At 45.5% G+C, this 272,970-nt stretch overlaps 2 protein-coding genes across 8 annotated transcripts; both read left to right on the plus strand.

Moving 5' to 3' along the window:
* The first annotated feature begins 123,014 nt into the window (after positions 1-123,014).
* On the plus strand, positions 123,015-139,341 carry PSMG3 (proteasome assembly chaperone 3). Of its 5 annotated transcripts, none has more exons than XM_068246760.1 (3): positions 123,015-123,112; positions 125,580-125,811; positions 139,073-139,341. In XM_068246760.1, exons 2-3 carry the CDS (start codon positions 125,581-125,583, stop codon positions 139,223-139,225), a joined length of 384 nt encoding a protein of 127 aa, XP_068102861.1. In that variant the 5' UTR covers positions 123,015-123,112; position 125,580; the 3' UTR covers positions 139,226-139,341. The 5 variants fall into 5 exon arrangements, with proteins under 5 accessions (XP_068102861.1, XP_068102863.1, XP_068102862.1 ...); XM_068246762.1 differs by having other exon boundaries at positions 123,020-123,116; XM_068246761.1 differs by having other exon boundaries at positions 123,070-123,175.
* Positions 139,342-150,528: 11,187 nt separating this feature from the next.
* Positions 150,529-240,450, plus strand: TMEM184A (transmembrane protein 184A). Of its 3 annotated transcripts, none has more exons than XM_068246766.1 (9): positions 150,529-150,763; positions 202,631-202,896; positions 222,634-222,799; positions 224,918-225,008; positions 226,251-226,326; positions 227,892-227,983; positions 231,935-232,104; positions 236,249-236,446; positions 240,092-240,450. In XM_068246766.1, exons 2-9 carry the CDS (start codon positions 202,642-202,644, stop codon positions 240,346-240,348), a joined length of 1,305 nt encoding a protein of 434 aa, XP_068102867.1. In that variant the 5' UTR covers positions 150,529-150,763; positions 202,631-202,641; the 3' UTR covers positions 240,349-240,450. The 3 variants fall into 3 exon arrangements, with proteins under 3 accessions (XP_068102867.1, XP_068102868.1, XP_068102866.1); XM_068246767.1 differs by lacking the exon at positions 150,529-150,763 and adding an exon at positions 187,712-187,765; XM_068246765.1 differs by lacking the exon at positions 150,529-150,763 and adding an exon at positions 195,712-195,738.
* The last annotated feature ends 32,520 nt before the right edge of the window (positions 240,451-272,970 follow it).

A 272,970-nucleotide genomic window follows, 5' to 3' on the forward strand; every position in this document is an offset into this window, starting at 1 on the left:
TAAGTCCACCGCTTCCTCCAAGCGAATTTTAAAAGTTTAACCCTTTTTAATCCTGCTGGTGCCTCTGTTCTCTTACTGCTATACCCTGTCCACCCTTGGTGGAGGGGTGAACTACCCCTTTTTTTCCGATCTACAGAGAGCGACTTCTTAATCCTGAGTGAGGACGGGTTTAATCTCCTCACCTGCCTATACAGTGGTTGCCTGTGTGGTAACCCTGGTTTGTGAGTATACACATCTCACTAATCATTGTTTCCAATTGCTATTGACATACTACACTATTGTGAGCTCTTGGTTTCTCCATTTTTAACCCTAACTTACCTCCCACTCCCCGCTGCCTAACCCTAACCGATCCCCCATAACCACCAACGCCTAACCCATGCCCCATGGCTTATCTCTCTTAGGTCTTTTTTCTGGTCTGCTCTCATCTTGGTATTTATGATTATGTTACTATTGTTGTTGTTTAATTTTCATATGTATTTTATGTGTTTGCATTTTGCTTGCTTTATTTCTAATTACTGTAATTTAATGTTGTATTTTCTATACATTACATTTTAGATTACAATTGTTTGTGAAGGCCTGAAGAAGGTTACTCCGAAACAAGTCAACGTTGTCGCCTTTTTAACCAATTGCATATTTCAACATATGTTTTTGGTACTTGATAATGGGATGTTGTTTGCAAAGATGAATTCACTTGAAGATTTGTGAACTCTGTTTTTACAAAATAACTTTTTGATACATTAAAATGTAAGATCATCTTGAAACTTTTTTGTCTCTTCAAAAATATTTTTTTACTATATATCCTTGTACTTATATGGTTAACCCATGCCCCACCCATGCCTAACCCTAACTGCCCACCAAAAAGCCGCCAATATCTGTGCCAACTTTGCCATATTACAATAAATATTGAGTGCTGCAGAAGTTTGGGAACTCCAAAGGCACCCATGTTAATAGTGGCTAAGGAGTTAACGCCAGGGCAGCTTACTATAAAAACAGCATGTGCCTCTGGTGCCAAAATTTCCATTAATAGGTGATATTGAAGGAAATCTGTCCTAAACATTCCAGCATCAGTAGTATCTGAGTATCACACCTGAAACAAGCATGCAGCTAATCTAGTCAGATTTTTGTCAGAAACATCTGATCCGCATGCTTGTTTAGAGTCTATGGCTAAAATAATTAGAGGCAGTGGATCAGCAGGGCTGGCAGGCACCTAGTATTGTTTAAAAGGAAATAAATGTGGCAGCCTCCATATACCTCTTGCTAAGGATGCCTAATCCTAACCACAATCACAAACTCTCCCCCCACGGTAACTTCCTGCCTAACCCTAACCTCCCCGCGCACACACACACAAACTTCCTGCCTGATGCCTAACCTATCGTCCCACCCCACGCAAACTTCCTACCTGATGCCTAACCCTAACCCCCCCAGCACAAACACCCTACCTGATGCCTAGTTCTAACCAGCCTCCCCCCCAAACTTCCTACCTGACGCCTAGCCCTAACACCCTCCCCCCAAAAAAAACTTTTTACCTAATGCCTAACCCTAACCGCCCCCTCCCACCCTCCCATGCCTAACCTTAACCCCAAAACGTAATTTATTGGGTACCTATTGAAATATTGTAATTGAGGGGTAATTTGGTGCCCACGGCCAAATTATCCCTCAATGACGATACTTTAATAAGACTTCCGCCGCTAGCGGGATGCCCAAATTGCCCGCTTTGTGTTTTGATGGCGCAAGGGGGGGGGGGGGGGGGGGCTAAATAGTATCAGGCAGGAAGCGTTAATGTTTTGGCTGGTCAGTAAACAGTCTTTTATTCTTGCCAGATAAACTGACAGTGTGGAGTGAGTGGAGCCAGGCCTAACATAAGACAAGCTACACATTTCCAATATTCTACATAGCTGAATGGAGCAAGGTTCATTTGAAGTAAATGCAGGGCTGTGTTGCTGCTCATAACACACAACAAGATTCACAACACAGTTTGCTAAAAGAGGTTATTTTGCAATAAAATAGCTCTTCCTTAATACACACTGATAAATAAACCATTGTAAGTGCACTTCATTTTAACTGCCTTTTAATCTTAATTGTTTCATAGTTTTCAGTATTTTAGCTTTGTAGTTAGCTTGATTATATTGAGATACACAGTGTTTCTCTGAAGCTCATTTGTTTTATGTGGATTCTCAGCAGAATTCTCTGCAGTTGGATTATATGACCCTGTAAAATTAATAGGCTATAGGTGAGGAATAAACCAGCTGTTCTGTTTGTAGGCTTTAATTTTCAAGAACATAAAGGAATGGAATGCATGTTCTCTCACTGACCTAAAGGGATGCTTTACAGGGATAACTTTATGCTTAAATGAAGCTCAATACTTTTTTCTATCATTTTTACAATAATTATGTATAAATGATTTAGTCAGTATTTGCCCATTGTAAATTGTGATTTAGTCAGTGTTTGCACATGTAAATCCCTGATTTACATTCTGACATTTATCGCATGGTGACATTTTTACTGCTGGCAGGTGATGTAGCTGCTGCTTGCTGTTTTGGCAGTTGGAAACAGCTGTAAACTGCTATTTCCCACAATGCAGCAAGGTTCACAGACCGGAAACTGCCAAGAGTACGTACTTTTCTTGTTTCTTGTGGGAGGGGTTTCACCACAATATCAGCCATACAGCGCCCCCTGGTGGTCTGTTTGTGAAAAGTATTAGATTTCTCATGTAAAAGGGGGTATCAGCTACTGGTTGGATTAAAGTTCAATTCTTAGTCGAAGTTTCTCTTTAAAGCTGCAGAACCCTAATTAGTAAATAATAGCCTGGTCACTAGGGGGGTGTAAGCCTATGGTCCTGAAGTGATTAAGCAATGCAAATTGCCTGGCTGTCCTGATAATCCTCTGCCACCAATACTTATAACCATAGACCATGAACAAGCATGCAGATCAGATGTTTGTGGCTGAAGCCTGACTGGATTAGCTGCATGCTTGTTTCAGGTGTGATTCAGACACTACTGCAGGCAAAGAGATCAGCAGGGCAACCAGGCAACTGATATTGTTTAAAAGGAAATAAATATGGCAACCTTCACATCCCTTTCATATCAGGTGTACTTTAAATAGTGAACACACTGGCCCTATGATAGGCAGGGGCTTTATTAAGGGACACACTGATCACCATTGTAGTTGTGAGCTTCCTCAGGGGACACAAAGACCACACATCTGGGTGAGGGATCCATCAGGGCACACACTGCCCACAACTGCAGGAGAGGACTTTATTATGTAAATACACCAATCAACAATATAAATAAGATTTTTATGAAAATAATCCAGGCAATGCAAGGAACCCAAAGTATGTAAAGATTAATTCCATCTGGGAAGTCATAGCATAAAATAAATCTGACATTTTAGAGTTACACAGAGTCCCTCCATCAGGGTTCTGCAGCAGACAAGTAATCAGTTGTGGTTTGAGAAATGGGCACTATGTGGATCTGAAGCACAGCCTTCTTTTTGCTATACTGTTACATCTTGGATGGAAATCTTGCATAGTGAAATTGTGCTGGCTGCAGTGGCTGTCATGTCCCCTATGATGCCACCCTTCCCTCATCCTTAAAGTGGAACTGAAGTAAGAGGTATACGGAGGCTGCCATATTTATTTCCTTTTAATCAATACCAGTTGCCTATTTCTCTGCAGTAGTATCTGAATAACACCAGAAACAAGCATGCAGCTAGTCTTGTCAGAACTGACTTTAAAGTCTGAAACACCTGATCTGCTGCATGCTTGTTCAGGGGCTATGGCTAATAGTATTAGAGGCAGAGGATCAGCAGAGCTGCCAGGCAACTGGTATTGCTTAAAAGGAAATAAACATGGCAGCCAGTGCTCAAACCTATGAACTATGAACCCTTTTTATCTCTTTCCTGCTCTCAGAAGCCTTTTTCTGCCAGGAAAGTGTTTTATAGCTGTAATTCCTTATCAGTGAGGGTTACGCTATAGTCCGACCCGGACAGAAATTGTCACTTGCTGTCACTTGCCAAGCACATTCGACTCCACGCTACTGCACAGCCATAAGCCACCTGCGCAATGCGACTGAGCTTTGTCATCAATCCTTGTTGATGGGCTTTGGGATTTCCAGTGCCAGAGCGGTGAGGATGAGGGGGGTGGGGGAAGCCTCTAAATTATCCAGAGTCTTCCCTCTACTTTTGGGGCAGGGGCATAACTATCGAGGAGAACACCCTGCAAATGCAGGGGCCTAGAGCTGTTGGGGGCCTCCTACTGCTAACATTACCTTCCTCTAGGACAGGGGACCATGCTCAGAATCAGTTTTTTTTCTTTTTTTTAAACATTTTATTAATTTTCTTTTAAACCATACAGAGCAGGTATAGATATACACTCAAGCGGGTAACTGAACTGTTTTACATTTTTCAACAGGAATAATCTCCCATCCTACCCCCCCCCCCCTTCCCCTCACCCCCCTCCCTTGGTCACTCCTTACTCTTGGTCTCTCCTCCTAACTTAAGGGTTTTTATCCATTGTTCTTGCGAGGTCCTTCACTAGATTTTCACACCATTTCAGCTTCTTACTTCCAGTCGACCCAAAGTTCCAGATAACTCAGCCCTTGCGTACCAAGCAGTATATTGAAAAGGTCCAACTAAGTGTCGTAGCTCAGAGTCCGACATTGTTGTTAGCAGGAATGGTTTCCATTTAGTGAAAAACTTTTTCGTGCCCTTCTCCTTATTAATACTGGCGTCCAATTTTTCCATTTGCATCAAATGTCTTAGTTCCTCTTGTAAGTCCCAAAGTGTTGGAGGTGGGTGGTAAATCCATTTGTTATAAATAGCCTTCCTTGCCGCTATTAGCGCTACGTGAACAATATCTTTGATTAGTAGTGGTTTGTCTGTGATTGGATCCTTTGGTGCCGAGTTAAATAGTAGTAGCACTGGCTCATTTGGAAGTGCGCTTTTCCCAAGTTTACCTGCAAATACTAGAACCTCATCCCAAAATTTCTGAACAACTGGACATTCCCACAGGCAATGTACCATGTTTGCATGCATTAGTTGACATTTTGGACAATGATCTAAATACCCTGGTCTTGGCGTTTTGTACTTTATATTGAATGCATACTTGGCCTGATATAACATTAATAGGTGTGATTCTCTCCATGTTTCACTGACTATTGTCTGTCTAACCACATTATTGCCTTCTAGTATTGTTTTTTCCAGGTGAGGTGACTGAAAGTGTTTATTCCAGTTCTTCATGTTTTGCGTTGCCCTATTCTCCATTCCTACCGCAGCCAGTCCTCTCTGAATGTCCGATAAGGACAATCTCTCTCCTCTCGGTTTTACAAACAAATCAAATGGGGTTATTTTTGCTATACATGCAATGTCTTTCAGATTCCCTCTAACAAATGATTGGATTTGGCCAAATATTAGAAAATCTGCTCTTGGGACTCCAAATTTCTGTCTAATTTCCTGAAAGGTCAAAAATCTATGTCTCCCCAGGTCTAATAGGTTCCCCAGTTTATCTATACCTCTCTCTGTCCATTTTATATATGCACCGTGCCATGAGACAGGTTTGAATCCTGGGTTACCTTCTAAAGGCATATACTTTGAAATTTTCCACGGTAGGCCGAACATTTTGCGTACTTCCCGCCACGTTACCAGAGTGTCTCTATAGATTATATTATGTTTTAATCGTAAAGGCAGAGAGGACCACCCCGCATGCAATAATCCCGTTAGCTCCCAAGGCTCCGCAACTTTCTTTTCCAGAGAGGTGTTCGAAAAATATGCTGTATTAGCCAGCCAATCGCGTACATGCCTAAACATGCAAGCTAAATTATATTTCCTAATGTTAGGAAATCCTAACCCTCCAATTTCTTTAGGTAATTGGAGTCTCGTTAGTTTGATCCGTGATCGTTTTCCTTTCCATAGGAATTTAGCAAATGCTGCATTTAAGGCTTTCACGTCCGCATGTTTCAAAAGCAGAGGGATTACTTGCATCGGGTACAGTAGTCTTCCAAAACTGACCATTTTAGCTAGCGCTGCCCGCCCTGCTAACCCTAATGGGATTCCCTGCCACCCCTGGAGTTGGGCTATTATAGATTTTATAAGTGGTGCAAGGTTTCTCGTGTACAAAGAGCTAGGATCTCTGCCAATATCTAGTCCTAGATATCTAATTTTGTCTTTGGCTATTTGCACTCCTATAGTTCTAGCATCTAGCATATCTGCAAACTTGGAAAGTGACAGCATCTCCGTTTTACCTGCATTGATCCTGAAGCCAGAGTGTTTACCCACTTCTCTTATTATCTCTAAGGCTCTTGGTAGCTGTTGCCTGGGGTTTGATAGGAACAACATTAAGTCATCCGCAAATAGGGCCTGCATCAGTTTATTTTCTCCTATCTTTATTCCTTCTAATTCTTGATTCAGTAGTCTTGCTAGTGGCTCTAAAGCTAAATTGAATAAGAGCGGTGACAGGGGGCAGCTCTGGCGCGTTCCCCTCTTCAGTAGAATCGGTTTTGATAAATATCCTGGTGTAGAAATTCTGGCCTGTGGTAATTTATATATTAACTTGAACATATTCATGAATGCCCCTTGAAATCCCATCTTAGAAAGAACGGACTCTATCCAACCCCATCTTACTGCGTCAAACGCTTTTTCTGCGTCGAACGTAACCAGGGCACTGTTTTTATATGTCTTAGGATATGCTTTTACCTGTTCTAAAACTAATAAAACTTTTCTAATATTGGTTACCGCCGCCCTTCCCCTGACAAACCCCACCTGTTCCTCATGAATTAGCTTGGGTAGGTACTCTGCTAACCTATCTGTCATGATTTTGGAGAATATCTTTGCATCTTGATTAATTAATGACACTGGACGATACGAACCCGGGTTCTGCGGGTCTTTCCCCGGCTTCAGGATCAACTTAATGTGGGCCTCATTGCCTGTGTTGAGTAACCCTTCCCCCTTTAGTGTCTTATTATATACTTTACTCAGGACGGAGGCCACATCATCTTTTAGGTTTTTATAAAATTCCCCTGGCAGTCCGTCTGGACCAGGTGCCTTATGATTATGCAGGTCTTTGATTGTGGCCTTAACTTCCTGCTCTGTGATATTAGAATTCAACCCGTCCAACTCTTCCTGGGACAGGCGTGGCAATTGCACTCTTTGTAATATATTTGCTATAGCCTTTTCATCTATCATTTCTGGATCAGAGTAGAGGGTCTCATAATATTGGCTAAACACTTCATTTATTTGCTTGGGGTGACTTACTATACTTCCCTGATCATTTTTTAGGGAATGAATTTCCAAGGCGGCATAATGGCCTCGTGCCATCAAGGCCAGGAGGCGTCCTGCTTTACTGCCATGCTTGTAATACTTCAGTTCTAAGAAAGATCTAAGTAGCAATTCCCTATCCTTAAACCATCTATCCGAACTTGCTTTTGCTTTCAACCATTCGCTCTTTGTGGACGGGCTAGGTATTTGCCTATATTTTCTGTATGCCTCTCTTACTAATAGGACCGCTTCTTTGTATTTTTTTCATTTTCCCTTTTTTTGGTGGCAACGTATGCTATAATCCTTCCTCGCAATACAGCCTTGGCTGTGTCCCAGAATAAGTGGGGGTTTGATATGTGCCCTATATTGTCCCCTTTATATTCCATCCACCAATTTTTCAGGAGTATATGGAAGCCCTCATCCCCATAGAGATGTGATGGGAACCTCCATGTGATATCCGTTCCTCTCTGAGTCTTCTCATGCAATTCTAACGTCACCGGGGAGTGATCAGATATTACCATCTCTTCGATTTCTGCACCCTGTATTCTGCCTGCTAGGCGCTCGCCGGTGAATACATGGTCTAATCGAGAAAAGGTATCGTGTGACCTGGAGTAAAAGGAATATTCCCTATCATATGGGTGCATGTAACGCCATGAATCCACGAGCTGTAGCTCCGATTGGAATTGGGACAGGCTAGTATTTTTTTTTATTTTTATACTGATTCAGTGTCTGTTTCCCTGATCTGTCCTCCAAATTGTGCATTACATCATTCCAGTCACCTCCTATTACTAGGCTTTCCATCACTTCCTTTGCGATTCTCCATTTTAGATCTGTCAGGAATTGGCCTATATTTGTATTGGGGCCATATATGTTATATATATTGAATGAATCCCCTGGCAAATGAAGACGAATTCCCAGTATTCTTCCAGCAGTATCAGACCAGAGTACCTCTGATTTTGCCTTCAATGTCTTGTTGACCAGCGTAATTACCCCTGCTTTCCGGTCTATAGCCGGAGATTCGTAACTCTCCGATACCCTGCCCTTTCTCATCAACTTAGCTTCTCCTGCCCTAAGATGCGTTTCCTGCAGGAGAGCCACATCCGCCCGCATCTTTTTTAAGTGACGTAGGACCTGCGATCTCTTAATTGGAGACCGCAGGCCCTTTACGTTCCAGGTTATGATCTTAATGGTCATTTATCGTTCGGCGCTGTGTGTCTTTCTGAGCTGGTCAGCATGACATTTCGGTTACTCATCTCATGACATTTTATCATACAGAACATTAGAACCTCTCTATTCACATATAATTCACATGTTTCTAGTGATGCCTTTAAGTAAGGAGTGACCCCCGAGAACCCCCCCTTCCCTCCCTGTCTTCCTCCCAACAGAACTAGTAGGAATCCAAATGCCCTTCCTACCATATAGTCCATCTTGGGCCATCTATAAACCCCTCTATCAGACTCCTCTTCTTCCCTGCATAACTCGTCAGACCATAGATTAGTGATGCTCAAATACCCCTTTTTAAAATTCGAGTTTGGTCGAATTCGAATAGTAAATTATTCGAGGTCAGTCGAATATTCGAGTCGAATAATTTTTACTATTCGATTCAACCTCGGACTTCGAGCTCACTATTCGAGTCGGTATTCGAGCTAACTATTCGAGCTGACTATTCGAATTGGCCTTAAATAGCTTCCAACACTTGTTTTGAGGGTGAATGATGCAAGAAACCTCTTTTTTTCCAAGTAACAACAGCAAGTGATTATGTGGGGATGTTCCTTTAAAAAAAAATGTGGAAAGAGAAGTTGTGTCCTTAATTTTGTTCAGTAGTGTTACTGTATATACTTGTTCTTCTTCTTCTTTATCTTTCTTCTTCTTCTTCTCGATCTTCTTCTTCTATATCTTCTTCTATATTGTCTTCTTCTTCTTCTTCTTCTTCATCTTCTTCTTCTTCTTCTTCTTCTTCTTCTTCTTCTTCTTCTTCTTCTTCTTCTTCTTCTTCTTCTTCTTCTTCTTCTTCTTCTTCTTCTTCTTCTTCTTCTTCTTCTTCTTCTTCTTCTTCTTCTTCTTCTTCTTCTTCTTCTTCTTCTTCATCATCATCATCTTCTTCTTCTTCTTCTTCTTCTTCTTCTTCTTCTTCTTCTTCTTCTTCTTCTTCTTCTTCTTCTTCTTCTTCTTCTTCTTCTTCTTCTTCTTCTTCTTCTTCTTCATCATCTTCTTCATCTTCTTCATCATCTTCTTCATCTTCTTCTTCTTCTTCATCATCTTCTTCTTCATCTTCTTCTTCTTCTTCATCTTCTTCTTCTTCCTCTTCTTCATCTTCTTCTTCTTTTTCATCTTCTTCTTCATCATCTTCTTCATCTTCTTCTTCATCTTCTTCTTCTTCTTCATCTTCATCTTCTCCTTCCTTTTCAATATCGTCTTCTTCTTCTTCACGTATTTCTCTTTTCAATTTTTTTTTTTAAGAAATGCAGCTATTTTTGAGCGTAACAAATAGCTGGTGGGCGCACGCATGTTGGAAGCGCCATTGTATGTGCTCCCTGGCAGTGGAAACACAAAGACAGCAGGAGGTAAATTCAGCAGCAGGAGGAGGAGGATGAGTGTGTGGCAGCAGGCAGTCAATGAGGCAGGCAGCTCGCCGTGACATAATAGCCCTGGTACCTAGCGGTGATACCAGGGCTGTAAATAAACACAACAGGAGGTCCCAGACAGCGGTCGTGCAGCCCACATTGTGTCCAATACACAACTGGGACAACACAGTTTTCAACCCGGGCACCTCCGAAAAATTAAACCTTTTTTTTTTTTTTTAATGGTTTGTTTGGTTTTGGTTTTGCAACCAATATAGCTATTGTTTGACGTAATAGCTGGTGGCAGAGTGGCAGCAGAAGTTAATTCTGTGTACCCTGGCAGTGGGAAACACAGACAGACAGCAGCAGCAGGAGGAGGAATGGAGGAGTAGGCGAGCAGCTATTGTTTGACGTAATAGCTGGTGGCAGAGTGGCAGCAGAAGGTAAATCATCTGTGTACCCTGGCAGTGGGAAACACAGACAGACAGCAGCAGCAGGAGGAGGAATGGAGGAGTAGGCGAGCAGCTATTGTTTGACGTAATAGCTGGTGGCAGAGTGGCAGCAGAAGGTAAATCATCTGTGTACCCTGGCAGTGGGAAACACAGACAGACAGCAGCAGCAGCAGCAGGAGGAGGTATGGAGGAGCAGTGTGAGTGTGGCAGCAGGTAGGCAGCGTGACATAATAGCCCTGGTACCTAGCGGTGATACCAGGGCTGTAAATAAACACAACAGGAGGTCCCAGACAGCGGTCGTGCAGCCCACATTGTGTCCAATACACAACTGGGACAACACAGTTTTCAACCCGGGCACCTCAGAAAAATTAAACCTTTTTTTTTTTTTTAATGGTTTGTTTGGTTTTTGGTTTTGCAACCAATATAGCTATTGTTTGACGTAATAGCTGGTGGCAGAGTGGCAGCAGAAGGTAAATCATCTGTGTACCCTGGCAGTGGGAAACACAGACAGACAGCAGCAGCAGGAGGAGGAATGGAGGAGTAGGCAAGCAGCTATTGTTTGACGTAATAGCTGGTGGCAGAGTGGCAGCAGAAGGTAAATCATCTGTGTACCCTGGCAGTGGGAAACACAGACAGACAGCAGCAGCAGCAGCAGGAGGAGGTATGGAGGAGCAGTGTGAGTGTGGCAGCAGGTAGGCAGCGTGACATAATAGCCCTGGTACCTAGCGGTGATACCAGGGCTGTAAATAAACACAACAGGAGGTCCCAGACAGCGGTCGTGCAGCCCACATTGTGTCCAATACACAACTGGGACAACACAGTTTTCAACCCGGGCACCTCAGAAAAATTAAACCTTTTTTTTTTTTTTAATGGTTTGTTTGGTTTTTGGTTTTGCAACCAATATAGCTATTGTTTGACGTAATAGCTGGTGGCAGAGTGGCAGCAGAAGAAGGTAATTCTGTGTACGCTGGCAGTGGGAAACACAGACAGACAGCAGAAGGGCAGTACACAGCAGCCCACTGTAGGTGTAAAATGTGTGGATGCAGGCGACGTAATAGTCAAAGTGAACCAGGCTGGCTTAGTGAGCAGGAGCCAGGAGGTGGTAAAGGGTGGTAAGGCACATTAACGATGGTTCCGGCAGCCAGTTCATGTCCCCCTCTCGCCGACAACAGGGGCCAGGAACTCGCCTTCCACCCACGCCTGGTTCATCTTGAGAAACGTCAGTCTGTCCACAGACTTGTGAGACAGACGTGAGCGTTTCTCGGTGACCACGCCACCAGCTGCACTGAAGCAGCGCTCGGACAGCACGCTGGAAGGGGGGCAGGACAGCACTTCCAGGGCGTACTGCGCCAGCTCGCTCCAGATCTCCATGCGCTTGACCCAATACTCCATGGGATCAACAGGGGCATCGCTGTCAAGCCCGCTGTACGACCCCATGTAGTCAGCCACCATGCGGGTCAGGCGCTGGCTGTGACCGGAGGAGGATGCTGCTGCATGCATCTCCTCTCTAGTCACTGCTGCCGGAGCCTCTACAGTCCTGTAGAGCTCGTGGCTGAGAGACAGCAGGTCTGTGGGGCGCTTGCTGCTGCTGGATGCAGGCACCTGCTGCTGCCTCTGTGCTGGCTGCTGGACAGTGGGGGTGGAAGGCTGGGGGAAGGCTTCCTCCAAGCGCTCAACAAGGGCCTGCTGCAAGCTCCTTATTTGTTGCGCTGGGTCTCCTCCTGCAGGCGGCAGGAACTGGCTCAACTTCCCCTTGAGGCGTGGGTCCAACATCATGCTGATCCAGATGTCCTCCCTCTGCTTCATCTGGATCACCCTGGGGTCCCTGCGCAGGCACGTCAGCATGTGCGCTGCCATTGGGAAGAGGCGGGCCACGTCTGCTGGCACATCGACGTCAGTGCTGTCCTCATCCTCCTCCTCTGCCGCCTCATCCTCTCTCCACCCCCGCACCAACTCAGCTGCGCTGTGCTGATCCCCCTCATCAGCAGCCAGGTCAGGGACCTCCACCAAGTCCTCCTCCTCCTCCCCCTCAGAGGTGGACTGCGCAGCTGGTTGCCGCTCCTGCTGGTCCAAGGCTGCCGCTCCCTGTTCCAGCAAAGCATCGAGGGCCCTGTTCAGCAGAGAAACCAGGGGCACCCACTCGCAGACCATAGCATGGTCCCTGCTCACCATGTTTGTGGCCTGCAGGAAGGGAGCCAGCACTAAGCACACCTGCTGCATGTGCCTCCAGTCATCATCGGGGACGATGGACGGGAAGTTGCTGGTCTTGTCCCTTCTCAGAGCTGCGGAAACAGTGGCCAGGGCAAGGTACTGTTTGACAGCGCGCCTCTGTTCAACCAGACGCTCCAACATCGCCAGGGTGGAGTTCCAGCGAGTCGGAACGTCAAGGATCAGCCGATGGCGTGGCAGATCCAGCTCCTTTTGCACGTCTTCCAGGCTCGCACAGGCTGCAGCCGAGCGCCGGAAGTGACGCACAACATTCCTTGCCGTTTCCAGCAGTTCGCCCATCCCCTGGTAGGTGCGCAGGAACTTCTGCACCACCAGGTTCAGCACGTGGGCAAGACAGGGGATGTGGGTCAGGTTTCCCCTGTCTATTGCGGCAACCAGATTGGCCCCATTGTCGGCCACCCCCTCTCCGACTCTGAGGCCTCTGGGGGTCAGCCAAATCCTCTCCTGCTCCTGGAGTTTGGCCAACACATGGGTTGCCGTCAGCTTGGTCTTCCCAAGGCTGACCAAGTGCAGCAGCGCTTGGCAGTGGCGGGCCTTCACGCTGCTGCTGAGGCGGGGGGTTTGGCCAGGTGTGCCGGAGGATGGCAGAGGATCGGAGGAACCTGCTGCAGTTCCCCTGAGCCTGCGGGGTGGCACCACCCACTGTGTTGCTGCTGCTGCTGTGCCCGCTGCTGCTCTCCCATCCTCACCCCCTTCCACCAAGCTGACCCAGTGGACAGTGAAGGACAGGTAGCGGCCTGTCCCGAAGCGGCTGCTCCAGGAGTCCATGGTGACGTGGACCCTTTCACCAACCGCGTGCTCCAGCCCTCGCTCCACATTGGCCATCACAAAGCGGTGCAGTGCAGGAATGGCCTTGCGGGCAAAGAAGTGTCTGCTGGGGAGCTGCCAGTCTGGGGCTGCGCAAGCAAGCAGCGCACGAATGTCGCTCCCCTCCTGCACGAGCGTGTACGGCAGGAGTTGGGAGCACATGGCCCGTGCCAGCAAGCCGTTCAGCTGCCGCACGCGACGGCTGCTGGGAGGCAGAGCCCTAACCACCCCCTGGAAGGACTCGCTCAAAAGGCTCTGGCGTGGCCTTTTGCTGACACGGGAATCAGCAGACACAGCAGAGGAGGCCACTGAGGACTGGCTGCCAGAACAGGCCTCAGTGTCGGCGGCAGGAGTTGCAGAGGGGGGAGGAGCAGTGCGTTTCCGCACTCCTGCTGGTGCTGCTGGAGGAGCAGGAGGGCGGGTGGCTGCTGTTGCTGCTGCTGCTGCTGAAGGCTGTGCAGTGATGGGTGTGGTGCCACTGCCAGCAGCAGATGCCTTCAGCCTCTGGAACTCCTCATGCTGGTGGAAATGTTTAGCCGCAAGGTGGTTGATGAGCGAGCTGGTGCTGAACTTTAAGGGGTCTGCACCTCTGCTCAACTTCCGCTGACAGTGGTTGCAAGTGGCGTACTTGCTGTACACAGTGGACATGGTGAAAAACCGCCAGATTGGTGACAGAAACTTCCCCCTACGGCATGGAAGCGCTGCTGCCTGTCTCCCTGTGGTGGTTGGGGGGGGGGGCTTGGGTGCGGCTGGGGGTGGTACTGGCTGATGCTGCTGCTGCTGCTGCTGAGCCTGAGACACCAGCAGGCTGTGGGACGCTGCCAATGCTTGCAATGATGCGCCTCCTTGCAAGGCCCACAAGCGCATCCTCCTCCTCCTCCTCAGAGCTGCTGAGGACGACATCCCCTGGAGGTGGTGGCACCCAGTCTCTGTCTGTCACTGGGTCATCATCATCCTCCCCCTCCTGAAACATGTCCTGCTGGGATGAGGACCCCCCAAACTCCTCTCCTGATGCATGGATGGGCTGCTTGACTGTCGCCACAGTCTTGCTGTCCAATCCCTCATCCCCCAAAGTGCCCATCAGCATCTCCTCCTCAAGATCGCCAACAACAGCAGACAATTTACTCATGATGCCTGGGGTCAAAAGACTGCTGAATGACAGGTCGGCGAGTGACGGTGAACTGGCCTCCTCCCCAGACCCTGCTGGGCGGCTGCTGCGAACAGGGGTGGTGGTGGTGGTGAGGGTGGAGGCCTCGGATGCAGAGCTGATGGCGGGCTGCTCATCCTCCGTCATGAGTTGCACCACAGTGTCTGCATCCTTTTCCTCAATGGGACGTTTCCGACCCGGCTGGAGGAAAATGGGAGCAGGTGCTACACGCTGCTGCTGCTGTGTCTCTGCAGCGTGAGTTGCAGATGCTCCTGCTGGGCGGCGCCCAAGGCGTCCACGGCCAGTGGCTATGGGAGGAATGTTAGCCACTGACGCTGCTGCTGCGGAACTGTGCATGGTGGCGCGCCCGCGGCCGCGGCTTGCCACAATGCTGCTCCCTCTCCTCCTGATTCCCTTGCTGCCCTTCCCCTTGCCCAAACCGCGCTGGCTGCCACTTCCAGACATCTTAAATGTTTTGGGCGTATAGACAAAAGTTTTGTAAAAGGGCGGGTGAAAAGTGGGGTACTTTAATGGAGTGGGTTGGTTGGTGAGGTGACTGAGTGAGTGTCCCCTAGTACAGTAAGTAAGTAGTAACAGTCAGGAAGTACAACTAGCAGTTACAATAATCAGTAGTAATCACAAGTAAATTTAGTGTGTGTACACTCAGACAGTGAGTGCACGCACGCAGGAGCTAGTAGCCTATGAACACAGTGACTGAGTGTCCTAGACTCCTAGTACAGTAAGAGTAAGTAGTAACAGTAAGTAGAACTAACTAATTACAATAATCAATCAGCGATCAGAAGGAAATGGAGTGTGGGTGTGTGTACACTCAGACAGTGAGTGCACGCACGCAGGAGCTAGTAGCCTATGAACACAGTGACTGAGTGTCCTAGACTCCTAGTACAGTAAGAGTAAGTAGTAACAGTAAGTAGAACTAACTAATTACAATAATCAATCAGCGATCAGAAGGAAATGGAGTGTGGGTGTGTGTACACTCAGACAGTGTGTGCACGCACGCAGGAGCTAGTAGCCTATGAACACAGTGACTGAGTGTCCTAGACTCCTAGTACAGTAAGAGTAAGTAATAACAGTAAGTAGAACTAACTAATTACAATAATCAATCAGCGATCAGAAGGAAATAGAGTGTGTGTTGTGTGTGTACACTCAGACAGTGAGTGCACGCGCGCAGGAGCTAGTAGCCTATGAACACAGTGACTGAGTGTCCTAGACTCCTAGTACAGTAAGAGTAAGTAGTAACAGTAAGTACAACTAACTAATTACGATAATCAATCAGCGATCAGAAGGAAATAGAGTGTGGGTGGTGTGTGTGTACACTCAGACAGTGAGTGACCGCACGCAGGAGCTAGTAGCCTATGGACAGTGACTGAGTGTCCTAGACTCCTAGTACAGTAAGAGTAAGTAGTAACAGTAAGTAGAACTAACTAATTACAATAATCAATCAGCGATCAGAAGGAAATGGAGTGTGGGTGGTGTGTGTACACTCAGACAGTGAGTGACCGCACACAGGAGCTAGTAGCCTATGGACAGTGACTGAGTGTCCTAGACTCCTAGTACAGTAAGAGTAAGTAGTAACAGTAAGTAGAACTAACTAATTACAATAATCAATCAGCGATCAGAAGGAAATGGAGTGTGGGTGGTGTGTGTACACTCAGACAGTGAGTGACCGCACGCAGGAGCTAGTAGCCTATGAACACAGTGACTGAGTGTCCTAGACTCCTAGTACAGTAAGAGTAAGTAGTAACAGTAAGTAGAACTAACTAATTACAATAATCAATCAGCGATCAGAAGGAAATGGAGTGTGGGTGTGTGTACACTCAGACAGTGAGTGCACGCACGCAGGAGCTAGTAGCCTATGAACACAGTGACTGAGTGTCCTAGACTCCTAGTACAGTAAGAGTAAGTAGTAACAGTAAGTAGAACTAACTAATTACGATAATCAATCAGCGATCAGAAGGAAATAGAGTGTGGGTGGTGTGTGTACACTCAGACAGTGAGTGACCGCACGCAGGAGCTAGTAGCCTATGAACACAGTGACTGAGTGTCCTAGACTCCTAGTACAGTAAGAGTAAGTAGTAACAGTAAGTAGAACTAACTAATTACAATAATCAATCAGCGATCAGAAGGAAATGGAGTGTGGGTGTGTGTACACTCAGACAGTGAGTGCACGCACGCAGGAGCTAGTAGCCTATGAACACAGTGACTGAGTGTCCTAGACTCCTAGTACAGTAAGAGTAAGTAGTAACAGTAAGTAGAACTAACTAATTACAATAATCAATCAGCGATCAGAAGGAAATGGAGTGTGGGTGTGTGTACACTCAGACAGTGAGTGCACGCACGCAGGAGCTAGTAGCCTATGAACACAGTGACTGAGTGTCCTAGACTCCTAGTACAGTAAGAGTAAGTAGTAACAGTAAGTACAACTAACTAATTACGATAATCAATCAGCGATCAGAAGGAAATAGAGTGTGGGTGGTGTGTGTACACTCAGACAGTGAGTGACCGCACGCAGGAGCTAGTAGCCTATGGACAGTGACTGAGTGTCCTAGACTCCTAGTACAGTAAGAGTAAGTAGTAACAGTAAGTAGAACTAACTAATTACAATAATCAATCAGCGATCAGAAGGAAATGGAGTGTGGGTGGTGTGTGTACACTCAGACAGTGAGTGACCGCACGCAGGAGCTAGTAGCCTATGGACAGTGACTGAGTGTCCTAGACTCCTAGTACAGTAAGAGTAAGTAGTAACAGTAAGTAGAACTAACTAATTACAATAATCAATCAGCGATCAGAAGGAAATGGAGTGTGGGTGGTGTGTGTACACTCAGACAGTGAGTGACCGCACGCAGGAGCTAGTAGCCTATGGACAGTGACTGAGTGTCCTAGACTCCTAGTACAGTAAGAGTAAGTAGTAACAGTAAGTAGAACTAACTAATTACAATAATCAATCAGCGATCAGAAGGAAATGGGGTGTGGGTGTGTGTACACTCAGACAGTGAGTGCACGCACGCAGGAGCTAGTAGCCTATGGACAGTGACTGAGTGTCCTAGACTCCTAGTACAGTAAGAGTAAGTAGTAACAGTAAGTAGAACTAACTAATTACAATAATCAATCAGCGATCAGAAGGAAATGGAGTGTGGGTGGTGTGTGTACACTCAGACAGTGAGTGACCGCACGCAGGAGCTAGTAGCCTATGGACAGTGACTGAGTGTCCTAGACTCCTAGTACAGTAAGAGTAAGTAGTAACAGTAAGTAGAACTAACTAATTACAATAATCAATCAGCGATCAGAAGGAAATGGGGTGTGGGTGTGTGTACACTCAGACAGTGAGTGCACGCACGCAGGAGCTAGTAGCCTATGGACAGTGACTGAGTGTCCTAGACTCCTAGTACAGTAAGAGTAAGTAGTAACAGTAAGTAGAACTAACTAATTACGATAATCAATCAGCGATCAGAAGGAAATAGAGTGTGTGTTGTGTGTGTACACTCAGACAGTGAGTGCAGTGCGCACACGCAGGAGCTAGTAGCCTATATGAACAGTGACAGTGAGTGTCCCTACGGGTACAGTAAGAGTAAGTAGTAAGTAAGTACAACTAACTAACAATAATCTATCAGTAATCAGAAGGAAATAGAGTGTGTGTACACACAGACAGTGAGTGAGTGCACACACGCAGGAGCTAGCTAGTAGCCTATAAACAGTGACAGTCAGTGAGTGTCCTACTCCTAGTACAGTATAACTACAATACTATTAGTAAAGGACAGCAGAAATACTGGTATAGATGAGAGAAATAAACAGAGGACAGCTGCCCACAGAGGCAAGGCCCCCCTGAGGCCTAAACCTGTAAGCTTGCAGCAGCTGCCTGTCTCTAATGTAACACACAAGCTACTAACTAAAATACAATGTCTATCTAACTAACAACAATATAGGTGTATATGGCAGGTGTAGGTGAGCAAAAACGCTAGGTAAATGATCACAATAGAGCACTTGCTAAGCCAAAGCACAAAGGAGCAACTCTCTCTCTGTACAAGTCTCAGGCAAGCATGGAGAAACGGAACATGGCGGCCGCTATTTATAGGGTAGGGGCTGGCCAGGGTCCCCCTCTGTGATTGGCTGCCGTCAGAGGGCCTGGGAGCCCTCTGATTGGCTCTAAGGACATCAATCTGGGCTATGACGCTATTCGAGCTCGGTACCGAGCTCGAATAGCGCCGAGTTGCTCGAATAGCTCGAATAGTGAATGGGCTATTCGAGTGTACTCGGATAGCCCATTCGAATAGCTCCAGCTATTCGGAGCTCGAATACCGAGCTCGAATAGCTGAAAAGGAGCTCGAATATTCGAGCTACTCGAATATTCGAGCTCTGCTGAGCACCACTGCCATAGATCCCTCATTCTGTCCATTTGCTCCTAAGTTCCTATAATCCCCGGCTGTCGTCACAGTTTTGATGCGTCACAATATCTACGCAGCCTGGTTCTCTTTCAATATATGCTATCCTGTCATTCTCCAACAGTAGTGAACACCTAAACTTACAGATCTGCCACTTAGCTGTCGTGTTCTTCATCCTCCGGTGCAGCGATCTGATGGGACGAAGGTGATCGTGGGGGGCTCCGGAAAGCTGAAGGGTGCTTTAAAAACTTTTCTGCATCTGCAGGCTTCTTAAAGATATAGGTCTCCCCATCCTTTGCAGTTACCCGTAGAGTCGCCGGGTACATCATTGCAAACTTCACCTTCCTATTCACCAGCTCTGTGCAGACCCCATTAAAAGCTTGCCTCCTTTTGGAAACTTCAAATGAAAAGTCATTAAATATCATAATTCGGCGATCTTCGTATATGAGTGGTTCCCTTCTCGCCTTGAATGCCGTTAGTATTTTCTGCTTCTCCTTGTAATCCAGATATCTTACCATTATTAGCCTCGGAGGTCTTTTATCCCCTGCTTGTCTAACTGCTCCCACTCTGTGAGCTCTTTCTGCTCGGCAGATTGTGTTGATCCCTAGCAGTTCTGGCAGTGTCTGCTCGCAGAACTTGTCAATTTCTTCCATCTTGTGTGCTTCTGACAGCCCCACTACCCAAAGGTTATTCCGCCTAGACCGATTTTCTAGGTCTTCCAGTCGGTCATAGAATACCTTCTCATGTCTGTATGAATCTTCTAGGCGCCTTGTGGCTGATTCCAGGTCTGCCTCCAGGGACACAATTCGTTTCTCCGCTTCTCCCAGCCTTCCAGCATGCTCTTGTAACTGTCGGGACATGTGGCCCAGAGATTTCTTTACTGCCCCCTCTACTATTGCCTGCAGATCCGGGGTAATAAGCATTGCGACTTCTTTGGCTATCGCTCTGTAGTCTCTGCTCCGAAGTGCCCTCTGGGAGCCCTCATCTTCAACACTATCCGTGTCCCATGTTCTGGCGGGGGAATGCCGCTCTGGGCTTTCTTGCTCGCGCTCCGCCGCCATCTTGGAAGCTCGCTTGTCTTTCCGACTTCTCTGCTCCTTATTCTTCGCAGAGGATCTGGTGAGATACTTCTCCATAGGCGCTTACTATCTTGCTGGAGCTTGTGGTCCACCAGGGAACTGCTTCCCGGCGTTTGTTCAGCTGCTTGCTGTTTTGGTAGCCGGGTCAGGAACGGAGCTCCTCTTAGTGCCTTCCGACCATGCAGGCGCCGGAACCGGAAGTCCCAGAATCAGTTTTTGTGGCTACACTTGTTATGTGTGTGAAGATATTGATGGCCACACTTGTTTTATGACCCTTGCAAGATGGGCCCTCAAGCCCAGAAGGTCACCAAGGGAAGGAGCATGAATCTTGGGTGGCCGAATATTCACCCAATCCAAAAGTGACAGTAGATCAGTGTGGGCACACATGTATATACTCTCCGACACACACACACACACACACACACACACACACACACACACACACACACACACACACACACACACACACTTTTCAATACCTGTTGGCAGGGCCGGATTTACCATAAGGCACTGTAGGCACGCGCCTACTGGCGCCTACAGGCTCCTGATGATGGAGGGGCGGCTCACTCCCCTAGCACCTCCCTCCTTCCCTATGAAGAGTCCTGAGCAAAGCGTAAATTAGAGTTTAGTCACCTGGCTCTTGGCATTCCACTGAGAAGATATCCCTTCAGTTGGGGGCACCACTAGCTGGCTACCTAACGCAAAGGGGCACTTGTAGCTATCTATAACAGATAAGGGAGAAGTAATAGCTGGGTCAGCCAGCACACTTGCGGTGCGGTTCAGCGGGCGTTTATGGGTTTCTGGAGGGTGAAATTTAGCATGCCAGGATAATTGTGCCTATAGGCTCCTGTGACGTAAATCCGGGCCGGTCTATCGGTCTATGACTACAGCAACTATTTGCTATTTATTCTTTTTTTTTTAATTTACAGTATTTACTTTTTTAGATCTTGTATCTAATTCTTATGGCAAAATATGACATAAATCTATAGATTTTAACGAATAAGTCAGCATCAATCTTATACTTTTTCAACTTGGCTCTATTTGCTTAGAGGGGAAAAGGGGATACCCCAACTCCTGAGAGACCGGCAGCAGGAGGAAGATCTATCCCTACCTTAATTTATATATAATTTACAGGTAGTCCCCGGTTAACGAACGAGATAGGGACTGTAGGTTCGTTCTTAACCTGAATTTGTTCATAAGTCGGAACACTGTGCCATCTCTGTACCCTGTACCTCCTCTCTGTGCCCCCCTGTGCCTCCAGTGTTCCCCTCTTTGTCACCTCTGCCCTCTGAACCTGTTTATACAAGTTTAAAAAAAAAATTTCTTTGAATCTTTTAAAATCAATTTTCTCAAAACCTATAAATCCAATTTGCAAAAAAAAAATTACTTGTTCCCATGGAAACACAGAATCCATGCCGGTCGTACTGGCGCATCGTTCGTAAGTCGGGCGTTTGTAAGTCGGGGACTACCAGTATATGCATTTTCGCCCTAAAGGTATAGAATATACTTGTATAGAGCACCCTTCAAATTTGGGGTTTTTTTGTAGCGAATAAATGTTTTTCTTTAAAGGTTATTATGCTGTTGTGTATGTTTTAGAGCAGAGAGGAAATTCTGAGTTTAAGTCTGGTTTAACAGAAGTACAATAGACCAGATGGTCAGTCATGTGACCAGTCATGTGATCAGTCAATCATTATGGCTATGTAGCCACTTTATCACACATCTGATTGTGTTGCAATAGACTGGAGACCTGTGAAAGGTGCGTACAAATGGTTTGTTTACATGCCTGAACATAAACTTCAGGCATCATTATCTTTTATGTTTATGATTCAACTATTGTTCATTGAAATATCAATTACAAAAAGACAAATGTATAAAAGGCGTATTCCATAATTATGAAGGCCATTAACAGAAAAATCCTGAGTGAGAGATCCGGTTTTTCAGGGTAATAACCTTGTTTTACTGAGGGAAACATATGTAGTCTTCAAATATTTCCTAGCTAATGTGCATGTACAACGTTTTTTTACTATAGGGAAATATACCACTAATTACTTTCACACTGCTGTTACCCGTAGTATTTCTAATTATGTGATATTAAATATTTCCTGTGATGTAAATTTAATTCATTGTAATAATGAACCAGTCTACCGAACGGAGATTAGCCAATTTAATAAACACACAGATTTTTGAGTAATGTTGATTTAAAGGAAAACTCTATTTGGCAGGAAGAAAAAATGTAAAAGAAAAATCCAAACGCAGAGTCTTACATATTTAAAGAGACTCAGTAACAAAAATTGCATCCTGTTTGTTATCATCCTACAAGTTCAAAAAGCTATTCTAATGTGTTCTGGCTTACTGCAGCACGTTCTACTATCACCATCTCTGTAATAAATCAACTTATCTCTCTCTTGTCAGACTTGTCAGCCTGTGTCTGGAAGGCTGCCAAGTTCTTCAGTGTTGTGGTTCTGCTATGAACTCCTCCTTCCAGGCCCCTCTGTGCACACTGCCTGTGTGTTATTTAGGATTAGAGCAGCTTCTCTCTTATCTTTTACAAGCTGGATAAATCGTCCTCTGAGCTGGCTGGGTTTTCACATACTGAAGAATTACAGACAAGGGCAAAGCTGTTTGCAGGAAGAAACAAGCAGCCTGAAATTTCAGTGCATGAGAACAGGGGGAAAGAAACACACAAATGATCTCTTGAGATTCAAAAGGAAGGCTGTATACAGCCTGCTTGTGTATGGATGTAGTTTCTATGTGTGGACATACTGTACATCAACCTACTTCCTGTTTTGGTGGCCATTTTGTTTGTTTATAAACAAACTTTTTAAAACTGTTTTTAACCACTTTTAATGCGGCGAGGAGCGGCGAAATTGTGTCAGAGGGTAATAGGAGATGTCCCCTAATGCACTGGTATGTTTACTTTTGTGCGATTTTAACAATACAGATTCTCTTTAAAGCCCATCTCCAGGCATAGATCTAAAAATACCATCTAATACCTTAGTAATCAGAGTGCGGTTCTGCAGCTAATAGTCCTCCTGACCTAAAATTATGAACAAATGATTACAAGCAGCTGCATTGGAGGAGTTAGTTAGGGTTTTATAGGTAGGGCTGCTACTGCACATATTACATCATCCTGCTGTTCAAACTCCAAGGAGACAGGCATAGACTGAATAAGTGAGGGAAGGTTGCAGCCTATCGCAATGACAGTCTATGGTACATCGAGCAGGAAATAACCAATGTCTCTGCTAACTCTGAAACTGATTGGAAATCAGTTAATCGGAAAGATTTTATACAAATAATAAAACTTTGCAACTAAGTGCTCACACATCAATAAGAGAAAACTTGCAGTTCGACTTAAATGGATTCAAAATGTGTCCTTGCAGATCTGTATGGGTTTGTGTTATGAAAGCATTAAAGGGGCACTACAGGGAAAAACTGTAAAATTTAAAATACGTGCAAACATATACAAATGAGAAGTACATTTTTCCAGAGTAAAATGAGCCATAAATTACAGTACTTTTCTCCTATGACACTGTCACTTACAGTAGGTAGTAGAAATCTGAAAGAAGTGACAGGTTTTGGACTAGTCCATCTCTTTATAGGGGATTCTCAGGGATATATTTATTTTCAAAAACACTTGGTGAATGGCAGTTGCTCTGTCCAGCTGCCAAAAAACTGTGTAGGGAGCAGGGAAGCTGGCCAGCATCATTGTTTAAATCCTTTTTAGGGAATATCTTTTTAAAGAATAAAAGCCTTGCTGAGAATCCCCTATGAAGAGATGGACTAGTCCAAAACTTGTCACTTCTGTCAGATTTCTACTGCCTACTGTAATTGACAGCAACATAGGAGAAAAGTAAATGTATGGCTCATTTTACTCTGGAAAAAATGTACTTCTTATTTATATATGTTTGCACATATTTTAAATTTTACAGTTTTTCGCTGTAGTGCCCCTTTAAGATGGACATGGCAGTGCCACTTCAGAAAATGATATGTGGTTAGGTTGTAAGGCTACACAGCAGCCATCCCATGGGCGATACAGTGTATCCTATGTATGATCTGCTGTGACAGTCCCAGTTGTTTTCAGTAATCCATTGCAATGGATATGCCATCATGCATGAGTTTGCAGTAGATAGTGCCCCATATACACTGGACAGTATATATATATATATATATAAGACTCCTGTATATACAGGGGAGCGTCCTGTAGTGGTTTTATACAGTGTGTGGGCTGAGGATCAAAATGGTGGTGATGTTGCTCTCTGGAAGCCACTCCATAGTGGTGCAAGCATCTGTATAGACAAGGGGTGAGGGGTATGGGAGCCGAGAGAGGAGAGCGCACTCAGAAAGGTAGCAATTGTCCCTGGCAAGCCTGCTGGGGAATTAACTTACCTTTAGGACTGACTGACTAGCCCATATGGGTCTGTTAGCAGTCTAGCGTTGTCCCTCTCTATACCGCGGATGCAGGCAGCTGTGGTGCTCTCAAGTAGGATCAGTCGCATCAGCTGATCCTCGCCGGGTCTTGCTGAATGTAGTGCCTGGAGGCAGTGTGTGCAAGTTTGTTAGCCGCACTCTGAGCTTCCGATGTTTGTTGAGATAGAAGGTCCGGCTGAAGATTCCTGCGTCTGAAGAAAGGAGAAAGCTTCTCTCCAGAAACGTGTTGTGTAATAAACATTGTATTTTTTTTTTCAACCAAACACGCCGTGTATCCTTTCCACACACACCGCACCTGCCAGGAATCTTCAGCCGCTAAATTTATTACCAGTGGTGCTCAGCAGAGCTCGAATATTCGAGTAGCTCGAATATTCAAGCTCTTTTTCAGCTATTCGAGCTCGGTATTCGAGCTCCGAATAGCTGCAGCTATTCGAATGGGCTATTCGAGTGAACTCGAATAGCCCACTCACTATTCGCGCTATTCGAGCAACAGCGCTATTCGAGCTCGAATACCGAGCTCGAATAGCGTCATAGCCCAAATTGATGTGCTTAGAGCCAATCAGAGGGCTCCCAGGCCCTCTGACGGCAGCCAATCACAGAGGGGGACCCTGGCCAGCCCCTACCCTATAAATAGCGGCCGCCATGTTCGGTTTTTCCGTCCTTGCTTGACTTGTACAGAGAGAGATCTGCTCCTTTGTGCTTTGGCTTAGCAAGTGCTCTATTGTGGTCAATCACCTAGCGTTTTTGCTCACATACACCTCCTATACACACCTATATTGTTGTTAGCTAGATAGAGATTGTATTTTAGTTAGTAGCTTGTGTGTTACATAGAGACAGCTGCTGCTGCAGGCAAGCTTACACAGCTTTAGGCCTCAGGGCCTTGCCCTCTGTTAGTTTATTTCTCATCTATACCAGTGTTTCTGCTGTGTAGTCTTGTCCTTTACTACTGACTGAGTGATTATTGTATTTTGTAGTTATACTGTACTAGGGCACTCCCTGTCACTGTTCATAGCTCCTGCGTGTGTGTGTGCGTGCACTGTCTGTAGTGTACACACAGTACACAGTATTCCCTTCTACTGATTGAATCATCTGATTAGTACTGAATCTGATTATTGTATTTTCTAGTTGTACTTACTGTACTAGGGACACTCAGTCACTGTTCATAGGCTAGCTCCTGCGTGTGTGTGTGTGCGTGCACTGTCTGTAGTGTACACACACTCTATTCCCTTCTACTGAATCATCTGATTAGTGATTACTACTGATTATTATATTTTCTAGTTGTACTGTACTAGGGACACTCACTGTTCATAGGCTAGCTCCTGCGTGTGTGTGTGCGTGCACTGTCTGTAGTGTACACACACTCTATTTCCTTCTACTGAATCTGATTACTACTGATTATTGTATTTTCTAGTTAGTGTACTAGGGGACACACTCACTGTTCACTGTTCACACTTACTGATTACTGATTATTGTATTTTGTATTTGTACTGTACTAGTAATCACTTAGCGATCTAATCACTTAGTGATTAGTGTCACCTCACCCACCAACCCACTCCATTAAAGTACCCCACTTTTTCACCCGCCCTTTTAAAAAACTTTTTTGTTTACGCTCAAAACATCTAAGATGTCTGGAAGTGGCAGCCAGCGCGGTGTGGGCAAGGGGAAGGGCAGCAAGGGAATCAGGAGGAGAGGGAGCAGCATTGTGGCAAGCCGCGCCACCATGCACAGTTCCGCAGCAGCAGCAGCAGCTGCGTCAGTGGCTAACATTCCGCCTATAGCCACTGGCCGTGGACGCCTTGGGCGCTCAGCAGGAGCATCTGCAACTCACGCTGCAGAGACACAGCAGCAGCAGCGTGTAGTACCTGCTCCTATTTTCCTCCAGCCGGGTCGGAAACGTCCCATTGAGGAAAAGGATGCAGCCACTGTGATGCAACTGATGACGGAGGATGAGCAGCCCGCCATCAGCTCTGCATCCGAGGCCTCCACCCTCACCACCACCACCCCTGTTCGCAGCAGCCGCCCAGCAGGGCCTGGGGAGGAGGAGGAGGCCAGTTCACCGTCACAAGTTGGCGACCTGTCACTCAGCAGTATTTTTACCCCGGGCACCATCAGGGTATTGTCTGCTGTTGTTGTCGATTTTGAGGAGGAGATGCTGATGGGCACTTTGGGGGAGGAGGGATTGGACAGCAAGACTGTGGCGACAGTCAAGCAGCCCATCCATGCATCAGGAGAGGAGTATGGGGGGTCATCATCCCAGCAGGACATGTTTCAGTAGGGGAAGAATGATGATGACAGGGTGACAGACAAAGACTGGGTGCCACCAGCTCCTGGTAGTGTTGGGCGAACAGTGTTCGCCACTGTTCGGGTTCTGCAGAACATCACCCTGTTCGAGTGATGTTCGAGTTCGGCCGAACACCCGATGGTGTTCGGCCAAACCGTTCGGGTTCGCCCGAACTACTAAATGCCCGGCCGAACAGGGCCCCTGTTCGGCCGAACAGGGCCCTGTTCGGCCGAATACCGCTCCCCTATGGGGTCGCAGGCATAAGGGGGGAGCATGCCCCGATCGCGGGGGGGGTCGGAAATTCCCCCCACCCCCTCCGCTAGCGCTCCCCCCTCTGCCCGCTTCCCCATCGTATGCGTCATCACGTAGAGGACGTGAGGTCAGAGAAAGGGCGGAAGTACCACAAGGGTACTACCGCTGAACCGCCCGCTGCCTGGCCTCAACGCGTCATACTCGGACTCCTCCTCCTAGTCCTCACTCACACCACTGCCAGCCAGCCACTGCAGCAGCCACCACCGGTAATATTTAACTTTACGACAACTTTTTTATGGGGAAGCGGGCAGAGGGGGGAGCGCTAGCGGAGGGGGTGGGGGGAATTTCCGCCCCCCCCCGCGATCGGGGCATGCTCCCCCCTTATGCCTGCGACCCCATAGAGGGGCCGTATTGCGGCATGTTCGGGTCCCCATTGACTTGCATTGAGTTCGGGGTTCGGGCCGAACATGCCGAACATCTGGCCCATGTTCGGCCTGTTCGGCCCAAACCCGAACATCCAGGTGTTCGCCCATCACTAGCTCCTGGGGATGTCATCATCAGCAGCTCTAAGGAGGAGGAGGAGGATGCGCTTGTGGGCCTTGCAAGGAGGCGCATCATTGCAAGCATTGGCAGCAGTAGGCAGGTCCCACAGCCTGCTGGTGTCTCAGGCTCAGCAGCAGCAGCAGCAGCAGCATCTGCCAGTACCACCACCAGCCGCACCCAAGCCCCCCCCCCCCCCAACCACCACAGGGAGACAGGCAGCAGCGGCTCCAGGCCATAGGGGGTTTTTCTTGTCACCAATCTGGCGATTTTTCACCATGCCCACAGTTTACAGCAAGTACGCCACTTGCAACCACTGTCAGCGGAAGTTGAGCAGAGGTGCAGACCCCTTAAAGTTCAGCACCAGCTCTCTTATCAACCACCTTGCTGCTAAACATTACCACCAGCATGAGGAGTTTCAGAGGCTGAAGGCATCTGGTGCTGGCAGTGGCACCACACCCATCACTGCACAGCCTTCAGCAGCAGCAGCAGCAACAGCAGCCACCCGCCCTCCTGCTCCTCCAGCACCACCAGCAGGAGTGCGGAAACGCACTGCTCCTCCCCCCTCTGCAACTCCTGCCGCCGACACTGAGGCCTGTTCTGGCAGCCAGTCCTCAGTGGCCTCCTCTGCTATCTCCGCTGATGATTCCCGTGCTAGCAAAAGGCGACGCCAGAGCCTTTTGAGCGAGTCGTTCCAGGGGGTGGTTAGGGCTCTGCCTCCCAGCAGCCGTCGCGTGCGGCAGCTGAACGGCTTGCTGGCATGGGCCATGTGCTCCCAACTCCTGCCGTACACGCTCGTGCAGGAGGGGAGCGACATGCGTGCGCTGCTTGCTTGTGCAGCCCCAGACTGGCAGCTCCCCAGCAGACACTTCTTTGCCCGCAAGGCCATTCCTGCACTGCACCGCTTTGTGATGGCCAATGTGGAGCAAGGGCTGGAGCACGCGGTTGGTGAAAGGGTCCACGTCACCATGGACTCCTGGAGCAGCCGCTTCGGGACAGGCCGCTACCTGTCCTTCACTGTCCACTGGGTCAGCTTGGTGGAAGGGGGTGAGGATGGGAGAGCAGCAGCGGGCACAGCAGCAGCAGCAACACAGTGGGTGGTGCCACCCCGCAGGGTCAGGGGAACTGCAGCAGGTTCCTCCGATCCTCTGCCATCCTCAGGCACACCTGGCCAAACCCCCGCCTCAGCAGCAGCGTGAAGCCATGCCACTGCCAAGCGCTGCTGCAGTTGGTCAGCCTTGGGAAGACCAAACTGACGGCAACCCATGTGTTGGCCAAACTCCAGGAGCAGGAGTGGATTTTGCTGACCCCCAGAGGCCTCAGAGTCGGAGAGGTGGTGGCCGACAATGGGGCCAATGTGGTTGCCGCAATCGACAGGGGAAACCTGACCCACATCCCCTGTCTTGCCCACGTGCTGAACCTGGTGGTGCAGAAGTTCTTGCACACCTACCAGGGGATGGGCGAACTGCTGGAAACGGCAAGGAATGTTGTGCGTCACTTCTGGCGCTCGTCTGCAGCCTGTGCGAGCCTGGAAGACGTGCAAAAGGAGCTGGAGCTGCCACGCCATCGGCTGATCCTTGACGTTCCAACTTGCTGGAACTCCACCCTGGCGATGTTGGAGCGTCTGGTTGAACAGAAGCACGCTGTCAACCAGTACCTTGCCCTGGCCACTGTGTCCGCCGCTCAGAAAAGGGACAAGACCAGCAACATCCCATCCATCGTCCCCGATGACGACTGGAGGCACATGCAGCAGGTGTGCTTAGTGCTGGCTCCCTTTCTGCAGGCCACCAACATGGTGAGCAGGGACCATGCTATGGTCTGCGAGTGGGTGCCCCTGGTTTGTCTGCTGAACAGGGCCCTCGATGCTTTGCTGGAACAGGGAGCGGCAGCCTTGGCCCAGCAGGAGCGGCATGCAGCTGCACAGTCCACCTCTGAGGGGGAGGAGGAGGAGGACTTGGTGGAGGTCCCTGACCTTGCTGCTGATGAGGGGGATCAGCACAGCGCAGCTGAGTTGGTGCGGGGGTGGAGAGAGGATGAGGCTGAGGAGGCAGAGGAGGAGGATGAGGACAGCACTGCCGTCGATGTGCCAGCACACGTGGCCCGCCTCTTCCCAATGGCAGCGCACATGCTGACGTGCCTGCGCAGGTACCCCAGGGTGATCCAGATGAAGCAGAGGGAGGACATCTGGATCAGCATGATGTTGGACCCACGCCTCAAGGGGAAGTTGAGCCAGTTCCTGACGCCTGCAGGAGGAGACCCAGCGCAACAAATAAGGAGCTTGCAGCAGGCCCTTGTTGAGCGCTTGGAGGAAGCCTTCCCCCAGCCTTCCACCCCCACTGTCCAGCCAGCACAGAGGCAGCAGCAGGTGCCTGCATCCAGCAGCAAGCGCCCCACAGACCTGCTGTCTCTCAGCAACGAGCTCTACAGGACTGTAGAGGCTCCAGCAGTGACTAGACAGGAGGTGCATGCAGCAGCATCCTCCTCCGGTCACAGCCAGCGCCTGACCCGCATGGTGGCTGACTACATGGGGTCCTACAGCGGGCTTGACAGCGATGCCCCTGTTGATCCCATGGAGTATTGGGTCAAACGCCTGGAGATCTGGAGCGAGCTGGCGCAGTACGCCCTGGAAGTGCTGTCCTGTCCCCCTTCCAGCGTGCTGTCCGAGCGCTGCTTCAGTGCAGCTGGTGGCGTGGTCACCGAGAAACGCTCACGTCTGTCTCACAAGTCTGTGGACAGACTGACGTTTCTCAAGATGAACCAGGCGTGGGTGGAAGGCGAGTTCCTGGCCCCTGTTGTCGGCGAGAGGGGGACATGAACTGGCTGCCGGAACCATCGTTAATATGCCTTACCACCCTTTACCACCTCCTGGCTCCTGCTCACTACTAAGCCAGCCTGGTTCAGTTTGACTATTACGTCGCCTGTAGCCACACATTTTACACCTACAGTGGGCTGCTGTGTACTGCCCTTCTGCTGTCTGTCTGTGTTTCCCACTGCCAGGGTACACAGATTTACCTTCTGCTGCCACTCTGCCACCAGCTATTACGTCCAACAATAGCTACTCACACTACTCCTCCAATTCTCCTGCTGCTGCTGCTGTCTGTCTGTGTTTCCCACTGCCAGGGTACACAAATGTATCTTCTGCTGCCACTCTGCCACCAGCTATTACGTCTAACAATAGCTATATCTCTGTGTAATTTGCTGTAAAAAAAAAAAAAAAAAAAAACATTAAAAAAAAAAAGGTTTCATTTTTCTGAGGTGCCCGGGTTGAAAACTGTGTTGTCCCAGTTGTGTATTGGACACGATGTGGGCTGCATGACCGCTGTCTGGGACCTCCTGTTGTGTTTATTTACAGCCCTGGTATCACCGCTAGGTACCAGGGCTATTATGTCACGCTGCCTGCCTGCCTGCTGCCACACTCACACTACTCCTCCATTCCTCCTGCTGCTGCTGCTGTCTGTCTGTGTTTCCCACTGCCAGGGTACACAGATTTACCTTCTGCTGCCACTCTGCCACCAGCTATTACGTCCAACAATAGCTATATCTCTGTGTAATTTGCTGTAAAAAAAAAAAAAAAAACATTAAAAAAAAAAGGTTTAATTTTTCTGAGGTGCCCGGGTTGAAAACTGTGTTGTCCCAGTTGTGTATTGGACACGATGTGGGCTGCACGACCGCTGTCTGGGACCTCCTGTTGTGTATTTACGGCCTGGTACCACCGCTAGGTACCACGGCCTATTATGTCTCGTTGCCTGCCTCATTGACTGCATGCTGCTACACAATCATCCTCCTCCTCCTGCTGCTGCTGCTGAATTTACCTCCTGCTGTCTGTGTGTTTCCACTGCCAGGGAGCACATACAATGGCGCTTCCACCATGCGCCACCAGCTATTTATTACGCTCAAAAATAGCTGCATTTCTTTAAAAAAAAATATATAAAAGAGAAATAAGTGAAGAAGAAGAAGACGATATAGAAGAAGAAGAAGATATAGAAAAAGAAGAAGAAGAAGGAGAAGAAGAAGAAGATATAGAAAAAGAAGAAGAAATAGAAAAATAATAAGAAGAAGAAGATGAAGATGAAGAAGAAGAAGATGAAGAAGAAGAAGATGAAGAAGAAGAAGAAGAAGATGATGAAGAAGAAGAAGATGAAGAAGAAGAAGATGAAGAAGAAGAAGAAGATGATGAAGAAGAAGAAGATGAAGAAGAAGAAGATGATGAAGAAGAAGAAGATGAAGAAGAAGAAGATGAAGAAGAAGAAGAAGATGATGAAGAAGAAGATGATGAAGAAGAAGAAGAAGATGAAGAAGATGAAGAAGAAGAAGATGAAGAAGATGAAGAAGAAGAAGAAGAAGAAGATATAGAAGAAGAAGAAGAAGATATAGAAGAAGAAGAAGAAGATATAGAAGAAGAAGGAGAAGAAGAAGATATAGAAGAAGAAGATATAGAAGAAGAAGAAGAAGAAGAAGAAGATATAGAAGAAGAAGATATAGAAGAAGAAGAAGAAGAAGATATAGAAGAAGAAGATATAGAAGATAAAGAAGAAGAAGAAGAAGTATATACAGTACTGAACAGAATTTTGGACACAACTTCTCTTTCCACCTTTTTTTTTTTAAAGAAACATCCCCACATAATCACTTGCTGTTGTTACTTGGAAAAAAAAGATGTTTCTTGCATCATTCACCCCCAAAACAAGTGTTGGAAGCTATTTAAGGCCAATTTGAATAGTCAGCTCGAATAATGAGCTCGAATACCGACTCGAATAGTGAGCTTGAATTCCGAGGTCGAATCGAATAGTAAAAAATATTCGAATCGAATATTCGACCGAACTTGAATAATTTAGTATTCGAATTCGACCTAACTCGAATAATAAAAAGGGGTATCCAAGCACCACTGTCTATCGCTACACACAGCGGAAGCTCAGAGTGCGGCTAACAAACTTGCACACACTGCCTCCACTGATGCGACCGATCCTGCTTGAGAGCACCACCGCTGCCTGCATCCCCAACATAGAGAGGGACAACGCTAGACTGCTGACAGACCCATATGGGCTAGTCAGTCAGTCCTAAAGGTGAGATCATTCCCCGGCAGGCTTTCCAGTGACAATTGCTACCTTTCTGAGTGCGCTCTCCTCTCTCTGCTCCCATACTCCTAACCCCTTGTCTCTACAGATATCATGCATGGATGACTCTGTGCTACTGCAGAAGCATGGTGGTGCTCCCATGGGTGTAAACACACTCCGGCATGAAGAGGAGCGTAGGCACAAAGTGCAGGAGGATCGCAGGCAGTGGTGGAGGACCGAAGGTAGTATTTAACTTTTGACCCAAAATATAATTAATTGAAGTGAACTACCAGTCGAAATATAAATCAGAACAACATAGCTGCATTGAAAAAGTTCTTACTGTAGGCAGACACATAACCCTGTATTCACACAACTGCTAATGCAGTCATCTTATAGCAACCCTCACTATTGTCTGATATGATGCAGGCAAGGGCTGCACACCTTTGCCACCTATTAACAGACATATTTGATTTAATCCAGGTCAGTCTTGCAGGTCATACTTAACAACGATCTCCAGCCTGGCAATGCCTCAGTCAATCATGGCCCAGAGTGTTCAGGACTTCGTCACTCCTTGTACACCGTTTGAGTGGAGCCAAAAATAGACTCAACAAAATTCAGAAATAGTAATCAGCATAATAGCTGGCAAAAGAATGCAGGAATTTTAAATTCAACACAAGGACCTCTGGAGCTCTTATGTTAAAAGATTCCTCAGTGAATCTGGGCCAGCCTGTTTCGTGGACGTTCTCTGGCATAATGAAATGCTCCCTATATCATTTTTTGCAGTTCTGACTTTAGTTGTTGCCCGAGGTTGGTGTTTAAACAAGGCAATCAGTGCAGCCTGGTTATCGGTGTTTTTCATTAGCGTCCTCTTTAAAATGGACAATTAGAAGAGCCCCCAGTGGCAATGAACCTTGTGAACACCGGGTAGAGTCTGCGGAGCAAATGAAAAATTATGAAGATGAGAGCTGGGCAGTGGAAGAAAGGATGGAGGGAAGGGGGATGTATAATGAGGGAAATCCAGCAGGGAATTGAGTTCCGGCTGGAAGTGAAGATGGAGCTGGCAGGCAAATGAAAGCCTGAGTTAACAAGTGGTGTATGATTGATGGTCCTATGCATGCAAGAAATAAGAAAGTCTGACAAAGTTTACACGGTAGGGCCCTGTAATTTCAATATGTCACATCCCACCCTCACCGCACATTGATGTGTTTCATCCCCAACTAAGGATAGTGTAAGAGACTGGATTATTCAGTAAAGTACTGCAGAGTACAGGAATTATTTATGTAGTTGTGATGTAGCTCATGTCAGTCAATTGGATATCGCTTTTCACCATTTACACCAATCAGATCAGTTAACCATTTAAAGACCGCTCCATGCCAGTTGGCGTGGACGCAGCAGCAGCCCCAGGACCGTCTAGCGCGATCGGCAAGCAGTCCTGGGGGCGGAGTTTGCAGGGGTGCGCGCTTGCTGATGCCGGCGCATCCCTGCTTGAATGACGGAGCTCCTCTCTGTCTTCATTCTCCCAGCAACGATCGTTACTAGGAGACTGATGGCGATTTTAGACACCATCTATCTATAGGTACAGGGCTGTGATCTAAGGCATCGATGTACAGGGGACAGCCATGTCACTCGGCTGTCCCTTCCAGAGGCACAATAGCGATCCACTGATCGCTCTGATAGGCTGACGGGGGGGAGGGAGGGGAATAAAAATGTAAAAAAAAAATAAGCCAATTTATTTAAAAATAAAAAAGAGAAATATTTGTAAAAAAAAATATTGGGGGAGCGATCAGACCCCACCAACAGAAAGCTCTGTTGGTGGGGAGAAAGGGGGGGGGGGTGCTGAGTTGTGTGGCCCTGCAGCGAGGCCTTAAAGCTGCAGTGGCCAATTTAAAGAAAAATGGCCTGGTCTATAGGGAATGTTAAAGTGAACCTAAAGCCGATAAAAAAAAATGAGATTAACTCACCTGGGGCTTCCCTCAGCCCCCTGCAGCCGATCGGTGCCCTCGCAGCTCCGCTCCGATGCCTCTGGACCTGCCGGCGAACACTTCCGGTTTGGCCGTCACCGGGAGGTCGCAATAGCAGCATAGGGGGCGATATACAGGCTGGGAACGCGAACAATCACTCGCGTTCCCATGCCTGTCGGCCGGTGACGGCCAAACCGGAAGTGTTCGCCGGCGGGTCCAGAGGCATCGGAGCGGAGCTGCGAGGGCACCGATCGGCTGTAGGGGGCTGAGGGAAGCCCCAGGTGAGTTAATCTCATTTTTTTTTATCGGCTTTAGGTTCACTTTAACACTGCAGTCCTCAAGTGGTTAAACAGCGACCTCTGCTGCTTGACTTTGAGAAACAGCATTGTTGTTTGCAGTATCTATTTATGCACACACGTTATTGTAGCCTTCAGAGATGCTCACTCGGATTCCGCAGAATTTCTGTATTTCCGATCGGAAAACGGAAATCAGATTTCCACTAGAAATTTAATTTATCGCAACTCCGTAATTTTAGCTCAATCACAGAACTCGGGAGCATTGGATCAATCAGAGAGTACAGGATGTTTCTACAAAAACCAGATTACTGCGGATTGATCAGATTTAGACCAATCACAAGACTCAGATAGTACCTAGTATTCCTGAGTCTTGCAATTCGCCTAAAATTTCTGTGGTATTCCAATAACCGGGTTAAAATTCTGAATTCTCTGACTGGTTCCACGCTTCAGAACCAACTCGGAAGCATTCAGCCAATCAGAAGATGCAAAAAAAGACACTTCAAAAATTGGAAATCAGCCCTGGCAGAAATTGGAATTTCTGCAGAATCGGAAATCAGCATTTGCGACTATCCTACTAGCCTTAGAGTTTCTCATATGCAGTAAAAGTCTTGAAAAAGAATGTGGTTACTTTGAGTAGTAAGGTCGGCAGTACCATAGGGGCCCTGCCCCCCCCCCCCCCCCTTTCCACAGGTCTCCCCCTCCCCTCCCTTCCACAGGTCTCCACCTTCATCATCTTTACTTCGGTTCCCTGCAAATTTTTTAGCAGTATAGCAACTCATCTGTCCTCGCTGATGCTCTCCTCATGGCTCTGTGTGTTCCTGTTTTCAACCCTGCTGGCTGCATCTTCCCAGTGATCTGGTGACATACTAATAACATACCCTGCATAATGGAGGAGAGGTGCCCCTCTAAGGATAAAGATGGGAATGCACAGAGCTACGGACTCTTGTAGGAGCGCATCAACTGGGAAAGGTGAGTCGCTACACTGCCGAAAACATGCAGGAACCACAATAGAGTTGGGGGGCTGGCCACCATCCTGCTCTGACAGATAGATTTTGTAAGGCTCTGACTTGCAGGACACAATCATTTGCTAAAGCAGGAAATGATCAAAGCCAATTGGAGCCTGAATTCTGTGCCTTATCCATAAGGTCTAGTACACAGAAGCCACAGTAATAGGGTGGAGATCGGGGAAAGGGACTGAAAAGAAAGCAGGAGATCTGCTAGGTCTTACAGCCTACACTGGATAATGGGAGCCCCTGTGTTGTTTATTCTGTTTGTCGTATTTAGTTAGCTTGGGTCCTGGTGTGGGCTAAGTCTAATAAAAATTTCAATGCACAACTTATATAACATGTCACAGATTCCGTCAGTCACATTACATTAATTGGACATAACACTGTAAATCGGGGTGGGACGGGGAGTCTCCAGCTGTGAAGGAATGCAAATAGAATATGGATTTCATAAAGTATACCTGAGTTGTAATAAGAGTATGCTTTTATATACATGGTTCTTCTTCCAGCCTCTGTAGTCTTCTAGGTCCCTTACTATCCTCCCGTTCCCCTTTGTTGATCCTCTGTGCGCACCAGTAAAGTCCATGACTTAGCTAGGTCATGCTCTACTGCGCCCTGACCCGGCGGTGTACCTCCTTGATCGCACTTCCATGGCCAGGAGCATTCTGCGCATGTTCAGTGCATTAAAACTTAAAACCACGCATGCCCAGAGTGCTCCGAACCATGGAAGCGTGATGAAGGAAACATGCTGCTGTGTCAGTGAATGCGCAGTAGTGGGCAAATTGGTCGCCGGGCCAGCGAAGGGGACTGGAAGGACAACAAGGGAGTTACAAGACTATAGAGGTTGGGCGAAGCCCCAGGTGAGTAAGAGCACACTATTTAAAGGATACCTTAGCGCTAACTCTTTTTAAAAAAAGGACGCCTTCTGCGTTCTGTTTCGATTTGCTCCGTTCTTTCCCTCCTGGTTTTGGGCAGTCACTGACCTCCGACCCAGACAGTATGTCCGCTTGGGTGTCTTGTGACAACACACCCTAGTGACTCCACAGGATATGAGCGCGGTAGCAAGACACCCAAGAAGACATACTGCGCATGCACAGCGTAGTATGTCCGGGTTGGAGGACACTGATCGTCCCGATCAGGAGGGAAAGAACAGAGCAAATTGGAGGAGAAAGGAGGATGGCTCCGGGGTACGAGAGGTGTGGTAAGCCTCTGCACAACTCCCCATACACATAAGGTGTAATTTTTTGGAATAGAGTTATCACTAAGGTATCCTTTAATTAGGACTCAGGTATTCTTTAACTATCATTTCATTGAACACAAATCTAGTTTCTAAGCAGGAGTTTAAAACGCATTTGAATATTTTACAAAAAAAAAAGAAGAAAACTCAAAACTGATGTTTGAGATGCTTCCAGCAACCAATCAAATATCAATGTTATCTTTACAGTACATAGGAGGAAAAAGTAATTTATTCTTGATTGTTTTCAGATATTTTCATTGATGAAGACTATGGGGCCTTTTAAATGGAAAAAAAATAAAAAGATGATATGAAAATCCTTCATAAAGCAGTCTCCATTTCCACAGCTCCATCTGCAGCAGATATGTTTTAATTACCCACCTCAGAAAGTGAGTATAACACATATTCTCAATGTGTCAAGCTGTAACTTTAATTCTTTCCTAACAAAAATTGATAACATCTCAGTGTGAAAAACATCATTTTCAACTTTCCTGAATACAAGCCTCAGATTTCATGGTGTGCAGAGAGGCAATGTGGCATGGACTCACTGGGGCCTAGTTGATAAATTAAGAAAGTCATTATTGTGGGTTAATCACCATTTAACTGAGTTGCCATAACACTGCACACTTGTGAATTGGTGCAATTCAATTTAATATTATTAATTGCAACCAACTGGACTCTGCTAAGCTCACGATAGCACCTATTCAAGGCTTCCAAACACCAAGCTTGAAATATTTGTGTTTTATGCACATATCTTCTTGTATTTTCAAAGCATGCCTTGGGTAAAAAATCTGCCACACCATATGGTGTTTAAAGGGTAATTCTACTTTAGGCCTAACTAAACCCGGGGGGGAACATAAAAATAGAATCATATGGCAGCATATACAACTCATATTCATTTTTGTTTCTCAAGCATTAATTAAGAGGGCCTGTTGTTAGCACTTTTCTGACAGCCATAGGTGTAATAGCAATGCAGCCTTGAACCTGGTGGCACCAGTTAAGGCACCAGCTTGAATTCATTCACTAGCTGCCACTTGAGATGGCCCGAACCTCAGATTTTAGGTTCGCAAACCGCAAACTTCTGCAAAAGTTTGTGAACCGGCGAAGTCGGCGAACCGCAATAGACTTCAATGGGCAGGCGAACTTGAAAAACTACAAACACTGTTTCTTGCCACAAAAGTGATGGAAAAGATGTTTCAAGGGGTCTAACACCTGGAGGTGGGCATGACGGAGTGGGGTACATGCCAAAAGTCCCGGGGAAAATTATGGATTTGACGCAGAGCAGGGTTATAATCCCTAAAGGGCAGAAATCACATTGTATTCCTAAATTGGAGGCATAAAGTGCTTGAAAACATGCTGATCCATTTGTGTATACATGGATCAGCAGGTAGTGCAGGAGGAGGAAGATATGTCATGGTTCCATGCGGAAGATGAGGAAGATATGGTGTTCTGTGTTAAATAGTCAACTACTTCCTGACAATCTTGGGGGTTGATGGTACGTGCCTTCTGAACACTGTACTTTGGTCGAGGGCCGCACAAAACCACGACACCACAACCTCGAACAGACTTGCCGGGTGGCCTGCCTCTGGGTCTGTCTCTGCCTGTTATTTTGTCCATATTGGGGTGGATGAAGTGAAAAGTATGCACTGACTGGCATAATACAATGTGCAGTCATGCACTGACTGGACTAATACAGTGTGCAGTCACAGAGATGCAGTGAAAGGTATGCACTGATTGGTATAATACAGTGTGCAGTCAAACAGATGAAGTGAAAGGTATGCACTGACTGGACTAATACAGTGTGCAGTCACAGAGATGCAGTGAAAGGTATGCACTGACTGGTATAATACAATGTGCAGTCACAGAGATGCAGTGAAAGGTATGCACCGACTGGTATAATACAATGTACAGTCAAAGAGATGCAGTGAAAGGTATGTACTGACTGGTATGTGCAGTCTGTCACACAGACGCAGTGAAAGGTATGCACTGACTGTGGTGGGTCTGGCACAGTATAGCAAGGGCCAGCTGCGACAGACAGCGCTGAATATATGCAGTGTCAGTGGCACACACACAAAAAAACACATCACAAGAACATTAGCTCTCAAAAGAGCTTTTTTGGGGTGCTTTTCAGCAACAAATATTAGCAAGGAGCAAGCTAACAAGAGCTAACTAACGCTTTCCCTATCTCTCCAGCAATGTCTCTCCCTTCTTTCACGAAGCAGGCAGCAGACAGAGTGAGAAAATGGCAGACGCTGCTGCCTTTTATAAGGGGGGGCAGGGGTCCAGGAGTGTGTCTGCTGACTGTGATGTAGAGGGTTGAAGTTTAGCCCAATGACGTGGTATAGGGGGCGAATCGAACTCGCTATGTGTTCACGGTTTGCCGCAAATGCGACCCGCTGGGATTCGCGCAAACAAGTTCGCCGGCGAACCGTTCGGGCCATCTCTAGCTGCCTCTAAGCACAGGAAGTGGCTGTAGAGAATTCGTTCTTTTCCCTGAGGTATTGTGAGCTGTGCTGAACAGGACTGCTTTTGACAGCTCCTCCCCTGTCACTGCTTAGCTAAAGACTGGCAGCCTGCAAATGCACCTTGGTGGAGTGTTGTAAGACCTGAACTTCACAAGGGCTGACTGCCACTAATAGATATGATGTAATTTATGCCCACAAGCCTTTCCACATGGGAAATCATACAAAATGCAAATCTTTGGGCCACACAAATATCTCAGTAGAGCACAATTTCCAATGCAAATTTTAAAATTGCACAGACAAGTTCTGTATACTGTATGCATAGCTCACAACACTGTCCCTCTTTTGGAGGGAAAGTCCTTCTTTGGGAGCCCCATCACTCTGTCCCTCTGTCCTCCTCATTTTTCCCTCTTTCAGGACCCTCTTTCTATGTAACTATATATATTTCTTTACTAAAAAATATGTAGGCATAAGCACCCAGCACCCACAGCACCAGTATATAGCCCAACTGAATGGTATGTTTTTTATCAAACAAATGTTCCTGTGTGATCCACAAATGATTGTATGCATCCACTTTTTGTGCTGAATAAATCAGTGTTTGCAGCAGTGCCGGGTCTCCCTGTACTCCTCCTTTCTAATAAAAAATGTGTTTGCCTCTAAACTTTATTCCCATCATTTAAATTGACATATTACTAATTATAAAATGTTAATATGAAGGAAAATGAACCAGGACAGAAAGGACCAGTGGGGTTTGAATTATAAAACAACCTATCATTCAGGTATAACTTCTGTTTGAAAGCGCTGCCATGCCTCCCGATGTACAAATTGAACGTAAGTATACTAGTGGCTAGCTGCATTCATTGCTTCAAATCTACATTCAAAATTTTTAGATTAGAATTAGTACATAATTTGCATCTGATTTGCATTCAAAGCATGTATTTAGCCCCAGTGGGGCTCTGCCTTGCCTCTGTTGGTCTTCATTTCAGGCGCAGCCTTGAGTGCTGTCATTTGCCTGTCTATTTAAATTGATATATTGCTACTTATAAAATGTTAATATGAAGTAAAATGAACCAGGGCAGAAAGGACCAGTGTGGTTTGAATTATAAAACAACCTATTTTTCTTATGAAACCTTTATGGTATGCATGAATAGGGGTGTGATGGGGGTGTGACAGGGATGTGGCTTAAGTGTCCCTCTTTCTCATATCAAAAAGTTGGGAGGCATGCTGTATGTGAATTGCATGTGATTTGCATACAATGCTTTCCTATGTTGTGCACTGATTTTAAATTCTCCACTGACTTAGACAAAACAAACCAGTCTGAAGACTGCACTCAGGGTCTAAGGAATATAGATAGACAGGTCTCACAAGGTTCACTGAATCAGAGTCCAATTCCCAATAATGCCATCCCTGGACAATCGTATTGTTCCGCAGTATCTGTATTCATGTGACCAAAACATAACATGTAGAGGAAATAAAAGCATATATAGTGTAACTTCACAAAGGATTACAGCCCTTCACCACTCCACCTGGATCAGCACGTTCACCTCCTCCGTGCTGGAGAAACGCCAGTGATGGGTCACTCCCCCTGTGTACCAGCATTTAACCTAGCTTCCTACTTTAACGCCGGAGGTGAAATTGAAGGGGACAAGTTCTCCTAGTCCCTTACTAATTTGTACATGGGATGGTGGTAGGAGCTCCGCTTCTTTGGGGATGTTAACCCCTTTTTCTCCGGTATTATTTCAGTACAGGAGATATATAGACAACTTGCTTTTGCTGTGGAGAGGTTCATTGGTGGAGCTGGACAAGTTATTGTCTTTTGCCAACTGTAATAATCTAAATTTGCAATTCCCTATTTGTTGTAGTGCTGGGGAGATACACTATTTGGACGTGACCCTGGTGGGCCTACTGGATGCACAGTTCATTCAGTGGACCCAAATTAAAAATACAAGATTTCAGAAATAAAATCTATTTTCTAAATTATAATAATAAACAGCAGCCTTTTTTCAGCTGCATGAATACAAATATAAAATATTTTACATTTATTAGAGGAACCCCTCCCTTCCTTTCATATTGCCAGGAAAGAATCCGGCAAACTGGTGGAGTAGGTGGTGTCCGGCAAAGGAGGAATTTCTAATGGCTGCCCCCTGTATAACCCTAGTTATGAACAGAGAAGGGTGAAAAGCATGCACTGAAATGCTCATAGGGTTGAAGGAGTGTTTATTTATCTTTGTATGTGTCAGAGTGGTGCATATTTTGAATTAAAAAAAATGTTTGGTTTGGGCCCGCTTTAAGATCGTACGTACAGGAAATTGTGTTCTGGCAATTCTGTCCTGAAGGCCTCCAGATGTTATCCCATCTACACAATTAAAGCCATTTCAGTAAGCGAGATGACATGGGTGAAGAGGAATAGCTCTGACCCGATGGACCTCGAAGCCCAGTTGGGCATGGAGGAGGAGCATAGTCTACATCTGATCTGGCGCAGTAAATATCACAAGTCAGCAGCTCTTTTCACCTCTCCCCAAAGGAATAGATAAGTAGCTAGACTGAGCTGATTATATATGCTCATATCCCAAAACATGCTGGAAGGGTAAATGGCTTCTCCCAGAAAGTTGTCTCAAGACTGTAGTAGTGAGCCCATCTAAGGTACAGTCAGGAGTCAGTGTGGTGGTGGCTAATGCACATGTCTCTGCACATCTATCAATTGTATGCCCTTTGCTTAAAGGATACTCAAAGTGACATGTGACATGATGAGATAGACATGGGTATATACAGTGCCTAGCACACAAATAACTATGCTGTGTTCCTTTTTTTTCTTTCTCTGCCTGAAAGAGTTAAATATCAGGTATGTAAGTGGCTGACTCAGTTCTGACTCAGACAGGAAGTGACTACAGTGTGACCCTCACTGATAAGAAATTCCCCTTTTTATCTCTGTCTTGCTCTCAGAAGCCATTTTCTGCTAGGAAAGTGTTTTATAGTTGGAATTTCTTATCAGTGAGGGTCACACTTTAGTCACTTCCTGTCTGAGTCAGGACTGAGTCAGAGTCAGCCACTTACATGCCTTATATTTAACTCTTTCAGGCAGAGAAAGAAAAAAAAGGATCATAGCATAGTTATTTGTGTGCTAAGCACTGTACAGACACATGTCTGTGATATCTCATCATGTCACATGTCACTTCGGGTATCCTTTAAGATTCTACATTATGCCCAGCCTTGTTTGTCTACAATTTAGTCACTTTTGTTATGTACGTTTTGCATGAGTGCCCAAATAAATTTTAATTTGTGTGCTGGCTCAGTGTGATCGTTAAATATAATGATCTGTAAAATGTGGGTATCAATATTCCACTATTGGCTTACCATCAGAATTTTAGTCAGGTTTATCTTTGCTTCTCTAACGATGGTCTTATATCCCATTTTCGTTCCTACTGCATACCCCCAGCCTCGCATCAATGCATGTATGTCAAACTCTAGTCCTCAATGGCTGAGGTCCTCACACATTTCTCAATTTCTCTGTCCATCCTAAACACTTACATGGATTTGGCCCTCAAGGACTGAAGTTGGCCATTCCTGCTTTAACCCTCCTGGCGGTCTATTAAAAACCGCCAGGGGGCAGCGCAGCCGGTTTTTTTTATCTTTTTTTTTTAAAATCATGTAGCGAGCCTAGGGCTCGCTACATGATAGCCACTGCTCAGCGGCATCCCCCCAGCCCCGCCGATCGCCTCCGGCGATAGGCGATCAGGAAATCCCGTTCAAAGAACGGGATTTCCTGGAGGGCTTCCCCCGTCGCCATGACGACGGGGTGGGATGACGTCACCGACGTCATGGACGTCGTGACGTCTAAGGGAGACCCGATCCACCCCCTAGCGCTGCCCGGCGTTGATAGGCCAGGCAGCGCAGGGGTCTAGGGGGGGGTTTCTGTACGGCGACGCGGATGGCGGTGAATCGGCGCAGGGCGGCGGCGATCGGTATGCTGATGCAGCTAGCAAAGTGCTAGCTGCATTCAGCAAAAAAAAATTACTACGTTCGGGGTTACCGCCAGGAAGGTTAAAGGAAAACCCCTTTGTCTTGCCTCACCAAAACCTCCTCAACTAGAGTAAATCCACACCTGATGCTTAACCTTGACCTCTTCCCCCAATAACAATCCCTTCCTGACTCTTAACCCTAATTTCCTGCCTGGACATACAGTCTTTCTTAGCATCTAACCTCTTAGGGCCGGTTCACACGGACGGCAGGCGGCGTTGGGGCGGCCAGGAAGTCGCGTCGTCCTGTGACGTCCCGTTCGGTGGCGGCGGTACAGAGATCGTCGCGATCGGCGTTTCTCGTCCCCGCAGGGGGACATGAAGACGCGCCGGCTAGCCGTCCCTAGACGTTGCATGCGGCTTCTAGGGACGGCCGAAACGATGCGTTAAATCGGGATCAGAACGCCGCGTTTATGCAATCGACGGTAATCGACGGTAACCGCGCAATGCTAAACGCTCCTATTCACTTGAATGGGAGAGTTTAGCCGATGGGTCCCGAACGCTTGACGGTAGACGCCGCCAAGCGTCCGTGTGAACCGGCCCTTAACGTTAAGTGCTAAATCTAATCTACCCCTACCGTATCCCACTCTAACCCCTAGACCATAACTTCTCACCCGAATCAATACTCACCTTCCATCATTTTCAGGTGACTGATTTGCTTAATACAGATGTCAATTCATTCACTACAACTAATAATTATAAACCTGCATTGAGCTCTGTGGTGGGGCCTAAATGAAGCCAAAGCTCGAAATTAATTAGTTTAATTTTTGTTATTGTTCTTTCAACCTCAACTTTTATGTGTTTTCTGAAAAGGACCAGTAAAATTGTGATGAAATCCCCAGCCTTTCTCTGCAGTCAATGCCACTGCTCATTACAACACTCATATAATGAAATGCACTTCTGTTCTCAAGGATGCTCTATTGCTAAAATGGCAGTATTTCCAGACTCTAAATCTCTTAAAACTATACTTGGGAGCTAATGACCGGTCTTCCAGACTGCTTTGTGATTTAATCCTGAAGACGAGAACAGGAGGCAATACTTATGCTTTCCATCATCATTAATCACTATGTAAAATCGCTGTGTAACCAATCTGATCTTTTCCTGAAAACTAGTTTCAGAGGAGCAATAAAAAGCAAATGCTACTAATATGATATCATAGAAAAATACAGATCAGGAAAAGTAATGTAGTGTCCAAAGGAACATGCACATTGCAGGACAGTGACCTGAACTGACCAGTTGAGGTCATATTGGTTAATGACTGTATGACTATGAAGTCTTTCCTCGTTCTCTGGCCTGATTTTTTATTTACATTCTTTTATTGGAGGTAAAACGTAACAACAAAAGAAAATTGCATTAATTAGAGAAGAGAAAGCTTCTGCAGACTCTCATAGGCAAAGCTTAGTTAGGCTCTTGTAGGCTTCTTAGCTTGCTCCTTGCTGATCCTTATTGCTAAAAAAGCACCCCACAACAGCTCTTTTGAGAGGTAATCTATCTTGTTCTTGTGATCTATTTTTTTTTTTGTGTGTGTGTCCCACTGACACTTGTGTTGCATAGACAGCCTTGGTAATTCCTACTGTGTGTGCCACTGCCAGCCAGGCCCAGCACATTCAGTGACTACCTGTGTGTGTGACAGGTGCACATTGTAATACCCATCACTGCATATACCTACCTACCTGTTGTTCACAGTGCACCCACCTACCAACGTGAGTGCACGCATTGTCACTGTGCCTGTCCGGTACCTGTCTGTGTGTGACAGGTGCACATTGTAATACCCACTGCATATACCTACCTGTTGTTCACTGTGCACCCACCCACCTACGTAAGCGCACGCAGTGTCACTGTGCCTGTCCGGTACCTGTCTGTGTGTGACAGGTACACATTGTAATACCCACTGCATATACCTACCTGCTGTTGTTCACTTCAGGGAAGGTGTTTCTTTGGAGGAGGAGGTGGCGGCAGAAGAACAACCGCAGCAGGCGTCGCAGGGGGCTTGTGTTGCTCGACGTTCCCGTGGTATTGTTCGTGGCTGGGGGGAGGAGGAGGACTTACCTGACGTCACTGAGGAAGAGCAAGAGGAGATAGATAGTACGTCTGCATCCAACTTTGTGCAGATGGCATCTTTCATGCTGTCCAGCCTGTTGAGGGACCCCCGTATAAAAAAACCTCAAGGGGAAGAGCTGTACTGGGTGGCCACGCTACTAGACCCACGGTATAGGCACATGTTACCAACTCACCTGAAGGCAGAAAGGATGCAGCACATGCAGAACAAGCTGTCAATTATGCTTTACAATGCGTTTAAGGGTGATGTCACAGCACAACGCAATAAAGGTACCACTGCCAGTAATCCTCCTCCCATGTCCACGCAGGCAAGGACAGGACGCTCCAGCGATCTCATAGTGATGTCGGACATGCGGACATTATTTAGTCCAACGCCTCGCCTTAGCGATTCCGGATCCACCCTCCACCAACGCCTGGACCGGCAGGTAGCCAACTACCTGGCCTTAAGTGTGAATGTAGACACTGTGAGAAGTGATGAACCCTTGGACTACTGGGTGCGCAGGCTTGACCTGTGGCCAGAGCTGTAGCAATTTGCCATCCAACTTCTGTCTTGCCCTGCCACAAGCGTCCTGTCAGAAAGGACCTTCAGCGCAGCTGGAGGCATTGACACTGAGAAGAGAAGTTGCCTAAGTCACAAAAGTGTTCAGCTCACCTTTATCAAAATGAATGAGGCATGGATCCTGGAGGGCTACTGCCCGCCCGAAGACTAAGTCAGTCCCCACACACAGCATCTCTGCCTGCACGCCGTGTGACTGGCTGCCTGCCCCAAGACTAAGTTGCTCCCCACACAGCACCTCTGCCTGCAGGCCGCTTGACTGCCTTCTCCGCCACCACTAACAGGGTCCAGGACTCCAGGCGGATTCCTGAATAATATTTTTTCTGGTGCGTGCACATGCCTGCCTAATTTTTCTGGCTGCACTGCAGCTGCAACAACAAAACAAAAGGCATGTACATGTGCCAATTCCCCTTCATGATCTTTACCTTGCCACGGTGAAGGGGCTTGCGTATCACAATGAAGCAAAGACCGTTGGCTATATGACTGTCTCGGGGGGTGGCACACCCAAGATAATAAGGTCGTTGCTTCATTGTGGACAGACCAAATTTGATCAGCTGGACAGTCACTGTTCTGTGATTCAGCTACCTCAGCCCGACCATATGGGCTGGAAAGCCGCCATCACCTGCACTCTCGCCATAGTGCGCACCAGTCTAGCACGGCCGTCACTACACAAACAGCTGTTTGTGGTGCGTTACACAGTGAGTTTGGTGTGTCAGTGTGAAGATGTAATCTAATTACACTCCCTGATTGATGTATACACATGCAAGATGTTTTAAAGTACTTTAGGCCTGCAATTTAGCATTCAATGTGATTTGCTGCCCTTAAAACGCTGCTTTGTGTCAAATCCAGATTTTTCCCCGGGACTTTTGGTGTCAATCCCACTCCGCCATGCCCCCCTCCAGGTGTTGGACCCCTTGAAACATCTTTTCCATCACTTTTCTGGCCAGCATAAGTGTTTCCAGTTTTCAAAGTTTGCCTCCCCATTGAAGTCTATTGCGGTTCACGAAAGTTCGCGCGAACCCGAACTTTTGCAAAGGTTTGCGAACCGAAAATCGGAGGTTCGGGCCATCTCTATTGAACAGCATCAAGATATTACACATGATACTAAAGAACTAAAGTAAGTGCTGTAAGGGTGGCCATGCATTAAGGTGCGTACACCTCTATGATGAATGTCGTCCTTCAGGGGTTGGACCTCGATCCCCGTGGGTGACTTCGATGGGCCGGCCAGTACAGACACGTGTCAGCTGTCTAGCTTAAGATGTGTACTGTTCTTATGCAGTGGGGCGGAGGGATGACTGAGCATGTGTGACATCATGCAGCAGGCAGGGGAGCAGCATCTTCAAAGTAGTTGACCATCTGCAGGGTGAGTAGATCCATTGGGTGGATTGGTCACGGGGGTTGTGGACTGCCATAAACATGCTTGTGTATGAGCCTTTTTTTGATTGCAATCAGATCGACCATCACAATGATACCTCTCTGTTTAAATCTGATCAGAGAGGAAACTATAACCTGCCCACACACTGCACACAGATTTCCAATAGATTTCAGCATCTTTCTTTGTCTTTCTCGAATGCTGCCAGGAGCGCCTTATGGCGGCGATCAAGAGGAAACACGGGGCACAGGAGGAGGTGTGCCAGTAAATAGGTGAGCCTGGAACACTCTGCACAGCCCAGGCTGTACACATTACACATAGGGGGAGAGCGAAATCATACACCTGATCATGATCTTTTAAGTGATATCTGTCCAGCATTCTGTATTTATAGTTTCCATCGATTTTGGCCAGAAATTTAATGAAATAATGATTGGGTGGCCACGTTGCTGCACTGATCTCTGCCAGATTAAATCATTATGAATATTGATGCCGTAAATCAAGTAGAGTATGGGAACCTTTGGTTCCTCTTACAGTATTGAGCATGCCTAGTGATCAGTCATGTGATAGAAAGAACACAAACATAACTGATACTAAAGTATACATGAGAGACTGTGAGCATTTAGACTCAATTTCACAATGGAAGATAGGTTGAAGATTACTGGTGTATCTAGGTCCTGGGGTGAGTCTATGTAAGCCCCCCCCCCCCTTCCTAAGGGTGTCTGGGAGGCAGATAAGATAAATAGTGGTAACTCCAGTTCTGCGTTTGCTCATGAGTATCCATGATACTGAGTATGAAGTACATTAATAAGAGAAATGGCTGTGTAAAGGTTGAAAATTATGCCAAATGGGAAATATAGGTCAAAAAGGAGGTCTTGGTTATCCACCATGAGAGCTCTGTATGCCTCAATCTATTGGGCCCAAGTTACTATGTATCGATCAAAGTAGTTGTCTATTGGCCTAATTCTCTCAGGCCAGAGTTTAACACCTGGTGGGTCTTATGATTTCCATTTAAGAGGGATACATGCTTTAGCTGCATTCTGGACTGATTTTTTTTTTTATCAGAAATGATATTTATATCTAACTGCAGAAAAGCCATATTCTTAGTTTATTCAATCATAATACCAGCCAGTACATTAGCAGCCAGCAGTGCAATGCAGCTCCAGCATCCAATCATTTCTTCATATTCCTGCACACAGCTTAAATATATAGCTTAGATAACATTCAGAATGTTTCGTTACTTTTGCTGTTTCTGCCTTTCAGGTTGTTTATGGCGTAGCTTGTGTGATGTCTTTATGTTATATATTTGTTTTCAGTATACTCCTGCATAACATGAGCCCTTCATGTGCTTAATAAAGGGCTTGGTGAAGCCTGAAACAGACTGATGAAGTCTCACAGATTATTTTTCACATTGAAGCAACTATTTTAGTGGGCTTGTTCATAATAAAAATGTGTCAAGTCCACAGTATGCTTTCCTTATGCTATTCAAGATCAAGAATGTCAAGAAATGATTTTTGGGTGTCAGAGCTGCATGGGTTATATGATAGCACTTTGGTTGAATAAACTAAGATTCTTGTCTTCCTGCAACTAGATATATCCCTTACTTCCTGATAGAGAAGTATTTGTGTGCTGCGGTGGTCATCAAATCAAAGAGAAATATTGTTTATTACCTTTCTTTCCACGAGAGTACTGATTTCTGTAAGGGTAAAGTAGCTGCCTGCCAGAGTTGGATTTTTTTCAGCTGCGTGGTATTATTTTCCTTGAGGTCAGATGCAAGCGGAGCTGTACCATTCATTCCCTTCTCTATTACGATGGTTTGATCCAGAGCCGGGACAAGGTCCTCCAGCACCCAAGGCTGAGACACCATAGTGTGCCTCCCCATTCCTCCCACCCAAACCGGCACACACACAGATTGCTATTAGAGTAAGAGGCAACCCCAGGGCCCCCAACCCTCCCCAATTAATCTCTAGTTACCAGGCTTGCAGTCACTGCCATGTATACCCTTTTCTTATTTCTCTCTGCTTCAAACACAATAGGGGAATGATAGCTGAGTGAGTTGTGCGCCCCCTCCTACACTGCTCCCTGAGGCTGGAGCCTCTCTTGCCTCTGCCTCGGCCCAGCCCTGGTTTGGCCAAGTGGTAACTTCACAGATCTCTGAAATGGCAGATCTGTTTAAAGTCACACTGGGACTTTAGGGAGGGTTCATGCTTATCCCTAAGATTTTTGGCTGTGTTTTTCTTTAAGCATTTTCCCATACACTGCTCGCGTTCATGTGTGCTTTTCGAATGTGTTTTTTAATGAAAGTTAATGGGAAATCGCAGGCGATGTGCAAGTCGATACTTGCGATACTGCAAGAAGCAAGTTGTTTTTTTTTCACACATGCGAAAACACAAATTTTAGTAGTTTGATTTTCCATTCACTTTCATTAGATGTGCGGCAAATATGTTTTCGAACATTTGGAAAATGCATGCGGTTTTTAATAAGTGTGAACCAAGCCTAAAGGCGGCCATATTCTTATCAATCTTTTGAATCGATATTCAGCAGATTCCAATCAATGCTGCAAATGATTCCCTGCTAAAATTGCTTGATTCAATCATGCAGTATAGAAAATGTTGGTTGATTGGCAGGGGTGGGAAATGCATAGCTAGGAAGATTTGATTTGACAAGCTACAAAGCTACTCTCACCTGTCCATGGCACAGTTTTGGTTTCTTGTCTCCTGCCGACTGCTCCTTCCTGTCTCCTCATTCAAGTCCCGAGCTCTTGTGATGTAACAAATGCTAGAGGCATAATACTAGAGACCTGTTGTGGTCATGTAAGGTACATGCCATGGTGCCCCTAATATTTGCCCTCTGTACAGGGCAGGATTTCTGGAAAGGCCACAAAGGCCTGGGCCTTGGGTAGCTGCAGCCCAAGGTGGTACCTGGACATAAAATAGGGGTTGCTACATAAGAAAGAGGAAAAAACACAGAACATTTATATCACGCTTTTCTCCTGGCGGACTGAAAGCGCTAGAGCTGCAGCTACAAGGACGCGCTCTATAGGCAGTAGCAGTGTTAGGGAGTCTTGCCCAAGGTCTCCTACTGAACAGGTGCTGGTTTACTGAACAGGCAGAGCTGAGATTCGAACCCAAGTCTACTGTGTCAGAGGCAGAGCCCTTAAAGTGGATCCGAGATAAACTTTTACTCATTGCATAATTGGGTTCCTTTCATATAGTTTATAGGGCATTCCTCAAGCCAAATACTTTTTTTGTCTTGTTTTAATACTCTAATTCCCTATAAACTAAACAAGCCTCGCCCACAGCTCCTTTTGTGCCTTGGCACTGTAGCAAGGGCTTATGGGAGCTCAGTCTGGGCAGGAGGAGGAGGAGGTTACTAACCACTGATTTCAGAGGCAGAGGGGACTGAATTTACACACAGGCAAGCTGATAGCATCTCCAGCCCTCAGCCTGTGACAATGTGACAAACAGAACATGGCTGCCCTCATTGTATCATAGGAATTAATAATCATAAACTTGTGAAGCTGTTTGCAGCTAGATATGCTGTGTAAACTATCTAAACTTTAGATAAGATATATAGACTAGTTACTTGTTATAGTTAGTTTTTTATCTCGGACCCGCTTTAACCATTACACTATCCAGCCACTGGCTGCAAGTGGGGAGCAACACATGTAAATGGAAGCTGATGCCTAAAGGAGTTTGTACATGAGAGGGGCTGCAGTACATACAGTAGATGCTAAATATGGAAGAGGGGGCTGAACATGGAATGGGAGGGTGGCTGCTGTACATAGAAGGGGTGCCACAACATACTAGGCCGTTGGAGGGTATTATAAATCCAGCTTTGCCTCTATACCATTAGTTAAGTCAAACAAGCGCCCCGAGACTCAGAAGATAAAGAGAACCTGGAACAAAAATAAAGTTCCCCTGGGGGGTACTCACCTCGGGAGGGGGAGGCCTCAGGGTCCCAATGAGGCTTCCCACTCTCCTGTAGCTGCAGGCAGTCCAGCGCTGGCTCCCCCGAAGTGGCCCAGAATCTTCCCTCGACAAGTCTGACAAGCCCTGATAAGCGCTGATTTATTTACCTTTCCTGGCTCCAGCGGGGGCGCTGTTGCGGCTCTCCGCACGGACGTAGGCGAAAATAGCAGATCTCCGTCGGGTCCGCTCTACTGCGCAGGTGCAGGAGACTTGCGCCTGCGCAGTAGAGCGGGCCGACAGTGATCGGCTATTTCCGCCTATCTCCGAGCGGAGAGCCGATACTGCGCCAGCGCTGGAGCAGGGAAGGTAAATATTTACATCCTTGCTGTTCGGGGAGCTTTATCGCCACCGCCGTGGGACCGAGGAGGATGGGGGAAGCCTCAATAGGATCCGGAGGCTTCCCCAACCCCAGAAGAGTACCCCCCAGGGGAGGTATTTCTCATTACAGGTTTGCTTTAAGAGACAGGAAGAAGCAGATGGCAGGGTGAGGAGACCCGGCAGGGGCACACAGATTTTTTTATAGATTCCATTTTGAAATCTATTAAAATCTGTGTGTAGTGTGTGAAGGGATTTGACCAGGTAGAGCCCCCTCTGATAAAATTATGACCTGAGGGATCTATCTGATGGCCACATCAACCAGCATATGGCCAATCCATGAGGAAGAATGTGACGTATATTGGAACTGCTCAAAAATCAATAGCTGTTATTATTATTATTATTTTAATCATCATCTTCAGTCAGGAAATAAGGATAAAATTAATATGATCCATTTGTAAAATGGCCATGGAAGATACAGGAATGCAAAGCCATTTCAACGTGTCCTTTTTTATTCAAAACACTTCTTCACATTCTTTGTAAACTGACCTAGTTGGCTACTCATCAATTCTTATTTTTCAAAGGCCGGTCACAATGAGTCACACTGCCAATGTTTTCAATAGTAGTATGCTTTTGTTAACCATCTGCAAATAGATGGAGAAAAAGTAGAAGTTGTAAAAATGTAATCTTCCTGGGATTGAAGATCTCTGCAGATGGCGAAGGCAGCCTGATGCAGCGAAGTTTTAACGATGCCCGATCCCGTGCACGGAATGCAATGGCGCGTCCCTGAGCTCAGTTACTTGGACAGGAGCCCCTTTCACTGGTGCTTGACCTCCTGATCACTATGAGCTAAACTGTTTTCTGTAGTGGCTGGGCAGTGTACTGGTTAAGGGCTCTGTATTTAACATGGGACAGGTTTCGAATCCTGGCTAGGGTCAGTACCTATTCAGGAAGAAATCCTTGGGCAAGACTTCCTAACACTGCAGGGTGGCCCCTGGAGTGTGCCCTTAGTGGCTGCAGCTCTTTGAGTCAGACAGGAGAAAAGCACTATACAAACGTTAGGATTATTATTTATTAAACAAAGCGATTAGGAAGTGCGAAAAAAAAAAAAAGGAAGCCAGAGGCTGCTGTCCAAAATCAGTTAAGAGAAGTTTATTGCTTGGGAGGAAAGCTATGGCAAATTTGGACATGATACTGAAGGATAGAGATTAACTTTATCAACAAAGATTACAATCATTTAACCTCCCTGGCGGTAAGCCCGTGCTATGCCGCGCAGGAGAATTTCTCAGGCTCTGCTGGGCCGATTTGCATGATTTTTTTTTTTTGCAACACGCAGCTAGCACTTTGCTAGCTGCGTGTGCATTCTGATCGCCACCGCTACCCGCCGATTAGCCGCCGCAGCTTGCCGCGCCAGCCCCCCCTCCCCCCCCAGACCCTGTGCGTTGCCTGGCCAATCAGTGCCAGGCAGCACTGAGGGGTAGATCGGGACTCCCAATGACGTCACGACGTCGGTGACGTCATGCCGTCTGTCGCCATGGCGATGGGGGAAGCCCTCCAGGAAATCCCGTTCTTTGAACGGGATTTCCTGATCGGAGATCGCCGGAGGTGATCGAAGAGGGCGGGGGGATGCCGCTGCACAGCGGCTATCATGTAGCGAGCACTGGGCTCGCTACATGATTTAAAAAATAAAAATAAAAAAAAACTGCTCTGCTGCCCCCTGGCGGTTTTTAAAGGGATACTGTAGGGGGGTCGGGGGAAATGAGTTGAAGTTACCCGGGGCTTCTAATGGTCCCCCGCAGGCATCCTGTGCCCGTGCAGCCATTCACCGATGCTCCGGCCCCGCCTCTGGTTCACTTCTGGAAATTTCAGACTTTAAAGTCTGAAAACCACTGCGCCTGCGTTGCCGTGTCCTCGCTTCCCCTGATGTCACCAGGAGCGCACGGCGCAGGCACAGACCATGTTAGGCCTGCGCAGTACGCTCCTGGTGACATCAGCGGGAGCGAGGACACGGCAATGCAGGCGCAGTGGTTTTCAGACTTTAAAGTCTGAAATTCCAGAAGTGAACCAGAGGCGGGGCCAGAGCATTGGGGAGTGGCTGTGTGGGCACAGGATGCCTGCAATGGACCATTAGAAGCCCCGGGTAACTTCAACTCATTTTCCCCCGACCCCCCTACAGTATTCCTTTAACCCTCCTGGCGGTAAGCCCGAGCTGAGCTCGGGCTATGCCACGCAGGAGGAGATCTCAGCCCCTGGTGGGGCGATTTGCACCATTTAAAGTGCTGTACGCGCAGCTAGCACTTTGCTAGCCGCGTGTACAGCTTGATCGCCGCCGCTCTGCGCCGATCGCCCGCACGCAGCGGCGGAAGAGGGCCCCCCCGCCAGAGCCCTGCACTGCCCGGACCAATGAGTTCCGGCCAGCGCTATGGGCTGGATCGGAGGCGTCTGACGACAGGACGTCGGCTGACGTCCATGTCGTCATTCCGATCGTCGCCATGGCGACAGGAGAAGCCAAACAGGGGAGCGCGTTATATACGCGTTCCCCTGTTTGCTATTGATGCCGGCGACGATCGAACTAGAGGGACAGATGCGCCCTCTAGTGGTAGCTTTACATGAAACATAAAAAAATAAATAAAAAAAAATTGGATTTCTGCAATTTTTGCAGAAAAAATAAACCGCCAGGAAGGTTAAGAGACCGCCAGGGGGGTTAAAGCTATGGTCTTCCCAGTAATAACATATGGCTGTGAAAGTTGGACTATAAATAAAATGCAAAGAAAAATTAATGCTTTTGAATTATTGGTGTGGAGAAAGCTAATAAGACTTCCCTGGACTGCTAGAAGATCTAACCCAGGGGTCGGCAACCCGCAGCTCCGGAGCCGCAAGCGGCTCTTTTTCACCTTTGCCGCGGCTCCTAGACCGCGGCTCCGGTGCTGCAGGGCTGCCCATTCTGACACTACACCGGTAGTGAGTGTCAGTGGCTGCGGCGCGCTTGTTTCATGTGCGCGTGTGACGTGTGCTGCCAGCTGGCCGGCAGCCTATCAGAGAGGCCGCCGGACCAGTGCAGGGCTTCGGGCGGCCATTTTCCCGTAGCCCTGCAGTGTAGTGCAGGCAGGACGTGACGTCGGGAAGGAAGGAAGAGGAGCCGAGGGAGTTGCGCGCCACAAGGAGGTCGGGACCGGAGGTCGGGACAGAAGGAGATCGTGACAGGAGTACTTCTGACTAGGTGAGTAAATGGGTTTTTCTTTTCAGATCTGCTGAAGGATTTGTGCATATTGGAGTCTTATCTGCATATTGGGGTCCATATCTGCTAACGATTTGTGCATATTGGGGTCATATCTGCATATTGGGGTCATATCTGCTAACGATTTGTGCATATTGGGGTCATATCTGCATATTGGGGTCATATCTGCTAACGATTTGTGCATATTGGGGTCATATCTGCATATTTGGGTCATATCTGCTAACGATTTGTGCATATTGGGGTCATATCTGCAAATTGGGGTCATATCTGCTAACGATTTGTGCATATTGGGGTCATATCTGCTAACAATTTGTGCATATTGGGGACATATCTGCTAACGATTTGTGCATATTGGGGACATATCTGCTAACGATTTGTGCATATTGGGGTCATATCAGCTAACGATTTGTGCATACTGGGGTCATATCTGCATATTGGGGACATATCTGCTAACGATTTGTGCATATTGGGGTCATATCTGCAAATTGGGGTCATATCTGCTAACGATTTGTGCATATTGGGGTCATATCTGCTAACGATTTGTGCATATTGGGGACATATCTGCTAACGATTTGTGCGTATTGGGGACATATCTGCTAACGATTTGTGCGTATTGAGGACATATCTGCTAACGATTTGTGCGTATTGGGGACATATCTGCTAACGATTTGTGCATATTGGGGACATATCTGCTAACAATATGTGCATATTAGGGTCATATCTGTTTTATAATGGCTTTGCGGCTCCCAGTTTTTATTCTCTTTTCGGAAATGGGTCCAAGTGGCTCTTTGATTCTTAAAGGTTGCAGACCCCTGATCTAACCAGTCAACACTTAAAGAAATAAGGCCAGAGTGTTCACTAGAAGGGCTAATACTATTATTAAAACTCAAATACTTAGGTCACATAATCAGAAGACCGGCATAGGATAAGATGGAATGACAGCATATAAGAAGCTATGATCATGCCTATGCAAAAGCTGAAAGAAGCAGTAATTGACAGACACTTCTGGCGTGCAAAAGTACATATGGTCATGAAGAGTCAGAGACGACTAAACAAATGAGGAAGGAGAGGAAAGATACTTTTAAAATATTCTTCAATTAATTTTCACTGTGCTGCACTGCAGAAGGGGAAGAAGGTCCCTATAGCCCTCAAATCCCCTTCCCCCAACAATTTGGCAGCTCAGTGAAGATGGCCCCCCTACAATCAGCACAAATAAAAATGCCATCATGTGTGCTTAGTGCTACGTTTGTGCCCATTTGTGCTGCAAAAATTAATATTTGTGCTTTCATTTTGATGATAATAGCACATATTATTTCCAAAACAATACCATCAGCCCCCATACAACAACCTACTGACCTGCAACTGGTACGGGTGGGTAGTAGTGTTGTGCATCTGCTCATTTATTCAGCACAAATGGGCACAAACTTAGCACTAACCAATCATGATGGAATTTTTATTTGTACTGATTGGTCAGCTTCACGCAGCTCAATTAGGTCCACGACTTAGCCTATCATTTAGATTTTGGCTTATATGATAGAGTTTGAAACCCTTGGTCTACAATAACAGTGCCTTCAGGCACTTACTACTGCTATGCTTATTCTAAATATTCAGATTCTTTGCAAAGTGAATAGCACATCTACTCACTGTATTTGTAATTAAAAATAACATAAAGGGCCAATTTGTAGAGATTTAAAAAATGGATAAAAGAAATTAAGGAGCACCACTTCAACTTCCCAAGGCACAAAGCACTCTGCAGTTATTCATTACAGGTATTTACTACTAGCCCATAAAATACAGGTAGTGAAGCTGCTTAGCTGATTGTTCTGCCAGCCATTACCGCTTGATAATTAATATGAAACTTTTAGGAGAGCGGGTTGTTGCTGATGTGGGTCACTTGTAAAGTATGCAGCACTTACCTAATCCTCCTTCAGCGACACAAATGCTGGAGTATCTGCTCAATTACAGCATTAATCTCCCGCTCCCATCCCAGGCAACGCGTGGCAGACACACCAAGGTCTATGCATTCAGATTTGTGGCGAGAAAAATAATTAAACACATGTTCAATTAGGGGGATGTTAATGCACAATTTATTTATTCAGCGTGCACTTGTCTGAAGCAAATGAGTGAATAAATTGGGCTGAAAAGTCTACAAAATATCACAGCTGAGTCACCCATCTCCGTATTGATCCCATATCAAGTTTTAAAAAAGTCCATGCACATTCCTTTTTATTTATATGGCTGTGCAGTCAGATAGCTACTCACACACCATGCAATAGTTGCATTTGTTCAAAACAACACTTTCCTCTACTTGAGCCCATTGCCAACATCCTCTACATAATTTAAAGTGAAATAACACATAACATTCAATAAAAATGTGTTTTCCTACTTTGTTTACCCATGAAGTTACCATATCTATGTAACATTGTCTGTTTATAAATTAATAATTCCCAAAGTACAGTTTATCTGATTTAAAAGCTGCCATTGCTTTTTTATTGCATAGCTGCTGTATGTATGCATTGAAATCTATCTAGTGATCAGTCACTTCTCAGCTCAGTTTCAGCACACTGCTAATGTGTACATTCCTTTTTGAGCAACAGTTAGTAAACAAAAGATAACATATCACATCTTTGGGTGAAGCCAATAACTGCTCACCAGGGCTGGGCCGAGGCAGAGGCGAGAGAAGCTCCAGCCTCAGGGCGCAGTGTAGGAGGGGGCACACAACTCACTCAGTTAACATTCCTCTATTGTGTTTGAAGCAAAGTAAAATAAGAAATGGGGATACATGGCAGTTACTGCAAGCCAGATAACTAGAGATTAAGGTGTTGGGGGCTGGGGTGCCTCTTAAGGTCCGTACACACGTCGGACTGGAGGCAACGACGGGTCTGTCATTGCCTCCCGCTGGGTGGGGGTTCCAACGACAGTCCGGCGTGTGTACGCACTGTCGGCGGACTGATACGGCTGTTTCTGAGCGATCCGCCCGGCGGATCGCTCAGAATCAGCCGTATCAGTCCGCCGACAGTGCGTACACACGCCGGACTGTCGTTGGAACGCCCACCCAGCGGAAGGCAACGACGGACCCGTCGTTGCCTCCAGTCCGACGTGTGTACGGACCTTTATTCTAATAGCAATCAGAGTGTGACAGCTGGGGTGGGAGGAATGGAGGGATGCACTTTGGTGTCTCAGCCTTGGGTGCTGGAGGACTTTGTCTTGGCTCTGCTGCCCACTGAAGAAGAAAGAGCTATGTTAACTGTTTGAATGCTGTTCTGGTACCTTTTTTTTTTGTGGTAATATGTTTTATGGTGTAAATAATCTTTTAGATCAAAGAAAAAATGCTGAGTTTCATACCACTTTAATAACATTGTTTTAATGGTTTATGGTTTCAGGGCTGAAGCTACAGCATTAACTGACTGCCATGTTTTTTTCTGACGAACAAGGTAGCAGTGCTCATCCCACAAAACAGAGGTATAATAATACTCCTGCACCCCCAGCCTGCTCCTCCTTCCTCTCCCCACCTGCATGCTGAGTAGCACAGGGAGGAAGATATTCACCTGCTCCAGCACTGCAGGTCTCCTCCATGCTTCACAGCCACACTAACTCTGCTGCCATTCGTCAGCTCCCGATCACATGATGGATGTCATATGCATCTATATGTACTGTATATGACCAAATGTGTCTCATCATATGCTTACCCACATGCTTCTTTCGATTTGTAGTGTCTTGATGGAGCATGCTCACTCAAACCTACAACATATTTTACAGCTGTTTATTTGTATTTAAAGAGACCCTGAGCAGAGGTTGTGGGTGTGCATTTAAGCATATCCACGTCTATTTGGTAATGAGGATACACTCACCAGTCCCTTATCTAAGCTCTCCTGCTCCCGGGCTGGCCGCTATAAATTACATTGGATCGGAGACTCTGAAAGAAAGTTGCGCCGTGACCTGAAACAGGAAGACTGTGGGTCCTCTCTGCGCATGCGCAGGCTTACAGGTTTACTTTCTCCTGTCTGAACGTGCACGGCAATATGGCGTGCGGCAGAGGAAGGGGGTAGAAACCTGTAAGCCTGCGCATGCACAGAGAGGACCCACAGTCTTCCTGTTTCAGGTCACGGCGCAACTTTCTTTCAGAGTCTCCGATCCAATGTAATTTACAGCAGTCAGCCCGGGAGCAGGAGCGTCTACATAAGGGACTGGTGAGTGTATCCTCATTACCAAATAAACATGGGTATGCTTACATGCACACAGCATCTGTTCGGGGTCCCTTATATCTCCCACACTGATGTTCAATCATTTTAATTTTTTCAGGTATGTGTTCCACTTGATGCGCTTGACAAAGGGTATCTGACCCCAAACAGAATAACGCCATCACACCTGCTACTGTCTTGTGGAATGATGGGAATTTTTTCCATTATATTATATTTCCATTATATTGCATTGAAGTGGCTAGAGTACCCTGTGCTCGCCTCCTGGGCACAACCATCACCAGGGACCTAAGCTGGAAGGCCAACACCACCTCCATCCAGAGGAAAGCCCAGCTGAGACCCCCACCAACTGATAAAGTAAGGCTCGATCCATACTAGGTACGGTTGCAGAACGCAATCCGTGTTGCAGGCTCCGGTTTTCAAAAATCGGAATGCAAATGGATCCGTGCTGCCCTTTTGCAGCATACGTTTCCAGTCCTTTTGTGTTTTAAAAAAAGTGCCCCCAACCCTGGCTGTGGGGGGCGCTGAGTCGGAGGGGGTAGCAGCCAGGAAGGGGTCAGCGGGCACAGTGGCGGGGATGGGGGTTGGAACTCCCCCTCCCTCACCTAGGTCCCCTGTACCCGTACCCCCTCCAGCTATTTGCGCATATGTAGTCATTTAATCAAATCTGCAGCGAGCAGGGAAGGAATTACCTTCCTTCCTTGTGTTCCACCGCTCACCGCGTGACTTCCACCATTGAATGGATCCTCTGCTCTTCCATCTTGGTCTGGGATGCTGGCTCCTCAGCCAGCAACAGACACAAACTACAGAGGGCGGAGATCATTGGGAGACCCCTCCCTTGACCTCCCACACAACACCAGACTAGGTAGAGCGCTGCAGATTACCAACGATCCCTCTCACCCAGGCTACTGCTTCTTCCGTACTACTCCCATCGGGCCGGAGGGTTTGAGCCACCTCCGTCAAATTGACTCACAATATGGTCTTAACTCTTTAACATAACTACCCCATGGATAACGTATTTCATGCTTTATTATTGTGAGGATGTGACGGTCATTTGTGATAAATCCTACTAGTAATCTTCCAGGCCATATCTATTACAGAGCTATGGAGGCTGACATTTTCACTAAGAAAGTATGTTCCCTCTTTCATAGCTATGACAATATGAAAAGAGAGAACAATTCTTTACTTTTTCAGTCCTTGTTTCTTGCAGCATTTATTTAATAAAAAACTCTGTGGCGTGTAATTTAACTTTTTGCCACTAGATGGTGCTAGAAACCCTCCCTGGTCTACCAGGAAGTGTTTCGTATTTTTCTTTTCAGTAGTTCTGAGCTGTGCAGTACAGCCCGGAGTACGTCCAATGACGTCAGCGCGCCGGCGTGGAACGCACAATGGAGCGCAGAAGAGGCCCGACCTGGCCGCCGGCCTGGCCAGGTTGGGTTGGCCACCGGAGACCACCGGGAGCCTGCGGAGCGGCGCCGAGGGCACCTCCTGCCTGCCACGGGCTGGAGGAAGCCCCAGGTAAGTGGATAAGGATTTTGATTTTTTTTCATAGTCCCTGAACCTTCCCTTTAATAACAAGATGTCACTACTGGCATCTAGTTTTATTATACATTACCTGATCCAGCAGTAATGTATAACTACACCTCTGCCTACTTTTACACTGAACCCTCCTTCTTCCTATGCCTAAACCAAGGCCCCCCTGGTGCCTAACCAGTAACCACTCCACACCGCTGCCAAACTCTAACCACTCTACCCTGCTACCTAACGCTAACCACTCCAACCCCGCTGCCTATCCCTAACCAGTCTACCTTCATGCCTAACCCTAACCGCTCCACGCAATGCCAAACCCTAACACCCCCCCCCCCAGGTGCCTAACCCTAACCACTCTACCCCCATGATTAACCCTAACCACTCAACCCCCATGCCTAACCCTAAACCCCCCATTTCTCATTTTAGTTTCTTCCTGCCTTCATAAAAGACAACAGTAAAAGCTGCGCTTAAAAGCAATGAAGATAAATTATGGTGCCCGATAAATAGAGAGCGCCATCATTTAACTTCCTCGCCGCTAATCGTGGCTTTTTCGATTGCGTTGCCACTTTTATCGGCGCTAGTCCTCCGACATTTGTTATATGCTGTGTCTGTTCAGTTAGATGTTGCTGCTTTATTTGGTATCTTTTAAACTTGTAGGCTTAGGCCCATTTGTAAACTTTACCTGATCCAGGAATTTATTGTTTCTAGAAAGGGATTTTGTGTTTTCCATGAAAGACTCTCGTCTTCTCATCAGCCATTCCCTTCTGTGTGATGTCACAGTTTCCAGTCAACCCAGTAACGTGAACACAATGCTCCAATACATATTTATGATGTTTGTTCCTACATAACACAAGAATAAACAGATCCGCAGCTTATCAGCAGCATACTTATGGAGCACTAGACAATGACAAGACAGGTTTAGGAAGGATCGCGTAACACCCCAGAAATATGTTGCAAATGAGATAAATTTTAATGTTTTTTTTTTTACATTTCAGAGTCCGACAAAACAAGTCCTCTAAACACACCTAGCGCAGAACAAGAACAATACAACCGCACATTAAAGTTACCCATTTTCAGCCAACTATTTAATGTTTTCACAAAACAACCAGGCTGCTCAAGGAATACCTGCCAGGCACCTGAATCACATTTCTTTAGAGAAATATTCAAGAAAGGGAACAAAACAGTCTACAAGTTAGAGAGTACTGTTTTTTTATGGACTGCAAGACTCACTTTTTCTCCCCCAAGTCACTGCGTCTTATAGTCCGAATGCAGGGAGTTCCTGACTTGTGAACACCTGCCAATAGGAACCTCCAACCCGCCGCAATGTTAGGGACTCCCTGCACTGTGCCCATGCAGAGGAGGACACAGGGGGATACAAAGGGGCATAGAGGAGGACACAAGGGGGATACAAAGGGGCATAGAGGAGGAAACAAGCAGGTCACAAAGGGGCATAGAGGAGGACACATGGGGGCACAGGAGGACACAAGGGAGACAGAGAAGGATACAGGGAGACACGAGGTATAAGGGGGCATGAGTTACAAAGGGGGCTTAATCCACAAGATGCCCCTTCACCATGGATGCACCAGGTTTAGTATATAGATAATTTCCCCTGGTTTTTGTCCTCTTAACCTATGTGTGTCTTATGGTCACAAATAGGTGAAATCCGCTACACCCTGGAGACTAGGATAGTGCTGGAACAAGGCGACTTGACCCACGTAGACAACAAAAGGAAGGAAGTTCCGCACAAAATCCTAGGTAGAATGTAGTCCCAATTTTATTGAAGTATGTAAAAGCTGAACAGCCTGGTAGTTGACATGTTTCGGACACGCAGGTCCTTAATCATAGCACAAGATCATGTTAAAAGCACAACGAATATATAGTCTAAATCCCACCCCTAACACAGGTGGATCAAACCACACACCCTCCCACTCCATCAATGAGGTGAAGAGAGGCGGAGCTAAAAATAGGAAAAACAAAAATGTATTCCCACAGCATTAAAAGCATAATAAAGCATATGAAAAGGATACAATCCGACAGCGCACCACAACCATAAAGAATATCCATATATATACATATACATAAGATATAGTCATATGTGCATGCAGAGAGTAATACTGCCACAAAAAACACACACATAGGAAAATTATGGTTAATGGGTCAAATGGCAAAGGACCAGGAAAAAACCCAACCAGGATAAACTAAATGACACAATTTAAATCCCATCTCATATTCAGTCCATGCGGCGCACGTGTCCCCAATTGAAAGATCCAATAGGCCTCTCTGATAAGTAATAGTTTCTTCCAATCGCCACCCCGATATCCCAGTTGTAAGCCAACCAGGCCCTCTATAATGTTCTGAAATGCGTTCCCTCAGATGAAAGGGCTCTTTCACATCAGTCAACGCGAACAGGAGCCGTTCTCCTGCACGCGTTGTCTGCCTGCGACGTGTCGTCGGGTATCTGCGGTGCAACGCAATCAGCGGCGGTAGCTGGTAATTAAACCCGACGGAAAATGCCGGCTCGCGGGTGCGTTGGAGGAAAAACTGCGCCCGGGTACGTCGGAACCGCAATGCATCGAAACGCAGCATCAAGTGTGAAAGGTAAAATGAAAGTCTATGGACTTTCATCTTACCTTGGTTAACGCAAACGGCTGCCGTTTGCGTTAACGCGCAAAGTCTGCCCTAATGTGAAAGAGCCCTTATTATGCTTTTAATGCTGTGGGAATACATTTTTGTTTTTCCTATTTTTAGCTCTGCCTCTCTTCACCTCATTGATGGAGTGGGAGGGTGTGTCGTTTGATCCACCTGTGTTAGGGATGGGATTTAGACTATATATTCGTTGTGATTTTAACATGATCTTGTGCTATGATTAAAGCGGAATATAACCCTGCATTTCAACTTTGCTCTAAAACATTATTTACAGTATATTATATGCAACCAGCATTTTTTTTTTTTTACTAGACCAGCATTGGAAGGGTTACACAGGGCTTCAAAGTTCCTGGAGATTTCTGCAGACGCATCCGAAGCTGACATAGATACATTTTGTTTACATAAATGTATCTAAGTGTGGTATGTGACTCACTGTCTCTGACTGAGAAGGAGCTGGAGGACAGCCAAAGAGTGTGTAACATTTCTCAATAGATACATTTAACTAAATAGAATGTAACAATCTGAACTTCTGCATATCTCTCCACGGAACTTTAAACCTCTGTGTTTAACCCTTCCAATGCTGGTCTAGTAAAAAAAATGCTTTTTGCATATAATATGCTGTAAATAATGTTTTAGAGCAAAGTTGAAATGCAGGGTTATATTCCGCTTTAAGGACCTGCGTGTCCAAAACATGTCAACTACCAGGCTGTTCAGCTTTTACATACTTCAATAAAGTTGGGACTACATTCTACCTAGGATTTTGTGCGGAACTTCCTTCCTTTTGTTGTCTTATGGTCAGGAGCATCTTATAGTCTGAAAAATACGGTAAATTCTGTTTGCATAAACTTGCATTTTCATGGGGTATGGGGGAAACATGAGGGTATTCTGAAGCCTAAAATCCATTCTTTACAGCAAACCTGAAGCGAAAATACACTTATGATATAATGAATTGTATTTGTAGTACAGCTAAGAAATAGAACATTACTAGGAAAGTAAGAAAGAGTAGGAAAGAAAAAAAGTCTCAGTGTTTTCCAGTGCAGGAAGAGTAAAAAAAAAATGTCAGTTGTTATCTATGCAAAAGAGCTTCTCTGAGCTCTTCCCCCCACTAGTCGAATACAGTCCTGTTTTCTGAAGCATTTAAAGGGACTCCGAGCAGTGCAGAAACTATGGAAAGATGCATATCATTTTGAAGCTCTCTTTCTCCTCTTTCCAATGATATATAAACTGCCACCCTACGCCTTTTAGTTTTCGCTATTTTTGCGATCGAAATCGCGACCGTGGCAAAAAGGAGTAGGGCGGGGGTTTATATATTATTGGAAAGAGGAGAAAGAGAGCTTCAAAATGATATGCATCTTTCCATAGTGTAACGAATGTGGAATCGTCTCCGTGGTCAGCGCACCAGACGTGCGCTGACACGGCGGATTTCCTCCACAAGCGTATAAATTTGCAGGAACCCAGCAGTAGGTGCAATGCACCTGCAGAGGGAAATTCCTGACGGCAGGTGGAGCTGTGGAGTGCAGAGCAACAGCTCCTCTGCTCTACCACACACGCCAGACAGGAATTGTACGAAGGGAAGAACCATAATCACAAGAGAAGCGATTGAGAGCGAGCACAGAGACAGATTTTGTGTGTGTGTGCATAAAACTAGTCGCCAACCCGCGACTGTGCACACACCACAGCAGATATGAAGCAGGAACGCGATCATACAATGAGGAGATACGGAAAATAACAAACGCTAGCTAACCGCGAACACCGCACTCATTCGCAGCAGTGCACGCGGTTATGCGCGGTCTCCACGTGATAAGCACAATAGAGACAAGCACGCCTAACTAACCATCGTCAGAAAAACATGAAACAGAGGACGCGAACGCTTGCTTAACGGTTACCTCACCGAGCCTCCAGCAAGCGTCCGTAGCAGACAAGACAGACACATGAAAACAGGGACAAGCGAGAGATAGAATCCACAGCACTAGCGAGAAGCGAGTGCGATCCAGGTACAGAGTAGCAGAACAGAAGGATCCACAGCACTAGCGAAAAGTGGCTAGCGCGATCCCAGGAGACAGAACAGAAGGATCCACAGCGCTAGCGAAAAGTGGCTAGCGCGATCCCAGGAGACAGAACAGAAGGATCCACAGCGCTAGCGAAAAGTGGCTAGCGCGATCCCAGGAGACAGAACAGAAGAGATAGCTGGTAGCAACCGCTGCACCAGCTATACTCCAAGAACAGAGATCAGAACCATTTCCTGTCGACCACCGCTGGGACAGGACAACAGCAACAGAACAAACAAACAGATAAACAATCCTAACTGCACTTAGGGAATCTGCCTAGCACAGTTTCCAGGAATTACTCTAAGCTGATCTTCAAACAAAGAACATGGCCGACACTCTCCAGAGTGTTTCACAGGAAGACTCCTTATGACCAGCGAAGCATTGTGGGAAAGACATAGTACTTATAGTACACGCCTCCAATGAATGTGGCCAGGCAATTTGCATGACAACGTATGCAAATTCCTCTGCAAGCACAAGCTGCAAAACTGACAGAAGCTCTTCTTTCCAGAGTCCTGCAGCATGCAAACCTACACAATGGTCAGAAAGCTGCCTGCCTGCACAGGCAGCTGAGCAAATCATCACAGTACCCCCCCCTCCAGGGTCGAATTCCAGACGACCCTCAAAACTGATATCTCCAAACCACTCTAACAGAAGACTCATGAAGGTCGGGGCAGCCCGACAAGGTCCAATTCCAGAGTCAGTCCACCCGAAACCGACCTCATCGGAAACAGAAGCCACCGAAACATGCCCATCAGTACTACCAGTCTCAGTATAACACCCATCAGGACTGTGAACGCCAGAGAAGAAGCCATCGACACCCTCCAGACAATACCCACCACCTTCCAAGGAGCGTCCGAAAATACCAAACCTGCCACAATACCTGTTCGAAGTGTCCCTTACAACACAAAAGCCACCGTTGATCTTATCCAGGGTACCAAGCAAAATTTCTCCCGGAATCTCCCAGAACCTTTTGAAGATCCACAGAGATCCCAAGAGGGCAGAACAATCACCAGGCTCACATGGAGAATTACCAAGAACCCCCATGGAACCAATGACAATTCCGGATTCAGAATTACGAGGACACCCATCAAGATCAAGACTTTCAGGGACCACTTCTGGACATGCAAGCAGGCAGGCCATATCAGAGCATGTCTCCACCGAGGAAGCATCTGAGTACGCTGGTAACCGAGGCACACTTGGGCTTTCTGGGTCACAGAGCACACTGGGGTACACCAGCACAGGAGAAACCTCAGGACATGTCGGGGAACTGCCAACCTCAGAGTCCGGCACGACAAGACCAAAACCAGTACCGGGCAAAACTGGAACTTTATCTTGTGGACAGGGCAGATGTCCCAAGGAAGGTTCCACCATAAACTGAGATTGAATTTCATAATCATGAGGGGAATGTACAGGCATATTCACTGGACCACACACTGACTCCCTAACTTTAATCTCACTGCACCCATAATTCTGCGTAGCAGTCAAACTAGCTTGCAATTCCAAAACTGCAGAAAAACAGGTGAAAATAGCAGCAATACCTAGACGAGCCTCTAGGGACACTGCAGGAGATATTGTACAAGGCAATATTGACTCATCCAGAGTACAGGGTGGAGAGTCAGAACTTTCTTCAAAACAAGAAAGGGGTTCCCAAATGTCAGTGTGATTGGACATCATATTGTTATTCATGGTACAGGGCAGGCTCAGAGAAACCTTCTCTGGACCCAGCAAAAATGCTTCAGAGTCAAATTCGTAAAACCAAAGCGCTGTCTCACTCTTAGACTCGGCTAACGATGTCGAATCCGAGGAGACAGAACGCAAAATTTGCGGATCCAAGATCGCTTTAGGTTGCGAAACTGATGCTTCCATAGCGCAAACCTCCGTGATCTGCGTAGCAGACTGCAAGGCATCTAGGACAGAAACACTGGAGCAACTGTCATTAGGCAACAGGCCTTCACAGGTGTGAACAGAATAAGGCATAGATTCATTTGCAAAAGAAGTGGCGACAACAACAGAAGAAATTTTATCAGACACATCAATAATTTTCGTAAAGTTGCATAACTTAGGAATTTTCCCCATAGTAGGTTCATAAATGGACGATCTCAGAGAACCCGAGGGAAAATATCTGTCTTTCTTAGACAAAGGACCACACAGACCTTTTGCAGCCATACGTGCGGTGGCGACATCAGACCGCACTGGTTCAACTTCCACACAAGCAACTGCTCTGAACTACTTGCACTCAGGCTTCAAACACTCAGTAGCTTTGGGAAAGGAAATGCATTCAGAACTCACTTTCTTTATATCCAGAGGATTGGAACAATCGTCCATTGACAACGTGTTTTTACAAGAATTAGCAGATTGAAGCGCATGTAGTTCATCCAAAATCATTCTCCACACGTCAAACAGTGGAGTCACAAAGTCAGAGATACATTCACCAGTCTCGATAAAAGTGCACGCAGACTCAATGCACGCATACAAAACTGCTTCATTTTTAGAAAGGTTATGATTGCAAAACGATCTCCAATCACCTTCCAATTCATAGACCAGGAGCTCGATCTCCCATTTCTCAAACGGGGGTTCCCATGCACACTTAACACAGGATGAACAATCATAGTCCGCACAGTCTACAGATGGAACTGGAGCAGGAACAGAACGGGAAACTTTTACCTCTTTATTGGAATCAATTGATTGGTGTGTGTGTAATTCATCCAAAATCGTCTGCCATACAAACATCACCAGATCCACAACACACTCATCACATTCATCAGAATCAATCAAAAGGTACATAGAGTCAAGACAATCATTCAAGACATCTTCGCTTTTTGCGATGTAAAAATCGCAAAAGGCTTTCCAATCAAAATCAAATTCTTCCACCAAGGCTCCGATTTCCCATGAGGCGAATGGTGGTTCAAACAACCCGGTATCTAAATAATCTCCATATGGGTGGGGATCAGGAACGAGTACAGATTTTTTAACTGCTTTAATATAGCGTGCGATCCTACCTATAATAGGATCCACATACGCTTTTGTCTCAGGCAGAGCCGGGACAAGGTCCTCCAGCACCCAAGGCTGAGACACCAAAGTGCGCCCCTCCATACTTGCCAAACCAGCCATCACACACTGATTGCTATTAGACTAAGAGGCGCCACAGGGCCCACAACCTCCCCAACACCTTAACCACCCTGGCGTTCTATTAAGATCGCCAGGGCGGCTGTGGGAGGGGTTTTTTTTCAATTAAAAAAAAACTATTTCATGCAGCCAACTGAAAGTTGGCTGCATGAAAGCCCACTAGAGGGTGCTCTGGATGCGTTCTTCTGATCGCCTCCGGCGGCCAGAAGTAACACGGAAGGCCGCAATGAGCAGCCTTCCGTGTTTCGCTTACCTCGTCGCCATGGCGACGAGCGGAGTGACGTCATGGACGTCAGCCGACGTCCTGACGTCAGCCGCCTCCGATCCAGCCCTTAGCGCTGGCCGGAACTTTTTGTTCCGGCTACGCTGGGCTCAGGCGGCTGGGGGGACCCTCTTTCGCCGCTGCACGCGGCGGATCGCCGCGCTGCGGCGGCGATCAGGCAGCACACGCGGCTGGCAAAGTGCCGGCTGCGTGTGCTGCTTTTTATTTGATGAAAATCGGCCCAGCAGGGCCTGAGCGGCAGCCTCCGGCGGTGATGGACGAGCTGAGCTCGTCCAGACCGCTCAGCTGGTTAATATCTAGTTATTTGGCTTGCAGTCACTGCCATGTATCCCCTTTTCTTATTTCTTTCTGCTTCAAACACAATTAGGAATGACAGCTGAAGGAATTCTGCGCCCCCTCCTACACTGCGCCCTGAGGCTGGAGCCTCTTCAGCCTATGCCTCGGCCCGGCCCTGGTCTCAGGCAATGACATCTAAAGCAAATCAAAGGTTCCCTCTGCCCTGGGAATTTTGGTTTGCCTGGTCATACTGTAACGAATGTGGAATCGTCTCCGTGGTCAGCGCACCAGACGTGCGCTGACACGGCGGATTTCCTCCACAAGCGTATAAATTTGCAGGAACCCAGCAGTAGGTGCAATGCACCTGCAGAGGGAAATTCCTGACGGCAGGTGGAGCTGTGGAGTGCAGAGGAACAGCTCCTCTGCTCTACCACACACGCCAGACAGGAATTGTACGAAGGGAAGAACCGTAATCGCAAGAGAAGCGATTGAGAGTGAGCACAGAGACAGATTGTGTGTGTGTGCATAAAACTAGTCGCCAACCCGCGACTGTGCACACACCACAGCAGATACGAAGCAGGAACGCGATCGCGAGAGGTGCGGTCGCCAGACGTGACACAAGGCTACAGCAAGGCGGAGCACGAGAGTAGCAAAGGCACAGCAAATCATACAATGAAGAGATATGGAAAATAACAAACGCTAGCTAACCGCGAACACCGCACTCATTCGCAACAGTGCACGCGGTTATGCGCGGTCTCCACGTGATAAGCACAATAGAGACAAGCACGCCTAACTAACCATCGACAGACAAACATGAAACAGAGGACGCGAACGCTTGCTTAACGGTTACCTCACCGAGCCTCCAGCAAGCGTCCGTAGCAGACAAGACAGACACATGAAAACAGGGACAAGCGAGAGATAGGATCCACAGCACTAGCGAGAAGCGAGTGTGATCCAGGTACAGAGTAGCAGAACAGAAGGATCCACAGCACTAGCGAAAAGTGGCTAGCGCGATCCCAGGAGACAGAACAGAAGGATCCACAGCGCTAGCGAAAAGTGGCTAGCGCGATCCCAGGAGACAGAACAGAAGGATCCACATCGCTAGCGAAAAGTGGCTAGCGCGATCCCAGGAGACAGAACAGAAGAGATAGCTGGTAGCAACCGCTGCACCAGCTATACTCCAAGAACAGAGATCAGAACCATTTCCTGTCGACCACCGCTGGGACAGGACAACAGCAACAGAACAAACAAACAGATAAACAATCCTAACTGCACTTAGGGAATCTGCCTAGCACAGTTTCCAGGAATTACTCTAAGCTGATCTTCAAACAAAGAACATGGCTGACACTCTCCAGAGTGTTTCACAGGAAGACTCCTTATGACCAGCGAAGCATTGTGGGAAAGACATAGTACTTATAGTACACGCCTCCAATGAATGTGGCCAGGCAATTTGCATGACAACGTATGCAAATTCCTCTGCAAGCACAAGCTGCAAAACTGACAGAAGCTCTTCTTTTCAGAGTCCTGCAGCATGCAAACCTACACAATGGTCAGAAAGCTGCCTGCCTGCACAGGCAGCTGAGCAAATCATCACACAATGGCCTCGATTCATAAACAGCAGTGCGATAACAAAAATCTTGTCGGGAAAATACCGCACTCGGTATTTTCCCGGTCTGTGTGCCAATTCATAAACATTTCCCCAGCTGCCCTTGGAGGTCGGTAAATTACCGCAGCCCATTGAGCGGTAGAGTAGAGCAGTGTCCCGATTCCCTCTTTGCCCTGCAGAAATGAATCACACAGACGGCTCTCTCTGGCTCTCCCACTGATGACTCAGACAGATGAGTCACACAGTCTTTCCCTGCCTGCAGAAATTACTCACACAGCCGACTCTTTCCACTGATGACTCAGACAGATGAGTCACACAGTCTTTCCCTGCCTGCTGAAATGATTCACACAGACGTCTCACCGGCTCTCTCCACAGATTAATCAAACAGACTTTCGGATCTCTGCACTTTGCATAAATCAGAGCTGTCAGAGCTGTCGGTAACCTGCTAAGACCTCACCAGAGGTGTTGGTAACTACCGCCAGGCTTACCGCATGTTGCAGGCTTTATGAATTGACATTTGCTGACAATTTACTGACGTGTTGTCGGTAACTGCAGCCAAGTCGGTAATTTAGCTCCCTCGTCGGTAATGTCAGCTTTTCATGCGGTAACAGCCTTTATGAATTGACATTTTGCTAAGTGGTCGGTAAAGTCTGCTGTTTTCAGCATTACCGCATGAGGTAATGCTTTATGAATCGAGGCCATAGTTTCTGCACTTTTTGGAGTCCAGCATTGTATTACACAGGACGACACTTCCCCAGTGTCGGCAGCTCCATTCAGCACAATGCAATGAAACACAAGGAACCCAGGGGGATAGAATTACAAACATCATGCCGGTAGGTGTGAGGATATAATTAATTAGTTGTGGGTATGCTTAAAGGCATACCCACAGGCACTGCTCGGAGTCCCTTTAAACAGCCAAGAAACAGTGAGAGACAGCTTGAGATAAGGTTTTACTGCAGGAAAGTTCAAAGGGCCATTATTTATGCTTTGTTTTAGAGCTTAAAATACAGAGTATGGTTTCTAAACTTCAAATATGACATAATGATGCAATGTTATTTTTTAAAAAATCTAAGTGACTGAAAGTAAAAATATGAGACTCTTTTCTTTGCTACTAATGTTCTATTTGTTATCCTTACTACACATACAATTCATTATATCATAAGTTTTTTGTTTTTTCTGCTTCAGGTTTGCTTTAATGTACAGATATAATAGTTTGATAAAGTCTGCTCCATTGCCCCGCCCATGAAGCTGTTTAGTACAGTCCCCTTAAAGCACAATGGAAGCAATTTTAACAACAAAAAGTTAGATACCTACCTCAGTAGTGAGAAGCCTCTGGATTGTCCAGAGGCTTCTCGGATTCTGATAGAGCCCACCTTTCGACTGATGTGCTCGTTCTGGTCGTGTTGTCGGTCATGGACACGTGCATCTGCATTGGGCATGCATGAGTAAGGTATGCACATGCCCAGTAGAATGGAGCTGCTTGTGCAGAGGCTTTTTCCTTCATGGATGAGTGCTTCATTTACTGGGCATGTCCTGGTTTTAGTCATGGATACCCAAAGCAGATGTACCATGCACTGCTAGAAGCCGGGCCGGAAAAAACCTATTTGACTGGCGCAAGTCGAACAGATGTAGAGGGACCCAAGTGCTGGAACAATGGGCTCATCCAGAGGCTTTCCTCCACCACGTAAGTGTATCAATTTTTTATCGACTCAGGTGTACCTTGAATGGGGATGCATAGCGGCTGAGCATACGTTCCCTTATGCGGTACCACACTTAATTTGTGTAAATGGGCCCTATAGGTTTTAACAGAAATGTCCAGCTAGCATTTATATGTGAGCAGTGCCCAGCAGCAGATAACCTAGTGGTACTGTGTCTATTCCTAAAGGTCTGTTCACGGGAGTCATCCAAGACTGGACAAGCTGCCTCTCCACCAGAACTGTAAACCATTCCTATGCAGAGGTGTATTGAGGGTATAGCAGGTATGGTATGTAAGGTTATGGCAAGTGTTTCGGCACCATACCTGTCATTGGTGCAATTATCTCTGACAACAAGTAGGGACGGGAACCAGGGACTGAAGGCCATAAGGGCCTGAAGGCCATGAAGGCCATAATTCCTTAACCAATCCCCCCCCCCCCCCCCCCCCCCACACACACACACACACAAGCAAATCCCTATCTATTTGCCTAACACTAGAGAATACATATCTAACACTAACCTCCTCCCCTAGAATACCTGTATCTATACGCCTTAAGGCTCGTAAACATGCTTGATTAAAGTCGGCTCAGCCAACAACCAAGTATGTCTACGGCAGCCCCCAGCCCTCAATCGATACGCCCGATGGATCAACTCCCCCGAGGGTGGCCAATTTCTTTGAGGATGCTGCTCCCCCACGTCATGTCACGCATGTGCAGCTCCATCATTCCTCCACCTCCCCGCATAGCAACAGTACGTGTCTTGAGCTACAGTATATAGGTGACACGTGTCTGTACAGGCTTCTGCAGCAACGTCGCCCAAGGAAATCGGTCCTGATCCCCAACAAGCAACACACATCACAGGTGTGTACGCACCTTAATACTGAAGAAAATCCCTATCGACTCACCTAATACTAAACTCCCTCCCCACTACCCTATCGCCTAACACTAGAGCCCTCAGAGCTTCGCTATGTACAACATAGCCGAGCTCTGAGGGCTCTAGTGTTAGGCCCAAACCCTGTTGCTATCCCTTCACACTAACCCATAGGCCATGCCTACATCTGAGTTCGGCTACACTTTAGCTAAACTTCTAACCCATTTTGTTTTTACTTTATGGGTTATACTCAAGACAATTATCAGCATCAGCAGTTTGTTATTTAAACCAAACCTGAAGTGAGAAATTCACTTTAGATTTGATACTTAACATAAGTAGAGGGAAGGCTCTGGACAAAGCAGGAAATTTGGGAGCTACTCACAGCCTGTAAAATTGGGCTACTTTGTAGTGGAACTCATAGCAGAGGCACCAATGTTAGGTTTAGATGGGGAAGGAGGTTAGTACAGTATTAGGCATAGATGCAGGGAAGGTTAGTGTGAGAATAGGATTCAGTGAAGGTTTGTGTGAGAATAAGATAACATAGAATATCGGTAACACTACTAATAATCTACTATCCATTCACCAAACCATGGACTGTTGTTATGGTTGTAAAGAAGTATAATCTGGAATATCTAGAAAATTGTAACTGAAATGGAAAAGCCATTTTTAAAACATTAAATTACAAAATGGTGTGTGTATCATCTTGCCAATTTGCTTACTTTTATATTAAAATTGGAGTTACATTTTAAGGCACAGGTGTCGAGGCCGAGGGCCAAATCCATGACAGTGTTTAGGATGGACTGAAAAATAAAGAAATGTGTTCTACCTGATGAACCACACCGTTCCTGATTAAGTCTCATCAATTGATTTGAGCTGAACCAAAAATGTGTGAGGACCTCGGCCCTTGAGGAGTGGAGTTCGACACATGTGCTTCAAGTTTTTTCCCCCAACTTGTTTTTTTTCTACTGATGACCGTTGTTGGCATCTGTAAAAATATGAAATGAATCTACGTCTCATGAATTCTACATCTTCCGCCAGACTGGGAATGAAGCAAGGGTCATGTCTTTCTTCTAAGTGTTAGGTATATTGTATTATTTTGTATTATGCTGTGTAAATCCGATTTGTCCTCAGTAAGATACAAATATAAACCACTGAAACCGGAGTGTCAATTGTCAAGTCAAGCCTGAGAAGCTGATGCATTTTAATAAAAGGGCAGCAAGCCTTTAATGCTTTTATTATCCATGTTACCATGACAGAAGTCATTAAAAGTGACAGTATATACCGCTGCCCACAGGGAATCATCAATAAAAGTCAATACTGAGCCTGCAATATGCACTGAGTATCATTAGATCACTGCAATCCATGCTATCATATGTGCCAACAGGCCCTCCTGTGTTGGAAGTGGCCCTATTTGTAAAACAAATCCCTCTCTGTCCCTCTTTTCTCCTCAGCTCATCTTCGTTCATCCAGACTGAAAAGCCACCTGTTTAGCCTGGCATTTGCAGACTTGTAGAATTTTTCTTCTGTAACACAATTTATCAGTCAACCAATAGTCAAGCCAAGTAGTCTAGTCTAAGCCAAGCCTATGCACTTTGAGTCCTACAGAAGAAAAGTACCGTACTTCAAAAATGTTGTTTTGTTGTTGATGTTCATTTGGGTCTTATATTAAATGTAATATCTAACAACTACAAATCTCTATAGTTAACCTTCTTGGTGGTATTTGGGTAATTCCCTCCCTTTGAACAAAAAAGAAAAAAGTAACCCCCTCCTTTGTAGTCTGATAATAACAACAGGCATTCAACCAAGTATAACTCAGGACACCAGGAATAACGACAAAAATCTTTATTGGTTACCAGCTAATAAATTTAAAACCAATTAAAAACAACAGCCAGACCTGGTACATGTGTCCTAAATAATAAATAAACAATTGAGTCTGATGAAAAGTATCAATGGTATGGTTTCTTCTGGTTGCTCCTGTGATAAATAGTCACAGCAGAGTCCAATTTATTTATAAGATATTGATAATAGGGACTTCTGCTTCACAGGTAGCTATCCCAGAAGGAGCATACAAACATATATAAATAACTACTGATTTCACATACCTCCTGCTGAAAAATGAAGTGCTAGTGCTCGAAAAAGCTGAATAAAACATTTGGAAACTCCCTGATAGAGTTAAAGTGACAACTGTGCGTGAACCAACACTCAAATTGGTTGAATATATAAAATGGCTTCAGAAAACACTACATAAACATGGTGAAAAAATAGATAAATAAAAAATATAAAATAAAAAAAGGAAGTGCAAACTAACAATTGATTATTCTAGCTTGTATGGACAAAAGCTGAAATAAAGTGAAGATTAGTGCAGGAAGATGGCCGCAGTGGCCAGTCAAAGTCGACCTAAAGTGCAGGAATGAGCAGGAAGGATGATTGTAAGAGAACAAAAAGACTCACCAAGTAAATAAGGTTGGAGGACCAGGAAAGGCTGTACAGCGCTGCCCGCGCTGTCCCACTAGTTCCGCCGAAGCTGCCAAGGGACGATCTAATAGGAAAGCTGGCGCAGTTTAAATAATCCCCCTGGACGCGGCCGCGTCATCAGCTTGACCCCACGTGCCGTCAAAAGCGTCAGCACGTAAGGTCAGCCAAGCGTATGTTGAGACGCATAAGGACTGGTGGTACGCATAAGAAATCCTATTGCTGCCATCTAGTGGGCTCATGACAAATTGCGTAGAAAATCAAGTATGACAATGAAAAAAGCTACAGATAGAGGAATTTGACGCCACCCAGTGGAGAAAACAGAAATTACAATTATGGAAATGATTCATAAAAACAAAGGCTTTCCACATAATCCCTGGATATCCCAAGTAAATACCCAATTGCTTGGAGTATACATAAATAGATGATTACAATCATATACTAAAAAGCTTCCTATGAGCATCATTACCAATACAACTATTATATTTGTTGAGACACAATAAAAACAGTATTCCAGAATATGCCCTCAATCAGAAAAGCAGCCAAACACCAATCAATAAACGTAAGAATTTTCTCATGTTGATGCAGAAGTCCAAATCACAGAGAATCCATACAGGAGGGTTCTCTCATCCCAGGCACCCGAGGCATTCCAGATCCCACATCCTGAACAGGGGTATCAACCAATTAGTCCTAGACAGGAGACAAACAATGTGCATAAATATACACATATTTAATCAACGCAAAAAAGCAAATGTCTCCTAAGAGTACTCAGGCCCTAATAACAGGGAAAACAGTTTTTGGGAAAAGAAGAAAAGACCAGTCCTCTTACCTCGGACTGTAGAATTATAGGCTACGATTACCATCTACTCACCAAATGGAGATCAAAAATATAGACGTGTCCACTAATAACAGGCCCTCTTCAAAAAGAGCATGCAATTATAGCCCCAAGTGTGCATCATAAGGGATAGAGTAGTCTGACCTCCTCACCTCAAGGTTATAGAAAACAGTTTAAGATAAGCCAATCAGAGACATAAAGGAAATAACCCAGGAGTGACAGACAAGTATTTCATTGTGGCAAATAGCAGCCTAAATTATAGTCCTCATTAAGGCCCGCTGGGACCCGCGTACCTAGCTTGTGTATCCAGCGTAGCTCCCACTGAAGCAGTTTAGTAATAAAGTTTCCTCCTCTAATGTTAGGCTGTAATCTCTGTAATCCATAGACCTTCCATCTCTCTCTCCTACTGAATGAACAAGTCAAGGAATGTGCTGCCACAGTGGTCAATATTTTTCCATCTTGATGATCCCTAGTTGCCAATTTCAAGTTAGAGCGATGTTGTTAAATCCTGTACTTGAGAGGATTTTTAGTTTGGCCGACATATCTCTTAGAACAACCACATTCGAGTAGGTATATTACCCATGGTGTTTGGCAATTAATGAAATCATAGAGCTCAACACGAGAACCGTCAATATAATTAACAATGCTCGTGGTGGCCGGCATCAATGAACAAGTGGAACATTTCCCACATGGGTAACTACCCTTAACGCTCAGAGATCTCTGTGGATATGAATAATGACTGTGGCAAAGTTTGTCTCTTAGAGTCGGGGCTCTCCTGGCAGTGATGGAAGGTGTTGAAGATATAAACTTATTCACTACAGGATCACTTTGTAATATCCCCCAATGTCTTTTGAGGACATCATAAATCATATTCCAGCCTTCATTATAGGTCGTGATCAGTCTAACTGTTTCATTGGTTCCTATGTTCTTGCTTTTGGGTTGAAATAATTGTTCCCTCGGAGTAAATCTCGCCCTTCGCCACGCCTTTCTGATATACTTGTTAGGGTATCCTCTATGCCTAAATCTTTCTGCCAATTTCTCAGCTTCTCGTTCAAAGTCTTCATTATTAGTACAGTTACGCTTGATCCTCAAGAACTGTCCTGTGGGTATTCCGCGTTTGGTTGCCTGGGATGAGAGAACCCTCCTGTATGGATTCTCTGGGATTTGGACTTCTGCATCAACATGAGAAAATTCTTACGTTTATTGATTGGTGTTTGGCTGCTTTTCTGATTGAGGGCATATTCTGGAATACTGTTTTTATTGTGTCTCAACAAATATAATAGTTGTATTGGTAATGATGCTCATAGGAAGCTTTTTAGTATATGATTGTAATCATCTATTTATGTATACTCCAAGCAATTGGGTATTTACTTGGGATATCCAGGGATTATGTGGAAAGCCTTTGTTTTTATGAATCATTTCCATAATTGTAATTTCTGTTTTCTCCACTGGGTGGCGTCAAATTCCTCTATCTGTAGCTTTTTTCATTGTCATACTTGATTTTCTACGCAATTTGTCATGAGCCCACTAGATGGCAGCAATAGGATTTCTTATGCGTACCACCAGTCCTTATGCGTCTCAACATACGCTTGGCTGACCTTACGTGCTGACGCTTTTGACGGCACGTGGGGTCAAGCTGATGACGCGGCCGCGTCCAGGGGGATTATTTAAACTGCGCCAGCTTCCCTATTAGATCGTCCCTTGGCAGCTTCGGCGGAACTAGTGGGACAGCGCGGGCAGCGCTGTACAGCCTTTCCTGGTCCTCCAACCTTATTTACTTGGTGAGTCTTTTTGTTCTCTTACAATCATCCTTCCTGCTCATTCCTGCACTTTAGGTCGACTTTGACTGGCCACTGCGGCCATCTTCCTGCACTAATCTTCACTTTATTTCAGCTTTTGTCCATACAAGCTAGAATAATCAATTGTTAGTTTGCACTTCCTTTTTTTATTTTATATTTTTTATTTATCTATTTTTTCACCATGTTTATGTAGTGTTTTCTGAAGCCATTTTATATATTCAACCAATTTGAGTGTTGGTTCACGCACAGTTGTCACTTTAACTCTATCAGGGAGTTTCCAAATGTTTTATTCAGCTTTTTCGAGCACTAGCACTTCATTTTTCAGCAGGAGTTATGTGAAATCAGTAGTTATTTATATATGTTTGTATGCTCCTTCTGGGATAGCTACCTGTGAAGCAGAAGTCCCTATTATCAATATCTTATAAATAAATTGGACTCTGCTGTGACTATTTATCACAGGAGCAACCAGAAGAAACCATACCATTGATACTTTTCATCAGACTCAATTGTTTATTTATTATTTAGGACACATGTACCAGGTCTGGCTGTTGTTTTTAATTGGTTTTAAATTTATTAGCTGGTAACCAATAAAGATTTTTGTCGTTATTCCTGGTGTCCTGAGTTATACTTGGTTGAATGCCTGTTGTTATTATCAGACTACAAAGGAGGGGGTTACTTTTTTCTTTTTTGTTCAAATGTTATTTTTGAGGTCGATGACCTCTTCCCCCTTTAACTGATACCTACATAGGTTATTTAAATTATACAATGTCAATCATGCTTGCTCGTTCTTTTTGAGTGTGAATTATGGGTAATTCCCTCCCCTCGGGGCCCCTGCAGATACTGCAGCGTCTAACCTTTCCCGGTGGGTGGACTCCTCTGTGCACTTCAGTCTTCAACCTCGCAGGGGCACCTCACTTGACCTCTCCTCAATGACCCGACACATAATAACATGCTGCAGGTCACAGAGAAGAGGCAGCCAGTGGTGGATGAACACAGGAACAGGGAGCGGCACACAAAGCCATAGACTGACAGGGGAGTCCACCCGCCGGGATAGATAAAGACTCTGCAGGGTTCCCAGGAAGCAACAATTAAGGTGGAGGGAGACACACATAGGGAAGGTCCTGTACATGGGAAACTGCATTTGAAAGGGAGATGTTGATGAACAACAACAAGTAACTGGGCTGCAGGCTGCTGTACATGGAAGCGTGGAAGCTGCTGTCCATGCAAAGGAGCTACACCGTGACAGGGCCGCTGCTAAGGTGCAAGCAACCCACGTGGCGGCTTGGGGCCTCAGCCTTTGAAGAGGCATCGGGCCTCCTGTGCTCAGCTGCCCTGTACTGTTCCCTTTTCTGTCCTCAGTTGCAGCGAGTATTCATATGTCCATGATGCAGTGCCAAATAGCACTGCACTCCTCTCCTGCTTAGCGTCTGGTTACCATGGTTCCAGACAGCACCTCACGAGGTCGTCCTCTACTGTGCCTACGCGAGCACCGCGCTCACCCAACTCTTAGCATTCCACTGACGAGATCTCCCTTCAGCTGGAGGCACCTCTAGCTATCTAATACTTTGTGTCACCTCTAGCTACTTAATATTGAGGGTACCTCTGTCTACCAAATACTAGAGGGCACCTGTAGCTACCTACACACACTTGCGGTGCAGTTCTGCAGGTGCTCGTAGGTTCATTGAGGGCAAAGTCTAGGGTGCCAGAACATCTGTGTCGATTGGCTCCATTGATGTAAATCCAGGCATATGAAAAGCTAATGAGATAGATGAAGGAGGGCCCCTAGTGGGACCATCTGGCTCAGGGGCCCAGTGTGGTCGCAACCTCTGCATTCCCTATTGTTATGCCACTAGAAATAACACTGCCATATATAATCCATGAGCTATATATCTAAATAGAATTTTTCAGTCATTTTAGCATTAAAATAAATATCGGGTGAGTGTGTATCAGGAACATCCATGCAAATTAAACAGTTAACTGTCTGCTTTGTTCTATTCCCCAATCAGACCTCCTCTCCAAAGTAGAATGCAGGAAAGGTCAGTTTATCTAATTGCCTAGATAAATCTCTCTCTATCAGAATCATGCAGAGCAAAGAGGTTTCCCTCTATATGAAGACTGTCATTCTGAGAGAAGCGATTTCATAAGCACCCATTCCAAAGCCATGTTTGTGAAGTGACACATAGCAAAGTCTGGCACAAGCCTAAAACAGAATAATTTAATTAGCCTCCTACTAATCAACACAACTAAACAAATCATGCTGGAGCCTAAACGAAAGTCAAGAAGTTGGATGGGACTGAGATCTTCTGGCAGGAAGGTTAATCCTTTGTAATAAATTTTAACCCAATCTTGGAAGCGGTTCTGCTTCCACACCTGGTTCTAACTGAGGTCCTCCTCTGCTTTCTGAGCAAAGGCTCTGCATAGGGAAAATGGCAAAGCATATAAATGCACGGAGTGAGGTGTATAATTTACAAACGGTCTAGGAAAAGGCTTTCAATGAAGAAGAGACGTCAGATAGTGATCTTGTGAACAGCCAGATGGAATGTGATATCCAATCAAACTCCAGCGGTTCAGTGCCACCGTATGTCTCTTGCATGGCAATATCCAGGTGCACCCTGAGAATGCTTAACATTCATTTGGCAGACTTTTCAAAGGCATTCACTGAAGCACGGAGGGAAAATGTACAGCAATCATTTGTTTCAGTAAATTAACATTTGCCTGACTGTCACTTCCATTAACCAGAAAGAAACAAGGTTTCTAGACGAAGGTAGAAAAACAGTCGCCCTGCAGTGTAATGTTGACATATAGTTCCCAGCATGCCATAGCTTGTTCCTTCACCAGTTCATATCCAGACTGCCCAGCTGACCTGAGGAGTAGCCTTTCGTGAACAATTATCAAGAAATGATGGGAAAAAAAACACTGGTGGAGGCGCCCTTGATGAACTAATAACTATATGCTGGGGCATAAGTGAGAAGTATTACCTTCTCAGGAATGTAATGATCTCGAGCACAATCGTTACATTTCAGGCGCTTATATTGACCTGAGGAAGCGGGTAAGGACCCGTGAAACGTGTAGTCTTAACGTGCATGAATACATATTTTTTCCATTGCACTTGGTTTGTTCTTCTGAGAAGGTAAGATATACCGGTACACTTTTACACCTATACTCCAGCATATAGTTATTAATTCATCAAAGGCGCCTCCACCAGTGTTGTTTCCAGTTTAGATTACACCCTTCAGGGTTTTAATAGTCATCCTCTAAACCATTCAAGGAGAGCAACCAACCAGCATCTGCGGCAAAAGACCTGAGATACCGAGTGGGGACGGCTTAATTTTCCCACAGGCTCTGACGGCTTCTGCAACCCACCTTTGTGAGTACACATACACTTATATCTCATATACCAACCTATCCTGCGATACCGCACCATTGGGCTCCTGGTTTCTCTCATCAAACAGATACTTGGTTAAGGGTAACCATCAAGAATTGAAAATCCTACCAAGAAATTAGGGAATTAGTGATGATTCCTTGAGATGTATGGAAGTATGCTTGCAAAATTTTCTGCAAAAAAAATGTTCTGCAAACTTTTGGGAAATCAGTGTTTGCAAATTTGGACTGAAGTCTTCACCAAATGTTCTAGGTAGGTATGGGAGAATAGTGGGAACAAGTCAAAATTATTTTTCAAAAAGACTGTGGTTTTTTTTTTTTTTGAAAATTCTTTTTATTTGAATTTTTAAGATGAACAACATACAAACACAGGCGCCTCTACCGACACACACAGGTGGGAGGGCGCCTGTAACCAGAGAAGACACAACACATTATGGGACCTATCTGTCCCAACAGAAGATGACCAACACCACCCCCACTCCCCCCACCCTGATCCACCACCCCCCACCCACCCGGGCCGCAAATTTGGCCAGGATACATATCCTATAAAGCTTGATCCAGGTGTGGATGTTTAGTTGGATTCCACTTTGTCTGTCCAGGGCTTCCAGACTTTCATAAATTTTTGTGGGCAGCCTCTGGCCGTATATGCAGCTTTATATAGAGGTAGAGAGTTATTTATTAAGGATTTCCATTGTTGAAAGGACGGAGGTTCTATAGCCTTCCAGTTGAGAACAATAGCTTTTTTATAGTAGAAGAGGGTAAGACCGAGTAGAGTTCTTTGAGCTCTCCTGGGAGCTAGCGAGGAGGTTAGGCCCAGGAGGCACCAGGTAGGATCCGGTTTAACTGTGGTGTGCGCAAACTGCGTGATAAATTCACATATACTGGCCCAGATGGGAGTAATTTTATGGCAGTTCCAGAAGATATGGTCAAAGTCCGCCTGAGGGGCGCCACAGCGCCAGCAGGCATCACTGTATGTTGAGTTGAATTTTGCCAGCTTAGCTGGTGTTAGGTATGCTCTGTGGAGTACTTTGAACTGGATAAGTCTATCCCTAGTAGCAATTAAGTGCTGAAATGGTATGATCCAGGCGTCCTCCCATTCCTCATCATCGATAAGTGGTGCCATGTCCATCCAGGGGGGCTTGAATGCTGAGACGTGGGGCTCAGTAATAAGTATAATATTCTTATAGATTGAGGATAAGGCCTTGGTTAGGTCTTTGGTTAGGAGAGTATCCTCAACATCAGACGAGCGGATGCGAGGAGGAGAAGATCCAAACTGGGCCTGGTAGGCGTGGCGCAACTGCAGGAATCTGAAGAAGTGGGAGTTAGGAAGATTATAGGTATCTTTCAATTGATCAAAGGTTGCAAGAGAGCCAGACATTACAATGTGGGATATGTGGCTGACACCTTTGGAAATCCAGATTATAGGATCGGGTATAGTGTAGAAGTTCTTGAGAGTAGGATTGTTCCAGAGTGGAGTTTTGGGTGAAAAAACTTTTGAGGAGGAAGAGTCCCAGGTATGTACCAGATTCCATGCTTTAATGACCGTTTTCATTGATACGGTTAACGGATATGGAGCTTTTAGGCCCCGGTACAGAAGTTGTGATAGTGCCTCATAGGAGCCCAGTTGGGCTGCCTCAAGCACCGTAGCTGCATTAGATTCGTCAGGGCATAGCCACCAGTGTGCTGTTACCAGTATGCTAGCAAGGTAGTATTTCTGCAGGTGAGGAAAGGCAAGACCCCCCTCTGTCCACGGCCTCTGGAGCTTTTTAAGGCTTATTCTAGAGGATTTTTGATTCCAAATGAAGCTAAGGAATATAGAGTTAAGTTGGGCAAAGAACTTTTTAGGGATCCAGATAGGACAGTTGCGGAACACATATAGCATGCGGGGCAGTATCTTCATCTTAATTAGGTTAATTTTGCCTACTAAGGATAGTGGAAGAATTTGCCATTTATGTAGGCATTGCTTAGTATGGGCAATTAGGGGCAGGAGGTTGTCTGCATAGAAGTCATCTATATTATTCGTAATTTGTATGCCCAGGTACTTGGTTCTGGGGACCACTTCCAGGGTGAACGTATCATTGTTTAGTGGCGTGAGCGGAAGAAGTTTCGACTTTTTCCAGTTGACCCCGAGGCCAGTAAAGGGCAGGAAATTTTCAAATATGGTTAGGACGCCTTTTAAGGAATTGACCGGATTGTCAAGGTATATTACAAGGTCGTCGGCATAGAAGGATACCCTCTCCTCCAGCCCCCCAGTTCGGAAGCCCGAGATATCAGGGGACTGCCGTAGGGATGCAGCAAGAGGTTCCATCGCAAGAGCGAAGAGGGCTGGAGAGAGAGGGCACCCCTGGCGGGTGCCACGGCGCAACTCAATTGGAGCTGAGATGGTGTTCCCCATTTTAATATTGGTTAAGGGCGTTTTATATATAGCCTGTATCCATGAGACAAACCTCTGACTAAATCCCATTTTATGTAGAGCGGCCCACAGGTATTCCCATTCGACAGAGTCGAAGGCCTTCTGGATATCGACAAAAGCCAGGGCCCTAGGGGTAGAGGAGTTTAAATTGAGTTGTATGTGGGAGAAGAGGCGTCTAAGGTTTATATCTGTTGTTTTATTGGGAATAAATCCAGTCTGGTCTGGGCTGATGAGCTCTGTGATGAACTGATTAATCCTAGTTGTGATAAGTTTAGTTAGTATCTTAAGGTCATTGTTGAGAAGGGATATTGGCCTATATGATTGGCATTCAAGAGGGTCTTTGTCAGGTTTGGGGATTAAAATTAAGTGAGCTTGATAGAAGGAAGGGGGGAGGTTACCACCAAGGAGGGCTGAGTTATAGAGGGTTTTTAGTTTGGGGGCAAGGAGGCGGGCATATGTTTTATATAATTCTATAGGGATCCCGTCAGGGCCAGGGGATTTATTGCAGGGAAATGAGCTTATGGCATTTAAGATTTCATCCTCTTGGATCTCAGCCTCAAGGAACAGAGCTTGTTCAGATGTCAGCATAGGGAGCTCTATGCGTTCTAGGTGGGCGGCCATATTTTCATGAGAGCTTGCAAATTGGGATTGATAGAGATCTGTATAATACTTATGAAAGCAATCTACTATGAGGCCTGGGACAGAGGTAGTGTCTCCCGAGGGCAGTTTAATTTCAGGAATCACAGCTTGTGCAGTCTGACTCCTGGAAAGGTCTGCCAGAAGCTTCCCATTCCTATCACCCTTTTCCCAAATTTCCTGTCGCCACTCTGTGAGGGAAGCCTTGGTGATGTCAGTCATGTGCAAATTTAAGTTACGTTTAGCTTGCATTAGGTGGAGAAAATCCGATTCAGCGTTGGAATCAGCAAATTTTTGTGAAGCTGCAGATTCCGCAGACTTCAGGTTCAGTAGGGTTTGATTAAATTCTTTCCTATGGGCAGAAATACGTGAGATATATTCACCTCGCAGAGCGGCTTTAAAAGCATCCCATACTAATAGTTCGTTGGCAGAACCCTCATTGATTTCCCAATATGATTGGATAGCAGGTGAGATATGCTAACTGATTTTCTCATCTGAGATCCATTTAGGGTCCAGCCTCCATATGCTTCTATCAGCGCAGTGTCTAAATGTGAGATTAATTTCAAGTGGGGCATGGTCTGAAAGGCCGCTTGGGAGGTAGTTGGCAGATATAACATTCATTAAGAGATCTGAGTTTCCAAAAGCAAGGTCAATTCGAGAGGCGGATTTATGTGTCGTAGAGAAGTATGAGAAGGAGGTTTTAGTGGAGTTTTTCCATCTCCAAATTTCAGTTAGCGAAAGGGCATTGGCCCAGTTAGCTAGTTCTTGGCTTGCATGTCTATTGGGGTTGGAGGTATCACAGGTTGAATCCAGGATGGCATTATAGTCTCCTATGAGGAGTAGCTTAGCGGGAAGAAACTTAGCTATTTTAGCACTAAGCTCAGAGAGCAATGGAGGCTGGAGGCTGGGAGGAGCATAAATACCAATGAAGCAATATGTCTCACTGTGGATTTGGAGCTTTAAAATAACGTATCTGCCATCATTATCAACCTCTGAGGACAAAATTTTGCATGGCAGAGCCTTGCTAATCAGAATGGAGACTCCCCTCAAGAAGGTGGAAAATGTAGAGTGGTACACCTTTTGGACCCAGGGGCGGCGCAAAGTGCGCAGCCTGTCACCAATCATGTGGGTCTCAAGTAAAATGAGAATATGGGGCTTATATTTTTGAACGTATTGAAATGCGAGTGAACGTTTGAACGCGGAGCCTAGGCCCCGTACATTCCATTAGAGTACCTTCAGAGGAGTCCCCATTCTAACACAAAGCTAGTTATATTACTTATCATTACTGAGAAAATTCCGGCGGGAAGCCTGAGCATCAGGGAGGCGGCATCCCAGGCAAGGGGGAAAGAGGGACATAAGATGGTGCCGGTCAGGAAAGACAATACAAACAGTAAACCCAAACGCATTAAACAATTGCATAACATTACCCCTGCTGCAGTACTGAAACAGAAAAAAAGTACGCAGCCTTGCATCCCAACAAAACAGAACATCAGCACCTGTGATCTATATTAGTAACCTTAGGTGCTAAAAACAGTAGGTATTGGTGTCCGTTAGCAAACCTGAGGTCCGTGCGAGTGTATGAAAAAACAAAACACGGCAGTGCATAGCAGGAGAGTAGTTACAACACTAAGTTGCAGGCATTATGTGCATATACATTACCCGCGCTGCACCAGGATCATAGTCATTGGTTGTGAGATCTGAGCACTATACCCGATTATATGGTGTCTAGCCAGTCACTTACTTCCTGAGGATGGTCAAAGAATTTAGTGGAGTTTCCGTGCACCACTCTAAGCTTGGAAGGGAAGAGCATACTATACTTTAATTCTTTGTCTCGGAGACGCTTCTTAACTTCCATAAAGGATTTGCGCTTCTTCTGGATGTCCGCAGAGAAATCCGGGAAAAGCATTACTTTTGCATTATTATACGTGAGCTCCATCTGTTTCCTGGCCTCGGTGAGGATCAGATCGCGGTCCTTGTAATTCAAAAGGCGCGCCAGGAATGGCCTCGGGGGGGAACTCGGTGGGAGCGGCCGAGAGGGGACCCTGTGGGCCCGCTCAACAACGTATGTAGCTGGGAGATCATTTAGGCCTAGGAGGGTTTTGAAGAAGACCTCAGCGAATTCGGCAGGATTATCTCCCTCTGTTCCCTCCGGCAGCCCCAGAACTCTTACGTTGTTCCTACGTAGTCTGTTCTCTGCATCAACCGAGCGGTCCATAAGTTGTTTCACCTGCTGTTTAAGGGATGCAATATCCGTAGTGTGTGTAGCGGCGGTGTCCTCAGTGTCCGAGACTCTCCTCTCGACTTCCGCGGTTCGTGCGCGCAGTTTGTCCATGTCTTGGCGGATTAGCTGGATGTCTGCCTCTACCTTATCTAGCTTGGTGGTGAGAGCTATGCGGGAGGCAGTGATAGCTTCTAGGATGACCGCGGTGCTTGCAGACGGTGCGGCTTCCCCTCCGGCCTCTGCCATTGTGCTGGAGTTATGGCGGGTGCTGGTCACGTGGCAGCACTGAGTGCAGCTAGTACAGGCTTCCGTAGAGTTTTTGTTCCCGGCCTTCTTGTTGTCCAATTTTTTAGGGGGCATAGTACCTCATTCGAATCCCCACAACCTCAGGAGTTCAGTGAGGGCAGTTAGGTGAGTAAAAATTGCCGTTTTTGGAGGATTTTTTCAGGATTTGCACGGAGCAGCAGGCACACACGTCTTCTCCGCTCTACATCCGGACACGCCCCCTAAAAAGACTGTGGTTTTTGAGAAAATGTAAAAGTTACAATAGCAAAAATTGGTTTCAAATGTGGTTAAATGACAGATAATGTATCCATACCCATTGGTGTTGCAGCGTTATATAGATCCTTGGCAGTGGCGTAACTACAGTGGGATGAGAAAGTTTGGGCAACCTTGTTAATCGTCATGATTTTCCCGTATAAATCATTTGTTGTTACGATAAAAAATGTCAGTTAAATATATCATATAGGAGACACAGACAGTCATATTTGAGAAGTGAAATGAAGTTTATTGGATTTACAGAAAGTGTGCAATAAATGTTTAAATAAAATTAGGCAGGTGCAATAATTTGGCCACTGTTGTCATTTTATTGATTCCAAAACTTTAGAACAAATTATTGTAACTCAAATTGGCTTGGTAAGCTCAGTGACCCCTGACCTGCATACACAGGCGAATCCAATTGTGAGAAAGAGTGTTTAAGGGAGTCGATTGTAAGTTTCCCTCCTCTTTTAATTTTCTCTGAAGAGTAGCAACATGGGCGTCTCAAAACAACTCTCAAATGACGTGAAGACAAAGATTGTTCACCATCATGGTTTAGGGGAACGATACAGAAAGCTGTCTCAGAGATTTCAGCTGTCTGTTTCCATAGTTAGGAACATATTGAGGAAATGGAAGACCATAGACTCAGTTCAAGTTAAGGCTTGAAGTGGCAGACCCAGAAAAATCTTGGATAAACAGAAGCGACGAATGGTGAGAACAGTTAGAGTCAACCCACAGACCAACCCCAAAGACTTACAACATCATCTTGCTGCAGATGGAGTCACTGTGCATTGTTCAACCATTCGGCACACTTTACACAAGGAGATGCTGTATGCGAGAGTTATGCAGAGGAAGCCTTTCAGCACAAAGAGAGCCACTTGAGGTATGCTAAAGCACATTTGGACAAGCCAGCTTCATTTTGGAATAAGGTGCTGTGGACTGATGAAACTAAAATTGAGTTATTTGGGCATAACAAGGAGTGTTATGATGACAAAAAAACAACAAAGTATTCCGAGAAAAACACCTACTACCTACAGTAAATATGGTGTTGGTTCCATCATGTTGTGTTGTTGTGTGACCAGTGCAGGGACTGGGAAACTTCAAAGTTTAGGGACACATGGATTCCACTCAGTATCAGAAGATTCTGGAGACTAGTGTCCAGGGATCAGTGACAAAGCTGAAGCTGCGCCAGATCTTTCAACAAGACAACGACCCTAAACAATGCTCAAAATCCACTAAGGCATTCATGCAGAGGAAGTACAAGTACAAGGTTCTGGAATGGCCGTCTCAGTCCCCAGACCTGAACATAATTGAAAATCTGTGGTGTGAGTTAAAGAGAGCTGTCCATGCTTGGAAGCCATCAAACCTGAATAAACTAAATGTTTTTGTAAAGAGGAATAGTCCAAAATACCTTCAACCAGAATCCAGACTCTCATTGGAACCTACAGGAAGCGTTAAGAGGCTGTCATTTCAGCAAAAGGAGGATCTACTAAATATTGATTTCATTTATTTTTTTGTGGTGCCCAAATTTATGCACCTGCCTAATTTGGTTTAAACAATTATTGCACACTTTCTGTAAATCCAATAAACTTCGTTTCACTTTTCAAATATCACTTTGTGTGTCTCCTATATGATATATTTAAATTACATTTTTTATCGTAACAACCAACGATTTATACAGGAAAATCATGGCGATTAACAAGTTTGGCCAAACTTTTGCATCCCACTGTATGTGGTAGCAGCCTGGTGGGTAGGGTGTCAGACCCACAGATTAGCGCAGCGGAAGGGCTTACCTCTTCCACTGTCGGGCCACGCGTTGCTCTTTGTCCCATCACTGCACTGTCAGCACTACAGGTAGTCTCCCGTCGACTGCTCCCCAGAGCTCTGGCATGATCTGTGGCTTTATTTTAACTCACCTGTCCCTGTGCGCTGGCCTTGTTAATTGCCTGCCCTATGGTTGCTCTGGGAAAATACAATGGGAGGGGGGGTCTATTCCAATGGGTGGTGTGGGTCTATCAAAATGTTCAGCAAATTGTGGAGGGAGAAGGCAGACATTGGACATTGCAGCTAGTGTTGGTCAGACACACATCCAACCCAACATCAGTATGAATGCTACAAATGCTACAAATGTTCAAATTGATACAATGATAATTTTCAAAAATGAATAATTTGTCAATACAAAACATTAAAAATGTCAAAAACAATAACATAATTGTTAAAGCGATAAAACTAAATAACCTTGTCATTTTGAAAATGATCATTACAGTGCACCCAAATTTCTGTTTTGGGCGACTAATAGTAATAGCCGATATTTCCATTAGCCTCTATGGGGCGCCTAAATCGTCCATTAACAGCATATTGGAGAGTCATAGATATAGAGAGAGTATAGAGATATATTGCAAGCTAGGGCAGTGCAGACTGGACATTTCACAAATACAAACAAAATGGACCACAAAAGAAAGGAAAGTTATTTCATGCAAATAATATTTTTACTTGGACATAGGAAAACTTGTCCTTCTGCCTGTACAGCTTGTTTAATATCATGTAAACATTGCCTTCTATGCTAAGCCCTCCGGGGTATTGCTGGACTCCAATTCTCATCACCCCCCGGGATGATGGATTGTATAGCTCAATGATGGCCAGAAGCAAAACACTGATGAATTCTACCCCCGCACATAAGAATGAATATGAAAGACATTGATCCATGCGGTGAGCCACGGGCCATGCTTTGTACTGATGGCTGTACACACAGGCAGACAGGACCTTCACAGCTCACCTCACAAAGTCATTTTCTAGTATGCTAAGCAGTCTATGTAAATTTCATCCAAGGCCCGGCTGCATGGTTGTGATCGGGACTGGATCGGTAAGTAAGGACTGCTGCCCATGGCGTGATAACATAACAGACTTCTGCATTGTAAATATACCAATATTATTTATACCAAAGTACAAGCATGCAACATTTCTTTTTTGTTGCAAACTAGTGATGAGCACAAATATTTCATAATTGTAATTTTGCATCGTAATTCGCAATTACGATCCAAAACTGTAATGCAATATTTCATGTAAAATCGAAATTAATTTTGTTTGTAAGCAAACCCAGGAACTGTTTTGTAATTTTGTGTAATTTTCACATCATTTAGCCAACTTTAGCGGTTAATTGCAAAGCCCCCATACTCGCTATCATCACCAAAATTGCTATGTATGTTAAGAGGAATAGTGGGAACAAGGCAAAAAAAAAACATTTTCTCAGAAATACCTTGTAGTTTTTCTGAGTTTAAAAACCATATTTCCTTTTGCATTTTTAAAATCCATTTTCTTTTAAACGCAAACTTACAAATTGATTACACAAAATCAGCTGTATATCCAAATCGTAATTACGTATGGTTGTGATTGCGAAAATGTACTCAAAATGTAATGTAAAAGTTATTAGCAGATTATGATTACTGTTGGAAATTGAGCATGTCTTTCAAGAGTCTAGATTTATATCCTTCTGCATGGTTTTTATTGTCACTGTCACAGAATTGGTGTGTTAAGGGCACTTCCACACTGCATGCTTCGGTGCACTTTTCAATGCGCATGTGCTTTGCCGATTGCAAGTGCACCATGATTAAAGGGGCACTATGGCGAAAAATTGTAACATTTAAAATATGTGCAAACATACAGGGACGCTGCCAGCATACAGGCGAGCCACGCCCCTGCTTGGGGCTTCACACTGCGGGGGGCCTCGCTCTGCTGCTGGCAGCGGACATGCAGGTGGGGGCACCATGCGGAGCGGCAGGAGGGTAGACATAGCGGCGGGGGAGCTGGCAGAGAGAAGTTTCCACTTAACTGCCTCGATCCTGGACATAGCTTCTATCTACTTCCTGTCCCGGCGTCTGTCGCTATGGTAACAGTGCCCCCTGTGATGATGTAACCGCATGTCGTCACAGGGGGAGCTATTACCGATGCAACGTGCGCCAGGACAGGATGTCATTAGAAGCTGTGTGCAGGATCGAGGAAGGTAAGTGGAAACTTCTCTCTGCCCTCTCCCCCACTGCTATGTCCACCCTCCTGCCTATACTGGGGGAATCTACCTATCTAACCTATACTGGGGGCATCTACTTAACTAATCTATACTCGGGGCATCTACCTATCTAACCTATACTGGGGGCATCTACCTATCTAACCTATACTGGGGGCATTTACCTATCTAACCTATCCTGGGGGCATCTACCTATCTAACCTATACTGGGAGCATATACGTATCTAACCTATACTTAGGGCATATACCTATCTAATCTATAATGGGGTATATACCTATCTAACCTATACTGGGCACATATACCTAACTAATCTATACTGGGGGCATATACCTATCTAACCTATACTGGGGGTATATACCTATTTAATCTATACTATGGGCATATACCTATCTAACCTATACTGGGGGCATATATCTATCTAACCTATACTGGGGGTATATACCTATCTAACCTATACTGGGGGTATATACCTATTTAGCCTATACTGGGGGAATCTACCTATCTAACCTATACTGGGGCATCTCCCTATCTAATCTCTACTGCGGGTACCTACCTATCTGACCTATACTGGGGGCACCTACCTATCTAATCTTTACTGGGAGCATATACCTATCTAATCTATACTGGGGGCAGATACCTATCTAATCTATACGATATTAGCAAACGTGGTGCTAAGCGATTTGCTTTTTTGGTTCTACTCAACAGGGAATTGCAATTGCAACTGCTGATCACAATCGTAAACCCGGAAAAGCCGCGCTACAAAACAATTACAATCCCAACCATGGTTTTCAGTGAGGAATAGCCGTAAGGAAGAGTCAGAAAACCAAGGCCTTGATACCCACTAGAAGGGCAATGGAGCCTCTTACTGAACGCATGTGCTGTGCATTTTGCAAACAGAGCCAGATTTGCACTTTTTATCACCCAAAGCCCAATGTCACCAGCAACCCCCTGACCAGCCGCATCCTAAACCCACCCCCCAACCCCCCATACGTTTTCCCCAAACAAAAAGTCTTAAAGTGACCCTGACACAAAATAACAAATGACCTACCATGGTAGATCATCCTGGTGCCCACTGTCCAGGGCTGGGACCCTCTGAGCATATTCTGACCCCATCACTGCTGCCTGGGACCCTCTTCTTCCTTGTGGCTCCCATCTGTGTACAGATACAACCATACTGGATTTGTGTGAATATGGTCCAGACATTTCCAGTAGCACAAAGCCACTCGTGCATGACTCTGTGCGTGAGCGACGTCACGCTTCCAGGCATGTGAGGACTATACTTGCGCATGCCCAGAGCAGTGGCATTTGTACAATGACAGAAGTACAACCATGATCTAGAAGAGGGGCCCTGGCAGCAGTGTATGGGTACACCAAGCACAAGAAGTGAATGCTCACTCCAAGAAAGCAACTTGCTATTTAAATTGGTCCACACACCGTCACCAGGCCCCACATGAGCAGAGGAGGATCGGTCAGAGGAGGATTCAAGTGGTCTAGGAGGACAGCGAGGGAGGCCATGATCTAAAGAGGGCTGGAGGAAGTCCCAGGTACGCATAAATGCTTTTACTTTTTTGTCTCAGGTTTCCTTTAAGTGAGCAACTGTGGTTTCCCATTATGCATCACTCCCAAATATGCAAATCACCTCTTTATGCCACTAAAAGCAAGGCTGCACATGTAGAACCGCTAGTGTATAGTGGATCTATAGCTCATACATTTTACAGAGCCACATCAATCCAACAAGCATAGAGCCTGCTTCAGACTTTCTAGTCCTTAGGTGCTTGGCATGGATTGCTATGGCTCTATTGAATTGGGCTTGAACCAGCACTAGAGAATGCCCAGTTAGGTCAGGGTGAAATTATGATTTTGTGCATTTTGCCAATAGACATGTTTAACTACAGTATAGGTACAATTAGGTAGGGATAGTCAATGAGATGCAAATCATTTCCAGTTGATGCAGCATTATGCACATTTTGTATGCAAATGTATGCAGCTTGAACATGAACCAATCAAATCCTGCTGAGGTAAAATGTGATTGGTCCATTTTCAAGCTGCATACATTTGCATACAAAGTTTGCATAATCCTGCATCAACTCGACATTATTAGCACCTCATTGGCCATTCCTACACTTAGGGCCCATTCCCACTGCAGACATTTTTTTTACATGCAGAAACACCTTAGATCTGATAGTCCATGTTAATCAACGGGCTGCTTCACATGTGCCGAGTTTTACCTTTCAAACATTTTAAAAATACTGTCAGATTGCTGCTTTTTTTCACAGGCTGCTCACGTTTTACATTAAAATGTATTGTACTATCACCGCAAAATGTGCGTTTTAATGCATATGTACTCGGCTTACCCCTGGAAATGCGCACAGAAAAAATGCGTAGATGTAAACAGGATGATAAGTGGAATTGTAGCCTAACCCTTGAAGCATGACTGTCATGAGCAAATTGTGATAACACAGATAAACACTTGATGAAAATATACGATAACTTATAAAATGCAAATTGTTCCCGATGCGTCTCGGAATGTCAGATGCTCATCCAGTCGCTGTGCTTTATAGCGCAGACATAACCGATGGAAAAATGGGAGATAACATTGTCATCGGGTCCTCACCTTTCTACAAATTGTTTTACTGACATGTCAATTGTTGCTTTGAAAATATGTTGGTAAAACAAGCAGTCACCCAGAAGGAAGGAGAGATCAGATCGCGTGTCAATCATTCATTGAACGTACCGCGCATGCAGGCCTTATCATAAAACACTGGCAACAGGAACACCCAGATTACCTGTCCACACTGATCAGATAAGGAGTAAATAGAAAATATACCCTACAAATCATACCAAGCACCGGAACAAAATATTCTGCAGAACTGTCAATATTTTCATACAGGCCACTGCAGAACGCAAGATAAAGGAAAGCTGTGTGAAGGGAATACACTGGCTGTCATGAATGCCGTCCTTTAGAAAAGTGCCAGAACCCAGAATCCTCTGCATTTCAAGCACACACCTTTTACTAGGTTAAAAACAAAACTTTAACCTTCCTGGCGGTAACCCCGAACGTAGTTCGGGGTAAGCCGCGCAGGAGGTTTTCTCAGGCCCTGCTGGGCCGATTTGAGTAATTTTTTTTTTTTGCTAAACGCAGCTAGCACTTTGCTAGCTGCGTCAGCACTTCGATCGCCGCCGCCCCGCGCTCGATCGCCGCTATCCGCGTCGCAACACAGCCCCCCCCCCAGACCCCTGCGCTGCCTGGCCTATCAGCGCCAGGCATCGCAAGGGGTGGATCGGGACTCCCTTAGACGTCACGACGTCCATGACGTCGGTGACGTCATCCCGCCCCGTCGCCATGGCGACAGGGGAAGCCCTCCAGGAAATCCCGTTCTTTGAACGGGATTTCCTGATCGCCGGAGGCGGGGCTGGGGGGATGCCGCTGAGCATCGGCTATCATGTAGCGAGCCCTAGGCTCGCTACATGATTTAAAAAAATAAATAAATCAAAAAAACAGCTGCGCTGCCCCCTGGCGGTTTTTAATATACTGCCAGGAGGGTTAAAGCAAGAGGGACAGTGTAACGATCGGTGGGCGCAGAGAGTATCTGATTACCGGTGATCTGCAGTATCACCGGAAATACAGATATATACCAGATTATAAGTGATCTGCAGTCTCACCGATAATCCGATATACAAACTAACCTCTGTTCACCTGAGTAGAGTGTAGTGTTTGGTGTAACTGTAACACTTAGAGGACAAGGCCTCAATGCAGCAAGGAGTACTGCACAGATTCCTTCCGCAGACCTGAGCTCTCCAAGACGGGAGGAGTCAGACTGACAGTAGGAAGGTATATCTGAAAGTGACCCTCAGGAGGAAGGATCGCTAACAGAGCGAGGAACCGCCTCTAACGGTAAGGTCGGTTCTCGAGGTCGGACAAGCCAGGTCGTAAACACACAGACAGATAAAGTACAAGATCAGCAGACAAAGGCAGAGTCAAAGTACAGGCAGGGTTCGGCAACGGGGTATCAGATATATCGGGGTACAAAATCAGGAGGCAGAAACAGAGTCTAGGAGCGAGCCGGGGTTTGGCAACGGAGTATCAGAAATAACGAGGTACAAGATCAGAGTTCAGAAGGGTAGTCAAGGCAGGCAAAAGTCATAACAGATAATCACAATCAAACTAGTACTTTAGCTATCAACAGAATCTAGCTAAGTGTAGGATTACAGCTCCAGCTGGTCCCGGCACACTTGCGGATCTGACTACGGATCTGGGTGCTCCCACGTGTGTGATCGCACGCCAGACAAAGAGCAAGTGAACAACCAGCAGTATATATACTCTAGGACCTTTCCAGGACCTCCCTAATTGCTGGTCCAATGGGAGCAGTGGAATTTGTCAGCTGACCCAGCTGGTCAGCCGACTCCCTTCTAACAGCTATTTAAACTCTGCCTCTGTGCTCGCGCGCGTGTAAGTCTGAATCTTGGTGGACTATCAGTCCCAGCCACACCAGTACTGTCTTGCAATGTATCCAGTGAACTGAGTGCGGGAGCCGCCTCCAATGCGGATTCCGCCGCTCTGCCTAAGCGGCATGCGGCGTTTTTTCCGCGTTGTGACGCAATGCTGGACGCGGAAACAGCCGCCTCGCCTTGAGAGACAGCGGCTTTTCCGCGTTTCATCACAGACAGCCATACTATGCCAGGAAAAAAACACATATATAAGTAGATAAATACTTGATCTACTTACAAAACAGATTTATTGTACTGTCCATGTTTTAATTTCAGTGAATTTAATATAATAAATGAAGAGAATTAGACCAATCAGTGAGAAGCAGGAGTGTGGGAAGGGAGATGACAAGCTTTCTCCAGGTGATGGCAGAGAATAGAGCCAGGCTGACAGATAAGATTTATTACAGCAGAAAGATTTCTGAATAGATTGGAGAGCTTGCACTGAAGGGTGAGATTCCTGGCAGCATTACAAACTCATTGCAGTGTGTAAATGGAATTTGATTTTGTGGCTGACGATCCCTTTTAAAAAGACAGTAGGCTGAATGAGCAGATGCCTACTTTACAATTGCTGAAATCCCTGTGCAAAAATGATAAGCTGATCAAGAGATACAGCCACTTCCTGTTTACTGCAGTTCCATCCTGTCCCCAGAGGGTGGAATGCAACTGTATCTGCCTCCTGAAACCTAAGCAAATAAGAAAGTAGGGATGGTTGGAAATGCTGATTTCCGACTCTGCGGAAAATTCCGATTTGTGCCAATGTTAAATTACCAATTATGCGGATTTCCGATTTCTGGTTTCCAAGGAGTCTTTTTTTTTTTGGTCTTTTTTGCATTTTCTAATTGGCCGAATACTTCCGAGTTGAATCTGCATTCTCTGATTGGTCCAATGCTTCTGAGTTCTGTGATTGGGCTAAAATGACAGAGTTGCGGTAATGCGGTATTTCCACAGAAATCCAATTTCTTATCGGAAATGCAGAATTTTCAATCCTGCCAAATCCAAATGAGCAATATAGGAAAGCACTGCTATGTGATAAAGGAACATTTCAGGTAGCAGGGGGAACACTATGCAAAGAGACAGAGAGAATGCACGGGATTCTGGATAGCTGCAGTGCAAAGTGATGACATCACATGCAAGATAGCAGTGTCCACGTAGTAGAGAAAAATTGACTATATGATGGAATTTTAAAGGATAATCTTCACTGCAACTTTCACCTGTTCAAAAATTTTGAGTGATTAAACACATTTCTGACGGGATTTTGGGACCTATTGGTTGATTTCTGTTTTATACAATTTAGATGCAAAATTAGTCAGAGTGCCCAGGCTGAACCAAATCAACTGGGGATAAGCTCAAATTTTTGCTGAAGTCATTTCTCCATCAAAACATGTATTTTCACCTGACTCTACATTTTTGCAAAAATATAATGGAGTTTTTGCGAGGGGGTTTGCTAGCCCCAAGGATCAGTGGCACGTGCCCTGGATCTATTCTGGGGTGCCCCTGATGTCCCTCAGGCAGGAGCAGGCAGCAGTACTCACCTCCGGCCACTTGGTCTCTAGATTCTGCAGACATCTTCTCTTCCGGACTTCCCCCCCCTCTCCACCACAACACCGCTGTTAAGTTCATGTAAATTTTGCTCCACCCATGACCACACCCACATCCTGGTGCATGGCCACCCCCATTTTTGGCTGGAGTGCCCAAAAGTGCCCTGGATCTTTTAGGATCCTACCAACACCTTTTTGCAATACATATATTTCCATGGAAATAAGAACTTACTTGAAAATGTATTTCCTAATGCCGATTAAAGGACAACTGAAGTGAAAAGAATATGGAGGCTGCCATATATATTTCCTCTTAAGCAATACCAATTGCCTGGCTGTCCTGCTGATCCTCTGCCTCTAATACTTTTAGCCATAAACCTTGTACAAGCATGCAGCAGATCAGGTGTTTCTGACATTATTGTCAGATCTGACAAAATTAGCTGCATGCTTGTTTCTGGTGTAATTCATACATTACTGCGGCCAAATAGATCACCAGGGCTGCCAGGCAACTGGTATTTTATAAAAGGAAATAAATATGTCGGCCTCCATACTCTTCTCACTTCACTTGTTCTTTAACTTCAATGCCTTTGGTGAGAATGTGTTTCTGCATAAATGCCCATACATTTTTGCGCATATACTCACCTGTGCGAAAATGTGTTTTCTCATGCCCATAGACTTCATTGCATTTGGTGAAAATGAGTTTTTTCATGCTCAAATTATTTCGTAATTATTCAAACTTATGCAAAAATGTAACATTATGGAAAATGGCCTTATTGTCTCATTACTAGTGTCAATCACAGAAGCATCTACAATAGGTTCATGAGCATCAAAATTGGATCATGGAGCAAAGGAAGAAGGTGGCTTGGTCTGAAGAATCAAGCTTCCTTTGGCTTTTAAATTTTGCATCCCCCAGTCTAATTGAACATGTACTGTATGTGATAGTTTAAGCCATTGACCAAGGATGAGTTTGCAGATTAACTGTGCTCACTTCTGTCTGACTACATGGATGCTTGCTTTGGGCCAGTGGATAGCCAGAGGAGGATCGAGGCGGCCCAAGATGACCGTAAGGGAGCCAATGGCCTGAAGAGGGCTGGAGGAAGTCCCAGGTATGTACGGATTTAATTTTTTTTTTAATCTCAGATTTCCATTAAGTTTGCTACTGGGACTTGTTGTTCATCCATTATCCTGCAAATAGGGAACAGTGGCCCAACTAGGTGTGCAGCCATATTTTGACCAGTTTTGTGTGCACAATGAACTGTAGCACTGTGTGCTTTCTCCTACAGTCCTGATACCCCTGAATCACCACAAAATGTTGGCAGCAGTGTGATAGGAGCACAACAGTTGGCAGAGAAAAGCCTTCAGACCATGTAGACTGATGGGCTATAAGAATACCAAAATTGGAGGCTTGTCAGTGTATAAGACAAGGGCAGGGAACTGGGTCTGAGCTACAGAGTACTCTCTACAGACCAAATGATTGCTAATTTGGGAGAAGTTGACCAGACAATATAGGAGGATATGGAAGGAATGGTAGCAGCAGGGACATTTTTTAGGCCATTCCCTGGAGCGCCATCAGTTTAGAGAGCACTGCTGCAGTGCCTGCTGACAGCGATAAGTAAGATCACTTCAGCAGCATCAGCTCCTTGCTGCATCCCCCTGCTCTCTGGGCGCATGGTATATATGACTGCCAGAAACTATGCTTTTAAAAAAAAAAAAAAAAAAAAATAGGTTAAGTATTTCCATTGATTCATTTGTTGAAATCAGTGGATCAGTAATGAATAATAAAAAAAATTGTCTGCAAATAGATTTATTTTATGATGAACACCTTCCACCTCAACTCCTGAAATTTGTGGATGATATCTAATGATTCTCGCTAGTTTTTCTAAAATAAAGAGTATGGGTGAAAGTGGACACCCCTGACGGGTACCAGGTTAAATGTCAAATGGCTTAGAGGTAAATCCAGCGTAATGTACTTTCGCTGAAGGAGTTGAATATAAAGTTTGAATCCTATTCCGAAATGAGACCCAATGAGACCAAAATCCCCAACATTTCCAGGTAACAGATTCAAAGGCCTTATAAATATATAAAGTACCGTATATACTCTAGTATAAGTCTAGAAATGTAGGTCTGATTCACTTCATAAAAATATAGGGGTCGACTTGTACACGAGTCATGGGCAACACTGAGCACACTGAGTTATGTGTGTACTAATAGTTACATTCCCGTTTACAGCAATTAACCCTGTGGTAGGTGACACTTTCCTGATAAAGGAAATGCCAAGAAAACACAGGTCTGAAATTCCTGACCACAACAATTAACAAGGAAAGGGGCGGGGGGGGGGGGGGCTTGAGCTGCATAAAAGGGAGTGAATAATTGCAGCACGTTGGGGTCTGGAGGAGGTATTGGCTGTAATACTTTATGCTGTGCAGTCATTAACCCCTCCTGAGCCCCAAGTGCAGCCATTAACTTTGTTGGGTAGACTTATACTTGAGTCAATAAAAAATTAAAGCTTAAGAGGGTTGAATATTGGAGTCGACTTATACATGAGGTCGACTTGTATTCGAGTATTTACGGTAAGTCATGGACCTGGAATTTCCAAATCTCAATGATCAAATCCGATCTTTGTTAATCAGAGAAGGTAAGAATGTATTTACTCTAGTGGCAAGTATTTTCCCTAAAACCTTTTTCTATATATTTAATAACGATATAGGTCTGAATGTCTGAGGATCTATGCGCTCACTCTCAGTCTTCAGTAACAAAGCACTATCTGCTTGTAGAGAAGACTTATCTGGTAAAAAACATGTTTTGAATCTGTTAACCCTTTAGCAGCCAATTTATTTAGAGGCTTGCAAGTGCTCCAGGCCAATTTATTTTAGCACATGTTTTATTTATTTGTTATATTTCATTGCTTCTAAATAGTAGTGTTGTAATGTGTATTTATGGCCACTTATTACTGGGGGGCAGTGTGAGACAATAGCAGAGGACGTCTGCTTTCAGTTTCAATATCCTCTGCTGGCACAGAGACATAAAAGCATGCCAAGAATTTACAGCACAAGTTCTGCCAACTGAGGTCGAAAGCATTGCACTTATCTCAAACGCGATAACTCTATTGAAGCTGCTAATGGGATAAGACAAAAACTAATAAGAGTACTAGTTCCTTTGCAAAAAGTTTTTTTTAAACTAGAGAAATCACCAGGTCCAGGAGTTTTTGACAATTTCAGAGACTTAATAGCGAGTGCAACCTCCTCTGATGTGATATCTTTGTTTAATGATTCAGATAATTCCATAAAAGTACAATATTAAGTTTTCATTGTGCACGTTTTTTTATTTATTTATTATCGAGCTGATTTTATTTGTATGCATATTTATGGATTAATGCAGAAATTGCTGAGTGTAGGAGATTGACATCCATTTCTACAGTTTTTGTATTTTGGACAGGAGAGGAAGTTCTCCAGTTGTTTCTCCTTGCAGCTGATGTTTTATTGTGAATTCAGGAAGAGCACTGCACCTTTTCTGGTTATTGTTTGTACAATTTTACCAAATCTATGTACTGTAGTAGTAGGCTAAACTTCGTGAATATACAGCATTTTTCAGAATATAAGATGCTCCTGGGTTCCGAGGTAAATATCAGGGAAAAATATACTAAACCTGGTGCGTCTATACTGCAGGGGAGTTTTATAGACACCCCCCGCCCATAAAAAAAAACTGTCTCTAAGCTACTTTATCTAATCTCCTGCTGCCCCACCATTTACACTGCACTACACTACACTACACTTCACCCAACACTACACTAACCCCTGCTGCCCCATGACTTACACTGCACTATACTATACACAACACTAGTCTAGACTACACACTACACAAACCCCCTGCTGCCCTCACAACTAAGCTGCACTATACTAACAGCTTTAGCTCTCACCTGATGCTGCCGCCATGCTCCTCTCCCCTTGCTCTGCACCTCTCAACCTCACTCCAGTCCTTCTTCTCCACACATTCCTCCTGCATCCTCTTTACACTGCAGCCACCTGCCGCTATACAACTCCGGCTTCTTCTTCCGGGCCAGCATCCACATTATTGATTCCCCCATTCTGCTTGACTTTAGCAGTGCACGTCATGAGTGACCCTGACGCACGTGCACCACTGGGGTCACGCAGTATAGGGGAACCAATAATATGGAAGTATGGATGCCAGCCAGGAAGAAGGACCTGGAGTGGTGCAGCGGCAGGCAGCCGCAGTGTACAACAATATTGGAGGATGCAGGGGGAGAAGAGGAATGTGCAAGGAAGCAGGACCAGAGTCAAGGGGGAAAGGAGCAGAGTGAGGGGGAAAGTAGCAGAGGGGGAGAGGAGCAGAGTGAGGGGGAGAGTAGCAGAGTTAGGGGGAGAGGAGCAGAGTGAGGGGGAGAGGAGCAGAGTGAGGGGGAGAGGAGCAGAGTGAGGGGGAGAGGAGCAGAGTGAGGGGGAAAGGAGCAGAGTTAGGGGGAGAGGAGCAGAGTGAGGGGGAGAGGAGCAGAGTTAGGGGGAGAGGAGCAGAGTGAGGGGGAGAGGAGCAGAGGGAGGGGGAGAGAAGCAGAATGAGGGGGAGAGGAGGAGAGTGAGGGGGAGAGGAGGAGAGTGAGGGGGAGAGGAGGAGAGTGAGGGGGAGAGGAGCAGAGTTAGGGGGAGAGGAGCAGAGTGAGGGGGAGAGGAGGAGAGTGAGGGGGAGAGAAGCAGAGTGAGGGGGAGAGGAGCAGAGTGAGGGGGAAAGGAGCAGAGGGAGGGGGAGAGGAGCAGAGTGAGGGGGAGAGTAGCAGAGTTAGGGGAGAGGAGCAGAGTGAGGGGGAGAGGAGCATAGTGAGGGGGAGAGGAGCAGAGGGAGGGGGAGAGAAGCAGAGTGAGGGGGAGAGAAGCAGAGTGAGGGGGAGAGGAGCAGAGTGAGGGGGAGAGGAGCAGAGTGAGGGGGAGAGGAGCAAACTGAGGGTGAGTAGAGCAGAGTGAGGGGGAGTAGAGCAGAGGGAGGAGGAGAGGAGCAGAGGGAGGGGGAGAGGAGAAGAGCAGCAGGATCAGGTGAGACCATCCCTGCACACTCTGCATCACTATATTCTGTAACTTCCGAATATAAGATGCACCCATTTTTTCCCCATTTTGGGGGAAGACAAAGTGCCTTTGAGGTTCTTTGAATGTATCCTTTAGGTAGTTCCTCGTGTTACACAGAAGTGATAAGATTGTACAATTAAGATTATATCATTATTGGGTAGCAACAAAAGAAAGAATCCCCCAATAAGCACCGCACCACGGTAGAAGCCGCCTCAGAGCGGCGAATCGCGAAGGCGAGCGGTTGCAGATCCATTCTCCACTCTTCCTTGCTGGCAGTTGGTGAGTCTTCTCTTTCACTTCACGCTGGTGTTTGTTGTTTCATTTCAGCGTTTCTCACTTTCACTTCTCTTTGTCACACTTCTGGCCTCATATATCCTTTTGGTCTACCTACGTGCACAGGAACACTTTTTTCATTGCTGATGTACATGTGTATGTACAGGGGCGTAGCAATAGGGGGTGCAGAGGTAGCGACCGCATCGGGGCCCTTGGGCCAGAGGGGCCCCAAAGGGCCCTCACTCAACTACAGTATTAGCTCTCTATTGGTCCTGTGCTTATAATAATGACTTCTATAGGTACTTTGAATAGCGGAAATCATTAACACACTGTTCCCCATCCCCTTCTTGCACCTCTGACACTGTAGTTGTCATTGGCAGGGTTTGGTGCGCCTTATTAATTGCTATGTATAGCGTGCTTGGGGGGGGGGCCCCATTGTAAAACGTGCATCGGGGCCCACAGCTCCTTAGCTACGCCACTGTGTATGTATGTGTATATACGTGTACACACTTACTTCAGCCTTCTCATACAGCACTGATCACTTTACTCACCTCCTTGGTGTACTTTACACAATACTCTCTAGGTGAGGAGGGGTGGATTTTTTACCTATACATTTATACATGTTAAATGATATTTTTATCAGTATGATGGATTCTGGCACTGCGTTGTTTTTAACATTGTTTTTATTTTCGCAATTATGTTATTACCAATAAAGCTCTTTGATATATTTTTGACAGAATATTGTGGTGCGGTGCTTATTGGGGGATTCTTTCTTTTGTTGCTATACAAGTTTGCTTATTCATCCCCTTTCTGCACACTTTGTGTGATTCTCAAATTATTCAAATTGAGCTAGTATTATTTTCTAACTGGTGCTACCCGTTGTTCTTTTCGATATATCGATATATCGGTATATCATTATTGGGTACCTAAAAGCAAGCCTGAAGTGAGGGAACTCATTTCAGGTTAGATACCTATCCATGTAGTTGGAAGGCTCTGGATCCCATAGAGCCTTCCTTGTCCGCTCTTCCTGCCCTCATTCCACCACTGTCCCAGTTTGACTCCTCAGCAGGGTTCAGAAGCACTTGTTTCCCTGAGTACTTTCGAAGACAGATGCATCCATACTACCCATGCACAAGCCCGGAGTCAATGAGTTTCACCACGTAACTGGACCAGCAGGAAACGTAACGCACTGTGCTTTAAATAGGAGGAATTCCTTCTTTAATTTGAAAAGTGCAAAAGGTAAGTCTGAGCAAACAGAGGAGAAGCAGTTCTCTGGGATTCTGTGTGACATCTACACCGATTGTATCCAGAAGAATGCTTTTAAGCTCTGCCTATAATGGATATGAGATATCCCTGTAATACGGCAGCTTTCATTGATTACTGTGAGGTGAAGAGGGGGCGGGTCTTTGTGCTTTTTATACATATAAAATTACTTTGAGACAAAGACAAGCAGGATAATTATATGGAAAAAAGGACTAAGCAGATAGGTTTTTATTGTGGCTGCACTCACAGTTGGACATTGCGGAGCTGCGTTATAAACTCTTATAATGCAACTTACCGCAATGCTAATCCTACGTTCACAGTGCGACGTTAGCATTGCATTGTAACGTGCAGTGTTATGGTAGCACACTACTTACCTCTAAACGCCCACATTAGCTGGTACAGGAAAGCATTCTTTTATTTGCGCGTGTGCTTTCCTGTACCTACTGTATGTGACGGTAATGCAGTGTCAATGTGCATTACCATCTTTTTGTTGCGTTGTAATGCTCTCGCTCTGTTGTGACTTTAAGGTTGCATTACAACTAGGGATGGGACGAATCCACAATTTCTTCGAATCCGAATCCGGATCCGAATCTAAAAAGGTTCTTGAATATCTCGAACCTTTCAAATCCCTAATCTAACGAATCATGCGCATAAGAATTGTTCGATCCATGGTATAGTTGCCCGCAGTATAGGTACCCAGGCATAGGTGCCCGCAGTATAGGTAGCTAGGTAAAGGTGTCTTCAGTATAGCTACCAAGGTATAGGGGGCTTTACTATAGGTTGCAAGGTATAGGGGCCTTCACTATAGGTTGCAGAGTATAGTGGCCTTCAGTATAGGCAGCAGGGTATAGTGGCCTTCATTATAGGCAGCAGGGTATAGTGGCCTTCATTATAGGCAGCAGGGAATAGTGGCCTTCAGTACAGGCAGCAGGGTATAGGGGCCTTCAGTATAGGCAGCAGGGTATAGGGGCCTTCAGTATAGGCAGCAGGGTATAGGGGCCTTCAGTATAGGCAGCAGGGTATAGGGGCCTTCAGTATAGGCAGCAGGGTATAGGGGCCTTCAGTATAGGCAGCAGGGTATAGGGGCCTTCAGTATAGGCAGCAGGGTATAGGGGCCTTCAGTACAGGCAGCAGGGTATAGGGGCCTTCAGTATAGGCAGCAGGGTATAGGGGCCTTCAGTATAGGCAGCAGGGTATAGGGGCCTTCAGTATAGGCAGCAGGGTATAGGGGCCTTCAGTATAGGCAGCAGGGTATAGGGGCCTTCAGTATAGGCAGCAGGGTATAGGGGCCTTCAGTATAGGCAGCAGGGTATAGGGGCCTTCAGTATAGGTAGCAGAGTATAGGGGGCTTCAGTATAGGTAGCAGGGTATAGGGGCCTTTAGTATAGGTAGCAGGGTATAGGGGCCTTCAGTATAGGTAGCAGGCTATGGGGGGCTTCAGTATGGGGGGCTTCAGTATAGTTAGCAGGCTATGGGGGGCTTCAGTATAGTTAGCAGGCTATGGGGGGCTTCAGTATAGTTAGCAGGCTATGGGGGGCTTCAGTACAGTGAGCAGGCTACGGGGGGCTTCAGTATGGGGGCTTCAGTATAGTTAGCAGGCTATGGGGGGCTTCAGTATAGTTAGCAGGCTATGGGGGGCTTCAGTATAGTTAGCAGGCTATGGGGGGCTTCAGTACAGTGAGCAGGCTATGGGGGGCTTCAGTATGGGGGGCTTCAGTATAGTTAGCAGGCTATGGGGGGCTTCAGTATAGTTAGCAGGCTATGGGGGGCTTCAGTATAGTTAGCAGGCTATGGGGGGCTTCAGTACAGTGAGCAGGCTATGGGGGTCTTCAGTATAGTTAGCAGGCTATGGGGGGCTTCAGTATGGGGGGCTTCAGTATAGTTAGCAGGCTATGGGGGGCTTCAGTATAGTTAGCAGGCTATAGGGGGCTTCAGTATAGTTAGCAGGCTATGGGGGGCTTCAGTACAGTGAACAGGCTATGGGGGGCTTCAGTATAGTTAGCAGGCTATGGGGGGCTACAGTATGGGGGGCTTCAGTAAAGGTATCAGGCTATGGGGGTACTTTAGTATAGGTAGCAGGCTATGGGGTTGCTTTAGTATAGGTAGCAGGCTATGAGGGGCTGCAGTATAATAGCTGGATAGCAGTGGCACATACCCTCCTCCCTCCCCCCGCAGCCTCCTCCGCTCGTCCCCCTGCATACATAAGAAGAAGCAGCCTCTCACCTCCAGCATCAGCGTGGAGCCCGGTGCAGCAGACTTCTCCCTTCACTTCCTAGTTCCCCCTAGTGGCCACCGGACCGGCTCTTACTGATTACGCGTAGTAAGAGCCGGTCACTAGGGGGAATAAGGAAGTGTGCAGGAGGTCTGCCGCTCCGGGCTCCACGCTGGAGGTGAGAGGCTGCTTCCTTTTATTTATGCGGCGGGCGAGCGGAGGAGACTGCGGGGGGAGGGAGGAGGACAATTGCGAACGGGTAAAGCGGCGGATGCGCGGCGATGCAGCGTCGGGATTCGGCGTTAAGAAAATGGCGTCGTGATTCGAGTCCACGAATCTCAAATATTTCCTAATATTCGAGGGATTCGTGGATTCGCCGGATTCGTCGTCCCATCCCTAATTACAACGCAATGTCCAGCTGTAAATGAGGCCTGAATGTTATGCCAAACTATAATTCTGTTTCAGTCATAGAGTACCATTGCCTCCCTCTAACATCAGTGCTCTGTTCTGGAACTGGATATATACTGTAGACCCGTGTTTCCCAACTGTGTCCTCAAGTACCACAAACAGTGCATGTTTTGTGGAAATCCACAAAGGTAGTTGATCAGCACTGATGTATTCACTAATTACCTCACCTGTGAATATGTGCAGTTTTCTGCAAAGCATATACTGTTGGTGGGCTTTGAGGACAGGGTTGGGAAGCACTGCTGTAGACAATGCATGTTCAATTGTAGTTTAACCCTACAGATTTCCCTTAATTTACCACAGTAAGATGCACACAGCAGGTTGTTTGCAACACTGCCTTAAAAAAAAAAGAATCATCCTTCAGCATCATCACTCTTCTTCTGTAGGACCCAGTCAGAGTGTTTGGTCATGACCATGCCATGCCCCAGCACAGAAAAATAGGATAGAACAGGAGGATCTGATGGAAAGGCAGGCATGATAGTCTCTCATAGTGCTTTTCTGCCATCATGTGGTAAGTGTGTAAACTGCACGCAGAAGTGAATTCACTGCATTAGATGAAAAGTGCTGAAAAATGTAGGCTGCAATATCTAGTCCATAACTCTAAATTAAAATTACCACTTCCCTGGTGGTCATGCTGGTCCTCTGCTTTTCCAAGGAGAAATGTATGATGGTTAAACACACTGGGCACTGAATATTAATGTACCATTAGTACCTTTTTAAAATGATTTCTTCTAAAAATCATTAATACAATTGGATTGATTTTATTAATCTGACCGGTTTGGTTAGGAGATATTTGTCCATTAGTGGTCCAACATAATAATTAGAGATGGCCCGAACCTCCGATTTTCGGTTCGCAAACTTCCGCAAAAGTTCGGTTCGCGCGACCTTTCGCGAACCGCAATAGACTTCAATCGAGAGGCGAACTTTGAAAACTAGAAACACTTATGCTGGCCACAAAAGTGATGGAAAAGATGTTTCAGGGGGTCTAACACTTGGAGGGGGGCATTGCGGAGTGAGATAAATGGCAAAAGTCCGGGGGAAAAATCGGGATTTGACGCAAAGCAGCGTTTTAAGGGCCGAAATCACATTGAATGCTAAATTGCAGGCCTAAAGTGATTTAAAACATCTTGCAAGTGTATACATCAATCAGGGAGTGTAATTAGAGTACTGCTTCACACTGACACACCAAACTCACTGTGTAACGCACCGCAAACAGCTGTTTGTGTTGTGACGGCCATGCTGGACTAGTGCGCACCATAGCGAGATTGTTCTTCCTCAGTAATATCAGGTAATGTCTGACTGCCTTATCAACTTTCGATGGTTCTTTCTCTACCATTGTTAAAGCTTACATATATTTTTTAAATACTTGTTCTGCTTGCTGTTCAGTACCTGCAACGAGAATCTGTTATGGAGGGCAAGTCTGCCATTGTGAGTGACCACAGTGGAATCAGGGTTCGATTCTGGTCCGGAGTGGGAGCCTAAGATACGGCTACCACCACCACACATCAAAGGAAGGCAGCAGGCACGCTGTGGGCAAAGGAGCAGGAATGGCTACTACCACACATCCAAGGAAGGCAGCAGGCATGGCATGCACGTCCCGAGGTAGTGACCAAAAATAACAATACATGAGGACTTTTGAGGCCCTGCTGTATATGACACTGATCGACTTTACTACCTGTAACGATAATCTGTTATGGAGGGCAAGTCTGCCATCCATTGAAGTGAAAGATATGCACTGACTGCCAGGTATTATACAATGTGCAGTCACAGTTGCAGTGAAAGGTATGCAGTGACTGCAAACAGCTGTTTGTGTAGTGGCGGCCGTGCTGGACTGTTGTGCACCATGACGAAAGTGCAAGTGATGGCGGCTTTCCAGCCCATATGGTCGCCGGGCTGTGGTAGCTGAATGACAGAACAGTGACAGTCCAGCTGATCAAATTTGGTCTGTCCACAATGAAGCAGCGACCTTATTATCTTGGGTGTGCATCCCCCCCCCCTCCCTCGAGACACTCATATAGCCGGTTGTATTGCTTCATTGTGATACGCAAGCCCTTTCACCGCGGCAAGGTAATGATCACAAAGGGGTTTTGGCACATGTACATGCCTTTTGTTTTGTTGTTGCAGCTGCAGTGCAGCCAGAAAAATTAGGCAGGCATGTACACGCACCAGAAAAAGTAGTACAGCGGCCTTAAAAATTCAGGAATCCACCTGGAGTCCTGGACCCTGTTGGTGGTGGTGGAGAAGGCAGTCAAGTGGCCTGCGGGGAGAGGTGCTGTGTGGGAAGCGACTTAGTCTTGGGGCAGGCAGTCACACGGCATGCAGGCAGAGATGCTGTATGTCAGGACTGACTTACTCTTGAGGCAGGCAGTAGGCCTCCGGGATCCATGCCTCATTAATTTTGATAAAGGTCAGGTACTGAACACTTTTGTGACTTAGGCGACTTCTCTTCTCAGTGACAATGCCTCCAGCTGCGCTGAAGGTCCTTTCTGATAGGACGCTTGAGGCAGGGCAAGACAGAAGCTGGATGGTAAATTGGGACAGCTCTGGTCACAGTTCAAGCCTGCGCACCCAGTAGTCCAAGGGTTCATCGCTGCTCACAGTGTCTACATCCACACTTAAGGCCAGGTAGTCGGCTACCTGCCGGTCCAGGCGTTGGTGGAGGGTGGATCCGGATGGGCTAAGGCGAGACGTTGGACTAAAGAATGTGCGCATGTCTGACATCACCATGAGATCGCTGGAGCGTCCTGTCCTTGCCTGCGTGGACATCGGAGAAGGATTACTGGCAGTGGTACTTTTATTCCGTTGTGCTGTGACATCACCCTTAAGCGCATTGTAAAGCATAGTTGCCAGCTTGTTCTGCAAGTGCTGCATCCTTTCTGCCTTCAGGTGAGTTGGTAACATGTCCAACACTTTGTGCCTATACCGAGGGTCTAGTAGGGTGGCCACCCAGTACAGCTCATTCCCCTTGAGTTTTTTTATATGGGGGGGGGTCCCTCAACAGGCTGGACAGCATGAAACACGCCATCTGCACAAAGTTGGATGCAGATATACTATCCATCTCCTCTTGCTCTTCCTCAGTGACGTCAGGTAAGTCCCCCTCCTTCTCCCAGCCACGAACAATACCACAGGAACATTGAGCAGCACAAGCCCCCTGTGATGCCTGCTGCGGTTGTTCTTATGCCGCCGCCTCCTCCTCCAAAGAAACACCTTCCTCATCATCCGAGTCTGACTCCTCTTCCCCACACGACTCTTCCTCCTCCTCCCCCTCTGTGCTGCCACTGGTGTTGAGGAAACATCTGGTTCTGCTGAAAATTGCTCCCACAACTGTTCCTCCCATAACTGTTCCTCTTCACGCTCCTCCACAGCTTGATCCACCACTCTACGCACGGCACACTCCAGAAAGTAAGCATATGGGATCAAGTTGCTGATGGTGCCTTCACTGCAACTCACCAGGTTGGTCACCTCCTCAAACGGCCGCATGAGCCTGCATGCATTTCGCATTAGTGACCAGTTGTTGGGCCAGAACATCACCATCTCCCCAGATTGTGTCCTTCTACTGAAATTGTAGAGGTACTGGGTGACTGCTTTCTTCTGTTCAAGCAGGCGAGAGAACATAAGGAGGGTCAAATTCCAGCGAGTCAGGCTATCGCAAATGAGGCGTCTCATCGGCAACTTGTTTCTCCGCTGAATCTCGGCAAAGTGTGCCATGGCCGTGTAAGACCGCCTGAAATGCCCACACAATTTCCTGGCCTGCTTCAGGACGTCCTCTAAGCCTGGGTACTTTGACACAAATCTTTCAATGACCAGATTCAGCACATGTGCCATGCAGGGTACATGAGTCAGCTTTCCCAAATTCAACGCGGAAATTAGATTTCTGCCATTGTCACACACCACGTTGCCGATCTCCAGTTGGTGCAGGGTAAGCCACTGATCCACCTGTTTGTTAAGAGCAGCCAGGGGAGCTGGTCCAGTGTGACTATCTGCTTTGAGACAAGACATGTCTAAGATGGCGTGACACCGTCGTACCTGGCATACAGCATAGGCCCTGGGGAGCTGGGGCTGTACAGCTGGAGAGGAGATCGCAGCACCAGTAGAGTTGAACTGCCACTCAGTCAGGGAGGAGGAGGATGACGACAGTGAAGAGGATGTAGCAGGAGGAGAGGAGGTGGCAGGAGGCCTGCCTGCAAGCTGTGGAGTTGTCACAAGTTGGTCCGCTGCACAGCCATGTACGCCTTGCTAGTTGCCATCGGTCACCAGGTTGACCAAATGGGCTGTGTAAGTAATGTACCTGCCCTGACCGTGCTTGGCAGACCAGGCATCTGTGGTCTGGTGGACCCTTGACCCAACGCTGTGTGCCAGAGATGACACCACTTGCCTCTCAACTTCACGGTACAGTTTGGGTATCACCTTTTTAGAGAAATAATTGCGGCCTGGCATCTTCCACTGCGGTGTCCCAATGGCCACACATTTACGGAAGGCCTCAGAGTCCACCAGCTGGTATGGTAACAGCTGGCGAGCTAACAGTTCCGCCACGTCAGCTGTCAGACGCCGGGCACGGGGGTGACTGGCAGAAATTGGCTTCTTCCACTCAAAGATTTCCTTCACAGACACCTGGCTGCTGTGGGCAGAGGAGCAGGAACCGCTCAAGGTTAGAGGCGGAGTGGAGGAGGGTGGCTGTGAAGGTGCAAGGGAGAAAGCGGCTGAAGATGATGCACCTGAAGGAGGAAGAGTAGAAGGAGGGTGGCTTTTCTTTTGTGTGCTGCTTTTGCTCAGGTGCTCTTCCCATTGCAGTTTGTGCCTTTTCTCCATGTGCCTTCGTAAGGTACTTGTCCCTACGTGGGTGTTGGCCTTTCCACGGCTCAATTTTTGAAGGCAGAGAGAACAGATGGCATTGCTCCGACCTGAGGCAGACACATTAAAACATTTCCAAACCGCTGAGCCCCCCCTGGGGTGATGGCACTATGGTGGCATCGGCAGCTGACTTTGAAAGGCATTTTGAATGGCTGTACATAGGTGGCGATACATGGCGCTGTTTCTGACAACGAGCTCTCCATGCTTCTTTCAGGAACTCGTCTCCTCCTACTCCTCTCTGACTCCCCCTCTGAACTGTCCACCTGTTCATCTCCTGTATTGGGAACATACGTGGGGTCCGTATCATCATCATCATCATACTCATCCTGCCCAGCTTCGCTTGCCTCAGACACCTCCAAAACTGCACCAACAGCAGGTACTTCATCATCCCCCTCCACACACCTAACGTCCATAGTGTCGCCTAACTCATACATATGAGGTGGTGTAACTTGCTTAGCGCCTCCATCTGGTTGTAACAATAATGGCTGTGCATCAGTGATTTCCCCACCAAATAACTCCTGCGAACTGTTAAATTTAGCGGATGTGGTACTTGGAGTAGCACTGGTGGCTGCGGAAGATGAGGTGTTATGTGTTAAATATTCAACCACGTCCTGACAATCTTGGGAGTTGATGGAATGTGCCTTCTTCTGAGCACTGTACTTTGGTCCAGGGCCGCACAAATCACATCACCACGACCTCGCACAGACCTGCCGGGTGGCCTTCCTCTGGGTCTGCCTCTACCTGTTTAGTCCGTTTTGTCCATATCGGGGGGGGGGATGAAGTGAAAGGTATGCACTGACTTGCGTAATACAATGTGCAGTCACACAGGTGCAGTTAACAGGTATGCACGGAGTGGTATATCACACTGCGTGCACTTACGTAGGTGGGTGGGTTCACTGACGTGAACAACAGGTAGAAGTAGGTATATGCAGTGATGGGTATTACAATGTGCACCTGTCACACACAGACAGGTACCGGACAGGCACAGTGACACTGCGTGCGCTCACGCAGGTGGGTGGGTGCACAGTGAACAACAGGTAGGTATATGCAGTGGGTATTACAATGTGCACCTGTCACACGCAGACAGGTACCGGACAGGCACAGTGCAACTGCGTGCACTCATGTAGGTGGGTGGGTGCACAGTGAACAACAGGTAGGTATATGCAGTGTGTATTACAATGTACACCTGTCACAAAAACAGGTAGTAGTCACTGAATGTGCTGGGCCTGGCAGTGGCACACACAGTAGGAATTAGCAAGGCTGTCTATGCAACACAAGTGTCAGTGGGACACACAGAAAAAAAAATAGATCACAAGAACAAGATTAGCTCTCAAAAGATCTGTTGAGGGGTGCTTTTTTAGCAATAAGAATCAGCAAGGAGCAAGCTAAGAAGCCTACAAGAGCCTAACTAAGCTCTCCCTATGAGAGTCTGCAGCAGCTATCCCTTCACGCTGTCAGCCTTTTATAGGGGGGGGGGGGCTCCAGGAGGGAGTGTAGCCTAATTGGCTACAATGTGCCTGCTGACTGTGATGTAGAGGGTCAAAGTTGACCCTCATGATGCACTATGGGGGCGAACCGAACTTCCGGAAAAGTTTGCGGTTCTCCGCGATCGCGAACCCAGGAAATTCGCCGGGAACCGTTCGGGCCATCTCTAATAATCATTTACGGCCGTTCATACAAAGAATTGTTCGTAAATGATTGTTTGGCAAATTGTATTGTTGGTGGTCACCTTTAGCATTAGGTAGCCAGAGGTGCTCTCAGTATTAAGTAATTAGAGGTGCCCCTGACTGAAGGGAGATCTCGTCAGTGGAATGCTGACAATCGGGTGAGTAACCTCTCATTTACACTCTCATCAGGACTCTGAATAGGGAATGAGGGAGGGAGACACTAGGGGAGGGGAGTGAGCCGCCTTTCAATCCTCAGGCGCCTGTAGGCACATGCCTACAGTGCCTTATGGTAAATCTGGCCCTGCAGAATACAGTGAAAAATAATGCGCTGGAGTGGTACTGTGCTTGTTACTAATGTGGCAAACAATAGCAGTAGTACTGTGCACAGCTCTGAGTGGGTGCCAGTGGGCTGTGGAATGTTACATACAGAGAGAGATATGCAATAGTTCTATCATTGAAAATACTGAATATTGTTCCTGCAACTTAATGAGAGAACAGCAGTAGTGTGCACACAGCTCTGGGTGTCAGTGGGCTGTGGAGTGTCACACACAAAATAAAAAACAGGAGACTGATGCACTAGCCCTCAAAAGGGCTATTTGAAGTGCTTTCAGCTAGTAGTCAGTGAGGAACAAGAACACAGGCCTAGCTAATGCTTTCCCTATCTGCAGCAAGTCTGACCCTGTTTTCACTAACAGCAGCCAGCAGAGAATACGGCCACCGCAACTGCTTTTTAATAGGGTGGTGGGAAGTCCAGTGGAGGGGGTGCTAGCTGATTGGCTGCCATGTGTCTGCTCACTGTGAGGTAAGGGGTCAAAGTTTAGCTCCATGATGATGTATAGGGGATGGATGATCGAAGCGAACATGCCAAATGTTCGCTTTTCACTGCGGACGCGAACAGCGGAAATGCGCCGGGAACTGTCCGCTGGTGAACAGTTCAGGCCATCTCAATTGATAATTCCACCAGCTGTGCCCAACTGCTTATGTCATCAGCAAACATATTTATTCCTCCACCAGCTTGCACCATCAGCCGGAAGATCTGTAGTACTATCCACTTCTGCTGTTTTAACAACCTCTGCGGTCACTTCCAAAGATCCACCCAGTACCACTACTTCATTCATCAACAATGTGGATCTATGTGGTGTGATAATACTCACCATTGAGCTTTCTTCAGCAAATACACCTAGAAGCAAGATCATTAAATGCTTGCAAAAGCATGTTTATCTGTTTTAACTCAAGGGAACCTGAGTTGAGAGGGATATGGAGGCTACCATATGTATGTCCTTTTAAACAATACCAGTTGCCTGGCAGCCCTGCTGATCAATCTGACATCAGTAGTGTCTGAATCACACAACTGAAACAAGCATGCAGCTAATCTTGTCAGATTTATGTCAGAAACATCTAATCTTCATGATTGTTTAGAGTCTATGGTTAAAAGTATTAGAGGCAAAGTATAAGCAGGGCTGCCAGGCAACTGGTATTGTTTAAAATAATAATAATAAAATAAAAAATGTCAACTTTTATATCCCTCTCACTTTAGGTTCCCTTTAAAGCAATCCTGAATATTAAAAAAAAAAGTTTGATACCAGGCTCGTCATTAGGGGCAAAGATCTGGGGCCAGCGCACCTAATCTGTTGCCATAGTGCCCCGGTTGTCAATATGAGCAGCGTCCCTGACAGTGCCCAGAATATGCAGCTGCCTCATACACACAGCTGAGCTCACCTCTTGCTTGTGTATGCGCAGAGTTGCTGTTTGTTCTCAGTGTTGGCTGGCCTGATGCATTTCTTCCTATCTCCGATGTCCCGGGGCTGCAGCAACCTTCGGCACTGCAGTGGATCAGATGTATAAACCTAAAACAGCTCATCTTGGTGGAGGGGCGGGAACAAGTAACTAAAGTGGCATCCTCTTAGCTCCACTCCCACACCGACATGCATGTTGAGCTTGCCATCAGCAAGACCAGCCTGGACACCTCGGCTGCAGCTAGGAGAGCTGTAGCAGCCACAAGTAATTAACCACTTGCCGACCACTCCACGCCAATTGGCGTGGGCATGGCGGCAGCCCCAGGACCGCTCAACGCCAATTGGCGTGAAGTCCTGGGGTGGGGCTTAGCAGGAGATGCGCGCGCATCACCGCTTGAATGACGGAGCTCTGCTCCGTCATCAGTCTCCCAGTCTCCCAATGTACAGCGCTGCGATCTAAGAAAGCCCTGTACTGGGGACAGCCGTGTCACTTGGCTGTCCCCTATAAAAGGATCAGGAGCGATCGGCTCTCATAGGCTGATGCCTATGACAGCCGATCGCGGTGATTGACTGGCGGGGGGAGGGAGGGCTGGGAATTAAAAGAAAAAAAAAAGACAAATTTAGTATTTTAAAAAAAACCAAAATAAATAAAAAAAATAAATAAACAAACAGGGCAGCAGCGATCAGAGCCCACCAACAGAAATATCTGTTGGTGGGCAAAAAAGATGGGGATCCCTTGTGTCTGGAGTTGTACGGCCCTGCAGCGAGCCCTTACAGCTGCAGTGGCCTGATTTGTAAAAAAAATAGCCTGGTCACTGGGGGGGGGGGGGGTAAAGCATGTGAGAAACCTGAAGTGAATTAAAAAAGACAGCAGTTTAACTTACCTGGGGCTTCTACTGGCCCCCCTGCGACAAACCATTTGTCTGGTCCCCCACAGCGACTCACTTTCGTTTACAGTGACTGAGCCAGTCGATGGTCACTGTGCCTGCGCAGGGGTGGATGGAGGGCACTTTGCCTCATTGTCTTGCTTGAGGAGGGGGGACAGGCAGTGAGTATAATGGGGACACTGAACATAATTTTGCCCTAAGCTTAATTGTTTTACTTGAGGAGATACTGAGCCCAATTTGAGTATTTACCTCGGTAGGGGAAGCCTTTGAATCCTTCCTAATCTTCCCCCCTCCCCATCCGCCTTCCCCCCTGAAAGCCCCTCAACAAGGGCTTGTTAATGGATCTCAGCCCCACTGCGCAGACATGGACATCTTGCGCCTTTGCACTAGCATGAAGCCAAATGGACTTTTTCCGGACTATCCCATGGCTCCCCTCTACTGAGGTAAGTATTAAACTTTTTTTTCTACATTCACTTCAGGATTGCTTTAAAATCGTTTAACTTTAAAAAAAAAAAAAAAAAGAATAAAATGAATTAGTATCATTATCAGTATTATTGTCCTAATAATGTATTATTGTTATTGTTAAGCTGCAGATAGGGAAGAATTATGCATTTAATTTATTACAGTGGTGCTTGAAAGGTTGCCCTTTTAAATTTTCAAAAATTCCGGCGTAAATATGTCCTAAATCGTTATCTGTTTTTCATACAAGTCCTAAAGCTAGGGCAGTTGAGTGCCCAATTAAACAAAACATCCAATACACAATGTTTGATCATTTATTGAATAAAAGGAATGGAGTTACATCCCCGTATGCGCTTTCAGTAGCTGGTGAGCCCAATAACTGGAACTAAACACTCCTGGTAACTTTTGAGCAATCCAACTCCACAGATTGGATGAACTTTAGCCCGTTCCTCCTTATAGAACAGTTTTGGTTCAAGAACATTGGTGGGCTTCCTCACATAAACTGCCCCCATTAGGACCTTTCACAGCTGTATACACAAGCTGATTTATGGGCAACCTTTCAAGCAATCGATCTTTAGGATTGATTTCTCAGTTGGTGAGTGACTGGTTGAAAAAGCAACAGTGACTTTTCTGACCAGCTCTTTGTTGCGAACAATTTCTCGCATGTTCCTGTATATTGAGGTCAGTCCACTGTACATGTGAATAGTGGGATTTCTGCAGAAATGATCAATATTTACGTGAATGTCCAAGAGCTCAACGGCCAGGAAAATAAAAATTTACATTTCATATTGATCTCCAATCCCCAGCAGAATTATAATTTGGCTCAAAGAAAATGTCCAGTAAGGATGAGCAAATGTATCCATTTTGCTAATTTTCATTGAAGTCTATGGGGCTGAATTTCATGGTTTACAGCAAAGCCCATTCATCATAACAACACCAAATTTGGTATGTACAGTATATACAGTTTTCGAAAATACTTATAGTTTTTGAGAAAACTGATTTGAAATTTTAGATTGTAAAATGCATTTTAGACCAGTGAGTGCAGTGTCATAATGGAACTTGTGTTTGCTTATTGTAAAGCACCCATACATGCTATTGTTAAAGTTTGATAGAACTCTGACATAACATTAAATAAAAATGTGTTTTTCTACTTTTTATTACCCATACCATTATCATATTTTTTTTTTTGTGCACAAGTAATATTGTCTGTTTACAAATTCCCAAAGTACAGTTTATCTACTCGGAAAGCTGCCAATGCATTTTATTGCATAGTTGCTGTATTTATATATTAAAATCTATCTAGTGATCACTTCTCAGCTCTTTCTGCTTACCAACTCAGTACAGCTCAGTTTCAGCTATTTGCTAATGTTTACTAAATGTATCTGACAAAGGAATGTAAACAAAAGATAATGTTATCACCACTTCGGATGCAGCCAGAAGCTTTCAGCTGAAGCAAGGAGCTTTCCACTGAAGAACAAAGTGCTCTGTTTAACTGTTTGAATTTTGTTCTACTACAATTTTTCTTTCTTTAATTATTTATATTGCATTAATAATAAAACGACTAAAAAGTCATTTTATGTGTTCAGCTACCCCTGCTATTCAGCCGCACCAACCGAATTCTAGCTTCTGAAGAGTCGCTACTATTGTTGATAGCTAGATACAATAGAGTGTGTTTAACCGTTTTATTTGCAGGTCTAGAGTCAGCCAGTCAGTGTGATTCTCTGTCCCATGGTAACAGAGATGGTGGCAGCCTAGTATTTTGTGTTTAATAGATCGCACGCCTCCCTCTGGTCTGTCTGCTGCCAATATTCCAGCGGTTTCTGTGCACTGATTGCGACCACAGATTACATGGTCTGGGTGCTGAAACCGATTGGAAGGCATTGTGCGGTCCGGGCCACTAGGTGGCGTGTGACAGTATGCAGAGGAGATCTCTTCCTGTCTTAGCATATTCAACTATTTTTGTCAAATATTTTACCAGTGGATTTCAGGGGTCAGCAGCAAAGATGAGTGGATCGGCCAGAGAGGTATGTCGTCCATAAAATCCCATATCTGTATTGTTGTTTCTTAGAATTGACTTCAGGTATTATCACTATTCAATGCACATGTAGAGGTGATCGTTACCTCTACAAAACCAATAGAGAGCTAGTGCAGCAGTTGGAGAAGGCCCTGGTCTAGGGGTTCTGGTGCAGTTGTAGCCTCTTTATACCCTATTGCTATACCACTGGTATCAGGCACTTGGCAGGAAAAGAGTAGCAGGGAGCTGCAGCATCCCCGGTCGCTCATCAGAGCAGGTGCCTGCGTGGGTCAGTTTCTGTTTGTGCGACATCACTTTCTTCCACTTAGCCCACAAAGAGCATAAAATAAGACTATTGATTGCCGTGGTGAAGGCATGTGAAGCACTATCAGGCAAAGAAAGGATTTATGAATTCTGTGAAAATGGCCTTGAATGGGTGACTGTGAAGTGTTTCTCTTCACATAAATTCCATTCTTAGTTTAGAACAGTAATTATTTTGACATATAGATGTGATTGAATCTTGTATTGTGACTGCTCTTATGGTTTTGATACTAGGCAAGAACTGCAAATTACTGTACATCATACAGCATGTCACAAAAATCTGAGATGAAAAGGTATAAAAGTTTATATATACCTGGGGCTTCCTCCAGCCCCCTCCATGCCAACCACTCGCTATCCTCCTCCGCCTCCTGCATTGTCCAATAGAAGCCCCATTAGCTTCGCTAGTCGGAGCGGGTGCAGTCCGCCCGTTTAGATGGTGTCATGTGTGTGGGGCGGCAACCAAGTGAGGAGTACAAAGCCAAATGTGTTTTGCCTACAGTAATGTATGATGGTGGAGGCGTCATGGTTTGGGTTCATTGAGGGATCCATGGCTGCTAATGTGTACCGGGCCACATGGCAGTATGCCAACATGATAATGCCTGGAATACATGATAAAGCTTCCAATCAGGACAGTCTCTAGGCCAAACTGTTCCCAGGGCAAGGGTGTAAAAATTGTGCCCCCCCCCCCCCCCCCCAACCCCCTGTGGACTCGAGAATGTTGTTTGTGATGCGGTATTTAGCCCCCAGTATAGGTAGCCAGGTCTAGGTGCCTCCAATATAGGTATCCAGGTTTATGTAGCTAGGTACTGTATATGTGCCCCAGTATAGGTCACCAGGTATAGGTGCCCCCAATAAAGGTATCCAGGTATAGGTGCCCCGAGTATAGGTAGCTAGGTATAGGTGCCCCCCATATGGGTATCCAGGTATAGGTGCCCACACACTATAAGTAGCTAGGTATAGGTGCCCCTCAGTATAGGTTAGCTTGGTATAGGTGCCCCCAGTAAAGGTAGCCATGCATAGGTGTCCCCAGGTGTCCCCAGTATAGATAGCCAGGTGCACTCAGTATAGGTAGACAGGTAGACAGGTATAGGCATCCCCAGTACAGGTTAGCTAGGTATAGGTGTTCCCAGTATAGGTGCCCCCCTGCAGCGATCCCCAGTGCTGTTACTCACTGTGCCTCTCTCCAGCACCAATCGCAGCAGCTCTGGTTGCTGCATCCCTGCTGCATACAACTCTGGTATTCTCTGTGAGGAGCATCAGGAGTTGGCGTCATGATGTAATCAAGGTCATGACATCAAGTCTCAATGCTCCGCACAGAGAAGATCAGAGCTGTATGCGGTGGGGATGCTGCGATCGGAGATGCTGCGATCGGCGCTGGAGAGAGGCACCATGAGTAACAGCACCGTAGATTGCTGCGGGGGGGCACCTATATTAGGGCACCTACCGTATAGCTGGCTAACGTATACCAGGGCTCCTCTATCTGGCTAACCTATACTGGGGGAAAATTATACAATGTAAAACCTCCTGAGTGGCATGCCCGACACAGTGTGTCACACGGCTGTCCCCAGTACATCGCTGCCGTGGATCGCAGTGCTGTATACAGTAAATAGACAGCGGTTTCGCCGTGTAACAATATCCTAGCTGCTATCGCCGCTGGGAGACTGATGGGGAGTGGAGCTCCGTCATTCATGCGGAGATGCTGCAAATGCCCGCCGCAGGACTTGACGCCAATTGGCGTTAGGTGGTCCTGGGGCTGCCGCCGTGCTTACGCCTGTTGGCGTGAGGCGGTTGTTTTTAATTAACTTACAATAGTTTATACAACAATGTAACGTGTGCTGGCAGATTATGGCGGATTATGATGCACAATTATGCGTTGAAGTAGAGTGACCAGATTTTTGTGGGTCCAACCTGGGACGGGGAGGGGGGGCGAAAAGTGGGGAGGACTGAGGAGCGCAAAGCAACGAAGACTGGGGGGGGGGGCTGCAGTGCGCACAGCGCGCCGTGGCGAAAAATGGGCGTGGCCATGACATTGTATGGGCAGAGCTAATGTAATGATGTAACAGCGAGGCATAAGACAAACGAGACTTTGCATCATGGGTGTGCAGAAACTGTGTGATGCTAATAGTATACCGTAACCACAAACCAGCAAACATAGCCATCTGTGACCATTAAATAATAAATGCAGTAACAGTTACCCCGGATCCCCAGAAAATAAACTCAATGGGCAACATGTCAGCACAAAATAAATGCAATGCAGGCAACATGTGAGTATAAAATAAATGCAATGCGGGCAACATGTCAGTACAAAATAAACGCAATGCGGGCAAACATGTCAGTACAAAATAAACGCAATGCGGGCAAACATGTCAGTACAAAATAAACGCAATGCGGGCAAACATGTCAGTACAAAATAAACGCAACGCGGGCAAACATGTCAGTACAAAATAAACACAATGCGGGCAAACATGTCAGTACAAAATAAACGCAATGCGGGCAAACATTTCACCAGAAAATTAACGCAATGCGGGCACACATTTCACCAGAAAATAAACACAATGCGGGAAAACATTTCACCAGAAAATAAACGCAATGCGGGCAAACATGTCAGTACAAAATAAACGCAATGCGGGCAAACATGTCAGTACAAAATAAATGCAATGCGGCCAACATGTCAGTACAAAATAAACGCAATGCGGGCAAACATTTCACCAGAAAATTAACGCAATGCGGGCAAACATTTCACCAGAAAATAAACGCAATGCGGGCAAACATTTCACCAGAAAAGAAACGCAATGCGGGCAAACATTTCACCTGGAAATAAAAACGCAATGCGGGCAAACATTTCACCTGGAAAAGAAACGCAATGCGGGCAAACATTTCACCAGAAAAGAAACGCAATGCGGGCAAACATTTCACCTGTGAAAAAAATGCAATGCGGGCAAACATTTCACCTGGAAAAGAAACGCAATGCGGGCAAACATTTCACCAGAAAAGAAACGCAATGCGAGCAAACATTTCACCTGGAAAAAAAAACGCAATGCGGGCAAACATTTCACCTGGAAAAGAAACGCAATGCGGGTAAACATTTCACCTAGAAAAAAAATGCAATGCGGGCAAACATTTCACCTGGAAAAGAAAGCATTTACTCACCTGGCCGAAGTCTCCGGCCTCTGGCGCGCTGCTCCCGGGACCATCTTGCTGCTGATCTTCTATCCCGCGCTGACAGGGCTACGGCAAGATGGCGCCCGAAGCCCTGTACTGGAGACACAAATAGTCTCCAGTACAGGGCTCCGGCAGCCATCTTGCCGTAGCCCTGCTCGCCTGCTGGTGTTGGAACACCGGAAGACAGGCTGGAGCGGGGCTGCGGGCAATGAACTGGCACTATAGACGCCGCTGCCAGTTCATGAGTATAGAGTGGCCAGAGTCCCGAGGCCGGGACGTCCCGCTGCTGAAAGCGGGACGTTTGCCGGGACCTCATGCTGCCTGGGACAGCGGACCCCGAATCCAGGACGCGTCCCGGGCAATCCGGGACGTCTGGTCACTCTAGTTGAAGCATACTTCTATCTACTGTATGCTTCACTGCAAACGCTGCATTATACGCCTAAGGCACAGTTCGACTTTTCCTCACTATTAGGCCTCTTGCACACTACATGCGATTCCGATTTTGATTTTTAATAGGTACTGCATGCTGCGGTTTTTTTTTTATAGCATCCAGGGAAAATCGGAATCGCAAATCGGAATCAGAATCGAAAATCGGATTTGCGGTGTACAGGGAGCCGACAGTTGAGAATTTATTCCTCCGGATGTGCAAGCTACCCTGCATAGGGCTCTATTTACAAAACTTCTCGTAAATGACTTATTACCTAACTGATAAATATAACTTTTCAGCACATTTACAAGAAAAATAATCACTCAAAGTTGTTCCTGATTAACTTAATTTCAATATTACTGTTCTTACCTTATTTATATTATATTTTTGCTCTCTGGAAGCTAAAAAAAAATGTAACACGGAATAGGTGAAAACAGAGGAAAACAACTTTGTGAATCATGCCCATTGTGTGCAAGCAGCCTTAGATTAGAAATTACTGTACACTGACACATCTGCATGTACCAGAAGGTGGCGCCATTACACTTACGTTTCCTTGCAAGCACGTTTACTACTCTGTCCTGTTCATGTGTGTTACTATTAATAAAGTTATTGATAAAGAGGGACAGGAAGGGATTGTGGGAAGTGTAGTTTTGTCGTTTACCCAAGCAGCCTGTGTAGACAGGCGTTCCGTGTATGGAGTGAGTTCTTGGAACGGTGGATACAGGCAGGAAGAGTAGGTGCTGTGGGACGCACTGTGCATGTATTCAGGAAGCCGCAAGGAAAGGCCTCGTGCTTGGTTGGTCACGTCACGTGGGTTTGTTTATTTTACACATCAGCATGTTCTTCAGGAAGGCCTGCTATTACAAGTGTATTCTGCCTCCCATGTGGGCTCAGTAGTGTCTTGTGTGGGACTGCACTTCCCTGCATAGCCCCTACAGAAGGACATGCTGGTGCCTGTAGTACAAATGGAATTCTGATAACACATCATTTAATTCCTACAGACTCTTCAGTGAGGGAAACATGCTGACTGCTGAAGCTGTGGGGAGAGTCACATGACCATCTAAGTACATTGATCAAATTTTCCTTACAGTTCTTTAGAATTGTGATCTGCACCAATCCTTAAAGGAGAACTGTAGTGAGAGGTATATGGAGGCTGCCATATTGATTTTCTTTTAAGCTATACCAGTTGCCTGGCAGCCCTGCTGATCTATTTGGCTGCAGTAGTGTGAATCACACCAGAAACAAGCATGCAGCTAATCTTGTCAGATCTTACAAAAATGTCAAACACCAGATCTGCTGCATGCTTGTTCAGGGTCTAGGGCTAAAAGTATTGGAGGCAGAGGATCTGCAGGATAGCCAGGTAACTGGTATTGCTTAAAAGGAAATCAATATGGTAGCCTCCATATACCTTTCACTACAGTTCTCCTTTGATGTACACACTGAGGCATCTCCGTTGCCCGGCAGGGATTACTATTTAGTCCATTGGGTGACTGTGCAGTGCTGACGCTGTACGCCTCCAGGCTAGAGGCGCGTCTGTTGCTATGGAGGAGGGCGGAGAGATGAGTGGTATGCGACAGCGGATTCCGTTCAGGGGACAACAATGCAATTGGGCTGTGCTCGGGCATTGGTGATCGCTAAAGATCCGTCATGCCATATGTTCCCTATATGTTCGGCCCCTGTGAACACACTGGTTTCATGTAAGATTCTCGACAGGCGGTCTTTATCGTCCGCCAGGGCCAAGTTCAAACTAGCGTGTGTATATAGCTTTAGGGCTGTTTCACACTAAGGCTACGTTTCCACTGTAGCGTGACATTTTCGCCTGCAAAAAATCGTGTAAGATTTTTCTGCTTGGTGAAAATTTGCATCAGTTAAATATAACATAATCTGCCTAGTAACAGCTTAGTCATGACTGCTAACAACTTCCTGTAACCATGGATCTAATGTAAGTTTTTTGCACAAATAACGCGAAAATTTGTGTTGCCTATGCAAAGAATTGTACGTGAATCGTATGCGATATCCGAAAAAATGATGCAGGACCTTACATTTTTTCACACGTACGAATGCGTATGAAAATTCTCATTGAATGAAAACTGCCCCATTCACTAACAGTTGCCAAATAAATGAAAACTTTCTGAGAGTAAAATCTGACACAAAATGCACAAGTGGAAACCTAGCCTTAAAAGCACCAATTGCTATTGTTAAGCGTTTATTTTAATAAGCAGTTTCACTGCGATTTTGCTAGTGTTGCTGCTTTTTGCAACTGCTGTAAAAAACTGCTGTAAAAATTCTATATGTATCGCTTTTGCGAATTTAAGAAAAACAAATGGCTTGAATGTGAAACTGGCATAGGGTTATTGACAAACCATTTTTTTTTTTTTTTTTGAGGGCTTGTTTCCACTGTTGCGACGCGATTTCGGCCGCATTCCGACGCTTGTAAAAACGCATGCGGATGCGTTTCCACATGCGTTTTTACCCGCGATTTCGCCTGCGATTTCGCATGGCAGGGTGCCATGCGAAATTAACCATGACACTGCCAGGGCTAAATAAAATTGAAAAAGGTGCGAAATCGCGGGTAAAAACGCATGTAACAAACGCATGCGTTTTTACTATTAAATACATTAGCGGCGATTCGCACGGATTCCCGACGCAGGCGAAATCGTTGGCTCTTTTGTGCGTTTTTTTCACGCTGAAAAAACCGCACCTCAACAACGCTACAGTGGAAACAGGCCCATCCACTTGTATTACATGTGCAGATCTGCATGCGTTGAATCACCGGCGATCATAAAATCACTGAAAAGAACTATGAAAAAGCTCAAAGACTTCTTATGTTAATGTTTTCAGGCGCGGTTTCGGTAATGCGATGCGATGTCCCCTATTCACTGCGGAATCGCTGCCCGTGGTTGCCAACATATTACCGCAAACATGTTGTAACTTCCATTCATTATAATGAATGGAAATCGCAACTGCATCAGAAAGAATCACAAAGAAATGCAAGTGGTGTGGATTGGGTGGCATTTGCGTTTTGCACAGCACAAATGTGGGGAAGGGGCCTGTAGAGTTATGACAGTTATGGTACATTGGGCACACTGCAGTATTAAACAGGCACACATAACAGCACTGATCTTGATATGTCTGCAACAGCAGGTGTAGACATGGCAGAGTTTAAAATATTAATATATTTTTTTTATTTGTTGAAATAGAATGACTACTCCAGCTATGGATGGAAAGCCTGTGGTGGTCTCCAAGCAAGCTGAGGTTGTGATTAACGGGGTGTCCACACAGGTGGTCTGCTCTGGCTTTACAGATCACATTCTGGTGGTGGTGACGCAGTATGGTAAATTTGGCACACTGGTCTCTGTCACCCCCAACATGGTACCCGGAGAGCTGGGAAAACCCACCCTGACCACCAAAGTCCTTCTTGGATCTGATGAGGTAAGCATGACATTCTTGGTATTTAGATATAGGAGGAGAAGGCATAATCATAATTTAGCACCTGTTTGCTGTACCCTGGGTGTTCCATATTCTATATCCAGGCCACACCTCCACAGGGCACAGTCCTGGGTTTTTCAAGGATAACTGGACTAATATACATAAAGATTAGAGTGGGATGCAAGGCGCAGGCATCTTTGCAGCTACGCACTTTGCAGCTTCAGGACCCCTCTGGTTAAATAACAGGACTTCATTCATAGGAGAGTAGGCATTATTTGCACGTGGGGAGGAGGGGGTGTTATGTTCTGTTTTGGAGGAAATAGTTAGTTACATAAGGTTTGGGGGAGAATAGTGTTTAGCACTGGATTATTATGCAGAAATAATATTTAGCACTGAGGTGACTTAAAGTAATCACTGGTGTAAATCCAGAAATAAATTGTGTGCTATCATTTCACGCTGCAAAGCAAATAAAATGGTTTTCACTTTTTTTAATTCCAAGATGCATCAGATCTGCAGTAAATTTACATGCAAGCAGAAAATATTAGCTTATCATTCACCATCTGTTCTGGGGGGTAGCACAGCTTACTGCACACTTAATTTGGTAAATGTATGTGATGTTTAAAGGGACCCTGAACAGAGACTAAAAATGGAATTTGAACTTACCCGGGGCTTCCTCCAGCCCCCATAGCCTGCGAGGTCCCTCAGTGTCCCCTGGGTCCCCTCCATTCTCCTGTTGACGGCTCTAGTAGCGCCTGGCTTCTCCAGGGGTCCTGCGCAACTGCTCATTCGCGGACTGTCCAAGCGCCCGGCTCGATCACACACATGTTGCCATAAACGTTCTGCATGAGTGCGGTTCATTCTTTTGAGAACTGGGCATGTGCAGAACACTCCAAGTTCACTGGAGTGTGATCGAGCCGGGCGTGCAGATGGGCCACGCATTAGCAATTGCATGACTCCTGGCAAAGTTGCGCAATACTGGAGCCACCAGCGAGAGAAGGCAGGGGATGCAGAGGGACCTTGCAGACTACAGGGGGGCTGGAGGGAGCCTCAGGTAAGTTCAAATTCCATTTTTAGTCACTAGAAAGCATGACTCGCTATGTGCCACGGCCAGCTGAGCATATTTGGTCACTGGCCACAGCTTAAGAAGCTGTCCATGGTGCTGAATATTTTTCACTTTTTGGAAAGCCAAAATAAATGTGAACTCCCCCCTTTCTCTAACTCACATACCAGCTCGCTATAGCTGTCAGCAGTGGGTAGTGGTACTTGTGAAGGGGGATGGCTCCCAAAGCACTGAGACCACTGCTGGTGGGCACAGGTTTTCTTCAGACAACCCCTTCCACACTTTTTTGGGATTTTCCTTTGCACATTATGATCTTTTATAGCCAGAGATACAGCTAGTATAGTGCATTTTACACCCATTTCACACCCTTTCCATCCCTCCAAGAGTGTGGCAGAGGCTTTTAATGCTTTGTGACGCCCTCAAAAATCTGACTTTCAGCTAAAGCAGGGGTGTCAAACTCCCGCACAAAGTGGGCCAAAATTGTACACTGGGACCTAGTCGTGGGCCAACCTTTACTAGCCACCTTCCTCCTGGATAAGGTTCCCAAGTGTATAATGGGCCCCCTCCAACCCCTATACAGTTCCGTGGTGTCTAGTGTTCCTCCCCTATACAGTTCCCTGGTGTCTAGAGGCCCCAAATCCTCCTCATACAGTTCCCTGGTGCCTAGAGGTTTCCATCCTCTTCTATTCAGTTCCATGGTGTCTAGTGACCTTCCTGCCTCCTCTATACAGTTCCCCGGTGTTTAGTACTTTCCCCCTGCCTTCCCATATGGCTTCCCTGGTGTTCTAGGGCTTCACCTCCATTGTAGCTTTCCTGGTGATCTAGAGTGGGCCAAACATAATGCAAAGTGGGAAAACCACTTGAAGGCCAAATTTTAATGGCCCTGAGGGTCGGATTTGGCCCGCAGGCCCAAGTTTGACATGTATGGGCTAAAGTCAAATTTTCAGACAGGAAGAGGCGGGTTTGAAGCAATGTTTGTCCTTCTCAACCTCCTATTCCCTCCTCTTCACAGCCCTGTTCACTCCCCTTAAAGAACATGCGACACCCATGCTAACCTAGAAATAAAAAAAACATATATAAGTAGATAAATACTACTTCTACTTACATAACAGATGTATTGTGCTATCCACATAATGATTCCTGTGAATTTTAACCACTTAAGGACCAGGGCTGTTCTCTGTGATCTGTGCTGCGTGGGCTCTCCAGCCCGCAGCACAGATCGTGTATAAGGCAGGGCGATCAGACTTCCCCCCCCCCCCTTTTTTCCCCACTAGGGGGATGACCTGCTGGGGGGTCTGATCGACCCGCGGCTCCGTGTGGCCCAGCGGGGGGTGGGCTCCTCAAAGCCCCCCTCCGCAGCGCGATTCCTCCCTCCCTACCTCTTGCTCCCTGGGCGGCACAGGACGGCGATGCGTCCTGCGCCGCCTATGATCGGCTTCAGCCTATCACATGGCAGCGATCCCCGGCCAATCAGAGGCCGGGGATCGCCGATCTCCTTTACGGCGCTGCTGCGCAGCAGCGCCGTATTGATGTAAACAGCGGGGATTTCTTCCCCGTGTGTTTACAATTAATCTGCGAGCTGCGATTGGAGGCTCGCAGGCTATTCACAGACACCCTCCGTGAACTGACATGGAACGGCTGCTCGAGCGGCCGTTTCCATGTAAAACCACAAACGACCAGCCGCCGCCTATCGGTGTTAGCTGGTCGTTAAGTGGTTATAAAGGAAAAGAAAAAAATCCTATTCTAGGCAGTGGCCATTTTGCCAAACTAATGCTGACATCATATCCTCCCTGTCTCTTGTTTTCCCCCCTCCTTTCTCTTGCTCATTGTGTATTCATTAGCTGCCCTCCTCCTAGAGTCTTTTTCCCAGAACGTAATTTCGGACAGCACCCCTGGATGAGACTTGTCTCCCTCCCCACTGTGGACAGGAAACTGTTAAAAGAAGAATTTGCATAAGCAATAGGCAGCCACATATAAGATACTACACCTGCCACAGTACCTCAGTTTAGTTTCCTGTCCCGGACGGGATGCATGGGAGAGGTCTCCAGGAGTGCCATCCATGTCAGGCGGCAGGGGCAGCGTTTTCCAGGGCTCCAAGCAGTACTGTTCAGTGAACAGTCGGAGCCCTGCAGCGTGGAGGAGGCTTCTCCATTGGAGGCAGCAACTTTATGCGCGCAGGTGCGTGCATTGGAGAGAGTTCACTTCCGGTTGAACCGGAGGTAGTCACGCGCTGGCGTCCCGCGTGATCTGAAGTCTGAGCCGGGCGGCAGGGGCCGCGGCGGTGATTAGGAATCGGCATACAGCTGATTCCTTAAAGAGAACCAGAGATGAAGCAACCTCATGTATTTTACCTTATAAATCAGTGGGAACATGACAGTAAACACCTAATCTGCTCTTTGTTACATTGTTCTCTGTTTAATTTGCCTGTTATCACCTCTAAGATAAGAATCCCGACTAAGCAGTCGGTCTGGCTTTGCTACAGAATAATTATAGCTGAGACTGTGTTCTTTGCTGTCTTCAAGTCCAAGCCTGCCCCCTGCTGGCTTTGCTCAGGAATCATTATAGCTGAGTCATTATAGCAAAGCCAGAATCAATGCTCAGTCCGGGATTCTTATCTCAGCTAGATAACAGACACTTTTAGCAGTGAGGATGGAACAGAGAGCATGGTAAATGTTTTCTCTAATGTTCCCACTGATTTCTATGGTAAAATACACAAGGGTGCTTCGTCTCTGGTTCACTTTAAGGTAAGAAGCTGATTAAGCATATGTTTAGACGGCGGGGGCCGCATGCATAATTGGATCAGCTGCATCAAATCAGCAGCACAGGTATAAGTTTGTAGAGTCCATGATGCACTCTGGTTTGTGGCTGGGATCATGGAGGACGCCTCTGGGTCAGCTCCTGCACAATCTGCTGAATCTGCCCAGGATCCCTCTCTGGCAAGTAGATGTGATTATGTTTCTTCTGCTTGGCTGGATGTATGTTATGTATAGAGGGATTTGTCTAATGGCTGGCTATCGTTTATTATGTTTTATACCCCAAAAGACATAAGACTTAGAAGGTTGAAAAGTCTGAAAAATCTTCTACTCAGTCCAGTCAGCATGGATTGGCAACTCTGAATGGAAATTGTGCCAGTATTGTACAGAGAAGGTCCACAGCAATAGGAAATTAAAGATTCTGCTATTGCTTCTACCGCCTCAGCTGCTTCAGATGGGCCTGGGACTAGTACTGCTATGGCTTATCTACCTGTTATAGCTAATCCATCATCTCCTATGTTGTCTGCACCTCTAACTATGCCTCCTGCTTCCAAGAGACATAGGCCTCTATTTATTGAGCATTCCTGCATGCGGTAATGCTCAAAACAGCTGACTTTACCCACCATTTAGTAAAGTGTGCATTCATAAAACCTGTGTCCGCATGAAAATTTATAATTCCTGAGCAGGTGCGGGAAATTAACACCTTGTGCGGAGATTATCACAACACAGGTCACTGAAGGTTAATTCATAAAAATTAAAGCAGGCAAATGTGAGCAGAGAAACCCTGGCTGTTTAGAGAAGGCAATAAGCCAGCCATAACAGGCAAGCTAATGGAGAGACAGACCTCCCAGGCAGCTGCAGTGAGAGCAGAACAAACTGCATCCCAGAATACCCAGGCTGTGTTTTTAACCCCTTGGGTACCTGTTTTCAGATAAATTTCACATCAGAAAGCCTGCATGTGTAACATTCTTGAAGTTCTTCTAAGCTGCAGCAATTAAATAGATTGTTTAAAAGAACTAGACAGATTCAGGGCAAGGAGAGGCAATTTAAACAAAAATGCACATGTAAAGGAATGCTGGGGCTGCCTCCTTTATAGTAACTCTCTCTGCACAGAGAAAATGTATCAAACTAGGAGGAAGATTTGAGTAAAACTGACTAAGGGCCTTTTTTTCATTACTCTGCGAGTTACGATTTGATTCTGATCACGAGGTACGTTAAACTAATGGAAACTGCAGCAGCAATTTCCATTAGTGCAATCTGATTGCGATGCGATTTGGACAAAGCACCATCGTCATCCTCCTGCATTGTATGCAATTGAGCTGTACTATAAGTATAGTAGCGCAATCGCATAGTGGAAATTGAAGTGCGATTGGGATCGCAAATGCGGTTGCGATCGCATTTCATAGTAGAAAAGAGCCCTAACCGCAATGTTTTTTCCTGAATTTAATGAAAGACTTACTAATAGGTATTAAGTCTGAGCAGAAATCTTTGACACCTTTGGATCAAATGTATGAGAGTTTGGCGGATCCTCATTCTCGGCTTATTCCAGTCCATTCTACTCTTAAGATTAGGATTAAGGAGTGGGATAATCTAGGAAAAGTTTTTTTTTTTTTTTTTTGGCCCAGATCATTATCTAAATGTTGTTTTTCTCCTGAAGATCAGGGTTTTGGGGAACCCCGCCTAAATTAGATCCATATTTTTCAAGGGTATCAAACAAAACTGACCTACTTTTTTGAGGATTTCTGGGAAATTTTGAATGATTTCCCTAAAGTTTGGAATGCTTCCAATTATCTAGTGGACGCTTCAGATGATACGGTTAAACTTATGGCCAGAACTACGGCATTAGTTAATTCAGCCAGAAGAGGTGTATGGGTAAAAACTTGGAATGATGACAATTCTTCAAAATCAAGTTATGTGGTGTACCTTGTGAAGGGGGTCTGCTGTTTGAGTCAGTTAGACAACCCTCTAGACAGAACGGCAGACACACATTAAAAAAAAAAAAAAAAAAAAAAAAGTATTCCTGTTAAAGGAATTCTATCGATTCACATATTTTCAATTGACACAGGAATTGTTTGGGAAGTGTTGCTAAGTACTGGTGTATACATTTTAGTAGCAACCTCTTTGTTTACTGTTATCAAAATGCTTTCAAACTTTACTGACAAAACTGACTCTGAGCCATGAGGAGAGGGGAAATTCCCCTCACACTTGATCAGATAACTCTGTGTAACTGTGTGTGACAGAGAGAACAGCTGCAGCTTCTGTGTCCTGTTTCGGACTGAAGTGTCTGTAGAGAGCAGAGGAAATGTAACTAATTGTTACAGCTTTTCATACTGTTTTTTGCTTTCAGAGTTTGTTTGATATTTGCTTTCTGTAGTCCGATATGCAACTCTGGCTGTGCATTGAAGTAGACACCCCTTCTGCAATTGATTTGTCCCAATATAGCTAATCCTACCCTCAGTAAATTACAGCTTTTGCCTCTGATATTTAACATGAAAGGTAGGAAAATGTTTACACAGCAACTTAGACATTATTTGTACATTGTCATTTTAGAACACTTGGGTATCGATAGTATTCCTTTAAGAAAGGACCTTTTCAAAGTAAACGGTCCTTTCGTCCCTCCTTCTAAGAATAAGTCAGATCCCTAGTCCTCTAAGGGCAGGAGATGGGCTCTCTACAAGTCACAGAAGCCTAAGGGCCTGTTCAGATTGCACACGTTTCCAGCTGCGTTTTGGAAACGCGTGCAGAAGGCCAACACGCACGACATCAGACAGTGCATAGAGTGCACTGTCTGATGTTCACACTGCATGCGTTCCGGACCTGTGTGGTCCGGGAACGCATGCTGCACGCAGATTTAGCAAAAACGCGCGGCTGTCCCATTCACTTTTCAGTGATGGGATCAGCCACGCAACGCATGCAAACGCGGATGGCGTGCGTTCGTACGCGTTGCGTTCCGCATGCGTGGCCGTCCGCGTTTGTAATGTGAACCGGCCCTAAGTCCAACTTCACTTTTACCAAGAAGTCGGATAAGCAATGACGCTAGTATTCCAGTGAGATGGAGAATTGCAAATTTCAAAACATGGCAACTACAGTGCACAAAATATTGGTTATTTAGGCTTCTTTCACAGTGGGACGTTACAGGCGCAGGTTAGAGCAGCTTGTAACGCAGCCCAGCTCACAGTAATGAAAAATCAATGGGCTGTTCACAGTGCCCACGTTGTGTTACACTCTAACGCTGGACGTTTAAGAAAGTGCATCATGCTGTGCGTTATACACGGTTTTAGCCGCATTAGACTGTTTGCATATGCTCAATAATGTGTTTTTTGTTTTTTCTTGCAGGAGAGGAGGGGAGAGTCCGCTGTTGTGGCCAGCCACATGACTAATTAATATGCACTGCAGTGTTAACTTCCTGGAGCGGCCGCTTATTGGCTGGCAGGACCACGTGATGCGGAGTTTTCCGATCACGTGCTCTCCACAGTCTTTTGCCGCATGCGCCGTTTTCGTCCGATAGTAAGCGTCAAAAAGTACGCATCACAGACCCATCAGGAGACGCATAACGTGGCTCTAAATATCTATGCATCCAACTTCAAAGCTCACATGCGTTGCGTTGGGGGCACGTTATGTGACCTTAGCGTCGCATCTAACGCAACGTCTTAGTGGGAAAGAGCCTTTAAGGTGTTTTTTGTTGGAGGGATACAGAATAGAGTTCAGCCAGCCTCCTTTTAAGAGCTTTTGCATTACTCCCCGTTTGCAGGACCAAATAAAGTTTTCAGCCCTACAATCGAAAGTCCTTTCCTTGTTTAGAAAAAAAGGGTAATTCGAGAAGTACCGAAATGTCAGAGGACAGGGATTCTATTGCCCTGTGTTTTGTCTAGTAAAGGAGCTACAGGGAAATTATCAGTTCATACTAAATTTAAAGAGTCTAAACCAGAAGGTAAAATACAGAAAATTCAGGATGGATTTGATCTATTATTCATCTCTTACAGAAGGACGATTTCCTAGCCTTTCTAGACTGAAAAGATGCGTATCTTCAATTACCGATACATCTGACTTCTCAATAATGCTTAAGGTTTGCCATCCAGATGGAGGAAGAGGTAAGAATGTATCAGTTTAATGCTTTGCCCTTCGGATTATCCTCAGCTCCATGGTTGTTTATGAAGGTAATGTCTGGGGTTCTAGCTACACTTAGACAGAGAAAGGTTAACATTTTGGGTTACCTTGATTTTCTGTTTTGGGGGACATCTCCCAATTCGGTAAGAGATCAGATTGTTACGACAATAGTCTTACTACAAGATCTAGGTTGGATCATTAATTGGGAGAAATCTTCCTTAATTAAATCCTACACAGATTATACATTTGTTTGGGCTATTTCATTAGCATATCAGACACAGGGGGAGCAATTCAATTCTATCATGGCTTATTCCACAAGAGGAATTTCGACTTCTTGGGCAGAGAGGGCAGGGGCCTCTATAGATCAGATTTGCAGAGCTGCGACCTGGTCAAGTCACAATAAGTTTGTAAAGCACTATCGCCTTAATGTATCTGCCTCTGCAGGTTTATCCTTCAGAAGGAAAGTTTTGCAAGCTGTGGTCCCACCCTAAGGTTTTAACTCTTGTATATCGTCTCATCCAGGGGTGCTGTCCGAAATGACGTTCTGGGAAAGACCACTTTACTTACGGTAAAGTCTTTTCCAGTAGTCATGAGGACAGCACCCCTGCAACCCGCCCTTATTTGGGTAGGAAAGAGAAATAAGTTTGTGTAAGCATCATTAAATGTCCGTGTCATCTTTTTATTAACTGAGGTACTGTGGCAGGTGTAGTATCTTATATGTGGCTGCCTATTGCTTATGCAAATTCTTCTTTTAACAGTTTCCTGTCCACAGTGGGGAGGGAGACAAGTCTCATCCAGGGGTGCTGTCCTCATGACTATTGGAAAAGACTTTACCGTAAGTAAAGTGGTCTTTTTTTTTATTTACACATCCAATCACTGAGTCACCTCAGCCTTGCTTGTAAACACGAGGGATCAGCTAGGCAGGGAAATAAATGGAAGAGGAGGAATATATGATTGAAAAAAGAACTCCCAGCATTCAAAAGAACTCCCAGCATTCAACTTTTTGGCACTAGGGCCAGTGGTCCTATAGTATAGTTTTGCAAGTTTTGAATACAGGATTAGCATCTTTATCACTTAATACACTCAGACTAGTTGCTGTTGAAATTTGATTTTTATGGTGACAATACCGCTTTAAGGGACAATGCACAGAGGTATGTGGACCCACCATGAACCGAAATAAACAGATACTTTCCTATGAAGAGGGAAGCTGCCTCTGGATGGTCCAAAGGCTTCCTGTGTCCTACTCCAGACCAATAATGCTGCTGTCCGGGAGCCTCTTTTAGTCCGCGGCTGTGCTCCCCTTCTTGCTCAAGTGCTTCGGCCTACTGCACAAGCACAGCTGAGTGGCAGAGTGCAGCCATGAGAGCATATCCAAAAAGCTCTTACTGGATATGTCCAGAGAGTCCATGTCCACTAATGGTGGTATTTATTTTACCTCGGGGTCGCTTTAAAAAAGGAGATAAGACAGGTGTTTCTGGCCTCCAAAGTTGTTTTTTTAAATCATCCCCATTAACCACTTAACGACCGCCTAACGCAGATAGGCGGCGGCAGGTCGTAAGTGGTTTTACATGGAAACGGCCGCTCACGGAGGGTGTCTCCGTGAACAGCCTGCGAGCCTCCGATCGCGGCTCGCAGACTAAATGTAAACACGCGGGGAAGAAATCCCCTGTGTTTACATCATATGCTGTGCAGCAGCGCCGTAAAGGAGATCGGCGATCCCCGGCCTCTGATTGGCCGGGGATCGCCGGCATCTGATAGGCTGAAGCCTATCAGAGGTGGCGCAGGACGGATCGCTGTCCTGTGCCGCCCATAGGAAGGAGGGGAGGGAGGGAAGGACAGGGAGGCTGCCGCCGTCCTGTGCCGCCCATAGGAAGAAGGGGAGAAAAGGACAGGGAGGCTGGGAATCGCTGTGGAGGGGGGCTTTAAGGAGCCCCCCGCTCGGCCACACAGAGCGGCGGCGATCAGACCCCCCCCCCCAGAAGGACATCCCCCTAGTGGGGAAAAAAAGGGGGGGAAGTCTGATCGCCCTGCTGCAACATGATCTGTGCTGCGGGCTGGAGAGCCCACGCAGCACAGATCAAGCAAAACGAGCCCGGTCCTTATGTGGTTAAAGAAATGACAAGATTTTCTATAAGGCCCATTTCACAGTGGAAAATTGTGGTGCGATGTTATTGCTGCTTTGTCGTGGCTTACCGCACTGCAATTCACCACCTACGTGACATTCACAGTGTGGCAGTAGCATCACGGTGTAACGGGTTGCGATATGGTAATGCACTGCATATAGTGCATTGCCGCTAAATACGCATGTTATCAGGTGCAGTGAAGCATACATTTCATCGACTGTATGGGACACATGGCCGTAGCTACTTTCCTGTTAGCGCAACATCCCACTGTGAACTGTGTCAGGGCTTGTTCACACTAAGGGCATTTTCGGGTTTTTTATTTAACCTATTCAGGTTCAGTCGTTTTCACGTGAGAAATGTTCACCTCCAATTCATTAGCCTATAACTTTATCACTACTTATCACAATGAACTGATCTATATCTTGTTTTTTCCGCCACCAATTAGGCTTTCTTTGGGGGGTACATTTTGCTAAGAGCCACGTTACTGTAAATGCATTTTAACAGGAAGAATAAGAAAAAAATGGAAAAATTCATTATTTCTCAGTTTTCAGCCATTATAGTTTTAAAATAATACACGCCTCCATAATTAAAACTCACGTATTGTATTTGCCCATATGTCCCAGTTATTACACCGTTAAAATTATGTCTCTATCACAATGTATGGCGACAATATTTTATTTGGAAATAAAGGTGCATTTTTTCCATTTTGCATCTATCACTATTAACAAGTTTAAAATAAAAAAAAAATATAGAAATATTTCATCTTTACATTGATATTTAAAAAGTTTAGACCCTTAGGTAAATATTTACATTTTTTTTTTTATTGTAATGTTTTTTTTGGTTGTTTTTTTTATAGTAAACATTTTATTTGGGTAGTTTTGGGAGGGTGGGAGGTAAACAATACATTTATAATGTAAATGTGTGTTAATTTTTATTTTTTTTTACATTCAGTTGTAGTATTACTTTTTGGCCACAAGATGGCGGCCATGAGTTTGTTTACATGACGTCACTCTAAGCGTAACACTTGCTTAGAGTGACGCATCGGGGAGGGAACAGCCAGAAAAAGCACAGCTTCCGAGAGAAGCAGTCGCTTTTTCAGCGGGGGAGAGGAATCAGTGATCGGGCTCCATAGCCCGATACATTGATTCCGTGGCTAGCGAATCCGCGGCCGGGAGTGCGCGTGCACGCGCGCGATCGGCCGCGGGAGCACGCGGTAGCGCGCAGGGTTCCTGGACGTAGTTTCTACGTCCAGGAACCAAAATAGGTTAAGCACCGGTGATTTTTAAAATCGCCCTAATGGTGGCCATACATGGTACAATTTTTCATTTTTTTTTCGATTCGGTAATTTAGTTAGATTATTCCGTTAGATCGAATATAAAGATTTTTCCAGCATGTCCGATCTAATTTTTCTCAAAAAAAACGGGATAATCGTTTGAATTTCTTGATCGAAAAAAAAAAATATTTTCAACTTTCATTCCATTCGATCATTTAGATCGAATAAACTGGATAATCGAACGTTTTTATTGTACCATGTATGGCCACCATAAAAGGGCTCGTGCAATGATTCCCTTTGAGAGTGTTCACGTATGAGCGGTTGGATTTCGATCCGCTCACCAGTGCTGCCTGTTCCATTTTCGGGGCATTTTGCCTCAATGGAAGGTATAGGGAAATCACAAAGCGCTTTGTATAGCGATTTCCCGAGCACTATTTCAGAATAAATACATTGTATTTATTCATTACTGGGTCAAAGTGTTCACTTCCTGACTCACTGACGTCAGGAAGTGAAAAAAACAAATCGCTCTGCAAAAGCACTTAGAAAAGCGATGTACAAAAAAAGCTAACACGCAGGTAAATTCCAGGAGGCGCTAATAAAAATTGCCCACAAAATCGCAAAACTCTGGCGTCAGCAATTGCGATTTATGATCTGAACAAGGCCTAAGAGTTGGAATGAAACCTTCAATTCCACTCCCAAGCCTGCCTATTTATTTTTCAATTTAGCAGATTGCTTCATTGACTAATAAGGACACCCATCAGCTTTAAACTTCATTTAACTTTGTCTAATTGATTTCAGTAACCTGGAACCACTTATTGTTTTGGCATTGTTTTTCTTTGAATGTAGTCTTTCATTATGCATTTTCTTAAATCAAATGCTTACTTTCCACTGTTCTAGTAGTTAGTGAAAGCTTTGCTTAAAGCGGAATATAACCCTGCATTTCAACTTTGCTCTAAAACATTATTTACAGTATATTATATGCAACCAGCATTTTTTTTTTTACTAGACCAGCATTGGAAGGGTTACACAGGGCTTTAAAGTTCCTTTAGATTTCTGCAGACGCATCTGAAGCTGAAATAGATACCTTTTGTTTACATAATGTATCTAGTGCTACGTACACACATGCGACAACGATCGTTCGTTAAGAACGACGAACGAACTTTTAATTGATGAAAGAACGACCTAAGTAAAGATAGTTTTAAAATGTGTGTAACGATCTGATCGTTAGAACGAACGTTACATCACAGAAAGCAACTATTGCGCCTGCGCATAAAAATGAGAAGTTCCATGGAGAAATAGTGAAATGCGCATGTCAAGCCTAGTACGAACGATCGTTTCCAACGATGTACTACTTTTGCAAACGATCGTCGTTGGTTAAAATCCGCCGAGACAGAACTTTCTTTTGTAGCGATTTGGCTCGTTCGTCGTTTGCCTTAATAGTCGGTGGTTCGTTTTTTGTAACGATCGTCGTTGGTAAAGATCGGGGAACGATCGTTACAAACGACTATAGTCGCATGTGTGTACGCACCTTAAGTGTTGAATGTGACTCATCTCTCTCACTGAGAAGGAGTTGGACGACAGCCAAAGAGTGTGTAACTGTTTATCAATAGATACATGTAACTAAATAGAATGTATCTATCTGAACTTCTGCATATCTCTCCAGGACCTTTAAACCTCTGTGTTTAACCCTTCCAATGCTGGTCTAGTAAAAAAAAATTGCTTTTTGCATATAATATGCTGTAAATAATATTTTAGAGCAAAGTTGAAATGCAGGGTTATATTCCGCTTGGAGGATGTATAAACGGTGTTATACATTGCCAGCAGTCATGTTGCAGCATTCATTTTCATAATGAAGATGTCAGCTCTTGTGCGATGTCACTATGAGAACAACACCTCCACCTTTCACCATTCTGTGTTAAACTGATATTATGTATTCCTCTTTCTGCAGCCACTGGTTCACGTCTTGGCCAAGAACGTGGTTAGTTTTGTGTCCCAAGAGTCCAAGAACAAGCCAGTACTCCTTGCCATTGCACTGAAGGACAAAGGTCCAGACTGTATCAAGATGCTGAAAGACACGATAAAGGGCTGCCAGGTCTGGTGAAGCAGCTATTGCCTTCTTCTGGGTTGGTCGAGTGTATCACATCTATACTGGATTATTTAATTCCATTTGTTTAGAGGATTTGGTATATTGCTTAAATAAATGTATTTTATACAAAATCTTTGCTGTTGTTTTTTTTTCCCGTACATACAGATTAGCAAAGATTTTTTTTTTTCATCTTTGCTCACCCGTAAATGAGCTAAATGAAGTATTGAGTAAAAAATGATGGTAACTTAGCAAAGCTTCTACTTGAGAGAGTCTTTCATCATCCTGATTGGTCCAGAATCCCCTCTCCTTTTTCACCATTGATGTTGCTTTTTTATTCACTTAGCTTGTTCACAAAGTAATGATGTAAAGAAATGCATTGGTATTATGACACTTGTAGATTAGATGAGCTGGAAATGATGGTGTAAAGATGGAAGTCTCATACAAACTTTTTTTAATTTTTTTTTTAAGGACACCTGAAGTGAGAGGTTATGGGAGGTTACCATATTTTTTTCCTTTTAACCACTTGAGGACCGCGGTGTTAAACCCTCCTAGTGACCAGGCCATTTTTACAGAAATAGGCCACTGCAGCTTTAGGGCCTCGCTGCAGGGCCGTACAACTCGGCACACAATTGAGCGCCCCCCCCCCCTCCCCCTTTTCTCCCCACCAACAGAGCTTTCTGTTGTTGGGGTCAGATGCCCCAGGTGTGTTTATTTTTTATAAATATTATTTTTTTTTTTATAAAATTTCCCTTTTTTTTTTTTTTTTTTTTTTAATTATTTGAATACCCCTACCTCCCCCCCATCTGCCTATCACAGCGATTGGCTGTGATAGGCTTCAGCCTATCACCGCAGATCGCTTCTGTGTCCCCCAGGGGGACAGCCATATCACATGGCTGTCCCCAGTACTGCACTGCCTTTGATCGCAGCGCTGTACAGACTTATTAGACTGCGGTTTCGCCGTCTAACAGTCTCCGAGCATCGAGCACTGCTGGAGGGTGGAGAGGGGATGCGCGCGCTCTCCTGCAATCCCCATTCCCGGACATTTGTGCCAATCAGCGTGGAGTGGTCCTGGAGCTGCTGCCGCGTTCACGCCAATTCGTGTGGAGCAGTCGGCAAGTAGTTAACCTCCTTAGTGGTAACCCTAATGCCCTGTTTATACTTAATCAGTTGGTATGCGTTACTACGCGTTGGTACGCAATTTTTCCATAGCAATGCATTGGGAAGAAGAGTTCAGTTAAAACGCGTTAAGTGTAAAATGTGCCGTAGGAAAACATGGACATTACTTTGAAAATCAGTTTTCTTTCAGTTTTAACTGAGAGCAACTGATTAAGTGTAAAAGGGCCCTAAGTCAGGCTGGGTTCGGAAATCGGCAGCTCAGAGCGGTATCCCCCAGCTGTAACGTCTGATTCGTGGTAGCCGCCAGGAGGTATGTGCAGTGCCTGTGCACAGCGGACGTTTGCAACTCACCTCCCCCGGGATCCAGACGCTGGCAGCCATTTCTCTTCTCGGAGGCTCTCAATCCCTCTGGTGAGAATGCCGTCTGTCGTCATGACGACAGAAGGCGATCTCACTATAGGGGTAAAGCACCACCCAGTGAACGGAGGGAGAATTGCAGTGCTGGGACAAGAGGAGGTGGGTTGCTACAGATCTATCCAGCAGTACAATTTGTTTTCTTGCTTTTATGGTCTAAAAGCTTGTGAAAAAAATTGCACCATCTTTAGACCTTAAAATTCGGACATAATCATACCGCTATGGAGGTTAAACAATACCAGTTGCCTGGCTATCTTGCTGATCCTCTGCCTCTAATACTTTGGGCTGTAGACCCTGAACAAGCATACAGATCCGATGTTTCTGAGTGAAATCTGACTAGCCACATGGGTTATTCAGACATTCCTGATGCCTGAAAGATCATTAGGACGCATGGCAACTGGTATTCTTTAAATTTATATATGGTGGCCTCTGTATTCCTCTCACTTCAGGTGTCCTTTAAGGAAGCTATAGTTTACTTAAGAGAAAAAAACAATGAGGCCGGTTTCACACTGCAAACTGGCGGCTGCAATGCAGTGCGTCATGTCCACCGCACCGCCAGAGACAGGCCTTCACTGAACACCTGTTAATATGTGGTGTTTCCTGTCTGGCCATCAGCCAAGCAGGAAGTGACACGCTTGCAGGAAGTGACACATGCTTGCGGTCACTTCCTGCTTTGGGGTATGCAGAAGTGCACAGAATCAAAGTACGCTTCCGCACATGCTCAAACTTTGCGACGTCACTTTTTTAAAAATCCCTGCGTCAATGTGACTTCCGGGTCGCCGCTGGTCGCCGCAGTAACGTAGTTCTTCACTAGCGTTAGTTTAGGGACCTCCTTCGCAGCGTACCACAACGTGGGAATTATGAACTTCCCTATAGGGTTGCATTAGGCTGCAAGGACGCTGAGGTGAATGTATAGTGCTTTCCTGCTTCCTCTGCACACAGCAGTCGCAGGTCGCGATGCTGTGACTGCAGCCGACTGAGGAGAGGGAGCCACCCGGGGACTATGCTAGAGGAAGCGGCCACCAGCTCACAAACACAAGCTGAAGGGGGAGGCAGGCGGGTGATCAGGATCATGGGGGACAGGATGCCGCCCCTGGGCCTATGCTGCCTGACGCACTTGTGGCTTGTGGCGTCAAAGGCCACCCAGCCCTGCCCGGAGCCAGGTAATGTATAACTTGCACTGGGTACCAGGGGGGCATTTAACAATAGGGGGATAGCACTGGGGCAGTAAGACATTTTAACATTAGGGGGGACAGTGCCGGGGTTGCTGACTCGTCCCGATATTGCATGCTGTTACCGGCGCACACCTGATCGAGCAAATCAGCCCTACATCTTGCAGCGTATGGGACCGACTTATGCGATTACTGTATTATTATTTTGTCTCGAAATTGGTCGCATTGTTGGTCAGGCATGCACTTGGGGGCACAGATTTTCAATCAATTTGATTATAATAATCGAATCGGATGGTAGCTCGGCCACCAAGTCGCCTGATGTATAGCTACCTTTAGTGTGAGAATTAGGTTACAGAGAGTGATAGTAGTTATCTAACACTATCGGTAATGATGGAACAAACCGTTCGCCTGGTCCTATGATGAACTGTTTGCCAACAAACATTACTTGCAGCTACTTCCAGGTCAACGAGGTCTTTAACCTGCTGAGCGTTCTGATTCGTGCGGCCGCGGGAGAGGTTTTTTTCTCCCAATTTTTTTTTATCATGTAGCTAGCCTATTGCTAGCTACATGATTCCCTGCTCCCTCCCTCCCACCCTTCCGATCGCCGCCGGCGATCATGCCCATCAGGAAAACCCGTTCTGAACGGAATTTCCCGCCGCCATGGCGACGAATGGAGTGACGTCATCGACGTCGTGACGTCACAGGGAGTCCCGATCCACCCCATAGCGCAGCCTGGCGGTGATTGTCCAGGTTGCGCAAGGGGTCTGCGGGGGGGGGGGGCCTCTTTCGCAGCGGATCGGCGGCGAGCGGCGGCGGCGATCGAAATAAACATGCAGCTAGCAAAGTGCTAGCTGCGTGTTTGAAAAAAAATTGTGCAAATCTGCCCACCAGGGCTGGAGCGGTGCACAGCGGCGTTACTGGACGAGCTCAGCTCGTCCAGAACGCTAGGGAGGTTAAGTAATGTACAGGCGCTGGCCGATGGCGCACATCCTTGATCGTGCTGCCAGAAGTGCTCTGCGCATGTGCATGATCTACGCAGTCGTGATGTGCGCATGCACAGAGTGTTTCTGACCGTAGGTGCGTGACCAAGGACGTGCGCCGCTGGCCGGCCATCACTCACTATCGGTATTATCTTGTGCCCATTTTTCTAGGCGCCTCTATTTCATGTACGTCTTCTAATCGCTTTTCAATTATAAAATTAACCAGACAGGAAAGTAAATTACTCATTGTGATGTAGATCAAGTGCTTCTACACAGACATGGCCTGAAAGGGAGAACTGCTACAACAGAGCTACATCAAACATCTTGCTGCTGAAAGACAGACCACAGAGCTCTGTGTACAACAGAGCAAATAGTACAGATCACTACAATGTCGCCCAGGCTATTGAGCAAAGCAAACAGGATCTAAAGCCGGGTTAATTGTGCAGAGAAAAAGTGTTTTCCTTAGTGACAGCTGTGAGAAGAAGTAATGGGGGAGTTTTCAGTGACCATTAGGACTATGACACCTGGGGCAATTCCATACTAATGATACTATTATTACGGAGTCGTCGTGTGACTGTATTAGCATTAGATTAAATGGCGTTCCTAGCAATATTGCTTCCCTGCCAGCTCCAGCTTTTCATGTAACACTGAAACAACTTTGTTTTCATCGCTAGCGAGTCCACCTGCTGAAACGTTAATGCATTTAAGCAATTTCTCGTTAGAAGCTGTGTGGCTAGAAAAGGATTGCTTCCTGTTTCCAGGCTCCTATATGAGTACCACGCATTGTGGGAATTCTGTTCAAACCAATACATCTGCAGGATGCTTCCATTCCCCGCACACCGCTTTAATAGAGCTAATTAAAACAAAACCATTCAGAAATAAAATGTTATTATTAGGAAGCTGCTTTCTGACATGACTGATGGATGAAAGTGCCTGCGCCTCCATGGATGGTGAAAACGAGGAGTTAGATTCCACCAATCATGCTGCAGCCAACACCTTCTTTCTTCATCCTTCTTGTCTCCACTACAAAAATGACCAGAACGTGCGAAATCAGCCCTGAGGGCTTGTTCACACTGCAGGCGTCTTCGGGTTTTTTTTCGCCCGCCTGACCGCTGCCAATGAATGTCTAGGAGAAGGTTCATATCAGTGCGGGTCCTGCGTGGTGCTGTTAGGAAAACGGTGCGTGTTCCATTTTCTGGGCAATTCTGCCTCAATGGTAGGTATAGGAAAATCGTCGAACGCGTACAAAAACGCGCATTAGGGCGATTGCACTCACGTTAAGAATAAATACATTGTATTAATTATTTTCCGGGTCCAAGAGTTCACTTCCTGACTTGAGTCAGGGAGTGAATTACAAAACCGCTTGGAAAAAAATGCTTAGAAAACATCTAAGCACAAAAACGAAAAAAGACGCCTCAAAACCCAACGCGGATGGACACGCGAATGAAATGCAATGTGAACAAGGCCTGAGAGAGGTGCTACAGCCATCGCTCTATTTTATGTTTATGATGCCGCTTACAAATGCAGTCGTGGTTTGTAGAATTTTATTTTTTCCAGGCATTACAGACATATAAAAATAATCAATACAAATACAAGATTGTTTTCTGTAGATTTCACCATAAATAAATCAGAAAGTAACTTTTTATTTGCTGCTGGATAATAATGTCTCATCCGCACGTTTATATTTATGTATTTGCAGCTGTTTGTCTGCAGGGACATAAAAATGTATTTTTTCCTGTTTGACAAATGGGAGATGCGAGACGAACGATGAAGCAATCAATGGAAATAACAGCAAAACAGAATTAATCTAGAAGCGAAAACTTCTCCAATAATGTAAAATCATTGTTCATCTACAGTCATTTGGTGCGAGGGATGCATGAGTGAGAGCAGGTTCATTATAGAGTAAAGTTGTGTTTACAGCATACTGGCTAAACTACTGATCAGAAAAGGTACACTAACCTTACACTCCTGTGCCTTAAAAACCCACCAGCTTCATTATACAGCTGCACCAGCCAATCGTGTCACTGCTACGGAACCATAGACCCCAGTGCACAAAAAATGGTGCTGGGGTGCATCATGCGCCACCATAGGCCGTAATGGGAATTATGGCTATAACTGTGCTCAGACAGTAATTTGGGTGCCATCAAAAGACAGCATCCAAATTACTTCTTACCCCAGAGTCCATGGCAGCCTGGAGGGAAAATAGTAATTAACCCCTTCAGTCTATCTGGATGACTATAGTCATCCAGATAGACACCTACCAAGTCTGTGTGCCCTCTGTCTCTTCATCTGTCACTCATACTTGGGGTCTTTTCCATGTTGGCAATTGGGGAAGGGAACCGAGGGTTCCAAGAACCAATCGCAGTGCATGGAATGAATGGATATGACCCCATTCAGGGGTCATGTCCATTCATAATAATGTAACAAAAGTAAAGTTTAAAAAAAAAAAAAGTTAAACACTTCCTGGTAAACCAGGGTAGTGTTTCTAGCACCATCTAGTGGCAAAAAGTTAAATTACACACACCACATATTTTTAAAAATCCCTTCCAAAGCCCCCTCCCCCCCAAACCCAGTTATCAAACAATCACATAAAAAAAGAAAGAAAAAATCCATAAATAGGGACTTAGGGCTTTTTGTTAATATGTATGTCATGAGGGTGTATTACTGTTATTTTAGAACATAAAAGCTTGCAATTGACCTACACAAAAAAAACCCAAAGCAGAAAATATACACATTTACTTCCAAATATTATATCGCTGCCATACATTGTACTAGGAACGTAATTTAAATGTTGTGATAGCCGGGACCAATGGGCAAATAAAATGGGTGGGTTTTATTTATAGTAGCATTGCTTATTTTAAAACTATAGGAGATGGAGTTGGAGAAATAGTGTATTAATTTATTTTCCTTGTTTTTGTCTATGAAATACATAGAGAATAAAGTAACTACTGAAAACAAGTATCGCTCACAAAAAAGCCTAATTTGTGATGAAAAAAAATGTATAGATCATTCTCGTGTGAAAAGCAGTGATAAAGTTATGGGCTAATGAATAGGAGGAGTGCTGAAAGGTGAAAATGGCTTTTGGCTGAAGTGGTTAACGCCGCTGGGTTTTTTTGCAGGAGCAGGGTGAGCCATTTTCCAGCTTTGCCCTGCTCCCAAATTTCCTGGCACCTTAATTACATCCATGCCCAGTGCAACCTTCTCTTTCCTGCACTGTCTACTTAACAGTAGGGAGAACTGTTTTTTTTTAATGAGTGCCACCAAGAAAAGCACCTATAGTGGTGGTAACCATAGCACCAATGAAGAACTAATGCAGTAGCTCAAGGATGGTTCTAAGTTGTTCCCAGGGCTGGGCCAAGTATTAGACAGGAAGGAAGGTACCTCCAAAGCATCTCCAGATTAAGTCAGGGGTGGAAAAAGGGGGGGAAGGCATAGGCTTTCACCTGTCAGTGGTACAGACTAACCAGCAAGCTCATGGTGACCCAGAACTCATTGGAGTGTGTAAGGGACTACAATGGTCCTAAAAGCCCCCTTACTAAGATGTTAAGAAAACTTAACATCTTAGTAAGGGGTCTTTTAGGACCATTGCAGTCCCTTACACACTCCAATGAGTTCTGGGTCACCATGAGCTTGCTGGTTAGTCTGTACCTCTCGGTGTTTCAAGCCCTACTGCATAGAGCCAAATTAATCTATGCCATGCACTGATGAGGATCAAACAATCCAAAACAGTCTATGCATGTTGGATTATTATGGCTCTGTACAAGTTAACAAGCTGACACATCATTGCATTCCAGCGGTTCTGGAGGTGTGTTTAGCTGCTAATGGTAAAATGGTTAATTTGCATATATTCAGCAGTGATGCACTGGGAGACATCTCAGGCTCACTCCAACCTGAATTATCGAAAAATTATTTTTGTTTTAAGAAACCAAACTTTTGTTTTACCTGTCAGTGGGACTGCCTGGTCCAGGAACATCACATGAAGCAAGGAGGGTCCTGTGTGGGACTAGCTCTTTCTTTGTATATAATTATATATAATATCTTCCAGTCTATCAGGTCCCTTGCTGTGCACCTGGTCTGCACCGTATTGCCCCCAACTAAAGTCCGTGACTGGCCACTGCACATGCATGGCTCCAGGTGTGCGCACCTTCAAGATCGTGCTCCTGAGGCCAGAAGCGTTGTGCCCAGTTGCAAGTTTTAGGAACTGTGCATGTGCAGAATGCTGATAGCCATTGCAGTGCAATCGAGGAGATGCGCAGCCGGGACAGCACTTCTGGTGACAGTGGCACAACGCAGCGTACCAGGAGGACATCGAGGGAACTGAAGGACTACCTGGGGCTGGAAGTAGCCCCAGGTAAGTACATATCAACTTTTTTCTGCACCTAACATTTCCTTTAAGGAGAGAATCTGATTCTGTTGAATAGGCTAAGTACATATAGTTCCTGTGCACGTGGGCCTGGAGGACGCAAGTAAGCTAAAAAGCAAGTATGTTTTTTTGTTTTGTTTTTTAATTAAAACTGTTACTGAGCACCACCAGTGCCTTACTACTTTATGTGGGGACACACTCTGCCAGTGGCGTATATCTTGAAATTATAGGGCCCCAAAGATACATTTTCATGGGGCCCTCAGAACTTGGTACTCTTGAGCAATGCCACCTGCCCCAAACCTATGGATATGAGTTGATTGGCCAGTTTACATTCCCATGCAATGCACTGTACATTGAGCAGGGGCGCTGCTAGACTCCTAAGAGATCCGGGGCACTTTCAGGCACTCCAGACTGAAAATAGGTGTGGCCAGGCACCATGTGGGTGTGGCCATGGGTGGAGCCAAATTTACATGAACTTAACAGCGGTCTAAGTAGGCCTGCTCAGCAAAATGTTGGCTAAAGCCCCCTCTCCATTAATACAAAAAAATAAATCTATAAATGCAGCATATTACATAAATAGACAGTGCAACTTCAACATAACTAGGCAGTTACCTGGCTTCTGTACTGGCTGGTCTGGCTTTCTGCTGGGTGGGCTGACCTGCCACCAGGTTATCTAGCAGTGCCCCCACAGCATTCCTTGACCTTCTAGTGGACCCCCTCCTCCCATGGGCCTCCCAGTGAGGCACCACAAATTTCAGCATGCCCCCATAGAAGAACCACAGCTTCCTGCAGGCACCCATAAAGGCATCACATCACTCAGCATGGAACCACAGTACCCAGTATGCCCACATAGAGGCACCCAGCATATCCCCGATTGATGCACCACAGCTCCCAGCATGCCCACAATTAGAGTGACCAGATTTTTCTGAGTTTAACCTGGGGGGGGGGGGGGGGGTGCTGTGCCCAAAAAAGGCTGGGGGGCGCGCCGAAAATTGGAGTATGCACGCCGCACCAAAAAATGGACGTGGCTATGACATTGTGTGGGCGGAGCTAACGTAATGGTGTAACAGCGAGGCATAAGAATGTAGTGTTTCCGCCATGATGTGGTGACACGAGGATTCGCATCATGGGTGTGCAGAAACTGTGTGATGCTATTTATTAGTATACCATAACCCCAAATGTGGGCAACATTTCACCAGAAAATAAAACGCAATGTGGGCAACATTTCACCAGAAAAGAAAACCCAATGTGTGCAACATTTCACAAGAAAATAAAACGCAGTGTGGGCAACATTTCACCAGAAAATAAACGCAATGTGTGCAACATTTTAGCAGTAAATAAACGCAATGTGGGCAACAATTTAGCAGTAAATAAACGCAATGTGGGCAACATTTTAGCAGTAAATAAACGCAATGTGGGCAACATTTTAGCAGTAAATAAACGCAATGTGGGCAAAATTTTAGCAGTAAATAAACGCAATGTGGGCAACATTTTAGCAGTACATAAACGCAATGTGGGCAGCATTTTAGCTGTAAGTAAATGCAATGTGGGCAACATTTTTGCAGTAAATAAACGCAATGTGGGCAACATTTTAGCAGTAAATAAATGCAACGTGGGCAACATAACACCTGCAAAAAGAAAAAAGAATTTACTCACCTGACAGAAGTCCCCTCACGCCGCCAGCCTCTGGCGCGCAGCTCCTCCTAGATCTTCCTCCTGCAGTCTCCCACGCTGATGGAATAGCAGGGCTATGGGAAGATGGCGCCCAAGCCCTGTACTGGAGACACAAATAGTCTCCAGTACAGGGCTTCGGACGCCATCTTCCCATAGCCCTGCTCGCCTGCCGAACACTATGCAGGCTGGAGTGGGGCTGCGAACTGGCGCGGCGTCTAATAGAAGCCGCTGCCAGTTGCAATTACGGTGGCCAGAGTCCCGAGGCCGGGACGTCCCACTGCTGAAAGCGGGACGTTTCCCGGGAAGCAAGGCATCCTGGGACAGCGGACCCCTAAGGCGGGACGTGTCCCGGCTAAAGCAGGACGTCTGGTCACCGCACCACTATTATGGCATCACAGCTGACTCTGCCTAGGGGACATATGGGGCACTCCAGCATAGATCATCCGGGGCACATGCCACTGAGCACCAACAACAGAAATAATGCTTAGTAGACCTTTAATTCATCCCCATACCAATTGACATACAAGTGTAAATGCCTAACGTTTCACAGGATAAACCTGCTTCCTCAGAGGCAACCAGTACTGTGTTACTGGTTGCCTCTGAGGAAGCAGGTTTATCCTGTGAAACGACGTTAGGCATTTACACTTGTTTGTCAATTGGTATGGGGATGAATTAAAGGTCTACTAAGCATTATTGCTGTTGTTGGTGCCCGGATGCTTTTGGTTCTACTATATGGATTACAGTTCAGTTCACCTGTCTGGAGGTACAACTAGAGTGACCTGCTAGCCCCTACCTGTCTGCAGTCTGCAAGCATCTTGTGCCAATCAACTTCTCTCTCTTGATTGCACATGCCACTGATCTTTGGGGCTAGCAACGCCCCTGACATTGAGTATAGTCATTGGGCTAGGAGACAAAATCAGTGGGTGGAGAAACAAAGGAAAGTTAATAACCCCATAGGGGTTGCTATGGCTGCAATGGCTATTGCTACGCCCCTGCACGCTGCCTTGTTTTAGGGGGACATAACCTTTGTGATTTGGGAGTACATGCTGTACATATTTGTGGGGGCACTCTGCCTAAATATGTTATATGGAAGGGGGTATGTTTATGGGACACATGCTAAAATAAATTATTTGGGGGGGAATGTAGGATATAGTGCCTAATTATAATATTTAATTAGGCAGCACTCTGCTTAATTATGCTGTTTGGGATCACTATACATTCAGACCGAAAAGAGTTATAGGAAAGAAGGAAATGGTGTTGCTTCCAAAAGACAGTTTTGAGCTGTGCAAAGTCAGATCAGTTATTATTTATTTTTAGTAGTGAACTTCTGCACGGCACATATTTATAGAAAAGTACAACAGGTTATAATTTTCTTTAATTGGGCAGCCAAGCACAGGCGTGAGAGTGCTGATGTATGCCGTGATTGCACAGGAGGAGAGGTAACCCTGTGCAAATACTTGGCAGGACTCCTGCAGTCCCGTGTTTATATTGGGAGGCGACACTCTGCTGTGTCCAGTGGTAGAACCGGTGCAGGGCGTGGCTTCTGGGGCAGCGGGCGTGGCTTCCCCGGCAGGTAGCTCGTGGCTGGGCTGGGAAAGCGCTGCAGAAAAGGCAAGGTATTATATAGGAGGGCAGTGCGGGCGGTGCATGCATGACACGCAGGAAGAGCCCTGGGGGAGGTCTGCCATATCGACACCTTTCATGTCCCGACCACTCTGGAACTATCATTGCTCAGTGTGCTCTGTGCTGCAGCCAGCTAGAGGATCTGTGCCAATGCCAGGGAGATCTGTGCCAGCCTAGCTCCCGGATCCTGATAGTATCTCTCGCTGTCCAGGTACTGTAACAAGTCTGCAATCCTCTTACCTGCTCTGCTGCTCTGTTATCCACTCACAACTGCTGTGCTGCTCTTCCTGGTTGACAGCACAATACATTGCCTGAGAAGGGCTTGTTCATGATTTTTACAGAAGTTTTGTCATGATTGTTGCAAATTACTTATTTCCAGTAATGTAACAGGTGCCATTTAACCCTAAGATAATGTACTGCTGGGTAGTTATGCTCTGGTTATAGAAAACTTAGCAAGGCCAGTAGGTTACTGTACACTTCTGATTTCAGATGATGGGCCTGATTCACTTCTAAGCTGTTTGCAAACCTGGTATGAGATTATTAAACTCTGTTTATTAGACTGTGTATGTATTTGTGATATTGAAACACAGCTGGGGTTGGTTCACGGGGCATAAAAAAGGGTCTGTTTAATGGACCGGGCCAGATCCTAACGGATGCAAATGTATCCTATCTTAAAGGGAAAGTCCAAGCAAAATAAAAAAAAATGAGTTTCACTTACCTGGGGCTTCTACCAGCTCCATGCAGCCATCCTGTGCCCTCGTAGTCACTCACTGCTGCTTCAGTCCCCCGCTGGCAGCTTGCCGACCTCGGAGGTCTGCGGGCCGCATTGCGTACGTTTTTACGCATTCCCGCTAATGCAGGAACATTAACACATACATTTTTACGCATTAGTGGTGCAACGCGTAAAAATTTACACATTGAACCAGTAACGCATAAACATGTATGCATTAGTGGTGCAACGCGTAGAAATTTACGCATTGAACCAGTAACGCATAAACATGTATGTGTTAATGATTAACACATACATGTTTATGCGTTACTGGTTCAATACGTAAATTTTTACGCGTTGCACCACTAATGCGTAAAAATGTATGTGTTAATGTTCCTGCACTAGCGGGAATGCGTAAAAACGTACGCAATGCGGCCCGCTGACCTCCGAGGTCGGCTAGCTGCAGGCGGAGGACTGGAGCAGCAGTGAGTGACTACGAGGGCACAGGATGGCTGCATAGGGCTGGTAGAAGCCCCAGGTAAGTGAAACTCATTTTTTTTATTTTGCTTGGACCTTCCCTTTAAAGAAAGTCTGTATGATAAAAAAAAAAAAACCTAGGGGTATATTTACCTCAGTAGGGGGAAGCCTCTAATTCCTAATGAGACTTCCCCTGTCCTCCTTAGCCTCGGTGATCCAGCGCTGGCAACCCCTGAACATCGCTAAGGTAAATATTTACCTAATGCGTACCAGCGCAGATGTAGTAGCGGCTTTCCAATCGAGCTCAGGCAAATAGCTAAGCCCAATATCGTCTGCTCTACTGTGCAGGCGACTTGAGCCTGCGCAGTAGAGTGGACCTGATCGGGCTCGGCAATCCCTGAGCTCGATCAAGAAAGCGGTTACTGCACCTACGCAGAAGCTGGGGAAGGTAAATATTGAGTCGGTTGTGGTTTCAGGGGAGCCAACACTGGATCGTTGAGGCTTAGGAGGACGGGGGAAGCCTCGTTGGGATCCAGAGGCTTCCCTCTCCCGAGGTAAGTATCCCTCAGAGGGTTTTTTTTTCTTACAGATTCTCTTTAACCAATGAGATTTTTTCACATGACTCCACTCAATAGGGTCTGTTTATCCACCCAAGGGAGCGCACGTTTGGGGAGGTTGCCTTTTTTTCCTGGATCAACTGTGTCGCATTTACCGATTGCTTACGGAACAGAGGGTCACGGGTGAAAAACTGATGCAATATAAAAAGTGATCTTTGTCTAATAGATGGCGCGGCGCTAGGTGTTCCAGCATTGATAAGGCATATGTTGCAAATATTCCACCCCCAGAGATCCCTCCCTCTTGTCAGTTCCAACCTGTATGTGCCAACTCCGTGCACAAGAGAGAAAGAGGGATACTCTCAGTGGATGTGATAAAAAAAAATCCTTTTTATTCCTTATACAAACTTCACAATTACAGCAAGATCTACTCACATTCCGAGGGTTCTATAATAATTAGGACCCCCTCCGGCAAACAGACTTCCCACTTCAGTGGTACTCCGTAGGATACTTGCGTGGTTACAGCTTTGCCCATTCTCGTCCCGACTAGCTTCGGCATCAGGGGATTTTGCTGCCCGGGGAGGCAGAGCTTTGAGCTTTAGCTCTGCCTCTATTTGCATCAATCAGCGCTAATCGCCGCCTCTCCCTCGCCCCTCTCAATGAAAGAAGACTGAGAGGGGCGGGGAGAGGCGGTGATCAGCGCCGAGTGACGGAAGTAGAGGCAGAGCTACAGCCCAAAGCTCTGCCTCTACTAGGAAGCGCTCCCCCAACATTGCCCCGGGGATTTGGGGGGTTTAACACAGTGTTCTGCCGCGGGATAGCAGCGTTTTAGATGGGGTGATAGTGTAGAAGGGGATTGTTAAATAAAAAGAGGAATTTTAAGAGGCTTCAGACTCTCTTTAAGGATCAGTTTTTTTTACATGGATTACTTTTTGATCTGTGCCGTGTGAACCGGCCCTTAAAGGAGCTGAAAGGGTAGTAAAATAGTATTTGTGCTATTGCAGTAACTGTGTGCACACACCCACCACAAGGCCTGGATTCATTTGCAGCAATTTTCAATTGTGATTCCCATTTCAATAGAATTTATGCGAATCAATCGCAAACTGGTGCAGTGGGAATGATCCCATAGGGATACTTATGCACTATGCTTTTGCTGATTGCCGGCGATCACCAAAACTCTGAAAAGCGCCCCAGTGTGAACCAGCCCTGGCTGCTATTGTAGCCTGTCAGCAACCCTCACTGTTAGAGTAGGTCAATAAACTGCGCACTTTTCGAGCAGTTCAGCGTCCCGTCTGTCGCCCACTACCGCCATTTAAATGCAGCCACATGTGTCAGCACTTGACATGGGGTGGTGGTACTCCGCGGCAGAAAACCTCAATATGTTGGTCTGAGCGCACCCGTGCTCAGATGTCACTATGGGGGGTGGTCTCTCGATAACCAGGACCAATCCCTAACAAGCACCTGAAAGCAGACAGATTGTGAAATCGTGCTTTTAGCTGAAAGAAGCCTCAGATGATGATGATGATGATGATGATGATTTTGGCTTCTGTGTACATTTAATGCAACCTGTATACAGTCTGGAATTGGGTCAGGAGCTAGTATGATTTAGGTGACCCAGCTGGGAACAGTTCTCCAATCACAGCACCCTCTACAGCACAAATCGTTGTGATTGACTGAATAGTGTGGGCGTAGTTTACTACAATCTATCTGAAACCTAAACAATGCACAACATACAATGCATCGTTTTGTTTCCAATCATTTGTATATTAGATCGGAAAAGATTGTTTAGGACCATTAACGGAAGAAAATCTCCTAACCAAACCGATCATATTGACGGGATTGATTTGAAAATCGGATTGATTTCTTTAATCTGATCGGATTGGTTAGGAGATTTTTGTCCGTTAGTGGGCCTGGACGATTGTTTCCAATCGATCATACCAATGATCAGAAACGAATGATCGTTCGGCAAATTGTATAGTTAGTGGACACCTTTTGAAAGTTCGATAGGGTGCAGTCCACCCAACCATGTTAGTGGAATTTCCCTGTGAGGTTTCCTTCTGGTTCCTTTAACCTCTCTGGCGGTACGCAGTTTTAGAGGCTGCGTCCGCTCGGGCTAGCTGTCGGAGAGGATCACATGGCCCCCAGAGGATTTATTTAAATAAAATTTGATTTAAATGCTTAAGCTAGCACTTTGCTAGCTAAATATGCCCCCCAAGTCCCCTGGCACCGCTCTGATTCCCCCTGATCGCCGATGGCAATATATACCCGTCTGCGATCCCGCGAGAGGCACAGCTTCACTATTCAGCTTCAGTCGTCGCTATGGCGACGATCGAACATGACGTCATGACACCATGCGCAGTCCCGATCCTCTCCATAGCGAAGCCTGGAGCTAATTGGGAGGCTGCGGCATCGCAGGATCCCTTGGGGTACGTATAACGGCGGCGATCGGGGGAGAATGGAGGGACTTGGGGGGCATATTTAGCTAGCGAAGTGCTAGCTGAAGCATTTAGATTAAATTTTATTTTTAAAAAATCCTCCGGGGGCCATGTGATCCTCTCCGGCAGCTAGCCCGTGCGTAGGTCGGGCTTACCGCCAGGGAGGTTAAACTAGACTAGCACGGTATGGTTTAGGTGACTGGTGACCAAGCAGAAAACCTAATTGGGAACATTACTCCAATCACAACGCTCTCTCAACCTGAAGCATTGTAATTGGCTGAAAAGTGTTGGCATAGTTTATTACTAAGTATCCGACACCTTAAAGTTGTAGAGGGAGCTGTGATTGGAGAACTGTTTAAACAGCAACCAATCACGTTAGCCGAATTTCCCTATGAGGTTTCCCGCTGGGTTTGTTGTATAGTGGTATGTAGTCTTGCCCTTCCAGTGATGTCACAGCCTAGGCTGTTTAGTTATGCCTATTTCTCCTCCCAGCGCATTTTGGGAGACCAGGTATATTTTGTACTGGTTTTGGAACACTTGAGTATACTAATATTCCACAGAGCTGTATCTGACAGTACTAAAGATGTCGCCACCTGTGTTTCAGAACACCAACCTACCTCCCTGCTGCCTCATTACCTAATATTTTCACTTGGCACTCAGCTATATTTTAGCAGAACCCCGTTCCTATCCCCTCACACTAAACTTCCTGGCCTGCCCTGTCCTACAGCAATTAGTTTATCTACAGTATAGCTGAACATTTAACCATTCCATGTGTTTGCATAGCTGTGTGCCCTTGTCCAAGCAAAGCATCCAGTGCTCAATAGCCACAAATTTGCATTGCTAGTCTTGTCAGATCTGACTTTAAAGTCTGAAACACCTGATCTGCTGCATGCTTGTTTAGGGGCTATGGCTAATAGTATTAGAGGCAGAGGATCACCAGGGCTGCCAGGCAACTGGTATTGATTAAAAGGAGATAAATATGACAGTCTCCGTATACCTCTTACTTCAGTTCCCCTTTAAAGAGACTCAGAGATGAGTCTTCCTGCCTTTTTTTTTTACTTACCCGGGGCTTCCTCCAGCCCCATAAGCATGGCTGTGTCCCTTGCCGTCCTCCTATGATGTGTCGTTCAGTGGCGGTGAGCCCCGGTAAGCGGCTCAGTGACGTCAGCGGCTGACCTTCTGCGCAAGTGCAGAAGGCAGGCAGCTGACATCATTCAGTCAGACTGAGTCATGTACCGGGAGTTGATGGCGGCTGAACGGGTGATCGCAGGAGGACGGCAAGGGACACAGCCATGCTTATGGGGCTGGAGGAAGCCCCGGGTAAGTGTGTGTGTGTGGGGGGGGGGGGACAGGAAGACTCATCTCTGAGACTCTTTAAAGCAGACTTGAACTCAGAACTTTCTTTCTGCTCTAAAAGATAAGCAACAGCATAATAACCTTTAAAGTAAAAACATTTCTTTGTTACAGTTGATACAAATCCTGCAATAAATCTGCAGTATCTACTTCCAGCTTCCATGGAAGCAGACATAGGGTTAAAACGAACCCGAGGTAAGAGGTATATGGAGGCTGCCATATTGATTTCCTTTTTAAAGGACAACCGAGGTGACATGTGACATGATGAGATAGACATGTGTATGTACAGTGCCAAGCACACTAATAACTATGCTGTGTTCCTTTTTTTCTTTCTCTGCCTGAGAGTTAAAAATCAGGTATGCAAGTGACAGTTTCTATCCAGGTAGGGACCGGGTCGGAATGGGTCTGACTATAACATAGCCCTCGCTGATAAGTAATTACAGCCATAAAACACTTTCCTGTCAGTAAATGGCTTCTGAGAGCAGGAAAGAGATAAAAGGGGTCAATAATTCATAGATTTGAGCTCTGTCATACTTTAATGAAGGTGTCATTGAGCAGAGACAATGAAACAGTAAAAACTTAGAAACTAGATTTAAATATAAAATAAAATTGTGGGATATATAAAAAAGTCATTTTTAGGAGGACGACAGATGCATTTGTCTCTCATCAGTATATGTCCTTTAAAGGGAAGGTTCAAGCAAAAAAAAAAAAATGAGTTTTACTTACCTGGGGCTTCTACCAGCCTCATGTAGCCATCCTGTGCCCTTGTAGTCACTCACTGCTGCTCCAGTCCCCCGCTGGCAGCTTTCTGACCTCGGAGGTCAGGGACACATTGCATACATTTTTACGCATTCCAGCTAGTGCAGGAACAAAAATTTACGCGTTGCACCACTAACACGTAAAAATGTATGCGTTAATGTTCCTGCACTAGCGGGAATGTGTAAAAATGTACGCAATTCGGCCCTGACCTCCGAGGTCAGAAAGCTCCCAGCGGGGGACTGGAACAGCAGTGAGTGACTACGAGGGCACAGGATGGCTGCATGGGGCTGGTAGAAGCCCCAGGTAAGTGAAACTCATTTTTTATTTTTTTTTGCTTGGACCTTCCCTTTAAGCAATACCAGTGGCCTGGTTGTCCTGCAGATCCTCTGCCCCTAATAATTTCAGGCATAGCCCCTGAACAAGCATTGCAGCAGATCAGGTATTGTCAGAACTGACTGGATTAGCTGCATGTTTGCTTCAGTTGTGTAATTCAGACACTACCACAGCCAAAGAGATCAGCAGAACTGCCAGGCAACTGGTATTGTTTAAAAGGAAATAAATAGGGCAGCCTCTAAATACATACAGATTGCACTTCTCTGTTTTCCCTCTGTCCTGTGCAAGAGTTTAGGTCCACTTTAAAGCAGAACTAAACTCAGAACTTCCTTTCTGCTCTAAAAGATAAACAGCTTAACCTTTAAAGAAAAAACAGCTGATCCAAACCCTGCACTAAATCTGTAGTGTCTACTTTCTGCTTTCATGGAAGCAGATATATTGTTAACATCCTGTGTTTACCAGTTAGCTTCTCTGCCAAGGAAACCAACTGACACCAACTGAGAGATCAAATTGCAACTTGTGATAGGCACAGATGAGAGGGAATTAGGCTAGACTCTCTAAATACATACAGGGTGCATTTCTGTCTCCTGTCCTTCAGTCCTGTGCAAAAGTTCAGGTCTACTTTTATGGTTAACTGTGCATGGTACGGTTCTGATCCAGTTTGCCTGAAGGAGAAACTTAACGTTTGGTAAGCTTGCAATGAGCCATGTACAGTTAGTCACTAAAGGTATGACCTGCATCACCGTTTGTTGGTTTGATGCCTGCATTTCAGATAGCACTCTTGCCTCCCGTGTTCAGCAGATGAATGGTTTAGCAGCCTGTCAGTATTTCTACATGTTAATCCCAGGGATGCCAGGAAGCTGCCTGTAATGTAAGACGCAGGGAGAGGTTTTCATGATTGATGTTAAATCTCATGCTGTTAAGTTGTGCATTATTGTGGCACGTTGCCTTTGAAGTGTGCTTGTGTTTTGTGTCTGGGGAGATATGGGTGGACACAAGCTTGTATTACTGGATCAGGCTTTGGTGGGTGTGGCCTTCTCATCCTCTCTCTATTGAATGGTTTCTTTTTCTTTCCTTTTCTTATATAAACTTTACACTGTACCGTGGTTTGGCCGGTGGCCAGTCATATACACTCTTGTCTGTGGAGAAAATAAAGCTGTCACCTAGCAAGTGTGCCTTTGTCTATTGGCTTGTTGAACAGAGGAAAAGAATGCAGCAAATCTTGGAAAGTGAACAGGCTGTTTCACTGGAATATGAAACGTGGAAGCTGCCATTGTTGACCTCCTCCTTTTCCTGGCCTGTAATTGTAACATTTAGCTTTCTGTAGGAAAAGACAAGACAAATAACATTTGTATTGCGCTTTTTTTGTGGCGGACTCAAAGCATTTGTGCAGCAGCCACAGGGGGCTCTCAGTAAGCAGTAGCAGTGTTAGGGAGCCTAGCCTAAGGACTCCATACTGAATACGTGCTGCCTTACTGAACAGGAACAGCTGAGGCTGGAACCCAGGTCTGTGTCAGAGGTGGAGCTCTTTGAGGGAACCTGAGATGAGGCTACAGCAATAAAATATACATACCTGGGACTTCCTCTGACCTCATCGCTCCTACGCTGTCCTCTTCTTACTCCCCATTCCCCTGCCATTGGCCCACAGAAAGTCCTCCAGTCCGGGGCCACGTGCGCACTCCTGTCGTGTTCAGGTTGCCAGGAGAGGGGAGCGTGCCTGGCCGCACTGCACCTGCGCCGACTGGCCACAAGGCCAGTTGCAGGCAAACTGGGAATCAGAAGAGGAGGGCGTGGGTGCGATCTGGCCGGAGGGGGCAGGGCAGAAGGAAGCCCAAGGTATGTATATTTTATTATTGTGGCCCCATCTCCGGTACACTCTAACCATTACACTATCCATCCATAAGGTTAGGTGTCAGGAAGGAGGGCTTTAGAAAAACCAACTACACATAAGTATACATATTCATGTGTGCAATACAGGTGGGTACACGCACTGGTCAAAAGAACATACAAACCAAACCAAAGCAACTACCAGTATATGCTGTTCAACCACCTGATGTTTATTACAAAATGTTGATCAATTCACATAGGTCGATCAAAAATAAAAATAGGACCTGTTCATGCTTATACATATTGCACACACTTATATTGCACTATAATCATTATAAAGGGACTTCCCCCAAAATGTCTCCTCAGGAGGTTCGAGATGACTGTGCCCCGAACAGAACACCAATGTTGCAAAATTAACCATGTCAAATCCACACATGGGAAGAGGCAAACCCGGACACTTACAATGCCAAGAGATTGAGCATCTAATATGCCAATTGCTTGTCCGATTGTCTGCGTCGACCCATGTGCCGACAATAATGGTGGTCAACAGACATTTTGGGGGAAGTCCCTTTATAATGATTATAGTGCAATATAAGTGTGTGCAATATGTATAAGCATGAACAGGTCCTATTTTTATTTTTGATCGACCTATGTGAATTGATCAACATTTTGTAATAAACATCAGGTGGTTGAACAGCATATTCTGGTAGTTGCTTTGGTTTGTTTTGTAGGAGGGCTTTAGAGTTGGGTGTCAGGAAGGGGGGGCTTTAGAGTTGGGTGTCAGAAAGGGGGGGCTTTAGAGTTGGGTGTCAGGAAGGGGGGGCTTTAGAGTTGGGCGTCAGGAAGGGGGGCTTTAGAATTAGGCATCAGGAAGGTGTGTTTTAGGGTTAAGCATCAAAGGGGTGCACGTTCTGTGTGAGAGTAGAGTCAGGTTTAGGGCTCTTTTCCACTATGAAATGATATTGCGATCGCGATTCCAATCGCGTTTCAATTTCCACCATGCAATTGCGATTGCGATTGAGCTACTATACTCATTATAGTTCAGCTCAATCGCATACAAAACGCGGCAGGACGACTATTGCGCTTTGACCAAAGTCGCATCGCAATCGGATCGCACTAATGGAAATTGCTGCTGCAGTTTCCATTAGTTTAATGTTCCTTGCGATTTGCGATCAGAAGCAAATCGCAAATCTCAGGCTAGTGGAAAAAGGCCCTTAGCTTTCAATATCGGTAACATTTACCATTGTTGTACTATCATTAATACCACTGTAAATATTTTTTGGTTTTCAGTTGGCTCCCAATTCTCAAGGGTATTGTTTAGACTTCACACCACACCCATTTTTTCTCGCCCCTCTATTTCATGCAAGCTTTTGTAGTTCCTGTGTCACTGACCTAGAACAAGCAAATCAGCCATTAGAGTGGAGTCTGCATACCTGTTCTGAGTCAGTGATCCTAGTGGTTCTGGTTGGTGCACCCAGTGGGTGATGGGTGGATGTACAGTGGGATGCGAAAGTTTGGGAAACCTTGTTAATCGTCATGATTTTCCTGTATAAATCATTGGTTGTTAGAATAAAAAAGTCAGTTAAACATATCATATAGGAGACACACATAGTGATATTTGAGACGTGAAATTAAAATTATTGGATTTATAGAAAGTGTGCAATAATTGTTTAAACAAAATTAGTCAGGTGCATAAATTTGGGCACCACGAAAAAGAAATGAAATCAATATTTAGTAGATATTCCTTTTGCAGAAATTACAGCCTCTAAACGCTTCCTGTAGGTTCCAATGAGTCTGGATTCTGGTTGAAGGTATTTTGGACTATTCCTCTTTACAAAACCTCTCTAGTTCATACAGGTTTGATGGCTTCTGAGCATGGACAGCTCTTTTTAACTCGCATCACAGATTTTCAATTATATTCCGGTCTGGGGATTGAGATGGAAATTCCAGAACGTTGTACTTGTTCCTCTGCATGAATGCCTTAGTGGATTTTGAGCAGTGTTTAGGGTTGTTGTCTTGTTGATAGATCTAGCCCTGGTGCAGCTTCAGCTTCAGCTTTGTCACCGATTCCTGGACATTGGATGCTAGAATCTGCTGATACTGAGTGGAATCCATGTGTCCCTCAACTTTGGCAATATTCCCAATCCCTGCATTGGCCACACAGTCCCACAGTATGATAGAACCACCACCATATTTTACTGTAGGCAGCAGGTGTTTTTCTTGGAATGCTGAGTTTTTCTTCCATGCATAACGCCCCTTGTTATGCCATATAACTCAATTTTAGTTCCATCAGTCCACAGCACCTTATTCCAAACTGAAGCTGGCTTGTCCAAGTGTGCTTTAGCATACCTCAAGCGGCTATTTTTCGGCTGTGGGCGGAGAAAAAGGCTTCCTCTGCATCACTTTCGCATACAGCATCTCCTTGTGTAAAGTGCACCGAATGGTTGAATGATGCACTGTGACTCCATCTGCAGCAAGATGATGTTGTAGGTCTTTGGTGCTGGTCTGTGGATTGACTCTGACTGCTCTCACCATTCGTCGCTTCTGTTTATCCAAGATTTTTCTTGGTCTGCCACTTCGAGCTTTAACTTGAACTGAGCCTGTGGTCTTCCATTTCCTCAATATGTTGCTGACTGTGGAAACAGACAGCTGAAATCTCAGACAGCTTTTCTGTATCCTTCCCCCTAAACCATGATGGTGAACAATCTTTGTCAAGTCATTTGAGACACCTATGTTGCTACTCTTTAGAGAAAATTAAGAGGAAGGAAACTTACAATTGACCCCCTTAAATACTCTGTCATACTGGATTCACCTGTGTATGTAGGTCAGGGGTTACTGAGCTTACCAAGCCAATTCAAGTACTAATAATTAGTTCTAAAGGTTTTGGAATCAATAAAATGACAACAGTGCCCAAATTTATGCACTAAATAATTATTGCGCACTTTCTGTAAATCCAATAAACGTAATTTCAATTCTCAAATATCACTGTATGTGCCTCCTATAGGACTTATTTAATTGCCTTTATCATAACAACCAACGATTTATACAGGAAAGTCATGACGATTAACAAGGTTGCACAAACTTTTGCATCCCACTGTACCCATTGCTGATTATTCACCCCCACCCCCCAACAACCACTTTTTTGATTGGAGGGTTGGTGGGTTGGAGTGCCGAGCTCGTTGCTGCGAATTTTGGGGGATTTGTGCGGAAAATAAGTCATCGGGATGTGGGCGGAGCTAACCGTTATGAAACTCTGTACTCTTTACAGCGCTGCAGAAGATGTCAGTGCTAAATAAATACACAATAATATGTTAGGACATTAGACTATGATTAGACTTAGATTGTGAGCTCCTCTGAGAACCGTCAGAAAAGGGGGTCATACGAAAGAGGGGGGTGCATAGGAGGGGGCGGTAAAGAGGTAACAGCACAAGTCAGAGAGCCTGGTGTTAGAGGAGATATGGCATGAAGACCTCTCACCAGGACTGCAGACATCACCAGTGCTGTTTGGCAGGGACATGCTGTTAAAGAGGGCACTGAAATCGGAAAAGAGGAAAGATCATGGGGGAAGACAACAGTGTGGGAGGGTGAGCTGGGGAAAGAGATACGATTACCTGCAATCAAGCTAATCTAAATTGCCTCGAGCTTGCTTCTCTGCTCACTACAGAAGTTGGCTGTCAGCACCTGTTTCACCAGCTTCTGCAACAGCAGACTGCCCTGCATTATTGATAATCAATAGTCTAGGACACTCTGGTATTACAGCAACCAGTGCACATTGCTACTAATGACAGGCAACTTCTGAAGCACTAAACACATCCTGAGGTCTCCCTGCCAATGTCCCAGCTGCAGCACAGCAATCATTCTCTCTACTCACTCTGTTGCTCTGCACTTTCACTCACTATAGGCTATGTGTAGAGAGCGAGTAGACACATTGCCCACTGCACAGGAAGGGGTAGGGATGCTACATCTAGTGCAGGAAGTAGTACAATCTCCTGCACTTCCTGCTGCTATTTTCCCAAATGTTGCCCAAACTATGAAAAAAATCCCAGGTGGAAGAACACAGTGGCTGAGCACCACAGCGGCACCCCTAGTCATGGCTACACCCGATGCTGTGAGCACCTGCAGCCTTATGGCAGGTACGCCACTGCATTCGGGCAGTCATTATGGGTTTCGATTAGCATTGCAGTTTCTGAGAGGCAGAGGACCAAATTCAGTGTCTGAGGGGACAGTATAATAGACATACTAAACATTGCACAAACAGGTACTCTCATTATCGCACACCCCCTGGTGGCCGGACCACACAATGCTTCCCAATCGATTTCAGCACACAGACCATCCAATCTCGTGGATGCAATCGGTGCACGGAAACCGCTGGTATTCTGCTGCAGACAGACTAGAAGGAGGCGTGTGAACTATAAAACACAAAATACTAGGCTGCCACCATCTCTTTAAATGGGAAAGAGAAGCCCACTCTGACTAATTCTAAGACCTGTGAATAAAAATGGTTAACACAGGCTATTCTGGTTAATAACAACACTTCTAGGTAGCGAATCTTCAGAAAGCACGGATGGGTTCTGGATGGCTGAATCAGGGTGTAGCTAGGCAACATATGACTTGAGGTATTTTATTATACTGTAAATGCAACATACAATAATTAATATACAGTATGCAGAAAATCGTTAAAAGTAACAATTATAGAGACAAGAGTAACTCAATGTAAACATTTAAAAAAGAGAAAAGAAACAAGCGAAACGGTATGCTTAGCGTTCAGGTGGAAATGTCCTTTTTGTGGAAGAAATGGCTAAGGGGCCGTTCAGATCAGAAATGCGGATGGCCATGCGTGCGGAACGCGTGCGGACCGCAACGCGTACGAACGCATGGCCATCCCCGTTTGTGTGCGTTGCGTGGCTGATCCCATCACTGAAAAGTGAATGGGACAGCCACGCGTTTTTGCAAAATCTGCGTGCAGCACAGGTCCGGAACGCATGCAGTGTGAACATCAGACATTGCACTCTATGCAATGTCTGATGTCGTGCGTTTTGGCCACCTGCACGCGTTTCCAAAACGCGGCTGGAAACGCGTGCAGTGTGAACGGGCCCTAAGTCCTTGATTTCAGAGTCAGGGGACTCATTGTCAAAGTCCAAACAAGATGAATGCCAGCATGTCCTCAAGCTGGTAATATGTAATCCGGATGATGATCAAGGTGGAGGACTGGGGAGGAGTACCCGTCAAGTTCTTTTGAATGACCCAGATTTTTGGTCCATTAAAGTGGAAAACCTCACACAATAGGATAGCACACAATCCAAGAGGATCTGGATGAGTTTTCCTTCAAATTATATACTTATTAAGTGTAACGAAATGGCAAGTAGAAAAATGAAACTAAACAATTTAATCCAACTACGCCGAGAGATTTGTATGATTTATATAGGGATTTAAAAAAACAATTTTTTATAGTAGGACCACTGTCAGTTCCATCCTGGATGAGATTTTTGAGAACCTCTAAAGATGGCTCGTGTACCTAACTATGTTTCATTAACTAGCTTGCTTCTCCTATTGGTCCAGGCAGGGCTGTCCAGTTCTATCCGGATGTGGCCCCCGGGCCATGCTAACTTGCCCAGATTTTTTTGTGTCAGGCCCCCTCCTCTGGCAGGCCCACCTTTTTGTTTCCACTTGGCTCCACTCCCTAAAGCCAGGACATTGATGTTCTGCCTCGTCCAGCGGGAAAATCTGGTGCTAGACACACCCCCTGCCCATGAAGTTGGACAGCACTGGGTCCAAGGATCCCAAGTTTTATAAAGTACAGGCAGTTTGTCTACAATAGTGTCATGATTTTTTTTCTGATTTTTTTTTATCTATTCTACTGATCAATTGAGAGAAGTGTATATGGGGTTTATACCATTGCGAGGCAAGGTGGACCTTTGGGCAAATAGCGATGTGTTGAAGGAGTCTGTGCTTAGGTTGTTTCATTTTATCATCATTAAGGCCCAGAATGAAAACCTTAGGATCTTTTTCAAAACTGAATGCACTAACAATCATGCATATTGTTTGGCAGTCTTGAAAGCACAAAAATAATTTACCTGGGTTCCTTTTACTGACTTTAAAGCCATTGGGTATCAGGTTGAATTTTTTTTTTTTAAATTACATATACATGTATAAAAATGTAGATACATGTACCTGTGCTTGTTTTCGCCGCACCACCGTCCCCCGTTCATGCAATATAGCCAGAATTCAGCTCGGTTTTATCCAAGATGACTGCCGACCTTTGCTTCATCTTCCGGGTCGCAGCCTCTGACTTCCTAATATCTCCAAGTCTCCAGTGGCGATAAAATAGCGCGAGACATTGGAGACTTGGGGTGCGCGTTCCAGGGACCGTGCGTGCGTGAAGTTTACGTGCGGTCATTAGGAAAGTGCTGCTTCTTTTACCGTAAAATGATACGAGGCTTCAATCCAATTTGAGGGGGGATGTTTTACAAGACTAGAAACCAAAACTGCGCGCTCTTGGAATGAGCAGGGGAGCCGCGCATCTGCGGGAGTGCGACTTACAGGGAGGAGCAAAGGGGCGGAGATGACGGAGGAGTGACAGAGCAGGGCAAAGAAGCTCTGCCTCCTCTCCCTTGCCTCAGTATTCGACCAAAGTGGTCAAAGATTATAAACGCTGATTGTAGGTGCAAGCCTGCAGTGAAACTGACGAAATAGGGACATAACTATAGAGGGCAATGAGGTAAGTGGTCCTCTATTAATAAAAACAATATAAAAAACGGTAAACATTCACTTTAAGGAGCACCAAATAAGTACGGTGAATCACCTGTTGGTCGAATAACTTTAACGGTGGCCATTAATGGTCCAATTTCTAGCATAAAATCGTTTGAGCGATCAGAAATTCTGATCGGATTGGTTGAAAATAATCAACAAAGATTGGTTCGTTGATGATGTAGTGAATGATTTTTCTTCCGATCAGAATTTCTGATCACTCAAACGATTTTTCGCTAGAAATTGGACCATTAGTGTCCACCTTAACACTGGGAGGACTGAGGGCATGGAAAGAGGACTGGGAAGGCTCTATTGGATCCAGAGTTTCTCTATCTATAAGTATCTCTATTTTTTTGTGGCTTCAGTATTGTCCCTATCCTTCCACACCTTTAACTCTCCCCCCCACCTAAAAAAAAAAATAAAAAAAAAATAAAAGGTTAAAATGCCACCTTTTGTACTGTAACATAGGGAAGGGACTTTATGTAGAAGAAGCCTTATGATCCTTTGAACAGCCATTCTAGGTAACAGTAGAATCGGTGAGTGAGTTGCTGAGGTTTTACTAAGTAGGCTCCTCCATACCTCATTAAGTAAATCTATTCAAGGAATTACAGGCTTCATGTAATCTGTTCCAACCAGTTTTTTCAGTTTTTCATTGTAAATTTGCATCCAGTGTCAGAGGAGACCTCTCCTTGCTTAGATCTACAGGGGGATGTGATTTTACCATGGGGAGCTGGTCACTGTAAGGAAGAAATTATTTTCATTGTGTATTTATATAGCCTTTACATCATCTGCAGTGCTTTAGAACACATAGTCATGTCATTAACTCTCCTTCAGAAGAGCTTACAGTTTATTCACTGTTATAGTCTATGTTCCTGTCATAAACAATTTTTGGAAATAACCTGAGAAGGCAGTCTCTTCCAGTATGCAGTAGCAGCCTGAGAGTACGCATTGCTTGCCAGTAAGTGCATGATCTTGTTGGATAGACCTGTTCTGCCCTGATGAAGGGACATGCAAGTCCCGAAACGTCGCTTTCTATCTGCAAAAATGAAACTTTACACTGGGAGTGCCGGTCTTCTCTAGTTATTTCCTATGGACTTAAGGAGCAAATCAAGCGCTCTGGCTGTTCAGCATGAGTACCCCTTATAAAACGTTTGGCTTATATCAAGGGTGTGCGGAAAGCACCAACTTCCTCATAGACAATTTTTTGAGGGAACCAATCAGCTTTTTTGGAATGTGAAAGGAAATCTACTGTAAACATAAGGAAAACCTAATAAAAACTCCTCCATGCAGATAGTATGGAGGTAAGTTTCACATCTTCAATGCCACCATGCTGCCTGGTAATAATGAGGTGGGCGGGGAGGGAAGGGGGAGGTACAAGGGGGACAGTAGCCATCATTCCGTCATTTGTGTTGGTTTATTAGTGTTGTGGGACAGCATATCCTGGAATGATTTTGTGGGTTACCTGTACTAGCCTTAGATTTTCATCACAGATTATTGTAAACAATTCAGGACATGAAAACCTATTTTCAGCATGCAGCTTTATAAATCAACAAACGCAGACTGAATTTTATTTGGGTTAATAATTTACAAACTGTGGATATTTGTAGCCCGAAACAGTCTTTTGTGGTTACATTGGATGAAGGGTTACCTGTTCTGTACTGTGGTGAGAGGTGGAGATGAGCAGGAGGTATCACACTAAGGGCGAAATGGGACACTGAATAGAGATTAGCAGATAACTTTCCACCTTGGCGGATTGTTGAAGAGGAAGTCATTGACGAGAGGGATGCCTGTATACATGAGGGAAGCCTTTACACATCGGGGAAACTGGAACACATCACATGAGGGACATCTGTACACATCTGTATACATGAGACACCTACACATACATGCATAGGAGGGACACCTGTGCACATAAGGCACACCTGTACATACCTGCTTATGAGGGTCACCTTTACACATGAGGGACACCTGTACACACAGGAGGCTCCTGTACACATGAGGTAGACATGAGGAACACTGCACATACCTGTACACATAAGGGGCACCTGTAGACATGAGACACTGCACACCTTTGCTCACGAGGGACATCTGCAGGCACCTGTAGACATGAGGGGTTCATGCACACACCTATACACGAGGGATAGCTGTACACACTAGGGACACCTGTACATGAGGAACACCTGTACCCATGAGGAACGCATGTACACACATCAACTGCCCAGACTGATTACAAATGATTAGAGGTAGTCAATGTAACGCTAATAATACCAATTCCAAATTTAATACAAGTGGTAGGTAGCTTGGAATTGGCCGATCCAAACTTGCAGGAAGTGCATTAGATTTGCCCAGTTTCGTGCTGCATACAGTGTGCATTAGATTTGCCTAGTTTCATGCTGCATACAGTGTGCATTAGATTTGCCCAGTTTCATGCTGCATACAGTGTGCATTAGATTTGCCCAGTTTCATGCTGCATACAGTGTGCATTAGATTTGCCCAGTTTCATGCTGCATACAGTGTGCATTAGATTTGCCCAGTTTCATGCTGCATACAGTGTGCATTAGATTTGCCCAGTTTCATGCTGCATACAGTGTGCATTAGATTTGCCCAGTTTCATGCTGCATACAGTGTGCATTAGATTTGCCTAGTTTCATGCTGCATACAGTGTGCATTAGATTTGCCCAGTTTCATGCTGCATACAGTGTGGATTAGATTTGCCTAGTTTCATGCTGCATACAGTGTGGATTAGATTTGCCTAGTTTCATGCTGCATACAGTGTGGATTAGATTTGCCTAGTTTCATGCTGCATACAGTGTGCATTAGATTTGCCTAGTTTCGTGCTGCATACAGTGTGCATTAGATTTGCCCAGAAATCTTTTTTCCTTTTCTTGAATAGATTACCAGGGGGATCTGTATGACTAATATTGTGGTCAAACCTCTCCCACAGTGTGATTTCAAGACCATGGTCCTGGCCGTTTCCTGTCTGTGAACCTCATTGCATCATGGGAAACAATGGCTGTTTCCAACTGCCAAGCAACCAGTATCTCCCTCTGTGCAAATGTATATGTTTAGCTTATCGCATTGATAGTGGGTTTGGGTATAGATAATGGCAGTTGGTGCGGTCTAGTTTGTTTCTTGTCTGTCAGTAGTAAAGATGAGTCTGTGCAGGCTGGTTGTGGATCAAAGTCAAACAATATTAACAAATTACACGGCGAATATCATTCATTTCTTGATCTTGCTTCTAGCTTTTAACATCTCACTTTGCAATGTATTGATTTTTTTTTTTTCTCGTTAAGTTTTAAAAATGTTTTTCTGAATAAAGTCTCTGGGAGTGTTGCACACCCAATTCTTTATTCATCAACCATTGACCTGTTAGTAGAATGTTTGTAGTTAGTCTAACATCCATGTGCCACCGTGCTGTCAGTGAAGTGACCCCAGCCTCACACCTCTGCTAATGTTAGCCAAACACCTTGCTGTGTACACTCTGCACTCACTTCTCTGTTGTCTTTTAGTACAGATGTGTGTGTGCGAATTGTGGTCACGCTCACTGGAGCATTCTACTGAAAAGCATTTTCCACTTTCCTCTATTCTGCTGAATTGTGGTGGAGGAAGGACATGCCTCTCTGAACAGGTTGTGGGGAATTGAGCCCTTAAGGTGCATACTCAGTACACACGCACTACTAAAGAGAACGACTGGTCCGTCAGACCCTACCGCTGGGCGGTCGTTCTCCCGACAGAAGTGCGTGTGTACAGACTGTCTGCAGACTGATAAGGCTGTTTCTGCCCACGTGGGCTTGGTTGACTACTGCAAATATTGTCAGTGCCATGCATGGCCAAACATAGAAGCAAATTATTAGGGCCTTATTTATCATTCTTGCTTAGGGGACCGTTCACAATTGTCAGTGTACCGATTTCCCGCATGCATGTATTTTGTATTTGTGATTTTTATTTTTTTTTTTTTTTTATTTTTGTGTGGGTTATTTTATCAATGAACTTTTGTCAGCTTACATGACATTGCATCCACTTAATTTCAAAATCGCGCACAACGTTGCTAAAGTAAAAAAAAAAAATGTATGCATTGCCAATGACTTGCATTGAAACAGGAATCGTGCCCCCGCTATGCAATTTTAAAGCATTGAAAAATCGCAAAATACAGGAAAAAACATAATGCCACACATTGAGGGTAGAGATGTCGCGAACCTCCGATTTCCCGGGTTCGCGAACTTTCGCGGAAGGTTCGGTTCGCACGGACTTTCGCGAACCGCAATAGACTTCAATGGGGAGGCGAACTTAAAAATTTTGAAAAATTTCTGCTGACTGCAAAAATGATAGAAATGATGTTTCAAGGGGTGTAATACCTGGAGGAAGACACGGTTGAGTGAAATACACATCAAAAGTCCCAGAAAAAAATCTGGATTTAATACAAAGCAGTGTTTTAAGCTCAGAAATCTCTTTGAATGTTCAATTGCAGGCCTACACCGCTTTATGACACCAGGAATCCCTCACTCCCTCCTCCCTCGCTCCCTCCCTCCGGTCTCATCTTCCAGGGAATTGTAGTATTTCAAAAGCCAGCTTACATACCGTGGCTGGGAATAGAACCCAGGTCTGAGTGTGTGGTAGGTAACTCACTTAACCACTATACCACCACCAACACTACATGCTGAAGCCAGCCTAGCATGTACCATTATGATCAATCCAAGAGAAAAATTAGCTTGCTTAAGGATTTGTAGCATGTCAAAAGCCAACTCACATTGGCTGGGAATAGAACCCAGGTCTGAGTGTGTGGTAGGTAACTCACTTAACCACTATACCAACACTACATGCTGAAGCCAGCCTTTTTTATGCATAGCTTTCTAAATTCATCTGGGCCAGAGTTAATTGGTCCGGCCTCACTCTCAAAAATGGCCTGCAGTCTGCTATTCCAACCACTCTCCAGTCTATTTAAGAATTCCATAATAACCATTTAAGGAATAAATACTTTAAGGTAAACAAGAACCTCCAACCCAAACTCCCAACAATAATCCTATTATGCGTGCTACCATGTGGAAGAAAAAGAACCACAAAAGTTCATAGGTCAAACTAAAAAAAAATGAGGCAAGATCTGGCAATAATGTCCGAGACACCTGATCTGCTGCATGCTTGTTCAGAGTCTGTGGCTAAGAGTATTAGAGGCAGAGGATCAGCAGGACACAGCCAGGCAACTGGTATTGTTTAAAAAAAAAGAAATAAATATTGCAGCCTCCATATCCCTCTCACTATAGTTGTCCTTTAAAGTGGACCTGCACAGGGCAGAAAGAAAACCTAGAGAAATGGACCCCGTATGTATTTAGAGAGTTTATCCTGTCTAATTCCTCCTCCTCTGTGACTAATCACAAGTGTAATTTGAGCTCTCAGCTGTGACAGCTGGCTGCCTCCGCAGAGCAGCTAATTTGTGAACACAGGATTCTAACCCTCTGTCTGCTTCCATGAAAGCAGGAAGTGGACACACTGCCGATTTTATTGCAGGATTTGTATCAGCTGTAACAAATGTTTTTATTTAAAGGCTATGATTCTGTTGCTTATCTTTTAGAGCAGAGAGGAAGTTCTGAGTTCAGGGCCACTTCAAAATCAAGCCACTTATACACAAACAATGGCCTCTGTGGTCCCTGTGCAGATTTAAAGAGAAACTCCGACCTAGAATTGAACTTTATCCCAGTCAGTAGCTGATACACCCTTTTACATGACAAATCTATTGCATTTCACAAACAGACCATCAGGGGGCGCTGTATGACTGATTTTGTGCTGAAACCCCTCCCACAAGAAGCTCTGAGTACCGCGGTACTCTGGGCAAACTGCCACAATGTAACAAGGTTCACAGACAGGAATTAGCTGTTTACAGCTGTCTCTAATAGCCAAAACAGCTAGGAGCAGCTACATAACCTGCCCACAGTAACAATGTCACCATGTAATACATGTCAGAATGTGAATCTGGGAGAGGAAAGATTTTACAATGGGCAAGCACTGACTAAATCATTTATACATAATTATTGTAAAAATGAAGCACTTTTTTATTACATTATTTTCACTGAAGTTCCTCTTTAAGGAATATTTTGTGCATAAAATGGGGCTTTAAACTTTCTTTCTGTCTGCGAGTATAAAATAATTAACCTTCACCATCAATAGAACATAATGCAGAGCAGAAGGTAAACAAAATACCTGTTTGGAATGCTGGAATGTATTGACGCCTGGAGATTCAATATCTGTGTCTTTTCTTCCGACTGTAATTGACAGTTCAGAATGTCAGGCAGTCTCTTGTGTGGTAAATACACTTCAAAGCTGAAGCAATCTGTACAAGTCTTGAGAGATCCTGAATAGGAGAGAGAGAGAGCTATTGGATCTATCCGAGCATGCAGATGAACATTAACACCTTCTGGATTGATTATGGCACTTAGCTGTCTTCTATGCGATCAATCTACATATGTAGCAAGAGAAATCCGCATTGCTGAGCTGGGTAAACACTGCCTGATGATCTTTAGCAAAGTTGTAGGGAAACCTGCTGCGTGTGCAAGCTGTGCTTATGTGTAATTGCACCAAAAAACGCAAGACCAACCATCGTTAGGGCAACTTCGCACTTGGGCGGTTTATGCCCGTATTTCGCTGGTCGCCGGCGATCTGCAAAGCGCTGCTGCAGAAGCGCTGCTCAAGTAATTCTATGGGGTTACTCGTACCACAGCGATTGCGGTGCGTTTGCAATTATTGACAAAAGCACTACATGCAGCATTTTCCCGTCGACTGAGTTGCGATTCTCATGCACTGGAATAAGAATTGCTATTGGCAATCGAAGAAATATTGCAAAATAGCACTACGCAAAATTGAATTTTGCATTCCCGAGTGTGAACTAACAGAGAAATGTCTTAGTTCATTTGAGTTTCTTACTACTGTATGCTTGGTGAAATTTGTCCCTGTTGCAGTGATTCTCCTTAAAGGACATCCGAGGTGAAAATTAAACTGATGAAAAAAACAATTGTATCTATCCTCCTTCTCCTAAAAATGACTTTTTTTTTTAGACACTCCACAGTTTTATTTTATACCGTATTTAACTCTAGTTCTTACTGTACCATTTTCTTTGCTCAATGACCCCTTCATTGAAGTATACCAGAGCTCAAATCTATGAATTATTGGCCATTTTTATCTCTTTTCTGCTTTTAAAAGCCATTTACTGACAGAAAAGGGTTTTGTGGCTGTAATTACTTATCAGCGAGGGTTATGCTATAGTCTGTTCCAGTCCGACCCGATCCCAACCCAGACAGAAACTGTCACTTGCATACCTGATGTTTAACTCTTTCAGGCAGAGGGGAGAAATAGGGAACACAGCACAGTTATTTGTGTGCTTGGCACTGTACATACACATGTCTATCTCATCATGTCACATGTCACCTCAGTTGTACTTTACAGTGAATCTTATGGGAGAATAAATAAACCTCTCATTCCCCTACTCCTAAAAATTACTTTTTTTTTTTTTTTGTTGTTGTTGTTGGATATCCCACAGTTGTATGTCGGGTTTAAAAAGTTAAAATGACACAACACTGGTGCACATGACAGGTGGGGGTCCTGGGCTGGTTAAAAAGTTAAAGGACACCTGAAGTGAGAGGGATATGGAGGCTCACCTATTTATTTCCTTTTAAGCTATGCAAATTCCTTTGCTGTCCTGCTGATCCTCTGCCTCTAATACTTTTAGCAATAGACCCTGAGCTCCGATCACGTTTTTTCTGACAAAAATCTGACGAGTAGCATGCTTGTTTCAGGTGTGTGATTCAGATACTACTGATGCATAAAAGATTAGCAAGATGCCAGGCAATAAGTATTGTTTAAAATGAAATAAATATGCCAGCCTCCATATCACTTTCACTTCAGGTGTCCTTTAAAGCTGGGGTCCTCCAACCTTTTTGGACCCGAGGACCGCTTTGACGCAAGACCCGGCAGACTGCCTCAGCCAATAATGTATGGTGTATGGCACCCAGCAACCCGCGACACCAATCCTATTGTTCATGCTGCTCCCCCGCCTGCCACGTGACGTAATGCACGCACTGCTTGTTCCTCCGTCGCCCTCCCGCGTAGCAACACAGCGCATTGTTAGCTACACAGCTGACACGCGTGTGTGCAGCCCGGCCCAGCGATGTCAACCAAAGGGGATCAGGTCCTGAACCTCGACGGGCGACATCAGTTGGTAGCGTGTACACGGTTTAAAGGAAACATGAGATGGGCTTTATTGGCGTATTTATACTTACTTGGGACTTCCTACAGCCCCATAAGGTGCATGGGGTCCCTCACCTTCCTCTCCGGCCGGCGATCTGGCTGGAATGTGCTTTTCTGCGCACGTGCATCCCATCATGCTTCCACAGCCAGGAACGATCTGCGAGAATGTTCCTTGGGGCAGCAGCGTGGCGGGAGTGCACACGCCTGAGCATGCCCAAAAGTGCACGACTGGCTGTGATTGGCTAGATTACTGGGTGGATTTACAAGAGGACGCCGAGGAGCCCCTCATGGGACTGGAGGAAGCTCTAGGTCAGTATAAATACACCAGTAAAGCTCATCTCTGGTTAACCAAAAAGTACAATGGGCAGGAGGCAATATATTAAAAAAAACAAAACACAAAACTGGCCTCAATTCACTAAGCTTTATCGAACACTTTTATCGAACGTTTGATAATTTACCTCATGAGTAAAATCTCATTTTGAATTCACAGGTGTTATAGATTTATCGAATGTTTTATTGATAAAATGTTCAATAAATCTATAACACCGTAATTAATCCAAAATTAGATTTTACTCATGAGGTAAATTCTCAAACGTTTGATAAAGCTTAGTGAATTGAGGCCAATGTCACTACAGAAAACAGGAGCCCCCCTCCCCCTCTTTTTGTACCTGAGGTACTTTTACCAGTGACCTCCATCAGCAAGCACGATCGGCAGAAAAAAAAAAACAAAGAGAATATTGCACAAATTAATGGCATCTATACCAGCTTGCTGTAATGAAGCCTTTTTCCAGGCTCTCACCAGTGCTCCCTACTCTGATCAATCACAATGGCGCTCAGGTGCTCTTTGTTGGGGACAAGGGCACATCCTCCCATTGTTCCCAAATGCCAACAAGATCGCTGCCTCTAATTGGGCATTTTTTGTAGAGGGGGCGGGGCTGGAGGTTCTGAAAATGCACGGCCGTACTCGCGGCTGTGCACACAAGGTACTTGTCGCTGCAGCTTATAGGGGGTGGGCCGCAGACACAAGCAAAAAACACTGCAGCTGATGGAGGGGGTGCAACTGGAGTCTTCAGTCTTGCGCAATCGCCGCATACGCCACATGTGAGTAACAGCTGCTGATGCAAGATAAGTTGCAGCCGCAGCTGCACTGCATTGAGGCAGGGGACTATGACCCAGCACAAAATGTCCTGCGGACCAGTATTTGGCCGCAGACCGGAGGTTTTGTCTCTGCTCAATGAAAGTGTTTGTGTCCCAGAGGACTAAAAAAATGAACTATTGACCTTTTTTTTTTTTTTTTTTTTTTTTTTTAAGTGCACTTAGAATATATTATCTGCCAGGAAAGTGTTTTATGGCCGTAATTTGATATCAGTGAGCATTATGCTATAGCCCAACTGGAGAGAAACTTTGTTGCTTAGCTAAATATTAACCACCCTGGCGTTCTATTAAGATCGCCAGGGTGGATGCGCAGCAGTATTTTTTGTGGTTTTTTTATTTTTTATTTTTTTCCCCCATCATGTAGCTAGCCTAGCGCTAGCTACATGATTCCCCCCTCCCACCTCTCCGATCGCCGCCGGCGCACTCACCGATAAGGAAATCCTGTTCTGAACGGGATTTCCTTTAAGGCTTCCCCCGTCGCCATGGCGACGATCGTGATGACTTCGGCGTCGTGACGTCATCCGGAGTTCCGATCCACCCCGCAGCACTGCCTGGCTCTGATTAGCCAGGCTGCGCATGGGGTCTGGGGGGGAGCCCTCTATCGCGGCTCGTAGCGGCGCATCGGCGGCGGGCGGCGGCGGCGATCGCAGTAGACACGCAGCAAGCGAAGTGCTTGCTGCGTGTTTGAAAAAAAAATTAGGCAAATCAGCCCAGCGGGGCCTGAGCGGCGCCCTCCGGCGGTAATGGACGAGCTGAGCTCGTCCATACCACTAAGGAGGTTAACCCTCCTGGCGGTCTATTAAAAACCGCCAGGGGGCAGCGCAGCAGTTTCATTTTTTTTTTTGAATCATGTAGCGAGCCCAGGACTCGCTACAGGACAGCCGCTGTGCAGCGGCATCCCCCCACCCTCTTTGATCGCGACGGGCGGGATGACGTAATCGACGTCGTGACGTCAAAGGGAGTCCCGATCCACCCCTCAACGCTGCCTGGCACTGATTGACCAGGCAGCACATGGGGTCTTGGGGGGGAGGGCGGCGGGTAGCAGCGAATCGGCAGGTAGCGGCGGCGATCGGAGTGCACACGCAGCTAGCAAAGTGCTAGCTGCGTGTAGCAAAAAAAAAAATTTATGCAAATCGGCCCAGCAGGGCCTGAGAACTCCTGCAGGGTTACTGCCAGGAGGGTTAACTCTTTCAGCTCTTTCAGGCAGAGAAGGAAAAGGAACACAGCTTAGTTACTAGTGTGCTTTCCATTGTACATACACCTGTCTATCTTATCATGTATTAATATGTCAATTAAGGTTCCCTTTAACTTCACATCCCTGGATTCTGTATCCCTAAAAAATAAAGAAAATACAATTATATAGGTATTCATTTCTTTTCAATGGTTTTGGAATAGACCTGTTGACCAAATCATGTCCTAATACTTTGGCCCATTCCACCCCCAACTCAACATAAAATATTCTCAATCAGTAACCTGTGTAGAGTAAATTAACCCACAAGGAAAAAACTGGTGTAAGTAATAATATTCCCATCACCATGTTTCACAAATGGGATAAGGTTGCTATGCTAGAATGCGGTATTCTCCTTTCTCCAAACGTAATGATCTTTGTAAAGACCGAGCTAATTCTGTTGTCTCATCAGTCCATGGAACATCCTTTCAGTAGCCTTCTGGTGTGTCCAACTAGTCTTTAGCAAAATGTAGATGGGCAGCAATGTTTTGAATAGTAATGGCTTTCTCCATGCAACACTGTCATGCACACCATGGTAGTTAAGTGTTCTCCTGATTGCGGACTCCTAAACACTGATATTCACCAATGCAAGAGAGGGCATTTGTTCCTTAGGTGTTGGGCTGGGGTACTTTAAAGCAGTGTTTCCCAACCGCTGTTCCGCGGCACACTAGTGTGCCGCGGAACGTTGCCTGGTGTGCCGTGCTCTTATCCCCCCTCCCGCCCGTCCCCGCGGCCGCCGCTGTTATTACCTTAGCAGCGGCCGCTCTCCCCTCTCCAGACCATGTATATGCTAGCAGCGTATCTCCGGCTGCTCTGTGTGATGCACTGATGCGGAAGGAGGCAGGGCTCGGTTACCATAGTAACGGCGATACATATCGCCGTTACAGGAAGCCGCTGCCCTCCTTTCTTCCGCATCAGTGCATCACACAGAGCAGCCGGAGATACGCTGCTTGAATATACACGCGCCGGAGAGGGGAGAGCGGCCGCTGTTAACAAGGTAATAACAGCGGCGGCCGCGGGGACGGGCGGGAGGCACTAAACTGGCTATACTGGGGCACTATTCTGGGGTACTATACTGGCTATCCTGGGGCACTAAACTGGCTATACTGGGGCACTATACTAGCTATACTGGGGCACTATTCTGGCTATACTGGGGCACTATTCTAGCTATACTGGGGCACTATTCTGGCTATACTGGGGCACTATACTAGCTATACTGGGGGGCTATACTGGGGCACTATACTGGCTATACTGGGGCACTATACTGGGGCACTAAACTGGCTATACTGGGGCACTATACTAGCTATACTGGGGCACAATACTGGCTATACTGGGGGGCTATACTGGGGTACTATACTGGCTATACTGGGGCACTATACTGGCTATACTGGGGCACTATACTAGCTATACTGGGGGGCTATACTGGGGCACTATACTGGCTATACTGGGGCACTAAACTGGCTATACTGGGGCACTATTCTGGGGCACTATACTAGTTATACTGGGGCACAATACTGGCTATACTGGGGCACTATACTGGGGGGCTATACTGGGGTACTATACTGGCTATACTGGGGCACTATTCTGGCTATACTGGGGCACTATACTGGGGCACTATACTGGCTATACTGGGGCACTATACTGAGGCAACTAAACTCCCTACACTGGGGCAACTATGCCAGCTATGCAGCCGCACCCCAGCCCCCCATAGCGGCACTGTCCACTAGGTCGCGCAAACAACCGGGGGCCGCATCGCCCCCACCGCGCGCGCGCGCCGTTCCCCGGAGAAAAATTTGGTCAGACAGTGTTCCCCGGGCCGGAAAAGGTTGGGAAACACTGCTTTAAAGGACCACTGAAGCGAATGAATATTTATTTCCTTTTAAGCAATACCAGTTGCCTGGCTGCTGATCCTTTGCCTCTAGTACTTTTAGCCACAGACCCTGAACAAGCATATGCATATGAAGTGTTTGTAATATTGTCAGATCTGTCAAGATTAGCTGCATGCTGTTTCTGGTGTTACTCAGACACCACTGCAGCCAAGTAGATCAGCAGGGCTGCCAGGCAACTGGTATTGTTTATAAGGAAAAATATATGGCTGCTTCCATATCGCTCTCACTTCAGTTTGCGTGCATTAACTTTCCCCGTTCACGCGCTAAACCTTTACTATTACGTGCATAAATCTGTACGCGTGCTAACCCACATGATGAGCTTATCACAGCCATGATAGCATTTATCACGCCTTTGTGAATCAAGCTAGTTATGTGAGCTTAAGACTTGAGATATGAGAAACAAATCAATATTTGGGCATAAATAGTTTTTAAAAGGCAAAGTTTCAAAAATGAGCACAAACTTTAATGGACCCTGTAAGTACTGGTTCTTAAGCCAGGGAAAATGACTCCAAGCATCTGGATGGTGTTTACTCCTGGGCAGATCCATGCTAGTGGGCCACTGATCAACAATACAATGTACTTTCATTATTTATTTTATTCTGTTGAAGGAAACTTGTAATGTCTCCCCAAGAAAGTGTCACTTACCGGAGGCTTCCCCCAGCCCCCTGCAGGCGTCCTGTCCCACCCGGTACTCAAAGATCCACCGGTCCCCCGCTGCAGCTCACTTTCATTACCGCCGACTTGTAAGTTGACAGCCATTTCGCCTGCGCAGCCCTGCCTGTGCGCATCCACGTTCATGCTCCCGTCGCCAGGAGTGTTTTGCACAGGCGCAGTATGAGATAACCTCGTATGGCGCCTGAACAGGACACTCCAGGCGAGGGAAACGTGAATGAAAATGCGCACGGTCCAAGGCCGTGCAGTTGCTGGCGACTTGTGAATATAAAAGTGAGCCGTGGCGGGGGAGCGGAGAATCGTCCAGAGATGACGTGGGCATAGGGAGGCTGCAGGGGGCTGGAAGAAGCCCCAGGTAAGTGAAACCCTTTGGGGGGGGGGGGCATTACAGATTTCCTTTAAAGAGGAGCTTTCAGCCATACTATCTCAGAAATAAAAAAAACACATAAGTAAATAAATACTTGCTCTACTTACATAACAAATATATTGCACTATATAACAGTCACTCAGTAGCGCTATGTGGTCCACATCATGTTGCTACCATATACAGGATCTTCTCAAAAAATTAGCATATTGTGATAAAGTTCATTATTTTCTGTAATGTACTGATAAACAGTAGACTTTCATATATTTTAGATTTAAATATACACAACTGAAGTAGTTCAAGCCTTTTATTGTTTTAATATTGATGATTTTTGCATACAGCTCATGAAAACCCAAATTTCCTATCTCAAAATATTAGCATATTTCATCCGATCAATAAAAGAAAAGTGTTTTTAAAACAAAAAAGTCAACCTTCAAATAATTATGTTCATTTATGCACTCAATACTTGGTCGGGAATCCTTTTGCAGAAATGATTGCTTCAATGCGGCGTGGCATGGAGGCAATCAGCCTGTGGCACTGCTCAGGTGTTATGGAGGCCCAGTATGCTTCGATAGCGGCCTTATGCTCATCCAGAGTGTTGGGTCTTGCGTCTCTCAACTTTCTCCTCACAATATCCCACAGATTCTCTATGGGGTTCAGGTCAGGAGAGTTGGCAGGCCAATTGAGCACAGTAATACCATAGTCAGTAAACCATTTACCAGTGGTTTTGGCACTGTGAGCAGGTGCCCGGTCATGCTGAAAAATGAAATCTTCATCTCCATAAAGCTTTTCAGCAGATGGAAGCATGAACCCACTTTTGAACCAGAAACAGCGGCAGAAGCGCCTGACCTGGGCTACAGAGAAGCAGCACTGGACTGTTGCTCAGTGGTCCAAAGTACTTTTTTCGGATGAAAGCAACTTTTGCATGTCATTCGGAAATCAAGGTGCCAGAGTCTGGAGAAAGACTGGGGAGAGGGAAATGCCAAAATGCCTGAAGTTCTGTGTCAAGTACCCACAGTCAGTGATGGTCTGGGGTGCTATGTCAGCTGCTGGTGTTGGTCCATTGTGTTTTATCAAGGGCAGGGTCAATGCAGCTAGCTATCAGGAGATTTTGGAGCACTTAATGCTTCCATCTGCTGAAAAGCTTTATGGAGATGAAGATTTCATTTTTCAGCACGACCTGGCACCTGCTCACAGTGCCAAAACCACTGGTAAATGGTTTACTGACCATGGTATTACTGTGCTCAATTGGCCTGCCAACTCTCCTGACCTGAACCCCATCGAGAATCTGTGGGATATTGTGAAGAGAAAGTTGAGAGACGCAAGACCCAACACTCTGGATGAGCTTAAGGCCGCTATCGAAGCATCCTGGGCCTCCATAACACCTGAGCAGTGCCACAGGCTGATTGCCTCCATGCCACGCCGCACTGAAGCAGTCATTTCTGCAAAAGGATTCCCGACCAAGTATTGAGTGCATAACTGAACATCATTATTTGAAGGTGGACTTTTTTTGTTTTAAAAACACTTTTCTTTTATTGGTCGGATGAAATATGCTAATTTTTTGAGATAGGAAATTTTGGTTTTAATGAGCTGTATGCCAAAATCATCAATATTAAAACAATAAAAGGCTTGAACTACTTCGGTTGTGTGTATTTGAATCTAAAATATATGAAAGTCTAATGTTTATCAGTACATTACAGAAAATAATGAACTTTATCACAATATGCTAATTTTTTGAGAAGATCCTGTACTTCTTCCACCTCCAGAGATCCCACATAGGTTAGATGTGCAACTCTGTGCACAAAAAAATATGAAAGGGGGTCTCTCCAGTAGAGACCCTCTTGACAAATACACTGCCCACTCAGTGTGGTCCCTAGGGATGAGAGCGGGCAATGCTGCATATCTGATCGCAAGTATTTTTGCTGAGTACCACACTAAGTGGGAAGTGTATTTGCCAAGAGTGTCTCTACTGGAGTACGACCCTCTGAATGTGAGTGTTTTTAGATGCATTCTTGAAAATTCTTACTCAAATAAAATTGTCTTCTGAACTTTCCACTGAGACCCCCTTTCATATTTTTTTGTGCACTGAGTTGCACATCTACCGTAGGTACTTAAAGAACCTATGTGGGATCTCTGGAGGCGGAAGAAGTATATGGTAGCAACCTGATGTGGACCACATAGCGCTACTGAGTTACACATGTTATATATTGCATGTGGTGAGGATACACCTTTGCAGTAGCTGCTTTGTCACGAGTGGAGAACATTAAAGCTACCACCTTGGGGAGCCTCTTATACAAAGACAAATATATTGCACTGTCCACGTTTTTGATTTTAGTGATTTTTTTTTTTCTACAGTGAAAAAAGAGAAAATCCTTCTTAGCATTTCCCATTTCCCTATTTTGAAGCCAATTCTGATGTAATTTCCTCCCTTACTCTACTCTGCCTGATGTGCCGGCCTTTCACTATAGAAAGTGCATTGTCTCAGCATGAGAAATATTGGCCAATCAGAGAGGAACAGAGGTGTGGGAGGGCAAAAAAGGAGGGAAAAAGGCTTCAGCCACTCGGGCTGCATTAATTGGGGGGAGGGGAGGGTAGAGAAGCAAAAAAGGACAACCCAGCATGCACTGCAACATCTTTTGTGTACCAAATGTTGTGTGTACCAAATAAGAGTCAGGTAAACTGGAGAATGATCATTTATCAAAAAGAAAAGTAACAGTGATTTTACCTTTTTTGGATTGCATGGTTAGCATCCAAATTACTTGTTTACCAGATAAAAATAAAGAATTGATTTTTGATTTTATGCTGACAGTCACACTTTAAGATAGAGATGTTGTATATGTACAGGATAAGCTGTCACACCGTCTTCTAATATTGTGCCCATTATGTCCTTGCTGCTTCTACAATTGTAAATTTACTCTGTAAACCCATTGAGATCACTTTGTTCATGTGCTGATATCATCTGCAAACAGATTACCTGCAGTTCATGACTCATTGTCGCACCGCAGTAAAATTCTTTATACAAAAATAGCCAGAAAACTGCTTATAGTAATAGTTTTATTTTTAAGTTCTCCAGGCATTTCTATGCTGGCTATCATGTGTAACAGCAAACCTGAAGCAAAAATAAACTTGTAGTACAGCTAAGAAATAGAACATTAGAGCTGGTCCACATTAGGTCCGGAAACGTATCTGTGGCTGCGTTTTTCAAACCTGATGAAAAACGGAGTCCCGGATACTAATGTTCAAAGTAGCAGCCAGCCTCACCCAAGTAAAAAACGGATCCGTCTGCGTTTGCGGGGACCCGTTTTCAAAACCTGAACGGAAGGTCCGGATCTGCTGCATTTTCACGCAACGGATCAGGACCACGGATACACGCAGGGGTAGTGAAAAGCAATGAGAAAACGCATCTCCAGCTCCACAGGCAAAAAACTGATGTGAAAACGGATAGCCTGAGCTTTATGATTGGCCCAAAAAATCCTCCCACTCCTTCCTAATGATAGAGACGTTTTCTGTCAGGGAAAAACCTGAACGGAAACTGATGCAAAACTGATGCACTTTCATCAGTTTACAGTACGGTGGGTACTTCCCCGGATCCGGACTGCAGTTTCTGTCCTGCAACTGTGTCTAGTGTGGACCTAGCCTTAGTAGCAAAGAAAAGGGGCTCATATTATTTTCTAGTACAGGAATAGTTAAAAATCTTCAGTTGTTATCTATGCAAAAGAGCTTCTCTGCGCTATTTGGCCAACTTGGTCGAATACGGCCTGTTTTCTAAAGCACTTAAACTGTCAAGAAACAGTGAGCGAAAGCTTAAAAGACAGAGTGTGGTTTTAAAACTGCAACTGTGGCAGTATGATGTAATGTTATTTATAAAAAAAATAAAATAAAAAAAAAGCTATGTAACTGAAAATAAAATAATGAGACTGTGGGGTATAAGCAGAGATAAAAGAAGTTTGTTAATTATTACCATTATTCAAAGCACATATTGAGACGATCTTCACCACTACAGTACCAATAAAGAAATAATGCAGTAACTGGAGGAGGGTCTTATGAAGTCCCCTCAAGGCCAGGGGACCGGGTGCAGATATAGCCTCTGCATCCCCTATCAATGCACTACTGCCAAGGGCATAGAGGAATATGTTGTACAAAACTGCACCTGTTCTCATTTAAAAGTGACCCTGGACTACAACAGCAGCAGCCATCACCTTCATCAGCCTGAGGAAAATGATAGCTGATGAGTTACAGACGGTGGCCATTCAATTATTTATAAGACCAGCTTTAAGGGAGCTGTCTTTCAAACATTGATGAAGTTTATCTTTTCAGTTTAGGGCGAGACACAGGCAGTGAACAAGCCAGGCCTTCGCTGGTGTCCACGCAGCTGACAGGTGTTGTGTACTTGTAATATGATTTTTAAATGAGGCTGAACAAACGATTGCGCCTCACGAGATGTCGCCTGGGGAAATGAGCTTCTGGGAAAGAGGACCTGTCACTTACAGCACACCTTAAAAAATCAACTAGACACATTACCTGACCAAACTGCATAATGATTTTAAAGATAAAGCTGCAGATTTTGGGATTAGGCTCAAACTAACATGATGCATTTGTGAGGGCCAGGAATTTTCTGTTTAGTGTCTTTGAGAGAGTGTGTTTTTTATAAATACTTGCTCTACTTACATAACACTTGTATTACACTGTCCACATTTTTGATTTTAGTGCTTTTTCTACAGTAAAAAAAAGTGAAATTCCTTCTTAGCATTTCCCATTTTAGCTGTGGTTATTTTGAAGCCAATCCTGGTGTAATTTCCTCCCTTACTATCCTCTGTCTGATTTGCCTGCCATTCACTATAGAAAGTGCATTGTCTCAGCATGAAAAATATTGGCCAATCAGAAAGGAACAGAGGTGTGGGAGGGGGAAACCGGGAGGGAAAGAGGCTTCAGCCAATCAGGTTGCATTAGTTAAGTCTGAGGGTAAGTGGAGAAGCAAAAAGGACCCAGCATGCTCTGCAACTTCCTTTTTTGTGTACCAAATTTTCCGTGTACCAAACAGGGCTGTGGTGTTGGTACAAAAATCTTCCGACTCCTCAGTTTATGAAACTCCGACTCCGGGTACCCAAAATGGCTCCGATTCCTCGACTCCTTAGTCTAATACTTAACAGGGCTGTGGATTTTGTACAAAAATCATCCGACTCCGAGTTTATGAAACCACGACTCCAACTCCGACTCCGGGTGCCCAAAATTGCCCCGACTCCTCGACTCCAACTCCGACTCCACAGCCCTGGTACCAAATGAGAGTCAGGTAAACTGAGGAATGATCATTTATCAACAAGAAATATAACAGTGACTTTAACTTTTGCATTGCCTGGTTAGCATTCTCATTACTTGTTTACCAGATAAAAATAAAGAATTGATTTTTGATTGTATGCTCGACAGTTGCTCTTTAAAGTGAATGGGAACCGCACTTTAAAAAAATTAAGCAAATACTTACCTAAGGAGAGGGAAGACTTTGGGTCGTAAAGAGCCTTCCGTCTCCTCTCTCTGTGCCCTCTATCCTGTGCTGGCTCCCTTCTCCCAAACCCCCCCCCCCCCCCCCCCCGTTTCAATCCCCCACCGTAGGGGTATTTGGGAGCCTTGTTCTCCCGAAGACGTGCGGCTCCATACTGCACAGGCGTGAGCGTGCAAGAGAGCATGCTTGCGCAGGAGCAGTACAGGGCCGCCCTTCTTCAGGAGCACTCGGGCTCCCTGAAGACTTCTAAAGTCTCCTTCTGCCGGGTAAAGCAGTATTTGACTAAATTAGTCAAATACTGCTACCGGGCGAGCCAGCACCGGAACAACGCGACCAGGAGAGGAGCCGGAAGGCTCTATAGGACCCAGAGCCTTCCCTCTCCTTGGGTAAGTATCTGTCTCATTTTTTTAAATGCGGTTCCCATTCACTTTAACAACTTATCAGTCCCATGATACTGAAAATGCATATAAAGGTGGTGATTGTATTTTTTTAAAATGGAGAACCTTTCACAGTGAAATAGGAACAGTCAGAGGTCTATATGTAAAGCAGAACTAGATTTCCACTTTGAGCATTGCTCAGCATCACAGTAGTTGGCAAACAATAGACCTCAGCCTAATAATATCTAAAGACCTATAAATTGTTTTTGTGTAGCAACGTGATATGGGGCTTGAATTGGGCCTCATATCAGCTTTACAAATGCCACGCTTGGACATTTTGTACATTTAGTTTCAAAGACTTTTATTGAAGTTCGATACAAGGAAAATCAATCAACATGGTATCTATAATATTTTTCTATTGTGACGCGTTAGCGCCTAGGCGGTGGTATGCATCCAGCGCAAGATGTATATGTGTCTGGATGCTTTACGCCTTAATTTTGCTGCTTCCCGTACCTCTATTTATACCCCGTGTTTGGACGTTTTCAGTGCGTTATTCTAACACATGTGGATATTATTGACCTGTGTGTGTGCGCATGGGACTGGGCGGCCTCGTGGGATGTGGGGGCGGTGCCCGGCTGTGACGCGTGGAGGGGTGGATTGCTTCGCTTCCTCCCCTAGGCCGCGCGCGCCGCTTTCGGATGCCGCTCCCCGCCCCCGATGCCGGATTGGTTCCTGTTGTATACTTGAGTGTGTGAAGGTTAGACTAGAGGACACGCCTTCTGATGATGCCGGACATCCGGCGAAACTAGTAAGGGCTGTGGGCTCAGAGGAGACGCTATCCCGCCACGCTCATCCCATCGGCTCCCCTTCAGACCATCCAGGTGACAATTGTATGTGCACCACGGGTTGTAGCCACGCCAGCACAGCCTCCCCTCTGCCGCAGGCAGTTGCGGTTAACCGCACAGAGCTTACTTTGCATTGGAACGAATTCCCACACCTGGTCCTCCTGTGGCTTCCGGAACCAGCCCATGGGACGCTGTTGAGCATAGCGACCACTGCGGACGGATACACCTGCAACTCTGGTCTCATCTCTGATTGCTCTATGCCGGCACGGGTTTGCCTGTGGATACGCCGGACGGATGAGATGTCAATACATATGATCTTGGTATCAAGACTGTTCCTCTAACCAGAGTTGATATCTGCCATTGTCGCTTCTGCCTTTTTGCCTATATGCATGGATTAACTCTGAGCATATGTCTCCATAGACAGGAGAGTAACCTGCACCTTATGCTTGCTCTTGCTACTTAATGCTTATCAATGTCCATTGTTCAGCAACACACTAACCGCTTGCAAGCTAAATAGACTTCCAACTAGGTTGTGAGGCCGGCTGTATACATGTGCTGAGTGTGGTGGTTGTATGTGTTGTGGGATGGCCATTTCCTCATGTTTTTAAATTTTTTTTAGTACTGTAATGTTTCAATAAAATTTTGTAGATTTTTCCACTTAACCTGTTTTCCGATCTGAGTATATTGGGATCACCTGTAGTTTATATACCTCTCCAAACTTGTGTGATGGTATCTATAATAAGCCTCATACACAGTATAGACTCAACAGGAACATTATATAACCACCAAGATCAAAAAGGCTATGTTGATTATATAGTAATATTCCGTCTAGGCCAGGAGTCTCAAACTCAAACACAAAGTGGGCAAAAATTGCACACTGGGATTTAGACACGGGCTAACTTCAATGTCTAGTGGTCACCTCCCTCCCTTATAAAGTTCCTAGGTATTTAATGGCCCCCCTCCAACCCTATACAGTTCCCTGGTGTCTAGTGGCCCCCACCCTCCCCTATACAGTTCCCTGGTGTTTAGTGCTTTCCCCCTCCCTCACCCATAGGCTTTCTCTGGTGTTCTAGGGCTTCACCACCAATATTGTTTCCCTGGTCGACAGTGGGCCAAACATAATGCAAAGTGGGGAAAACACTTGAGGGCCAAATCGAATGGCTCTGAGGGCCAGATTTAGCCTGCGGAATGGAGTTTGACTTGTATCATCTAGGCATAAACAAAGTTTAATAGAACTTCTAGTTTTTTTAGGAAAACATAAATGCAAGGGCCCAACATAAGTAAATTCAAGTCCAGTAACCTTTGGGTAAAGTAAGGTTTGTGGGGTAAGAAGTGCCAATTGACACAAGGTTTAGCACACAATGATTGATGACTGTCTATGCCTTCCATTAAGCCGCAGTAGTGGTCAACATGTAACTAACTATGCTCCCAATGAAATTACAGTGCCAGGGTTGCTACTCAGACCTTTGGTACACTTCTTGTCTATCCAGATCTTCCACACTTTACGGAAATGATCTGAGGTATCAGCTGTTCTCAAGTTAATGTGTTTGCATTGCATTATATAGCTGATCCTCTCTACCACTGTTTTATTATGCAGTTCTGGCTGCATCCAAAAGTGGGCTGTATGTAATTTAGTTGCCAGGGCAATAAACTGAATCAGTTTGTGTATTGCATATTTTAATTTAGCCGGTTTGACTCCCAGTAAAAGATATATTTGGGGATCTTTGGCAGTAGGGATATCCAGATCATTTCGTATTGTGGTATGAATATTGTCCCAAAGTTTGTCTACCTTGGGGCAAGTCCAAAATGTATACACCAGCGTACCTAGCTCATCACAGTCCCTAAAACATAGAGGGGATTTAGAGTGATCAAAGCCATGAACCTTTTGGGGAGTCCTGTAGAGCCGGGACAAGCTCCTCCAGCACCCAAGGCTGAGACACCAATGTGCACCCCTCCCACCCCAGCCGTCACACACTGATTGCTTTTAGACTAAGAGGCACCCCATGCCCCCCCCCCCAACACCTTAACCTCCCTGGCGGTCTATTAAAACCGCCAGGATGGCGGCGCAGCACTTAAATTTTTTTTTTTTTTTTAATGATTTAGCTAGCCTAGTGCTAGCTACATGATAGCCGCCACCCCTTCTGATCCCCTTTGGCGATCAGAGCAAGGCAAACAGGAAATCCCGTTCAGAAAGGGATTTCCTGTTTGGCTTCCCTGTCGCCATGGCGACGATCGTCATGGCGTCTGGGGGAGTCCTGATCCAATCCTTAACGCAGCCTGGCGGTTATTGGCCAGGCTGCACAAGGTTTCTGGGGGGTGGGGGCCTCTAACGCGGTGGGAAGCAGTGAATCGGCGCGGAGCACAGTACTAGCTACGTGTAACAAAGGAAAAAGTGTGCAAATCGGCCCACCAGGGGCTGAGAAATCCTCCGCAGCGGCTTAGCCCGAGCTCAGGAGGTTAATCTTTTTACCTTGCTTGCAGTCACTGCCATGTATCCCCTTTTCTTATTTTTCTCGGCTTCAAACACAATAGAGGAATTATAGCTGGATGAGTTGTGTGCCCCCTCCTACACTGCCTCTGGCTTGCCCCCTCCCCCCCTCTCACCTTTGCCTCGGCATGGCTCTGTGTACACCCTATGTAAAAGTTTTAAGGACGTATTCAAGCCTGAGCTATATGTACTGCCCTTAAGGTAGATAGATTACACTGATCGATTTACAGCAGACCATCAGATTTCTGTCGGATGCCTGTCAAGTCAAATCTAACAGTAATCTATCTGAGGAACACTAGGAACAGATTTCCAATGAAATATATTAGGAAACTATTGAAATTCGATCTAAATGCATTATTAGACCATTAGATCCAGTGCAACTCCATGGGCCATCGAGAGATATATAGATATAGATATAGATATATATATATATATATATATATATATATATATATATATATATATATATATATATATATATATATATATATATATATATATATATATATATATATATATATATATATATATATATATATATATATATATATATATATATATATATATATATAATTTTTTTTTTTTTTTTTTTTTTTTTTTTTTCGATTCAGAGGGGCTCATTGGGCTGCTCTGGACTAATTGCTTCCGAGGCCAAATGGGTAATTGTTTTACTCACCTGGGGCTTCTTCTAGCCCCTTGCAGCCGTCTCACTCCCTCACCGCAGCTCCTGGTCCTCCTTGGTGTCTCCACTGTCCGGCCACTATTAACGCGACCCGCCAGCGTGGTCAGCTCTTCTGCATCTAGTGCCCGGCTGCCCGCATGTCCACGGCATCTGGAGATACTGCACCTGTGCAGTAGTTGTGCTCAAACGCAGTATGCGCCAGCTGATGTGTACGCGCAGAAGAACCCTGCGAGGGGCTAGAAGAAGCCCCGGGTAGGTTTATGTGCAGCCCTCTGTCGCACTATAGCTACTTACCTTTTCTATGTCCTAAAAAGGGATTATGTTGCATAGAACAGTTACTAGACTGCATGATAACAATAGAGGAAGGAATGCTAAGTGTTATTAACATTAGCCATTAAGGAAAACTGCTTGTGCTTCTCTGAGCAACCAGGTTATCCTGCTGTGGCAATGATTTCTGCATTTAGGACCTAAATGCAGAAATCATTGCCACAGCAGGATAACCTGGTTGCTCAGAGAAGCACAAGCAGTTTTCCTTAATGGCTAATGTTAATAACACTTAGCATTCCTTCCTCTATTGTTATCATGCAGTCTAGTAACTGTTCTATGCAACATAATCCCTTCCTGTTCAGTGCACAGTACTGGCCGACAAGCCCATTCCTAAATGCTCTTTATTTCCTTAATTGCCTGTTGCAGCTTTGAGAGTGTTAAGTTGGTTAATATTAGGCCAGTCTGGGGACACTGGTTAAATATTTATAGGATCTGAAAAGGTCCTGTCAATTGTTTCAAGGTTTGTTTAATGATCACGTCTGAACAGTGTCTGTTAAGGTGCCCATTAATGGTACACTTTTTTTTCACCAAATGCGATCTTTTGATGCAATTTAAATGATCTAAACTAATCTGAAGGTAATTATTGATTGTTCACATTTACTGAACTATTCTTTCTTCAAATTTGATTATAGAATCCAACTTTCTCATCTATTTTATCCTATTAAGCGATCGACCAAAGAATTGTTTCTTATCAATTGCCTTCATAAACGGCAAATTTTCTATACAATTCGATCATTCAAATCCCATCGAAAGAGCATTTGGTGAAAAAAAATTGTAGCGTTAATGGGTACCTTGAAAAAGACACTACCTAATCCATTTTTGTGATCACCCACATCCTTCTCCAGTACACTGGAAAAAAAGTAAGTCTTGGGGAGGGGGGACATGGCAGTGCTGCTGTGGGGGTATCCATCCAGGTCTCTCCATCCGTACCAGAGCGAGGAAGTGACTCTGCATCTCTATTTAAATTACATGGCCGAGCGGGAGGTGGTGGCGATCAAAGGGTTGGGCTCAGTCTTTGGACTTTGATCTAAAAAAAAGACACCGTGCTGGATTTTATCCGGCAACAGCACCGCTTGTGGCAGCCGTGTTTTCCTATGTTTGACTATGTCAAACATTAGGCCTATACTGGAAAATGCCAATGTACTATTTTTGTTTGTAGCTTGAAATTGGGTTCCCATGTGGCAGCATGAAGTACATTTTATTGGCCCAACGCCAGGCTGATTGCAATTTAAATTAAAAGGACCCTGAGGTCTGGCCTTCTTTATTCCTGATCGACCACTGCTTGGTCTTTGGATCGATGAATGTGTTTCGTACAACCTTATAACGTTGGTTGTTTGCAGCTGGTAAGCCCATTTTTAATCTCTGGGTGATGGTTACCACAAGAACGCATAGGAGTTGCAAGTACCACTATAGTGAAGTTTGAAAGACTGTATGACCTGCGCTGATTTTGATATACTGTATTTGCTCGCATTTATGCCTATTTTTCGGACTATAAGATGTTCCTGGCCATAAGACACACCTAGGTTTAGAGGACAAAAACCAGGTGAAAAAAAAAAATAAAAAAAAAATATATATATATATATATATATATATATATATATATATATATATATATATATATATATATATATATATATATATATATATATATATATATATATATATATATATATATATATATATATATATATATATATATATATATATATATATATATATATATATATATATATATATATATATATATATATATATATATATATATATATATACTAAACCTGGTGCATCCATGGTGAAGGGGCATCTTGTGGATTATGCCTCCTTTGTACCTCATGCCCCCTTGTACCTTTTTGTGCCTCCTCCTCTGTCCCCCCTGTGTCCACCTCTGTCCTCGTGTCCTCTATGCCCCTTTGTGTCCTCCTCTGCATGGGCACAGTACATGCAGTTCCCGACAGTGCGGCCGGTTGGAGGTTCGTATTAGCAGGTGTTCACAAGTCAGGAACTCCCTGCATTTGGATTATAAGACGCAGTGACTTTTTCCCTCCATTTTGGGGGGAGGCAAAGTGAGTTTTATAGTCCAAAAAATACAGTAATTGTTCAGCATAAAAAATGTGCTGAAAAGTTAATACCTCGGTTTATATGCGAGTCAGTGGAGCAGAACGGATGGTGGAGCAGGTTTTATTACTAGCAGAGGAGCAGAGCATTGTGCACTAGTGATCCTGCTTTTACCAGCTCGTGCCCTGCTGTGTCCATGCCCTCCATACCCTGCAACATGGTGTGCAGAGTGTGCTACTCAAGATTACTTTGTCCCTTGGCTTGTGGAGCGGAGCGTGCAAGCAACATGTAAGTTGCAATGATCAGGAATTCTTCCTGTGTGGTAATCGCTGTGTATCATGTCTATGATGCCATCTAGTGGCTTCTTGAGACACAGATGTATGATCCTGGGGCACCTCTGGCTATGGGGAAGGGAGCTTATACACGAGTCAGTCACTTGTTCCTGGTTTCTGAGGGAAAAGTGGATACCTCAGTTTATACATGGGTCGGCTTATATGCGAGTATATACAGTGTTTTAGAAAAGGATTTTACTGTCCTATTTCCAAGCTGCATATAATTTATACCGGTACTTAATTTACATGTATGCAGGAAATATTGACCGTTTCCAGTGGTACGCATATCTGTGGTTACTAAAAGATACTCAAGACACCTGAAGCAAGAGGGATATGGAGGCTTCCATATTTATTTCCTTTTAAACAGCACAAGTTGCCCGGCAGTCCTGCTGGTGTTTCTGGTCCGTAGCATCTGGATCACACACCTGAAACAAGCATGCAGCTAATCTTGTCAAATTTTTGTCAGAAACCTCTAATCTGCATGCTTGTTTAGGGTCTATGGCTACAAGCATTAGAGGCAGAGGATCAGCAGGACGAACACGCTGAAACCAGCGCAGGAGATTTGGGCGCAGCCGGCGCCACCATAGGCCGTAATAGGAATTACGGCTATAGCAGGCACAGGGAGTAACTTCAGTGCCTTCGGAAGACGGCGCTGAAGTTACTTTTAAAACTTTTAAAACATATTAATTCGGCTTCCAACAATTGCTGGAAGCCGAATTATTTTATTCCCCACCATCCGGCCGGGAATGGTGCGGAAGCAGGATCAGCCATATACCGGCTGAATCCTGCGCCCAAGTCTCCAGCGCCGTTATCTCTCGTACGCCAGCAGGATACCAGAAACTAGTATTGTTTTAAAAGTAAATAAATATGTCAGCCTTCATATGTCTCTTACCTCGGGTTCCCTTTAAGTTTGCATGCAAACTGGAAAAATTAGCCCATCATTGAGACCTTTGAGGCCGGTTGTACACCCAAGATTAGCAGTGAGATCGCACCGCAGAAACCACCCTTCATATGACCCTGCGCCATGGTGTGGCGATAGGGTCATATGCATTGCGCCTCCGGCTAGTGACGAAGTCTCTGATGGGCAGGAAGTACATCCCTGGGATTACCATCGGTCCAAGCATGCGCGCCCAATTGCACCATGCTCCCGTCGTTCACACTTGCTGTGTCGCCCATTGCATTGCATTGCTGCATAATCCATGTGGTAGGCACGGATCATGCGGAAACGTGGGCAGATTTTGTGTCGTGAATGTGGCGGTTTGGATACTTCAGCTCATCGCATCACGTTAAGTGTGCAAGTCTCCATAGACTTACTTAACCCTGGCGGCAGGGAAGTGTAACGTGGGACAACACAGTGGGCAAGCCTAAGGGTTCTTACAAATAACATAGGTAGTGTTGTCATTGACTTTTAATATTTATTTTACAAAGTCTTGTGTACTAACCAGTTACAGATGGTCTTGGTGTCTGATCTTGTATTAGACCAGGGTTCAAATCCTGGCTAGGGTCAGTATCTATTCAGTAAGAAGTGTTTGGACAAGACTTCCTAACACTGCAGGGTGGCCCTTAGGCTTTGTTCACACCTCCTCAATTTTGTAAATAGTGCTTTTCTAAGCGATTCTGTTTTTTCACTTCCTGACGTGAGGAAAATGAAATATACAATGCATTTATTCATGAAAGCGCTGGGGAAATCGTTATACAAAGCGCTTTTTCAAGTGCTTTGCGATTTACTATTATTATTATCTATTTATAAAGTGCCAACATAATCTAAAGGAATGGCAAGGAAACAAGAGGTGGGGGAAGTATACAGTGTGCAGTGCTTTGGTGAGCGGATCAGAATCGAACTGCTCAGATGTAAACACTCTCTCATAGGGAATCCTTGCACAAGCGCTTTTAGAACGATTTTGAAAATCGCCGGTGCTTAAAGGTAAAAACTCCCTAGGTGTGAACAAGCACTTAGTGGTTGCAGCTCTTGAGCGCTTTGAACAGAAGAAAAGTGCTATACAAGTAGCAGCAGCAGCTTATTAACTCACACTGAATGAAGGAGTGTTTTGCAGTACACGTTACTTCAAAACCTTAACTTTTACAGTAAGTTTATGGACCAGTATTAGGCCTCTTGCACACTGCAAGCGATTCCAATTCAGATTCAGATTCCGCTTTTTAATCAGTTTTTACATCCGATTCAGATTCAGATTTGCAGTGTGCAGGGAGCAAACTGCAAATCAGAATCTGAATCGGATGTAAAAACTGATTAAAAAGCAGAATCAATCTGAATCTCAATCGCTTGCAGTGTGCAAGAGGCCTTACACTTTTAAATGATCAGTGTTCACAATTTTATTTTACAAACACATATAATATACAATACAGGCCATCACCTTGCTACTAATTTTGCAAAGTATTATTTATATCTAAGCCTACACCATAGAGCCAAATTAATCCATGCCATGCACTGATGAGGATCAAACAATCCGAAACAGTCTGTATGCATGTTGGATTATTATGGCTCTGTACAAATTAACAAGCTGACGCATCATTGCATTCCAGCGGTTCTGGAGGTGTGTTTAGCTTCTAAGGCCACATACAGACATCAGACCATAGTCTTTGGAAAATGAAAGATCACAGACCAATCTTACCACCCTTCCTGTAGTATAAGAGCCATACTCTACTCAGTCTTTTCTATGGAGCTGAACTCAACATCAGAAAAAAATCTTTGCAAGATGCTGCACACACAGATGCTGTACAGACACAAAAGATCAGTATCTGCAAAAGATCTGTTCCTGCCAAAAATCCATTCCTGCAAATTGCAATGATAGTCTATGAGATCTGCAGATCATCATACAAACATGATTTAACTGACATTCATCTGCAGATCAAGCAATCTGAAAATCCATCCTGGTGGATCTGATCTGCAGATGAATGTCAGTTAAATCATGTGTGTATGATGATCTGCAGATCTCATAGACTATCATTGCAATTTGCAGGAATGGATTTTTGGCAGGAACAGATCTTTTGCAGATACTGATCTTTTGTGTCTGTACAGCATCTGTGTGTGCAGCATCTTGCAAAGATTTTTTTCTGATGTTGAGTTCAGCTCCATAGAAAAGACTGTGTAGAGTATGGCTCTCATACTACATGAAGGGTGGTAAGATTGGTCTGTGATCTTTCATTTTAGTCTGATGTGTGTATGTACCCTTAGGGTACAATGGTTAATTTGCATATATTCAGCAGTGATGCTCTGGGAGACATCTCAAGCTCACTCCAACCTGAATTATCGCAAATTCTTTCTGTTTTAGGAAAGCAAACTTTTGTGTTTCTTTATATTTAAGCAGTAGGATATTGTACCGTGTTAGCCATCAGTAAAAGCAAGAAGTTTTAAACCAGGATGATACCATTTATTGGCGAACTAAAAATGAATAAAAATAAGCAAGCTTTCGGCCTTGCAGCCTTCGTCTGGCTTATATCCTGTTAGTTTGCAAACTGGTGGTACAGACAGCTTATATACATGCAACATCAAAAGGGAAAACAGATATTTTTTCAAGCATAAATACATGTCATTAAGATGTCTTAATTCACACAGACCATTGACCCGGGGTTAGAGGTTGTAAGCTAAGATAAGGATCCTTGTTTAACACCTGCTCACAGTTGTCTGTACCACCAGTTTGCAAACTAACAGGATATAAGCCCAACAAAGGCTGCAAGGCCGAAAGCTTGCTTATTTTTATTCATTTTTAGTTCGCCAATAAATGGTATCATCCTGGTTTAAAACTTTTTGTTATATCTAAGCATAAAAGGAACTTGTTGCCTGGAGACAGCTCTCAACAGTCACAATGAACAGTATTATGTCCATTGAAGGTAAAGGAAACCTGAACTAAACGTTGCTTGATCCAGGCTGTGCGATGTTTGACATTATTATTATTATTATTATTATTATTAATTCAATTTATATAGCGCCAACATATTACGCAGCGCTGTACAATAAATAGGATTACAGACTGATAACAGGGGTGACAGAACAATACAGGTAATAGACAATAGATACAACAATACAGGTAATAACAAAATACACAACACAATGCAGATAGTAAAAAAAAATGCATTGTGTATTCCCAGCAGAACTCTAAACTCTATTGCCATCCACTAAATTGATTTGTTTTGAATTACGAAAATGTTTTTTGCTCATAAATTCTTTCTGGTAAGCATAACTCATGACTGGAGGTGTGACTGAGGTGAGAGGCTTAAGTATCCCTCTTTCTTTTCTCAAAAATGTGGGATGTTTCCTTTAGCAAATGATCATGGCCAGAAAATCAGAGCTTTGCCAATCTTGTGAGCGAACCAGCTTTGATAAATCTATGAATGGGATTTTCGGTGTAATTGCAGATCACTGTTGCTTAATACAGCTTCCATATCTCAAACCTTCGGTGTGTTGGCAGGTGAACATGGAAGTGTGCTTTTGTCTAGCACTGTGTTGGCACTTTACTATGGGGACACCATTCCAAACCTGTTAGACCAGTGACACATTGGTGACCTTTTCCTGGAGAAACAGGCTCTTAAATCCACTTAAAGCTTCACAACTATTACGCAATAAACTGTCGTTTTCCTGCCCCTTCCTGATTGGCTGGCTGTCATTTTTTAAATGGCTACCATTCCTTTTTTAATTGCAGTATTGAGGGGTTTTTTTGTATTTTTGTTCATTTAGCAGGTACAGAGCTGAAATTTAAATTTGCTTCTACTTGGCTTCCTGTGAATATTTTATATAGACTGAAATTGCAGGTATAGAAGACAGTAATAGCATCACTTCTCTCCCCTTTCTCCAAACCACGTAAACGAGTCTCCTATGCCAAAACTGTTATTGGAGATTATCTACACAGCTTCATGTGCACAAATGCTAATTCATTTGCCATTCACCAAATCTTGCTATGGTTTGATTCAATCATCCAATAACAGTTAGCACTGGGTGTGTGCTTGTGTGCAAATATGTGTAATACATTTTTTATAGAGTAGAGAAAGATAGAGAGAGAATACAATAAAAGTAAATGACGGACAATTCATCTCTTGGGTTTTCATCAGGTCAGTTCAGCCACAATGCCTATCAGTTAAGACCAGCAAGAATGAGCGCCTCTGTCTGTCAAAGAGGTGCTCACACTTGCTGGCCGCAGCTGCTGTTGTACAGACCTGATGAAGCGGGTGCAATTCTGAGAAATCCATTATAATGCTCAATAAAATGTATCATTTCAGTCTTACTTGCCTTTTTCTGCAGGAGACGTAAGACCCAACACTACCTCTCCCTTTTCAACTTTTTTTTTTTAAAGTGTGGAGGGTGTGTTTTTTTTAGTTTGGTCTTAGAAAACCCCTTTGGAGTGCAACCATCCAGTTCTGGTACCACAGTACCTCACCTGAAAATCCTGAGGGAGGGCGGGCATCTCCTTCTAGGCTCTGTTGGTGGTTACAATTCATATCATTGTTGTCCGTTTGCTCAGACTGCAACATTTGCCGCCTAGATAGTGTACAGAGGCACTGCCTCTGACACAGGTGACCTAGGTTCAAATCCCAGCTCTTCCTGTTCAATAAACCAGCACCTATTCAGTAGGAGACCTTGGGCAAGACTCCCTAAAACTGCTACTGCTTATAGTGTGCCCTAGTAGCTGCAGCCAGGGCTGTGGAGTTGGAGTCGGAGTCGAGGAGTCTGAGTCGGGGCAATTTTGGGCACCCGGAGTCAGTCGTTGATTTCATAAACTGAGGAGTCAGAGTCGGGAGTCGGATGATTTTAGTACAAAATCCACTGCCCTGTTAAGTATTAGGCTAAGGAGTCGAGGTGTCTGAGTCGGAGCCATTTTGGGTACCCGGAGTTGGAGTTGGAAGATTTTTGTCCCGACTCCACAGCCCTGGCTGCAGCTCTGGTGCTTTGACATACATTTGTTCTGTGTCTTGTTTTGGTCTTTTAATTGGATATCTCCTTTTAATGTAAAATGTGCATTCTGGGAAACTTGCGGGGCTCATGTAAGAGTGGACCTTTGCAACCCAACTTCCATGTTTCATCTAACTAGTTCAGGTTAGAAGTGGAAAGCCTGTTCTTTGGTGGCAATGCTTTATATCCATCCTACAGAAATCCGCCTCATTTGAGTTTGTAGCTAGTGAGAAGATTGTTGCATGTTGCAGAGATGCATGCTGGTGGAGTTCCAGTACCTAGTAACGGTGAATGCTTGTAAGCAAGTACAGTGAGGATTACAGAGATTACTGGTGTTAATAATTCCCTATGGGCAGAATTGCTGAGCAAACAGTGGAACACATTAATGCTATTTATGCAGGGCTAATAATGTCCTGCATGAAATCTAACCTGAGCCGCTAGTGGATACGGTCATTTGTACCCTTGCTTTTGTATTTACATTGGCCTTTCTTGAAAGGTCAATAGGAGAGCGTAGCACTCAACCGTCGGGTAGCTTAGTAAGCAGAGTGCCCACATAATTTCTTTTTCACATCACATGACAACTTTGATCTAAAAAATTTCCTTAGTTAAAAATTTGGTCATGTGACCCAAAGCAGCAAAAATTGATATCTTAGCAGTATGCAGACTCCAATCCAGAAATTTGGTGGCAATGCTCTAAAGCCAAAGGATTATGGGTACGAGTTTATCAATGTATCTATACAATTCCAGACAAATCCATCTTCTAAGTGTCCTATAGAAGCTCTCAGAGGGAAGAAGTAGATTCAGGGAATAGTCAGAGCATGTCGGTCTTCACCAGTCGGTCTTCCTCATCTTCACAGCAGTAAGGGTGCGTACACACATCACAATCTTGCTTTACTAATTCTACCACTTCGATAAGGGCTATGAGAGCTTACCTCTAAAATCTGTACCAAGTATTCAAAATCCATTGGCCCTCATACAGCATGGTAGTGGTAAAATTAGCCAATCAAGATTGTGGTGTGTGTACACACCCTGTTGCCCACTAATGATCCAATCTTACCAATTCTATGCAACATAAGGGACTGCCTACATTATCCATTCAATATATTCACTCAGTTTACCCATATGCTACATAGATTTGGTAAAATTGGATCATTAGTGGCCAGAGTGGGCACTACAATTTGATTTTCAGATTGATCCCATCAATCTGATCGGATTGGTTAGGAGATTTATGTCCATTAGTGATCTTAAATGTTAATTTTCTATCATTCATAGAAAGAATCGTTCATTAATGATCGTTCAGTAAATTGTATCGTTAGTGACTCTGTATTTAATAAAAAACCTCCTGGGGGATATTTACCTTGGGACCTCTGGCGATAGCAGGAATCCAGCGCTGGCTCCCCCAAATCCTCCCCCGACAAGCTTGACAAGCAAGCATTTATTTACCTTACCTTGTGCGGGCGCAGCAGCAGCTCTTCCTTCGGGCTAGGCGGAAATAGCCGAACCCGATCGTAGCCGCTCTATTGTGCAGACGCAAAAGGACTTGCGCCTGTGCAGTAGAGCGGATCGATCGGGTTCAGCTATTTCCACCTTAACCTATGCAGGATCGTGGTAGGTAAATATTTACCTCATCGCACTTTGTGGGACACTGGCAGTGGGACGGAGTAGGACGGGAAGCCTCATTAGGATCCAGAGGCTTCCCCCTCCTGAGGTAAGTAACCCCCAGAGGTTTTTTTTCCATTACAGGTTTTCTTCAAGAAACACAATAGCAGCATCCTGGGGGACCAGCTCCCTGTAACTCAAGCAGGTAAAAAATAAATTGGCAAAACACTCGACTAGGATTGATAGGTTTGGGTAACGTTCTTGGTAACGTTGATATACTCCATACTCCAGTGTTTTGGAAACGTGTACCTGGATTGGATTTTCAGCATGAGCACTTTTTCATGTGTACTTTAAGCCATTTATTTTGATGATAGTGGATGTTTATCCTGACTTCTCACATCCCTATCATTTATGTACTCATGACACTGTAATATATTTCTGTCGGAGTGTCCACTTATAGTCCATCTGAATTATTTCCTAATTCCCCTCCATTTTCATGTTATATGTTGGTGGCGGTGGTGTGGCCCAGTTGTTGTTTTTAAATCAGTATTAATAAGTTATATTTTAGGTATTACATATACAATTTAGGAAGGGCTTCTGTTAGGGACTGTGCCTCAGTTCCAGTGTGGTTGAAAAATAAATTGGGGCAGTCAGATCAGATCATGTTCTTTGAGAAACTCAGAGGTAAATAAAAGGTCCAGACATGCTAGTTAAGTCACTTAAACAACATTACCCGGCAAAAAAAACAAAAAACTGACAACTAGGTTAAACGGCGTTATTCACGCACGCCAATATTGCAAATGGTTACATCATTTGGAAAGTGCCCTTGCAAACAGAAGTGACAATCCGCATGACATGCGCACATGCTCTGGAACAAAGTTATTTGAATGACTTGTACACGCCAGGCCAACTACACAACATCTGCCCATTAGTTGTAGAATTAATCCACCTGTTGGATAGGGCAGAATATCGGATATCGTTTTTTTAACAACTATTGTCGTCCAATCTGTCCATCGGACATTTCAAATGACTTTTATCTAATGTGTGTACAAGGCTTGAAAGATACTATGCCAAAATGTGCAAGGATTTGTACAAGCTTATTTACATGCCTATTTTGGCACTAATTATGCAAGAAAACTTGCACTTTACCTTGATTTCGCTGAATATTACTTCTCAACGTCCTAGAGTAATAATCATAGATGCCTATGAGCGATAACATTGGACATAGTTAAGACTTGTAGGTGTGACTTTGCACCCCTGCAGACTTTTGACTCCCTTTACTCTTCTCCCTTTTCTCTCCATACTACTTCCCTTTTCTCTCCTTACTTCTTGTCTCTATTATTTTTCTTATCTTCCTAGACAATGGCCTCAATTCTGGTAGCTATATGCGGTAAATATTTTGTCGGTAAAATACTGCAATCTGTATTTTCCCTTTTTGGGGGGCAATTCTGAAAGATTTTTCCAAATATGCCGTAAAAAGTGTAGTACTTCAGCTGTAAGCAGTTGTAAGTTAGGATAGTCTTTGGAAGGTGTTTTTTGTGTGTGTGTGGGGGGGGGGGGGGGGGGTGGGGGGGGGAGGGGGGGAATTATGTAGCAACCTATGGAAAATATACTTATAGGCATCCATTAAATTCTTGGAGTTTTATTCTACATTTTTCTGTTGCACAGCCTGAATAGGAACTCCATTAAAACAGCAATAGGAACTGAAAAGACTTTAAGACTCGCTTTGCCTCCCCCACAGTGGGGGGAAATAGTCACTGCGTCTACAAGTCAGGAACTCCCTGCATTTGGACTATAAAACGCCTGCCAATACAAACCTCCAACCCGCCGCACTGTCGGGAACTGCATGTACTGTGCCCATGCAGAGGACACGGGGGGACAAAGGGGTATAGAGGAGGACACAAGTGGGACATAAAGGGGATTAGAGGAGGACACAAGGACAGAGGCGGACACATGGGGGACACAGGAGGACACAAGGGGGACAGAGGAGGAGACACAAAAAGGTACAAGGGGGCATGAGGTACAAAGGAGGCATAATCTACAAGATGCCCCTTCACCATGGATGCACCAAGTTTAGTATATATTTTTCCCCCTGGTTTTTGTCCTCTAAACCTAGGTACGTCTTATGGTCAGGAGCGTCTTATAGTCCGAAAAATACGGTGGATAATTTTGTTTGATTATTCCGTTAGATTGAATATAAACATTTTCCCAAACATGACATCGCTATGGTGCAGGGTAAAAAGTTTATGCCACAAGGCAATGAGGTGAGCCCAAATGTCTCACTTTATCAGGCCGACAATTTGTGCCTACAAATTAGTACAGAGGATACTCCATATAGCAACACCCACATGCATTGAGACATAAAATATATATCAGTTTTCATCATTTATCAAGATTCTAAAATATATGGTATCCATAACAAATATAGAAAAGAAATCTATAAGAACATGTACAATATACCTTCTTGGTCCCATGCATGGTTACCCAATACCCGTTGGTCCCATGCGTGGTTACCCATACCTGTTTGGAGATAGTTATTCTCCTAAAAGCATTTGTTGGTTTGTTGGCCAGGCTTGCAACCCACTTTTGTGAGTACAAAAACCTCCGATTGAATTTACTCCAAACCTATTTTGAACGTATTACACCATCCGGGCTCCTGGTTTCTCTGTGATTTTTCTTTATAAGGCATTCCTGGCTTTTTGGCTTGTTTAAAGTGGCACTGTCACAAAATGCGTTGCCTGTGCAAAATACAAATCTTTGTTTCTTTGTTAGTGTCAATGGAGAGGTAAGCCACCTCCTAGTTTTTTTATTTTTATTGTGTTCTTAACAAAGTTTTATATATCCTAGGTGCCTCTTCACCCTTGTTTGTGCTGTTTTTCTTTATAAGTTTCTCAATATCCCCTCTACAACTTACAAGTTCAGTATAAAGTTATGTAGGGTTTCTTAATGTGCTGTCTTGAAGGATTGACTAGCTGGGAGCAATATGGTAGAGAATTTAGAACCAGGGTAAATCTGTTGCGTCCACCAAATTACACATAAAATCTGATCACTGTCAGTAAACGGTGTAGGTGAGAAGATAGTGATGTTACTATGTAATATAAATAAGTAATAATGATGACATGTGCTTGTATTTCTGAATGTCATCTTAACCGTGTGCTACCAGTAGCTCCTCCCCATGTGTGTAATCCACTCCAGCTACTGTCCTGGGCAGCCTCTGACTTTACCTTTGCTCTCTGCCAGGCTCTGCACAGATGAGTAACCTGACGAATGATCAGCTCTCCTCCATGGAGCCAAGCACCGCAATCTCTACTGCGATTCTCACCATGGCTCAAGCTACAACTGGCAGTGTGGCTGGTCTATTAACCATGGACAGTGAGACTGCTGCCCAGATACGGACAGATTCCAACAACAGCGCAGAAGGAGACCACTTATTCCTGACAACAGCTGCTGCACAAGGAATCTCTGGAGTGTTTGTGTGGACGGCACTGCTGCTAACCTGCCACCAGGTGAGAACGCGCTTAGCGATGTTTCTGGAGGAATAAAGCTCACTGTTAATGGTGTGAAGTCTCGCATCTACTTCTCAGGAGACCTAGAGTGTATGTTCTGTGAGCAGATATCAGTGGCTGAAACACACACTGGCCTCAATTCTGGTAGCTATGTGCAGTAAAAAAAAATGTTGTCAGTGAAATACTGCAATCGGTATTTTCCTTTTTTTTTGGGGGGGGGGGGGGGCAATTCTAAAAGATTTTTCCACATTTCCAAAAATGCGGTAAAAAGTGCAGAATTTCAGCAGTAATCATGCAGTAAATAAGTGTTTAATTGTCTTCCATAGATTAGGATAGTTTTTGGAAGGTTTTTTTTTTTAGTACCAAGACAGGAGAAAAGTAAACTGGAGCAATTGCACACAGCAGCCAATCGCATTTCAGTTATCCTGAAAACAGTATAACATTGCCCCTGTCTTATTTTCAACTCATCACCATGGTGGGCTGGAAAGCAACAGAAACAACCTCGCAGGGATAGTTTTTTAATCGCTGCCCTCCGGGCCTTCCAAGCCATATACTCATTGCTAGATGGATTGGGGAACGCTCAGCGACACAACCCGACGAACAAGCGTTCCCCAATCCATCCTCCTACCCGCGGAGGAACATGACTGTTGTGAATATGAGTTCAAACGATCGTGGCACTTTGTGCAGGAGTCATTGGGGATCTTAAAGATCCAATTGCAAAAAAATGGATGTTTCAATCAAAAATGTTTTAAAAATTAATTTTGTAAAAGTCAAATTTTTCATAATTTTTGTGAAAATGTTATGAGAAGGATATTGGCATTTTTGCTCATCACTGCCCAGTGCGATTCAGACTGTATGCTGCAGCTTACCGCAGCATGCATCTGAATCCCTATAGCCATGCTCTTATGCCTTCGCAACAGCACAGGTGTCATGTCTGATTTGGAAACTGACGCGGCACACCACTGGAAAAAGGCCCATAGAGGCAATCATGTCAGACAAGAGATTCCTGTAACTGAACAGGCAGTTTGGGCCACTCTTCTGCGCAAACAGCTCTATCTGTGTCTGTGTGGTTTAAAAGTGTGACTTCTGTAAACTGCATGACTCAGTTCTTTCCATAGAATTTCAATCATGACTCTAATGCTGGGAATACACGATGAGATTTTTCAGCAGATTTACTTTCCGATCCATTTTCTGAGTGTTTTTCTGATAAATTTCCATTCACCTCTATGAGAAGTCGATCAGAAAAACAATCAAAAATCAGATTGGACCTGTTGGAAATGATCTATGGAGCCATCTGTGGCTGGATAGTTTAATGGTTAAGGGCTCTGCCTCTGATAGAGGCGACCTGGGTTCGAATCTCGGCTCTGCCTGTTCAGTAAGCCAGCACCTATTCAGTAGTAGACCTTGGGCAAGTCTCCCTAACACTACAACTGCCTATAGAGCGCGTCCCAGTGGCTGCAGCTCTGGCGCTTTGAGTCCGCCAGGAGAAAAGCGCAATATAAATGTTCTGTGTTTGTTTGTTTGTTTGATCTGTCTGCCAAAAAATCTCATGGTGTATTCCCAGCAGTATAGAGCTACTTATCAATAGTCCATTGTTGTGTTCATAGCCATGATTGGGTGCTTTAAAATGTGTTTTTGTCTCATCCTGATGGAGGATCCTATAACTTTGACTCATACACGGCTCTCTGAAATTAAGCTATATATTTTGTTTAAGAATGCCTTGATGAAGTTGAGATTTCAATGTGTCCTGTAGAGTCACACAGAACCCCATTCCAAATTATATCTGAGCACCCTCAAAACATAGCCAAGTCTCCTCCATGTTTCCCAGTGGGTATGGTGGTATTTTTTTTTTTTTTTAATGAAAGTTGGATTTAGCTTTTGGACTAATGGTGCTTGCCAAAATGCTCCAGTTTTGTCTTACCAGTTAAGAGGACATTCTCCCCAAAACATTGTGGTTTGTCCAGTCTGCCTTTTTTAATGTTTTGTTTAAAGTGGTCTGAAACTCTTTCTTCTATGCTCTAAAACAGTGCTGTCCAACTTCACGGGCATGGAGGGCCACATTTTTTCCAGACTACATAGTGGAGGGCCGACTCCCCCCAAGCACCCCCCCTCCATCCCAATCCATCACCAGGGAAAAAAATCTGGCAACAGCTCCCCCAAAAACACAATTAGATTGGCATTAGCTCCCCACAAATCTGGCAGCAGCTCCCCACTAAACGCACAAATCTGGCAGCAGCTCCCCACAAAATGCACAAATTTGGCAGCAGCTCCCTACAAAATGCACACATTTGGCAGCAGCTCCCCACAAAACACACAAATCTGGCAGCAGCTTCCCCCAAATGCACCAATCTGGCAGCAGCTCTTCACAAAATGCAGCAGCTTCCCACAAAATGCACAAATCTGGCAGTAGCTCCCCACAAAACGCACAAATCTGGCAGCAGCTTCCCACAAAATGCACAAATCTGGCAGGAGCTCCCCACAAAATGCACAAATCTGGCAGCAGCTTCCCACAAAATGCACAAATCTGGCAGCAGCTTCCCACAAAATGCACAAATCTGGCAGTAGCTCCCCACAAAACGCACAAATCGGGCAGCAGCTCCCCACAAAATGCACTAATTTGGCAGCAGCACAAAATGCACCAATCTGTCAACAGCTCCTCACAAATTGCGAAATATGAATAACCAGGCTCCCTACCTCCCTCCATCCCCGACAGCAGCATGAGGGCCCGCTTAAAAGAAAAAAAAAGTATGGCATCCGATCATAGCATCCAGCAGAAGGGGAAATTGTGGCAATGGAAAGTGCTGTTCAGTGCTGATTTCAGTTTACAAAACAAAAATGAGTCCAGCACCGAGCAGTACTTTTGCAGTAACTTCCCCCTATGCTTCTGCTGGATGCTATGAGTGGAAGCGGACCCTCATGCTGCTGTCCCAGATGGAAGGAGATAAAGAGCCTGCTATGCTGCTGTCGGAGGAAGGGAGGGTGGTGAGGCCGCTACTCTTTAACTGGTCCCAGAGCACTGTGTCAGCTCTATGGCTGGTGGGTCTGGGAATGGCAGCGTGCTCACTTTCTGGCTTGAGGCTGCTTGAAAAGCGCTCCAGTGGCATTCAAATGGAGGAGACAAAAGCTCTCTGTGCCGCCCCTTTTTTCCGCCTCTGTTGCTCCCACACCAGTCACTGTACACCTCTTCTGAAAGGACGTGCAGTGGCGAGGGCAGAAGACTCTGGCAGAGTGGATAAACCGCCAAGCGATCAAGAAAAAAAGAGGTACAAGGAACAGATGGGGAGAAAGAGCAGGCGGGCCACAGAAAGATCTCTGGCGGGCCACCAGTTAGACGACACTGCTCTAAAAGATTTACACTTTACAGCCTTAAATCTACTATCAAAAAATAAATAAAAATAAAAAAGTAGCAGAACAGCATTCAAACAGGTAAACACAGCACTTTCTTCTGCAGTGGAAAGCTCCTTCAGAGATGATAACATTATCTTTTGTTTATCTTCCTCAGTCATAGCCAGCCACAGAATTGAAACCGAACTGTACTGAGCTCACAAGCAGAGACAGATGAGAAATTTTCACCAGATAGCTGCTATATTTATATATTAAAATGTATGAATAAAATGCAATGGCAGCATTCAGAGCAGATAAACTGTACTTTGGGACCTTGTAATTTGTAAACATGCAATATTAATTGTGCATAATATTATTTATTTATACTTTTTTTTTTTTCTGTGGTCCTTTTGCTTTTTGTCTTTAATTTCTCCTCAACCTTTTGCTCATTTTTTTGGAGGATTTTTCTCTTGAGGGCACTGCCAGGTTGGTTACATTTCTTAGGATTTTCAGCTATTGTGACGAGTGACCATCTGCTTGGTGTGGGGATTGACTTTGCCTGACATGTTGGTATAAAATATAATTTTATTTCTGATCTCCTCAGGCAGCCATCTCCTTTCTCTGGTCCACAGTCAGTGTGCTTTGCCAATAAGGGGTTTGAGACCTTAACCCTGATAAACAATAGCAGCATCCCAATAAGCAAGTACACTGTAGTTCTGTTTGCAAGAAGTGAAATCTTGTATAAGCAAATCTAATCCTATACAATAATCTAGTGTATAGACAATGAAATGAAGCAAAGCACAAATGTTTGTACATGAACATGGGAGTACAATGTTGGCGATGATCTCCAAGCTAAAAAAAACTTGCCACAAATGTTACACCCATATACAGACTCTACTGTACATACCAGAAAAAGCAACATATGAATTATGCTCTAAACAGCTACAGACCTGTCTTTTCAATCTCCCCTTTTTGGGAAAGGCTATCTCCAACTTGAAGCCAGGCTCTTAAGAAAGTGTCCTTGACCCTCTATAATCTGGCTTCAGAAAACATCACAGCTGTCAAAACAACCCTCACCGAGACCTGTAACGATCTGCTCATGGCATAGACAGAGGCCAATGTTCCATCCTGATTTTGCTCGACCTCTCGGGTGCTTTTGACACAGTTGATCATAAAATCTTGCTCAACAGGCTAGAAGAGTACTGTAGCATGGATGGCTTTGTTCTCCAGTGGTTCAACTCCTTCATGGCTGGCAGAACACAAATAATACCCCAGGGGCACTTCTTCTCCAATCTTGTACCACTAAAATATGGTGTACCCATATGGGTGTATCCAAGGCACTGTATTATCCCCTTTGCTGTTCACCATATACATGCTGCCACTTGGAAAAATCATACAAAAGCATGGCCTGACATGTCATTGGTATGCTGATGACACCCAGTCATATTTATCATTCAAACCTGGCATCACAGTCCCTACTCCACAAATAAATGTGTGCTGACGAAACCAAGGTTCTTGTTATGGGAAGTCAGCGCTTCATAGCAAAGCAGCTCAAGTCCCAGCCAGCACCACTAAGGATAGGGAGCTCAGACCTGAACAACTTAGACTTTGTACACAGCCTGGGTGTACTGACTGATGGGGAATTAAGCTTCAGGAATCAAAGCTCAGCTGTTAAACATTCTTTCTTTCATCTAAGGAACATTGCAAGGATTAAACACCTCATGACTACAGTGGATCTTCCAACCCCAGTTTATGCCTTCATCACATCAAGGCTGGACTATTGCAGTGTTCTCTATACAGGCCTTCCAAACAATGATCTGCACTACCTACTTATTGTCTTCCAAATGCCTGCACAATCAGGGCCCTGGATACCTGAAGGACTTCTTGCAACTGTATCACACCTCCCACAATCTTAGATCTGAAGGATCTAATAACTTTGTCACCCTTAAAACCTTTGGGGGCAGAGCCTTCTGTCATGCTGCCTATACAGTTTGGAACTTCACACCCAATTAGGACATCTCCATCCCTGGAAGCAAACAGATAAGCCACCTGTTTAGCATGGCATTTATGAACACCTGACTATTTCTCTATTAGTCTAGAATCATACATGTCAAACTCTGGCCCACGGGCCAAATCTGGCCCTCAGAGCCATTACATTTGCCCCCCAAGTGGTTTCCCCACTTTGCATTAGGTTTGGCCTACTAGACCACCAGGGATGGTATATTGGAGGAGAAGCCTTTGAACACCAAGGAAGTCATATGAGGCAGGTAGGGGGAAAGCACTAAACACTGGGGTATTGTATAGGGGTGGGTGGAGACCACTAGGCACCAGCAAATTGTATAGGGGAGGGAGGACCACTAGACACCAAAGAACTGTATAGGGGAGGGAGGAGTACCACTAGACACCAGGGAGCTGTATAGGGGTTGGAAGGGGGGGGGCATTAGACACCAGGGAACTTTATAATGGAGGAAGGTGGCCAATAGACATTGAGTTTGGCCCGCAACTAGGTCCCAGTGTTCAATTTTAACCCATTTTGTATTAGAGTTTGACATTCCTGGTCTAGATAGACTAAATAGACTACTGTATCTCTGTAACAACCCCATATTGATCTGAGACCTATCTATGTGCTTTGAGTCCTATGGGAGAAAAGCGCTTTACAAATGTAAAATGTTATTATTTTGATACATATGCACATATTTCAACAATCAGCAAGGTATTGCAACCTTGTAAATGTTGTGTCCTAATGGTGCCACAAATATCAGCAAACAAATTGAAAATCTGCTCAAATGCCCAAGTTGCCCAGTAACAAAAAAAAAAGTGGGAGTCAGAAGCATAAAAGTTAATTACCAACAGTGTTCTCCCCAGAATCTTTTTCCAGCCGAGTGTCATGAAAAAGTATCCGGGTGGGGCACGACGGGGGGAATGTAGGGCTGGTGCAACTGTGCTTACAGCATAGGAGGGGGATGAGGAAGCAAGCCGATGACAGCCGGGTGCTCACAAAAATTAGCCAGGTGGAGCACCCGGCTAAAAAATGCTTGGGGAAAAGACTGACCAAAAATGTTGCTTTAGAACTCCCCACCTTTCTTGGGGGCAGTGCTAAAGTAAGAGTTACAGAGCAAGTGTGCAAAGTGACTACTTTTCTCCTTTTAAAAGGGCGGAGACATGAGGTATCAATAACACTAAGTGTTGGAAAAGATAAGAAATAATTTGATTAGCGTGATCTTTCAAAGAGTACCCAAAATGTGTCCCCGCCATTTTTTAATAGTGTGTAGAATAAGAAATACTTTCTCACCTTCTTAGCTGTTCTATACTATGCAGGTATATGTGAGACTATTACTTTTCATTTATGTTTCAGTGGCGTAGCTAAGGCGCTTGGGGCCGCAGTGTGAGTTTTACATGGGGCCCCAAGCACTCTATCGATATGGAACCCCAAAACCTACCAAGATGTATTTAGAGTAAGGAAACCTTTTGTTAACACTATTCAATGCACATATTGAGGTATACATCAACAGCAAAGGACAATGAAAATCTTTTAAACGGATGGAGGGCCCCTAGTGGGCCCCTCTGGTCCAGGGGCCTGGTGCGGTATTCTCTATTGTTACGCCACTGGCTACCAACAAATGTTTTCAGTCAGAATATTGATATTGTTTTATTGCTGCTGTTGTACTGAGGTTATTGGTGTTTTTATAATTACTGATTTTGGTCCACAAATGTCACCTATTTTTATGGTCTTTTACGTTGTCATTTTGCCATGTCCAAGCTATTCAACCTGCCCAATTCTATTTAGTGAATTCATTTTGGCTAATAAAGCTAGTTTAGAATCCAAAAGTCTCAAAAGTGTTTCAGTGAAGCTGGACCCCCTACAATCAGCACAAATAAAAAATGATTGTGTTTTTGATTAGTGCTACATTTGTGCCACAGAAATAAAGATTTGTACTACTTTCGTTCTGAATATAATATCAATTTGTTTTTCTTTCCATATCATGTCACCCAGCCCCCCACAGCAGCGCACACATTTGAATTGTATGGTATTGCTTAATTTGTGCCAATTTGTGCTGCAAAAATCATTGTTCTATCTTTTATAGTTTTTGAGATAGTAAAGTGTTTATAAAGGTCAAAAATTCACACGGTCCCCACTACAACAATGTACATCTGGGGGAACTTTTGACTTTTACCAAACCTTTAAAGAGACACTGAAGCGAAAAAAAAAATATGATATAGTGAATTGGTTGTGTACTATGAATAATTACTAGAAGATTAGCAGCAAAGAAAATATTCTCATACTTTATTTTCAGGTATATAGTGTTTTTTCTAACATTGCATCATTCTATAATATGTGCAGATTACACAACACTCAGCATTCAAAATGAGTCTTTCAGAGCAGTCTGTGAAGTAATGAACTCTCCTCTAGCAGAGGAAAAGTAAATAATCCAGGAACAGTTGAGATAATAAAAGTCAGATAACAGCCCTCTCCACAACTAACTTAGACTGAGAGCTTAATGGCTTGTTTACATAGAGATAACAACTGGCGTTTCTCAACTCTTCCTGTACTAGAAACAATTACACTGATGTATCTGATCTTAATGTTTTATTTCTTAGCTGTGCTACACATACAAATCATAATATCATCATTTTTTTTTTCGCTTTAGTGTCTCTTTAATAAGTAACTTTTTAATAAGTTACTTTATTTATATAGCTTAAATAACTTTAAGATAGAACAATGTTTTTGTTTTGTTTTTCCAGCACAAATGGGCACAATTGTAATGTTGTAGATGGCTGGGTGATGTCATCATCTGAACAAAAAATAATCGCTATTATATTCAAAATGAAAGCAGCACAAATCTTAATTTTGGGGCACAAATGTAACCAAACCAAACATGATGGATTTTTTCTTTGTGCTGATTGTTGGGCGCCAGCTTCACAGAGCCCCCCAAAAACTCATCCAATATTTGTAAGATCAACTGACGTTTTGGATGGATAGTGTACTGTTTAAAGAGAGACTGAAGCCAATAAAAATAGGGCTTTTTATTTGCCATTCTTCTGCCATATTAGCTAAGATGAATCGCTGCATTCCCGCTGCATAACGAGGTCTTTAGCCACCCAAAACCCCGGCGCAAAAATCCCCCGTTACTTCCTGGAGGAGGCAGAGCTTTTTGCTGTAGCTCTGCCTCCAGGTTAGTCAATCAGCTCTGATCGCCGCCTCTCCCCGTCCCTCTCAGTGAAAGAAGGCTGAGAGGGGCGGGGAGAGGCGCTGATTTGACTGTACTGGAGGCAGAGCTACAACCCAAAGCTCTGCCTCCCCGGGCAGCAAAATCCACCACTTTGAAAGTCGTGGATTTTTGCCCCGGGACTTCGGAGGGTTACAGACCTCGTTTTGCCGCGGGGATGCAGTGATTCATCTTAGCTGATATGGCAGGAGAGGAATGGCAAATAAAAAGCCCTATTTTTAATGGCTTCAGTCTCTCTAAGGGCTCTGCCTCTGACACAGGAGACCTGGGTTTGAATCTCTGCTCTTCCTGTTCAGTAAGCCCAGGCTGTTCAGCGAGTAGACCTTAGGCAAAACTCCCGAACACTGCTACTGCCTATAGAGCGCATCCTAGTGGCTGCAGCTCTGGTGCTTTGAGTCCACCAGAAGAAAAGTGCGATATAAATGTCCTTTAGTCTTGTCTTTCTGGTTCTGCTCTACACTACATATTGATCACTCTTGATCAATACCATTTGAAATGAGTTAGGGCTTCGACGGGGTGGGGTAGGCCTTCTTGAAGAGGTGAGATTTTGAGGACCTGTTTAAAGGTGCTGAAACCGGGGGCAACCCTGATGGGCAGTGTGGGAGAGTTCCACAGGATGGGGCAGCTCGATTGAAGTCCTGTAGTCATGCGTGGGAGTGCGAGATACGTGGGCTGGTTGGGAGACGGTCGTTCGATCCGTCAGGTATGAGCGCAAATGCACTGAAAATTGCACAGGCCAGCAATTGCGATTCGAGGGGAAAACAAATCACACCACTGGAAAATACAGCACTGCAATTTACATGTTATACGTGGGGCTGTTGTGGGCTGTACAAAAGCTGCGATCTGATTTTCATATTGAATCTCACCCTAGTGAGAAATTGCCCTAAACCATCATGAAGCCAACACCTTCGATGGAGTCCCCTATCACCAACCCTAAAAACAACAAAGCCTTTGTTTGAATTTCTGTAGTGCAGCCTATCAAACAGGTTTCCATTGTCTTTGATTCTTGAAGAAAGATGCTGTATGATTGTATACAGATCAACTGGTGTGGCAGCATTCCAGGAAAAATCAGCGCTGTTTGAAGGCATGCTGTGGCCCTGCTTCCAAACCTGCCCGGGCTCACACGGTTTGTAAACTGACACTGCTTCTTAGGACATTATTCTTCTTCTTACATTCCACGTCCTTACCTGTGTGCGAAGGAACCTTACTATTTTGTTTCTGTTGTTCGTAAAGCTTGGCCTGCCTCTTGTTACCCCTCTGCAGGTACCAAGCATGGAACAGGTACTGGCATCTAAAGTGGAAGTCTACCTTTGTTGAAAAATAAGCAATCTCATCAGGTCATATATACATATTAAAGCGGACCCAAACCAAACATTTTTTTATTTCAAAGTATATAGTTGACTCTGACACATACAAAGATAAATATACACTCCTTCAAGCCTATGAGCATTTCAGTGCATGCTTTTCACCCTTCTCTTTTCATAACTTGGGTTATACAGGTGGCAGCCATTAGCAATTCCTCCTTTGCCAGACACCACCTACTCCACCAGTTTGCCAGATTCTGTCCCGGCAATATGAAAGGAAGGGAGGGGTTCCTCCAATAAATGTAAAATATTTTATATTTGTCATCATGCAGCTGAAAAAAGGCTGCTGTTTATTATTATAATTTAGAAAATAGACTTCATTTCTGAAATCTTGTATTTTTAATTTGGGTCCACTTTAATAGGAATAATATTACAGGTTATTTCTAACTGTCCTCCTAATCCTCTGCCTCTATACTTTTAGACTTAACGCCTGAACAAGCATGCAGATTGGATATTTGACTTTAAAGAGACACTTAAGCCGTTGCCAGCTAGTTTCGTTTTGGCCGACAGGCCCATCAGGACTGGCCACGTGTAGCTTTTTCCGCATTCCCGACTGTAATTAGCGCTATTGCGGGCCGCAACGCGTACAAAAATATGCGTTGCCGCATTACGAACGCATAGATAATGACAGTATTTGTATTTGGATATGCGGTCCTGGTAGTTTGCTGGTAGTTTGCGGTCTGTGAACCTCATTGCATTGTGGGACATAATGGCTTTTTTCAACTGCCAAGCAAGCAGTATCTCCCTCTGTGCATAGAACTCTAAGTAGATAAACAATCTGTACAGATCACCTGGCAGAACTAAAGCATTGGCCAAATTTCAGAGTATAAATCAGGGAAATGAAAGATTTTGCATTAGGGAAACACTGAATAGATCTATAAATGAATATTGTAAAGGGAAAAAAAAGCTATTTTATTTATTATTTTCACTACAGTTCCTCTGTATATTAAATTAGTTATTGAAAGTATATTAACCTTGCTGTGGAAGCCAGTCTTTCAGTCCAACAGGGGCCACAGAAAGTCAAAGAAGTTGGCCTTCGGCACTGTGAGTACTGCCGGTGATTTGTTCTGGTTGGTTGAGACTTCTGGTTAGTGGAGTTCCTGATAACCGGGACTCTACTGTAGTTTGTTGTATGTGTTTGTTTGTTTATCACAGTCTCGTTATTTTGGTTTGATTTATTGTAATGTTTAAGTTATATTGGTCTTTATGACTTGTCATTGGGCAGTTCCATAAAAGCCACGTGTAGATATGGAGTGTAATAAATTGCACGTGGAGATGAATGTGCTGATACACCTGATTCTATGTAATCTTATCACTCGTTGCACCATGTGATCAGTGCTAAAACATCTGATTGTTTTTAGTTGCCTTATAAAAAATGATTACTAGTGACCTTAGACATAAGGTGGTAGGTGATCTCTGGAAGATAATCTATTTACGTATTCTTCCTACATTCAGCATGCTTGTATACCTAGTAATGTACCTCATGAAAGGATGACTGTAAAAAGGCCAGATTGGGTAACCATCCTACATCTGCTGCCACTGCAGAGCAGCTAATTTGTAAACACAGGATGTTAACCATATGTCTGCTTCCATGAAAGCAGGAAATGGACACGCCGCAGACTTATGGCCGGATTTGTATTCGCTGTGACAAATGTTTTTCTTTAAAGATTATTATGCTGTTGTATATCCTTTAGAGCAGAGATTAAGCTCTGAGTTTAAGTCCACTGGAAGACTCTGTGACATGCTGTGACAGATGGGCACAGATCATGATAAGTAATAATAACCAGAGAGGCTAGGTTGACCCTTATAGTGTCCAGGTGGTAATGGACTCTGGCCTTTTCCTTTTTTTTTATGTTTCCTATCCACACAATCATTATTTTTGTGGCATGATGGGGAGCACTGTTTACAGAGATGGACAGCAGCTCAATGTGATTGATTCCAACCTAACCTTACGCTGAGTTCCCAAGAGTGCCTTCCTGAAATGGTATAAAAGACCAAGCAACAGTTGCAGGGATGGTTAACCGCAGTCCTGGGTGAATTGGTCACATGTGTACTGTGAAGCTCTACATAGAGCAAAACACACGAGAAGCAAATGCTCACTCCCAGCCAGCAATCTGCCATTTTATATCATCCACAAACGGCCAGTCAGCCAATCAACACACCTGTGTCTGCAGTACCAAATCTAGCAGGAATTGCATAAGTTCAGCAACATTCAGAGAGAGTTTGGTCAGACAAAATCGTAGTCTGTCACTAGCAGGGGGTAAAGTGTGCCGGTACACTCTCATTGTACCCCCCCAAACCCTAACCACTTACCAATTCTGCATACTGGAAGCTGCAAAAAAGGAATTAAAAAACACATGCACTGGTGCACATGGCAGACGTTGGCCCCGAGCCCTGCCACTGCGCGCTGTCAGGGTATACTTTTTTCACTATGGAGTCTTTGTCTTGCTTATTCTGCTTGATCTGATTTGTATAACTTATTACCATGTTTGTTGCCAATGTAATGCATTTATCTATTTATACTTGTTACAACTTGACTCCTTGTGATTGATTGGTGTAATGCTCACTAACTGTGATGTCTGCTAAGCAGGCTATTTATTGTAATCATTTTTGACATGTAAAACTGTGTTGCTATTATTTGATATTTTGAATACATACTTTTTGCATTTATATCTGTGCTGGAGTGCGAGTCAATTTTGTATATACAGTATTATGGTATTTTAGGGCCATTTATGTGCCCTTTTTACAGACTTGGCACCCATTGATCAATTTATATGATTAATTTAAGGCTTTTTGCTTAATTAGGGGGTGCAAACCTTTTTTTGTAAATATTGTATCTGTGGTCAACTGGGCTCTGTATTAGGGCTCTGTATCAGGGCTCTGTGGTCAGTTGATCTCTGTATCTTGGCTCTGTGGTCAGTTGGGCTCTGTGGTCATTTGGTCTATATCATGGCTCTGTGGTCAGTTGGTCTCTGTATGATGGGTCTTTGGTCAGTTGGTCTCTGTATCAGGGCTCTGTGGTCAGTTGGTCTCTGTATCAGGGCTCTGTGGTCAGTTGATCTTTGTATCTTGGCTCTGTGGTCAGTTGGTCTCTGTATCGTGGCTCTGTGGTCAGTTGATCTCTCTGTATCTTGGCTCTGTGGTCAGTTGGTCTCTGTATCATGGCTCTGTGGTCAGTTGATCTCTCTGCATCTTGGCTCTGTGGTCAGTTGGTCTCTGTATCATGGCTCTGTGGTCAGTTGATCTCTCTGTATCAGGGCTCTGTGGTCAGTTGGTCTCTGTATCAGGGCTCTGTGGTCAGTTGATCTTTGTATCTTGGCTCTGTGGTCAGTTGGTCTCTGTATCATGGTTCTGTGGTCAGTTGGTCTCTCTGTATCTTGGCTCTGTGGTCAGTTGGTCCCTGTATTATGGCTCTGTGGACAGTGGGTCTCTGTATCATGGCTCTGTGCACAGTTGGTCTCTATCATTGGTCTCTGGTCAGTTAGTCTCTGTATCATGACTCTCTGGTCAGTTAGTCTCTGTATCATGGTTCCGTGGTCAGCTGGGCTCTGTATTATGGTCCTGTGGTCAGCTTGGCTCTGTATTATGGCCCTGTGGACAGTGGGTCTCTGTATCATGGCTCTGTGCACAGTTGGTCTATGTATCATGGGTCTCTGGTCAGTTGGTCTCTATCATGGTTCCGTGGTCAGCTGGGCTCTGTATTTTGGCCCTGTGGTCAGCTGGGCTCTGTATTTTGGCCCTGTGGTCAGCTGGGCTCTGTATTATGGCCCTGTGGTCAGCTGGGCTCTGTATTATGGCCCTGTGGTCAGCTGGGCTCTGTATTATGGCCCTGTGGTCAGCTGGGCTCTGTATTATGGCCCTGTGGTCAGCTGGGCTCTGTATTATGGCCCTGTGGTCAGCTGGGCTCTGTATTATGGCCCTGTGGTCAGCTGGGCTCTGTATTATGGCCCTGTGGTCAGCTGGGCTCTGTATTATGGCCCTGTGGTCAGCTGGGCTCTGTATTATGGCCCTGTGGTCAGCTGGGCTCTGTATTATGGCCCTGTGGTCAGCTGGGCTCTGTATTATGGCCCTGTGGTCAGCTGGGCTCTGTATTATGGCCCTGTGGTCAGCTGGGCTCTGTATTATGGCCCTGTGGTCTGCTGGGCTCTGTATTATGGCCCTGTGGTCTGCTGGGCTCTGTATTATGGCCCTGTGGTCTGCTGGGCTCTGTATTATGGCCCTGTTGTCAGCTGGGCACTGTATTATGGCCCTGTGATCAACTGGGCTCTGTATTATTGCCCTGTGATCAACTGGGCTCTGTATTATTGCCCTGTGATCAGCTGGGCTCTGTATTATAGCCCTGTGGTCAGCTGGGCTCTATATTATGGCCCTGTGGTCAGCTGGGCTCTATATTATGATTCTGTGGTCAGTTGGTCTTAATTTGTGGTTCTGTGGCCAGATGGTCCTGTGTCATGGTTCTGTAGTCAGTTGGTCTCTGATTCATGGTCCTGTGGTCAGTCAATTAATGTATCATATTTCTGTGGTCAGTTCATAGTGCATAATCCAGTGGTTACTTTGGAGGAGAAATATAGATTTCCAGCAATTAGAGAATTATCCACTTTTACAGTAAAGAGCCCTTACCTAATTAGTCCTTCAGGCCCCTTTTACCCTTAATCAGTTGGTGTGCGTTAGTATGCGTTAGTGCGAGTTTTTTCCATAGCAGTGCGTTGGGAAGAAGATTTCTGTTAAAAAGCATTAAAGGGAACCTGTACTGAGTACAATTATTTAAAATAAACACATGAGGTAACTTCAAATGAACATTAAATAGTTACCTTGCCATCAGTTCCTCTCAGAAACTCACCATTTTCTTCTGACAATGATCCCTTCCAGTTCTGACAACATTTTGTCAGAACTGAAATTTATCAGTTGCTGTCACTTATAGCTGAGTAGACAACTGATGTGCCCGGTAATGTCCATGTTTTCCTATGGCTCAAGTGGGCGATGTTACAGTTTAACAGTGTGCTGACCAGAAAGCTGTTATGGGGTAATGGCCATTTTCAAAATGGAGGACGGAGAATTCTCTTGATCACAGTGGACAAACAGGACGTGGGAGAGGAGAAAGCGATTGAGGAGTAGACTACACAGGAATTAAGTAGACTTGTGTATGCTTATTTTGACTTTTAATTTTCAGCTTAGGTTTTCTTTAAGTGTAAAAGAGGCCATAGGAAAACATGGGCATTACTTTGAAAATCCGTTTTCTTTCAGTTATAACTGAGAGCAACTGATTAAGTGTAAGGGCCCTTTGAAAAGTACTGCAGAACACGTGTTAGTACTGTATTATGTAATAACACTTCTTCATCATGTGCTTAGTTTCTGTGAGCTCTATGTGTGACACCTTCAACACACACGACATAGAAGCAGAAACAGATTTACTACGAAGTCCAGGACTTCGTAGTAAAATGAAGGAAACACTGAGTCACGTTCTGTAGGTAGTACCATTTATTAATGTTTATTACTTGGCCTTTTTTTCATCAGGTCATGTTTTCCTTTTCCATGATGCTAATGTCCTGTTGATTTAGTAAATCTACAGTATATGATATAGTGACGATTGCAGCATGGGGCATTGAGTCACACAGATGCTCCGCAATCACATTAGGTCCTTCCTTCACTCTTGCAATCATGTCACCTGCTTTAGTCAGCAGCTGTACCGGTGTAATAGGGCAGAATGGCTCACATCACATGCTTTATTATTGCCTATTACTCATTACTGGATAGTGTTGTCATACCTACAGTGATATCGCCATCTGCCACTGGCTGACATGATGTTTGCTCAGGGAAATGACCCTTGTACTCTGTTCACTGACTGCCTACTGTCTCTCTCTCTCCTTTCCTGAAAGCGATGTGTACACATATTGATTGGATACTGTGCCTAGCACTACTGATAGCAGCCAATGATGTCATTTTTCTGATGCATCCCTGTCATTGTCTTTGTCAAGTTAAAGTTTTTAAAGGGCCAAACAACTGTAAGGGTCTTTTTCCACTAGGTCAATTGTTCCGAAACTTTTCTGGGTCAAGGCACCCTTGATGACTAGGAAATTATTTTCAAGGCATCCATTGGCAAAAATAATTGCCTAAATGCATGCTTGCTTGCCATTTTACACACTGTCCTGTGCCCCCCCCCCTCTTTCCTCCTTTGTGTCCCCGTTTGCCCCCTGTGTCCTCCTTCATCCCCCTTTGTATTCCCATTTGTCCCATGTCCTCCTCCATCCCCCTTTGTGTTCCGGTGTCCTCGTTTGTCCCGTGTCCTGCTTCATACCCCTTTGTGTCCCTCTGTGCCCTTGTTTGTCACGTTTCCTCCTTCATCCACCTCTGTGTCCTGGTGTGTCTTCCGACCCTCGTTGCGTCCCTGGTTGTCCCATGTCCTCTTTCAGTACCCTTTGTTTCGTCATGTGTCCTCCTACATCCCACTTTGTGTTCCTATGTCTCCATTTGTGCCTGTGTCCTCCTTCACCCCCTCATGTCCAACTGTGTCCTTGTTTGTCCTGTGTCCTCCTCCGTCCCTCTTTGTGTCCCCGTGTCCACATTTGTCCCATCTGTCCTCCATGTCCCCCTTTGTGTTCTCCTTTGTCCTCCTTCGTTTCCCTGTTTGTCCCCCTTCGTTTCCCTGTTTGTCCCCTGTGTCCTCCTCCACTCCACCCCATGTAGAGTCAAAAGCAGCAGAAGCTGATTGCGTCTCTCACCTGATCCTGGGAGTCTCTCTCCTCTCCCTCACTCTTTCCCCTAGTGCAGGTTGCGTGTAATGACACGATCAGGAAAAGCTGGCACTAGGGGAAGCGTGAGGGAGAGGAGAAGCTGCTGATTGCCGCAGGTGCCCTCGGATCTGGTGAAAGACATGATCGCGCCACCCCTGGGAAGTGCTTGTGGTGCACCAGGGTGCGTGTCACCCAGTTTGAGAACCTCTGCATAAAGATATAACATTTCACATATGGTTTTCCTGCATGGGAATTTTCACATTTTTATGCAAATTTTACTGCAAATTTGTATATGCGTCTAACAGTCATAAGGACCTGTTCCCACTAGGAGCTGTGGCCGTTTCTGACTCGGCTGCGGCTCCCGTTCTGCTGCATAGCCGCAGCCCAAATCGCTAAGCAGTGCCATGCATGGCTATAGGGATTCGGCTGCGTGCTGCATACATCTGCTGCATGCCATCCAGATTTGCTCTGCAGTGTGATCTGGATGCCACTCAGAGGAAGAGATGGGCAGGTTTTCCCCAACCTCTCGTATGTGGAAAGGCTGCAGATTCAGGCTCAGTGGAAATAGGCCCATGGCCCTATTAAACCTTATGTGAGTCATTGGTAGTTGTAATGCATGTTAATTTTCTCTGTAAAGCAGTTTTAGAGCAACATTGTAGAGACTAGTGCAGAACATTTGTGTCTGGCCTGACAGAGCTTCAGTTGTTTTGGGGGCTTAATTCGCTATAGGCAAGGAACCACTTTAACCCAAGATTGAACTTCATCCCAGTTAGTAGTCGATACCCCCTTTCCCACAGGAAATCATTACCTTTTCTTAAATAGATCGTGAGAAATGTCTGTGTGGCTGATATTGTGGTGACACTTCCCACAGTGTGATACCAGGGCCAGTTTCCTGTCTGTGATCTTCATTGCATTGCGGGCGATAATGGCTGTTGACAACTGCCAAGCAAGCAGTATCTCCCACTGTGCATAAATATTAAGATAAAACACCTTTGCCTATCACATCGCAAGTGGGTGTGTTTATAGATAAGGACATTTGGTGCTGTCCATTCCACCCCTCTTTTTTCATGTCTACTAACAGTAAAGATGATGACTTGCAGGCTCACTGTAGATCAACAACCCAAACAAATTACAAGATAAATATTAGAGCTTGGTGTATTTGCCTTCTTAAAACGGAAGGAAATGTGCGATAATTCAGCTATACATGAACATTTGTGGTTACCCACAATGCACTACTACTGAATATGCAAATTATCCCTTTTCACCCTTGGTAAGCCAAGCAAGCATCCAGAACCACTGGTGTATAGCAAGCCTATAGCTTTAAATTTTACACAGCCATATCAAACCCACATGTAGACAGCCTGTTTCAGACTTTTGGTCCTCATCAGTACATATAGACTTGCTATGCACCAGCGGTTCTGGATGCTTGCTTGGCTTACCAAGAGCGAAAAGGGATAATTTGCATATTAAGTAGTAGTGCATTGTGGGTAATCACAAATGTTCACGTATAGCTGAATTATTGCAGATTTCTTTCTGTTTTAAGAAGGCAAATACACCTTCAGTAGGAGGGCTTTTTGGTCCCTTTTATCCCCCTATACATTCCTAGTAGTTTGGGTCACCCTGAGCTGCTTGGTTACTCTATGATAAATATAAATTTTCTCTTTTAAACTTCACATACACACCGGTTTCTCTTACAGAGTACATACAGAAACTAGAATGCACTCGTACAGTGATCTGGCCTTTTTGAAAGCAGTACTGCAGTTCACACGTTTCTGTCCATTAAAGAGGAGCTGTCAGCCATACTATCTCAGAAAAAAAACACGTATATTAGAAGATGAATATTTGCTCTACTTACATAACATATGTATTGCACTGTCCACATTTTGATTTCAGTGAGTTTTATATTGTTAATAAAGAGAATTCTGTTTGTCAGTTGCCATTGTGGAATCCCTGTGTTTGAAGCCAATCCTGATGTAATTTCCTTCCTTACTCTGTTTCCTCTCATCGTTCTTATTTAGTATGCTTGCATGGCTTCCTCCCAGTCTTCAAAAACTCCCACACAGTTCTGCAGTAAGGTCACAAATCATTGTGTGGTTTTGCAGACTTGGTTTATTTGTATGGGTTAGCGATGTCCGGTTCATGAGTGATTGGTTCATTTGAGCCGGTTCTTTCCTGTGAGTCGAGTGATCCGACTCATCACACTGAACCGAATCGGTTTAGTGGATGATTCAGGAACTGCAGCTGCACTGAGTCCTTTTCCACTGCAAAACCTATTTTGAAGTGCATTTTGTGTGCGTTTTTTTTTTTTATGCGTTTGCATTTTTGACCAATTTTGATGTGCATTTTTTATGCGTTTGCATTTTTCTGATTGGCAAGTGTCATGATTTTTGAAAATAAATACTAGTGGTTAAATCAGAACAAAACGCAAAGCGTTTTTCATGCGTTCCTATACTTTACATTGAAAAGCAAAACGCATCATAATCGCACAGACATGCGTTTGCGTTTTTTCTTTTTTTAAACGGAACACAGCAGTGGAAAAGGCCACCCAGGATTATTATTCTAAACAGGCTGCACTTAAGGCCCCGTTCACACTGCATGCTTTGCCGTCTGGATTTCAGCAATGCGTGCAGGAGGCAGATACGCACGACATCAGTTCTAGTATGGATTAGATTTCAGCTGAGTTACCATCTCAGCTTCTCAGCACAAGAAATATTGGCCAATCAGAGAGGAAAAGAGGTGTGTGTGTGTGGGGGGGGGGGGGGGGGAGATAAACAGGAGTGAAAGAAACTTCAGCCAATCAGGCTGCATTAGTTGTCTGAGGTGAAAAGGGGAGGAAAGTAAGCATGAAAAAAAAAAAAACAGCACGAACTGCAACTTCTCTTTTGCGGCAGATGTACCAAATAAGAGGTAAATTGTAGTCTACTGAGTAGAAAAGGGTGATTTTTTAACTTTTGGATTGCCTGGTTAGCATCCTTATTACTTGTTTACCAGATAAAAATCTAGAATTGATTTTTGATTTTATGTCTAACAGTTACACTTTCCTAACAGTTACTCTTTAAGTTTTTTTTTATTTTTTTGTTCTACTTACAGATCTACCTTCACCTCAGAAATTACACCATCCCAAATGAGCAACGTTACATTATCCGGATCCTCTTTATTGTGCCTATCTACTCTTTTGACTCGTGGCTCAGCCTCTTACTGATAGGCAATGAACAGTACTATGTGTATTTTGATTCCGTACGGGATTGTTATGAAGGTGAGAAAACTATACTTTTGCCTATGGTAGACCTGGAATCTGCAGCCTGTTGCATTAGATTAGTCCAGGCATGTCCAAAGTCCAACCCGGGGGCCAAATGCCGCCCGCCCAGCTTTTTCTAGTGGCCCCTGAAGCTCTATGCAGTTTTTAATTCTAAGTGGCCTACAGACCGTAGCTGTGGTGCTGCACTAGGGGCCATCTTTTATTGCCACTCTGCCTCCCCCTTGGCTCACCTGTAGGTTATCAACCGCCACTATACCACCAGCAGCAGTAGCAGCCACTGATTAGCAGCTGCCACTATGCTAGCAACAGTAACAACCACTGATTAGCTGCCACTGTGTCAATAGCACTATGCCTGTATACTGAATGGGACATGCTAACTATACATGGTATAGGGGTTATTTCCTGTTTAAAATGTTTTATTTGACAAAATTTCACAGGCGCAGTATACCTAACAGTAATCGGCAAAAAATTGTGTTCAATTTCGCTAGGGCCCCCTAGCACTCTCAAGAACAGGGATATGGCCCTTGGCCTAAAAAGTTTGGGCACCCCTGGATTAGTAAGATGGCGTACGCTGGAGTCCCTACACATTTTTATAGCATAACTATTTACGCAAATAAATACTTACCAGTGATCACTTATGTTCTCCGGCCTGTACTAAATTATGTTCTTTGTCAAATGTAGGAGAAGCACAAAACTGGCACTAAATGCAGCAGGGATGGGTTAACACCACATTGGGCTTACCTGAAGCGTGCTCCAATACAAGTCCACAGATTCCAGCAAAGAAGGAGAGAAGATGGGCACAGCTGCATAAAATACCCTTTATTGTGGCTTGGTAGACACAATGGTTACAACAGTGGGGGGGAAAGATGTCTGACAGCTGTTTTGCAGAGATTAACCCTGCTTCATCAGTCTCTGGTCTCTGATGAAGCCGGGTTAATCTCCGTGAAACAGCTGTCAGACATCTTCTTTTTCCCCCACTGCTGTAACCATTGTTTCTACCCAGCCACAATAAAGGGTATTTTATGCAGCTGTGCCCATCTTCTCTCCTTCTTTGCTGGATCATCCTTTGTGTAGCAGAATCTTACTTTCTAGTTGTCAAATGAGTTCCAGAGCCAATAGCATAACACATGACCTCTCCCACCATGGCAGTCATTTCTTCAATCTCCTCCCCTCATGCCACCGCTATAGGACCATTCCCACCAAAACTTCCAGACATAGGAACACCTTTTCCCAGGCAGTCCTCCTGAACTCAAGCCCCCTCCCCAACAAAACCTCTCAGACTCCCCCACCAGCACCTAACCAGCTTATTGCACACACGTCTACTTCCTATATGCATGTCCTTAAAGGGAACCTAAAGTAAAAATTTAAACTAAAGTTAAAAAAAAAAGTATTACTTACCTGGGGACTCTACCAGCCTCCTGCAGCCACCCTGTGCCCACGTCCTCATGGAACATCCTCCGGCCCCCCGCAGTTAGTAAATTTAAGTTGCGTTCTGCACATAGGATGCTCCCGGTGGCGGGAGCGTGATCAAGGACGTGGGCGGGGACTGGCTCTGTCGCCGAAATCGAAACTTAATCACTGTGGGCGACTGGAAGATTGTAACGTGACAGCGCAGTCACAAGGCGGCTGCAGGGATCACTCCATGATCTCCCATAACCCGTGAGCCAGCAGCATGTATGTACAGTACTCACGTAACACCACCAGGTTACTGAGTACGGGCACTGGAGATGACAGATGCACTAAAGGAGCGTGTCCACCAGACAGGTGAGTGCACTGTACTGCGCTAACACTCTGTAGGGGCTCCAAGAGATCGCTATAGCAGGGGGGCCCATCACCGACTCCCGAGGAATGGTCTAGTATGGTTTTTTTAAATGTAAAGGTTTTATTGTTAAATCTATTAACGATCGATGTGCAGTGGGTGGCAGTAATAGATCCCCCTCTCATTAGAGGTCGATCAGAGAGGGATCCATCTTTTGGGCACTTAGAGTGAAAGTCCTTGCCAGTGTATGACAGGCTTTAGTTTCAGATAAGGGGAGGTTAAAAGAAGAATTTAAACTGCCGTTTGGATGCGTTTTCATGTTTGTGTTTACAGTTGTATTTTTTTCTTCCCTACAGCATTTGTCATATACAGCTTCCTCAGCCTCTGCTTCGAGTACCTCGGTGGGGAAAGTTCCATTATGATGGAGATTCGGGGGAAGCCAGTAAAGTGAGAATTCATTTGTAGTCTGCACTATGCACATTCCAAATACATAATAATAACCCTAACATTTGTATAGAGCTTTTCTCCTTTCGAACTCAAAGCGCTTGAGAGCTGCAGCAACTAAAGGGCACGCTCAGTAGGGAACCCTACAGTGTTAGAAAGTCGTGCCTAAGCACTCCTTACTAAATAGGTACTGGCTTACTGAACAGGAAGGGCCAAGAGTCGAACCCTGGTCTTCTGTGTCGGGGCAGAGTCCTTAAAGGACACCCGAAGCGAAAATAAACAAATTAAATAGATGATTGTATCTATCTTCCTCCTCCTAAAATGACTTTTTATGTTTTATGTTTAAATCTACTTTTTAAGTTTCAACTGTTTTGTTTTTGTTCAATGACCCATTCATTGAAAAATGCCAGAGCGAAAATCTATGAACTATTGACCCCTTTTATCTCTTTCCTGCTCTCAGAAGCCATTTTCTGCTAGGAAAGCGTTTTATAGTTGGAATTTCAGTGAGGGTCACACTGGAGTCCCTTCCTGTCTGAGTCAGGACTGAGTCAGCCACTTAAATACCTGATAATTAACTCTTTAAGGCAGAGAAAGAAAAAAAGGAACACGGCCTAGTTATGTGTGCTAGGCACTGTACATACCCATGTGTATCTCATCATGTCACGTCACCTTGGGTATCCTTTAAAGCGGACCTGAATTAAGAACTTCCTCTCTGCTCTAAAAGATAAGCAACAGCAAAATAACCTTTAAAGAAAACTATTTATTTGTTACAGCTGATTCAAATGTTACAATAAATCTGAAGTGTGTCTACTTCCTGCTTTCATGGAAGCAGACATAGGGTTAACATCCTGTGTTTACAAATTAGCTGCTCTGCCATGGCAGCCAGCGGACCTAGCTAAGGGATCAAATTACAACTTGTGATTAATCACAAATAAGAAGGAATTACACACTTAACTCTAAATACATACAGGGTGCATTTCTCTGTTTTCCTTCTGTCCTGTGCAAGAGTTCAGGTCCACTTTATCCAGTACACTATCCAGCCACTACATTCCACACACACATATACATAGTTGCATAGAGAACAATTTCAAACTCCACATAGTACCCCTGTGGTGGGAATTGAATCCAGAACCCCAGCACTGCAAACATTTAGTTCAAATCTCAGTCAAGTTTTCAGCTGTATAAAGTGAGAATATATCTCTCATCCGATATCTTGTGATTTTTTTTTTTGTTTTCCTCGCCCAGATCCAGCTGTTTCTATGGAACGTGCTGTCTGCAGGGAATGTCATATTCCATTGGTTTTCTCAGATTCTGTAAGCAGGTAAGTGAGACAGTCCTAATTGCTGCTGGAATGCAAAGTTTATTCTGTATATATAGGGAAATGTTACTTAAAGAAAGCCTAAATGAAAAAAATTGCCGGTTTACTTGCCTTGGGCTCCGTTCAGCCCCCTGAAGTCTTCCTGGTTCCTCACCATCATCCTGAGATGTTTGGTTCTCCCGGGGTCCTCCTCCAATCACCTCATGCTTGGCCCCGCGCACCTCCTCCTCCAACGTGCTCCTGTATACACCCTCTAATAAGAGTTGGTCCATCTTTAGCTCTGATCACAGCCGATATTATTCTTGTCATGGACTCAACAAAATCCTGATACAGTTGCTGAGGAATGTTGGCCCATGCTGACATAATGGCAGCTCTAAGTTGGGTCAGATTGGATGGTTGTGTGTCCAAGCATTGAAGTGATCTTTCGACTTCGTCCCACAAATGCTTAACAGGATTGAGGTCGGGACTGAGCAGGCCACGGAAGCAGGTTAAACTCTGATTGATGTTCCTCAAACCAATTTGAGACCGATCTAACACAGTGGCAAGGGCCCGCAACAGGCGTCTTTTCCTATTCTTCTGTGATACCAAAGGCACTCTTGATGTTCTCCTGCTGCTAAAGCCCATCCTTTGCAAAGTCCTTTTTGTTTTAATTTAGGTATGCTTTGTGATGCAACTGCATTGAATTCAGCTGTAATTTGTTGTGTTGTTGCCCTTCTGTTGCTGCGGACTATGATCGCTACTTGCCTTTCACCTCTCTCATTCACCAGCCTTTTTTAAACCAGAATAGTCCTTATCGCTTGGAAGTTTTTTTGTTTTTTTTTCTCAGCTGCCACTCTCTAAACACCCAAGATACTGTCATAGCTCCCAACTGTCCCTCTTTCAAAGGGACAGTCCCTCTTTGGGAACCCTGTCCCTCTTTCTTCCTCATGTGTCCCTCTTTCAAGATTTTGTCCCTCTTTCAGGACTTTGTCCCTCTTTCTATGTAAATATATGTATTTTTCTACTGAAAATGTGTTTAATTGACTCTAAACATTATTCCCATGCTTTAAATTGATACATTTCTTATTTTCAAATGTTAACATTAAGGAATATGAACCAAGATGGGAAGAACCCGTGTGGTTTGAGTTATGAAACAACATATTTTTCTTATTAAATTGTTATGGTATGCGTGTCTAGGGGTGTGATGGGGGCGTGATTAGAGGGGTGTGGCAGGGACATGGCTTAAGTGTCCCTCTTTCTCATCTCAAAACGTTGGGAGGTATGTACTGTTAGGGTGAGAAAATCCTAAACGAGTCATCGTTTCAGAGATGCTAGCACCAGCTCTGCTTGCACTGATGATCATCCTCCATCATTAAGACAGAGCATTTTTTATGACCTGCCCTGTCTGTTATAGCTTAGGTACTCTTTAACATACACTGTCAGCACACAGGATTTAATGAATATACCTTTATGAGCTAAGAATAGCTCTGTGGTGCACCCAGCCACATGCCTGCTTTGTCTGTGCTTAAAAACGTCCCTGGTGTACCATATTATAGAATGTGTGTAAATGTATTTTCCTTTTTTCACAGGCAACTCTCCAGTTCTGCATTGTGAAGCCTGTCATGGCTGTTGTCACAATAATCCTGCAAGCCTTTGGGAAATATCATGATGGAGATTTTAAGTAAGCATTTCCCCTGGCCGTTTACTCTGTTCTCAGTCATGTCTGTTTTGAGTTTACTGCTAATGGCTTTATAAATGTTACTAACAAATGTGCTTATTGGGTACAGCAAAGGTTGGAGAGCATGGAAGAATGAGGCAGGCAGACACTGGGGAACAAGAGATAGTTGACTTGGCAGACAATATGATGGCTGGAGTGGGAGGATCTGTAGTAAGATGGGTTGGGAGTAGGGATGATCGGAAAGAGCAAATTCCGTTCCGCCGGAAATCGCGGATTCCGTCAGCGTTAAATTCCGTTGCTATGAAAATTCCGCCGGATTTTTACGAAATTCCGCGGAATTCCGGATTCCGCCGGAAAAATTAAAATAATCGCAAAAGCAACCTTATTTATCCTACATGGTAGCCCATAGACCCTGTTAACTGTTCCCTTAGTCCTTTTTCTCTCCTCCTCCTTTCCTCCGGGAGGAGGGTCTCAGCTTCCAGGGAATTGTAGTATTTCAAAAGCCAGCTTACATACCTTGGCTGGGAATTGAACCCAGGTCTGAGTGCGTGGTAGGTAGCTCTCTTTACCACTATACCACCACCAACACTACATGCTGAAGCCAGCCTAGCATGTCCCATTATGATATATCCAAGAGAAAATTGCTTAAGGATTTCTAGTATGTCAAAAGCTAACTCACATTGGCCAGGAATAGAACCCAGTGCTACTGCTCTGTAGGCTGCTATCCTAACCATTATACCACCACCACAACACACTACAATGCTATATGCTGAAGCCAGCCTAGCATGTACCACTATGATATATCCAAGAGAAAAATGAGCTTGCTTAAGGATTTGTAGCATGTCAAAAGCCAACTCACATTGGCCAGGAATAGAACCCAGGCCTACCGCTCTGTAGGCTGCTAACCTAACCAGTACACCGCCAACACAACACACTACAATGCTACATGTTGAAGCCAGCCTAGCATGTACCATCATGATATATCCAAGAAAAAAATGAGCTTGCTTAGGAATTGTAGGATTTCAAATGCCAGCTTACATACATTGGCTGGGAATCGAACCCAGGTCTAGTGCTCGGTAGGCTGCTATCCTAACCATTATACCACCAACACTACATGCTGAAACTTCTTGGAGCAGACTTACTTCCTCCCTCCAAAAGACACACATACATCCCCATAAAATCATTCAACAGCAACTGCATGCACAGTCTTTGTGGTACAGTCTCTGTGGCACAATTGGTTAGCGTGTTTGGCTGTTAACTGCAAGGTTGGTGGTTCAAGCCCACCCAGGCATGGCCTTACCTTTTGTGTTCAACAGTTGTCCGAAGAGAACCCCAGATAGACAGGTAGATTCATCTCTCTCTCTCTCTCTCTCTCTCTCTCTCTCTCTCTCTCTCTCTCTCTCTCTCTCTCTCTCTCTCTCTCTCTCTCTCTCTCTCTCTCTCTCTCTCTCTCTCTCTCTCTCGTAGGAATGGTCACCACTTTCCGCGGAATTGTGTTTTCCGCAATTTTAGTCGGAAATTGGTCATTCCGTTCCGTTTGGTCGGAACAGAATTGCTTTTTCAATCTGGCGGAATTCTGAAATTGCCTGTGAAATTCTGCCGGTATCCGTTGATGGTTTTAAGCTAAAAATTCAGTTCAATGGCATCAAGTCCTAGAGAGAGAGAGAGAGAGAGAGTTCATTTTTTTTTCTTGGGTATATCACAATGGTACATGCTAGGCTGGCTTCAGCATGTAGCATTGTAGTTTGTTGTGTTGGTGGTATAATGGTTAGGATAGCAGCCTACCAAGCACTAGACCTGGGTTCGATTCCCAGCCAATGTGAGTTGGCTTTTGACATGCTACAAATCCTTAAGCAAGCTAATTTTTCTCTTGGATATATCATAATGGTACATGCTAGGCTGGCTTCAGCATGTAGTGTTGGTGGTGGTATAGTGGTGAAGAGAGCTACCTACCACGCACTCAGACCTGAGTTCAATTCCCAGCCAAGGTATGTAAGCTGGCTTTTGAAATACTACAATTCCCTGGAAGACAAGACCCTCCTCCCTGAGGGAGGAGGAGAGGAGGGAGGAGGGAAGGAGAAAGGGAGTAGAAATAGTTATCAGGCAGAAATTAGTTTGGTGGGGAAACAAATTTGAATTCCGTAAAATTCCGCGGAATTTTAAAATTTGCAGCGGAATCCCGTTTTAGCCCTATAGCAATTCCGTTCCGTCGTATCGGAACCGGAATCACCAAATTCCTGGCGGAATCCATTGAGTGACCATCCCTAGTTGTGGGAGGCCAGCTGTACACTATGCATTTTTCTTGTACTTCAGTCATTAGATTCGACAAACGGATCAAATGTAATATAATAACACAAAGCAGTCTTGATGGTTTTATCAATTAAAGTGTACCTAAAGTGATATGAGGAGACAAACATATACACATATGATACTAGCCCTACTAAGAAGTTCTATGAAGTCCCTTTCTGGTTTCCAGTGCAGCAACAGTTAAAAGTACTTGAGTTATCTATGCAAATGAGTCTGTCCACTATAAATAGAATCTAAAAGTCGGCTTTCTGTCAGGGAGAAGACAGATAAGGTTTTGCTGCATGAAAGTTCAAAGGTTCATTACTTCTGCTTCTTATTTCAGCCTGAAAGGCAGAGTATGGATTCGAAACTGCAACTGTGACAGTCTGATGAAATGTTAAAAATTAAGCTATAAAAACAGGGGTCTCAAACTCAATTTACCTGGGGGGCCGCAGGAGGCAAAGTCAGGATGAGGCTGGGCCGCATAAGGAATTTCACAATCGCGGCGCATCGCCGCCTCTGCCCGCCCCTCTCACTCTTCCTTCACAAAGATGGGCAGGCAGAGGCGTCGATCCGTGTGGTGATTGACGTCCGGAGGGGCAGAACTCTGCCCCTTCCAGGAAATGCCGGCGGATTGCCCCCCGGGCGATTTGGGGGCTCTGCAGCTCTCGTTTAGCGGCGGGGATGCGGCGGATTACTTGGGAGCACTGAAGCAAACTATAAGGAAGATTTTGCCGGCGAGGGCCACAAAATATTGTATCGAGGGCCGCAAATGGCCCGCGGGCCGCGAGTTTGAGACCCCTGAATTAGACTTTTTTTCTATACTACCGATGTTCTATTTATAATCCAAATTACGCATAAAATTCATTATCCCATAAGTTTATTTTCACTGTGAGCATTAATGAGTTGAAAGTGCTTTTATGTAAATCATACAGCACAAAGCTAGCAGTGATGCAATTCTGTTTTATACTGAATCCGATTTATAACACAAAACAAGACGCAGAATATTTATATTGTGCTTTTTTCCTGGCGGACTCAAAGCACCAGAGCTGCAGCCTCTAGGGCGTCCTCTATAGGCAGTAGCAGTGTTAGGGAGTCTTGCCCAAGGTCTCCTCGCTGAATAGGTTCTGGCTTACTGAACAGGAAGTGCCAAGATTCGAACCCAGGTTTCCTGTGTCAGAGGCAGAGCCCTTAATCCTTACACTATCCAGCCACAGGTTAATGGAGAATTTAATGTGTAGTGATGCCAAGTGGTAAAGCAGAGATACATTTGCAAAAGTTGATCTGCTTCAAAATCATGGAAGCTTTTCAAGCAATATTGAAGCAGCAGTTGAAATTTACCCTCTCAGGACAACCAGCCCCTCCTCTACACCGTACCCTTATCTGTATTAGAGTTAAGCCCTGTACAAGGACTGTCGCCTGCAGGGAACAGGACTCCTTGAATCAACCATTCAGTTTGGGTAGCCAGGAGGTAAGCACTACCAAGCCTATAACTACTCTCCTCCTGAGCCAATACCAACCCAAGGTACTGTCAGCATTGGGTGCTATTGAGCAGGGTAACCCCCAGAACTGTGTGCATTGGTACTTGATGCTAAATTATGATATGCTTTGGGAGGCACAACTACTTCATAATTATGTGCCATAAATTGACTTTTCATTTCATTGCAGTGTTCAGAGTGGATACCTGTACATCTCAATCATCTACAACTTCTCAGTCAGCCTGGCACTATATGCCCTGTTCCTCTTCTATTTTGCCACTAAGGAGCTGCTGCACCCCTTTGAACCAGTGTTGAAGTTTCTCACAATAAAGGCAGTCATATTTTTATCCTTCTGGCAAGGTGGGTCCGGTTGCATGGCGCTTGTCAGTTATTTCTGGATAGTATATTGGAAAATGAGCACTGTACATGTCTTTGTTGAATACAGGTTTACATTTCAGGTGAAAATCACAGATCCGTTGTTTCAGTATATGCTGTTGCAGTTATGAGCTGATTCATTTTGTGGTGCATCCCAAGCCACAGAAAGCAGCTACCATTTATTTCTGGGGTTTAGTTTTAACCCTTTAGCAGCCACATACTGTATAGCAAAGCTTTATGTGCGCTGCAGGGCCAATTCATTTTTTTTTTTTTCCTGCCGCTGGGGAAGTGTGCTTTCCCCAGGCTGCCAGGTATGCAGAGCGGCGCAGGGAGTTTTCTTTATATTTACCTGTTCTGGGCAGGTGGATCGGCTTCTTCTCTCCTCCCCTTCTGAGTGCCGATCAAATGATATGGCATGATGTCCCCTGGGTTCTGATCACATGATATGGCATGATGTCCCCTGGGTTCTGATCACATGATATGGCATGATGTCCCCTGGGTTCTGATCACATGATATGGCATGATGTCACCTGGGTTCTGATCACATGATATGGCATGATGTCCCCTGAGTTCTGATCACATGATATGGCATGATGTCACCTGGGTTCTGATCACATGATATGGCATGATGTCACCTGGGTTCTGATCACATGATATGGCATGATGTCCCCTGGGTTCTGATTACATGATATGGCATGATGTCCCCTGGGTTCTGATCACATGATATGGCATGATGTCCCCTGAGTTCTGATCACATGATATGGCATGATGTCACCTGGGTTCTGATCACATGATATGGCATGATGTCCCCTGAGTTCTGATCACATGATATGGCATGATGTCACCTGGGCTCTGATCACATGATATGGCATGATGTCCCCTGGGTTCTGATCACATGATATGGCATGATGTCCCCTGGGTTCTGATCACATGATATGGCATGATGTCCCCTGAGTTCTGATCACATGCCGTATCATGTGATTGGAACTCCGACGAGGATGCTGGGAGAGCAGCGCTGCGAGGGAATAAAGAGGAAGAAGCCGATCCAGCCAACTCTGTGCTGCTCTGCATAGCTGCAATAGACAGCAAAATGATATATGCCAGCAGAAGATGGCCTGGTATGCATTATTTATCTTGAGATAATGCATACAGGGCTGTTAACAGGTTAAAGTGAACCCGAGGTGAAAATAAACTGATGAGATAAACAATTGTTTCTATGTTCGCAGAAATTAGCTTTTTTCTTTTTAGATATCCCATGGTTTTATTTTATATTTAAAGGAATACTGTAGGGGGGTCGGGGGAAAATGAGCTGATCTTACCCGGGGCTTCTAATGGTCCCCCACAGACATCCTGTGTTGGCGCAGCCACTCACCGATGCTCCGGCCCCGCCTCCAGTTCACTACTGGAATTTCTGACTTTAAAGTCAGAAAACCACTGCGCCTGCACGCCCGTGTCCTCGCCCCCGCTGATGTCACCAGGAGTGTACTGCGCAGACACAGACCATACTGGGCCTGCGCTGTGCGCTCTTGATGACATCAGCGGGATCGAGGACACGGCATCGCAGGCGCCGCGCAGTGGTTTTCAGACTTTAAAGTCAAATTCCAGAAGTGAACCGGAGGCGGGGCCGGAGCATCGGTGAGTGGCTGCGCCAACACAGGATGCCTGCGGGGGACCGTTAGAAGCCCCGGGTAAGTTCAACTCATTTTCCCCCGACCCCCCTACAGTATCCCTTTAAAGTGAACCTAACCCAATGAACGAAAAAGAGTTTCACTTACCTGGGGCTTCAACCAGCAACCGTCCTGTGCACTCTCTGGTCCTCCGTGATCCTCTGTTCTCCCGCCGCGACTTCGTTTTGTTTTTCACTTACTGGGAGTTGGCGGGCCACTGCGCCTGCGCAGCCCTCGCCACACGTAGCTGCACTCGCATTCCCGTCCGCCAACTCCTAGTTGGTGAAAAATGAAATTTAGCCACGGCGGGAGAACTGAGGATCGTAGAGGACTGGCACGGGCACAGGACGGCTGGTCAAAGCCCACAGGTACGTGAAACTAATTTTCTTTAATTGATTTAAGTTTATTTTAAACATTTGCAAACTATATTGAATGTTTGTTACTTCTGCTCAGTTGCAGCCTAATAAGTGTTCCAGAGTTACAAAAAGGTCATTCGTTTATGTATTTTATCTCTCCTTGCTCTCAGAAGTTATATTCTGCCAGGAAAACTTTATGGCTGGAATTTGCTTATCAGTGAGGTTTACTATATTCCTGACAAGGTACCAACAAGACAGAAGCTGTTCCATGCCTAGAAATTAACTCTTTCAGGCAGCAAAATAAAACAAGTAAAGCAGCCTAGTTATTAATGTTTTGCACTGTACATACACATTTATCTCATTAGGTCACATTTTGCCTTGGGTACACTTTAAAGGACAACTGAACTGATATGTACTCTATATGGAGGCTGCCATATTTTTCTTTTTAAACAATACTTGTTGCCTGGCTTTCCTGCTGATCTATTTGGCTGCAGTGGTGTCTGGATCACACCAGAAACAAGCATGCAGCTAATCTTGTCAGATCACACAATAATTGACACGCTGAATTACATCCCATCGCCATACTGCCTTGCAGACAGTTAAGGCAGTCAAAACGGGCTAACTTTGATTCATCCTTATATACAAGTCATTTATCTACAGAAAATCATCCAATTGTATTCACATTGAAGATGATTCCAATTGGCTGGATGTTCAGATGCTGCTCTATATATTGTTTCAAGGGATTTCAGCCAATTACTTGATACATCAATTTAGCCAGAAAAATATATTACTCCTGAAGAAGTGAACTACATCGGGTTTGACGTTCTACAATCACTATATAGATAAGCGTACAAATACGCACGGATACAAGTGTCCCTAGGGGGGTCTTCACTTAATTTCATTGTGATTGACCAGATATAAGGGACATTCTGAATCAGAGTTACCTGTATTGGGTACAAACTGTTATTGTTGTGATAACTGTGGAAATACAGTATTATGCTGTTGTAATAGCTATGTGTAAATACTGATGTGTATAATTTTAATATGTTGTAATAAATTGTCATTTTAAATTGTTATCGAATGATTTGACTCAATACTTGCCTATCCTTATTCTAGACAGTTAAACGAGTTTTCCTTAAAATCCCTACTAGCCTTAGATAAAGGTTAGCATCTTATAAGGGAAAAGGAAACATGTTATATAGTTTGATACCTTTTTAACCTCCATAGCGGTAATTGCGAGTCAGAAATCTGCAGCTCAGAGCAGTAATCCAGTGCTGCAGATCTCTCTGTGATATGTTGTGTTTCTTGTTTTTAGGGTCTAATAGCTTGTGAAAAAAATTCACGGCTTTTAGACCCTAAATCTGGAAATAATCATAACGCCACGGAGGTTAATAAAGACCAATTTGGTCATTTGAGATTGGAGCATTTTGTTTCAGATCACGCAGTGAAGTCAGAAATGATACGGATATGCTGCATGCTTGTTCAGGGTGTGTGGCTAAAAGCTTTAAAGGCAGAGAATCAGCAGGACAACCAGGCAACTGGTGTTAAATCTCCCATTACAGATCTCCATTGTAGAACATACTCTATTACCCCTTTACCATTGCAAGTCCATCACTGAATTTTACAGATCTGTTGTCTATACACATTTTTTTTCTTTTAGGAGATCATTTTTCATGTCCCGTTTCAGTTTAAAATAACTGTTCAGCTCTGAAAATTATCTTGTACTTTCTTGCTTGATGGTGGCTTAAAGGTCATCTTATAAATTACCATAATTGTGACAAGATCACCTAGGTAAAAACTAAGTAGAAAATGTAAATGGATGAAGGAGCCAGTATGAGAAGGCAGGATTAATTGGTGAAGACCCTGATGCTGGGAATGATCGAGGATAAAAGGAAGAGGCACAGAAAATTCGATGGCTAGATAGCATCATGGAAGCAGCAAACATGAGCTTGGACAAGCTTAGAGAGGCAGTACAGGATAGGGGGGGCCCGGCGTGGTCAATGGGGTCCCAAGGTGTCGGAATCAATAGCGAATGAACAAGTTTCCATTCTTTCATTGTTTGTTTCAGCTGTTCCTTCCTTTAATCTGGGCCTGTGTTTCTTGCAGGGATGCTCCTGGCCATCCTGGAGAGAGCAGGGGCTATTCCTGAGGTACAGATCATTGCTGGCAATACAGTGGGGGCGGGCACAGTGGCTGCTGGGTATCAGAACTTCATCATATGCATTGAGATGCTGTTTGCAGCCATTGCCCTGCGCTATGCCTTCACATGCCAGGTCTACAGAGAGAAGAAGGAGAACTCTACAGGTACGTTTACAGTATAGAGAATAGTCTGAGGGAGACTCATTATTTGTACTAATAGCTTGAAGTCCTTCCAGAGCTAATATTTAAGTTCTTACTCTCCTGGTTTACTCCCCCTCCCCCTAACCTTCCAATTAAGCTGAAAACAGTGGTGTTTTTGTTTGAATATTCAGATATTCCAGGCCTGGAGTACTGTGTTACTTTCTAAGTGCCGCCAAGCTGCTGCTCTCTACCTCTCTCAATCAGGTTGTGGGAGAGGGCTTGTGGCTAGCCTGCAAATCACTTACCCTCATGTAGAGTTGAATATAAGGGGGTAGCATGGCCTCTAACCAATGGTCTCTGCCCCCTTAAAGGGACTCCGAGCAGTGCAGAAACTATGGAAAGATGCATATCATTTTAAAGCTCTCTCCTCTTTCCAATGATATATAATGATCTATAAACCGCCGCCCTACGCCTTTAATTAGTTTTTGCTATTTTCACGATCGAAAGGTTAGATAAACTGGGTTTATTTAGTCTAGAGAAAAGACGCTTTAGAGGGGATCTAATTAACATGTATAAATACATCAGAGGGCAATATAATAGCTTGGCGGATGAGCTTTTTGTCAGTAGGCCTTCTCTAAGGACTAGAGGACATGATCTGCGCATGGAGGAAAAACGTTTTAGCCATTTATTTAGGAAAGGGTTCTTTACAGTAAGAGTGATTAAGATGTGGAATGCATTGCCACAGGAAGTCGTTATGGCAAACTCTATACCTGCATTTAAAGGGGGCTTAGATGCTTTCCTTGCGTTGAAAGACATCCATGGCTACAATTACTAGGTAATGCCTAATGATGTTGATCCAGGGATTTTATCTGATTGCCATCTGGAGTCGGGAAGGAATTTTTCCCTTTAGGGGCTAATTGGGCCATGCCTTGTAAGGGTTTTTTCGCCTTCTTCTGGATCAACAGGGATATGTGAGGGAGCAGGCTGGTGTTGTACTTTATACTGGTTGAACTCGATGGACGTATGTCTTTTTTCAACCAAAATAACTATGTAACTATGTAACTATGAAATTGCTGCTAAAGTCAGCAGCTCCATTCTGCTGAATGGAGCTGCTGACTTTGAGAAAAAGTCGGCCTGTGTAATACAATATAACTATGGAAAGATGGATATCATTTCAAAGCTCTCTTTCTCCTCTTTCTGACGACACCTAAATCGTCACCCTACACCTTTTAGTTTTCTCTATTTTTGCGATCGAAATCGTGGCTGTGGCAATTTCGATCACGAAAATAGCGAAAACTAAAAGGCGTAGGGCAGCGGTTAATATAGCATTGGAAAGAGGAGAAAGAGAGCTTTAAAATGATATGCATCTTTCCATAGTTTCTGCACTGCTCAGAGTCCCTTTAAGGCCCTGAGACAGCTGGCACAATAACGACAGTATACCGATTAATCGTCGCATATAGTTGCCGCACGCCAGAATCCTCAGGACACCCACTCTGCCATCTCTATGACATTGATGGACATGGCCAGGAGCCAATGACAGCGGCTCCTAACTGGCTCACAGGGCTCTGCCGTCATAGAGACAGGCAGAGCAAGTGAGCTGCGATGGGAGACGGCGGAGATACAGCGGCGAAAACAGCAGATGCGTGCTGCGGCGGTGAATAGAAATCTACGCCCTGGCAGCCAGGTAGCCATCAGAACAGGGCATAGATTTCGATTAGCTTGGTCCTTAAGTAGTTAAAGGAATCTGAGCACCTGGACGCTCCTAAGTTATAAATATATAAAAAGAACATCACCCTAAGGGAGGTTCATAAATGCTGTGGGGTGGGCAGCATTGATTTACTTACCTATGGGAAGGGCTGCTTCCTAACCCCTGTCAATATGAGGGCGTCAATTTTCTCTGCCCCTGTGCCCCAAAAGTGCTGGTTGAAGTTCCCACAATGTTATGCCCCCCCCCCCCCCTTCCCGGCCACCCCAGTGCATGACTGGAAAAGTAGTGCATTTATGTGACTACATCTCCCAGCTAGGAGATGTCATCACAAGTGGACTACATTTCCTAGTATGCACTGCTGCAGCCAGGTATACTTGACAACACATTTCAACCTCCAGTTCTGTGGCACAGACTGTAGTGTCAGAGGAAATAGAAGCTCCCACATAGATTGGAGGGGGCACCAAAGCAGCCCCCTATAAGTAAGAAAATGCACGCTGCCAACTCCAAAAACCCACAGCATTTACAAACCTCTCTTGGAGGTTTGCATTGTGTACTGTATTTGTTATATGTGGTGCTCAGGTCCATTTAAACAGAAATGGATTTTGGACTCCAGGCTCTCTGCAGTCTTCCGCAGAGAGTTTATCCTTCCCTGGAGGACCCCATGATGCAGATTTTGAATGTATAAATCTTGAGACCAGGGGGAGGGGTTGGGAGCTAAGAGAATAATAACAGTTTGGGCTAGATGGGCTTAAAGAATTGACTTCTATATGGCGGCAAAGGTTTGCAATCCTCAGTTGGATGGTATCAGTAGTGGCATAGTAGTAGTCAATAGTTGGATTTCTGAAAAGTCAGTAAAAGATAATGTAGTAAGACAGTGATTCTGTGCAGCACATGTGATGAGAGATCTATCTTTTAATTTTGGGTGTCCTGTATTCATTAAAATGAGCACTTGCTATGGGTGCAAGAACAGTACAAACGCTAATTCACTAATTTTCCAGCACTTCATATTGTAGTCTGATATGAACCTGGTAAAGGCTTGCAAATGTTTGCCACCTTGAGGTATAGTCACTAAACTGCAATAATGAGAATGATTGCATCAAGTGCAGAATGGAATACATTACATGCAATGCATTACGCTCTACTCCTCATGCGCAAGACTTTACGTATATCATTTTGATTACCACAGTTTAGTGAATATACCCCCCAATAACAGACTATTTTGCTTGATCTCATATGTTCGCTAGTGTTCTCCAACCTTTGTGAATCAACCCCTAATAGCATTAGAACTGAAGTTGCGTGCACACATCTTGATAAGCCAATTTTACCACTTCCAAGTAGTATGAGGCCCACAGATTTCAAAGCAGTGGGTGGCATTTAAAGGAGCGCATGTTGCTATGTAAGCAATAGATGTAACTAAGGAAGGCACGCTAGGCCACACGTAGTGTGCATCCCTGGATTTAGGTCACGCTGCTGGTCATGGAGCTCGCCTTGCTTTAGCAGCACAGCTTTATGAATCAAGCCCATTGTTTGTAGGTAGTGCAGATGTTGGCAGAAGGTGTCTTTAGTTGCGATGGCGGTGCTGCTATCGGCAGAGATTGCGGAGGGTCAGTTAGGGATAGGCTTAGGCATCAATAGAGGGGAGGGCTCAAGTAAGAACAGGGTTAGATTTAGCGATAGTAGAATTGTAGCAGTATCGGTCATTTTTACAGACATTTATACTCTACTATGGGCTATTCGCGTAGTTTGTTTTTTCCTGGAAACAGGCTTTGTCTAGCAGTCATCGTTTGCAGCTGGTGGATTTTAAATAGGCTAAAAGTATTTCCCCAGTCATGGAAGACCTGTTTGCTCTTCACTATGCAAGAGTATTGTTGTAAACAAGGTAGTACTGTAAACAAAAATAAAGCATTTCACAGAACTCTGCCCCTTTTTCAGTGACAACCATGTTTTGCCTTCTCTTCCAGCTAACGTGGCCCCTATGCAGAGCATCTCCAGCGGTTTGAAGGAGACCATGAGCCCACATGACATCGTACAAGATGCCATCCATAACTTTTCACCTACATACCAGCAATACACGCAGCAGTCAATGCAGGATGCTGAGCACAAAGGACAGCCACAGAACGGTCACGTGGGAGCCACGGGAGCCAGCAATGGTCATTCTAGCAAGAAGAGGAAACAGAATGAGAAAATGATGCTGATCATCTCGGATGACGAGCTCTAGGACTGGCATCCAGCCAAACAGGACTATGATCGCCCAGTTGCTGCAGCTGGTTTGGTTTAGAGACATTTCAGGAGAGACTGTCTAATAAAAGCCCTGAAAAGACTTCTAGCATAACCTGCAAGAAAGGTTTCTGCTATTATTATATATCCAGCGTGATAAGATACAGTCTCTAAAATGTTAAAAACTCACCTCAGAAATGCAGTGCATCTAGGTGAGCGTAACTTTCCAGTACCTCTGGGGGAGGAGCGATGTGGTGATGTCATCACACTCTGTTCAGCTCAGAGAGCTTACAAAAGGCAGTCTGGACCTTGACTTAAGGTACCAAACAGCCCTGCAAGAAACTGCAGTCTCCAGGCTAGCAAAAACTCTGCTGATAAACTGTTCCAGCACTACACTTTGCACTCGTTTTACCAATATGCAGTGAGCATGGGAGTTGCTTTTTTTTAAATACGGATTATGAAATCCACACTCAGAAGGTGAATTTATGGTTTTGCCTGTAGCTTGAAGATCACACAAGAACTGACTGTGCATCACTTTATAGCCCATTGGCTGGACCAATCTGAAACTACAATTAAAAGGTGACTTTAACTTAAAAGGAAAACCACGATTGCTAACAAGGACATCATTGTATTTTCCACTACTTTCCTTGGTTCTGCTCATGTCCCACCAAGTTTACTGCTGCTTAAAGGACAACTAATATTTCAAATTTTTCTTTACAGAAAGCTATAAAAGTTGTTTTTTGGTTCAATAAATTTTTATTGAGTATTAAAGTTACTGTAAAGTTATAACAGTTCATTACACATCCTAGCAATAAGAATCAATAATGTAAAAGTTTATAGTAAACTCCAAGGCAACGGGAGAAGTGGTTTACTATATCAGAAATTGTCCTAGAAATAGCCCAGCATGCTCTGGTACATTCTATGCTGCAAAGGAGCAACATTGTCCTCCCATTGGAGGCACAGTACAAGCACTTACACATTTAATGGACTACAAGGTCAAGTATACCTTAGGGTTGCATAGCCAGGCTGGATATATTGCTGGTAAAGGATCCAGGATTCCTTAACAATTGCAGCCGTCACTGAATAGAGGCAGCCACTCGCTTCCTGTGAGTGGCTCTGATACTTCTGTGGGCGGGACTTGCAGCACCAGCCGGAAGAGAGCAGCAGGCCATGGGTTTCACATGGACATATGACGCATGCACTGCCCACTGTTTACTATATCCAGAGTAAGGCCTGGTGCACACCAGAGGAGTTTTTCTGAGCGTTTTGAGTTTTTAAATCTGCTGCTAATGTTATCCTATGTGTCTGTGCACACTGGAGCAATGAGGTTTTGTAAAAAAAAAAACCATAGCATTACATTGGGAAGAGCTTTTGAAACCTCTAAAAGCTCTTCCCAATGTAATGCTATGGGGTTTTTTACAAAACCTCATTGCTCCAGTGTGCACAGACACATAGGATAACATTAGCAGCAGATTTAAAAACTCAAAATGCTCAGAAAAACTCCTCTGGAGTGCACCAGGCCTAAGCATCATGTAGGGGCCAAAAACATGTTTACTATAACAGGAGTTTAATCTATTATATCAAGGTTTACTATACCAGGTGTTGCTCCCATAGACTTATAATGGCGATTGCCGAGGACCTGAGTAGTTTACTATAACCATATGTTTACCATACCCGAGTTTATTATAACAAGATTATACTTTACTAATTATCTTCCTAAGAGGAGACCCGAGAAGCTAGAAAAGCCATATAGTTTACAAATAGCTGCTTCACGAATCAATGACTGCATCTCCGTGCTGTTACTTTGTTAAATGAATCCTGGCTCGTATGTAGATTTAACGTAAGACTAAACTCAGAACTTCCTCTCTGCTGTAAAAGATTAGCCACAGCATGATTACCTTTATGGATAAAAAAATTTCATGACATTTTATGGAAATCCTAAAAAACCTGAAGTTTGCAAGTTGGTTTCACTTTGCAGGGAGCACTCAGCCTATTCACAGTTGCTGATTAGAATTAATCGGACCCATTGATCTGGCTAAACAAGCACAGGAACTCAAAGCAGTGGATTTCTTCAGCAACTAAATGTGGAATAAAGACCTTTCATTGAGTGCAGTTTGGTTCCACTTTAAATGATACCAGAGCCCAACCTACTAGGAGAAACTGGGGGAGCAGGCATGTAGGGGACCAGTCCTGATGCCCACCGCTCCCCCCCCCCTTTCATACCTGAAGACAGTCCAGCAGCCTCTTGCGAGTCATCAGTCGGGCATCACTGCGCCTGCACTGGCCTATCTGCTCCCGTCCTAAAGGGGGAAGCGGTGGTCATCAGGACAGCACCCCCTATCTCCACCTGTTTCTCCTAGTGTGTTGGGCTCTGGTATCCTTTAAACTCTAGCCGACCGCTCCACGCCAATTGGCATGAACGCAGTGGCAACCCCAGGACCACTCCATGCCGATTGGTGTGAACGGCCTTCTATGGGGCTAGCAGGAGATCGCGATCGCCACTCGGAGACTGTTAGACGGCGAAACCACTGTCTAATTAGGCTGTACAGCGCTGCGATCTAAGGCAGCGCTGTACTGGGGACAGCGTGTGACACGTTTGTCCCTCCGGGACACAGGAGAATGATTGGCTCTCATAGGCTGAAGCCTATGACAGCCGATTGCCGTCATTGGCTGACTGAGGGAAGGGAGTTAGAGGAAAAAAAATAGCAGAATTTATTAAAAAAAACCATAAATATTTATAAAAGAAAATAAAGCATGGGGGAGTGATCAGATCCCACCAACAGAAAGCTCTGTTGGTGGGGAGAAAAGGGGGGGGATCAATTGTGTGCTGAGTTGTGTGGCCCTGCAGTGAGGCCTTAAAGCTGCAGTGCAGTGGTGCTCACCGCCAGGTCGTGATCACGCTTACGCGTGGATTCACGACCATTTTGACGCATTCCGCCTCGGACACGCTAAGCCGTGAATAGATTTTCAACCACGAAAATCTGTTTCGGCTTCACGTGAATGCGGACAGAAATCCGCATTCACGCTCGTGAAACCCGGCACTGAAGTCGTGGTTAGCGGAAATGCGTCAAACTATGCGGAAGTGACACATTGCAGGCCAATCAGAGGGCCCCAGCCAGGCCCTAGCAACCAATCACAGGAGGGGAGCTATGCCCTCCCCTCCTAAATATAAAGCGGCGGCCATGATGGAAAAGCTCTGTCCTTGCTAGACTGTGGTGCTGAGAGGATTATCTCCAGGCCATTGTTGTTTGAGCAAGTGCATTTATTGTGTTAAAAACAAAGCGTTTTTTTTGCTAACACTGCTCTTATACTGTACACAGTTAGCTAGTCAGTGAGTGATTGCTGTAGTTAGTTGTAGTCAGTGTAGTGTAGTGGGAGTGTGGGAGTCTAGTGATTATTTAACTGTGTGTAGTGCAGGCAGGTTCAGTGCTGCAGTGTAGTCAGTGTAGTGGGAGTGGGGATTATCTGTGTGTAGTGCAGGCAGGCAGGTTAGTGCAGCTGCAGTGTTCACTTGTATATTCCAGTGACAGTTATACACTTGTACTATTTGCAGGCAGCCAGTCACACCGCCGGCGCCGCCACTCTCTGCCAGCGCTGTTCATTCATTCTGTCAGTGACCTTGTGCCGTGCCCAGTGCCCACTGCTCACTCGCTCGCTGGCAAATAAGCATCTCATTACACAGTGTGACATCCTTGTGTGCCCACTGCATCCTTCAGTGACCTAGTTGTATATCCAGTGCCCACTGCTGTGCCCACTGCATCCTTCAGTGACCTTGTACTGTGCCCACTGCATCCTTCAGTGACCTAGTTGTATATCCAGTGCCCACTGCATCCTTCAGTGACCTTGTACTGTGCTCACTGCATCCTTCAGTGACCTAGTTGTATATCCAGTGCCCACTGCTGTGCCCACTGCATCCTTCAGTGACCTTGTACTGTGCCCACTGCATCCTTCAGTGACCTAGTTGTATATCCAGTGCCCACTGCTGTGCCCACTGCATCCTTCAGTGACCTTGTACTGTGCCCACTGCATCCTTCAGTGACCTAGTTGTATATCCAGTGCCCACTGCTGTGCCCACTGCATCCTTCAGTGACCTTGTGCTGTGCCCACTGCATCCTTCAGTGACCTAGTTGTATATCCAGTGCCAACTGCATCCTTCAGTGACCTTGTACTGTGCCCACTGCATCCTTCAGTGACCTAGTTGTATATCCAGTGCCCACTGCTGTGCCCACTGCATCCTTCAGTGACCTTGTACTGTGCCCACTGCATCCTTCAGTGACCTAGTTGTATATCCAGTGCCCACTGCTGTGCCCACTGCATCCTTCAGTGACCTTGTACTGTGCCCACTGCATCCTTCAGTGACCTAGTTGTATATCCAGTGCCCACTGCTGTGCCCACTGCATCCTTCAGTGACCTTGTACTGTGCCCACTGCATCCTTCAGTGACCTAGTTGTATATCCAGTGCCCACTGCTGTGCCCACTGCATCCTTCAGTGACCTTGTACTGTGCCCACTGCATCCTTCAGTGACCTAGTTGTATATCCAGTGCCACTGCATCCTTCAGTGACCTTGTACTGTGCCCACTGCATCCTTCAGTGACCTAGTTGTATATCCAGTGCCCACTGCTGTGCCCACTGCATCCTTCAGTGACCTTGTACTGTGCCCACTGCATCCTTCAGTGACCTAGTTGTATATCCAGTGCCCACTGCATCCTTCAGTGACCTTGTACTGTGCCCACTGCATCCAGTGATTCATTACTAGCAACATGTCTGGCAGGGTTTCGCGGGGTGAGAGGAAAGGGAGTTCAATTGCCTCAGCCACTTCTGGGACTGCTCCACGTCCAGGGAGAGGACGCCCAGCTGTACGTGGTCGTGATGCGGCAGAATGGGGGGCAGCAAAGCCTGGGCCGAGTCAGCGGACGCCATTGTCCAAATATTTTAAAGTTTCTGGTCCCCGTGTGGTGGTTGAGCAAATGGAACCTGACGTGCTCATGGACATCATGACTTCCTCCCAGACCTCTACTGTGAGCACCACTCCAAGCAGCAGCAGCAGCCAACGTCCCACGCTTGTTGTGACATCCACCTCAGCACCCACTGGTCAGCAGCCCTCCCAGGATGACAGCGTTCTGTCCCTCAGTCCGGCATCTGGGAACCTGCTGATGCAAGAAGCTCAGGACTTACTGGGGACTGATGTAGCAGAGATTGAGATCGGGCCACAATCACAAGCGTTGAGTTCTGGTGATGAAGAAGAGGGGTCTGTGTCTGGGGATGTAGGGACAGAAGAGGAGGCGGGGGAGTCGGAGGAAGAGCTGGATTATGATGATGCTGCTGATGACGACGTTGTGGACCCTAACTATGCGCAGCCTGCTGAGTCCGGGGAAGAATGGTCAGAGCAGGATGACGAGTTACCTCGGCCTAGGCAAGGATATCGCCATTTGTCAGGCAGGGGCAGGGGCATCGGCAGCAGTGGGCGTGGAGGAAGTAGACAGGACACTGCTTCAGCCGGCACCACCACCATGCAACCCCCGGCAACTACTACCACACATTGTTCCGCTGCACCCTCTGCTAGTGGAGGCCGCAGTAAATTAAAGTCACCAGTGTGGGATTGCTTTGACGAATGTACTGATGACAAAAGGTATGCGGTGTGCAGGTTATGCAGCAAAAGATTGAGCCGTGGGAACAGTCTGAGCAAGATGGGTACCTCATCCCTCCAGGGCCACCTGAGAAGCCGCCACTGCCGCGAGTATGCGGAGTTTAAGAGGAAGCAGGCACTGCTGGCAGGGGTTCCTGAGAGCAGAAGGCCCACCAGCGCAGCAGCATCATCCCTCCCTCAGGGTCGTGAATCCCTTACAGCAAGAGCAGTAGTAGCACGCAAGTGCTCTTCCACCTCGGCTACTCAGGACACAGACATTGAGGCTGGCAGCCAGTGTTCGTCTCTCTCCTCTGTCTCCCCTGCATCCCAGCGTCGTCAGACCCTGCTGAGCGACACCTTTCAGGGTCTGACCAAGCCTCTGCCTCCAAGCCACAGGCGGATCCGCAAACTAAATGGCTTGCTGGCCCGGGCCATGGCATCACAGCTGCTTCCCTACTCCCTGGTGCAGGAGGGGAGCGCCATACGGACGCTGCTCCAATTTGGCATCCCCGAGTGGAAAGTCCCCAGTCGCCACTATTTCAGCAGGAGCGCGATCCCAGCAATCCACAAGTTTGCGGTGGAAAACGTGGCCCGTTCCCTGGACTACTCTGTGGGCAAGCGGGTCCACATGACCATGGACTCGTGGAGTAGCAGATTTGGGACAGGTCGCTACCTGTCCTTTACGGCCCACTGGGTGACACTGATGGAAGGGAGGGAGGACAAGAGCGCATCAGCCCAGCTAGTGGTGCCACCACGCGGGATCAGGGGGGATGCAGAAGGGTCCTGTCACAAAAAACTCCCTCTGCATCCGGAAAGCAAGCCCGCCTCGGCAGCATCAGCGCCAAGCCTCGGCACTGCCAAGCCCTTTTAAAATTGGTGACCCTGGGGAAGGAGAGGCTTACGGCCACCAACGTCCTGGCCGCCCTCAGGAAGCAGGAGCGGAGGTGGCTGACCCCCAGAGGCCTGGAAGTGGGGTATGTGGCAGCCGATAATGGGGCCAACCTGGTGGCAGCAGTGCAGCAGGGAAACCTCCAGCACATCCCCTGCTTGGCCCACGTGCTCAATCTTGTGGTGCAGCGCTTCTTGCGCACCTACCAGGGGATGAGCGAGCTGCTGCAGGATGCCCGGGTGGTGGTACGCTTTTTCCGCCTGTCAGCCACTGCCTCTGCACTCTTGTCCACCTTACAGCAGCAGTATGGAAGGCCACAACACCGGATGATCATCGACATGCCAGTTCGCTGGAATTCGACTCTGGCCATGTCGGAGCGGCTGTGTCAGCACAGGTTGGCTCTTAGGGCCTACATGCTAGACCCAAGTGTCCCCAGCAACCAGCAAGTCCCCATGATTACTGCCACTCAGTGGACACTGATGCAGCAAGTATGCCTGGTGCTGAGTCCCTTCCTGGAGGCAACCAAGATGGTCAGTGAGGAGCAGGCCTCTGTGTGCCAGTGGGTGCCCTTGGTTTGTCTACTGGAGCAGGCAATGGACAATTTAATTGAGCGTGGGGATGAAGCCCTGAGGCAGTTGGAAGAACAGGAGCAGATGGCAGCACAGTCCAGCTCAGAGGAGGGCTCACAGCAGGTAGTGGAAGAGTTGGAGGTCCCTAACCTGATTGAGGAGGAGGAGGAGGAGCAGAGTGCAGCCGGCATTGTACGTGGATGGCGGTTTGAGGAGGACAACGACATGGCACAGGAAGAGGACAGGCATGCGTTATGGGACAATTGCGAGGACGAGGAAGATCTTGCTGGCAGGGCCCACTTGTTTCCCATGGCTGTGCACATGTTGCGCTGCCTTCGCAGGGACCCCCGGGTGATCCAGATGCGTTCAAGGGAGGACATCTGGATTACCTTGATGCTTGATCCCCGTCTGAAGGGGAAGCTGGGAGACTTAATGACGCCATCCACCACCGAGCAACGCACAAGGGAGTTGAAGGAGGCCCTTGTGCGCAGACTACTGGAAGCATTCCCCCAGCCTTCCACCCCCACTGTAACTGCTCTGCCAAGCCAGCAAGAGGTGCCTGCCATGGCCACTAGCAGCACAACAACAACCACCAGCAGCAGCAACTGGCGCCCCAGAGACCTGAAGAGCCTAAGCAAGAGCCTGTATGCAGTGCAGCAGCCCAGAACAGAGGTGCCCGCCACAGCATCAACCACCAACCAGCACAAGCAATGACTGACCACCATGGTGTCTGACTATATGGGGTAATCCAGCGGGCTCAATGACACCGACAGCCCCGTGGACCCCTTGGAGTACTGGGTCAAGAGACTGGACATCTGGAGCGAGCTTTCCCAGTACGCCCTGGAACTCCTATCCTGCCCTCCTTCCAGTGTCCTCTCAGAGAGATGCTTTAGTGCGGCCGGTGGCGTGGTCACAGAGAAGCGCTCTCGGCTCTCCCATGCCTCTGTGGACAAACTCACCTTCCTGAAAATCAACCAGGCTTGGGTGGAAGGTGAGTTCCTGGCCCCAATTGTCGGACACAGGGGGACATGAAGTGGCTGCTGCATGTGCTGTTGTTAACTATGCCTGCCTTTATAAAGACAGTTACTACCTGCCTAGTGCCTACCTTGGTTAATTTTTTTGGTGTTATGGTACTACTACCAGTAAGTTGCCATGGTCCTCCTTCTGAGCTGCTGAACTGACCGCCCGCTTTGTCCTCCTGACTCAGTCGCTACTACACTCTGCGTTCACACTGCCCGGGTCACCGGGTGCATTTAATTTTTTGGCCAGCACTATGACGCTGTGCTGCTGCTACTACTACCACCAGTATGTTGCCATGGTCCTTCTGTGCTGCTACTGCTGAACTGACTGCCCGCATTGTCCTCCTCCTCCTGACTCAGTCGCTTCCACCAATGTACTCTGTCTGCGTTATATCACTGCCCGGGTCCCCGGGTGCATTTAATTTTTTGGCCAGCGCTATGACGCTGTGCTGCTGCTACTACTACCACCAGTATGTTGCCATGGTCCTTCTGTGCTGCTGCTGCTGCTGCTGCTGCTGCTGCTGAACTGACCGCCCGCATTGTCCTCCTCCTCCTGACTCAGTCGCTTCCACCAATGTACTCTGTCTGCGTTATATCACTGCCCGGGTCACCGGGTGCATTTAATTTTTTGGCCAGCACTATGACGCTGTGCTGCTCCTACTACCACCAGTATGTTGCCATGGTCCTTCTGTGCTGCTGAATTGACCGCCGGCATTGTCCTCCTCCTCCTGACTCACTCGCTTCCACCAATGTACTCTGCGTTCACACTGCCCGGGTCACCGGGTGTATTTAATTTTTTGGCCAGCACTATGACGCTGTGCTGCTACTAGTACTACCAGTATGTTGCCGTGGTCCTTCTGTGCTGCTGAACTGACCGCCCGCATTGTCCTTCTCCTGACTCAGTCGCTACCACCACTGCCCTCTGCGTTCACACTGCCCGTGTCCACTGACAACTCTGCTGTGATGTCATTGCTAATTGCTGCAAAATAAAAAAAAAATTACAAAAACCTCTCTGGGGCCTTTTTGGCGTCAGCCACTCATCCTCCTCCAGCGGTACCTTCGCCGCCAAGTGCCATTGGAACTCGCCTTCACCTCTTTGATTGCTTAACGCGTCTATCCCTTTTTAAAACCGCGTATTACCAATTAATAACCCCATTTACAGTGGTGATTTGTCTTTAAAAGCCATTAAAAAAAAAAAATTTGGAATTTTTATGTTGAAGTTATGTTGCCCCTTATCAATCACCTCGATAATCCATGCAATTTGGGGGATTGTAGCATGTATGGGGGCTTTGATATTAACGTTTAAAGAAAATCCGCCTCCGGGCGGGAATCCACGCGTGATTACGCCATTCACGGCAGAAAATCCGCGTGGTTGCGTGGACGCGGACGAAAATCCGCATGCGTCGGGGCCGAATGCGGATTTTTTTTTTGCAACCACGCAGATTGCCGAATTCGTGGATGAGGCACATCCGAGCATCCCTGCTGCAGTGGCCAATTTAACAAAAAAATGGCCTGGTCTTTAGAGGGGGTTAACACTGCGGTCCTCAAGTGGTTAATGTGGTTAATGCAAACTCTATGAATCTTGAAATGGGAACAAATAAAATCTGCATTAAATCTGCACACAAGTCAAAATTCTTAGTATGTCTGTTGACCATCTCTAAACATGGGGGGGAACATGGTTGAACCTGGAAGTTATACTAATGCCAGGGATTGGCAAGGGGTTTAGGACAGCCCCCGTTTAGTAATGTAAGTGTTTGAAAGGCTGCGCTATCTTTACTTCAGTCTGATGGACACCTTGGCTAACTTGGATTTTGTTTTTTTCTTGTGTTTTTTTTCCCCGCGCAATCTGGGGCTTGCTGAGACCAAGCAGCAACTCTCATCCCAGTGGACAATAACCCTGAAAATCTCCCCCAAGTTCCATAGGTTTACACACAGGTAGAGTGATACTTTAGCTCTCCTCTATCTGCGGAATGTGGTATGAACAGACACCATGACCCAAGGCATGATTTCCTTCCCAGCCTCAGCATACTGTAACACTACTTTCATGCTGACAAGTTGCATCGGACTATATGATTGCATGCATTGAAAATCTGCACATGGCTTACTATCTAGAGAGGATCAATGAATTGCAAATTTCTCTTAGTTAATGCAAATTTTGTTGCAGTTTGTATGCAGACTGAATTTGGGCCAATAAAATACTGCTGCCAGTTTGGATTGGTCAATTTTCAATCAGCATACAAAATGCAACAAAATTTGTCAAGTCGTAAAAAATAGCATCTCATTGATCGTCTCTCCTGGTAACCTTCAACATTTTCAAACATCTAGTACGTAGGCTTCTATCCAGCTTATTGCAGGAAGCATGGCTATTAGAGGGTGTGGCTATGGATCGAGGAGATGCAACAAAGGCTCTCTCAATTGGACAATCGCATTGGGCATTGTGGTGAAGTCCTCCTTCCTTCTACTCCATTTCTATCCAGTGCTAGTTTATGTAGGGCGGTGTGGCATAAGGTGTAGATGGGTAGAGTCTACCAAACTGGATGGGGAAGGAGGAGCAATACAGTCCACGTGGGGCTGACATAATCTCCAAAACTGAGAGTCCCCCCTCAATCAGAGAGTGAGAGTTTTTCTGAGGGTGAATATATTTGTGAGTACTGAATTTGTCCAGTAGGAAAAACAAAATCCCAGACAAGGCCATTAACACTATAATACTATCTTACTGGCCAGTGGAGGACCTCACACTTCATGCTTAAATGAGTGGGGTACAACACTAAAGGGGGTGGGGCTTAGCTAACACAAGAAATTCAAGACCCTTTTGTTTACCGTTTATTTGTAGATCTTGAGTCCTCTCAGGTGCACAGAAATAGAATAAGGGTTTTCCCAGGTATTTGTTGACCCGCATTATCTGCACTCTGGTAGAATACTTTGTTTTGGTCCTAATGCTGGGAATACATGGCTCGATTTGAGCCATTAGGATGGTTCGATAGATAATTTCCGACATGTCCGATCTCCCGCCCGATCGTTTCGCTGCTCAATTCCGGATTGAAGTGAATGGAAAAAGAGAAGAAAAACGAGTGGAAAGATAAGGGTATTGACTGCGGAATCAAGCGTCGAAACGATCGAGCGGGAGAATTGAGCAGCAAAATCGACCTGTGTATTCCCAGCATAAGGGTGCATACACGCATCCAATTTTACCACTTCCAGTATGAGGGCCAACAGAATTGAATACTATGACCAGATTGTGTAGTTAAGATCTCATACTACATAGAGATGGTAAAACTAGCCAATCATTGGTCAACCAAAATGAGATTTGTGTAGGTAGCCTTAGCAATAGTGGAGTTCTAATCACCATAAAGTATTTTCATTAACACTGAGCAGAGCACTCCGGTGTCCTTTACCATGCATTACTTGCTACCGGCGGCGATACAGGTCCTCCCAACTTCTTCAGTTTACAAGCACCATGCAGCCAGCCAATCACCATGCCAAATGATGGGAGACTGAAACCACAAAGTGATTGGCTGGTTTGTGTGGTAACATTGGATGTGTATACCAGGCTTTAGTCTGGAAATAGCTCACGCTCTTCTGAGATGTTTGTGTTTTGTGCATAGCGGAACTCTAGTTTGTATTTTATTAATTTTCAAATAATGCCAAATCTTTCTTAACCCCTTTGTATTGTTTGATTGAATTTCTTTTGCACAATCCCTATGCAAATAGCAGGAAGGTGAATTTTTTTGTTTATTATTGAGTTTGCCTCCAAGGTCAATTTAGCTATTGGAATTATCATTAACAGTCGACATTGAAATTCCACTCGCTCTCAACAATAGCAGATGCGGAATAATAATGCGGCAATGAGTCAAAGTCATTTCATCTCATTTGGTAAACAGAGAGGCAAATCACGCATGGGTTTTGCACCAGGGAAGATTGATATGAATCTTATGGCCAATCTTTTTGCTTCTTTGCAGCAAGAAGAAACAGACAAAGAACCAGAGGTATCTAATAAGGTAACTTTATTCTAGCTGTAAAAAGACATTGACCCTCTTGATGCCAGTGCCTGTGAGTACTGTCATGTGTGTAGAACTGCGAATTCCCTTTCCTGTTTGTGGCCTCTTGACTTCTACACAATTGGCCTCAATTCACTAGGATCATGCTGGAGATAAGGCAAGAGAAAACTTACCACCACACAGTGAGAGTTATCTTATCTCTTCATTCCTTAAGTTACCTCCTCTGCAGTTATTTTCACACTCAGTTAATTATCAGCCTGTTAGCATTCTGGAGTTATTTTAAAGTGAACCTCCGGACTAAAAATCTACTCAGCAGAGCTGAAAAGGCTTGGTGTTTCTTTAACAGTTTCACAGCATCAGAACTTTGTTTTTCTTACCAAAACATCATTTTTAGCTGCATTTTTAGCTAAGCTCCACCCCTGATGCTGTGCAGAGCATGATGGGATTTCCTATGTTGTTGTTCATGTTGCCTAGCAACTGGGAGAGGCGCTCAGGACACAGGACAGTTGGAATTGTCTCTCATGCTCCCTGTCACCTCCTTTCAACCAAAAAGATGGCTGCCATCATGAAATCAAACATTTGCCTGTTCTTTTAAAACAGTGTGGGTAAGAGATTATATTACTTATCTATTTTAATTAACATAACTAATGTAACTTAAAGAGAACCCGAGGTGGCATTGTATTACGTTAGTGGGGCACAGAGGCTGGTTGGGCACACTAACACCAGCCTCTGTTGCCCCATCGTGTGTCTCAAAGACCCCCCTGCTCGCCGCTATACCGCCGCAGTGCTGGCGACACGCAGCGTGTCGCCAGCACAATGTTTACTCTAGCGCTGTCTGTCAGCACCGCTCCGCCGCCTCCTCCGCATTGCCGCTACCCGCCCTCGTCCCTTCCCTCCAATCAGCGGGAGGGAAGGGACGAGGGCGGGTAGCGGCAATGCGGAGGAGGCAGGGGAGCGGCGCTGACACAGCGCTAGAGTAAACATTGTGCTGGCGATACGCTGCGTGTCGCCAGCACTGCGAGGAGTATAGCGGCGAGCAGGGGGGTCTTTGAGACACACGATGGGGCAACAGAGGCTGGTGTTAGTGTGCCCAACCAGCCTCTGTGCCCCACTAACGTAATACAATGCCACCTCGGGTTCTCTTTAATGACAGTATGTTTCTTTAGGCTGGAGTTCCTCTTTAAGGATTGAAGAGTTAACTTAGACAGAAGTTAACTTTAGGTTTGCCTGAGGTAAAATTTTTCCTGAATACTACATGCCTCATCACCATGGTGATAACTCTAGAAACGTTATTAAAGACAGGAGATACGCTTAGTGAATTGAGGTCAATAATGTCACTTATAACCAGATTTGTACCAGGCTTGAAAGAAGCTTAGTTCCCATAATGAAAGGACAGGTTTCAGAGCATCTAGGTGCTCAGAAGGTTCATGGAAGTATATCTATAGTAGGGAAACATTGAGAAAAGTCTGCCACGCAATGATAAACTCTAATAAAGATAGTACAGAATAACAGGGCCCCACTACAATAATGTCTGAAACACCTGATCTGCTGCATGCTTGTTCAGGGTCTATGGCTAAAAGTATTAGAGGCAGAGGATCAGCAGGATAGTCAGGTATTGTTTAAAAGGAAATAAATATGGCAGCCTCTATCTCTCCCAGAAAGAACAGATTATGGAGTTAGGCCAGAAACCCACTTGGAGCGATTTCTAATCGCTAGTGATTTGAAAAAGCTCTTGCTAATGCAATACTATGGGGGATTTCTTATAAAAATCACCGTGCTCAAGTGGGATCACACCCATAGCATTACATAAGCAAGAGTTTTCAAATTGCAAAGCGCTCAGAAAATCGCTCCTCGTGGGTTTCTGGCCTAAGAATGGGTAAAGGCCTATTCATATTATCAAATGCAGATGACCGTACGTTTGGAACCTATACCATCGCGCACCAACTGAGTTGCCGTCCATTGTGCTGCTGATCCCATTCGCTACAGTGATTGGGTTGGCGCTGCGTTTTGCCAAAAATGCATGCAGCAGTGCATTATCACAACAAACTGCTGTACAGTGCAATAGTGAGAATGTCTGACGGTGCGGTCTCTGCATATCTCATGTTCTCGTGCATTGCACACTACTCATTGCCGAAATGTGCACAGCAGCTGTGAACGAAGCCTTAGGCTTAATTCACAACACACAATAGCTACCTAATGATTATGTGCAGGAGCTCAACATAAATAAAGGCAGTTCAGTTTATAGGAAACTATGTCAGATATTCTGACAATGGCAGTCTGTAAATTGACACGAAGTCCCACAGTTCAGATTAACAGAAAATACTACTATTTTGGTGGGACCTTTTATGTTAATCTGAACTGTGGGACTTCGTGTCAATTTACAGACTGTCATTGTCAGAATATCTGACATAGTTTCCTATAAACTGAACTGCCTTTATTTATGTTGAGCGCCTGCACATAATCAATCATTAGAGTGAAACTAGGGTGGTTACCCCCTCCCATTGTGTCATACCTCCCAACATTTTGAGATGAGAAAGAGGGACACTTAAGCCACGCCCCTGCCACACCCCTGATCACGCCCCCGCCAAACCCCTAGTCACGCATACCATAAAGATTTCCCAAGAAAAATATGTGGTTTTATAATTCAAACCACACTGGTCCTTTCTATCCTGGTTCATTTTCCTTCATATTAACATTTTAAAATTAGTAATATATCAATTTAAAATATCTCCCCAGTATATGCAGCCAGGTGTATAGGTCTCCCCAGTATAGCCAGGTGTATAGGTGTCCCCAGTATATGCAGCCAGGTGTTTAGGTGTCCCCAGAATATGCAGCTAGGTGTATAGGTGTGTCCCCAGTACTTTATATGTAGCCAGGTGTATAGGTGCCCCCAGTATATGTAGCTAGGTGTATAGGTGCCCCCCAGTATATGCAGCCAGGTGTATAAGTGCCCCCAGTATATGTAGCTAGGTGTATAGGTCTCCCCAGTATATGCAGCCAGGTGTATAGGTGCCCCCTGTGTATGTAGCCAGGTGTATAGGTGCCCCCTGTGTATGTAGCCAGGTGTATAGGTGCCCCCAGGAAGGGAGGCAGCCAGTGAAAGGGAGCTGGTGGCAAAGCGGTGGAGAAGAGGGGGAAGTCTCCCCCCCCCCCCCTTACCTCACCTTGGGGCTCCCTTTCCTGGCTCTCCCCTCCGGATTAATGTGTCCCCTCCCATGGCGCAGCGGCTGACAGCGGGCGGGGAGGACTTACCGCTGTTACGCAGACGCCGGCAGAGGGAGCTGTGATTTGTGCGCCGCTAGTCTGGTCTTGAGTAGACCAGACTAGCGGCGCACAGATCACAGCTCTCTCCGGCGGCTGCGTAACAGCGGTAAGTCCTCCCCGCCCGCTGTCAGCCGCTGCGCCATCGGAGGAGACGCATAAATCCGGAAGGGAGAGCCAGGAAAGGGAGCCCTAAGGTGAGGTAAGGGGGGGGGAGGAGACTTCCCCCCTTCTCCGCCGCTCTGCCACCAGCTCCCTTTCACTGGCTGCCTCCTTTCCTGCACCTAGTGAGTCAGCTCCTGCATCTGACCCCCCAGCCAGCCGGGACACTGGGGGGGGGGGGGGGTCATAGCGGGAGAGCCCTAACAAATCGGGTCAGTTCCGACGAAAACGGGACGGTTGGGGACTATGCATTGTGTGGCGACCCATAGAGAACTTTATTTCCATTGTGGATTTTTCTTTGAACAATTAAATAGAGGAGCGCCAATAACCACATTATACATTAACACAATAGCTACCGTTTGCGATTTTTGCAAAGCAATTTTCAAAGAGAGTTTTGAATGTGTGTTTTTGCACATTCATTCATTCAAATGTGGTGATTCTAGCAAGTATGGGTACCCATTTTTTTGGAACAATTAAACTAGATTAAAAGAAAAAAAAAGACTTGTGGTTTCCCCTTCCCCAGCCTCTTTAACCCCTTGTCTCCCATGCAAGCTGGGATAGCCAGAATGTGGAGCCCTGCCTGCATGGGGCTCCGCACCCTGAGCTATACCAGCTATACTAGATGGTCCATGGTATGGTGGGGGGCTCTGGAAGAGAGAGGTGGTGGCGGCCAAAGCTCCTCATCTCAACTCATAGTCCTTGTCTATGGACAAGGGGCTGTTTTCCACCTCCGGTGCACAGGAGGAGGTAGGGGCAAACAACATTCTGGTGGAAGGGTTCATGGTGGCATCTGGTAGTCTTCAGAAGGGTAACCCCAGATGCCAGCCCCTCCCCAGGTGAAATGAGTATAGGGGTACAGTACTTTTTGATAAATGTTCCCATGCCAATATCCTAAAATATTTAGATTGAAGATTTCTGCTAGGTGCTGCCACACACATTGCTCTCCTGCGCAGCTCTCAGCTATACATGTAGTATAGCTGAGAGCCCGGACCCTGACACTGCCGGTTCCTGCTGTCTGCCCTGCCCCCCTACACCTATCATACCCACCCATGCTGGCACTTAGAGCCCCCACGCCTGTGGCTGCACAAGGTCCTGGTCTTTCTTAAGGAAATATCTGAACTCTTATCCTGCCTAACAGTGGAACACCCTAGATGGATCATCCTGGGAGACTTCAATGCATGGGTGGATGATCACGACTCCCACCTAGGAAGTGAACTACTTCTCATAATGAATGAACTGGGTCTCTCTCAGGCTGTCAACCTCCCCACCCACACGAAAGGGCACACCCTGGATCTTATATTTCATTCCGGACTTTTAATATCACACATAGATATAAACCCAGTGGTATGGTCAGACCACCACACCATCCACTTCTCTCTGACAGCACCAGCGATAAAACACAGAGGGAAAGAACTCATAAAATACCGTCCACTGAAAGATGTCTCACCCCAGCACGTTCAGAATACCCTCAACTTTGACGCATTAACCAATCATTGCGCAGACCCAGACTCCATGGTCCTGATGTACAACCATGCAGTGTCATCTGCCTATGACGCCCTTGCTCCAGTTCGCATTAAACAGTCTACACCACTTCACCATGCACGGTGGTTTGACAGCTCACTAAAGGACATGAAGAAAGAAGTGCGCAGACTAGAAAGGAAGTGGCGAAAATCCCAGAATTCAAAAGATAAACACACCCTTGTCTCTCACCTGGAAAACTACCAAAATGCGATCACCAAGAAAAAATCCTTCTACCTATCACAGGAGATCGCAAAGGCCGCCAACAGACCAGCCCAACTATTCCGCACAGTTGATAGACTATGTAACCCATCCTGTCTAAAACCTACTATAACTCCCTCAAAGGAGCTATGTGAGAAATTTGCGTGCTACTTTGCTGACAAAGTATCCTCCATTCGGTCTCTCATTCAATCCACAGCACCCAAGACTCATGCAACTCCTGGAAATAGCTGCAAAAACAACCTAACACCCTGGACTGACTTCAAAAGTATTAGTGAGGAAGAGATCTCAGACATCCTCCGTCGCCTCCGCCAGACAACCTGCGACCTGGACCCTGGACCAACTAAACATATGCTGAAATGCCCTGACCTGCTTGGTCCAGCATTTCACAAAATAGTAAATTGCTCTCTACAAGCAGGGAGGTTTCCTACCTCTCTAAAAGAAGGAATCATCAAGCCCCTTCTTAAAAAACCTTCCATGGATCCAGATGCTATGAGCAACTACAGACCTGTCTCCAACCTCCCCTTCTTAGGTAAAGTTATTGAAAAGGCTGTCTATCTGCAACTTGAAACCTGGCTGTCAGTAAACAACATCCTGGACCCTCTACAATCTGGCTTTAAGAAACACCACAGCTGTGAAACAGCCCTCATCCAAGTCTGCAACGATCTGCTCATGGCAAGGGACAGAGGGGAATGCTCCATCCTAATCCTGTTGGATCTCTCAGCGGCTTTTGATACAGTTGACCATGAAATCCTGCTTAACAGACTGCAGGAGTACTGTGGCATCAGTGGATCAGTCCTCCAGTGGTTCAGATCATTCCTGACTGACAGAACACAGAGAGTATCCCTAGGACCCATAATGTCCAAACCTGCACCTCTACAATTCGGAGTGCCACAAGGATCAATCCTATCCCCTCTGCTGTTTGCAATCTACATGTTGCCACTCGGCACACTTATCCAACGACATGGCCTGACGTACCACTGCTACGCCGATGACACACAGCTATACCTGTCCTTCAAACCTGGTGGAACAGACCCTACCCCAAAAATAAACTCTTGCTTAGCTGAGCTACAGGCATGGATGAATGATAACTGGTTGAAACTGAATGCTGACAAAACTGAGGTCCTGTTTGTCCAAAGCCAGTGCCCGCCATCAAAACAGCTCTATCCTAAAGCAACACCAATCAGGATTGGGAATTCAGACATAAACAGCTCCAACTTTGTGCGCAGCCTTGGCGTACTAATCGATGGGGAATTTCAGAAACCAAATTTCATCTGTAGTTAAATCCTCCTTCTTTCATCTGAAGAACATTGCAAAGATTAAACATCTGATTCCCCCAGAGGATCTTCCAACCCTAGTCCACGCCTTCATCACATCACGTCTGGACTACTGCAATGCCCTTTATGTTGGCCTCCCCAAAAAGGACCTGCGCCGCCTGCAATTAGTGCAGAATTCTGCTGCCAGATTGCTAACAAACCAGCCTCGCCACTGTCATATTACACCGATCCTTCGCTCACTGCACTGGCTACCAGTAGAATGGAGAATACTTTTCAAGATTGGACTGCTGACATTCAAATCCCTGCACAGTCTAGGCCCTGGATACATGAAGGACTTGCTGAAGCTGCACCACACCTCTCACAACCTCAGATCAGCAAGTTCTATAAACTTGGTCACTCCCAGAGTGCACCTCAAAAAATCTGGAGATAGAGCCTTCTGCCATGCTGCCCCTACTCTCTGGAACTCCCTACCACACCCAGTAAAGACAGCACCATCCCTGGAGCTATTCAAATCCAGACTGAAAAGCCACCTGTTTAGCCTGGCATTTCCAGATTTATAAAATTTCTTCCTCTGTACCACGATGGTCTGAGCCATGCTTATGCGCTTTGAGTCCCACGGGAGAAAAGCGCTTTACAAATGTTATTTGTTGTTGTTGTTGTTGTTGGCATGGATGGGTGCAGTAGATGTAGGGAGAACAACAGGAGCTGGTGGTGCCAGCATCAGGGCGGGATGGAGCTCTCAACTATACTGTACATCCTCCAGATTCCCATTGGTCTGTTAATGGACCAATGGGGAGCCCTGGAGGGAATTTTAAAGATGCTTTTCTCTCAACTATATTCAGTATGGCAGAGAGCTCTGTCCCGTCTGCCGCCACTGGCTCCTGCTGCCTTACTGACCACTATTGCACCCACGCATGCCTGCACCTAGTGCACCCACACAGGTGGGTAGGTCCTATAGGTGTGGAGGCAGGGAAGACAGCGGGAGCCTGCTTTGGCAGTGTCAGAGACGGGGCTCTGAGCTATACTAGGGGCCCTTTTCCACAGTTGGCTGAACTGAGTGCTCAATGAGCAGTTACCCAGCAGCAGCGAGCAATTACCTGGCAGCAACAAGCAGTTGATAGGCCTGGTGCACACCAAAAACCGCAAGAAGATCCGCAAAATGCTAGCAGATTTTGAAACGCTTTTTCTTATTTTTCTATGGCGTTTTGCGGATTGCTGCAGCGGATTTCAGTATAGTACATTTCATATATTGTTACAGTAAAGCTGTTACTGAACAGCTTCTGTAACAAAAACACCGGCAAAACCGCTATGAACAGGCGTTTTTCAGAGCGGTTTGCATTTTTCCTATACTTAACATTGAGGCAGAAACGCATCCGAAATCCAAAAAATGCCTCACCCCGGCATTTTTCGTTTTTGCAAAACGCCTCCCGCTCTGGTGTGCACCACCCCATTGAAATACATTGACCGAGCGGATCCGCAGCCGCAAGCGGCTGCAGAAACGCTGAATAAGCCGCTCGGTGTGCACCAGCCCTAAGAGTTTGACAATCTTTTCACTGTCTATCAATTGCTTATGGAAAAGGGCCCTAAGTATAGCTGATAGCTACACAGGGAAGCGTTGTGTGTGACTGGCAGAGCTCTTTAAGTTATCTGAGGATATTGGCATGGGAAATTTCTGAGGATACTGGCATGGGAACATATATTAAAGGTAAGTATTTATGGTTAATTAAAAACATTAAAGGACTCAGTCCCCTTACAATCATTTCACCTGGGAATGGGGTGGACCTCTGGAAGTCACCATGAATGTACCCCAGGGTGTTGACGGCCTCAACCTCCTTCTGGGCACCAGAGGTGGGGAAGAGCCCCTTGTCCATGGATTGGACAAGGGCTCGGGGGGAGAGGGGGAGGCTTAGCTGCTCCCCTCTTCCAGAGCCCCCCACACGATGGATCATGCCGGCTGGCATAGCTCAGGCTGCGGAGGCCCACATGGCCAGGACTTCACATTCTGACTATCCTAGCCTGCATGGGGGTCAAGGGGTTAAAGAGGCTCCGGAGTGGGTACTCCACGTCACGTTCTGACCTGAACTCAGAATGTCCTCTCTGCTCTAAAAGATAAGCAACAGCATATTAACCTTCAAACAAAAAATTATTTCTTTTACAGTTGATGCAAATTTTAAAATCTGCACTGTTTCCACTTCCTGATTAATAGAAGCAGACATATTGTTAACATCCAGTGTTTTCAAATAAGCTTATCTGCCATCTCTGCCTTGGCAGTCATGTAACACGGGGAGAGATCAAATCACAGCTGGTGATTAGACACAATGAGGGGGGGATTAAACAGGAAATCCACATGTGAAATGTCTGCAATGTTAATCTATAGGATCATTCATTATAATCTGCTGCTGATGCTATAACACAACTGCAGTGAGAATACACTAACTGCATTCAACAGTTTTAAAGCCTCATCTACACGCGAAGATGAGGCTCCGATGTTACTTATCAATCGAGCCGCTGATGCGGCTCGATTGATAAGATCCGACAGGTCGGATCTTGCTACCGCCGGTTCCCTGCGAGGGGACAATGGCAGGGAATCGAGGGGAAGATAAGCTGCGCGGAGCGGGGACGAGCGGGTTTCGAATCCTGCAGGGACGCGGAATAGGTGATCCGGCGGATCGGAGCCTCATCTACGCGTGTAGTTGAGGCTTTAGCTTTAAATAGCACATAGCATTGCCCATATATAAATACCATATGTAAATCAATCTACAGAGCATTTCAAACTTATGGCTGCCATCTGCTGTTAGAAGCTGGTGTTACAACTATGAGATGAGCTTTCCTCACATTAGCAGAGCATAGAACATAAAGTTAAAACAGGAAGTTTAGAATTAGCTTCATACCATTTACCAGCTCAAAGACATCATATACTATTAGATCGAGTAAGTGATCAATCTCTACCTGATATTAACTGCTTACAACCTTGCATCGCCTGATATTAGATCTCAGCTTTCACCATACTGTAATTATAATATTATGCATTTATATAGTGCTAACAACCACATACATTACAGAGTACATAGACCTGTAACTAAGGGCCCATTCACAGCACCTGGGATTCTGGCTTTGCTGACCGCTGGTGATCACCAAAGCGCTGCTGCACCTGTGCTGCATAAGTAATCCTATGGGATTACTCTCACTGCATTGATTGCAGCGCGTTTGTGATTATCGCCTATCACAAACGCGATACATACAGTATTTTCCCAGAGATTGAGTAGCGATTCTCATTCACGCGCAACGCTGAAAAATAAGGGGCGGTGGCGTGCCATATAAAAATGGGGGGGGGCTGCGCCGTGCCAAGATATGGGCGTGGCCATGACATTGTATGGGCAGAGATAACTTAATGATGTAACAGCGAGGCATAAGAAAGCAGTGTTTATGCCATGATGTGGTCAAACGAGGATTCGCATCATCGGTGTGCAGAAACTGTGTGATGCTATTTAATAGTATACTGTAACCCCAAAGCAGCAAACATAGCCAACTATGACCATTAAATAATAAATGCAGCAACTGTTACCCCAGACACTAGAAAATAAATGCAATGTGGGCAACATTTCAGCACAAAACACATGCAATGCGGGCAACACGTCAGCAGAAAATAAACGCAATGTGGGCAACACGTCATGACAAAATAAACGCAATGTGGGCAACATGTCATCAGAAAATAAACGCAATGTGGGCAACATGTCAGCAGAAAATAAACGCAATGTGGGCAACATGTCAGCGCAAAATAAACGCAATGTGGGCAACATGTCAGCGCAAAATAAACGCAATGTGGGCAACATGTCAGCGCAAAATAAACGCAATGTGGGCAACATGTCAGCAGAAAATAAACGCAATGTGGGCAACATGTCAGCACAAGATAAAAGCAATGGGGGCAACATGTCAGCAGAAAATAAATGCAATGGGGGCAACATGTCAGCAGAAGATAAACGCAATGTGGGCAACATGTCAGCAGAAAATAAACGCAATGGGGGCAACATGTCAGCACGAAATAAACGCAATGGGGGCAACATGTCAGCACGAAATAAACGCAATGGGCAACATGTCAGCACGAAATAAACGCAATGTGGGCAACATGTCAGCAGAAAATAAACGCAATGGGGGCAACATGTCAGCAGAAAATAAACGCAATGGGGGCAACATGTCAGCAGAAAATAAACGCAATGGGGGCAACATGTCAGCACAAAATAAACGTAATGGGGGCAACATGTCAGCACAAAATAAACGTAATGGGGGCAACATGTCAGCACAAAATAAACGTAATGGGGGCAACATGTCAGCACAAATTAAAAGCAATGTGGGCAACATGTCAGCAGAAAATAAACGCAATGGGCAACATGTCAGCACAAAATAAACGCAATGGGCAACATGTCAGCACAAAATAAACGCAATGGGAGCAACATGTCAGCACAAAATAAACGCAATGGGGGCAACATGTCAGCACAAAATAAACGCAATGGCGGCAACATGTTAGCACAAAATAAACGCAATGTGGGCAACATGTCAGCACAAAATAAACGCAATGTGGGCAACATGTCAGCAGAAAATAAATGCAATGGGCAACATGTCAGCACAAAATAAACGCAATGTGAGCAACATTTCACCTGGGAAAAAAAGCATTTACTCACCTGACAGAAGTCTCCGGCCTCTGGCGTGCAGCTCCCGGGACCATCTTGCTCCTGCACTGCAGTCTCCCGCGCTGACAGGCAGAGCAGAGCTACGGCAAAATGGCACCTGAAGCACTGTACTGGAGACACAAATAGTCTCCAATACAGGGCTTCGGCAGCCATCTTCCCCCTAGCCCGTCTCGCTAGAAGAGTATGCAGGCTGGAGCCTATAGACGCCGCAGCCAGTTCATGCAGATACGGTGGCCAGAGTCCCGAGGCCGCGCCCCAGGTACAGCGGACCCCAAAGGCGGGACGTATGGTAACTCTACATCTATAGATGATTTAAATAGTAGTAATACTTAACAAACTGTCCCCCATCCCCTTCTTGCACCCCTGACACTGGTTGTCCCACCAGATTTTGTGTATGACGTATCAATTGTTAAGTATAGAGTGCTTGGGGGGGGGGGGGGGGGGCAGGTAAAACATGCACCAGGGCCCATAGCTCCTTAGCTACGCCACTGACCTTAGGGTTGCATAGTTAATGAGCACCTTTATAATGCTACATAAATATCACTTAGGCCTCATTCACACTACAGCATTTTACTAGCGATTTCAGGAAATCAATGTTAGTGTTTACACTGTAGCGATCCCCAGTGATTAGTGACTTGCTGAAATTGTAAACATGGTGCTTGCAGCATTTTTTTTAGCAATTTTGAAGCAATTGTATTTCAATGTTAAAGAATCACAAAATGCAGTTGCTTTTCTGTACAATGAAAAATCACTGGAAAATTGCTTTAGCATTTTGTGATTATTTCCCAGTGTGAATGTTGAATAGCTACAGGTCGAGTTGAGTTGATGCAGTCGAACCCTATAGGTGTTTTAGTCATTGGCTTCAGGAAAGCAGAACAGGGCTTATTTGGGGTATGTACAGGGCCGGTCCTGGACTTTCTGCCGCCTGAGGCAAAGATCGTGAAGGCGCCCCCCCCCCCCCCCCCCCCCCCCAGGCACCCACAGCAGGCACCCTTACCCTCCTTTCCACCTACGGCCACCCACACCCTCCTCCCCACCCACAGCAGGCACCATCACCCTCCTTCCCACCCACGGCCATCCTCACCCTCCTCCCCACCCATAGCAGGCACCATCACCCTCCTCCCCACCCACGGCCATCCTCACCCTCCTCCCCACCCACAGCAGGCACCATCACCCTCCTCCCCACCCACAGCCATCCTCACCCTCCTCCCCACCCACAGCAGGCACCCTTACCCTCCTCCCCACCCATGGGCACCATCACCCTCCTCCCCACCCACGGCCATCCTCACCCTCCTCCCCACCCACAGCAGGCACCATCACCCTCCTCCTCACCCTCGTCCGTCCTTACCCTCCTCCCCACCCACAGCAGGCACCCTTACCCTCCTCCCCACCCACGGGCACCATCACCCTCCTACATACCCACGGCCATCCTCACCCTCCTCCCCACCAACAGCAGGCACCATCACCCTCCTCCCCACCCACAGCCATCCTCACCCTCCTCCCCACCCACAGCAGGCACCATCACCCTCCTCCCCACCCACGGCCATCCTCACCCTCCTCCTCCCCACCCACAGCAGGCACCATCACCCTCCTCCCCACCCACGGCCATCCTCACCCTCCTCCCCACCCACAGCAGGAACCATCACCCTCCTCCCCACCCACAGCCCTCCTCACCCTCCTCCCCACCCACAGCAGGCACCCTTACCCTCCTCCCCACCCACGGGCACCATCACCCTCCTCCCCACCCACGGCCATCCTCACCCTCCTCCCCACCCACAGCAGGCACCATCACCCTCCTCCCCACCCACAGCCATCCTCACCCTCCTACCCACCCACAGCCATCCTCACCCTCCTCCCCACCCACAGCAGGCACCATCACCCTCCTCCCCACCCACAGCAGGCACCATCACCCTCCTCCCCACCCACAGCAGGCACCATCACCCTCCTCCCCACCCACAGCAGGCACCCTTACCCTCCTCCCCACCCATTCCAAATAATAAATATACCACCACCTCATCCACCAGTCAGTCTGACTGACTACTACAGTCACAATCACAAAACATTAAAATACAAAATCGGAATCCGACCCGACCCCACCGCTAAGAGCAGAGCAGCCAGAGCCAGGGGCAGCCGCTGAGCCGCATCAGTGACTCACCAGGGTCCAGGGATGGTGGGGTCCGGACCGCGACGACGATGGCGGAGGGCAGGCCAGCCGGCGGGCACGAGCCAGGCAGCATCCATCTTGTGCCGGCGGGCAGAGGGCAGCAGGCGGGCAAGGCCGGGGGGCAACGGCGGGCTCTTTATTGTCACGGTCACGAGCGGCAGCACTCAGTGACCGTGACTATCATCGCATTGGCGGGCGGCGGGCAGAGGCAGCGTGCTGCGTGACTTCAGTTACTTCCGTTACTTCCGTTCCCGCCGGATTCTGCAGGCGGAGCGGAGGCAGCGCAGCGGAGCAGCCAGGACAGCCTCACAGTCAGAGGCCTAGTAGGCGGCAGAGCTCGCCGCGGAAGTCCGGCATGGTGGGTGGGCGTGGGCCGTCACGCAAGTGGCAGGGGCCAGGCTGGCGCCGCCGCCGCGTCACTGTGCACACAGGAGGCCAGGGTCACTCACCGGGAGACTTCACTGCAGCACTTGAGGCGGCCAGGCAGGCGGGCGGCAGTAGCCGGTAGGTTACAGTGACACTCCAGTCTCTCCTGAGGGCGGCAAGAACCAGACGCAGGCACTTCCTCTTAATGCCTGGTGCCGCCCCTCCACTTCCTGCCGCCTGAGGAACCCGCCTCACCCCGCCTCATGGGCGGGGCCGGCCCTGGGTATGTAAGCTTTATGGAAGCTGTAGCTGGTAACCCTATTAGAAATACCGTACCTGCATTATATTCATATTTTCACGTAAGTGCCTCAGAAAGGACTGTATTGTAAAGCAAAGAATACTCATGACAACAAGGAAAGTAGTGTATTTATTACTATTATTTTTAGAAACAAGTCATTAACCGTAAATTCAAGATTCTTTCAGTCCAGGCTTACAGTTAATCCAAGTGACCTTTACAGGAGTGGCAAAGTCATACCTCCACCACAGCAGCAATCTCCAGCAGACTAACAGGCATCGTATTGGAAGGATATGGGGGGTTATGAATTGTATCTGTCAACTGATTGTCCTTATATGTGTGTATTATGCTGGGGACACATGGTACGTTTCTGTACCGTGTATCGACCAGCTGATCCGGCCAGCTGATGATATTCAGCTGGCCCGATCATGCCACTCGACCCGCGCGCACCTCGATTCCCGCCGGCGGACAATGGCAAGGAATCGAGCGGTGATAAGGAAGTGCCGGAGAGGACGACGCTGGCTCGATCCGGCACAATAAACGAGCCGTGTATGCACGGCCTAAGGCTTTACGCTCCGTTCACACAGTTGATTGGCTCCATATACATTCTGACACATACTGGACAGTAGCAGCAAACACTGTCTGTAGAAAGTACCTAAAGTTTGTAAAACAGCTGAAAACTACTTAACCACTTGAGGACCACAGTCTTTTCGCCCCTTAACCACTTGAGGACCCACCCTTTACCCCCCCTTAAGGACCAGCGTTATTTTTTGTGATCTGTGCTGGGTGGGCTCTGCAGCCCCCAGCACAGATCAGGTTTCATGCAGAGCGATCAGATCGCCCCCCTTTTTTCCCCCCTATGGGGATGGTGTGCAGGGGGGGTCTGATCGCTCTGGTGGGCAGGCTAGTTGCGGGGGGGGGCACCTCAAAGCCCCCCTCCGCGGCGAAATTCCCCCCTCCCTCTCCTACCTGCTCATCCCCGGTGATCGGGGCTGCACAGGACGCTATCCGTCCTGTGCAGCCAGTGACAGGACGTCCCCTGTCACATGGCGGCGATCCCCGGCCGCTGATTGGCCGCTGCTGCGCAGCAGCGCCGTACAATGTAAACAAAGCGGATTATTTGCGCTTGTGTTTACATTTAGCCTGCGAGCCGCCATCGGCGGCCCGCAGGCTATTCACGGAGCCCCCCGCCGTGAATTGACAGGAAACAGCCGCTCGCTGCGAACGGCTGCTTCCTGATTAATCAGCCTGCAGCTGGCGACGCAGTACTGCGTCGCTAGTCCTGCAGCTGCCACTTTGCCGACGCACGGTATAAGCGTGCGGTCGGCAAGTGGTTAAGGACCAGAGCCTTTTTTTCCATTCAGACCACTGCAGCTTTCACGGTTTATTGCTCGGTCATACAACCTACCACCTAAATGAATTTTACCTCCTTTTCTTGTCACTAATACAGCTTTCTTTTAGTGCTATTTGATTGCTACTGCGAGTTTTAGTTTTTATTATATTCATCAAAAAAGACATGAATTTTGTCAAAAAAATGACTTTTTTAACTTTCTGAGCTGACATTTTTCAAATAAAGTAAAATTTCCTATACATTTGAGCGCGAAAGTTATTCTGCTACATGTCTTTGATAAAAAAAAAAACATTCAGTGTATGTATATTGGATTGGGTAAAAGTTATAGCGTTTACAAACTATGGTGCCAAAAGTGAATTTTCCTATCTTCAAGCATCTCTAACTATTCTGACCCCCTGTCATGTTTCATGAGGTGCTAAAATTCCAGGATAGTATAAATACCCCCCAAATTACCCCATTTTGGAAAGAAGACATCCCAAAGTATTCACTGAGAGGTATAGTGAGTTCATAGAAGATTTTATTTTTTGTCACAAGTTAGCGGAAAATGACACTTTGTGACAAAAAAAAAAGTTTCCATTTCTTCTAACTTGCGACAAAAAAAATGAAATCTGCCACGGACTCACTATGCTCCTCTCTGAATACCTTGAAGTGTCTACTTTCCAAAATGGGGTCATTTGTGGGGTGTGTTCACTGTCCTGGCATTTTGGGGGGTGCCTAATTGTAAGCACCCCTGTAAAGCCTAAAGATGCTCATTGGACTTTGGGCCCCTTAGCGCAGTTAGGCTGCAAAAAAGTGCCACACATGTGGTATTGCCGTACTCAGGAGAAGTAGTATAATGTGTTTTGGGGTGTATTTTTACACATACCCATGCTGGGTGGGAGAAATATCTCCGTAAATGACAATTTTTTGATTTTTTTTTCACACACAATTGTCTATTTACAGAGATATTTCTCCCACTCAGCATGGGTATGTGTAAAAATACACCCCAAAACACATTATACTACTTCTCCTGAGTACGGCGATACCACATGTGTGACACTTTTTTGCACCCTAACTGCGCTAAGGGGCCCAAAGTCCAATGAGTACCTTTAGGATTTCACAGGTCATTTTGCGACATTTGGTTTCAAGACTACTCCTCATGGTTTAGGGCCCCTAAAATGCCAGGGCAGTATAGGAACCCCACAAATGACCCCCATTTTAGAAAGAAGACACCCCAAGGTATTCCGTTAGGAGTATGGTGAGTTCATAGAAGATTTTTTTTTTTTGTCACAAGTTAGCGGAAATTGATTTTAATTGTGTTTTTTCACAAAGTGTCATTTTCCGCTAACTTGTGACAAAAAATAAAATCTTATATGAACTCACCGTACTCCTAACGGAATACCTTGGGGCGTCTTCTTTCTAAAATGGGGTCATTTGTGGGGTTCCTATACTGCCCTGGCATTTTAGGGGCCCTAAACCGTGAGGAGTAGTCTGGAAACCAAATGCCGCAAGATGACCCTTAAAATCCTAAAGGTACTCATTGGACTTCGGGCCCCTTAGCGCAGTTAGGGTGCAAAAAAATGCCACACGTGGTACCCGCCGTACTCAGGAGAAGTAGTATAATGTGTTTTGTGGTGTATTTTTACATATAACCATGCTGGGTGGGAGAAATATCTCTGTAAATGGACAATTGTTTAAAAAAAAAAAAAAATGTGTCATTTACAGAGAGATTATACTACTTCTCCTGAGTACGGCGATACCACATATGTGACGCTTTTTTGCAGCCTAGGTGCGCTAAGGGGCCCAACGTCCTATTCACAGGTCATTTTGAGGCATTTGTTTTCTAGACTACTCCTCACGGTTTAGGGCCCCTAAAATGCCAGGGCAGTATAGGAACCCCACAAGTGACCCCATTTTAGAAAGAAGACACCCCAAGGTAATCAGTTAGGTGTATGGTGAGTTCATAGAAGATTTTATTTTTTGTCACAAGTTAGTGAAAATTGACACTTTGTGAGAAAAACAATAAAAATCAATTTCCGCTAACTGTTGACAAAAAATAAAATCTTCTATGAACTCTTCATACACCTAACAGAATACCTTGGGGTGTCTTTTTCTAAAATGGGGTCACTTGTGGGGTTCCTATACTGCCCTGGCATTTTACGGGCCCAAAACCGTGAGTAGTCGGGAAACCAAATTTCTCAAAATGACTGTTCAGGGGTATAAGCATCTGCAAATTTTGATGACAGGTGGTCTATGAGGGGGCAAATTTTGTGGAACCGGTCATAAGCAGGGTGGCCTCTTAGATGACAGATTGTATTGGACCTAATCTGATGGATATGAGTGCTAGGGGGGTGACAGGAGGTGATTGATGGGTGTCTCAGGGGGTGGTTAGAGGGGAAAATAGATACAATCAATGCACTGGGGAGGTGATCGGAAGGGGGTCTGAGGGTTTGGCCGAGTGATCAAGAGCCTACACTGGGCAAATTAGGGCCTGATCTGATGGGTAGGTGTGCTAGGGGGTGACAGGTGGTGACAGGAGGTGATTGATGGGTGTCTCAACGTGTGATTAGAGGGGGGAAATAGATGCAAGCAATGCCCTGGCGAGGTGATCAGCACTGGGGTCTAAGGGCGTTATGAGGGTGTGGGCGGGTGATTGGGTGCCCTAGTGGCAGATTAGGGTCTAATCTGATGGGTATCAGTGACAGGGGGTGATTGATGGGTAATTAGTGGGTGTTTAGGGTAGAGAACAGATGTAAACACTGCACTTGGGAGGTGATCTGACATCGGAACTGCGGGCGATCTATTGGTGTGGATGGGTGATCAGATTGCCCGCAACGGGCAGGTTAGGGGCTGATTGATGGGTGGCAGTGACAGGGGGTGATTGATGGGTGGCAGTGACAGGGGGTGATTGATGGGTGATTGATAGGTGATTGACAGGTGATCAGTGGGTTATTACAGGGAAGAAGAGATGTAAATATTGCACTGGCGAATTGATAAGGGGGGGTCTGAGGGCAATCTGAGCGTGTAGGCGGGTGATTGGGTGCCCGCAAGGGGCAGATTAGGGTCTGATCTGATGGGTAACAGTGACAGGTGGTGATAGGGGGTGATTGATGGGTAATTAGTGGGTGTTTAGAGGAGAGAACAGATGTAAACACTGCACTTGGGAGGTGATCTGATGTCGGATCTGCGGGCGATCTATTGGTGTGGGTGGGTGATCAGATTGCCCGCAAGGAGCAGGTTAGGGGCTGATTGATGGGTGGCAGTGACAGGGGGTGATTGATGGGGTGATTGATGGGTGATTGACAGGTGATCAGGGGGGATAGATGCATACAGTACACGGGGGGGGGGGGGGGGTCTGGGGAGAATCTGAGGGGTGGTGGGGTGATCAGGAGGGAGCAGGGGGGCAGTTTAGGGTTAAAAAAAAAATAGCGTTTTTAGATAGTGACAGGGAGTGATTGATGGATGATTAGGGGGATGATTGGGTGCAAACAGGGGTCTGGGGGGGTGGGCAGGGGGGGGGGGGTCTGAGGGGTGCTGTAGGCGATCAGAGGGAAGAGGGGGGGGGGGCAGGATCAGTGTGTTTGGTGCAGACTAGGGTGGCTGCAGCCTGCCCTGGTGGTCCCTCGGACACTGGGACCACCAGGGCAGGGAGGCAGCCAGTATAATACACTTTGTAAACATTACAAAGTGTATTATACACTTTGTATGCGGCGATCCGGGTGCTAGTAACCCGCCGGCGCTTTCGAACGGCCGTCGGGTTACAGCGCGGGGGGGCGGAGCCAGTCGCCGGCGGCTGATCGCGTCACGAATGACGCGATCGCCGCATAACCACGCCCGCCACCGCCGATGGGCGTATTGCGGTCGTTTGGGCCCAGCCCTTGCCGCCGCCCATCGGCTTAAGGCGGTCGGCAAGTGGTTAAGGACCAAAATGATTGAAACCTGCGCCCTATTTTGGTGGGCTCCTGGCTGGCAGAGCGTAGATTTCAATCATCGCCGCAGCGCAAATCCGCCATTTCCGTCTCTCCCCGGCGATCGCGCCGTTCAAACCCGACGTCTCTCGCCGCAGTCTCACTGGCTCTGCCTGTCTCTGACGCAGAGCCATGTGAGCCGGTCAGGAGCTGATTTCATTGGCTCCTGGCCGTGTCTATCAATGTAAGCCGCTTACATTGGTGGACAACCGGCTCACATGACTCGGATGTAAGAAGGATCCCGGCATGTGGCAGTGACGGTGGGTATGCGTGCCGATTCATCAGGATTCCGTCATTATTGTACCAGCGGTCTCTGGTCCTTAAGGGGGGCAGAGGCCGTTGGTACTTAAGTGGTTAAAAAAGGGGATGGCAAGATTCACATACTCCCCAAAAAAGGCCCACATACGACAATGCCTATTCAATGTTTATTGGGCACTTTTAAACAATACATTGCAGCACAGTGGGTAAAGTTATTAGATGTTTATTCAGAAATGCACTTAAACGAAAGTATGTGTGCAAGAGTGTGCCTGTCTAATTAAAATAAGGTTGCTAATATTTGCATGAACAGGATTTAAAATAGATAAGGCTTATATGTTAGTCCAAGGGGATTCCTCCGGACACAAACCGCAAAATTCTGAGCTCAAACGGATGGTGTGATCACTACAGGGCCTGGGGTGAAGTAGAGTGTCCCTTTAGCTCAGTGGACCACAATATAACAACACGTTTCAATGTACAGCATCTTCCTCATGTCAGGTGCTCTGGGCCAGGTTACTATCATGGGAACCCAGAGGGCTAGATGGGCAGTGCAATCAAGCCCACCCATCCAATTCTCTATGATCCTTTGGTGGTGAATCAGGCACAGCGCTGGAAATTTGGGCACTGCTATAGGCCACTATGTGAATTACAGCCATAGAGGCGCTCAGTCAGTAATTTGGGCTCTGGCAAACGATGGAGCCCAATTACAATAAAAACAGTGTCATTTGGCTGACAGCAAAAGCTGGAAGCCAAATTACGTCTGCCACCATTGCCAATGGCGCCAGGAGGCAGCACAGTAATTAACCACTTGAGGACCTAGGGCTTTCTACCCCTTAAGGACCGGCCACTTTTTTTTCCATTCAGACCACTGCAGCTTTCACGGTTTATTGCTCGCTCATACAACCTACCACCTAAATGAATTTTGGCTCCTTTTCTTGTCACTAATAAAGCTTTCTTTTGGTGCTATTTGATTGCTCCTGCGATTTTTACTTTTTATTATATTCATCAAAAAAGACAT

The sequence above is a fragment of the Hyperolius riggenbachi genome, chromosome 7 (assembly GCF_040937935.1).
Source record: "Hyperolius riggenbachi isolate aHypRig1 chromosome 7, aHypRig1.pri, whole genome shotgun sequence".
NCBI lineage: Eukaryota > Metazoa > Chordata > Amphibia > Anura > Hyperoliidae > Hyperolius > Hyperolius riggenbachi.

Bases quoted from the DNA above. Each gene is read 5' to 3' on its own strand.
- PSMG3 (XM_068246760.1), top strand. From the start codon at position 125,581: ATGACTACTCCAGCTATGGATGGAAAGCCTGTGGTGGTCTCCAAGCAA. The intron at 125,812-139,072 runs GTAAGCATGACA...CTCTTTCTGCAG, and splicing joins TCCTTCTTGGATCTGATGAG to CCACTGGTTCACGTCTTGGC.
- TMEM184A (XM_068246765.1), top strand. From the start codon at position 195,714: ATGAACAGTATTATGTCCATTGAAG. The intron at 202,897-222,633 runs GTGAGAACGCGC...TTCTACTTACAG, and splicing joins TGCTGCTAACCTGCCACCAG to ATCTACCTTCACCTCAGAAA. The intron at 232,105-236,248 runs GTGGGTCCGGTT...TGTTTCTTGCAG, and splicing joins ATTTTTATCCTTCTGGCAAG to GGATGCTCCTGGCCATCCTG.